Below are 238,459 nucleotides of genomic sequence, written 5' to 3'. Positions count from 1 at the left end.
GGTGATTTTAGATGTTGTCTCCTGAGGGTAACAAAGACACAGAGCACAGCTGCTGCTGGTGTTCCAAAGCTGCCCAGGCCTGAATGCCACTAGCATGTTTACTACAATGTTTCTGCCATAGCTATTGCCGACTGACACGGGAAAGTATTCTACCATGGATGAAGAAATAAGGCGGCCATCCCTAGAAACCTTTGGAAGGGAAATGCAGATCACTACCATGAACGTTTTTCATCAAGAGGAGTCAGGAGGATTCAAGGGACACCTCCGTATATGTAAACTGCGTTGTGGGACAGCTGCTGGGAGGACAAACGCAGTGTCTACACTCTCAGTGCATCGACCTCAGTATATTGACCATGGCTCACTGCTGCATGGGGAGGTGGGTTACTGCATTGCTGCAAGGGGGTGCTTACGTCGGTGGGAGACAAATTTAAGTGTAGATACACATACAACTAGGTCAGTGCAAGGCAGCTTACGTCTATCTAACTTTGTAGTGTAGACCAGGTCTCGGTCAAACAGGGATAAGCACTACAAAAGCAGCCTCACTGGTTTGGGGACCTTCTTTCATTTCCACAAGTGGGCCTTAAGGGTCATCAAGCAAAATTCTGTGGCTGTTTTCCCACTCCAAGGGAAGAGATTCAGAGTGTGGAGAACTTGGAGAAGCCCTTTTTCAAGGACAATGACTTGTGGGGAGTTTCTTCTAAGCCAATAATGAGTTGTGGAAGCTGTTCAGCTTTCTGCAACGGCGGTTTTTCAGACACAGCATGCACAGATGCATATACCTACCTCCAGAAGCCAGCGGCATGGATTTTGACTGCAGATTTAGCAAATGGGCAAGGCATTTGTTAATTCCAGGATATCTTGATGATGTGTGTAATTGGGGGGCCGGGTGTGTGAATGGAGAAATTTCAGATGAGATTCCCAAGTTATTTCAGAGTCAGTTTTTCCCAAAATACAGTGTATGGGTGGAAAGTATGTTTCCTGAAATCTCGCATTCCTTACTACTTTAAACCTGGCTTTTCTGCCTATTCGTAAGCCACATTACTTGATAACTAGGAAGACACTGTTCATAAATTTAAGGAAATGTATTTAAAATACTCTAGATCCCATCACAAGATTTTGTCGGTTAAGGATACTATCTGAGTGTGATTCTGGACACCCTACAGTCATGGGCTTAAACCTTGTTTTCTTACAAAAGTTGGTATAATGTATATATAGAAAACTTTTATTCATCACGACCATCAAAAGTTAATGCTGCCCCCTCCCATGAAGATCTTTGAAACTTTTTTTTTATTTTTGCATGGCCTAGTTATAGCACTTCACTTGCCATCAAGAAAGGGACAGGTATTTGAGTTTCTTTGCTAGATTAATATTCTGCCTGTTAATGGTTCTCCAACTCTATCGGCAGTCAGCCTCATCAGAGGGAGACCCTTATGTTCGCCAACCTTTCCTCCCAGGCTCCCAATTTTCCATTTACTGAGTCTCAAAATGTTTCCTTTTTTGCAGAACATGCAGGGTACTTATAGATTGCTGTGGATAATCTTAGCATAATAATTGAATTGCCAAAGGTAGTCTTTGGAGAACTTTTTTGGTTGTTGTTTTTCCCCAAGCCTGCTGTAATACAGTTATAACTTTTGCATGTGCAAAATGCACACCCACGTCCCTGTGGAGTGTTTAAAATGGGGACCCAGGTGGACATGCAATGGTGGTCCCACAATTCACACAATAGGAAAGGTGTGTTGGGTTTTAAAGAATGGAAATCATATGTTTCTCTAACTAGTCACAAGTGTTCCTCTCACAAGCACACTTAGTCTATGTCTACACTACAGCCTATGCCAGCAAAACTTACGTCGCTCACGGGTATGAATATTCCATCCCACTGAGCGACATAAGTTACAATGATATAAGCGCTCGTGTGTACTGTGCTATGTCAGCAGGACAGCTTCTGCCGCTGACACAGCTTCTGCCACTCGCAGAGGTGGGTTTATTTATGCCAATGGGAGAGCTCTCTCCCGTCCACATCGAGCGTCTTCACCAGATGCACTGCAGCGGCATCAGTACAGCTGGGCTGCTGCAGCACTGTATGTATAGACATACCCTTAGATTCAGATAATGCCTGAGGTTCTGGCCATTCCAGATCCTATGATGCTTTTTCAAAGGGTTATGGTATTACCCTCAGCATCCTGGGTAAGTACCAGGATGGACAATTTCCTCCTCTATTGGAGTGGGAAACTAATGGAGTGACAGCCTTCAGTTTTGGGTTGTTTTTGGTTTTTTTCCCCCTGTGCTATGGTAAGTATCAATGTTAATTTTATTTCACCATAGAATTGTGTAAGAAGGGGCAGCTGTATCTCCCCTTCACACATCTGTGTTGCATGTTCTTTTAAAAAAGCAAAAAAGATGGGGGGCAGGACCCACGTATCTGATCAAAGGGCATGGGACGTGATCTGACGCATCAGAATATTTTCTGTGCTAGAGGCAATTTAAAATGCAGATTAATGACCCAAATTGGGAGGCTTATAAAATGGATATGTTTGTAGATCAACAGAGATAACATACTAAAAAAAACTATGAGAATAACAACTGTGCATAGGCTGGCCACTTTTGTAATAAGTAATGTAACTGTCTGTATTTTTTCCTGTTCCTAAACATCTGGGGCAAAGTTTGCCCCAAAAGTGGACTTCACGCAAGGGCTAAATACAAATAGTCACTTGGAGTGTGAAAGCCATTCTCTCTGTTTGTTTACAAATGCTCTTGCACAGCTAATCACAGAATCAAGCATGGGCACAGTTTGCATGTTATTGCAGAGGTATGTTAATATGGACATGGTCACCCTGAAAGTGGTCTGGTTAAGTGTAAAGAACAAAAACCCAACTAATCACATCCTCTATTGGAACCCCCTTTATGCGCTCTGTGTATAGGTGAGCACAAGCTCTTCAGCTCAGCAGTAGAAGAACATGCATGCAATAGCTGAGTTCCAGCCATCCAACCATAAGTTGCTATAATGTCCTCGCTTCTGTGATGTCCTGTGGTACCAAATAGCATCCTCAACAAGCCGCCTGTCCCAAGCGCAAACCACACTTAGGTTACTCTACATGCTGCATAAATCTGTCACTACTTTTGTGAGCAGGTTTGAGCTGTTCTTTGTTTATTGTTTTGCAAAACACCCAATGAAACTAAGCATGTACAAACTATGTTTGTAGGTATGTGGAGTCAATTAGTGCAGATATACCTGCGTATTCCTACAAGTATGTATGCATAAATATTTTCTCATTTAGTGAGTGAACAGGCTCTCAAATGCTAGATTCTGCCTTCTGCCATTGTGCAGGCCTCACAGAAGTCATTCATCCATAAGCAAACTTACTTCTGAGATCATGTTGCTATGGTTTAAAGGTCTGCAGGATTTCACTTTACAAATCAAAGCTGTTTACTGGCTTGTAGCAGAATTAACATCTGAAAGCACTGACTCTTATGTATGTATACACTTTGCATTCCAGGAACTTGAAGATGACCAAACCATGTGTTTTGTGGGCAAATTTTGTGTGTTAAATTTCCTTCAACTCCCAGAACTAAGATTTTCTGGGCCAAATTCTGCCCTTGGAAACCAGAAAAGTGACTTCAAGGAAACAGTATTTGGCCTTTAAATGCTGAGTTTCAGCCCAAGGAGCATTTTTATGGCTGAATTCTGAAATGTAGATTTACAATGGAGACGCTGAAACAATTTGAACTGCAGTCGTCTAAATGGAATAGTAACTAAGTGGGGCAAGGGGTGAAGGAAGCAATTTAATCTTTGAGAAATATTTCAAGTACATTCTGGTTTTAAACACTTAAAAGCTCCTCTGCTAGCTCTGAATCCAAATTTAAACCTCTAATTTTGTCCATATGTGAATATGGTATGAGAACTGGCATTTCTATCTTGACACCATCACTAGGTATGTGCTAGCCATGGCCTCTGAAGACCTTTTTCACATGCTTTCAGTAATGTCTCTGCAGAAGTCACTGTTGCATTTAGCAATGTCTCCGAGGTAGGGTGTACTAGCTCTTGAGGGACAGTCTGGGCCTTATGGCCAAAACAGCCCAGGGACAGAAACAGAAACAGGAAAGGGAAGCTGAGCAAGAGCGAGTGTCCGGATCCTAACAGGCAGTTGGGACCAGTGGTCAGATCAGGGTCAAACCTGAAGCTGGGACTAGTGGAGGAGTCCATAGTTCACTTCCATGCCAGGGTCAATACCAAGGGGCAGAGCCCAAGCAGGTTTCAGGGTCTGGGTCAGCAGGGGAGGGAATTACAAATCAAGCCAAGGCCAAAGTCAAATGTTCAGGAGCAGGAATGATCATGACAGCTCCAGGAGCTCCATGCTGTTGCTTGGACACTTTCTGGAATGCCCCTTGGGTTTATATAGGGCAGGGAGCCAATCAGGAGCCATGCAGCTGCTGCCTGACAGACCCTTTGAGGTGGGACTTCCCAAGGTTTGTGTCCACAGCATGTTGTCAGCAGTGGAGTGCCACTGTGTTATCACTGCTGCTGAGTGGCACCATGGAGATGCCAGCTTGCCTGGCAGAAGGAACCAAAAGCTACCTATGCTGCTGTGGGTTGCAGGTGACTAGTGTGATCTGGGCCTTTAAAAAATTTTCTGATTTTAAGTTTGGTTGCTTTGACTCAAGGCTCTGAGGTAAGAGCATTATCAGCTGGGTTAAGCTGCTCCTTCCCAGACTGGATGCCTGAGAGAGAGGGAGAAAGTCAGCCAACCTACCTCCTGGAACAATAAGGATATGTCTACAAAGCACCATAAGCCTGGGCTCTGATTTAGGTTTAAGCCCAAGTCCACCTTCCCTCCACACTGAAATCACTCTGCTGGGGAGAGTGGGTCAGAACCTGAGTCAGGAGAGTCTGCCAAAGCTATCCCAAAATCCCCTGAGACTCTTTCCCAGCCCTTAAGAATGGCCATACTGGGTCAGGCCAAAGGTCCATCTAACCCAGTATCCTGTCTTCTGACAGTGGCCAATGCCAGGTGCCCCAAAGGGAATGAACAGAACAGGTCATCATCTAGTGATCCATCCCCTGTCACCCATTCCCAGCTTCTGAAAACTTGCCAAAACTTCCCACTTGCTTCCCGGGTAATGGAAGCAACCTCCTGGTTCAAATGCAGCTGCTTGGTGTTTAACCCCCCATTTCCACACTGGGAATACATTTAACCCTCGTGAATTAGTACGGCTAGCACTGCCGTCGAAATGTTCATCAGCATGTTGCAGATGCTCCACCTGTTTCCTGAAATAGGACTCAGAACATGAGGCAAAGTTTGTCTACTGGGTTGGGCTCCACGTTGATGGTTCTGGCTGCAGGGAGCATGCACGAAACACGAAACAGCTCAGTTGGATGTGGCGGTAGGCCAAAACCATCGAAAACATTTCCAGGCAAGTGCCCCGGGACAGACAGACAAACCAATTCTCCCAAAACCCACTATGAACCAAGCTCTGGAGCAGGTTAAGCCCGTGAGAGTGCTAGGAACCCTGGGATGTGATAGCATGTGCCCACAGAAGCTGAAGTTCTGACTCAGTGCTTCGTGGTGCAGTATGGATACATCAGCACGGTTGAGGAGCCCAAGTTTCCAATGCACTGTGGATGCGCAAGTGTGGGCTTGGGAACACCTATGTTTGTAGTTGCAAGTCCCTGGTATAAAGGAGTTCATGTTTGTCCTTTAACCCTGATAGAAGATTATTCTCAGGGTGTCTGAGCCCTCTGCCACCAGAGTAACTTTTCTGCAGACTTTTTCCTCATCTACCATTTAACCCATAGTGAGGTGGATGCATTTCCAAGAACCTCCTTCCCCTGCCAGGGGACCATAGGAGGCAATGTGAAAAGCCTGATCCTTTATCTCAATCTTCTTCCTCTTCTAGGGGGCTATGGTGTAAACTCTACCTTTTCCTTGCAACATCCAGTTGTGGAACCATATCTCTTTCTCCACCTCTGGCTGGCGTCTACAAACACTTACTGTATTTAGATGGATGGAATGGAAACAGGTGTTGGTGTTAACCAGTCCTTTGCTACTGAGCAAGTAACTGCTTCTCTTTGGTGCTACGCTATCATGACATCTGCCTCTCTGGTACCTCCTGCTGACTATATCTAATTTCATGAGTTGCTGCTTTGGATGGCCAAATTCTTAGACCTGGAGCTCACCATAGGATGAGAAAAGACTCATCAGCCATTTGGCCTTTTGGAGACCAGTGGGAAGGTGACCTAGCATCTGACCCACTCTATGAATAAAGTTAGGTACCTACTGTACACAAGGTCTTCACAGGTCTACTTAAACCATTGATTAATCAATGTTTGTTTCTTAACAGCTGACACTTCTCTCTGTTATGAATGTTAATGTTACTGTACAGAGCAGTAATACAGCACACCAGCAGCCTTTCATTTCCAGCCCATGATTGATAATACTTCTGGGAGCTTCTGTGCATTCTTAAGTCTGGCTTGTTTTCACTTTTATCATAAAATTAGCTGACAAGCTGAGAATGGATTCAGCATGTCCCACAGAGCAGCTCTCCAGGACTAAGGTATTTTTCTCAAGTCTGATGCATTTCTGATACCATAAAAGCCTTAAGAAGCCAGGAATGTCTACAGTAATGTTTTGAATTCACAGATCACTTACTGAGTGGGGGATAATCCATATCTCCAACACTGGAGATATTTAAAAGCAGGTTAGACAAACCCCTGTCAGGGATGGTCTAGATCAGTGGTTCTCAAACTTTTGTACTGGTGACCCCTTTCACATAACAAGCCTCTGAGTGCGACTCCCCTTATAAATTAAAAACACTTTTTTATTCATTTAACACCATTATAAAAGCTGGAGGCAAAGCGGGGTTTGGGGTGGGGGCTGACAGCTTGCGACCCCCCGCCCCCAGGTAATAACCTCGTGACCCCCTGAGGAGTCCCGACCCCCAGTTTGAGAACTCCTGGTCTAGATAATACTTAGTCCTGCCATGGAGTACAGGGGACTGGACTAGATGACCTCTTGAGGTCCCTTCCAGTCCTATGATTCTATATCTGAAACAGTAGGAGTAATTAAAGCCTATGCTGATGTTCTGATTTATTTACACACACATTTTTACCACATTACCAGCCACACAAGGCTCCTCAGCTCTCCTGTGGCTTACAGTCTGCAAAATGCTAGAGTTCAAAGAGGTAGAGGAAGTATTCTCCAGTGGTTAGAGCACAGATTCTGGGTTCTGTTCCTGGATGTATTGTTTGGCTGTGTGACCCTGGGCAAGTCACTTCTCTGCTTTTTGCCACAGTTTCCCCATTGCAAAGTGGGGATAATACCTGCATCTTGCAGGGCTGTGGCACTTAGTTCATATTTGTAATTGGCTTTATCTGCAGATGGAAGCTCCTGTAGATGGGGGGGAAATAATTATACTAGACATGGTGGGTGCCCAGAGCTTCTCTTTGTAGGACAGGGGGAAATGTCTGGGGCTTAAATAAGGCTTTCGGATGGGTCAATAGGGGACAGGGCAGTGGCACTTTTGTCAAAAATAGCATTACTCATTTCTGAGCCACTAACCCCCAGGAAGCAAATGATCTTGAACGCTCTTGGGTTATTGTTCTAACAAATTACAACATAATTGGGGGGATTAGTTGGTACCTGCTACAAACCGTCCAATCACATGTGAGAACAGGATGCTGCTTAAGCATCTATCCATAATGGGTAGCAAAAAATGTACATTATGACAGTGACATATGCTGCAAGTCTCATGTTGCCAATCTTAAACCATCCTTGGGATTTCTAAAAATTATACAGGACAACTTCCTACTGCAAAAAGTGTTGCGTCCCACATGGGGAAAATTCTGTATTCAGACTCATTTTGGCAGTTAAAGAGGAATTAATCCCAGAACAAAAAGTTAGTGGTGGCTAGGTAGAAGTGCTCATGACTTGATCACATTTGTTCTGTGCAAACGGAATAAAGTCCAAACCAGCAATATATGCCTGCTGCTTTAAAAGCGCCTGTTTCACAAAGCTTAAAACAATTATGAAACAAAGCAGCTGGTAGAATTTAAATGGAAAAATGTGAATGATAATTGGGAATTATTTGAGGAAGTATTTACTAGATACCTAAAAAGCCCCAGTTTTTCTGGTTATAAAGCCAGGCTGGTTTAAAGGGGAAGTTAACGCAACAATAAGAAATAGGGTGACCAGATGTCCTGATTTTATAGGGACAGTTCCGATTTTTGGGTCTTTTTCTTTATATAGGCTCCTATTACCCCCCACCCCCATCCTGATTTTTCACACTTGTTGTCTGGTCACCCTAATAAGAAAATAATATATGTAAAAAAAGGGGACCCTAGAGCTTATAAACAAAATAGACAAAGGGTGAGGAGACAGGAAGTAGTAGTATCCCCATTTTACACACGTGTAATGGAAGCAAAGAGATTAAATGACTTGCCTGAGATCAACACGAAGTCTGGGGCACGGCTGAGAACTGAATCTAATTCTGCTGAGTTTCTGGCCAGTGCCTAGACCCCAGGACCATCCGTCCTCTCACAGGGAACTGTTGCTGTGATTGGTAGTCAAATACAGCATTGCACAGGGTTGTGCTCAACAGAACTAGTGCCTCTTCTGCATATGCAGCAAAATGGTGTCCAGTTATTTGCCAACATGAAGACAGAAGGTGAAGTGAATGTCCTGTATGAATCCCATACTATCACAAAAGTCTTATATGAACTTGTCTTCCTGAAGACACCATTCTGTGGCGGCAGGTGGTACTCTATTCTATTGCTCTGTTTTGACCATACCGGGCTGAGTCTTTATACCACTGTGCATTATGTTGTGTAATGTGTTTCATTGCTATGGCCCAAGTGCCACCAAATTAAACGTCTTGGCTTTTGTTCAAAGGGTAGGCAAACCTGGGACTGACTATTCAAATTGACTATTATTTTTATATAGTCGATTGTACTTTCCCTGGCTTGTCATTGCTGTAGCAGATGCTATCCTATAACTGCGGCTGTTCAAAAAATGCAAGCACTAACTGTACTGGTGCACTAAATTAAAGCATGTGGGAGAGCTTTCCTGCTGAATTTACAGGCTACCTTGCAGAGTTCAGGAGCCCCATATCTTTTACATCACAGACCTGATAAAAGGGGCTTTATGCTTGCAAAGCTTGTCTGTTAATATTACACAGCTGGGCTGTCAGAGGTTGCAATAACTCTCAAGGCGTCTCAAACAATAACTGCCTCTCCGGGTGTCTCAGGCTGATTTGACAAAGGGAAAAACATGGAGAATGGCAATATGTGTCTACAGTGAATATGCTGACATCAGCATCTTTGATCTCTTGAATCTGATGTCCCCTATTATTGTGAACCAACCAAGTACAGGAGCTGAGCAAAGTCTGGGCATTGGTTCTTGAAGAGAAGAATGAGCTGTAGTATAAATAACTAAAATATAAGAGCACTTTAAAAATATCCTTTTGGGTTGGCTTGTTGACAGTCAAGGCTGTAGGCTAGCCATGTGGGCTCTCATCGCAGGAACTACTTCTGCAGGTGTTACTCATTTTACTATGGGAGTAAATACAACTAATGAGTGTTCAAAGGCCCAAGATTATTTATCCGGCTCGGAGAGACAGTGTGGGCTAGTGGATTGTCCATGAGGCTGGCAGTTGGGGACCGCTGAGTTCTACTATTGACTTTTTGCAGTTTAAGCATGTCACTTAATCTCCCTCTGCCTTGCTTTTTTTGCCAGTTAAACAGGGCTAACACTTCCTCAGTTCCCAGGGAGTTGTGAAGGCTAACTAGGGTTTGAAAGCTTGCTAGCCAAATACCAAAAGGTTTTTTTCTCCTGCTGATAATAGCTCACCTTAATCTATCACTCTTGTCATCGTGTGTATGGCAACACCCATTTTTTCATGTTCTGTGTGTGTGTGTGTATATCTATATCTTCCTATTGTATTTTCCACTCCATGCATCTGATGAAGTGGGTTTTAGCCCACAAAAGCTTTTGCTCAAATAAATTGGTTAGTCTCTAAGGTGCCACAAGTCCTCCTGTTCTTTTTGCTGATACAGACGAACACGGCTGCCACTCTGAAATCTGAATCAACTCTGAATTTCCCTTTTGGTGTGTTTCCATTTATGGTGCAGCTAGGGCACATGAAAATGTTCTAAAAGAAAATCTAGCCTTGCTGGGTGCTGAAGTTGAATAGCGTGGGTCGTTTTTAAAAACCAAACCAAACCCAGAAAGGACCAAGCTCCACCAACGCCAGCGTTACTGCAGTACTAGGACATACAGTGAGTGTGATGCACCTTCCAGATCCTAATGGAAGATCCCGACTCAATGCCTCAGCAATGGTATGGGGTGGGGGAGAGGGAGGGAAATTCTGAAGATCTGCTTGAACTGTAGAATTTCTAAAATAACAAAAGAAGCAAGGGAAATTATTTTGTAGAAAAAACTGTTCTGTCCAACCCAGCCTCTTCAAAACAGTATTTTTCAGCTGTATCACACACTGTGAGCCTTGAACGCAGGAAGCCCCTTTCTCCAGACCCCTATTGCTTGAGCTAATGAAGAATGGGTGACCCGTAATAATGTTCAGGCTTATAAACTCTTTGTGGGCTGGACACTGGAGGGAGACAATCACACCCACTTGATCAGGCCAGGCCTTCTATCCAATAGAGAGCAGTGATGACATATATGTATTAATTCATCCCCAGGTATATGTTATGTGAGCACTGGCTAACTTCCTAGGATTTGGGGTTGCCATGGAGAGGTGAACTACAGGGGAGATAAGATGATTTCTGGTTGCTGAGAGGCTGGGCTGTGTTAGGACTAGCTCTGTCAAGTCATTAAAAAAATTAATTGTGCGATTAATCGCACTGTTAAACAATAATAGAATACCATTTATTTAAATATTTGTTTATATTTTCCACATTTTCAAATATATTGATTTCTATTACAACACAGAATACAAAGTGTAGAGTGCTCATTTTATATTTATTTTTATTACAAATATTTGCACTGTAAAAAACCAAAAGAAATAGTATTTTTCAATTCGCTTAATACAAGTACTGTAGTGCAATCTTTGTCATGAAAGTTGAACTTACAAATGTAGAATTATGTCAAAAAAAAACAACCCACCTGCATTCAAAAATAAAACAATGTCAAATTTTAAAGTCTGCAAGTCCACTCAGTCCTACGTCTTGTTCAGCCAATCGCTCAAACAAACTAGTTTGTTTACATTTGCTGGAGATAATGCTGTCTGCTTTACAAGGTTACCTGAAAGTGAGAACAGGTGTTCGCATGACATTATTGTAGCCGGTGTCGCAAGATATTTACATGCCAGATACCCTAAAGATTCATATGTCCCTTTATGCTTCAACCACCATTCCAGAGGACCTGCATCCATGCTGATGACGGGTTCTGCTCAATAACAATTCAAAGCAGTACGGACTAACGCATGTTCATTTTCATCATCTGAGTCAGATGCCACCAGCAGAAGGTTGATTTTCTTTTATGGTGGTTCGGGTTCTGTAGTTTCTACATCAGCATGTTCCTCTTTTAAGACTTCTGAAACCATGCTCCACACCTCATCCCTCTCAGATTTTGGAAGGCACTTCAGATTCTTAAACCTTGGGTCGAGTGCTGTAGCATCTTTAGCAATCTCACATTGGTACCTTCTTTGCGTTTTGTCAAATCTGCAGCGAGAGTGTTCTTAAAATGAACACGTGCTGGGTCATCATCCGAGACTGCTATAACATGAAATATATGGCAGAATGCAGGTAAAACAGAGCAGCAGGGACATACAATTCTCCCCCAAGGAGTTCAGTCACAAATTTAATTAACGCATTATTTTTTTAATGAGCATCATCAGCATGGAAGCATGTCCCCTGGAATGGTGGCCAAAGCATGAAGGGGCATACGAATGGTTAGCGTATCCGGCACATAAATACCTTGCAATGCCAGCTTTAAAAGTACCATGCAAATGCCTGTTTTCACTTTCTGGTGACATTGTAAATAAGAAGAGGGCAGCATTATCTCCTGTGAATGTAAACAGACTTGTTTGTTTTAGCGTTTGGCTGCACAAGAAGTAGGACTGAATGGACTTGTAGGCTCTAAAGTTTTACATTGTTTTGTTTTTGAGTGCAGTTATGTAACAAAATAAAATATACATTTGTAAGTTGCACTTTCACGACAAAAAGATTGCACTACAGTACTTGGATGAGGTGAATTGAAAAATACTATTTCTTTTATCATTTTTACAGTGCAAATATTTGTAATAAAAAATAATATACCTTTTGTATTCTGTGTTGTAATTTAAATCAATATATATGTAAATGTAGAAAAACATCCTAAATCTTTAATAAATTTCACTTGGTATTCTATTGTTTAACAGTGCGATTAAAACTGATTAATCGCGATTAATTTTTTTTAGTTAATCGCATGAGTTAACTGTGATTAATAAACAGTCCAAGTTAGGACTAGAGCCCTCCTCCTTCCCCATCTTCTATCTGCTAGAGAAAACTCTCCCCTGCCTCAGTGTGTGCACATGGCACGGACATCCTCTCCCCACTTCTAATTCTTGTCCCCTCCCCCAGGCTGGGAATTCTCCTGGGTCCTGGCAGGAGTTCAGGCCAGGAGCACCTTGTGGACAAAAATGAATGCCAGAGTGGCTTCATGCAGAAAGGCCGGGCAGGTGGTTAAATAGAAGCAGTTGGGGAGTATAAATCTGCCAACCTATTGAGGTAGGTGTTTGACAGGATGGAGGGATAGGTAGGTGGTAGGTGGGCTCCATTTTTGAGGGAGATAGCAGGTGGAGGAGGTGGGAACGTGTAGAGTGAGAGGGGCAGAAAATGGGTAAACAATTCAGTGCTTTAAGGGACATCTGTAAATATCAGAGAAAAAAAAATTGTTTCTCAGTTGTTGTCACACACACACACACACACACACACACACACACACCCCAGCCCATGTTGCAATGTTATGGCTTGCACGGAAAATTCTGTACATAAAAAGGCCGGTTCTAATACTATGCAGTGTACACCCTCATTGCTTCTGACTGCACACACTGGAATGGGAAGGCTTCTCTGGACGTTGGTGTTAGAGCATGCTTCAAGGCTGCGAGAATCATAGAATCGTAGAACTGGAAGGAACCTTGAGAGTCCAGTCCAGTCCCCTGCACTCACGGCAGAACTAATTATTATCTCTAGACCATCCCTGACAAGTGATTGTCTAACCTGCTCTTAACAACCTCCAATGGTGGAGATTCCACAAACTCCACAAAGGCAATTTATTCCAGAGCTTAACCACCCTGATAGGAAGTTTTTCCTAATGTCCAACCTAAACTGCCCTTGCCACAATTTAAGTCCATTGCTTCTTGTCCTAACCTCTGAGATTAGGGAGAACAATTTTTCTCCCTCCTCCTTGTAACAACCCAGGCAGACTGCGAAGAGCTACAAAAGGATCTCACAAAACTGGGTGACTGGGCAACAAAATGGCAGATGAAATTTAATGTTGATAAATGCAAAGTAATGCACATTGGAAAACATAATCCTAACTATACATATAAAATGATGGGGTCTAAATTAGCTGTTACCACTCAAGAAAGATCTTGGAGTCATTGTGGATAGTTCTCCGAAATCATCCAGTCAATGTGCAGCTGCAGTCAAAAAAGTGAACAATGTTGGGAATCCTCAAGAAAGGGATAGATAATAAGAAAATATCATATTGCCTCTCTACAAATGCATAGTACGCCCACACCTTGAATACTGAATGCAGATATGGTCGCCACATCTCAAAAAAGATATATTGGAATGGGAAAAGGTTCAGAAAAGGGCAACAAAAATTACTAGGAGTATAGAATGGCTTCTGTATGAGGAGAGATTAATAAGGATGGGACTTTTCAGCTTGGAAAAGAGGCAACTGAGGGGGGTATGATAGAGGTCTATAAAATTGAGTGGTATAGAGAAAGTAAATAAGGAAGTGTTATTTACTCCTTCTCATAATACAAGAACAAGGGGCCACCAAATGAAATTAATAGGTAGCAGGTTTAAAACAAACCCAGAGAAGTATTTTTTTCACACAACGCACTGTCAACCTCTGGAACTCCTTGCCAGAGGGTGTTGTGAAGGCCAAGACTATAACAGGGTTCAAAAGGGAGCTAGGCAGATTCATGGAGGATAGGTCCATCAATGGCGTCCCTAGCCTCTGTTTGCCAGAAGCTGGGGTTGGGTGACAGGGCATGGATCACTTGATGATAACCTGTCTGTTCATTCCCTTTGGGGCACCTGCCATTAGCCACTGTCAGAGGACAGGATACTGGGCTTGATGGACCTTTGGTCTGACCCAGTATGGCCGTTCTTATGTTCTTTCTTTTATGTACTTGAAAACTGTTATGTCCCCTCTTAGTCTTCTCTTTTCAAGACTAAACAAACCCATTTTTTCAATCTTTCCTCATAAGTCATGTTTTCTAGACCTCTAATCATTTTTGTTGCTCTTCTCTGGACTTTTTCCAATTTAGCCACATCTTTCCTGAAATGTGGCACCCAGAACTGGACACAATACTTCAGTTGAGGCCTAATCAGCACAGAGTAGAGTGGAAGAATTACTTCTCGTGTCTTACTTACAACGCTCCTGCTAATACATCCCAGAACGATGTTTGGGTTTTTTTGCAACAGTGTTACTGTTGACTCCTATTTTAGAATGTGATCCTCTATGAGACCCCAGATCCCTTTCCGCATTACTCCTTTCTAGGCAGTCATTTCCCATTTTGTATGTGTACAACTGATTGCTCCTTCCTAAGTGGAGTACTCTGCATTTGTCCTTATTGAATTTCATCCTAATTATTTCAGACCATTTCTCCAGTTTGTCCAGATCATTTTGAATTTTACTCCTATCCTCCAAAGCAAAGCACTTGCAACCCCTCTGCAAACTTTATAAGTGTACTCTATATACCATTATCTAAATCACTGAGGGAGATATTGAACAAAACCAGACCCAGAACTGATCCCTGCAGGACCCCCCTCATTATGCCCTTCCAGCTTGACTGTGAAGTACTGATAGCTACTCTCTGGGAACAGTTTTCCAACCAGTTTTGCACCCACTTTCTAGGTTGTATTTCCCTAGTTTGTTTGCGAGGTGGTCATGCGAGACCGTATCAAAGCCTTTCTAAAGGCAAGATACACCACCACATCTACTGCTCCTCACTGTCCACCATGCTCCTTACCCAGGCTCGTAAGCTATTAGGTTGTTTTACATAATTTGTTCTTCACAAATCCATGTTGAATGTTACTTGTCACCTTATTATTTTCTAGCTGTTTGCAAATTGATTACTTAATTATTTGCTCCATTATCTTTCCAGGTACTGAAGTTAAGATGTCTGGTCTGTAATTCCCCAGGTTGTCCGTATTTCCCTTTTTATAGATGGGCGCAATATTTGCCCTTTTCCAATCCTCTGGAATCTCTCCCGTCTTCCATGACTTTTCAAAGATAATCGCTAATGGCTCGGTCAGCTCCTTGAGTATTCTGGGATGTATTTCATCAGGTCCTGGTGACTTGAAGACCTCTAACTTGTCTAAATAATTTTTAACTTGTTCTTTCCCTATTTTAGCCTCTGATCCTACCTCATTTTTGCTGGCATTCGCTATGTTAGACATCCAATCACTACTAACCTTTTGGTGAAAATTGAAACAAAATAGTCATTTAGCACTTCAGCCATTTCCACGTTTTCTGTTATTGTTTCCCCCATCTGCCCCCATTGAGTAACTGCCCTACTCTGTTCTTGGGCTTCCTCTTGCTTCTGATGTATTTGTAGAATGTTTTCTTGTTATCCGTCATGTCTCTAGCTAGTTTAATCTTGTTTTATGCCTTGGCCTTTCTAATTTTGTCCCTACATACTTGTGTTATTTGGTTAGATCAAATTACAAAGCATGAATATAGTTTCCACTTTTTGGGTCAAGAGCCTCTAAGACTGGTGCTTGTATTTCTGTTGAGATAACCCACCTGAGTATTGAATCAAGTATCAAGGTAGCACAAGCATGTTTAGTGGCTCTGGCTAATAGAGCCCAGACTTTGTATTTCAGCCCAACTTCCAGTCTAGGAAAGTAAGTTGGTGTTTATTTTTTAATTTTGTTAACACCTTTTAGAAACTTGAAAATGAACCCAGATTCCAGACTATTTAAAATCATTCCTGTGTTCATTGCAACACTCGGATTAACTGGCCTGCTGTGGCACAAAGGAACATGCCTGTTGGTCATAGACAGAAACGATGACCTGGTTATTGCAAACCTTTGCCCACTGAAGGGCCTCTTTGGCTTCTCTGTTAACAGACCTGAGGTCTGGAACTAGCTGTGAAATGGCAGCTCCCAGTGAGAGAAACCAGCACCATTCCTGGGTATTGAGAGAGTGAAAAGGGGCTGGAGATTTCTAAAAACATTTAATAGATGATGTGTGTATCTAATATAAAATAGCTACCATTGCTATGCATATAGCTATCAAATACTAGAACTAATCACTGCAATTTCCCCAGCAAGATTAATTTGAAAGCTGACTCAGTTACCACAAAATACAAACAGTGTGCCGCATCCCACTTGTTGCATTAAGGCAGGTCATGATTATTCCCCTTTACAGTTCCTTTCCATTATTCCTCTTTAACTTGCAGTGCTGTATCCACACCCCTCAACAGAGTATTTTGCAAACGAGGAATACACTAAATCACCAAAACAACACGGACATCTAAAGCATGGGGCAGAGAGCTGGTTAGTATTAGAAATGGTCAACATACATCTGCAATCATTTAAAAGTCTAATTACAACATCCGAGGCAGGGATGGGTGGGGGAACACAACTGGAAAGAATTACTTTTGAAGAACACCTTTTTCCCCAAAGAGTTTTGTGCTTTAACAAGTGTATCTCAGAAATAGCTACAGAGGGCTATGTTTTATGGAAAGCAGGAGATGGGGCACGCCAGGCCCAGCAGCCTTTCAAGACCGATTTAAACTTTAAGGTATCTTTTCAACACTATACCAGATTACCTGAGGTCAAAAAGCACCAGGAGTGGAGTAGCTGGCTCTGCATGGTAAAATGCTTTGAGAGGAACGATTAGCTGTGCAGTCATGTCCCCCAACTTCAGCATGTCCACAACCACCTGGTCACCAAGTAAACAAAACAAGCTCCTGCACCCATTCCAGCTGCCTGGCATACTAGGATTACAAGGGATGCAGGGAATGGAGCTGGCATGGTGGCTTGGCTATTGTTGTGCATTGCCAATGCTAACCAGTGAGCACACCGGGAAGTAACAGAGAGGCTGACTGGGCAGGAAGAGCCACTGGCAATGGAGGAAGTAAGCAGCCTGCTCAAGATTTTGGGGATTTCTGAATGTTCCACTGAGTGAGACTTCATATTTTCAATTAATGTAGTTAGTGAACGTTTATTTCAAGATAGTGGAGATCTGGATTGCGACTGTAATTAGACATACCAGTGAAGATTTGACTGCAGTATCATTAAACTCTCTCTTGAAGGAGCTACTTAGCGCACTGCATCTAATAAATTTATCTCTTAATGATTGTATTGTTTGTTACTCGTCTTTAATCAGAGCGTTCAGAGTCAGATCTTCAGAGATCTCTCTCTAGATGTATCCGTTTGGGCTTGGGGTTATATATGGCAGCTGCTTGGAAGGGATTATTATTTGTATTACTGTAGCATCTAGAAGTTTTAGTCATGGACCAGACTCATTGTGCTAGGTGCTGTACAAACACAAAGCACAAAGATGATCCCTGCCCCAAGGATCTTACAATCTTAGTATAAGACAAGATCCAAGCAATGGATACAGACAGACCGATGGGGGAGTACAAGGAAACAGATCCATAGTCCACTGATGAGCGGCAGTGGTCTCTACATACCCAAAGCTTAACTGTTGCCAGGTTTTTTGGCAAGCATCATGGCAGAGGAGGGATTTGAAGGTGGATAATGAGGTAGCTTTCTGGATATTTATGGGGAGCCAGCCTCTACGGAAGCGTGAGCAGCAATTTTCCATGGGAAAAATCACAAGAATGCTTGTTTGAAAACTTAACACACTGGAATCATGGGCTGCTTGGAGGTGAGCACTGACAGCTCAATAATGAATGAGCAATGATAGGTAGGGTGAGGATTGACTGTGAAGGGCCTTGAAAGTCAGGACAAGCCATTTACGTTTGATGCCATGAAGAGGTAGCCAGTAGAGGGATGCAAAGAGTGGGGATGTGGTCAAGGCCACAGGCTAGAAAAATTATTTTTACATTGGCATTCTGAATGGATTAAGAGCAGGGCAAGATTGCATTTGTCAAGGCCAGAGAGAAGGCTGTTGCAGTAATCAAGACATGCAATGGGGTGAGACACATTGATGTTTTGACTACTGAATGTGTCTCCTGTGTACTGTTGTGTGTCTACAACACCCTGCACACCTTCTCACACCCAATTTCTTGAGCCCAAGTAAACCAAGTCACAACATAGACAAGGTAAAATGAATTTAATACATTATTCATATGAATTATTTGCTCATTTTAAATAACTAGCCGCTTGAGCATTCTTCCCATCTCCCTATCCCCCATCCCCAAGCCAGCTTTTATTTCAGGTACATCTGATTTACTAGCTTTAGGTGAACTGAGTTAGACTTAATTCCTTTCTCACAAAGAGCATGATGGGGAGCTATTGTAATCATCCAGAAAATCAGTCATTGCATAAATGGAAAACACAGACTGAACTCCAACTAGCAGGAGATCTGTGAACGTTCACAGAGACGTTCTATTACATTAGCCGGATCATGAGTTGGAGGCTTTGGCTTTTTCTCCTCCATTTGTAAAACGATCCCCACCAGAGCCCTCTGTGGTGAATGCCTCCAATGTTCATATTCTTTAAATAAATCTAATTATATTTTCAACATCAGAAACTGTGTGGATGAAATTATCAGCATCAACCATTCATCTCTTTATGATTCATGTAATGTTAATAAGACAATGTATTCACACCCTGCACACTGGTCTGGACTGCACCCCAGAATGTGATAACCATCTATGTCCTAACTTTCCATTATTCTGCTCCTCCTATTGTGATCTACTGTGCCCAGATATCAGGCCACTTCCAAGATGGTCTACCTACAAAAGGTTAGTAATGCCATACAGTTTTTTCAAGTGAATTTAGTGCTGGTAAAGTTGCTGGCTTGGCCTTAGATCAGAGGGATCTCAGAGGTAAACTCCTATGGATTTTCCCTATGGGGAAATCCCCATCTGGTGGCTGTACTTCCCTAAGCGCTTGGGGGAGGGGCGGCCAATCAGAGGTGCTGAGGGACAGGTTGGTGCCTCCCTCCCTGAGTTAAGGAGGGGCAGCAGGCTGCTGGAGTTCTGCAGGCAGCCCTGTAACTGTACTGAGCACGAGCTGGTGTCCTGCCACTTCTTGCTACTTCTGCAGCACCCCCACCCTGCCGCCCATGCTCTGCCCCTCTCCGGGGCTGGAAAGGGGGAGGAATCCTCTTGGCTTCTAAAGGTGAAGAGAGGGAGACAAAATGTCATGATTGATGGGACAGGAGGAAGAGAATTAGGCCTTGATTCTGCAAAAACTTGTGCAAGTCTTTTAAACATTGAAATCAATGGGGTTCCTTCTGTGCTTAACATTAAACTCATGCTTAAATGTTTGCAGGATTGGGGCCCAAAATGGCTATGGGGGGTGGGGCAGAGGGAAAGCTGGGGTCTCACTCCATCTTCCTGGTCCTCCCTCTGCTTTTTCTCATTCTTGTGCCAACTTACTGGTTTTTTGCTTTGAGGATGTTGGCAGCTATGAGACCTAAGGAAGGTAAAAGGCTCCCTCCTGTTCCTAATCTTCTAAACCATCCACTCCCCCACCAGGTTTTAATTAACGCACTGCCGGCTGTGCCTGTCTGGCCGCACCTGCTGTGTTAGGGATCCCACTGGGCTCAATGGCAGCTGTGCTCGGGGTGACTGAGGAGACCAGAGTTGCGGGGGAGCAGTGGATTAGGTAGGATTTGTACAACTTCAGATTATGATGATCCCTGCTCATGACACCCTTTAGCATCTTTACCAGAAATTGCCACATGTTTGGGTGAAAATACTGCAATTGTTTAGTGTGGGTTTTTTCAACCAATGACCAAACGGAGTGAAACATAGAGTCAACCAGCTGAGCTGGTCACACAGTTGGAGTTTGATCACACCTAGGAGTTGTGCCAAACCCCTTCACTCACTCTTGCACAGTTGAGATGCATTATTGATCATGGGTTATTTGACAGCCTGGTCTATACTTTCTTTTCTCTATTCTCTACAAATGGATGTATAATATACACATGGCTCAAAAACGAGACACCACCTCGGCCTCTAGGAATATCTCACTCCTGGCCACTGTCCTGTTTCCCTGCTGTACAGGAGAGTGGAGAGTTAATTGTACACAGAGCCTTGGCACTGGTGGCTGGGCGCCTGCAGAAAAAGCTTTAAAAAGATGAATACCTAGGAAGTGCAGAAAAAACTTTTGCCTTTCATTAAAGGAGCCCACCGAGTGCTTGCTGGGAGGAAGGAATGAGCATTCTCCCCTCGCTGGCTGCCAGGAGCAGAAGCAGCACGTTGGCTGGAGAGAAGTCTCTCATGTCATGTTTGTCACTCTTCCCTCTTCTGGCATTTGTTTCCAGCTCAAACCCAGGAGAGGGCAGGAGACCTGTCGCTAGGAATTAAACAGCACCTAACCATGCTTTATAAAAATGATTTTCAGGACATGTGGGAGGCTCGGTTCCTTCCTAACTTCACAGCGTGATGTGTCAGAGAGCTGGGGGAGGACCTAAGGGAGGGGGTAGACCAGAGTAACATTCTCCCTCTCTTCTTAAATTGTTCTTGCTCAATCCCAGCATGCACTGGAGCATGAGTCCCAGGAGCACCACCCCTCCACTGGTAGGGAAGGTTGTGTGCTCTGACAATGAAATGAGCTGTTGCCTGTGATGAGAAAGCTGGGATTAACTGGTCCCACTGCAAGAGCTGTATGTGGATTATCGCAAACAGGTTGTGATAGCAAACTTGTCCCTCGTTGACCTGTTTCTGATTCCTCTGTCCTATTGCCAGCTTGACTTGATTACGGTCACTGAACCAGCGCTTAAATTCAGCCAGAGCTGTCCAGAGTGGAGCTCCAGTCAATATTTTGAAACCCACGGGGCTGACGCCCTGAGCCCCGATGCCTGCCTCAGGGGGCTCAGTGAAATACTCTTTGAGAAATTAAGCCCTGCACTGAACCAACCAGATGACCTGCTCCTGAGACAAACTGAGCCACCTGAACTCTCAGTGAAGTCACTTGGAGTTTCATTGTACTGAGCAGTTCTTGAGATAAGGCTTTAAAGGGCCCCACTTAGTAGTGAGGCAGAGCTCACACAAGCTGAAGCCTCTAATTAATAATGTATGGCAACACAGCAAATACTTTTTCCTTTCCTCTGGACAACAGAGCAGCTGCCGGAAGTGATACCCGGCTGCCTCCTGCTCTAAGGACAGTTGTGTTAGCATTCAGGCTGGTTCTGCCTCACGTTTGCATGGCATCTTTTATCCCCAAAGGTTCCCAAAGCCCTTTGGAGGCTACGTGCTACCGTAACTTCAGCCGCTGTTAGAATGTAGCTACCTCTGGGCTGGAAAGCAGGAGGTATTTTAACAATGAGCTGTAATGACTCAGAACACTTTAAGACATGAAGTGAAACATCCTGCATCCAATTCTAAGTGCAATGGACCTTTCAGGTAAATAGAAAGTCAAGATGCAATTTTGGACACAACATCTAAATCCTTCTATTCCCTTTAAAAACATATTTATTGTAAACAAGATACAAGGAATACCCTTCATGGAAAGAAGGTCCATTCAACGGGCATATAATTAGGAGTATTTTCCTACTATTTCTGGTTACCTCCTGTCCTTTTTCCTAGACAAAAAGCAAAACAAAAATATTTCCTACCCCTAGCTCTTGTGAAAAGTGTCATAGAATTTCTAATGACCATTAACCTTCATGACATTGGTTTTATGTCCCATCCAAACTATGGCACCTCTAGTATGCTAGCTCACTTGTTCCATGTTAGCTCAGAGACAGAGAATTCCACCTGCTGAGTCAGTCAGCACAGCTTCCTAAAGCCTCAGAGCTTTTCTTGGGGATCACCTTCCAAAGGACTGACCAGATCTAACCTTGGTTGTATCTTTCTTTATTTCAGATATTAAGTAATAAAAGGATGCCTATCCAATAGTCTAGGCACCGTAACACACAATTCATAATACAATAAAGTCCCAGCACAGTCCCTCTCTGCCTCTTCACTACTCTGGGAAGCAAACCCTCAACCCTCTCCAAAAACCGTCTCAGCTATTCATCTTTGCAGAGGCCCAGAAGGTCACCAGATTTGAGCCATTTCAGATCAAGAGGGCAGGGAGTGATTTCCAGAGTCCCACAGCCACCACAGAGAACACCTGGCCAGCCACTCCCACTCTTTTATCATGAAAGGGATCCAGCTGAGGCACCTGTGCTGACCTCAGCTGTGGCAGGATGGCATGCGGTCCCTCAGATAGGCCACTCAAGCTTTACCAACACCTTCAACTCCACCCCGAGACCAATAGGTCAGATCCCAGAGCACTGGTTTCAAGAGATGCCCTGCTAAAATAAGCAAGGCACTGTGCTCTGCACCAGCTTCAATCTCCAAATGGCTTTAACATGTAACCCCACGTAGAGAGCATTGCAGCAATCTGATCTGGAGACACTAAAGTCGAGTCCAACCAGGCAGACATACAACTGAATGTCATCAGCACACTGAAGACACCAGACCCATGCCGCCTCCTTACTGACCCTCCTCCTGGCCCTCCATACATATTGGCACTGGCAGGACCGCCTTGCTTGAGATCTCTTCAGGAATAGGAACAATTGCCCATAACTATGAGTTGAGACCTCTCTGAGGCAAAAGTAGGCAGCCCTGTCTGCTCTCACCAAGGTCCACATGAGTCTACAACGCTCACTAGCTGGTTAGCTGGTGAAACCTACTGAGGGCACAACCTAATCCAACCCCCCCAACACACACCCCCCCCGCCCCAGTGGTTTATTACCACCATCTTTTGTGGCTAAGAAAGTGTGTGAATCAAGTAAATAAAAAAAAATCAGATAAAGGAAAACAGGTGTCCTTATGAAGTGGTATTGAAGCTGAGTGTAATGAACTCCAGGCTGCTACTAGGTATTTATATGGATTTCTTCAGTATGCTTGTAAAATTCTGACAGTTAACTGCTACCTACTGTCAGACACCCCGTATACCGCACCAGGTGGATATCCTCACGTTTCATGGATGTGAATTACATCTCTTGGGTGAAGCTGCCCATATGCACCTAGATCGCTGTAGGGTGCATTTCAAACTAAACTGGAGTAAAGCATGAATGACGATTGCAACGTCTCTGGGGAAGCAAGGCTTGGCAAGGAAAAGGGTTAAAAGTTTTACTTTTAGATAGTCTAGGAAGAGGAAGTGAATAAAACCTTACGCTGTTTGGTAATGACAGTAGCTACCAGAAGTGGTTACCATTTGCTGATTGACTGGTAACATGTGGAATGAGTTTGGTGTCTCAGTTCCGTTTCTGGTGTCCATATCGCAGACTTAAGGAGGGTTCAGGAAAGGGTGAGGAAAATGGCAAGGGGCCTGGAAAAACTCTCTTCTGAAGACACAGTGAAGAGAATTGGCCTTAGAAAGGAGATGAGTAAGAAGGGACATGACCTCAGTATATAAAAATAATGAATGGTAGAGCAGGAGTGTCTGTTCTCCCTGTGTCCTAACAGTCAATGAAATTAAAAGGTGGCAAAAAGAAAAGGAGTACTTGTGGCACCTTAGAGACTAACCAATTTATTAGAGCATAAGCTTTCATGAGCTACAGCTCACTTCCTCAGATGCATATCGTGGAAACTGCAGCAGACATATAAAGCTTATGCTCTAATAAATTGGTTAGTCTCTAAGGTGCCACAAGTACTCCTTTTCTTTTTGCGAATACAGACTAACACGGCTGTTACTCTGAAACCTGTCATTAAAAGGTGGGAAATTCAAAACTGATCAATGGAAATACTTTTTCTACACAATGTGTAATTAGACTGTGGAACTCATTGCCACAGAAAGTCACTGAGGCTAAGTACTGAACAAGATTCAAAAAGGGATGGAACATTTACATGTCTAGCACAAATATCCAGAGTTGTCATAATTAAGTATAACATACATTTCAGAAGGGCTATTAAACCTTCTGTTCAGGGCTTAAACCAGTCTCTAATTATTAGACATCAGGGTGAGACCTAATGTGCAGGGCAGATGATCTCATATTTGCCTACTGTAGAGTTCTTACAGCTTCCTCTGAAGCAGCTGGTGCTGGCCTAGACGGAGCTCAGATGTGACTGAGTGAGGCAATTCCTGAGTTCTTAACAGAAATGGCCACCACTGGCATTAATTAACCCGTTTTGTTGGCAGTGTCGACAAAGACTGAATAAGCCAAAGAGATTGAATTCCCCATCTACCCCTACAAGTGGTCAGCCTAAGATACGCTGGTGAGAGCATAGGAAGAAGGCTGCGCTGCTACTGCCAGTGCTGCATTTGTTTTGTGCCCAAACAAAGGACTTCAACCTCCAATCGCTCACCAATCTGCCAGTTTGGCACCACTTTTAAATGCACTACAGAGACTCCAAAAAACTTTTCAGCTGCCACACCCCCAGCCTCACACTGATCCTCGACACAGGTTCCTCAAGGTGCAGCTGCTGTGAGACTGGAGGACTGCAGGTCTTTGGCCCCTATACTAGCTGCTGCTAGAACCTCACTGAAATCTAGGTGGCCATTTCACTATAGGACACACTGTCCAAGTGGAACCCCACTGCAGTGCCTGATGTGCTGGAGGAGCTTAGTCCATGAAGAACCACCCAGGAGATTGTCTATATCCCTTGGAAGGAAGGGGGGAAAAGACTGAGGCTCTTGGTGAACTTTGCCCTGTCCTAAAATAATTTTCCACACCTGATGTTACCGCATAATAGGATTTTTCTGGTTGATACCAACCAGTGTGCATGGGGCAAAAGTGGTTTTAAATGGGTGTTGAAAACCCCTGACTGGAGAGTTTCCAATCTGTTTATTGCTACAGGTGGGAGAAGCCTGGAAGAAAGCCACATGCATGCAGCAGTCTAGACATGTTTGGGTTGTTTTTTTTTTCTTTTTCCCAGAGTTAAAGAACAGAAGTGCCATAAGCCTTTTTTCCCCCCCCGGGACTCTTACAAGTGGCCAATGTAAACAATTCCCTCACTGCCCTAAAATGTAGAGTAACTCACAGGATGAAGCAATGACCTATTGAACCTCTGGGAAGGGTAATACAAGTCTCTGTCTGGTTCGGTGCCTTTAGTGAGCCGAGTTTGGTCATTTCGGCTCAATTGCTTCAGTACAACCAACAGGCTTTGTGATATGGAATGCACTCCAGGGGCCTTGTGGGGCAGTTCTCCGTATCCACAGGGAGGCCCAAAGTTTCTGATTTGACTGCCTAATGTTAAGGATGTAAATAACTGGCCTGCTCTTCAGAAGCGCTGAGCTTCCATTGTCTTCAGTCAGAAACACAGTCTCCATCACTTCTGCAGAGCAGGAGACTGACCCAGCTACCTTGATATAGATTTAAGTGCTTAACAGCAAGCCCTCAAGCTTAAAATGTTGACCTCCAGGTATGTTTTCCACCACCCTGAGGAAATATTATTGCTTAGCCCAAGTGCTTCACAAGCATTAATGAATTATATCACACTTCCACACTAAATCTTCCACATTTTCGACTCCTCCTTAAGACAGAGACCCTCTCATGGGCCCTAGAGCCATTCTTAACCTTCCAAGTCCTTGCCTTACCTGCAGTAGCTATAGATCTTGTATGCATTAAAAAGAAATATTAGGATAGTGTTATGAAGACAAGATAAAAATAAACTCACTTTGATGTAAAGGCTACAGCTGCCGGGTACCTCCCTTAATTTTGTATCTGTACTGCTCTTTTGTGTTTCCTTTACTGGTGTCAGATCCCATCTCATTACCTGCAGCCCCTCGGCTCTAACTTCTCCAGGTCACTTTACAGTTGGGTTCACTTCCTATATATTTTCTACCCCTCCAATTTTGCATTTGACTGCACATTTGATCATGGTTAGAATTGCACCAAAGAAGCACTCGACAAGGACAGAAACGAAGCAGCTGTGCATCCGGGCTGTTTGTTAAAGTGCTGTGAAGGAAGTGTGACCTTTCAGTGCTGGAGTCCATCATGTAATATTGAACATGGAAACTGGTCACAAAAATCTCACTTAATGAATGGACCTGTCGAAGAACATGGACTTCTTCCTCCCTGGCAATAAGGTGGGGGAAGTCTGCTGTTGATGGTGATGCACTGAAATCATGAAGAAATGCTGATGGCCATATAAATCTGTATACGCAAAAAGGTGAATTATTTTTCAGTAAACCAACTGGAAGAACTAGGCAGAGATGTGTCCTCATTTTCTTGATAGGGTGGGGTGTGCTTGTGTGTAAAGGGCTGATGTTTATCACAGTTGGGTGTAGAGAGTGATTGTCTTTGAGAAAGCGAGGTCCTTTGAAAGTAGAAGACAGTTTGGCAGTTTTTCAAAGAGACATTATTAAGGGCACAAGAGCAAACTATCCCACTGCATAGGAAAGATAGGAAGTATGGCAAGAGGCCACCCTGGCTTAACCAGGAGATCTTCAATGATCTAAAACTCAAAAAAGAGTCCTACCAAAAGTGGAAACTCGGTCAAATTACAAAGGATGAATCTAAACAAATAACACAAGTTTGTAGGGACAAAATTAGAAAGGCCAAGGCACAAAATGAGATCAAACTAGCTAGAGACATAAAGGGTAACAAGAAAACATTCTACAAATACATTAGAAGCAAGAGGAAGACCAAGGACAGAGTAGACCCATTACTCAATGAGGGGGGAAAGACAATAACAGAAAATGTGGAAATGGCAGGGGTGCTTAATGACTTCTTTGTTTCTGTTTTCACCAAGAAGGTTGGTGGCAATTGGACATCTAATGTTATAAATGCCATTGAAAATGAGGTAGGATTAGAGTTTAAAATAGGGAAAGAACAAGTCAAAAATTATTTAGACAAGTTAGATGTCTTCAAATCATCATGGCCTGATGAAATGCATCCTAGAATACTCAAGATGCTGACTGAGGAGATATCTGAGCCTTTAGCACTTATCTTTGAAAAGTCGTGGAAGACGGGAGACATTCCAGAAGACTGGAAAAGGGCAAATACAGTGCCCATCTATAAAAAGGGAAATAAGGACAACCCGGGGAATTACAGACCACTCAGCTTAATTTCTGTACCCAGAAAGATAATGGAGCAAATAATTAAAAAATCAATTTGCAAACACCTAGCAGATAATGAGGTGATAAGTAACAGTCAGCATGGATTTGTCAAGAACAAATTGTGTCAAACCAACCTGATAGCTTTCTTTGACAGGGTAACCAGCCTTGTGGATAGGGAGGAAGCAGTAGATGTGGTATATCTTGACTTTAGTAAGGCTTTTGATACTGTCTCACATGACTTTCTCATAAACAAGCTGGGGAAATACAACCTAGATGGAACTACTATAGGGTGGGTGCATAACTGGGTGGAAAATCATTCCCAGAGACTAGTTATCAGTGCTTCACAGTCATACTGGAAGGGCATAACAAGTGGGGTCCCATAGGGATCGGTTCTGGGTCTGGTTCTGTTCAATATCTTCATCAATGATTTAGATAATGGCATAGAGAGTAGTACACTTATAAAGTTTGCGGATGATACCAAGCTGGGAGGGATTGCAAGTGCTTTGGAGGATAGGATTAAAATACAAAATGATCTGGACAAACTGGAGAAATGGTCTGAAGTAAATAGGATGAAATTCAATAAGGATAAATGCAAAGTTCTCCACTTAGGGAGGAACAATCAGTTGCACGCATACAAAATGGGAAATGACTGCCTAGAAAGGAGTACTGCGGAAAGGGATCTGCGGGTCATAGTGGATTATGGATCACAAGCTAAATATGAGTCAACAACGTAACACTGTTGCAAAAAAGCAAACATCTTTCTGGGATTTATTAGCAGGAGTATTGTAAGCAAGACATGAGAAGTAATTCTTTCGCTCTATTCCATGCTGATTAGGCCTCAACTGGAGTATTATGTCCAGTTCTGGGCACCACATTTCAGGAAAGATGTGGACAAATTGGAGAAAGTCCAGAGAAGAGCAACAAAAATTATTAAAGGTCTAGAAAACATGACCTATGAGGGAAGATTGAAAAAATTGGGTTTATTTAGTCTGGAGAAGAGAAGACTGAGTGGGGACATATCAGTTTTTAAGTACATAAAAGGTCGTTACAAGGAGGAGGGAGAAAAATTGTTCTTCTTTGCTTCTTGTCCTATCCTCTGAGGCTATGGGCTTAAATTGCAGTAAGGGCAGTTTAGGTGGGACATTAGGAAAAACTTCCTAACTTGCCTAGAAATTGCCAATAAATTGCCTAGAGAGGTTGTGGAATCTCCATCGTCAGGGACTTTTAAGAGCAGGTTGGACACAGACCTGTCAGGGATGGTCTAGATAATACTTAGTCCTGCCTTGAGTGCAGGGGACTAGACTAGATGACCTCTCGAGGTTCCTTCCAGTTCTGATTCTAATACCAGTTCAGGAGATTTCATTATTTCACCTACCTAAATTCTCCTTGTAGTTTCAATTGCATGCTGTATTCTTCCTGACTTTCCATCCCAAACACTGTAGTGTTGCTGTGCAGTGTTAAACAGCTGCTACATCCTACCAGAGGTGGCAGCACTTCAGTGCTGGTCAAATGACCCTCAGATAAATGAGGTTATAAAGTGGTTTGGGATCCTCCTGGATGAAAGATGCTACAGCAATATTGCGGTGCTGACAATTTTATCATATTGAAAACTCCTCAGGTACCTCTCAGTGAACTTCAATTCTTGCCTCTCTCTGGCAACGTTCCCTGTTGCCATAGTGATGGTTATTCCTTTAAATAGATCTGAGTCAAGAACAATATTGTGGTTCCTTCTCTGTTGTGGTTTAGTTAAAAATAACCTTCCTCAAGACCCTGGCATCAATCTCTGCTGTATCTGTTGAGTGGGACATTCCAGTCAAACTCTCTAATTAGCCCGTTCCTCTAGCCAATTAATGGCCTTGCCCCCGCTACAGTCTCTACATTATCGCAGTGGAGATTTTTGACCCTGGACTTTCATCATTGGTAAATAGTGTAGAATCTCAGCCAGGTGAGCTAAAATGGACCATGCTAAGCTGTCCTCAGCCAGACACTGCGCTTTGTGGTAATGGTCTAGAATGTTGCAGTGCTTGGGGCCAATACCAATGCTGTCCCTTTCCATTTGTGAATAAGGTTTAGTTACCAAAAGGGTTTGGTTATCCTCGAGCCTTTCATGAAGGATAAATGTAGAAGGTGAAGAACTGTTGTAATGGTAGCAAGAGCCTATGAGGCTCGGCTTCCATATTGTACTATACGGAAGTGGGAAAGTCCCTTGCTGGGTTCATGCCCTCCATGCAGAATATGTACGCCTGCGCATGAAAGTATTCCAAGCCATTGGACAGCAGGGGCAACAGGAGGAAAATATATATTTGAAACAAAATACCTTCCCTTCCCCAGTTTCTGGGTTTTCAGTGGTTTTTAAAATATCCACCCTTTGCTAAGTGGGAGCAGATTTTGAGCTTTGCAGGGGGTTGGTTTCATCTTGGAAGTAGAATTGGCAGCACAGCTGCTGGGTATTGTCTAGTGTAATTCAATTGTTTATGACATTTATACATATTACCAGTGTACCAGGAATGGAGATGGCCAAAAATGCACTCAGGTGTGGCCCTTCATTTTCAGTTTTTATTTAATTTTTCCTGGGAATTTATCAGTGTTTATTACCACCACAACAAAAATAGATGAAAATCAGTGCAAAAAATATTACAGTAATAATTTTTCTGTGTAAATATCGGGGTTTATTTTGGTGGACAGAAAGCCAGAGGAAAAAAGTATTCAGTAGATTAATGCTTTGAATTCCCTTCAGCAGTGTGGTTTGCTGCAGAACTGAAACAGAACTCAAAACACAATGCCTCCTCTGAGTTTAAGAAAACAATACATCTCTAATCCCCAAATAAAACTTTTCATTTGAATAAACAGTTTACTGTTGTAGACTTAGAACTATTAGCCTATAATTATTTACATTTTATAATTGGGCCACACCATTTGTACCGCATACACTCAACTCCATCCTTTTCTCCTGTTTTTGGTTTTTTTAAACTTTTGAATACTTCTGGTGTTCTGAAACGTACTCTGATACAAATTTTCATTTTCTTCCCATTTTAGTCTGTCAAATCTTTAAACCGTTATCTGCTAACAGCTTGAAATGTGTATGTGGTGGGCATGAGAGTCATCAGTATGTTCAGATGCGCACGCGCTTCAGAGCTTGCATACGTGCCTGCTTGTTTATTGTATCTTCTAGACTAATCCATAGCCTTACTTCAACAGGCAGCTTTGCGTATATACATACACACTCATGTATTCTCGTCATACATCTATCTCATGCAATGTATTATATTGTCCTTATAAAACAAGTTATTTTTTATATATTTGAATGATACAAAAGTAGGATGAAAACCAGAAAAAAATGAATAACACTTTTTGTAAAACCTAGGAATTTTTCAGTAAAAATTGGTTTAAACTGAAAACGAAGGAGCTTACACACAGGCAATTTAATTTGCCCAAAAAAAACCAAACAAACAGTTAAACCAGGTTTATGACTACTTAGCATTGCTGGAGTGTGATGGAGTGTCACTGTGCACTGTCAAACAGCTGCCATCTTCCACCCCAGAGAAGTATGCACTCCAGTGGTAGATGAAGTCATTTCTGTATAACCAGTGTTTACATTGACAGCGTTTCTTTTGTGTTAACATGAGATCTCATAGCATGGGGGGTACCTATGGGAGGATCTCAAGTAGTTCCTTACTCATCTTATGCCTTTGGCTATACTCTGAATCTGAGTTTTGGATGGGACTGGAAATAGGGGTTGTTAAAATACAGTGGTGCCATGATCAGAGTATCATCTCTATGCTGAAATCAGGATCCTTGTGTCCTCCTGTCTATAGCCATACTTGGGACTACTGGATCCAGGGTGGTTCCAAAATGCTTTGGGGGTATTTTACTGCTGAGTCACTGGGCCAATCTGGTGAGGTCTACTAGAACTTCATAAGCATGTCTGTTGAGTTCATCATATCTGCAAGTTACCACAATTTCCAGAGGACTTGAGACAGAAGCGGCTATATGAACTGGAGCATCGGTGGGGAAACACTCACTCCATGTCAAATTGAATCGCATCAGAGAAAATTATTATATTTTTATGCCATGAAGAGAGTTTTCTTCTGCCTGGCCATAAAAACTACAAACTCCAGAGTTGCCGGCTTTTAGAAATCTAAACGTTTGTATAGTTTGCAAGTTGCTTTATGAAAGGCACTATAAACTGAGACGTGTGAGATGCAGCCTCTCGGCTCTGATTTATTATGCTGCGATAGCTGTCAGAGTGAAGTACTTTTTTGGATGGTTCAAGGAAGACTAGCAGGAACTATGAGGTGGTAACTTATCCCTCAAGCTGAACTAGAGCTTGATTAGCTTTCTTTTTATTGGGGTAGAGGGTCAAAGGTTCCAACATAGTGTAAAGGGACCATGTGTGCGTCTTGTCAATCCCCAGTGAACCATGCAAAAGGGAAAAGGGTAGTGCTGGTGATTCCATGGTGTTCTCATAACCGGCTCCTTTTTACGAATGTTGACACTGATTCTTTAGCACGCTTTGAAGAATAGTTGCGAGTGGGATGTAGAGACAAGGGCTCTTTGGTAATGCACAGTGCTGATCAAAGGGCAAAGTGTACTGAAGACTTTTTCACAGCACTCCACCTCTGCCTTCCTCTTCCTCCTCCTCCGGGGTAGCTTGTCTGGATATCAAAGGGCCTATTCTCAGGCCTGACCGGTGAGCTACTGCATACATTAGAGATGGAAAAGATCTAACAGGTCATTTAGTCCATCCTGCTTCTGCAACAGGATTGATCCATATAGTTTAAACAATAAATATTCATCAACTCAGCCTTCTTCACTGTACCACTGCTTGAAGAGTTGGAATAGCCTGACTTTGGCCAGTGAGATAATCTGAAGAAAGCAGGGGAACTCAGATCCTATTTTCACTGCACTATCTTAAGTGTACTGATACCATGTATATGTGGGCTGGCAGGGCCAGATTAACTCTCCTGTGGGCCCAGTTAGATTTTGTGGGGCCCTTGTATACAAGTCTTTTTAAAAACAAAATGATCACAATTATGGCATCGAAGCTATTAATGCTATACTAAACTTGCCTTTTAATAAACATAAAGCCATTCTGTGGTTACATTTCAGTCTTAAAACATGTAGACTATAGTAAAGTTAATTCAAAATAGCCGATTTCTTACCTTAGAACAGCTGTTATATTAGTTTCTTTCTGGGAGAGAATTAGGGTGCAGGAGGGGGCTCCAAGCTGGGGCAGAGTGATGGGGTGCGGGCTCTGGGAAGGAGTTTGGTGCACGTGGGGATTCTGACCTGGGGCAGGGGATTGGGGTGCAGAAAGGGGTGTGAGGTGTAGGGTCCAGCCGGTTCCCAGCCAATGGAAGCTGCAGGAACGGTGCTGGGGGTAGGGGCAGTGCCCAGAGCTACCTCCCCCCTCCCCAGGGGCCACAGAGAGGTGCCAGCAGCTGGCTGCTTCCGGGAATGGTGTGGGACCACAGCGACGTGGGACCACGATGAGACGTCCTGAGCCACTTTGCACATTCTGTATATTGCTCAATTTATGTTTTATAACATAAACAGCAATACAAAAGTACCACATTTAAGCAGAAAAGCAGAATGTGGGCAAAGCATAGCATATATGTGGACATAGTTCACTCACTGTTGCTGTTGAACACATTTCTTGACTTCAGGTGACTTAATTGCAGTCTTACCCTTTGCATTAAGGAGGGTGCATTTAATTTCCTTGGTTCATTTTAAATACCTGTGCTTATTTATTTAATGCATTTATTTCGGTTTTTAATCTCCTATCGCGTGTACCCTTTGCTCTAGGTGTTCCTTGACAGGCAGCAAGAATAAAATCATACAAACAGACAACTCCAGGAATGCCTCTTCATCCATTTATTAACAGCAGTGCTTAAACTGGTCCAAAAAAAGTGGGGTGTCTATTATAATCTTGGAGGAGCAGCTTTGGTAAGGTAGTGCTGAAAGTGCACTCCTGAAAGACCCAGCTCAATTTTTATTTTTTTTCCCTCTGGGTCTGTCACCCCTTGTCTGCCCCCACACACCCTTCCCCCCGCGGACACACTTTAAGCACGATTATTAGCATAAATCTTAAGCTTGTAACATTTAAATGGACCCTGCTAAGCCCTGGAGTTCAGACTTCACTGAGGTGAATGAGGTCTAGAGGCAGACAAGTTCCTTCCTTCACAACTGCTGCTGTTAGGTTGGAGACTCTTTCTGCAAGGCTGGGTTAACAGTTCAGCAGTACCCTCAATGTATGTTGTGATGACGGTAACTTGACAAAAGAAAAAGAGAGGTTTCTTTTGACCAGGAGTAAAGTAATTTTGGTCCAGTGTAAAAACAATATTATCGGAACAGTTATCATATAAACCACCAGCTGACTGAGATGACATTAGCTGGATACATTTTCATCAATACATGTGTTACAAATATAAAGGGAAGGGGTGAAGAAGCTTTGATACAGTACTATAAAATCCTTTTACCTGTAAAGGGTTAAGAAGCTTAAGTAACCTGGCTGGCACCTGACCAAAATGACCAATAAGGGGACAAGATACTTTTAAATCTCGGGGGGCGGGGGAATCTCTTGAGAATAACCAAGATGAGCACAGACCAGGCTTTGGTTTTTAGGACCCTAAAAACCCAGTCAGATTCTTAAAAAACAGAACTTTATTAGAAGAACAAAAAGAGATAAAAGAAACACTCTATAAGATTAGAATGGAAGATAACCTCATAGGCAGTCAGATTCAATACATAGAGAATCCCTCTAGGCAAAACCTTAAGTTACAAAAAGACACAAAAACAGGGCTACACCTTCCCTCCAGCACAGCGAATTTCACAAGCCAAAAACAAAAGAAAATCTAACGCATTTTCTAGCTAAATTACTTACTAACTCTATAGGAGTTAACTTTGCTTGCTTTTTTGATCTGTCCCCGGCAGAGGCATCACACAAACAGAACAAGCCTTTCCCCCACTGGATACATTTTCATCAGTACATGGAACTAAGAAGTTTTGTACTGAGCTGATTGCAATTCCCTTTGTACGTGCAAAGAGACTGATCCTTATAAGGTGGAAAAGCTTGTGTCCCACTTCTGAAGACTGGAATGTTGGCACTGCAGGGATTGCTTCATACAAGCCGCTTGTCTATCAGATCCGTGATAAAAGTGAAGAATTTCATGTGCTATGGAAAGAATTTCTCTCTTGTCTAAAGGAAGCCAGAGATGTGCAAGAAAAAGTTACGATGCATGAGAGGGCTAGACATGGGGAGCCAGGGGTATAGAAGTCCAGGAGATTGCTTTGTAATGTGGCCATTGGTTGTCCATACCTTGTGTTATTCACTGTATGGGTGTACTGAAATCAATACAACGTACATTTAAAACCTGTATGAATGCTTAGCATTTGTAGACTAGAAGAATGCAGTAAAAATTCTTTAGAGACCCTAGCCTTATGGCATTCTGGTCTTGATCACATCCACAATTTTGACTTGTCTTTGACATTCAATTGAGTTTTGAAGGGGTAGGATTTTGCTGTGTGTGTTTTAGTGAGTTATTTGCAATTTCCCTCGTGCAAGTTTTCCGGAGAGCAGCAGTCCCCGTGCCTATTAAAACAGGGAGAGAGAATAATGCAGTGAAATCAAAAGGGCTTCATGCGTCTGAGCAGACACCCACACAGTTTGCTCAGTCACTAATACCTTTATTTGAAAAGAACATGTTTCCCCTGCAAACCAAGGAACGATGCCAGTCCTCAGTTTTAACTCTCTCCTTGCTGAGTTTTAAACACCAGCTGTTGCTCTTGTAGCCTCCTTTCTCAAAGTGTGGCTAGACATATTCTGTACAGTTGGGAAAAGTGTATTTTGTCCCATCACTTAACACCGGCACCTGGAAAGATTTTCCTCAGACATTCCCAAAACATCCCCTTCTGGCTGACTGGAGACTGACTGAGACAGATACAGGGAGAGAAAGGGGCCGATAGCAGCCCTGCAATGGAAATATTGGGGCGGGGGGTGGATTTGTGTCTCCCCTCCCTCCCACAATATCTTCTAGAGGAGAGATGGGACCCACTGTGTTCTGCATGGGGAAAGGGGGAGGAAGAGGCAGAGACCAGAGTGTGACCTAGAGGGACTTGAGCAGTTGCTATGGCGCACAATATTGGACTGGCCTCCGGGTAGCAGGGAGGACTCTCTGGACCAGCCTGGTCCTGCCTTCCAGCCACCACAGGTCCCCAGAGGGAGGGACAGAAGCACATGTGCCAGCCCCCAGGGTGGGATGGGAGATGAGACAGGGCACCAGCACCTAGCATGGGGTAGGGGGCATCAGTGCCCGGGGCACTAGGAGCTGGCTCCCTGATCCTAAGTCTCAGGAACTCCCTTCCCTCCCCTTCCTATCCCTCTGCCCCCCCACCCCCATTCACAGGGAGCTTCCGCCCCCCAAAACATGGGCAAGTTCAGCTCCCAGGGTGAATGTTTCAGAATAATCTGAAAACATAAAAACCCAGGTAATTGTCAAGAGGCACCTTCCCATCTCCCTTCCCAAGAGGGAGGATGTGTGGGGCTCCTTCCCTTTCTCACTCTGTGGAAGGACTTAGGAATTTTGCCTTATTTTTTCTGCTGAGGTGGGGGTTGGGGCAGGGGGATTCTCACCTACAGGTCACAGCTCTCTCTCCCAGCTTGCCCCACAGTGCCTCTAGTTACTGAAATCCTCCTTATCCCTCTCTTCATTTTTGCCTTTCTGTCTCTCCAATTCTTTTCTGACTCATCCCTACTGGTGCCCCCTTTCTGTCTGTCCCCTCCCTCCTACCCCCCAGCTGCCTGTGCTTTCCCTCAATAGCATGCACAGGGAAGCCAGGGCAGTCTATTCTCCTGCTGGGTGGAGGGAGCAGGAGGCTACCAGCTGGCTGGCTGCCTGCCTGCCTGCCACCCTCCTGATCTAATTAGCGCTGAGATGCACTCAACAGGCAGGGGATGAGACGCACTCGTCTATTAAACAATCTAGGAGGCCGGTGTGAGGCACTGAGGCTTTACTAAAAGAAAAGGAGGACTTGTGGCACCTTAGAGACTAACCAATTTATTTGAGCATAAGCTTTCGTGAGCTACAGCTCACTTCATCGGATGCAGCCCCCAGGCCCTTTAGCCTTTGGTCTCACGCCAGCATAAGCAGCATTGCCAACCCCAGGCATTTGCAAAACCTGAGTCCAGAGCTGAGAAGACATGAAGATTTTAAATTATATGTTTCTTTATATTTGCCTATATGAGCCTTTAGGGAGCAGTCAGGCCATGTTTTCAAGTTTTTTGCCACAACCATGGGGGTTAGCAACTTTTTTTTAAAATGAAAGCTGAAATTCTCACATAATCCCAGGGTTCCAGGAGCTGGGGCTTTCTAAAAAAACCTACCAAATACCATGAAACTCGCAATAAAATCACAAGAGTTGGTCACACTGAATACGTCCCTCCTCTTTCTCTTTCTTCAGTTCCTGCCCCACCTTCACCCTGCCATCCATCCCAGCCTTTCCACTGGTGTCTGAATTTCACAGAAACTCCTGCTCCCTATCCACAGCCTGAATGGCAGGAGGCCAAATTATTCTTTCTTTCTATGGCTGGGGCTGCAGATACCAAAGACAGGGGTTAAAAACCCAGTGCAGTCTTTGACCAAAACAAGGCAGTTGGCAGGTAGGGACTGTAATCTTGACAGCTCTCTTAAGCAAAGCAGGGTCAGGCCTGCGATTGCCAACTTTCTATTCACAGAAAACTGAACACCCCTGCCTTGCCCTTTTTCTGAGGCCTCACCCGCGCCCACTCCATCCCTCCATCACTCGCTCCCCCCACACACACATTCACTTGCTCATTTTCGCTGGGTTGGGGCAGGGATCTGAGGTGCAAGTAGGGGTGAGGGCTCTGGCTGGGGGTGTGGGTTCTGGGGTGGGGCCGGGATGAGGGGTTTGGGATGCAGAAGGGGGCTTCGGGCTGGGGCAAAGGGGTTTGGAGTGCAGGAGGGAGCTTAGGGCTGGCACAGAGGTGTCGGAGGGGGCTTAGGCTGTGGGCGGCGCTCACTTCAGGCAGCTCCTGGGAAGCAGCGACATGTCCCTCTGGCTCTTAGGCAGAGGCGTGGCCAGGCACATCTGTGTGCTGCCCCTGCCTGCAGGCGTTGCCCCCACAGCTCCTGGCCAGTGGGAGCTGCGGAGCCAGCACTCGGGGCAGGGGCAGTGTGTGGAGCCCTCGTGGCCACCCCTGCGCCTAGGAGCCAGAGAAAGATGCGGGCAGCTTCCCGGGAGTCATGCAGGCACCCTGCCTGCCCTGCTGGGGGAGGCCAACCGGACTTTTAATGGCCTGGTCAGCAGTGCTGATCTGAGCTGCCAGGGTCCCTTTTTCACCGGGCATTCCAGTCGAAAACTGGATGCCTGGCAACCCTAGCAGTTCTCCATTTGTAAAATGAAGCTAATAATGCTGCCTTTATTTTATCTATAAAGATTGTAAGCTCTCTGATGCAGGAACTGTCTTGTGCTATGTGTTTATACAGCACCTAGCACCAGGGGGACCTGATTTTGATTGGGGCCTTTATGAGCTATTGTAATATAAAGACATACTGAGCACCCACAACTCCCAAGTCAGTGGGAATCTGAAGGTCAATGGGAGTTGCAGCCCCACTCAGGGCCAGAACTTTGCTGGGCTGTCCTATAGTATTATGTTCTTAATATATTCACAGTAATTAGATCAAAAATACAAATATTCTTGTGGGAAGGTTGGAGCGTAGCACTTCTTTATTTCTTAGAATTCAAAATGATGACACATAAGACTCCACAAACAGAGAGAGACAAAACAGGATGCTCCCTAAGGGAGTGAGGCACAAATCGCCTCACATTGCATTAAGCTGGCTCATTTCAGACTGGTTGGCTGTTACATGTTTTGCTACAGAGTGCTGTAGCCTGCAAGTGGGACCCAGAAATCCCCCCATTCTTAAAATGATAGGTTGTTATATGTGGAATTGCAAGCTATCATCTCTAATAACAGATTCTCTGGGACAGGTACTCTCTTATGATCTTTGGAGGGGGAACATTATTACAAATTTGGTAATTACATTCTGCCTTTCTAAATTCTTCCTGCAGTTTTCAACTAGGCTCTGTCTTCTTCACTTTCTGTGTTAGCCTGTTAGGTACTATTGCTGGGCACTTTTAAACAGTGGCCATGTTCCAGCCTACAAGTGAGCTCATTGCAACGTAGGGTGCAGAGGTGTGTGTGTGTGTGTGGTTGGCAAGGTAATTTGGGATCCTTCAGAATGACAGGTGTTATAGATATTTAAGCTCTTAGATATTGTTTTACTAAACACCATTTAAACTGAATTTAAGACAATGGGTTCAATAAAATGGGTTTCCATGTTTGTGGCTCAGTGAATTCCTGAGCAATGGTACAACTTAGGGTTGCCATTTGTCCAGGTTTTCCCAGGATCATCCTTTTTTTGGTAGCTATCCTGGGAGTTCAGTATATGCTACCAGCTATCCAGTTTTATGGGTTCAGGATCACTGTGGAGATCTTGATTTTTTTTTATTTTTTTTTGTACCTCTGAGGTAGCAACCCTAAGAACTGCAGCAAAAAGCATTAAGTGATTTGCATAAGGAGTCTCTGGCAGAGCTAGAAATTGAACCTGGGTCTCCTGAGTCCTAGTCTAATGCTTTTAACCATAGCACCAGTCATTCTTTCTAAGGATCAGGCCCTCTGAGAACAAAACCTGATGACTGTTTGCAAATTACTTTGACCCCAAGACCATTCATAGTGTTCTGTTTTGATTTGATTTTCAGCTTGTTTCAGTAACAGCTGGGGATGAAATTTTTGGAGGAAAGGATAAAATTTATGAAGAACATTGCTGCAGGATTACAACCTCCTCCCTGCTTAAAGGAAGCGAGAAATCTGAAAGAATATTTCCCATGCATATCTCCCAGGTGGATGACCCACAACAAACTCCAAAGGTCAAAGCCCTGTACTAACCGCATGTGCAGCGATCATTTCTGTTATCAGTGAAGTTCAGCCACCTCTAGTAGCTCCGTGCACAACAACACAGCATACATTTAAGGAAGCAAGCGAAGCATTCAGTTTCCAGTAGACACTACAGAGGGAAGTTGGAAAGACAGTTCTTCAAGTTTGAATTTGGCCATGGCACTAGGGCTAAGCTCTCTACACAGTTAAAAATTTTCAGAGTCCCTGAACACCAGGCTGTGGTATGATTCAGTAGTGACCTAGAGGTAGGGTTACCAACTTTCTAATTGCACAAAATCAAATACCCTTGTCCTGCCCCTTCCCCGAGGCCTTGCCCCTGCCCTGCCCTTCTCCCTTGAATTCCAACACCCCCTACCCTCCCCCACAGGAGCCTTTGGAAGGAAAGGTGCTACACAACTGAAAGAGTAGTATTTACATGCTCTGCTAAGGGCCGTTCTCAAAGACCACTTGGAAGCAGAGCAATGGCAGAACTGAGGCCAGCTAACGCTCCCTTGGTTTAAAAGGGTGGAGGCAGGGCTCACTCAGCAGAGGGCCCTTGTCTCTAATTCGCTCCCATCATTGATCTGGCAGAACCAGAGTCTGTTAGGCCTTGTACAGCTCCAGAAAGCTCATCTCTTTTACCTGGGACTGGGGAGGAAGATTTGGGAAGGAGGCCTGATTTCTAGAATAGAGCTACGTAGCATGCAATAGATTCTGCCGTGGGAGTTGAAGGTGTCTGTGCTGTACCTTTATTATGGGGACAAATAAAAAGCAGGCCAGCACTTGTTCCTATTAAAGTCTGTGGTAGTTTTGCCATTAACTTCAGCAGGAGTTGGATTGGGCCCAGACCCTTCTTTTAATTGCTCTTTTTAAATTGCCATTATTACTGGGTTTTTTTCCCAGTGAAGGCTTTCATTAGAGTTGAACGTAAAGGCAGTGATGCACATAGATGTCTCTCCCATGCAGTGCCCGAGGGATAGGATGTCACTGCGCTGCAAAAGCAGATCTCACAGCAAAACACCGAGGGAAGAATTCACCCCCTGCTGCAGCCACTTTGCACCAGCTAAGCCAAAGGGACTGTATGGTGAATTCCCCTTGGAGAAACAGAGCCCTTCAGCAGGCACAGAGCCGGCTCTGCAGCGCACCTGGAGGGGGGCGATGCAAGACAAGCAGGGGCATGGCTAGGGTAGACCTGCACCCTCACAGTGGCCCATAGAGGCCCCTGCAACAGGTCTGCAGATTATGGCAGCCCTGGGAGCCCTTCACTGAGGTCCAAATTAGCCCTCAGAAGCCCTTGCCTATGTGAGATGTAATTTTACCTCCCTGTTCTGGTGTAGAGATGAATTTGCCTTTTTTGTTTCCCATGTGCTGTCTGAAAGACCCACACAAACAATGGGGAAACTGTAAAACTGACCAGACACACAGTACTGCCATATGTACAAGGTAAACAAATGCAGGAAATGTGTGTGCGGAGGAGACTTGTTCTCTAATCTTCATCTATAGTGATCTCAGGTATGACAAGTAACAACAGCAGGTACAAGATGTACGTACAGACATACAATTTGTGTCCCAGTCCAGTGTGATTTCTCTGAGTTAATGATGTGCCTTTAAGGCTGCTTTTTTTGCTATTTTAAAGAGAAAAGGATTAGGGGAATTTTTGTCTGTGTGGTTCCATGAGACCCACACAAAGTATCCCAGGGGCTTCTTGGATCCCTGCCCAAGCCCCTGCTCAGAGAGCATGTGCATTGTGGTGTCACAAAGGGGGTATTCACTAGGTTATCCTCATTTATTAGCAGATGCCTTCTGAGCATGCTACAAAGTATGTCAATTGCCTAGACCTTTTTTATTTTAATATTCCCCATTGAACCAAGCAAGGCCCTAGTCCTCAGTAAGCAATATGGCTGTGCAAGTTTCACAGTTCAAACTGGAATCTTGTTTAAAGCAACAATAGCAAAAATGGGTGTAGCATGATCTTCTATAGTATGAACTGTGTATTTTTTCATACTACCCCCATAACTCAAGAATTGATATAATGGTAATTTAGCTCAAGCTTTAAAAACAAACAACTTGGAGTAGAGACCAAGCACGAAAAATTTTAGTCCCAATGATGAATGTTTCAAACAGTTATGAGCATGTGAAAATGGGGGATTATAATGGAAAATGTTTCACAACTTTAACTATAGCATCTGCTGAGAGTGAAAGAATAAAAAGCAGTCTTAGAAGGGTGTCATAAGATCATGATTTAACCATTCCCAACTTGAGCCCTTAGCCAGCAGTGCACAATCTCTGTAGTTAAGAGGGCTGAATTAGAATCTCACTAGGAGGCAACTTGTGCACCTGCAATTAGCATATAAATTCACCTTGGGTTTTAATCAGCAATAAATGCTCACAGTTATTTATTTTTTTTAATGTAAAGCACTAAGTACACACAGAACTTAAGGAAACATATGGGAAGATTAAAATATGCTTTGTGGGCTGTAGGTGTAGGTGTATCAATGAGAAGACTAGCACTGCTTCCCTGAAAGCAAGTTGTTGATTTGAGCAGGGGGTTGGACTAGATGACCTCCTGAGGACTCTTCCAACCCTAATTTTCTAGGATTTCTGGCTCCATCCCTGAGTTGGGTCACACACGTTCCAGAATGCAGGTCGGAGTGTGTTAGGCAATTACAATGTTTTCATTTGTTTCCATTCAGGATAGAAGAGGACTGTTCACAAATAAAAAATACTTCCAATTAGGGGCTTGCACAAACAGCAGCCCTCTTACATTTTCTCACTAGGGCCCCCCCTCTAGAAGTCACTTAACTTACAGATGAGACAGTCAAATTAAAAACCACAGCATTTCCTCTTCTATATGGGAGCTGCCCTGGGAAAAGAGAAGTTACTATGAAATAATGCTGTCACCCATAGAAAAGCCTGAGAACCAGCTGAGTGCCTGTGTTGGTTGAACCTCCTGAAACACCCTCTCATAGGAGACTTTGGACAAAAAACCCTCCAAACCCCTCTCATTTCTTTCTTCCGTGCCAGACTGCAGACTTGTAAGTAGTGATGTCATAACAATGCGATCACATAGCAGGTATTTGACAGTATTCAGATCAGAATTTTTTTTAAAAAATTCTGTTTTTGACAGATCAGCATTTTCTGATGGAAAAACGTTTAACTGAAAAATTCCCAACCAGGGAGCTCAGATACCACAGGAATGAGTGCAGTAAAAATGCCTAGAGAGATTAGATGTTAAAGGCAGAAACAAATGCTTAGAAAAAAGGACAGCAATGGCACATCCCTGTGGCAGCCCCTCTCCATCCTCTCTCATTGTACTGACTTGTGGAATGATTCTGGAATGTGGGTGCGTGCTCAGAACCACGGTTTCCTGGAGGATGAGCTGATCACAAGAGGCACTGGAATTCCACATCACCAAATGGCTGAACTGGAAGGAGAGAGAGAGAGGAGCCCCAGCTCTCTGGCTTCAGAAATGACTTCTGCTGAGCGTGGACATGTGTAGATACAGATGGTAAGACTACCTCCTTAGCCCATCCCTGGAAAAAATAGTGGAGTTGCATTGGACATGCCACCATTCTCTCATTCCCACAATGCATAGGGTGCAACCATTGCAAGAGAGAAAAAACAAGGATCAAAAACCTCGTCACTTTCACACACACCTCTCCCTTTCCAGGACTCTGTCTCTGCAGTTTGGGCAGAAAAGAGGGTCCCAGTGCACAAACTCAGTAGTCAAAACCTCCCTGCCTGGGACAAGGACCCCAGCCACACCCATCACAGCTGCTAAACCTTCCCACATCATCAACCCCATAACATGTGTGGGCCAGATTAGATACCCTTCCTTTCCACACCTCAGATATGCAGGTGATGAAAATCTATCTGGGATACTATCTGTGAATTTCAGCAGACTCAGAGCCAGCTCTATTGTGATGATGGTAATCAAAGCTCATACTTCAGGGGATAAGATGATCACTGTAGTAATCAGGAAGGAAGCCATGGGTCAGAAGGACCTGAAGTCTGGCACAGCACAATGGAGCGGGTCTGCTCTACCTTTCTCAGAAGCAGCCAGCATTAGCTGTTCTCATAAGTCAGGAGCAGGATATTGGCCTAGATGGAGCAATAGTCTGATGTGATATGGCAGTTCCTATGTTCATAAACCTAAGAACATAAGAAAGGCCATACTGGGTCAGACCAAAGGTCCATCCAGCCCAGTATCCTGTCTGCCAACAGTGGCCAATGCCAGGTGCCCCAGAGGGAGTGAACCTAACAGGTAATGATCTAGTGATCTCTCTCCTGCCATCCATCTCCACCCTCTGACAAACAGAGGGTAGGGACACCATTCCTTACCCATCCTGGCTAACAGCCATTAATAGACTTAACCTCCATGAATTTATCCAGTTCTCTTTTAAACCCTGTAATAATCCTAGCCTTCACAACCTCCTCAGGCAAGGAGTTCCACAGGTTAACTCTGCATTGAGTGAAGAACTTCCTTTTATTTGTTTTAAACCTGCTACCCATTAATTTCATTGGTGGCCCCTAGTTCTTATATTATGGGAACAAGTAAATAACTTTTCCTTATTCACTTTCTCCATACCACTCATGATTTTATATACCTCTATCATATCCCCCCTTAGTCTCCTTTTTTCCAAGCTGAAAAGTCCTAGCCTCTTTAATCTCTACTCATATGGGACCCATTCCAAACCCCTAATCATTTTAGTTGCCCTTTTCTGAACCTTTTCTAATGCCTGTATATCTTTTTTTGAGAAGAGGGGACCACATCTGTATGCAGTATTCAAGATGTGGGCTTACCATGGATTTATATAAGGGCAATAAGATTCTCCATCTTATTCTCTATCCCTTTTTTAATGATTCCTAATATCCTGTTTGCTTTTTTTGACAGCCGCTGCACACTGCGTGGATGTCTTCAGAGAACTATCCACGCTGACTCCAAGATCTTTCTCCTGATTAGTTGTAGCTAAATTAGCCTCCATCATATTGTATGTATAGTTGAGGTTATTTTTTCCAATGTGCATTACTTTACATTTATCCACATTAAATTTCATTTGCCATTTTGTTGCCCAATCACTTAGTTTTGTGAGATCTTTTTGAAGTTCTTCACAGTCTGCTTTGGTCTTAACTATTCTGAGCAGTTTAGTATCCTCTGCAAACTTTGCCACCTCACTGTTTACCCCTTTCTCCAGATCATTTATGAATAAGTTGAATCGGATTGATCCTAGGACTGACCCTTGGGGAACGCCACTAGTTACCCCTCTCCATTCTGAAAATTTACCATTTATTCCTACAATTTGTTCCCTGTCTTTTAACCAGTTCTCAATCCATGAAAGGATCTTCCCTCTTATCCCATGATGGCTTAATTTATGCAAGAGCCTTTGGTGAGGGACCTTGTCAAAGGCTTTCTGGAAATCTAAGAACACTATGCCCACTGAATCCCCCTTGTCCACATGTTTGTTGACCCCCTCAAAGAACTCTAATAGATTAGTAAGACATGATCTCTCTTTACAGAAACCATGTTGACTTTTGCGCAATAATTTATGTTCTTCTAGTTGTCTGACAATTTTATTCTTTACTATTGTTTCAGTGCAGTTTAATAGTTTTAGTTTGTTTAATGCTAATAAAGCTAGTTTGTTCATGCATGGACCATGCAAGGTTATTTTCTCTTTCTAGTGGCTGCGTGATCTGTGCTTTCCTGAGGGCTCCCGCCCCACCCAAGCCAGGCTCCTTACTCTGCCCCTCTGTGTATAACAGCCCCCCGGTGCCTACTGAGCTCTCCTTGCTCTGGGTTTGGGTGTGTGGATCGCAGGTATACTTGCTCATGGCCAGATCTCTTCCTCCTTCTCCTGCTTGCTGTTGTAGTATGAACACAGAGACAGCAGAGCAAATGGAGGGCAGAACCCTACAAGACATGCTCTAGGAGGGGGAGGAGATTTCATTATCTGTAGAAAGAGGGAGGGGCAGCTTATAGATCTGCCATCTGCTCACCCTACATTACAGGGCCTAAAATGCAGCAGAGCTTTCTTTAGGAAATGGGAAGATGGCAAATGGGCAGCGATTGGATGATGCAACAGAGACTTTTACAGCTACCAAGGTGGTAAATCTTTGTGTTTTATTAGAAGAACTCAGATACGTGGCTCACATTAGGACTCCACCTGAACCTCATTTGGAAGAAGGGGGCGAGGAAGCTGGTTGGTACCTATTCTCTGAGGACATATTACGGGTGAAATGGAAGGAGAGATCCATGCACCTGTGGTCAGTTCTGGGAGGATGCTTGGGGGAAAGAAATGAAATCTCCGGAAGGAGGCTTGCGTGGTTTTAGTGACTGGTAACAAGATGCAGAGCCTGTTCCTCTCTAGGGCACGGGCTTACATGCAGGTGAGGATTGTAGCGCCTGAACATTGTTGCCATTCGAGAGCTGTTTGGTACCTATTCCAGGCCTGAATCCTGCCCAGCTCTAACAGTGCATTCAACTTATCCATATTCATGAACATGCACAAAGACCCCATTATACAATGTGGGCAGCAGCCATCCAAGCTTCCTTATGCGGCCCTGCAAATGTGCCCCAACCCTTGACCTGGAGGGACCACCTCTATGGAGGACAAGGAAGCTCACTTTCAATGGACAGTCAGTCCTAGACTGTGGCTCCTATATCAAATATTGCCAAAGGTAATGATGGTTTTTTTCTCATGTGGATCTGTTGTTCTCTGGGCACTGGACCGAGACCTCCAACTCACTTCCCATAAGCCCTCAAAGACCCACCGGGGGGTAATGACTTTCTGTATCCATTCACAACCCTGAGACCTCAATCTCTTTAATCAGCTGCAGGAGTAGGAGCCACTGAGGGCTGCAAGACACTCATTCCCCAGATTGGAATGCACCACTTTCCCAGCCTCTGCCAGCCCATGAATGAGAGGCCAGGATTGAGAAGCAAACCTTGCCTCCCCTCCCCTCCACATAAAACATTTCTGCCTTGGTCATAAGGCCCAGTCATCTCTGTAACAGGATTGAAGTGAGGCATGAAGGACAAAGAAGAAATCGAACCAGCTAACCCAGATGCAAACTTTTCTAAATCAGCTTCTGAAAGCAATTGAACTACTTATCAGTATCACTCCACTGTCTGTGCAGCAGCACTGGGAAGTTATCAGGGATGTACCATGGTTAAACATGTTCTGTATTTGGGGGGGAAATAGATGATGTAGTCTCATTATATGGTGGTGATAACACTGTTTCCATTCCACTCTGGAGGATGTTACACAGAAGCTAATAAAGTTAGACATTTTAAAAATCAGCAAGTCCAGATATCTTGTATCCAAGAGTTTTAAAAGAGCTGTCCGAGGAGCTCATTGCACCCTTAAGGATGTTTTTCTACAAGTCTTGGAGCACTGGGGAAGTTCCAGAAGACTTGAAGAAAGCTATCCAATCCAAAGCTGTGCCAATTTTTGAAAAGTTCAAACAAGATGAGCGGGCTAAGTATAGGCCTGTCAGCTGACATTGATCCTGGGAAAAATAATGGAGCAGCTGTTCTGGGACTGATTAATAAGGAATTAAAGGAAGGTAATGTAATTAATGCAAATCAACATGGGTTTATGTAAAATAGATTCTGTCAAAGTAACTGGGTAGCTTTTTTTGGTAGAGATCACATTTGGTTGCTGAAGGTAATACAGTTGACATAACTGGAGAAGAGTCAGGGAGGGATGACCTTTCTCTTACCCTACCTCCCCTGCTGGAATGATCTGGGGAGGTGGTTTTCTTTAATAATGGTCCAAGAAACTTTAATGACAGCTTGTCTCATCAACAAACAACCTGTTCGGGCTTCTTTCTGGGGTGGCTCCCAAAACACACTCTTAAAAAAAGGAATTGCCCCAATCACTCACAAAGTCCCAGAAATCTGTCCCATGGCATGGCTCTTACCTCAGAGCCTGGGCAAGTGAAAAAGGTTCCTTCACAGAATCTCTCTTATCTGCTTCCAGCTGCCCTGCCCAAGTTGACTCTCTTGCAGCTTCTCAGAATCAGCTCCCTTTCCCTGCTCCCTGGAACACAGGACTTTATGGTGAGCCCGAGTCAGCTGACCTGGGCCAGCCACGGCCAGGCTGTGGGTCTTTTATCCCTATGTAGACATACCCACAGTGATCAGTTCTTGGCCCTACACTATTTAGCATTTTAATCAGTGATCTGGAAGAAAACGTAAAGTCATCACTGATAAAGTTTGTAGATGACACAGAAATTGGGGGAGTGGCAAATATTGAAGAGGACAAGTCATTAATCCAGAGTGATCTCAATCACTTGGTAAACTGGGTGCAAGTAAACAATAAGTGTTTTAGTATGGCTGAATGTAAATGTGTACATCTAGGAACAAAGAACATAGGCTGTACTTACATGATGGGGGACTCTATCTTGGGAAGCCGTGACTCTGAATGAGATTTGGGAGTCATGGTGGATAATCACCTGAACATGAGCTCCCAATGTGATGCTGTGGCTAAAATAACTCATAATCCCGGGAGGCATAAACAGGGGGATCTTGAGTAGGAGCAAAGAGGTTATTTTATCTCTATATTTGGCACTGGTGTGACTGCTCCCAGAATACTCTGTCCAGTTCTGGGGCCCACAATTCAAGAAGGATGTTGATTAATTGGTGAGGGTTCAGAGAACAGCCATGAGAATGACTAAAATATTAGAAAATACTCCTTATACTGGTAGGCTCAAAGAGCTCAATCTATTTAGCTTAACAAAGAAAAGATTAACAGGTGACTTGATTATAGTCTGTAAGTGTCTACATGAGGAACAAATATTTAATAGTGAACTCTTCAATCTAGCAGAGAAAGATATAACATAAGCCAAGGGCTGGAAGTTGAAACTAGGCAAATTCAGACTGGAAATAAGGTGTACATTTTTTTAACCATGAAAGTAATTAACCATTGGAACAATTTCCCATGGGTCCTGGTGGATTCCCCACCACTGGCAATTTTTAAATCAAGATTGGACATTTTTCTAAAAAAGCTCTGCACTGGGCATTATTGTGGGGAATGGCCTGTGTTATACAGGAGGTCACAGTAGATTATCACAATTGTCCCTTCCAGCCTTGGAATCTATGAATAGGGCTTTGATCAGCTGAAAGTGTGAGCCCTTAACCCCAGACTACTTGTGTTCTGTAAAGAATTCCAGGGGCTGTTGGAAAGATTAATCACATTTTTCAGGAGAGGAGGGTGCAGGGGAGATTGAAGGATTGGCTTCATTTTCCACAAGGGGAAAAGGAGGTGTCTGTTTTGTGTGTGTGTGTGTGTAGTGGGGGAGGGTTGTGGGGGTTCTGCTTACATAGTTTGTAGGGAGGAAGTATCTTTTATCTATTTAAATAGCACAGGTGCCTGGAGCAGCCACGTATTGGCCCTACATCTGTCAATACCATTCATACCTTTCTCCTGCTACCTTTCACCATGCATTCAACTAGTTGTCTAGAACAGCAAGCACAAACCCGCTTTAAAGCTAGAAGCTAGCTGAGGGAGAGTGGGGCGGGGGGGGGGGAGAAAAAACAAAGGTACAATCTGGGGTCCAGTTCTGCCCTCAGTTACTCAGGTGCCACTCTGATTGCAGTCAACAGGATCTGCACCCATGTAAATTAGGAGAGAGTTGAGTCCCTAAATGTGTGTGACTGACTGGTACAGTGCCAACAATTACAGTTCCAAGGGAGAGAGAGAAGGAGCCTTGTGAAACTTGTACCAATAGGCTGATGCCTCTTTAAGGGGACTCCAGTGGGACCCCCTTTTCCCTCCTCATCTAGCTTCATGATGTCACTTTCCCACATGCCTCAAGTATGCAAGTTTGTCCATATAAGGCAGTCAGGCTTTCACCTTTCCCCATCCCATCTTTGTACTGCAGGGGGGTGGGCCAGCCTAGCGGGAGCCAGCCTTACCTTAGATGGCTATGAAAACCTCTGGCCTCTTTGCATGGCATTTCGAAGTTAGCTGCAGCCCTCCAGGCAGCAGTGGGTGGCAGCAAGCGGCTCTGCACATTCCTCCTTAGTGTGTAACGGGAAGGAAAACCCAGAGCCTGGCAGGGAGCCCCCATTCCTGGAATGCATCTCCTTGCAGCCCTGCCTGCTTTGGCTTAAAGGGGAACAGACACCCTTTCTTTGCTTTGGCTTTTCAAATCCCATCTGTCGGCAATGATAGCCTTAGGTGGTGTGGGAACTGTCCTCCCTTCTCTGTGTTTGTACAGCACCTAGCACAATGGGGTTCTGGTCCAGTAATACAGATAATAAATAATAATGCCCATTTTTATAGATAGGGTAAAGTGAGAGCTGGAGGATCAAATCCAAACCTGGAGTGTGATGCCAGTGGAGGATTTGCACTCATACCCAACTTACATCAGCTCTGAATTTGACCCAAATGGCCCAGTTAATCATTTTCCTGTGGCCCTTTTACCTCAGCTAGGCAGCTGTGAAAGGGCACAGAGCAGGTAGGCCTCCCCACAGGCAGTGTTCCCAGCCCAGGAAACTCCTATGTGCCGGTGCTGAGCTAGATCTGCCAGCAGGACCCCCAGGGCAGGCTGGGCCAGGCAGAGGTGCGGTGTGGGCAGACTAGATAAGGGCATGGCTACACTTGCAGATGTAGAGCGCTGTGAGTTAAACCCGCCTTCGTACAGCGCAGTAGGAAAAGTGCTGCAGTATGTCCACACTGACAGCGCACTGGCATGGCCACATTTGCAGCACTTGCAGTGGCATTGGGAGCAATGCATTGTGGGCAGCTATCCCACAGAGCACCTTTTCCCATTCTGGTGCTGTGGCTTGTGGGAAGGGGGCAGGGAGTGCGGGTCATTCTGGGTCCTGTCCCAGTGCCCCACACCCCACCAATCCCTTTGCTTCCGTCCACATTTGGCACAGTCTTTCAACGGTTTTTGTACTGCATGCTCTGTCTTCCCTGTCGGTCTGTGGGAATGGAGCCCGAAGTGCTGAGGAATATGCTGATGGGTATATCACGAATTGCAGTCGAGTTACTCCTTAAGATCCAAAGTGACAGTGAGGGCTCCGACGATGATGTCGACTTGAGTAATGCAAACGACACGAGTTTGCTTGTGGCATTCACGGACATGCTCACCACCGTGGAATGCCACTTTTGGGCTCGGGAAACAAGCACTGAGTGGTGAGATCACATCGTCATGCAAGTCTGGGATGACAAGCAGTGGCTGCAGAACTTTCGGATGAGAAAAGCCACTTACATGGGACTGTGTGAGAGCTCGTCCCCACCCTGCGGTGCAAGGACACGAGATTGAGAGCTGCCCTGACGGTGGAGAAGTGGGTGGCTATTGCAATCTGGAAGCTGGCAACTCCAGACAGCTACCGATCGGTCGCTAACCAGTTTGGAGTGGGGAAGTCAACTGTTGGATCGTGTTGATGCAAGTTTGCAGGGCCATTAATCGCATCCTGCTCAGAAGAACCGTGACTCTGGGCAACATGAATGACATTATGGCTGGCTTTTCACAAATGGGTTTCCCTAACTGCGGAGGGACGATAGATGAGTCGCATATTCCAATTCTGGCACCAGCGCACCTAGCCTCTGAGTATGTTAATCGGAAGGGTTATTTCTCTATGGTTCTCCAGGAGCTTGTGGATCACCGTGGTTGTTTCACTGACATTAATGCAGGCTGGCCCGGAAAGGTGCATGACGAACGCATCTTTCGGAACACTGGCCTGTTCAGGAAGCTGCAAGCCCGGACTTTTTTCCCAGACCAGAAGATCACCATAGGGGAAGTCGAAATGCCCGTTGTGATCTTTGGAGACCCCACTTACCCTTTGATGCCGTGGCTCATGAAACCCTACATAGGGAGCCTTGACAGCAGCAAGGAGCAGTTCAACAACAGGCTGAGCCAGTGCAGAATGACTGTGGAGTGTTCTTTTAGCCGTTTAAAGGGTCGCTGGTGCTCTCTGTATGGGAAACTGGACCTGGCCGATAACAGCCCATGGTTATATCTGCGTGCTGTACCCTCCATAACACTTGTGAAGGGAAGGGTGAAAGATTCACTTAGGCATGGAACCCAGAGGTTCAACACCTGGAGGCTGAATTTCAACAGCCAGAGAGCAGGGCTATTAGAGGGGCCCAGCGCGGGCCCCAAGGATTAGGGATGCCTTGAGGGAGCACTTTGAGGCTGAAAGCCAACAGCAATGCCTAGTGTGGTGCCCTGCAAGGGAGTGAAGTGTGGTAGGAATCTGTGTTACTACATATGATACACTGACTTGCAGTGCCTGTTGCTTTCCTGGGCTAAGGTTTCTTTTACATTATGCAATAATAAAGCCAAAAAATCAATTTATTGAAAAGAAACACAACACAACTGCTTGGGAAACACAAAGGGCAAGGGGGTGAGGTGGCATGGGGAATGGCACAATCAGAGGTTTGTGTATGTCCTGTCTGGAGTGCTGTGCTGTGCAATGCATGCTGCACTTCAGGATGGCTATACTGCATGGTGATGGGGGTTGAGTGCAGTGGGTAAGGGTCGTAGTTTTCAGGGTTGGGTGGTGAAGCTACAGGTGTTGGAGGCAGAGGGTGGCGGTAAGAACCTGGATGTTGGGGAAAGTGGTTTGGAGGTGACATGGTGGTACAAGGGAAAGAGTTTTGGGACAAGGGCTGCTGGGGGCGGGGGGCAGTAGTGCTTCGCCTGCATGGCTACGAGCGCCTGGATCAAGTCCATTTGGCAGTCCATGATGCTTATCAGCCACTCTGTGCTTTGGTGCCAGCGATCTGCATTCTCCTGGCAGACCCTCCTTTCACTCTCCCACCACTCCTGCACTTTTTTATTTTCAGTAGTTGAATGCTACATGACTTCATGCTGCATGTCCTCTTTGCTTCTACGTGGCCTCTTCCTGATTCTTTGCAGCCTCTCGGCCGTTGATAACACAGACGGCTGAGATCTCAAGGTTGCATCTGTAAAGGCAAAATGCAACACTTAACAGAGGCAGCATTGTTCACACCAGACGGAGCAATGATTCCCCCATACTCAAGGGCAAGCACAGTCTATACAATAGCATAATTTGCCTGTCCCAAAGCGAGTCCCAAAATGGTAAGTAAGCACAGGGTCAAGCGTGACTGATTGTTTCATGGCTGTACTGTCCTCTGGGTTTCTGTGCCTCGGGGAGAGCCAACAGTGGCAGGGGACCCCTATACTGAACACTGTCCCCACATTTTCCACAGGAGTTCATCCTGGAAGATATCTTGCTGCTGAGGGTGACCAGGGAAACAAGGGAGGGTCTTCTACTGCAATCTGGCTTCCGCTCTGGCCCATATGCAGCTTGCCTGTGTGCAGCAATGGTCCCCCCACCCTTCACAGCACAGTGGCGCAGACATGTTAGCCTGACTGGGACGAGGACAACAGTGGCTCTTCCGAAAAACTTGCTCAAGTGCATTGCCCAAGTTCTGGATGAGACCTTTGAAGAGATCATTGAGGTCGATTGCCGTGATGTGAGAGAGCACATCAACCCCCTATTCCGCATCTAGGCATGCATGCAGTCCTAGCCCTCCTTGCCCCAAGAGCCCAGCCCTCCTCGTCCCAAGAATAACTTCCTTCCCAAAATAAAAGCCGCTTACTGGGAACCTCCTCTGGTGTTTGTCCTTCCCCAAGCACGGGCTGCTGTAACTGGCTACCTTCCTCCTGGCTTGAGAACTGCTCCTGGCTGCATGCATCTAGGGACTCTGGGGTGTCTTCCTCCACCGGAGCACCCTCGCTCCCGCTTTGCTGCTCGTCCTCCTCCTCCTCCTGCCTTTTCGTACTGGCCTCTGAGGTGTCCATGGTGGTACTCGGAGTGGAGGTGGGGTCACGTCCAGCTCTTTGTAAAAACGGCAGGTCATGGGGGCACTACCGCAGCAGCTGTTTGCCTCGCGGGCTTTGCATTAGGCATTCCGCAGCTCCTTCACTTTAACCCTGCACTGCAGTGCATGGCCCCTTTCCAGAATGGCCCTTGATATTTGCTCAAAGATATTGTAATACCTGCGGGTGGAGCGCAGCTGGGACTGAACGGCTTCCTCCCCCCAAATACGGATGAGGTCCAGCACCTCGCCGTTGCGCCATACTGGGGATCACCTGGTGCGTGGAGGCATGGTCACCTGGAAAGAGTCGCTGAAAGCACTCCATGCCTGGCTGAGCAAATAGGAAGGGGATTTTCAAAATTCCCAGGGGATTTTCAAAATTCCCAGAGAATTTAAAGGGCGGCTCTGACGGTTGGTCACCTGAGCGCAGGGCAGTAGAGTTCAAAGTGATGACCAGAGTGGCTAGAACAGGCATTGTGGGGCACTTCTGGAGGCCGATCACAACGCAGTAACAGACCAGGGTGTCCACACTGGCACTGCAGCACTCCAGCGGGGGCACAGCAAACGTTATTCCACACGCCGAGGTGGAGTAGCAGCAACGCTGTAGCTGCAGAGACAGAGCGTTGCCCGTGCCTTGCCAGTGTGGACGGGAAGTGAGCTAGGGCGCCCAGGGCTCCTTTATTGAGCTGTCACTCACAAGTGTAACCAAGCCCTAAGGCAGGGGAGGGGAGTGGTTGGAGAGAATCTATGCTCTGCTATTCTGCATCCCTGCAAAGGTCCGCAGGATACAGTACAGTGGGCTGCAAGTTAGCATGCTTCCTTCCCCTGCTCATGGACTTTCTCAAACCTTGCTTTGGGGGCCCACACTTTTTAACTTCTCTGGACCATGTGTCATTTTAGCCATTTCTACAGGCATGGCCCATGTACTCCATAGCAAACGGGACCTACCTTCTCCCATGCTCTTACTCAGCAGGCTGAGGACTCTGTGGCGATTCCATTTAGATTTACAATGGACGCACTGCGGAATTCAATGTAAAAAATAAAGTCAGTGCAATAGCCCCATGTTACTTTTTACATTAAATTCAGTTTATTTGACGCTGCCCCCACATTTTCCAGTATGTCTCAGATTCCTGTATCAGCACCACATAAGTGAGTCATAGATGGTATCGGGGGAAACTAAAGGTTTTAACAGCTGGGTAGGGGGCCGCTCTGAGTTATGGACTCTGGCCATACTCCTCTTCCCCTGCCAAGCCCCCCTGTGCCAGGCTGCTGGGAGAGCTCCAGCAGCTCTACCACAGCAGAGACGCCCCCTTAAGAATTTCCTGGGGCCCATTTCCAGACCCTTTAAAGCCCCTTTATGCCACTCCTTGGTGGAACTGCAAATTGGTCTTGTCCGCTTGATGTTACTGCTCAAACAATTGTTAATAATTGAACTGCCATCATTAGCACGATATTTAAAAGGTAACAGTTTTCAGCGAGCTGAACGAGGCAGGTTGCACCACTAAGAGCCGATGTGTGGGGCTCTCTGTGGAGCCTGGAAGATGGTGTGCATTGGTTATGCTTGGTTCTTGTTTGTAAGGCTTCTTCACAACCCTTATTTTATGTAACCCACACACCCTCTTGGGTGTGGTGTTCTGTCCCGTGTAGTGGCACCGAGACCACTTAGAGAGAGAGACTAATGAGTCTGTTCTACAGCCTTAGCTAACAGCCAGCGTATGTGGTCATAGACTCAGGATCACAGTTCTGAAGCAAGGGCTGAAGCCTCAGCAAATGCCACAGCTGCAGAATTGCAGAATACTCAAGGCCTTCCCCTAGATTGTTTTCTTCATGTATGGCAGGACTCTGAGAGCAACAAACTCCCAACAGCCACCAAAGAGCCAAACTATTACAAGTTTATTCATGTGTGGCATGGTTTCTGGATGGCCTTCAGTTCCTCCTTTCCCTCTTTAACTTAAGCCAGTGTCACTGCATACGTCCAGCATGGCTTCCTGCTGGGGCCCAGAGCAATGTAGGGAACTCTGCTCTTAGGCAACAAGCAGGCACAGCAATGGCTGGGTACCATGGTTTCCACTGACAGGTGCTTGCTGTAAATCCTGAAGGCGGGGGGGTGCAGCTGCAGCGATTGAGCCACGGCAGCCGGAGTGCTCAGAGGGGCAACAAAATCTTCAAAACCCTGCCGCTGCCTCAGCTTTGACTATTCCAGAGATTTCATGACTGCGCAGTACTGAGCGCTCACCTTTCCTGGTGCATCACCTCTCTGATTCGCACAGACCATAGTCTGTGTTTCCTTACTCATACCCCTCTAGTTTAGTACTTTCAAAGCAGCTTTTATTGTAGAATCAGAGGAAGTACAAAAAAGCAGCTAAACATTGTTCAGAAAACTTGGCAGAGGCAAGGCACACAATGGAACAAATAGATGACGCTCGTGGTTTGAAACCTGCCAACCTCCCACATTGCCTGCAAAACTGCAGGCACAGAGCACATGAGCAGGGGAAGGAAAAGCCCTCCTACAGGACAGGTTTGTGAGGGATCAAACTGCTGTCTGGCTGCCCCCTGCCATGCTGGGGAAAACATACAGTTCTAGTGATAAATCTGAATCTGGGGTGTGTTTGTTGCCACATTTCCCCCTCCGCCTACAGAAGCTATTTGTGTTTTCAGCCCGGGTTTATTCACTTGTAGCTCATCTTCTGATGTAAATGATGTCACCATGCTGCAGGTGTCACACTGCATGGCTGCAGATGGTGTTGCCACAGGCCCAGAGGACTGATTGCCTGCTGCAGGCTCACGCAGAAGAGTGGGCTGTAAGGTTGTTGAGGCAGAGCCTCTGGTCCATAACTGAGCTCCTAAGCGTTACCGCAGGATAAACAAGAAGAAGAATGAGCTGGGTAGGGGAATGTATCTGAACACAAAGCAATAGCAGGGGAACACGCACAAAATTACCAGCCAATGGCTTTTTTTATACAGTATTGTTTGCATAAGGAATCCAGAGTTGACCCCTCTGTGCCATCAGGTTATCTGCCATCAGGTCCACGCGGCAGGGGCCCAATGAAAAGGTCTGGAGAAGGACCCGGTCGAGGTAAACCCGAGCAGCGGGTGGCAAAGCAGCCCTCACCTCCTGAAGTATGCCCTGGGGAGTATGAGGTCTGCAGAGCCCCATTCTCTGAGAGAGCATCAGGGGATAAAGCCAGTCTCCCTGGTCGTAGTCCAGGAGGTCTCTGACTCTGGTGACTTCTGCCAGGACCAACCTCTGCTGCCAATGGTGAACTTCCAATACAGAAGCCAAAAGAGAAAGCTCAGAGACAGCTCCCTGCCTCAGGGGAGGGGAGAGAGAGAGAGAGAGAATACCTTGCCCTGGGTCAGGTGTACTGAAGGACTTGGGACTGTGTGTGTGGCATAGGCAGTGAGCAGCTGCCAAGTGACCTGTGATCCCCTCCCATGAATTAGTGTGAGAACTGAGGGTCATTGAGGGCCAGCTTGCACAGCCCAAAAACCTCCAGTTCTAATAGATTGAGCCCTGGTCTACAGTACAGAATCCACACCCCTGAGTGATGCAGTTCCGCCACCCGAACTCCCAGTGTAGACAGCACTATGGAGTGGTGGAGGTGGAGTATAGACAAGCCCTGAGAAGGCTTGATGGGTCTGGGCTGGGCTCCATTAACTCTACAACCATGAGGCAGACTTAATGGAGCATGGAGGATCTGAAGCTGCCCCATGGGTTTCGTTCTGCTTCAGCAGGTGAGTCTGAGTTTGGATCCAGACCCAATTTATATAACTTGGCACCCTCCAATGCAGTTGTGTCACAACAAAGCCCGTTGCCAATTGTGCCCACATATCTATTCAGGGGACACCATCATAGGGCCTAATAACATCAGCCACACTATCAGAGGCTCGTTCACCTGCACATCCACCAATGTGATATATGCCATCATGTGCCAGCAATGCCCCTCTGCCATGTACATTGGTCAAACTGGACAGTCTCTACGTAAAAGAATAAATGGACACAAATCAGATGTCAAGAATTATAACATTCATAAACCAGTCGGAGAACACTTCAATCTCTCTGGTCACGCAATCACAGACATGAAGGTCGCTATCTTAAAACAAAAAAACTTCAAATCCAGACTCCAGCGAGAAACTGCTGAATTGGAATTCATTTGCAAATTGGATACTATTAATTTAGGCTTAAATAGAGACTGGGAGTGGCTAAGTCATTATGCAAGGTAGCCTGTTTCCTCTTGTTTTTTCCTAGCCCCCCCCCAGATGTTCTGGTTTAACTTGGATTTAAACTTGAAGAGTAGTCAGTTTGGATGAGCTATTGCCAGCAGGAGAGTGAGTTTGTGTGTGTATGGGGGTGGGGGGGATGTGAGAAAACCTGGATTTGTGCAGGAAATAGCCCAACTTGATTGTCATGCACATTGTGTAAAGAGTTGTCACTTTGGATGGGCTATCACCAGCAGGAGAGTGAATTTGTGTGGGGGGGTGGAGGGTGAGAAAACCTGGATTTGTGCTGGAAATGGCCCACCTGATGATCACTTTAGATAAGCTATTACCAGCAGGACAGTGGGGTGGGAATAGGTATTGTTTCATATTCTCTGTGTATATATTAAGTCTGCTGCAGTTTCCACGATATGCATCCGATGAAGTGAGCTGTAGCTCACGAAAGCTCATGCTCAAATAAATTGGTTAGTCTCTAAGGTGCCACAAGTCCTCCTTTTCTCTTTACATGAAAACATTGCATTGTGAGCTGATGACACCATCCCCTCCTGACTGCACAGCAACGCAGCTTCAGTATGTGGAGACAGAGGTGGGTCAGGCTGTGGGATGTGCAAGACCAACCTCATTGGGGGGAGAGCCAAAATCCAAAAGCTAGCCCACGCTCACCTGTCCTGTGTGTACCTACAGCTGATCTGTTGCTGGCTATGGTGGCCTGACATCACAAGGGGCAGAACCAAGATTAATCTCCTGAAAGCTGTGGGTAACAGGTAAAAATCAAATCTTTTCAAGGGAGATAATGTCCTGTTTGTCCAATGAGTTTGGGGGTAGGCTGCTGGGGTTTAGTTTGAGTTAGGTGGGTCTGTTCTCAGCTTTCTGTGACCTGGCTGTCTGCTGTCCTGGCCTTCACTGATTGTCTGGACACCTCACAGCTGCTGGTCAGATGTCACTGTGACAAATGTCACCACTGAAATAAATAGTTTATGCTAAGAAAGTGTGGAGATGGGGGCGACTGTGAGATACATCTGATAGAGCTAGGAGGAAAGCATCTCACTGCATTTTGAATATTGACCCCTATTCTGATGTTGGCGGCATAGCAACAGAAAATAGCATCCTCCTTTACATTAGCAAAAGGATTTTATGCAACTTATGTCCAGATAAACATACTGCAGAAATATGGCTATGAGTTCTGTAATTCCTCTATCTCCGCTATTACTTTATGTCTAGACAGCAGCTAGAATCATGCTTCCCAGCATGGATAGACAGACGCATTACTCTGCTTGAGCTGGCAAACTAACAATAGTAGTGTGGCTGAGGCAACACAGGTAATGACTTGGGCTAGCCCCAGAGTACAATCTGACCTGACCCCCTGGGTATGTAGTCAGGTGACTAGCCCGAGACCCTGTGCTGCTGTGGCCACACTGCTATTTTTAGCATAGCATATCTGGCGACCTGCACTGGGATGCACGCTCCCAGCTGGTGTGTAGATATTCCCTGAATTATGTCTAACTTCTGAGACATAAAATCAGGGCCCTGACCTATTATGGTTATTGTGACATGACAAAGTCATGAGCCTTTTCACATGGGTATTTAACCTATTGCCCTGGTCAAATTCCCTCCCTAAATTCCCCTTGTCGCTGCATGTGCTTTTCTGACCCCGTTGTTGTCACTAACCTGTTGTGTAGTGTTTCTGTATGTTGTTAACCAGCTGCCGCCTTCCATCCTAGAGCTGGCTGTATTTCCATGGTGGATGGACTGATGGTTCTATACAGATGTGTATTTACATCTATTCATACACAAAAAACATGTATCCGTTAAGGTTGGTCGACACATAAGCAATCTAAGAGAACCTCAGCACCAAAGCAATGAAAAGTTTAGCCATCTAAGAGCATGTACCCTGTGCTCCTCCAGCTAGAGACAGATTTCACTAAGAGCACAACCACCATACACCACAGACCACAACGTCGCAGCTTTAACTCTTCCCCCCCCCCCCACCCCGGAATACAAGACTTCCAGCATGCCCTTCCCCAAACTCCCCCTGCTCCCATAAGGGCTAAGGTTCCATTCTGTGGGCTGCAACAAAAAAGGGAGAGGAAAGCCTCCAGTTCTCCCAAGCCTGGGATCACCTTGCACGGGGCAGTCCTGAGCAAGTGTGGTGCCAGCAAAATCAGGTCCTTGCAATTCCCATGTTGGGGATATGGCCAGCGCATGGCACACTCTGGCAATCATTGGCCAGAGTAAAGTCCCTTGGAGAACATAACCATCTGGGGTGTCTTGGTGCAGCCCCATGTGCTGAGGTCAAGGTTGATGCAGATCAGTCCAGATGATCAGGGATCTTTAACTGACTCCCTGACATCGCCCTTGTGCAAAAACAGATCTTGTGCAAACATCGCCCTTGTGCAAGGACAGAATCTGGACCTATGTCCCCAACCACTTTACAGAATGTAACAATACATAGCAGAGAGAGGGGGAATCTACAAGGTTTATAGTATAAGATTGTATTTCATATGAGAGTTGAAAGGGACAGAGAGTTGAGGTGAGAGAGTCTAACAACTTGCTTGTTTTGTGTTTAGACTCTGTTCATAAGCAAACAATTGTCAGGCTGGATGTAGGTTCTAGCATGATTCTGCTGTGTACATGGACGGGGCGTAACTTGCTGTGAAGGAGAGCATGCTGAAATCCATTGCAGTGTGTGAAAAACACCCATAATCCTCTGCCACTGGTACCAACAATTGAGGCGGTATGGGACAGCTGCCCAGATTTTCCGGAGTGCCCTAATGCAAACACAATTGTACAGCCTGCTAAGTTTGGACAAACCAGTGATGTTGACACTCTATTGTGCAGGGGAAATTGTAACTTTGTGGATGAACTAAAGCTGTAATCATAACAGATGAGCATGTCAGCATGGTTATGTCTGTTGTGTAGATGGGACCGACCAATGTGAGTTTCATAAAGAGGAGGAGGAACCGTGACAGGACACTGGCATAACTATGAACCACTGGTCCACTTAGGTCTAGGAGTATGATGAAGAAGGAGACTTCCTCAGTAGAAATAAAGAGTTTAACTTCAAGCATGGAAAGACTCCCATGCTATGGCCAGGGTGAAACCCTGAATGCAAAGAGTAGAGGATAGTGTTGTGTGAGAGGTAATGGGAGAAGGCTAGTTTTGCAAGCGTCGTGCTGAGAAACATAACACCTGTAAATTAGAGAGAACATCAGAGTCAAGGGAAAAAACGAGGAGTACTTGTGGCACGTTAGAGACTAACAAATTTATTTGAGCATAAGCTTTCATGGGCTAAAGCCCACTTCATCAGATGCATGCAGTGAAAAATACAGTAGGAAGATATATATATATATATATATATATATATATATATACAGAGAACATGAAAAAATGGGGATTGCCAACTCTTATTGAGACTAATCAATTAAGGTGGGCTATTATCAGCAGGAGAAAAAAAACTTTTGTAGTGATAATCAGGATAGCCCATTTCAAACAGTTGACAAGGGAGGGATTTTTAAGAAGGGGTGAGAAGTGCCCGATCTGAAAGTTTGGTATTTCTCTCACAAGTGAAGATCGTCTGTGTGTGTGTGGAGGGGGGCTTTGGGAAGAACATCTCTGTTAAAGACTGAATAACCCCCCTACTTTGCTTTCCCCCCACCATGTTGCCATTGCCATCCTTCCAAGGAGACTTGGCAAAACTTGCCTCTAAAGTCTGTCACAATTGCTCCATAAGCAGCTAGGAGGGTTGCTGCTGAGTGAGGCAGCAGAGTCCCTCATCCATCTGAAGGGCAGAGTCAGGCTGTCTTGGTAACCTCTGCTGGTTCAGAGAGAACCTGGGAAACAAACCTGTCCCAGAATGCTGTTATAGGGTGCTGAGCTATTGGAGGCAATATCTGTCAGGCCAGACACAAAAAACAAGGTCCTGATCACGAGTCATTAAAACTCTCTTAGTATTTTCAGTGGGGTTCTGGCCCCATTAATCGGGTCAAATTCCTCTGTGGATAATTACATTCTGCCTCTCTCTATAACATTAACCCTGTAGTTTCAGTTGAATACAGTGTTCTTCACTTCCTGTCTTGCACTGCTGTATGGTGTTCCTGTGCATAGTTAAACAGCTGCCACCTTTCACCTGAGAGGTGACTGCATTTCAGTGGGGAGGTAAAGTGAATTGTGTAAACAAAGTTTGTAAAGCGCTCTGTGATCATTCCAGATTAAAGTAATTATAGAAACAGAATGGATAATTACGAATAGTAACAGTTAATTATAAATTCAGTATTAACAAACAAACAACACTCTAAAGGCAAAGGGAGCTATCTGTGATAAATTCTACTTGGAAAGTAAACTGCAGTGTTGTATTTACAGGAGGATCAAAATATTTCTGCTCCCAGAATTATTCATTCAGTAGCACAAGTAAAACATTGTTATCAGACGTTTCAACCATATTTAGTAATGATGATTGTAAATCATTTTGACTCGAGTGATTATTTTCTTCATTTTTATTTCCCCTGGGACTTACTGTGTGGCCTCCTGCAGCTCTCTCAATTTCTCCTCCCACTTCACATTCCCTCCTGCCCTCATCCTTGAGCTACCCCTGCTGCTGCCACTAAAACCCGTCTTCCGCCTGACAAGGAATATTGCCCTTGGAGTCTATCAGCAATGGGTCAAGGGTTTATAAATGTACAAGCTGCAGGGGATGGCTTAGAGGTCTAGCTCTCTGGTTTCTATACACTTAGGTGTGGTTTACTGTTGCCCTGCCCTTTGTGGAGTCATTTACAACAATGCAAAGTGAGTCCAGTGTTTACATCCACTTGGCAGCAGCGTAAATGCCTATGTACAGTGCAGGGCAATGATCAGCCTGGCCTTTGGGTCCTGGTTCAGTGCTAACTTAAACTGGTTTTACACCACTGTGGCTTCAATTGTCTTAGGCCTTGTCTACACTGGGGATTGCAGTGACCAGCCACCGTTGCAGCTAAACCAGTACAAACTCCTAGTGGAGACAGGGTGAATGACTGCATCACTAGTGCAGCTTGCCAGGTTCAAGTAGGGGTAAATTTTTACAGGTGTAAATCATGCCTATAGCAGCTGCCTGCCTACAATAGGGTCTTCACTGTTGCAGTTACACTCGTGATTAGTCACCAATGGCTGAAATTCCTTGTGTAGACAAGGCCTTGTTCCTCATTTACTGTGTGACAGAACAATTGGACCCTTAAATACCCAGTAAATCTAGGGAGGGTCAGTTAAACCCTTTATTCTTCCAATAGGGAGTTCACTGCAGTTTATTGCAGAAAAGGTATTTGGATGAGCCCTTAGAAACTAGACTTCCATCTGATTGTTGGCATTAACTACTTTTCTTTGTGAGCAGAGGCTTTTGACCTGTGGCCAAAACTTCCCCCTCCCTCCACTCTTATGGAGAATGCTGCTACCTCTACCCTGAAAATGGCTGTATGTCAGTGGTGCTGTGTATACCTACTTTGTAAAGTGCTTTGGGCTCCTTTGATATGAAAGATGCTGTGTTGTTTTCAATATTGTATATATCTGAATAAATGTAAAGTATTATCGCTTTTATGCACCTGAGAGACAAGGTAGGTGAGGTAATATCTTTTATTGGACCAACTTCTGTTGGTGAGACAACCTTTCAAGTTACAAAGAGCTCTTTTTCCTATATGCCCCTGAGGCATACAAGCTGCAAAGGGCTTCTTGTGAGATTTGCTCTAAAGCCCTAGGACAAAAGGCAAGTGCTATTTGAATAGGGTTTTGAATGTCCTTATGGATCAACAAAGCACACCTGCCAAGCAGACAGGCATCCTTACAAAAAAATCTGAATGCCCCTGGGCAGGCCCCCTATGGGTGGCTCCCCAGGAGAGTGAGCTACTCATTGCTAGTATTCTGAGCAAAAGCAGAATGAGCAGCAAGGAATTCCCCAAAATACCCACATGCCCTTGGCTTAGCTTCCTTCTTTTGTCTGATGCAGCCCAAAGAACAGGGTGTGACCCAGCCCTTCTCATGGGACGGCTCTGCCCACAGCACTGAAAAAAAAACTGCTCACTTCACTGGCCTGAGAAGGTTTCACAGCCTAGGGGGCCGGGGCTGTATTCAGCCCCTGCAGGATGGGAGTAACTCCCATGGAAGTCAACGGCAGTTATCTGTGTCTTGTGTGCTGAGACAGTAGGGCTGTGGGGGCACAAATGAAAACAGAATAAAGCTCTCTCTCATGTCAGGTTTCAGAGGGGTAGACGTGTTAGTCTGTGTCAGCAAAAACAAGGAAGAGTCCTTGTGGCACCTTAGAGACTAAACAATTTATTTGGGCATAAGCTTTGGTGGGCTAGAACCCACTTCATCAGATGCATGGAGTGGAAAATACAGGAGCAGGTATAAATACATGAAAAGATGTAAATTGCCTTACCAAGGAACTATACACCACACAAAAAAAACACCAACCAAACCCTGCCACAAACCCCGGTGCCAACTCTGTCCACATATCTATTCAAGGGACACCATCATCTGTCCACATATCTATTCAAGGGACACCATCATAGGACCTAACCACATCAGCCACACCAGGGGCTCGTTCACCTGCACATCTACCAATGTGATATATGCCATCATGTGCAAGCAGTGCCCCTCTGCCATGTACATTGGCCAAACCAGACAGTCTCTATGCAAAAGAATAAATGGACACAAATCTGACAGGAATTATAGCATTCAAATTATAGCATTCAACCAGTAGGAGAACACTTCAATCTCCCTGGTCACTCAATAACAGACCTAAAAGTGGCAATTCTTCAACCAAAAAATTTCAGAAACAGACTCCAACGTGAAACTGCAGAACTGGAATTAATTTGCAATCTGGACACCTGTATTTTCCACTCCATGCATCTGATGAAGTGGGTTCTTGCCCATGAAAACTTATGCCCAAATACATTTGTTAGTCTCTAAGGTGCCATAAGGACTCCTCATTGTTTTTTCTCTCATGTCAGGCTCTTTGGGTGATCCCCTCTAATCTCATAAAATGGGCAGGGTTCACCCTGGATTACTACTTGGGGTGGTTGGGACTGAGCTCTCATCCACCATTTATCATCTGCCACAATAGGAAGGTGTCTGTAGGCAAAAACCACAGCCTACAAGTCCTCTACAATGCATGCTCATTGAAAGAATTTGTAGGGCTGCTGACCTGTCTCCTCTGCCAGCCCTGTGGCAGGACGCGACAGGGGTAAGAGGACTGAGGCTGGGACCACAACTGGGGGCGGGAGCAGAGCCCTGTGCGCAGGTCCCGAGGCAGACGGGACCCTACGTGTGGGTCCTGCAGCAGTCATGCGTGGGACCAGGCAGCAGAGTCCCAGGCAGGGGTCCGGCAGCAGCCTGGGTGCAGGGCCAACAGCCGGGACCCCACACAATAACTGGGGGTGCTGCAGCACTCCCCACACTCCTAGTTCCCACGCCTCTGCCAGTAATGATCAAACACCACACCCCAACTCTGTTCAGGCCCTTCCTTCAGTGCACAGTTTACTCTGCAAGCACAAAACTTAGAAAGTGACACAAACAAAGCTGTTCCCCTGACAAGGCAGGCTGCAGGGGCCTCCAGGCCTTTCCCCTTGAATCATTCCCCCCCACCTCCAGGACCCAACCACATATAACTACTTACAGCCCTCCTTCAGTTAAAGTCTTTCAGCCCTTTATAGGAATCAGCTGACCCCTAGCCCAACCTGATAATCCCCTCTACCAGGCCCAAATACCTGTCCTTAAAGAGGTTCTGCCTCCAAACAGAGCTGACTGGCTCCAGGACACTAAAAGGGCAGACTCCCCTGTTACAGTATTGTACCGAGGTAGAAGATGGAACAGAGATGGGAGAGGTCATCTATAAGCAGGGTTAGACAAGACAGGGTTTGTCACATAAGGACCTGGCAGTCTAAGGAGACAAGACAGCACTGAGTCATTGAGAAATCAAGTACCTGTCCAAGGGGCTAGGAGTACAAAATCAAGGGGTCCATCAGGGTTCGGGGCGGGGAGGAGGGAGAATCTGTTTGAGGCGTGAATGTCAAGGAATTGCGGGTTGGGGGCTTGAAAGCAAGAATCTGCAGAGAGGATACTGGTATTTTAGGCCTCAACTATTTTGTTAGATCTGGGCTACTTCAGTCTTAATTCACTCTTATTTTAGGTCAGGTAGTCCATCTCCAGCTATTGCAGCAATGGATTAAATGGATGGGATCTCTAATATATTATTTTATTAATGATACAACTGATTTTTATAATATTACAAGTATTTGTAAGGCACCACATCACAGTGACATCTAGGTACACTCTGCACCAGTTAAAAAGAACCAAGCAACATAATGAGAATGGAGAACATATACTCTGTTTCAGAGGAACAGCCGTGTTAGTCTGTATTCGCAAAAAGAAAAGGAGTACTTGTGGCACCTTAGAGACTAACCAATTTATTTGAGCATGAGCTTTCGAGCTGTAGCTCACGAAAGCTCATGCTCAAATAAATTGGTTAGTCTCTAAGGTGCCACAAGTACTCCTTTTCTTTTTGCATATACTCTGTGACCCTCTGCAGCAACTAACTTTGTGCTCACAGAGAGCAGACAGCATCCAGAAGATTAAATGTCTGGGATATTAACTGCAAGTTTTAGGGATCAAACCTATGAGGTGGTGAGTGCCTCCTGGAAGATGTGGAGTGCCCTCAACTCATTAATTTCAGCAGGAGATGAGGGCTCCCAGCAACATCTGGGAGGTATGTGGTACAGCGACACCATCTGGGAGGTACTGGGCCATTAAATGTGGGAAGGAAATAAAATCAGGGCCTGAGGATATTCAAATACAAAGCAAGTCTGTTTGTTTGAAAACACTGTATTGATCTCATCTCAAGGAATGTTTTAGAACCTGTTTTTTGTTTCCCCAGGTCTCAGTGAGTCAAACATCCTAAGGTTGGAAATCCTGAGCTGATAAGAGAGGAATAATTAAAAGGTGAATATTACATGGTATTTGTATGGTCTTTAATCCATCCTGTGATATCCTAAAGATGTACATAGTCTCAAAGATAAGTGATGCAAAATGACTTGCAGCTGAGACAGCAGAACAGCATGTTACCAAACATTCATCAAATGTTTATGGAAAATAAATGTAAATGTATTGATAAATTGAATTTCTTTTTGGGGCCTTCTCTGTTGAAGTCCTGATGATTCCCCTATTTTTTCCCAATTTAACCCTGCATTTTGAACTTTAGAGCTTCAAAAAACTGTCACCACCGTCATCTTCCTTCCTACTGAGCTCAACAATCTCTCTACAATATCACCTGACATTTTATAACATTTCTTTCATTTCTGAAACATTTTGGTCAAGATTTTTTAAAATGCCTTATAATTTTGGATGCCTTGGTTCTGGGTTGTCCAGCCTGAGGCACCTTGAAGGGGCCTGATTTGGAAAGTGCTAAGTAAGCAGCCTCTGAACATCAGGCTTCTTTAATGTGCCTCTAGCTGGGCACCCAAAAACTGAGGCACCACAAATCACTGGTCATGTCTGAAAATCTTGGACGTTATGCACCACAAATACAAAGGTGATTTTATCTTCCACTGAAATGCAGCTGATTCTGGGGTGGAACATGACAACTGTTAAATAGTACAGAACAACTCTATAATTATTATTTATGGGTTTATAATGTCCAAATGTGTGCTACATGCCTTGGAGTGCTGATAAAAAGTTGAGGCCCAAAGAGCTTATATCTAATATACCCTGCACAGCAGTTTAAGACAAGCGGTGAAGAAGACTATAGCCAATTCAAACTTCAGAGAGAATTTTAAAAAGGCAAAGAGTCATTACCTCATATCTGGCAGATAATTGCAATTTCCTGTGCTGTAGTTATTTCATTTGAAAAATATGACTCATAACGTACTTTACAATTACCTAGTGCTTTCTCATTTTAGATCTCAAAGCATTTTACAAAAATGGGTAAGTATTATTATCCCCCATTTTACAGGTGGCCTTTATACAGAGATCTGAACTAATGTGTCTGAGAATCACCATGGTCTCTAGCAGATCGGAGCTGGGTCTGCTCTGAGCTCTATCATGTGTGTTCAATATAACGGTTCATGTGTCACATACTCTCTATTCCTTAAGCAATCTGAAAACTGGACTTGTGTATACTCTCCCTGGGCCAGGGTTGTATTTTGCAAAAAGAACGAGGAGGACTTGTGGCACCTTAGAGACTAACAAATATATTTGACCATAAGCTTTCGTGAGTAGCAGCCATGTTAGTCTGTATCCGCAAAACGAAAAGGAATACTTGTGTGTAATGCCTGTGGGGGAGCTATTTTAACAAGAACTGGGAATTTCCTTTCAGTTTCACAAAGTAGCCTTGGCTAGCTCAAAGATGGTTGCGGAAAATATTTGCTGTTGCCATGTTTTTTCTTCGTCCGCTTCATTGACAGAGAATCATGTCAAGTTCTCAAACAGCAGCAGCTTCTTAAATATTTTACTCTGCCTGTCTTTGAAAAACTACCTCTTGCTGGATGATCCAAGTTCCAAATCTATCGGGGTTTAAAGTATTCTAGTGTAGTGTGATTTTGTTGGATAGAGAGAAGGACACCAAGAAACACTGAACACTTGTAAAAAAAAAATATTTTTAAAAGAACAAATTTCAGGCTTTTCATTACTTACTTTGAGCAAAATTATCAGAAAATGCTCCAGCTGATGAAATTTAACCCTAAAAATGTGAAAGCATGAGAACTTTGGTTTATTTTATTTACAATAATATAATGGGAGTGTGGTAGCAACATTAGCTACGGCGAAGCTATTGCTGCTCCATAATAAAACAACATATAACTGTAGAGCCAAGGATCCTGGTCCTTCAGCTCCAAAAACATAGGCCTCCAAACACTTGTGGTTAAATGAAAATCTCTATTAACTATCAGATAGACAAACACCATTATGTTCTTTCTGGGCTCCAGCCAGCCAAGGGGGCAATCACCCTGTTCCACCTTGGTTGATCCTTGTGGTCATACAGAGCTCTACTGACTTCATTGGGGTTCTGTGAAGATGCAGGGGTCTATCTAGGCAGACCCTATTATAGGATCAGAGCCATAGCTCCAATTCAGCAAAACACTTATCTATGCACTAACCTTTAAGCATGTTCCTGAGTGCTTTAATTTTGGTTTGGAAAGTTTCCAGACTTACTCTGAAGGAATTTACTCAGAATTACTTAGGGAATGTTTTTGGAAACTCTGAAGAAAATTTGTACAGCACTCTATAGCTTAAGGCCCCAGTTCTGGGACACACATGGGCTTAACTTCAAGCATGTGACGCGTCCCACTGAACTCAATGAGGCGATTGGCATGCATAAAGTTAAGCATGTGCATAAGGATTTGGAGGATCTGAGCCAGAAAATTACTGTAGCTTTAAGTTTTTAAGGTGAGTGTTTCTTTGTCTCCCTCTGGCTTAATATGCATTTTACTCTCCTCTTCAAACTTTCAATATAATTTGAATTCTAACCAATAAACTTTCCACTATAAAGTTTGCAACCCAAACATTGTAGCACAGTGCTAGTGGAATCAGGAAATGAAATAACTGGAAACATTGTAACTGACTGTCCAACTTGACAGATATGCACAGACTCCGGCTTCTATCCTGTGAATTCGTACACATGCTTAACTTTCCATTCCTCCCATTAAATTTAAGGAGACTACAGACATGTCAGGTATATGTATATAAAGATTTGCAGGATCCTGGCTTAAATAAAGTGCATTCCCACTGACAAGTCAATAAGATGTTTAACATTTTTTTCAGTTTTTAATAAGGTGTTTTTCTAGTAATCCAGGTAAGGACTGTTTGTTTGAATATTGTATATTGTCAACCTGACAATGTTTCTTTCACACTGACCTGCATATTGTAGAAGCTTAGTCGCAGGCTATTAGAAAGACAAGGTGGGTGAGGTAATATAACAAAAGTTGATAAATGATATTATCTCACCCACCTTGTCCCCCTATCAAACATAATAAGCAGATATACTTTGTTGTTGTTTCAGAGTAGCAGCCGTGTTAGTCTGTATTCGCAAAAGGAAAAGGAGTACTTGTGGCACCTTAGAGACTAACCAATTTATTTGAGCATGAGCTTTCGTGAGCTACAGCTCACTTCATGCATCCGATGAAGTGAGCTGTAGCTCACGAAAGCTTATGCTCATATAAATTGGTTAGTCTCTAAGGTGCCACAAGTCCTCCTTTTCTTTTTGTTGTTGTTGTTGCATTTTTTGCATTGCGCGACAGGTAGCTCACTATATTCCGTCTGTTCAGTAGCTCCTGATATTACTATAAACCCCCAAGGTAAGGGGAGACGTCACCAAACTGAGTCCACCGCAGATTAAACTCAGATGTCACATGAGTAAGGGGGGAGGAGGGAGCTTAAATCAACCTATAGCAACCGCTGGAAGCCCTGAGTGACACAAGGGGGCCTCAATGAGAGCGATGGTAGCCTCGGAAAATGGACTTCTGGCAACTCCACCTAGCCAATGAGATTAACTAGGAGGCAGGGCTCTTTCCCCCGCCGCCCCCTTCCCTTCTGTGCGTGCGAAGACTAGGTTGCGCTCTGGTGTAAGCGGAGCTGCTGCGCGCCGCTACCTCCCCCCCGTCTCTCTCTCTCTCTGTCTGCGCTCCGCTCCGCTCCGCTCCAGCTGTCCTTCAGCAGGGCGCTCTCGAGACCGCCGGGGAGCGCGAGCTGTGGCGGCAGCAGCCGGGGAGGAAAAACAAAAGCAGACCGAAGGGGACACGCACAGCCATGGATTACTATGACTCTCAGCAAACCAATGACTACATGCAGCCGGAGGAGGACTGGGACAGGGACATGCTTTTGGATCCAGCTTGGGAAAAACAGCAGAGAAAGGTAAATTCTCCCCCCCCCTTTCACCCTCACCTTACCCCTTTCTTCCCCCCCCCCCGCATCCTAGTAAAGATCCTGGAGCCGGGGGGTGGGGGGGGGAGAGATATTAGTAGAGGCTGCAGTAGCTCCATTAGAGAGGAGTGTTGTGTTACAGGCATTTAGCAGGATGGGGGTGGGGGAAAGGTTTCCTTGGATTTGCTGGAGATTAGTTGTATTGGGGCTCTGTGTGGCTACCTGCGCACGTTCAGTCCCTCCCTGTTTAACGCTGGGGTATTTTCCACGTTTGCTGAGGGTCCAGGGCAGAGAGCTGGTCTGATTGATAGCTGGGAGGTTTCCTGTTGGCAGCCGGATCCCTGCATCACCCTCTCGTTTTATTTAATTAAATAATGGAGCCTCGTGTGAAGAAGGGGGTTGGGGGTGGGACGAGCTGCAACATCAACCTAATTATGGATTTGTATATGCATAGCCGCCTCTCTCCTCCTCCCTCCGATTTTCCCCATATGGTCAGAGGTTGCAATGGACCCAGCTCTGCACAGGACCTGTTGAGATGCAGAGCTCGAATAATGTAGCAAATAGCGCGCCCCACGCCTCTCCTTTAATTCGGTCTAGAACAGTGATTTTAACTGAGTTTAAACCAAGGTGTTATCCGGTGGCTCACAGATCCCCGTGGAAACAGCGTTTGGAGATTGTGTATTAATCGCCTATGGAGGGCTTGTGTGATTTAAAGAAACAACGTGTAACGGGCACACAGGCGGTTGTCTTTCCTACCTGTGTGTGAGGGAGGTGGGTGGGCGCTGAAGTAGTGCGACCTATGAGGGGGGTGGGTAAGCAAAGAAATGGGGCCGTTTTATCGCCCAATGTAGCAGCGCAGAAGTTCCTTTCCCCCCCTAAAGCAACAGATGTTTCCCCTGTCAGCGCCAGGAGCCATGCAGACGGGAGCCCTAGCTCCCTCCCCTCACATTTCGCAATGCAATTTACCAGGCAACAAACACTCCTCACTTTCTGGGGTTTTTTTGATAGCGATGCTGTGCGTGCTATTAGGGGCCGCCTAGCTGCTCCTCAGGAAGCTGTTGAAGAGCTGATTTGGGCGGCTGGTGGTGCCCTGGGGGAAGGGAGGACTGTGCAGGTACATGTCTGTTTGCTACGAAGTGTCACTCCCATTGCAAAGCTCTGCACACGTCTGCGTTGCCCCCAGAGGACAGTGGCACACAAAGGAACGCTCTCTTTGGAGGCAGCAGACGCTGATTAAGGAGGAAATCAGAATGTGAATGTAAAATTGGCTTGTTCCCCAGGGTGCAGGCTCCTTCAGCTGCAGATGACCTTTGTAGGCTAGACTTGTTTCCCTGTATAGTGGGGAGGCAGGAGCACTACAGCTATTCAGGAGATCAGATTGACTGACTGACTGACTAGCAATCTGTTGTTAGTAAATTACCTTTTCCATTCCCACCACCTTATTCTCCCTTTTTGAATGGTCCCCAATTCCATGTGCTCACAAGCAGGATGATAGCTCGCTTCTCATTTGAGTGGTGTGGTTTAGGGTTGGGCTTGTGCAGAATTTATGTCCAAAAATGGTAACATTCATCCCTTTTTTAAACTGGGGTGGGGTGGGGTGGGGGGGAGTTTAGGAGGAGTTCTAGCTGCTGCTTTTTCTTTTTGTCTAAGCCAGTGGCATCCTGTATTAGATCACTGGAATCCTAATCCTTGAAACATTTCCCTTTTAGTCACTTCATCAGACAATAAAAAAAATATATATATTTTCTTTAAAAAGAAGCATGGCAGGGCACCTCCTACAACTGTCAAGTCACTAGAGTGAATCACTTGTTAATTTTACGCTTGCAGTTTGTATCACATCTTGCCATGCCTGAATTCTGAATAGAAAATGGAACTACTTTCTTGTCACACATAGTGGATATAGGTAGGGCCCTACCAAATTCATTTTGGTCCATTTCATGATCATAGGATTTTTAAAATAATAAATTTAGTGATTTCATCTATTTAAATCTGAAATTTTATGGTGTTGAAATTGTAGAGGTCCTGACCCAAAAAGGAATTGTGGGAGGTGGGGATCACAAGGTTATTGTAGAGGGGGTTGTGGTACTGCTACCCTTACTTATAAAATCATGAGTGGTATAGAGAAAGTAAATAAGGAAGTGTTATTTACTCCTTCTCATAATACAAGAACAAGGGGCCACCAAATGACATTAATAGGTAACAAACACAAGAAAGTATTTTTTTCACGCAACCCACTGTCAGCCTCTGGAACCCCTTGCCAGAGGGTGTTGTGAAGGCCAATACTATAAAGGGTTCAAAAGGGAGCTAGACTGATTCATGGAAGATAGATCCATCAATGGCTATTAGCCAGGATGGGCAGGAATGGTGTCCCTAGCCTCTGTTTGCCAGAAGCTGGGGTTGGGTGACAGGGCATGGATCACTTGATGATAACCTACCTGTTCATTCCCTTTGGGGCAGGATACTGGGCTTGATGGACCTTTGGTCTGACCCAGTATGGCCGTTCTTTCGTACTTCTGCCTTGCTGCTGGCCGTGGCGCTGCCTTCAGAGCTGGGCAGCTGGAGAGTGGCGGCTGCTGGCCAGGAGCCCACCTCTGAAGGCAGAGCTGCTGCCAGCAGCAGTGCAGAAGTAAGATTGGCATGGTATGGTATTGCCACCTTTACTGCTGCACTGACTCCCTCAGTCAGAAGCCGCCACTCTCCAGCCGCCCAGCTCTGAAGGCAGCAGCACAGAAGTCAGGGTGGCAATACCATACCATGCCATCCTTACTTCTGCGCTGCTGCTGGCAGGGCACCGCTTTCAGAGCTGGGTGCCCAGCCACCAGCCACTGCTCTCTGGTCACCAGGCTCAGAAGGCAGCAGTGCAGAAGTAAGGGTGGCAATACCATAACCCCCTAAAATAACCTTGTGACTGCCCCCCCCTGCAATCCCTTTTTGGGTCAGGACCCCCAATTTGAGAAACCAGATTGCCTTATGAAATCTTTCAAATCCTGCCAACTACAACGACTGGAAAGGTTTTCAACAATCAGTCTGTATTCTGTATGAACAGGTGGTCCATATTTATCTCTTCCTGGTTGTCTCCGACTGCTATATCCACGGCCTCCACCACCCCCACTGCAGCTGCTGTAGCTGCTGCATCCTGGCGGGGGCCCTGGGCATGCTCCACTATCACCCGCTCCCTGCACAGGTCTTTGCCATTCAGTTCGTAAACGGCATCGTCGTGGGAGTCCTTGAACTCCACAAACCCATAGCCGTTCTTGAGATTGACCTTGAACAGGCGGCCATAGCTGCTAAAGAAGTGCTGGATGTCCTCTTCCTGGACATGGTAGCTGAGGCACCTGATGTAGATGTGCAGCATCTCCGCAGGGCTGAGGGGTGGCAGGACGAGGAGAGTTCGGTGCTGCAGAGCCCGCACCGCACTGTCCCAGAAGCGTGGCCTGCTCCACAGCACAATTTGAGAATAGACATCCCTGCTCCCAGATAGCCATTCTCAGTAGTGCTCTATAGCAGTGGGTCTCAACCTTTCCAGACTACTGTACCCCTTTCATGAGTCTAGTTTGTCTTGTGTACCCTCAAGTTTCACCTCACTTAAAAACTACTTGCTTACAAAATCAGACATAAAAGTACAAAGTGTCATAGGAGGCTATTACTGAAAAATTGCTTGCTTTATCATTTTTACCATATAATTATAAAATCAATTGGAATATAAATATTGTATTTACTTTTCAGTGTATAGTATACAGAGCCATATAAACAAGTCATTGTATGAAATTTTAGTTTGTACTCACTGTGTTCTTTATGTAGCCTGCTGTAAAACTAGGTAAATATCTAGATGAGTTGATGTACCCCGTGGAATACCTCTGTGTGCCCTCAACATACCCATGGTTGAAAACCACTGTTGTATAGACCAAACTAGGCCCTGGGTGGTAACTCTGCAATCCCATTGTCTTCAGTGGATTTGCACAGTTGTAACTAATTGAAACTTTGTAAACAGTTCTGTTGACACACAAAAGGACTAGAATCTCTTTGTTGCGCTGGCTCAGCAGAGCGAACGCAGGACTAAAAAGTAGTAAGAATTTAGATCTGCTGATTTTAAGTAACTGACTCTGAATGCTGAGCAGATCTGCACCCAGTGTGCAAGGAGATATTTGTACAAAGTTAGTTTTCAGGTAGTTTCCACACGTTCCGTGTGCTTGTATTTCTCCTTCTGTACAAAGAGATTGATGTAGTGTTCCTCATAGGTGAGTAGTGAAATTGGGATTAATGTCTCCTATAAATCACTTTGAGATCTGTGGAGGAAAAGCCTCTAGAAGTCCTTATGAATGATTATAGGCATTTTAAACCTGATAGCTGGAAGATGCCTCCGTTCCCTCACATCATCTTATCCTCTCATTTCCGACTCCATTGAGTAACTAACTCCCTGCAGGAGCTTGCTAGGTGAGGAGCAGGAAGTTGTCAGTTTAGAATTCAGGGGGCACTGCCACTGCTTGGAAAAACCAGCTTTTCCAGCTGTATTGCTTTTCCGTAAGAGGCTTTTGGGGATGTCATGTTTTCAGAAGGGTTTTTAAGAGGCTTTCAAGAGCTCATCCCAGCAGTGATATTCACTTAAGGGGTGGAAAATAATGAACAGAACGAATTCTGCTCAATCTGACTTTTAATAAGCTTCTGCAGCGCCCATTTGTACAACAGCAGGGGTCTCTTGGGGATTAAAGCTCTTGGTGAAATCTTTCAGTTAGAAGAAATTACCATCTATTATACTCTTACCCATTATTCTCAAGAAAATACAGGAAATGGGCTTCCCAAAACACTTGCTAAGGCCTAACAGACTGATACTACTGCTTCTCTGTTACCCAGTGAAACTTTTTGAAAGTCACTGTCAGAAGATCACTCTCAAAATGCTCTCATCACTGCAGGCTGTTGGGAAATCTATATAGTCTTGTAAAATGTGCCAATTATTGCCTTTCTGTGGGCATTTACTAGTTTTGAAATACTGGCCAATTTGTTGTTACAATTGTAAAAGCCGCTGTGAAATAGAACTTCACAGCCCACAAGAATTTCTGCCTCTTTATCAGAAAAATCCTGAGGCCTTGATCCAGCTCCATAGGTCAATGAAGAGACGCCCGCTGACTTCAGTGAGGGCTAGATCAGGCCCTGAGTGAATAGATGAGCTCCCTGCAGATCAGCAAGCTTGGGCTTCATCTGACTGGTGATGGAAGAAAGTCCGCAGCTGAAGACAAGCAATCCCCAGTGAGAACACCAGCCCCTGAGGATGCAGTGGCAGTTAAAGCTAAAAGGTTTGTGGGGCCAGTGACTCTTGCGGTGCCTCCATCCGAAATACCATAGATCTGAGTCTTAGAGATGCTGAGCACTTGGCATCTCTGAAAATCAGGCTCATGTTTTTTCAAATGGTTCCCTCTAATTTCAGACACTGGTCATTGTCTGTAAGCGACTTGTCCAAGGTTGCATAACCTAGAGAAGAAAAATCTTCTGATTCCCAGCCCGGTATGCTAATGGCGATACAGTGCTCCCTGTCTGACCAGACAGCTGCCATCTTGACAATATGAAGCAGAGTAGGGTGAAGAATCCATTTGTAACTAGTGAACAGAAATTAAAAACCAACAGAAGTTGTATTTTTGTCTACTGTTAAGGGGTTACATTAACATTATTTAAAAATATTGATTCAATGTAAATGATTCAAACACTTCATTTTTATTAAAAAAAAAAAAATAGCATTGCCTGTTTTCTCCAGTCCCATTACCACACAGGACTGCCTACTAGGAAACTGCAATAGAATGCACTTCTTGCTGAGAAATCTTAAACCATTCCGATTTTTGGAATTGGTGGAACAGTGACAGCAGTAGCTAAACTGTGCTGAACACTTCCTGTTTATAGGTAAATATTGACTAAATACGGTATCTATAAATCACTGAAATTATCTGTTAGAAATGGCACCATCCCATGATAATCCTCTGAGTCTAGCAAGCAGTGTATAATATGCCATATGTAAAGATAGTTATGAACATAAATGATGGTTTGTATGGCCAGAAAGCTCTGGAATGGGTGCTGTCTGCCTGACTCTCCGTTCCATTCAGTCCAATGGATTGAACCACAGAAGTTGGTTCAATAAAATATATTACATCACCCACCTTATCATTTATTAGTTCTTTAAAGACGTTTAACTAAAAAGCATCCCTGAAGTATTGCTGCAAACAATGGCTAAATCACTGGCTTTGTAAGGCAATTCATTGTAGAGCAGTGGGAGGTGGCTCACTTTCTCTCTCTGTTCATTTTTTTTTTTACCAAGAACATTATTATTCATTGTAACTTCTTTATATTGTGAGATGAGTGAGGCATCTGGGCTTTGTAGTGACTTTTTCATCCACACAGCAGCTTGTTAGTGGAAGAACTAAGGAGGAGGTGGGGATGGACAGGAAAATGGTCTGTGTGCAGATTTGTGAGGGATGTTACAGAAGTGTGGACAGCAATTGGAAAAACACAAGATTTAATGTACTGGGTCAAACCATCTGTCCATCTACTCTGAGATCCATCCTACTAACCCCTTACAGGAGGGGGGGAAACACCCAAAAGGAAGCAAGCTATTAGCCCAGCGGTGTGAATGTATGGTTCTGGGGAATTCCTTGACTGTTTCAGGCAACCAGTTTAAATTCTTGGGTCTGTGATTTGGTTATCACTATCTTACTGTACAGAACTACACAAGGCAAAGGTGATACCATTAACCAGCCTCCCTAACCTCATTACTGATTTTCAGAGTGTAACTTGGTATGTATTTTGTGCTTACTGCTAACCCAATAAGTGGGGAAATTTGAACAGAAACTGTCCAGAAAGTTGTATAAACACTTTTTTTTAGGCTGTGTAGTGAGAATTGGTCGTCTTCTTTTTTTAAAAAATGGCATGTTTTGAGATGGCCTTGTCCTGATTCAGAAATTAAATGTAGCTAAATTACAGGTTTGGGAGTATGGGTCTAACGATGTTATTAAAATACCTAGGATTGGAAGAGCAGCTGGCTCAGATTAAAATGACATCTATTGTGTCTTAATTAGAGCGCGCACACTCTTTTTTTTTTTTTTTGGCCATTAGATCACCATAATAAAAATGCAGTAATGTATCCTGGAGGGTGGGGGTGGTTGTGCAGCTATTTTTGTCCTAGGCACTTTGCTCTTGAACTAGTGCTTCACTGCATGCGATATACAATTCCACAGCCTCACGTGTAATACATTTTATATACTAGAGGTTGTAAGCCATCTTCACCAATGGGGATGTAGGATTGTGTACTGCTCATTGCAATATCTTTGGAATCCACCCATGAAATTGGACTGGAGTCCTCCTGGTTGGTGGCACAAGTTTGGTGATAGGGACAGCAAAAGCTAACACAGCTTTGCTTAAGAAGGCTTGGGCGCTGTCACTACATTGCAGCTAATTTTATTTTATAGCATTGTCTGTGAAGTCCTGTGCCTGTGGTTTATCACTGTTGTGTCTAACACTTAGGACATTCTCTGGAGTTTGGTTGCATTGCTATGAGACAGCTTGCTCTATCTGAAATTAGACTGGAGAAAGGGATGGAGACGCTACCTTAGGAAACACTTTATGAAGTCTTCCTAAGGTGCCTATCAGAGCCACGAAAAGGCCGAGTTGTCTCTGGCCCATAGGCCTAGTGGTTGTGTTGCTGTTTTTAAAAAAATTATCTCATAAGGGCCAAGCACCAATTTTGGAGGGGGGAGGGATCTCCACTGTAGTTACTTAAAAACTTTGTCATGTGGGTATGTTAGGAAAAAATCCACCATAGCCTCTCCCACCTCAAGACAGGGAAATAAGTACTCACCTGCCCCCACCAAAATACAGGGCATTTAATAAAAGGCCTGAATTTGTGTATGTGTGTAAAATAAATATATAAAATGCAAGAGTGTTTCTTCCCCCCCCCCCCCCCCCCTTAAAAATTGCCAAATGTGAGCTTTGGGAGAGGGAGTGACTTTCATGAAGAATGCCCACCTCCAGGATTTCAGTGCTGGAGACAGATATCCAGAGCCTTGATCAATTTTGTAGATGGGGAGAGGATGATTTGTGAGCCTTGACTATTCACCATGGGGCCTCCAATCTGAGAGTAGCCATCACTCAAATGTCAAGTCCAGTTAACCTTCTCAGGGATACTTCCAACTGCATTTTGTCCTCTTGAAGCAAGATTGACTGACTCATCCTGAAAGGAACCTGTTGGTGACTGTGGGGAATCTCTTGAATGGGGGGTTCAGAGTGGGGAGAAATGGAAGGGACTCCTTGGGACTCTAAGCAACAAACTGTATTAACTGAGTGAAACCGCAAGCATTAATAAGATTAGCAAAGAGCTAGCTAGCTTCCTGTTTCTCTACTGCTGTCTTTTTTTTTTTTTTTTTTCCTTCCCTTCCCCTTCATTATAACAGAACCCAGCCATAGGATGTTTGTGGTGTGGCCTGGAGCCAGACAAGCCTCTTCGCTCCCTATTAGGCAATAAAACAGCACTTCTTTTTTTTTCCCTTTTCCTTTTTCTTTCCATGTTAATTTCCCATTCTTTTTATCTTTCCTGCCATACTGGTAATGGACATGTGACTGGATGGGCTATGACTACTGTAAGCAAGCTCTTCCAGGGCTGTACCAGTGTTACCACTGCCTCACACCTCAGTGGTGTATGGACTCAAATCTGTCTGCCTTATGTCTTTCCTCATTTCTTCTTCTTCTCCTGCTTGCCATCTCCTGTTCTTTCTCTCTCTGTCCCAATCTCTCACGCATGCCTGGAAGTACTGAGAGCTGAATTCAAGAAGGTTTTATGATTGCAAATCCAGGTCCTACGATTGTGTTGCACCCCCTTACCTGAAAATATTGCCAAGTGTGATGAAAAACATTGAAATGCAACTGCCTTCTGGGTGGGAGGCAGTAGCCAACCAGTGACTACAGTTTGCTGCATAGCTGGGGTGGGGCAAGAAGAATTCTGGCTGAGATGCCTTCTCTGATGGTATGTTGGTGTCTTCTGTCCCCCTAGGGCCTGACTTTTACAGGTACTGATCATCCACAACTCCCGCTGAAGTCAATGGGAGCTGCAGTTGTTCAGCATCTCTGGAAAACCAGGCCCAGAAATCTCATTCAAAGGGCTTCCTCAATGCATGAGTACAACTCCCATTGGTGTGAGTCTGAGGTGTATGGATAAACGTAGCGTGGCATATGGCCATTTACCCAGCTGAGTCTTACAACTATGAATCAATCTACACAGAGAGAATGCCTCCTGGAAATGCATTCCAGTCTGCAGAGTGGGAACCGACACCAAAACCTGCTGTTCCATTGTATTGGAGCCACGGGGCACTGTTCTGAGTGGGAGATGCTGGCAGGTGACAAAACTATGTTCTGGTCATTAGTATAGTTTTAAGTGCACACTATTGAGGTGTGAGACTCTAGTTAACTTGTGTCTCTTCTCAGATCTGGGAGGTTCATGTAAGTGACTGGGCTCTAAAGGCCAGCAGGCTAGTTTTTATGAGCAACCCTACAAAAACAAACCAATGTGATTAATGAAAAGATGTGGGAGGTGGAGAAGAGATTTCTTTAAGGAAATCATTCAAACTAGTTTGGAAGGCTTCATTGGTCAGTGGAAGGGGGGCTGACTCGGAGCAGAATCAGCAATAATTCTAAATCTGCTTAATTTTGTAGTGACTCCAGATTACTATGATGCTGGTCACGTACCACCCTGAAATAAAAAGTTTTATAATATAAAATGGAGTGGAGGTAGCCCATGCCTTGATCTTACCCTATAGGTGCTGTGTTGCAAGCTCCTTATTGACTTGCCTAACTTTAGTGATTATGGGTTCAAAAGCAGCTCAAGTCAGCAGAGCCTGAAACTGGCTAGGAAACGTAATCTCTGCTTTAATAACTAACTGTACTAAATCATCAGAGTAGATAGGCAGAACTGATTGCTGGGGATGATCAGAAGGCCCATCCTTCATTCTAGTATAGGGTTTACTTTACTTTGCATTTACTTAATTCCAGTTAGTGGAGCAACCCTTTTGCAATAATCTGTATCCAGGCAAAGCAGGGTACCTGTGTAGTAAAACAGCTCAGGAGCTTTCATTCTACTTGCCTTATAAACAGGTTCACTATTGTGTGAGGTCGGCGGAGAACACACACACATTGCTATCAGGTTCTTTTAGTATCAGGCTTAGCTCTCAGAGGGGATTGATCCAAGACCTGTTGAAAGCCACAGAAAGACACCCAATGACTTCAGTGAGCTTTGGATCAGGCACCAAGGGTTCTTGCTACTCTTCAGTAGGTGTAAAGTGTGTTTATCTTAATTACTGCTGTAATGTAGGTTGTGTTAAACTCTTGAATACAGACCTGGGAATTAAGCTCTCAAGATTTCTGGGACATGCAGAGAGATCCAGGTATGGTCCATGTCCGAACTGTTCACTCTCTTCTTCACTATAGAAAGTGAGTATATGTCTCACAGGGTTTCCTGAAATTCTCAGTGCTGTTACCTGTGGCACCTTTATTGGTGTGAATGCACTTCCCAGCAAATGCACAAGGCAGTTGGTAAGTAACTTCTGCTACTTAATTTGTTATCGCCTAAGAAAGATATTAAACAAAATTGAGTCCCACTGCCACCCCTAAAAAGCCCCTGTCCCCTTTTAATTAATTGATTGATGCTGTAGTGAGAACTATTCTCTTAAGTATTTATCCAAGCTTGGTATAAGTATGTTAATTTCCTTGGGGTAACGTTCATTGTAGCCAATAACATCTGTCTATTTTTTCGTTGTCTTAATACCCTAGTAGGTGTCCCCAACTGTACCTTTTGTGCCAGGGAGATCTATCTATCTATCTATCTATGTCCTACCTGGCTTGGGAGATTTTGATATTCTGTGGAGAAGAGAACAATAGCTAGGCGTGTGTGTGTGCACATGTTTCAAGCTACTGGCTTCACTTCTACTCCAAATCATGATGGTGTTTTTGTGAGTGGCTGCTGTCTGTGCTGTACGTGCACTGTGGATACAGCAAGAACATCAATCTCTCTAGCACTGTTTGTCTGGCACCATTCACCAGCAAACAAGTTCAGACAGTTGAATTGCCTGGAGGTTGGGGTGGGAAAGGGAAGGAAGAGGGTCCTCTTTATAAATGCTTCATTAATAAGAACCAGTCTATTTCGAGGTGGCTAACTCATGGACACTAGCTGTTTCCCAAGGGCTTTGTTAAGCACTGGGGAGCTCAAGGCAGGACTAAAACTGGCTCCAGCTGTGGGGAGCCAACTCTGAACTCACTCTGGGCTGTAGTCCCAACTCCTTGGCTTTCCTGGTCAGAAATCCTCATCACCAGCCTGCATTCCTGACTTGATCAAACTTTTCTCTGCCCACGTTTGAGCTGAGAACTGGTAGTGGAAGTGACTTGGAGAGGTAGGCCACACAGAAAGGGCATCATTGTGTGGTATGGGGGCTCACATGCTTTAAATCTTAGTGGTGAGGTAGGCTGACAGCATATATGAGACAATTGGGGATGGAGGGAGCGTAGGAGTAAATAGCTCCCACAGAGGAGCAATGTTCTTTATTTGTGTTATAGCACCTGTGGGCCTGGGTCGTAGATCACTACTCCATTGTGCTAGGCGCTGTACAAACACAGAACAAAAAGATAGATTGTAAGCCCTCTGGTGCGGGGACTAAGTATAAGACGAGATGAACACAGACAGGGCGGTCCAAGTAAACAGTGAGACAGTACTAGTCAGCATGATAGGCAGTGGTCTCTGCACACCAGCAACCCAACTGTTATCAAGGTGTGTGTGTGGTTTTGTTTTTTTTTTGGGGTAGGCATCATGGCAAAGGAGAAGGTTTTTGAGAGGGGGTTTGAAAATGATGAATAATGAGGTGGCTCTGGAGACGTTTACGTGGAGTACCTCCCAAGCATATTGGGCAGCATTGGGGAGCCCTCTGGGAATTGGAATTTTTTCCCCTTCACTGTGGCTCTGGCACATTGGATGTTCCTTTCCCCTTCTATTGGATAGGAAAGCTCCATTTTCTTTCTCATCCTGAGTGGTACAGGACAGAGGTGGTATGTTGCTGGAGCAGGAAAAGCTGTGTGACCATGACAGGTTTCAGAGTAGCAGCCGTGTTAGTCTGTATTCGCAAAAAGAAAAGGAGTACTTGTGGCACCTTAGAGACTAACCAATTTATTTGAGCATAAGCTTTCGTGAGCTACAGCTCACTTCATCAGATGCATAAAAGTGGAAAATGCAGTGAGGATATTTTTATACACACAGACCATGGAAAAAATGGGTGTTCATCACTTCAAAAGGTTTTCTCTCCCCCCCCCCCCCACTCTCCTGCTGGTAATAGCTTATCTAAATTGATCACTCTCCTTACAATAAGCTTTCGTGAGCTACAGCTCACTTCATTGGATGCATACTGTGGAAAATACAGAAGATGTTTGTTTTTATACACACAAATCATGAAAAAATGGGTGTTTATCACTACAAAAGGTTTTCTCTCCCCCCACCCCACTCTCCTGCTGGTAATAGCTTATGTAAAGTGATCACTCTCCTTACAATGTGTATGATAATCAAGGTGCGCCATTTCCAGCACAAATCCAGTGCTTAACAAGAATGTCTTAGGGGGGAGGTGGGTTAGGAAAACAAGGGGAAATAGGTTACCTTGCATAATGACTTAGCCACTCCCAGTCTCTATTCAAGCCTAAGTTAATTGTATCCAATTTGCAAATGAATTCCAATTCAACAGTCTCTCGCTGGAGTCTAGTTTTGAAGTTTTTTTATTGTAATATTGCAACTTTCATGTCTGTAATCGCGTGACCAGAGAGATTGAAGTGTTCTCCGACTGGTTTATGAATGTTATAATTCTTGACATCTGATTTGTGTCCATTTATTCTTTTACGTAGAGACTGTCCAGTTTGACCAATGTACATGGCAGAGGGGCATTGCTGGCACATGATGGCATATATCACATTGGTGGATGTACAGGTGAACGAGCCTCTGATAGTGTGGCTGATGTTATTAGGCCCTGTGATGGTGTCCCCTGAATAGATATGTGGGCACAATTGGCAACGGGCTTTGTTGCAAGGATAGCGGTTCTGTTGTGTGGTATGTGGTTGCTGGTGAGTATTTGCTTCAGGTTGCGGGGCTGTCTGTAGGCAAGGACTGGCCTGTCTCCCAAGGTTTCTGAGAGTGATGGGTTGTCCTTCAGGATAGATTGTAGATCCTTGATAATGCATTGGAGAGGTTTTAGTTGCAGGCTGAAGGTGACAGCTAGTGGCGTTCTGTTATTTTCTTTGTTAGGCCTGTCCTGTAGTAGGTGACTTCTGGGAACTCTTCTGGCTCTATCAATCTGTTTCTTCACTTCAGCAGGTGGGTATTGTAGCTGTAAGAATGCTTGATAGAGATCTTGTAGGTGTTTGTCTCTGTCTGAGGGGTTGGAGCAAATGCGGTTGTATCGTAGAGCTTGGCTGTAGACAATGGACCGTGTGGTGTGGTCTGGGTGAAAGCTGGAGGCATGTAGGTAGGAATAGCGGTCAGTAGGTTTCCCGTATAGGGTGGTGGTGATGTGACCATCGCTTATTAGCACTGTAGTGTCCAGGAAGTGGATCTCTTGTGTGGACTGGTCCAGGCTGAGGTTGATGGTGGCATGGAAATTGTTGAAATCATGGTGGAATTCCTCAAGGGCTTCTTTTCCATGGGTCCAGATGATGAAGATGTCATCGATAAAGTGAAAGTAGAGTGGGAGTATTAGGGGACGAGAGCTGAGGAAGCGTTGTTCTAATTCAGCCATAAAAATGTTGGCATACTGTGGGGCCATGCGGGTACCCATAGCAGTGCTGCTGATTTGAAGGTATACATTGTCTCCAAATGTGAAATAGTTATGGGTGAGGACAAAGTCACAAAGTTCAGCCACCAGGTTTGCCGTGACATTATCGGGGATAGTGTTCCTGACGGCTTGTAGTCCATCTTTGTGTGGAATGTTGGTGTAGAGGGCTTCTATATCCGTAGTGGCCAGGATGGTGTTATTAGGAAGATCACCGATGGATTGTAGTTTCCTTAGGAAGTCAGTGGTGTCTCAAAGATTGCTGGGAGTGCTGGTAGCATAGGGCCTGAGGAGGGAGTCTACATAGTCAGACTGTCAGGGTGCCAATGCCTGAGATGATGGGGCGCCCAGGATTTCCAGGTTTATGAATCTTGGGTAGTAGATAGAATATCCCAGGTCGGGGTTCCAGGGGTGTGTCTGTGCAGATTTGATCTTGTGCTTTTTCAGGGAGTTTCTTGAGCAAATTCTGTAGTTTCTTTTGGTAACCCTCAGTGGGATCAGAGGGTAATGGCTTGTAGAAAGTGATGTTGGAGAGCTGCCGAGTAGCCTCTTGTTCATATTGTTCATATGTGACCATGATCTGTTTCACCCCACAGAAAATGCTTGGCCACAGGTACAGCATGGAGTGGCTCCATGAAACTGCCTGGTAGCATTGCTTCTTGTACACAGAGGGCTTTGAGTTCAGGCAGAAGCCCATTGGCCCAACTTTCTCTTGGCATTCTGCCTCCAAGGAACACTCCTTAGGGGAAAAAGGAGAGATGGAATCAACAGGGCCAGAGGCTGCAGGAGGTACCCACTGAGACTAAGCCACACCAGGTTGGAAACTTCTGGGTTAATGACTGATGCTTGAGGCCCTTGCATTATTACTAAAGGTTGCTACTCAGGGAAAATACTGCTTTTCCACTGTTTCAGATGACATGGCCTTTGACTCAGGATGCTGTCAGTGTTCACGCCTGGCTAATCGGTCAGAACTAGCAGGCTTGTGTTAAGAGTTTCCAAAATGTTTGTTTACAAATCATTACATGCTGTTACATGCCTGTAACAAACTGTTATGAACATGATGGCATGTAGATAACTTGACATGTGCATGCCTGTCTACAGCAGAGCTTATAGTTCAAATGGCGTACAGGCTTTGTAATTTGGGAGGCTAGCTTATGAATAGGAGCCCTCCTGTTCATGCAACCATTCCTCCACCAAGACTGTAATTTTCATGCAACAATGTATCATTTTGTGACACATTGCATTGCACTTCTTGCTGTGCCAGTCTCTGCAAATGCTCTGAGCCTGCCAGCTACTGACAGCTTCCTAAGAGGGGCTCTGAAATCTGATAAGAGGTTTCCATTTTAGAACCTTAGCAATTTTTTCTCCTATTCCTTCTGTCGTGGTTTGTTTAAGGCTGTTAGCTGGCTGTAATCCAATCCAGTCACTCCCTAGTTACTGTAATCATTCTGTTAATTACAGTAGTAATACTTGAAGGTTAATACCATCGATATATTCAGGATTTGGAAAAACTTCTACCTGACAATTACTATCCAAGGCTGCTGCTAAGAGAGGGAGGCCACTGGTCAGCTTCTGTTGCGAAGCCCAGAACACCTCTCCTCCAGGCATGCTTTGGGAAGATGCCTGAGCTTTGGACTGGGGTGCCACCTCAGGAACCCGCCGCAAGGATCCACACCTCTTGGCACCAGCTTGTGTCTGGCAAATTCTGGAGTGATTCATGCCCAACCCCCCTCCTGTCTGCTGGAGAAGAGGGTTCTCTCACTTCAAAGAAGGCATTAAAGTTCCCCTACCCTTACCCACTACATACATCCACTTGCCTGTGGATGGGGGTCTCAGTGGGCCATTGTTCATTTTTCCCTTCCCACACCAAAAGGAAGGGGATACCTATTTAGTGCTGGGCTCCCTGCTTTGCTTGAAGGGCAATAGAAAACACGGAGCTATATGTTGCACCAATGGGCAAGGCAGTTCTTGTCACTAATTTTGACTCTTATTGGTGTGGGGACAATCCCATCCTGTCCCAACACTCCACGTCTTCACAAATGCCATGTGCCAGTTTCGGGCACTCCTCTGTCAGAAATGACATGCTTACTTGCACAAGGCCACAAGGAGTCAAAGTCACAGGAGACAGTGTAAGATGAAGCCAAGTGGCAGCTAGAGGTTGATTTTCAGGGCATAAGGTGGTATAATGCCTAGTTTTTGCATGGTAAAAACAATCCCCTCTCCTCCCCCAGTGGGAGTAACACCCCCCCCCCCAGTATAATATATGCTTTTCCTACTCCAAATAATAACTCCCCCCCTTCCCCCCAGTGGGCCTGTGGTGAGCTAATCTCCTGTCTCTGCTGATTCACCCTTCTGCCTAGGGCTCAGAGTTTCCAAGCAGACAAACCCTCCTTGCCTTTGTCTTTTTAGGACCAGTGAGGTGACTAACCCAAAGGCTTTTCCTGCTCTTCTATCACTTCCCCCACATATTTATCTGGGAGCTTACATGGCTCCCATCACGGTGGTATCTGTGATTCTCATACCGTCCTGTATCAAGCATGTTGTACTACAGACAGGCTAACTCTTGTCTTGTGTAGGAGAGGGGCTGAGGAGTGGCATTTGGGAAGCTCAAAAAGCAGAGGACAATGCCGGCTGAGGGAGGAAGAAAGTGGATGGGTGTGGAGGGAGAGCTACAGAACATAAAAGATCTGACCTTGAAATACTGGTGTATCCAGCTGCCAGCATGCGCTCGCTCTCTCCCTCCCTCCCTCTGTTCACAGGCTGGATGTGCCAAGTGGTTGAGTTGGTCTGTTATAGTGTGCATTGGCCTGTGATACAGGATCAGGGAGCGAAAAAGGTATTCAGTCTGGCTTCGGGAAAGGGAAAACGCCCCACCACAGAATTTTCAGTTTGGTTACGAGGAAGCCTATTTCACTGCTTTCAAAGACTCCACTCTTGACTGGTGTGGAGCAGTAGGGATGTATGCCGTTTGAATCATGGCTCTGCCATTTAAAGTGAGGAGGAAAGAAGGAATTTAAAGAACTGTGGGTGGGAGTTGGCCTGACCCAGGCACTGGCTTTTGCCTCTGGAAATGGCCAGACTTTTGTTTGAAACCAGGTAACAGCCAACCACCTTTGACATCACAGTCCCACAGCGTTGATCGCGTTATCGCTTCAGAGGCCCTGATGTCACCGGTACACCATGTGGAATATGGAGTATGACCCAGACTGTAAAACAAATTTATTGTACAGGCACTTCCTCTGGCACCAAGTCTTCTCACAAGGTAGCGAGGCGGGTTTCTGGAATACAGTTGGCCTCAAGACGGGAGTGGGTCTGCCAAGTCCAAAGAGTATCCATGAGACAAAACTAGTTCATGAAACAGCCTGCGCTGAAGGTAAATTTTGACAATGTCCTTTTAACTTTTTTCCATACAGCCTTTTATATTGATGATTGCAAGTGGAATTTGCTTCCCCATTTTTGGTGCCTGTTTGCATCTTACTTGGCTTGAGCCATGAAAGTAGCTCCATCAGTTTCAGTTCCTTATTCTTCTTCTCTAGCACAAGGTGTTTGAGTTTCCATCTGTCTTAGGTACTGATGTGGCCCTCTTACCACAGTATTGGATCACCTCACAATCTTTAATGTGAGGTGAATAAGTGCTATTATCCTTATGTTACGGGTGGGGGAATTGAGGCACAGAGAGACTAAGTGATTTGTAGGAAGTCTGTGGTGGAGCAGGGAATTTAACAGGCAACTCCAGAGTCCTGGAGTAGTGCCCCAATCACTGACCATCCTAGTCCATTGCTGCAGGGAATAGATTAAATCAAAACGTTCACCTGCGCATCTACCAATGTGATATATGGCCAAACCAGACAGTCTCTACGCAAAAGAATAAATGGACACAAATCAGACGTCAGGAATTATAACCTTCAAAAGCCAGTCAGAGAACACTTCAGTCTCTCTGGTCTCTCAATTACAGACCTAAAAGTGGCAATTCTTCTACAAAAAAACTTCAAAAACAGACTCCAACGAGAGACTGCTGAATTGGAATTAATTTACAAACTGGATACAATTAACTTAGGCTTGAATAGAGACTGGGAGTGGATGGGTCATTACACAAAGTAAAAACTATTTCTCTCCCTACTGTTCCTCACACGTTCTTGTCAACTGCTGGAAATGGCCCCCCTTGATTATCACTACAAAAGGTCCCAAGTCCTGTCCCCCCTGTCGCCGTCCCCCCACTCTCCTGCTGGTAATAGCTCACCTTTCCTGATCACTCTTGTTACAGTCTGTATGGTAACACCCATTGTTTCATGTTCTCTGTGTATATAAAATCTCCCCACTGTATTTTCCACTGTATGCCTCTGATGAAGTGAGCTTATGCTCAAATAAATTTGTTAGTCTCTGAGGTGCCACAAGTACTCCTTTTCTCTTTTTTGAGCTAAAAAAGCTCACAAACATTTCCAGTTATACGGGGTCTTACAAACCCCCATCTTATTTATTTTTAAATCTCTAGTTTGAGTATAAACTCTTGGACAGCATCCCTTTAATATCTTTCATCTAGGGCTATTGAATTGATTTAACCCATGAGGTTTTTTTTCTGATATCAAATTGTCCTTCCTGCTCTCTTCTCTTCCTTGCCTTTCCTCACCATTATCAGTGGGAGCTGTGAAGCTAAATCCCTGCTCTCACTGTAATCTGCTGTTGTCTTTGCTGGTTCCCCGTGGTTTGGGTTGAAGTTTGCTGTTCTGCTTAGATGGGCTGCTGGCTCTCATGGTCTGATTATGTTAATAAACTGAGACAATCGTGGAAATTATCAGCAATTATATTCTTCAGCTTCTTCCTTTGTAGGCTATTTTACTTGTGCCATTTTAAAAGTTTTTATTCTGAAATCTCCTGTTGGCAATGAATTCTGGCAGCCACTAGCTATCTAAACCCCCACCCTGCGTCTGTGTATGGCAGTAACAGACAAGATTGAAATAGTAAAGTTTGTTTACAATCCGATTATGGGAATCTGAGATGGGAATGTAATTTACACAGTGCATGCAAGGAAACATCTCTTGTGGTGCACAACAAAGTCCTTCACCTAGAACTTTGTGTACAGTACATAGCCAAGGATGTCCTCTGTATAAACATTCTTAAGTGGATGCGGAAGGATGGTCTTGAGTTTAAAGCAAAGAACTAAGAGCTAGGAGACCTTGATTTTATTCCTGGCTCTGCCATGAATTTCCTGTGTGACCTTGGGCAAATCACAGTCTTGCTGTGCCTTGGTTTCTTCATTGGTAAAATGAGGACCATTTTTATTTATAGGCTTTTTCAGATATTATCATAATATCTGAGTGCCTCACAATATCAGCTGTACCAGACCCATACATCTAGAAAACTCTGTACTTTATAAGACTTTCTCAGAATTTCAGAAGTGCGTTACAAAGGACAATTTAATTAAGCTTCAATCCACTCCCAACCCCAGTAGTAGAGTTGCCAACTTTCTGATTGCAGAAAACGAAACACCCCTGCCCTGCCCTGCCCTGCCCCTTCTCCAAGGCCCCGCCACCATTCACTCCATCCCCCCTCCCTCCATCGCTCATTCACTCATTTTCACTGGGCTGGGGCAGGGAATTGAGGTGCGGGAGGGGGTGAGGGATCCAGGTGGGGGTGCGGGCTCTGGGGTGGGGCTGGGGATGAGGGATTTGGGGTGCAGGAGGGGGCTCCAGGCTGGGGGTTGGAGTGCAGGAGCAGGTGCGGGCTCCAGGAGGGAGTTTGAGTGTGGGAGGGGGGCAGAGGGCTGGGGTATGGGAAGGGGTGAGGGGTGTGGGCTCTGGGTGGCGCTTGCCTCAGCCAGCTCCTGGAAGTGGCCGGCATGTCCAGCTCCTAGGCGGAGGGGCCAGGAGGCTCTGCACACTGCCCATACCTGCAGGCGCTGCCCTCACAGCTCTCATTGGCTGTGGTTTCCGGCCAATTGGAGCTGTGGAGCCAGTGCTCTGGGCGGGGGCAACGCACGGAGCCTCCCTGGCTGCCCCTGCGCCTAGGAGCTGGAAGGACATGCAGGCCGCTTCTGGGAGCCATGCAGTGCCAGGGCAGGAGAGAGCCTGCCTTAGTCCCAATGCGCCGCAGACTGGACTTTTAACGGCCTGGTCAGTGGGGCTGACCAGAACCACCAGGGTCCCTTTTCGACCGGGCATTCCCGTCAAAAACCAGACGCTTGGCAACCCTACCCAGGAGGGTAGATATTAGGTAAGTACTGGCCATAAATATGTACCTACTCGCTTCAAAAGTGGATTGAAGCTTAATTAATTGTCCTTTGTAACGCACTTCTGAAATTCTGAGAAAGTCTTATAAAGTACAGAGTTTTCTAGATGTATGGGTCTGGTACAGCTCTCCCCTCTGAGACTGTTCATAGGCTTGTTATATAGAGTTAAATCTATTATGGAACTGGTGCAACTTGGTAGTTCTGTAACTAGAAAAAAGCCTTAAAAAGAGGGATTAGGTTTGTACTGTTGATCCCAACTCTGGATAATTTGCCGGGAGACCTCCATAAAGATCCCCTCAAATTGGCAGTCTCTTGGTTTTTTTTTGCTGACTTTCAAACGTAAGATCTGTTAGAAACCTCTTGTATCTTGCTTCTGGTTTAACTTTTGTATATCCAAAATGAACTCCTCTCCCTCCTTTAGTTGGGGAAGGGCTCATTTTGCAGAGTGGTATGTGGAACCACAGACAAATTGCAGGTGGGATCTAGCCCTGATATAGCCGAGAGAGACTGAGGGCTGCACCCCATCCCAGGATTCCAGTGGCAATTGCTTTTTTACTGTTGTACCATCTACTGCTTGGGGGGGGGGGGGGGGGAGAAACTCACTCTTCCTCTGGTCAAGCCTTGCCCAGCCATCCTGAGTTTTTGCAGGGAGGCCCAGTAATAGTGTTACTCTGTATGTGAAAAGAATAAACTCTGCTTTAATGTTCCATTGGTAGGAATAGAACAAAGTTTAAACAACCTTTCACTAAGCAATTCATCTGAATTCAAGCATGGGAGGCAGGCAATGGGAAGCCTTGGCTGGTTTGAATACTGCTCAGCCAGGAACTGCAGACTGGCCATTCCAGTAAGGTTCAGCAGGATGCAAATGTTGTCAGGTCTGTAATTTACAGCAAACTGTCTATATTCAAGTAACTGTCACAGGACGCAGTGTTGTGAGCTTAACTCTGACCATGCCATTCTCCTGGGTACTCTACTGACTTGGCCTATAGTTTGAATTTGGCATTCTGCCTCCTTTTGTTGTCCTAACAGAGCCTCCTGCATTTTAGAAAAGAATGTTAAAGCAGATAGTCAAAATAACTCTGCATCTGCTGGGAACCCTGAAGGCAGCGCTGGGCAAAGGCATGGCTTCTGTTGCCTACAAAGAAGCTTCTGCTAACTCCTTCTAGTCCCACTGGTGATCTTCTGAGCTCAGACCTACACTTAGGTACCAAGTTGGACATTGGCTCATAGCCTAACAATTGCACGCAATCTGTGCAACCTCCATACTTGTTAAGGCCGAAGGTTCCAAAATCTGGAGGCTTTATGCAAATGATCTGATATCCTGAATTTGAATATGCACTGCCTTATTCAGCAAATGTCCTGAATACCATAATTTTAAGAACAACAAGATTGCAGCATGGAATAAACTTTGGATATATAAGAATTACTGTGCTCTGGGTTGGCTCTTGCTTCTGCCTAGGATGGTGTGCAGGTAACTAGTGATTGATTCCTTGAGGGTCTTGCTGGGTTATGGCTGGGTTGGTAGCCCCTGGTGCTGGCTGATGCTTGCTCTGGGCTTTGAGGGGGTTATGACAGCTTCCTGCCATCATTTTGGGGATGCTCTGACTGGGCTAGCCCCTGGCTGGGTGCACTGCTATGGCTGCTCCTTGGTAGGTGGAGCCTACTAGTTACTGCTCACAGGCCTGTGTGGCTGGGAAGAGATCTGAATACCGCTCCAAGTCTATAGCCAAAAGTGCATTGGGGCAGCATGATCAAGGCTCAGTCTTCTTGGGTAGATCCTAGGAAAAAACAACCTTTACAATAGAGAAGCAGGCTGGAGTGTCTCTAGTTCTCCGACTAAGATCTCCTAGGCAGGAGCAGTTCAGAAAACTGCTGAAGACAGGAACTTGCAGGCCAAATCCAGAAACTTAACAGCTATGGCAACCTCCACTGCGGGAGAGAAGGAATAAACTCTAAAGAGTTTAACAATACCGTACCTTTTTATAGAAATAGACTGGCTAGTTCATGACTTTAGTTCTCGTGTGGAAATGGCTAACCTTGTTCAACTGCTGCCAATACATAAATGTGGAATCACCTGCAGCAGGAGGTCTGATACTGAGACAGGATTTTAAAAGACTGTGGATAACTCAGACCATTAAAAATTGTAATTAGGCAAGCTAAGTACTGTGCAGTACTTAGTGCTGTGAAGCCTCAGGCTTCCTGGCATAAACTGACTGGCTTATTTAGAAAGGAAAATTTTACCCTTCATATGCAATGCTGTATAGCTGGCGAAGTGCACAGGAAGAAAACGGTCCTGTGAACCGGTGTTGGATACTACAAATAGCAGGGTGGCAGGCTGTACCATACAGTGGAAGGGGGAGGACGCATTACCTGGGTCCTATCCTGCTGGTTTGAGGCAGTTTCTTTGCTTAGCTTCTGGTGCGTGTGGGCATACAACTACAAATACTTATGACCCCTTTCTGTAACTGTAGAAATTAACATAGGATTTGCTGCACTGGATCAGACTTCTGGTATGACTGACAGATGCCGTGTCTCAGGGAGTGGCAGGTACATCCTTAGCTGTTTTCCGCCCAGGAAACCATTTTTGGCATGCACTCCCCGCCCGTGGCCTATTGAGACCAAATGCACCGTATTCACACCGTACATGCTATTGTGATAATCTTTGTACAAAATCTGCCTTGTGAGTTATCACTTAAACTCATGGTGAAATGTATGTAGCAATATTAAATGTACAGTTATGAATTCCCCCTGAACTATGTTGGTAGCACATATTCAGACCCACATAGTCCTGATTAGGTAGGTGTGGTTAAGCAGATCTCTCTCGCTCTTTCACCAGAGAAGACAAAGGAAACCTGGACTTTAGGGGCAGACCCTGACTTGAGAATTTGGTCAGCTATGTTGCTGGGAACATGTGTTAAGGATTTCACCCTGAACCAAGTCTAGTTTAAGTCTTAGCTACTAGGAAGCGTTGTATCTTGTAACCATTTCTGACTTCAATGCCTTAGATTTTGAGTACAGGTATATCTCTGTATAGTTCAATAAACTTGTTTTATTCTTTAATCAAAACTAATCCAGTGTTGTATTTAAACTGAATTGTTTGGTAACTCCAACTAAGGTAGCAAACTGTTGTGTATTGACCCTTTACAGGGGCAATGGATCTATAATATCTGAACTGTCCAGGAGCGGGCTGGACAGTGCAGAACACGTGCTTTTGAGGAAAATCCGGGAGTGGGAGTGCATGGGGGTCACCCTGCAAGTGGTAACCAAGGCTGGTGAAAGCCAGTGTGTTGCTGACAGGTTGCAGCTATACACAGACAGGGTGTTAACCTGCATTCTGTTTGCATGGGGCCCATGTTGGGCCCTACAGCCACAAATCATGAGGCAGCCAGGCTTGCAGGGCAGGTGATGACAACCCCTCACGAGTCTGGATTGCACCCCAGAACAGGATACTGAGCTAGGAGGTGTGGGGGAAAAGCTAAGCAGTATTGCGCTCCCTGGAAGTTGGTGCCAGGGTAACTGCCCTGTTCACCCACCCCTAGAACCAGCCCTGGGTAGTGGCCACTACTTATCTATCCTTGTTGCATGCAATCCTGCCTGTTGCTTTTAGAGAAAAGCCATGACCATTGTGGCTCTTGCTCCCAAAGCACCTAGCCAGTAACCTGACAGGTATGAGATTTAATTACTCTTATCTGATTTTCTCACTCTTGCACCTTTGAATCTGCACATTAGCATTTGTGTTGTCCTCTAATGTGGTGATGGCTGGTGCAGATCCCTAGGCATGAGCCCAGAGTGGAATATGCCACAGAATAAGCAGTCTTTGTGGGGAGCAATTGTGAGTGAAGGCTTTATTTGCAGTTCTCTCACATGGCAGTTTTCTTCCACAGGAGATGGCAAACAGAGGACCGTAGACTGGTTGGCGTGTACAAATGCTGTTTTGCTACTTCCTGTGCAGTCCCTCAGTGGTACAACTCTGCGAACACAAAGAGGGTTAAGTGCATATATTATGCAACAAGGTTCTGTTTATTGCGTACTTCTCTTGTAATCAGGGTTGGCATCCAAATCCAGAAACAGATTAGAGCCCCTGAAACAATGTGTGAATTCCATGTTGGTGCTCCCATTAGTCCATACCCTATACTACCAGCTCTACTGTAGAGACCAGCTCCTTTCCCTGGCCTCTTAGAGGGAGTAACCAGCACAGTAGAAAATGGATGTTTCTGGAGGCTACTAGGAGCGATAAAATGCTGTGGGCCAAATTCATCCCAGCTGTATATCTGAAGCCAATTTATACCAGGAAAGAACTGAAGCCAGTGAGTTGCAATGTGAATGAACTTGATCCACATTATCCAGCTTTGTTTCAAAGGCAGTTTTAAGACTTGATGGCTGAGACACTGTTCTAAGACAACTGCAGAATGAAATACCAATTTACAGGGATGGTCTGTCTCTCCGAGAAATGGAGGCCTAATGAAGACAAAGCTACAATGAAGAGAGAGCATTCCATAACTGACTAATTTAAAATATAAGGGGTAATCGGAGTCAGTCTGATCTCTTGTGAAGTAGCTGTATCACTGAGGCGGGAGAGTGGTGGAGGCAGTCCAATGGTATCTGTGGAGAAGGGTATTACAGTCCCTAAAAACTCCACATAACTACAAAAGGAGGATGTGTAGGCCTCACTATAAAGTCAAACCATTGTGCTTCAAAAAGAAAAGGAGGACTTGTGGCACCTTAGAGACTAACCAATTTATTTGAGCATAAGCTTTTGTGAGCTACAGCTCACTTCATCGGATGCAAATAAATTGGTTAGTCTCTAAGGTGCCACAAGTCCTCCTTTTCTTTTTGCAAATACAGACTAACACGGCTGTTACTCTGAAACCTGTCATTGTGCTTCACTGTGTCTAAACTGCTTTCACACACTGCAGCACAAAGACAGCCAGCAGAGGTAGAAAACAACTGGCTTTAAAAACTGGCATTAGGTGTGGAGATCCAGTTTTGGAGACCAAGAAGGGCTGAAAGAGGTTTAACTTTACATTGAGGCCTACATCCTCCTCTTGTCCTTTATCTTCACTGTAGCTTTGCTTTCATTGGACCCCCATTCTGAAAGGTATGAGCCAATGGGCACAGCTTTCCCTCACCTTATTAGTTAGTGGAGTGTAGCAAGCTTTCAGAACTGAGGGAGTGGGGAACTGGAGATGGCTTCTGCCCTTAGCACGTATTTGAAATCCTCCTCTGTCTGTGTGACTATCGGTTCTATTAAAACTGCCTGTTTTGTTTTGTTCTGTTTGTTTTTAAACTAACCGAAACGTTACGACATCTTGTAAGACACTTAAAATGGTTGGCACATCATAATTTTTCCTACATCAACTTAAGGAATTGGCATCGCCAGGATGACAACATGGGAGTTCCTGGCTTCCATTCCTCTGCTCTGACTACTAACCCATGACACAGCTTGTCATACTATACACATTTTAAAAATGTAGCAACTTGAAAATCTGTAAGTCCAGTGTAATGAAGTAGACCTATACCAGATCAAGTTATTACAGGAGAAGTACATAACCATATGGGCTTATGGAAACTATCAGAAGTTCCTGTATTTAACAAATCCATGATGAATGTTGTGGAGCACTATAAAGCAATCTTTTAATTTTTTATTGTGAGAAGCTTAGGATGACCTCTATCTAAGGGGTGAATTTGTAAGTCTTCCTAAACAAGTGGCAAAAAAGCTTCTTAGTTCCACACACCATCGCATCTTTGACTTCCAAATGGTAACTAAAGCTTAGTTATCCACTATCTTAATTTTCCCCTTCCTTGATAGGTTTTTGTCTCATTCAGCTAGTTTCCCGTGTCAGGAAAGCAGCTGCCAAAACATAAGAGCTGGATCAGGTAACTGATCAATTGAACATGCTATCATTTGGGTTATCTATTTCTTTTTTTAAATATGAGGTGGAATCTAGGATTTGCTGGTTTTCCTTTTTGTTCTAGTTACACCCACACATGGATATTTCTGCAATAGAAATGCTATTAGGAGTCCACTTGAGTAAAGAACAAAAAATTGAGTGACACTGATGAGGAAATACAGCAAGCGGAAGGTCTAGAGAGTTTGGGGAGATGTGCAAAGTGAGCAAGACCCAACAGCAATACATTTTGCTTGGCAAATATTCCAAATTGTTATCTGCTACCAATTGTGACTGTAAACTGTATCTCAATGTTTTGCTAAGCTACTGTTGCCAAGGAGAATCTGCAGGTTAAAGCGAAGTTCAGAACCCATAGTGTATTAAGTTGATGATGTCTTTGTGAGGTGCTCCTCTTCAAACAGATGAGCTGTATTGTGACTTGCTGTCCATGACTGACTGATTTAAAATATGCTTATATATGTGTGTGGGAGTATGAACATTTATGCATTAAGGAGAGTTGAAACAGCATGGTTGGGTGAAGATTCCTAGCAGCCTTACATGTATGGTGCCTTTTCTGTTAGATGTCATTATTTGTAGTACAGATGCTCCCCGGATTACGCAAGACCCGACTTACGTAAATTCATACACATGGAAAAAGTTCCATAAGCCAGAAATAGGATTTTCGAGTTGCGGAAATTTTAGCGTAACATACAGATATGTTTCCGACTTACGCAATATTCGAGTTATGCAAGGCTTTCCGGAATGGAACGATTGCGTAAGTAGGGGGGGCGTCTGTACATAGCACCTCGTTGTGGTGCTGTAGGGCAGGAGCGCTTTACTCTGCAGTGATTCTTGTGGTTACTCAAGGAGCAGCATTGATGAACTTTGAAGGAAGTTCCATCCAGCCCTTGTTGGCCAAAAAGGCGGTGGTGGGTTTAGTGAACCTCCATAGATAAGTCTACACTAGACACCACTTTCCCAAAATTTCCCACCAGTGCCTTCTCTACTGTAGACAAGGCACTGGTGTATCTTCCATCATGTCATCTAGTCTGGGTCTGGGCAGAGTTAGACAATGCAGTGGTTAAAATGCTAGCACCTTGTCTACGTTAGTGCTGCAGGTAGGGAAACATGAGGGGGAAATAAGACTAGAGTAGACAAGGCTTTAAATTGCAAGGCAGAAAATGGATACCTAATGGAGAGCAGCATAGTAAAAATTGCATGGGTCACTGGAGCTGAAGAACTGAAATATAAAAGAGTGAGCTAAGCCAAGCAATAAATTGAAACTCTAATTTTACTAAATCTTTCTTCTTCCACATACCTACCCCACCATTTATATTGTTGCCTGAATATGGAACCATTTTATCACATAGAATGTGTATGACTGTACACACTGAGCCAATTGAGCAATTAGCTGAAGATTAAGAGCAGTTTCAGCCTTGGAGAGGGAAACATGGCTATGGCTCATTCATCTTTGGAAGACCTGATATAAGGTATTGGAACCTGCATTAAACAACCACTCATGACGAGCAAACATCATTCTAGTTGAAGGGGCTTCTTTAGCAGTCTTGCAAGTGTAGTGTGAACCCGTGGAGGATCTACTGAGTGACACTTTATGCCACAACATTAGTGTTCTGAAGATGATAGGAACTTGTTTAATTTATTATGAAATTCAGTGGAAACAAAGCTTAAAATGTAAGTTACATAAAGGAAAACAACCCACTGGTTTCATAGTCCCAAGAGTGAGATTTTTATGTTCTCCGTGTGGCTAGCTGATGTTTGATTAGGCCTTATAATGGAGTCTACATGTGTTAAGTCTCTAATCTAGAGATCAGCCTGAACCAGAGCCCCAGTCCTAACTGCATACCTTTCCCCTGCGCCCAGCTCTCAACCTGAAAAATCCAGATCAGCACTTGGTTACTGAGACAGAGCTCCTGTGAAGGCACTCTTACAGTGAACAAGAAACAGCTAGCAGAGAGGGCATTTTGAGTGAGGGGACCTTTTCTCTGGAACTTGCTTTCCCACCTTAGTCTGACAGTGACTGATGCTTGTTAGGGCCTGATCCCTGAAGAGGTGGGTTGAAGATGGTAAAGAAGATTTTTAAGTTTGGTGTATTGGGATGATTGCAACTTGGGCATTGGCCCTCCTGGATTTAAATGTGTGTTTTTGTAGATCATTCTTTTCCTCAGAAATCTTGCTTCTTGCAAGTCACCATTGTTCCCAAACAAATCTAGGGTCCCTCTTTGTTCATATGGTTACAAGAAAATCTAGGTAAATCCCATTCTGAATTTCTCCTCCTGCCCATCCCCTGGATGGACTAGTAACAGCCCAGCACAACACCTGGGAACTCTCAATGCTGGTGAACTGTCTGTGCTGGGACTGGTACAAGCATGCAGTGTAGTGGCTACTACTGTAATCATTGTTTTCCTTTCCTTCTCCACCCTCATCGCTATACTGACTAGTGTGGTAATGAAACAAAGCCCTTTGGAATGTTCCAGGATTCTGCTGGAGGAGGGAGGGCAGCAGTACTGCCAACATAATTATAGAGGAAACTTGTGCCATGGTTACTAGCTAGCTCTATCCTGTATGCTGTGTTCGATTCTCTGTTCCAGAAAAAATTCATCTCACTCTCAATGCACATGCTTTTATGGAACTTGAATAGTGGAAACTGGGGGCTTTTTTGATGAGGGAACGGAGACCTCACCTCAGGCGTATCTTTGTTGATTGGCCTGTCAAATAGTGCAGGCCATCATGGCACCTGGTTGCCAAGATGCAGACAAAGTGTAAGTTCAAGGTTCTCTCTGTCTCCTGGACACCAGCTGTGTTGCAGTCAGTTCTCATTTTGGCTTGTGCCTCCTTGGCACTGTCGTCTTTATTCTAGCGCTGGTCTCTCTGCGTGGCAAAGCAGTCTGTAAGAACTAGTTCCATGCCCCCATCTCTTTCACAAAGTTTTGGTCTGTTTCTAAAGGTGTACAACTGCTGAAGATATATCCAGTGTGCTCGCAACTTTGCTGCCTCCCACCCCAATCAGAAGCAGTGATTCACCTCTGTCAATCTCTTGATGAATATATGCACTGCTTGCTGATTTCCATCTATCGATGTTCCCTCAGAAGTGGAACTTTATATCCTTCTGTTGGTGTGTGATGGTGGTAACCATCTGACTTTCTTTGCAGTTATAGGCTTGTATTGGAGGACAGTTTCTTCCTGTCTTAAGGGGAAGGTTGCCATGCCTTTGGTATGTGGGTTTATCAGCCCTGAGTATAGAGCCTTTATTCCTTTTCAGCAGAGTTGCCACTAACTAGAGTTTGGCAGATGGAACAGACTCAGTCATCTGTACTTGGCAGGATGGAATGTGGTACATCATATCACAGCAACAGAGCATGTGAAGTCTCACAATGGAATGGCACTTCTTCAGATCCCGAAACTGAAGTTACATGTTCACTTCACTCTCCTGCCAATGGGACTCTTGGAACCAACAGGCTTTTTTCAGAACCTCCTAATGCAGCACACAGGTGGGTTGAGTAAAGTCTAGCAGGCCTTTCTCTGCACGCCACAGAAACTGATCTTGCTTTGAGAAATGCAATTCATGGGACTAAAATATCCACCTTAAGGAGCACTTACTTATCCCAGGCTTCAGAGGAGAACAATTCTGCAAACAAACTTTTCCCTGCCTCAAGGGGAAAGAAGTACACTATTCCCCTGAAACAGTTCAAAGCACCAGTGTGCCACAGCACTTTCGCAGTGTTTTGAGGCCGCTACCATAGCACACATTCAGATTTATAAAGGGAGCTCCTTATCAAGAGTTAGCTCATGTTTTTCTTTTTTAAATATAGCCACTTGATGTAACATTATGGATGTTGAGATAATGCCTGCATCTTTAGGGAGCTCACATGGCAATGTGCTGTAGGACTGAGCAACCACCAGGTGACAGGTTTCTTCCCTGGGACTAGACAGACTTAGGGGGAGAGGAGAAGGGAAGGGAGCAATTAGGTGGGAGCAGTGGTAAACCTGGTCCTCCAGTTTGCTAGCTAAGAAAAGTGTTTTCACCTGCTCAGCTAAGGAGGTTTACAACAGGCCACTTGAAGGCTGCCCTTACACTATGTACTAACTACATACATTAAACAATCTGTTCCACCTTGCATTTAGTTGTGATGCTGGGAGTACCTTTCCCAGACCCGAAGAAGAGCTCTGTGTGGCTCAAAAGCTTGTCTCTCTCTGTCCAGTAGAAGTTGGTCCAGTAAAAGATCTCTTTACCCACCTCGTCTCTCTGAATGACTTGTGCAGTTTGGATGCAGGCAGATAGGAGCAGTTTGCAAACACATCTCTTGATTTAGTCAGACAATGATATGTACTTAGGTTGCCTGCACAAGGCTGTATAGGGAAGGTGCTGCTTGGATGGTAAAATCGAAATATTTTCTCTTAATAGCAGTCAGTCCCACCTTTCCATTTTAGTCCTGCCAGGTCCCGGGTCCTTCTCGGTAGTGCTGTCCACAATGGTTGCTGCAGCTACAAAGGCTCTGTAGCCCTGCTTAGCTGTGACCTCTTTTGAAAGTGTCCTCGGCTCATGTGCTCGGCTGCTGAGCTGTTCACTGAAGTGCAGGTGCCTCTCTGACATCTTGGTGCAGCTTTGGAACCTTCTCCCTTCCCCCCAGGGCAATGAATTATAGCCTGGGAGGTGCCTGAGCAGATGCCCCATGTGGTTCCTTAACCTGAGAGATGGATGTTAAATGAATAGCTGTGATTGCATACTATCTTCCCCTTGGGCTTTAGGGTGGGAGACTTCTCTGTGATGATGGGGTTCCTAATCGCTCTTAATCATTGATGGTTCGGTCTCATAAGTGACACAGTATGAGGAGAAACTGGACAGTACCTTTTTATCATTTTATATTCAGTGACCAGGCTGCAGCTAACAGGCTGGATTAATGCATAGGCAAACGAGGCATGTGCCAAGGGCCCAAATTTGTGGGGGGAGGCCCCTCCCCAGCCATACAGTGCACTCACTGGGGCCGTGCTGTGGATCCACCGGGAGGGAGAGTTCATCCTGCTCAGGGCACCGCTCACTGTGACAGAGGGGTATCCAGGCTAAATTTGATGGCACTGTGATCCTGTGCACCAGATCACAATGCCACTCATTCCGATTTGGCCCAGCTGCCACTCCATCACGGTGAGCAGTGGCAGGATGAGCAGCCTGCCCTGGCAGATCCAGAGCATGGCTAGTCCAGCCGCGATGAGTATACTGTATGGCAGCTAGTTCATGAAAAGGTAGGGGCCCAGAAATGGTATGTTTTGCCTAGGGCCCAGCGATGCATTAATCTAGCCCTGGCAGCTGAACAACTTGAACAGGCTGGGCTGTCTCTCTGGATTCTAAGGCTGTAATATTCACCATTTCATTGGGGTCTTTTTTGCTCCCCACAGTCACTTTGTGGGTTGGGGTTGCCTTATTCATCCTTCATCCAGGATGGAAAGCTAGGTTATAGCCATCTTGAACAGGTCTGTAGCTTTATTTACATAGAACAGGCTTATTAAGAAGGAGTTTAGATGCCATTTCAGTTGGATATAATATCATTGTTGCTGTGTGCTATGAAATGTTTTTATAGTACTCATAAGTGTGCTTGCTGCTTCAAAGAAAACAATCAGTCCCTGAAGAGCTCACAATCTCAATAACGAACATGACAGCTAACACTGAATAAAACAAAAATCAGAAAGAGTAGGGAAGCACATGGGTCATAGATGTTGTTACTCAGTTCTGTCAAATAATGTGTCTTGATGGTTCAAAGAGGTTTTTTAAAATGCAGTGTAATACAAGTATTATTTCATTAAAAGACAATGCTGTGGTAATGTATGTTTAGGAGCAATGCATGTTGGCACCCCAACATGGTAACTGCACTTGTGAGAGAACTTTTTAAAACTTGTAAAGTTGTGGTGTACAAGGTGAAGAAAAGTGAGCTATTCAGTAAACATTTCTATTTGATTTGTGGGAGAGAGGGGGCACCTCCCTTAGATGGCTTTGAGGCTCCCGTTGTTGGCAGCAAGTCCACCTGTAGTTAATATACAACCGGAATCTCCACAGAAAACATGGATTTCAGTAGCTGTTGCTTGAACCCTGACGTCTCTTTAGAAAGGGGTGGGGGGGAGGGGAGGAGTTGCTTTGTGTTGCCTTAAACAGCAAATATAAACCCAACTGCAAGTTGCCTAATGTAAAGTTGACCTTCATGTAAATCAAATACTGCAAATGGGATAATGGTCTAGAAACACTGCAGTGGTAATATTGTAAACTGTAATGTCAACCATTGCTGCAGTTTGCTCAGGGTTAATACAAGAGCCTGAACTTAATAATAACAATAATAAAACTGTCCCTCTTGAAATATTGAACAAATGCCACATGACTGTACTCTTTCCCCATGACACTACTAGGCATTGATAATGCTGGTATCTCAATGGGCCCAATGAACGCTTGATTTCTGCTCTGTTCTTTGAGGTTCGTACTGAACACCGTTCCTTCAACTGAGGGTGGATCCTTGATTTTACACAATTACATTATAATATTGCTGGTGATATTTTTCAGCCCATTTCTTATGAGTCCTGACATCTTGTCTGCCTTTCTGATGGTTAGTGCATGTTAAGCGGAGGAATTGGTAAGCTGTCCATACTGATACCCAGATCTCTCTTCTTGAGGGGCCACAGTTAATTTAGAATCCAACAAGATGTATCAAAATTTTCTTGCAGATGTGCATCACTACGCATTGATCAGCAGTGAATTTCATTTGTCATGGTGTTGCCTAATTACCAAGTTTTGATAACTGAGGAAGTTCAGTAGGAATTATCTAGGCTTTACGAACCTAAATAGTGTTGCCACGATGCTGTTCACCCTGTTCCAGGTCATGAATAAATACACAAGGACCAGTGTCATGCAATGTGTGCCCAAAGTTCCCAACTGTTTAACCTTTTGCCATAATGGAAATTGACCATTTATTCCTCCTCTTGTTTTCTATCTTATCCAGTTTCTAGTCCAAAAGAGGACATTGCTTGTTTCCCTGAGTACTTGAGTTATTTGATAATCTCTAGTGAGTAACTTAGTCAAAGGCTCTTCAACACCCCAAGTCTACTGGCATCTGACTCTCACTTATCCACTGATTGGTTGAAGTACCCAAAGCTCTTTGGGGCAATGACTCTTTTCTCTCCCCTCCCGTATGTTTGATCAGATCCTAATGCAATGGAGCTTTGTAGTGTGAATAATGCTGTTACAAATGCTACTGCAATATGAATAGCTAATAGTAGTGAGGCACAATTCCCCTTTACAGAATATATGACCATCACATCACGTTTGTTGAGGTGTTTTACTTGCTATGGAAGTAAGGCTTGCTGACTTTTATTTCCCTGGGATGATCCGTAGGGCATGCTGCATTTAAAAAAAAAAAAAAAAAAAAAAGCTACAACACTTGTTACACTCCAAGCCTCTGGTATGATAGGCTTAGCCATTTGAGGCCTGGCCTGCACTTAAAAGTTAGGTTGACATAGCTACAGTGCTCGGGGTGTGTGAATTTTTCCACACCCCTCAGCACCATAGCTATGCCAACCTATCCCCTGGTGTAGAAACAGAAGAATGCTTCCATTGACCTAGCTACCATTGCTCAGGGAGGTAGAGTTCCTACAGTGATGGAAAAACTCCTTCCGTTGCTCCAGGAAGTGCCTGAACTATGGTGCTACTGCAGCATAGCCACAGTACTCTAGCTGTGCCACTGTAGTGCCCATAGTGTAGACATGGCCTTAGTTTACACCCAGCAGGTCTGAAGTAACTTATCTTGTACTCCAGCACCACTTGTTTGTTTTTTGTTTTTGATACCTCCATCCCTGGCAGTGCTCTCTTCATTACCTAAAAGAAGATGATGGGGACAGATCTCTCCCCAACATCCTCTGTGGTGAAAATGGATGCAATTCAGGCAGATCATGTCTTGCTTTATTAAAACTCTCTAAGTAATAACTACAGTGGTGAAGTCTCTGCCAGACTTTGGTGGTAACTAGGGTTACCATAAAACTGAACCCCCCCCCCCCCGCTCACTTCATCTCCCGCCCCTCCCTCCGCCGCTCACTGACCCCCACGCTCACTTTCACCGGACAGGGGGTTGGGGTCCAGGAGGAGAGGCTCAGGGCTCTGGCAGGGGATGTTGGCTCTGGGGTGGGGTTGGGGATGAGGGGTTTGGGATGCAGGACGGGGCTCAGGGTTGGGGTGTGGGGGTGTGCAGTTGCGAGCTCTGGGAGGGAGTTTGGGTGTGGGAGAGGACTATGGGCTGGGGCAGAGGGTTGGAGTGTGTGTGGGGGGTGAGGGCTCCAGCTGGGGGTGCGTGCTCTGGGGTGGGGCTGGGAATGAGGTGTTTGGGGTGGGGGAGGGTGCTTGGGGTTAGGGTGTGGGGGGTCTTTGGAGTGCAGGGTCCCAGCGGCACATACTGTGGCTGCCAGATCCCTGTGGTACCTAGGCAGGCTCCGCGCCTGCAGGCACTGCCCCAGAAGCTCCCATTGGTTGTGGTTCCCGGCCAATGGGAGCTGTGGAGCAGGCATTTGGGCAGGGGCCGCATGCGGAGCCTCCCTGGCTGCCCATGCACCTAGGGGCCTCAAGGACCTGGTGGCTGCTTCCAGGAGCCATGCGGAGCTAGGACAGGTAGGGGGAGCCTGCCTTAGCCCGGCTGTACCGCTGATTGGACTTTTAATGGCTCAGTTGGCACCGCCAGGTCGCCTTTTCGACTGGGCGTTCTGATAGAAAACCAGACGCCTGGCAACCCGAGTGGTAACAGGTTGTGTCTTAACTCTAGGGCTGTCACTTGAAGTTAACTCATGTGATTAACTCAAAAAAATTAATCCTGATTAAAAATTTTTTTAATCACATGGTTTTAATCACACAGTTAAACAGTAGACTAGCAATTTAAATTTATTAAATGTTTTGGATGTTTTTCTATGTTTTCATATATATATTGCATTCTGTGTTGTAATTGAAATCAAAGTGTATATTATTTTTTATTACAAATATTTGCACTGTAAAAATGATAAACAAAAGAAATAGTATTTTCCAATTCACCTCATACAAGTACCATAATGCAGTCTCTTTATCGTGAAAGTGCAACTTACAAATGTAAATTGTTCTTGGTTTTTTTTGTTTTTGAGTGCAGTTATGTAACAATGTAAAAGTTCAGAGGCTACAAGTCCACTGAGTCCTACTTCTTGTTCAGCCAATCACTAAGACAAACAAATTTGTTTACCTTTACAGCAGATGATGCGGCCCTCCTTTTTATTTACAGTGTCACCAGAAAGTGAGAACATGCATTTGCATGGCACTTTTAAAGCCGGCATTGCAAGGTATTTACGTGTCAGATACACTAAAGATTCCTATGCCCCTTCATGCTTTGGCCACCATTCCAGAGGACATGCTTCCATGCTGATGATGCTCATTAAAAAAAATAATGCGTTAATTAAATTTGACACTGAACTCCTTGGGGGAGAATTGTCTGTCCCCTGCTGCTCTGTTTTACCTGCATTCTGCCATATATTTCATGTTATAGCAGTCTCGGATGATGACCCGGCACATGTTGTTCATTTGAAGAACGCTTTCACTGCAGATTTGACAAAACGCAAAGAGGTACCAATGTGAGATTGCTAAAGATAACTACAGCATTTGACTCAAGGTTAAAGAATCTGAAGTGCCTTTCAAAATCTGAGAGGGATGGGATGTGGCACATGCTTTCAGGATTCTTAAACTACAGAACCCAAGCCACCAAAAAAGAAAATCAACCTTCTGCTGGTGGCATCTGACTCAGATAATGAAAATGAACGTGTTGGTCCGCACTGCTTTAGATTGTTATCAAGCAGAATCTGTCATCAGCATAGACGCTTGTCCTCTGGAATGGTGATTTGAAGCATGAAGGGACATATGAATCTTCAGCGCATCGGGCATGTAAATATCTTCTGACGCCGGCTACAACAGTGCCATGAGAATGCCTGTTCTTGCTTTCAGGTGACACTGTAAACAAGAAGCTGGGCAGCATTATCTCCTGCAAATGTAAATAAACTTGTTTGTCTGAGTGATTGGCTGAACAAGAAGTAGGATTGAGTGGACTTGCAGGCTCTAATCTTTTACATTGTTTTATCTTTGAATGCAGTTTTTTATACCTAATTCTACATTTGTAAGTTCAACTTTCATGACAAAGAGATTGCACTAAATTACTTGTATTAGGTGAATTGAAAAATACTATTTCTTTTTTTACAGTGCAAATATTTGTAATCAAAAATAAAAATATACAGTGAACACTGTACACTTTGTATTCTGTGTTGTAATTGAAATCAATATATTTGAAAATGTAGAAGACATCCAAAAATAAATGGTATTCTATTGTTTAGCAGTGCGATTAATCATGATTAATTGTTTTAATCGCTTGACAGCCCTACTTAATACTAATTATACTCTGAGCAATGGCACAGAAATATCAGACTAGGAAGAATCATGGTGTTTAGGAGGGAGGCTTTCAAAGGTGCACACAGGGCAGTTAGGCATCCAACTTTCACTGGAAGTTGGGCAACGAATTCCCATTTGTGCCTTCGAAAGTCTTCCTCTATTTTTCTCAAAGCAGTAAATTGGTTGAATTGGCTTTGGTGGTGAGGTATGAATTTCAATAAGGACTGGGATAAAGTAGGAGTTTAATAGAAGTGTATGTAAGAAAATGTGCAAACATTGATGCAGTTTTCTGAAATTTCATATTACCCATAATGTTCTTAGTGACTTAATTTTATCGATTGTAGAGAAGGATGGCCAATTTTTAATGGAATCAGGACGCATATGCAAAGTATTGAAAAATGGGGTTTGACACATGGTGAATGGGAGAGGGATAAATTTAGTGAATCAAAAGTCTGATGCACTATAATTTTCAGTCTTGTTTGGTCCATGGAGCAGTGTGTGTGCGCAAGGCCTATGAATTTCTAAGAGCACTGTTCTACCTCTGCTGTGGGGAGAGCTGCTGACTTAGCATAACCTTTGGATTTGTTCGGTTCCGTTATATCACTACGCTTCTGCAACCACAGGCATGCAATGATAATCTTAGGGCTTGTCTATACAGAGCAGCAGTGCGCACTACAGAGGTGTGATTGCTAAAGTGCACTAATGTGTTCATTAACCGGTCCACATAAACACTACTGTAGTGCTGTTTCAAACAATGATATGTTAGAGCATGCTAGGGAACCTTTAGTGCATGCTAGCAGGGTCTACACAGACTAGAGTGACCAGGTGTCCCGATTTTATAGGGACTGTCCAGATATTTGGGTCTTTGTCTTATATAGGTGCCTATTCTCCCCCCGCCCCCTCGATTTTTCACACTTGCTATCTGGTCACCCTAACACAGACCAATTTAATGCATGTTCGTGCACTTTGAAATCCTAACCCCATAGGGTGCATTACCGTATCGTGTAAACAAGCCCTTACACTTAAAAGCTAGTAATTTGTGGGTGTGTCACTAGCTCCATTCGCTGCTAGCGGTGCCTCCTGCTGGCCGTCCTGGGGATTAGCTCTGCCAGCTTGCACTCTCCCTTAAGTGAGGGTTGTCGTCTTCTGTCATGTCTCCCTCTGCTGCCCTGGTCACTCCAAGAACTGCAGTCTCCTTTTCATGGCTTGGCCCTCAGGCCAGATCACTAAGGTCCTCCTCTTCTGGGGAATTCAGTTTTTTGAGACTTCCTGTCTGTCTGGTGCCTCAAACACCTTTGCCAAGCTCCAGTGGCTGTTAGGGGAATCTGTATACTGGGTTCCAACCCAGGGACCCTACAACAAGCAGCCACAGGCCTACCTCTTGCTACTGTTGCCCTGGGCATCTTCCTACATATCTGGCTTCCCCCATCTCTGGGTTTGCCTCCCTCCACTCATGAAGTAACTGCAGCCTACTTCCTTGCAGTCTTTCCCAGCAGCAGCCCCCCTCTCTACAGCCAACTACTTGGCTTTATACAGGCCCTGCCTGTTTCTGCACAGGTGAGCCTGTCCTTAATTAGCTTACTCCAGCCTAAATCTTCCCTGCAGCCTAATTAGCTGATTGGGCTCACTTGGCCTAATTCAGCTCTTGCAGGGCTAGTGTGGGGAGTCTACCCCATCACAGGGTGTCTTTCTTTCCTGACATTTAAGAGGTTCATGTTTCCTTTTAGAATTCTGCCAACTTTTGGATACTCAGTAATTTGCTTGTAAAGCATATCCTATGGTATGATACCAATTGAGTAACCTCTGGGTCAGTTCATCTGGGAAGGCTCTTGAACTGTTTCTGACAGCGTGCCCAGGTTGACTTGTTGGTCAAAAACACTTAGGATTTCCCTTTAAGGATCAGTCCTGGTCTATTTTAATAGTAAAACTCTTCCAAAGAGGCCCAATTCTTTGTTATCCCTGAGTGAGAATGTGTAGGCCTCAAACTGAACTTGGTTCCAGTCTTTTTCCCTCCAAAACCTGATGTGTAATAGGGGTGGAGGGGGATGTACCTCGAAGTAGAAAAAATTAGAAACTTAAAGGTAACCTTTCTAGTTAACGGTAGGTGGTATTCTTGGCAGGTGATATGACCAGGTGTGCAACTATACCAGAGACCTGTATATTTCTTCTGCATTAGGGCATAAGACCACATGTAAATTGCCCCATGAGTTAATAACCTATTATCTACATCTATATCTATTTGGTTGGAGCAGTCAATGTCTCAGGAGAAGCACCATCTTCCACCATTCAGGGGAGTGGGGAAGAAGAAGAATCACCTTTCACCTTCCCTCCCCTGCTAGATGATCCTACCGTGCATTTCTCAATCTCTACCTGCGGTGGGTTTCTTGGCATTTAAGTGACACGCCAATGAAACTGAGTTTTGAAGGTGTGAAGCAAGCTCTGCTCTCAGCACCAATTAATTTAGAGTCCTAGGTGCTACTCTTCAAGACCTCATGAAGCACACTTGCACCACAAAGATAAATGAAGGTGGTTGTTGGGCCTTAATAGGGTCTCAGTACTCAGTTAAGCTTGGGTAAGTGGGGGGCGGGAGGAGGAGAGATGAGTGGTGTAGAGACCCTTTAAGATCTAGGCAATTTTGGCAACAGAGGAGCTCAGTATTTAAATTTAGTGCAGACTGGGAAGAAAATTCCCTCTAGCATCTGGTTTGTATTACAGCTCTCTGCTTCAGAAAAGGGTGTGTTTACACTGAAGAGCTCTGGTGCCTAGCAAGGGGAGTTCTGATGCTGTTAGCTTCTGAGAGCTTCTGTGGCTTGTGGTCAGCCTTGCAACTGCTCCAGTGTCCTTCCATTGTACTCCTTAAATAGTTCCTGTTATCTGCTATCCAACAAGGCTTTGCCATGTGGTGTGGCCTCTTGGTCACAGTTGTTTCTTAACAAACTAGACGTAGTTGTCAATCTCCTAGGTCTGTTTAGGAAAATTGTGCTGGCTGCTTCTCATTTTGTTCAGCCTAGAAATGGGAGGCAAAGAGTCATTTGCATATGGCTTCATCTGAACATGTCTCCAGTGTCCTGAGCTTCCCAATGGTGCTATAAAACTGCTTAATGGTGCAATCTAATCCTAGCTTCTTCTAACCCTTTGATTACAGATGGTCACTTCTGAGTTGCTCTAAGTCTGTGCTTCAAGGCAGGAGTGGGGAGGAGGGGTGAATGAACAAATGTATTGTTGTGGTGTGTGATTTGTTATTTCCAAGCAATTTCAATAGACCCAGGTTTTGAAAAGAAACCTGGACATTGATATTAGTTGCACCAGAACTCTTAAAAAAAAATTCCAGGTAACGTCTTGCACAATACAGTTGTGACCGGCATAAATATTGCCCTCCACTAGCATCTTGTGTGATCCTCCAACATGTCTCATCAGGAACTGATTGTACTGTAAGCCATGCGTGCTATTAATCCCAAGCTGTGGCAGGCCTATTGCTGAGCTCCAGCACTTTCCCTATGAGTAAGGACTTAAAAATTCCCCTGAGCTTAAATGTCTTGTTTAGATCCAAGACAAACCTTCTTCAAAGCTTCATCATATGCAGGGATAAAATAAAGATGCATTTTAAGTCCTGTATCCGTGACAAAATAATATCTGGTCTGAGGGGTTAGTAATCTTTGCTCCTTGAAGTCTTTAAACCACGATTTGAGGACTTCAATAGCTTGGACATAGGTGAGAGGCTTTTTGCAGGAATGGGTGGGTGAGATTCTGTGGCCTGCGTTGTGCAGGAGGTCGGTCTAGATGATCATCTTGGTCCCTTCTGACCTTAATATCTATGAATCATTTTAGTGTCAGATATATCTGACCACTAGGAACAAATGCTATACATCCTCTGGGGAAAAGTGGACAATTCCAAATTTATATTGGAGTATAGCAGGGATTTCCTGAAATTCTCTATAATATGGGCAGCCTCCCCAACTGCTGCTGCTGGACCAAAACCTGCTGTCACCACCTCCAGCCTGGGACCAAGATTCATAACCCAAATAAATTCCTGCCCACAATCTTTGCAATGTCCCTCACCCCAAGAGAAATCAAAATAGATTCCCTACACCAAGTTTTACCTCACTTAAAAACTACTTTCTTTCAAAATCAGACATAAAAATACAAAAGTGTCACATACAGTATTACTGAAACATTGCTTACTTTCTCATTTTTACCATATAGTCCTAACATAAATCAATTGGAATATAAATATTGTATTTACATTTCAGTGTAAGCAAATAGAGCAATATTAAAAAAGCATTGTATGAAATTTTAGTTTGTACTGACTTTGCTAGAGCTTTTTATGTAGCCCAGTGGTTCCCAGACTTGTTCCGCTGCTTGTGCAGGGAGAACCCCTGGCAGGCCGGGCCGGTTTGTTTACCCGCTGCGTCCACAGGTTCGGCCGATCGTGGCTCCCGGTGGCAGCGGTTCGCTGCTCCAGGCCAATGGGGGCTGCTGGAAGCGGTGGCCAGTACGTCCCTCAGCCCGCGCCACTTCCAGCAGCTTCCATGGGCCTGGAGCAGCAAACCGCGGCCACTGGGAGCTGCAATCAGCCGAACCTGTGGATGCGACAGGTAAACAGACCGGCCTGGCCCACCAGGGGCTTTCCCTGCACAAGCGGCGAAACAAGTTTGGGAGCCACTGATGTAGCCTGTTCTAAAACTAGATGAGGTGATGTACCCCCAAGAAGACCTCTGCGTATCCCTGGTTGAGAGCTACTGGTCTAAGGGAACCGAACACAAAAGAAAGATTAATCAAGAAAAATGAATGAAACCAAAGACTGTATAGTGGATTAGTTGCTTTTAATAAAGATCTAGGATCTCAGTTTTTCCAGCTTTCGACCAAATACATTCTTCAAGATTTTTGATTTATTGAAAATAACTCAGTGAAAGAAGATTTTGACCCCTTTTGGTCAAAAGCTGGAAAAAAACTTTTGAGATCACGGCTTCAGCATCTAACCTTTCTCAGTTTACATTGCCAACTCTCTTTGCAGTCTCCTTTATTTTTGCAAATTCCTGAACACTGCTTCCTAAAACGGGCAAATTAAGGAATATACAGATTTATCCCAAGTGTGCCTAGGGCTTAAATTTTTGCTGTCTCCAATATTTTAGCCATTGTAGCTCAAACTCTTGCCCTCCAAACATTCATCAGCTTCCTCTGCTGTCCCCATATGTTGAAATTAATTTCCCCATCCTGATACAGTAGCATAGTGTTGATAATCTAGCTAGGGTTAGGCTTGTCATGTCTTTGCAAGAGGAAGGAGTGATTGAAAGCAGTGTGGTTTTATAGAAGCAAAGCTTGGGCTGGGAAACTTCTAAGCCTATGTGAGCTAATGAGAACTCCAACTTTCATGGGGCAATGATGCTGCACAGACTACTATTTTATATTAGTGAGAAAACTTCACCTCCTGGTAAACCACTTTGTTTGCCTGTCTCCCTGTCCTCCAAATGCTCAGATGAACAGAGAATGTTGTTTTGAAGCCTCCAGCTCTTTGAATTAGAAAAGTAGAAACTTCAAACATTTCCTGAAGGGCTGAACTGATCAAGAAAGGAGTTTTCCTTGAAGCTGTTTCTGCAGTGTTTTTCCCCTCTGTTCACAGAGGCTTTCCTGAGATCAAGACTTAGTTGCTGGATTAAATGGAGTGGTGCAAATTCTTCCCAATGATCTCTGGCAAAGCGTTATCTGTATTTTACTTTCAAATAATGCAGCAGCATCTCATGGCTTGTTTGGAACTATGAGTCACCAGATTTTCCATCATTTCCTTCCACGGTGCAGACAGGGCCTGATCCATACCCCACTGAAGGCCAGGGGAACACTCCCATTGACTTCAGTGGCCTTTGGAGCAGGCCCACAGGGCATGCTGACACCACTTCCCAGGTTTTGTAAGCACAGCTACACTAAGGGATGGAGACTTTTACATTCAGGCAACTTTTCTAACTAACTTGGTTTTTAAATCCAACTAGTTACACCAGTGCAAACCCCTAATGTAGCTGTGTTTAAACCTCACTTTTATATCAATTTAATATAAATCCTCAAACCCCTCAGCTGGCCCCTCTCTCCCATAGAATTGAATATATTTTAATGGCCCTAAAACTAAGTGGAGAGGGGTGGGGGTTTTTTATAAAAGGTTTCAGAACTGAATAAGATGATTTTAAAAATTGTCAATATGAAGCTTTTTAACCTGTAAATGTTCCTTTGTTGAGTTTGGGTCCCTTGTGCTGATGCAATGTGACTGTGTTACCAAGAAGTGAAACTGGTCAGTTTAGTAGTCCAAGTCGAGCAAAGGCATGGAAGAAAATCCCCTAGTATTAGTTCAATGTCTGACATGTCTGTCAGTGAGACTGTTTCCTGTTACAGAGTGAAAAATAAACTAGATAATGACTGTCAAAATACATAAAATTCGGAGGTGTTTAGTCTCAAAAGTGTAAAGAATTTTTAAACAGCTCCCTTTAACGGTCCATTTAATGTGAATCCTTTTCTGGTTAGGTCCCCAGTCTGAGGCTTGGCTGCTGAGGGGACAGTGTACCAGAACAGAGAGTATGAGTTGAGGGAGGAAAAGGAGAATCAGCCATACTGTCCTCAACTGTATTACACAGGATGAGCCAAAATTGCTTTCATCTCTCTTAAACCAGGCACTGCTGTTTCTCACAAAACAGGATGTCTGAAACATTGAACCACAACAGGCTGGAAAGAACTGCTGTAACTGATCACACACAACTTTTAACTTGCCTCTGCTTTCCTTTTTTAAAATCTCACTTAGGACTATCAGCACTGCATGGGAGCAAACGTTCTGGGCAGGGCTTCCTAGGAACTGGAATGGGCTGGACTGACCTGACCAGCGTTTTTCCTCCCCTCAGATGCTAGCTAAATAGCTTTTTCTTGTGTCGTTCGCTTTGTAATCTCTGTAGAGGGAGGAAATCCATTCGATCAGTGCAACTTAGTCTGAAGGATTTGACACAAGTCACCTAAAGCACAGCTGAGTGTCTGTCGGGGACAGGCTGGCTCAGAATATAGTATGGCATCGCTTACAGCAGGGGTGGGCAAAGTACGGCTCGGGAGCTACATCCGGCCCTCCAGACATTGTAATCTGGTTCTCAAGCTCCCGCTAGGGAGCGGGTTCGGGGGCTTGCCCCGCTTTGCGCGGCTCCCAGAAGCAGCAGCATGACCCGCCCCTCCCCACTCCAGCTCCTATGCATGGGGGCAGCCAGGGAGCTCTGCACGCTGCCCCCGCTCCAAGAGCCACACCTGGAGCTCCCATTGGCCAGGAACCACAGCCAGCGGGAGCTGCAGGGGTGGCACCTGTGGATGGGGCAGTGTGCAGAGTCTCCTGACTGCGTCTCTGTGTAGGAGCCAGAGTGGGGGATATGCTGCTGCTTCTGGGAGCTGCTTGAGGTGAGCGCCCTCCAGAGCCTGCACACCTGCCCTCCTCCTTGCCCCAGCCCTGATCCCCCCTCCCCCTCTGAATCCCTCGGTCCCAGTCCGGAGCATCCTCCTGCACTCCTAACTTCTCATTTCCACCCCCAATTTTGTGAGCATTCGTGGCCCACCATGCATACAATTTCCATACCCAGATGTGATCCTCAGGCCAAAAAGTTTGCCCACCCCTGACTTACAAGATATGTGGTGGTAAGGCTTTGTTATAACCAACACTTGGAGAGTAGGAAGAGTTGCAGCCTTTGGGCTCCCAAGGTGCAAGGTAATAAGACTAAGCATTGGCAGATATCACCTCTCCCTGCGGTGGACAATGGGAAATAGTTTACTATCCAATGGCGAGGCTCCTTGCAGCTGTGGACAGGTTAAATCCTGTATATTCTTGCAAGTAGGCTGTATGTACTCTACTAAATAAAGCATGGTGGATGTGGGTTCAGATGCTTCCAGATACCAGCATTCTTGGATAAACCTCCAAGGTATCCTGAATAATTGAGAATTGCCACAGATTTGCATCTGCCTTATACAGAGGGTGTCTTGTAAATCTGCCACCCAAGGCAGCATTGAGGTTCTGGGGTACAGTTAAAGTAGTCAAAGTCTAGAATCTGAATATTCCTTTCCTCTTTTTTTTTTTTTTTTTTTTTTTTAATTAAAACCTCCTTCCCTCTACTCACTGGTGGCATTGTGTGTTTGTCACAATGGCTCCGTATCCAAGGTACTTAGAACATTTTTACTTGTAACCTAAATTATAGCTGTACAAATGGGCCTCAGCACCTACAACATCTAGGAAGACCCCTGCACCTATGTAGGGCCCCACTGAAGTCAGTGCGGCTCTGCATGTTGTAACTTGCAGTATTGGAGTCCTAACCTACATCTTCAAGAATAAAGATTTGCAGCTCAAACTAGACCCTCCAGTGACCACTGTGAAACCCCACTGACTTGGACTACAGGTGAATGTCTGACTGAAATTTAGTGATCAGTTCTGTTCATACACAAAAAGTAGCTAAATCCAGCTCACTCTATCTTAGCTGGGCTGCCATAGCAGAGATAACAGAAGTAAAAAGTAGCTACCTGTTTTGGTGGGTGTTTTTTGTTTTTTATTTTTATTTTTATTAAGTGTATGGATCAGTTCTGCTGAGTGAGAAGGTTCCTCTTTCAGTCACTTCTCAGATTAAAACCACATTTTTCATTCTGCCTTTCAATAATTTCTTACTTGCGAGTGGGGGGTTTGAGGAAAGCTACCTCTGAATTCCTTGAGGTTCAGATATATATTTTACTTTTGAGGCTACATTGTTCTGTTCCTGTAGTAGATTCCCCTCCTCCCCCCGTACTCATTTTATATGTATGCAAAACCTTAATTCCATCCAGATCAATGAAATCTGGTCATTTGGCAATAGATGTGATTATATGTCAGATCAGGGAGTGAATTTTCATTTCCTTCCACAACTGCCAAAGGATCTGAACTCTCGTTCAGATTCTCATTATCTCATGTCTTGATTACTGCACTATCCTCTCTTCAGGCTTTGACAACTGCAGTCTTGTCCCACTCATATTCATACAGAATAATGCTGCCAAGATAATTTTCTTAGCTCGTTATTTTGAGCGTGTCACCCCTCTTCCTCTTTCTTTGCATTTCTTCGTTGGCTCTCCTTTCTCGGTCACCTCAAATGTAAACTACTTGTCTTCGCTTTCAAGGCCCTTCAGGGGCTATCCCCACCCTACCTATCATCAGTCATTCACTTTTGAGAGAGACTCCCACGTCCAATATGCCAGAGATGCCCGCTTCCATCGCCTACTTGCCAAATTTTCAACTAAGCACTTTCTCCCATGTTGCCCCTCATGCTTGGGAGGCGCTCCCTATAAACATCCACAAAGCTACCTTATCTTCCTGACTACTCTCCTTTGCCATGATGCCTACAAAAACCTTAGAGAGATAAGGTGGGTGAGATAATATCTTTTTTTGGAACAACTTCTCTTGGTGATAGAGACAGGCTTTCAAGCCACACTGAACTTTTCTTCCAGTCACTACATTGCTAAAAAACTGTTAAGGTTTTTATATGCAGCTGGAGTGTTGAAACAGCAGTCTGTGGTGCTGACCATTGTCTCATTGGTTTTCCTTCCCATCATTCTGACTAGTCCCCTGTTGTCTCTTACTTTTAGACTCTGAGCTCCTTGGGGACCATCATTTTTGTTTTGTGTTTGTACAGCACTGAGCACAGTGCTTCTAGGCACTATAGCAATACAAATAATTATAATTAATAATAATAGATCTGTGGGTCATGCTTAATCCAGGAATCACTTTGTCAATTATAACCATTCAAAACCAAGTTAGTCATTAAAATGACTGTCATTGCACAGAGGAGGAGGCTATTGGGATGTCTGAAGAAAGTGTTCCTACAACCATGAATCAGTGTTCACATTCTGCATTTCGTTATGGTTGGAGTTACAGTCTGGGAATCTGTAGCCATATTCTGCCACCTTACAGATGATGATGTTGATGCTCTTAGTACACCTGAGGAAAGGCTGCAGCATTCTGCACATGCTAAAGCCTGACAATCTGGGATTTACGAAGGCCATAGCAAAGGGAACATCAGTCAGTAAAGACAAGAAGAAGTGAAGGCAATGGAAAAGAATTCAGCATAGGAGAGCAAAGGTAGTGGGATAACAGGGCTCTTGCAGAGGTGCTGATGAACAAATCTACAAATGTGGGAGATCTGGAGGGAAAGACTTGAGGGTTACAGTTTAGTTTATTTTTCTCCTGCAAATTTAGCTGTTGGTTTGAGTCACAGGGGATGAGGATGAAGGCTGAATACATAGTAAATCCATTATGCTAAGCCATCAGGAAATCTCTTGGCTGCAGGTATTCCTTCCAACTCCTTGCTCTTTGTTACCAAGCTGTCAGGCTCAGTGCCAATGACTGGCTCAGATTCCCTTTCTCACCAGAAACTAACTATGGTATCTTGTGGTCCTTTCTCATCGGAAAAGTAACTATGGGATCTTGTGGTGTGGGTGTGAAAGCTGCCAGGAAGAGGTACGGAGCTGCACTTTGGACTGCTACCTTCCTGCTACCAGATGACTGAAGTGAGGTCCTCCAGCTTTGGTTTAGAGAAGGTTTTCCTCCCCATCCCTGCTCATGGTGAGGGGCTCTGGCTCTCAATAACAGAGTGCAGTCCCTGCATTCAGGCTAGTATGCTTCAGGCAAGGAAATTAAACTTGGCTGCTCAGGGACCCTATTGAGAGGCTGTATTTTTGGGGGAGACAGAGGGAGGGAAAAATAAGCTTCACCAGTGGAAAAAGCTTTTCCTGATAAGCAGTTCTCTCCTTTAAAAATCAAGATTTCAAGGTCCATCTGCCTAACAGAACAAGGAACTGATAAATTGCTCCAGCTCTGGTGATTGGAAGTGGGCCAACTGTCTAGAACAGGTGAATGACTCAATTGGCACAGTCTTTTGTGCAGAGCAGCAGGGAGCTGGGTTACGCTCTTTTAATTATTCACTCTCTCTACAGTAGCATTGTCTTTAGAAAGCCCAGAGAGACAACTGTACCTCTCCTCCCACAGCAAAATAAGCAGCACAGGAAACACCGTAGAAAAGGCAACACCTGTGAGTCCTCTCATGAAATGTGAGCAGACAGAGCTGCTGTAGTTGGCAACATTCTTGATAACAATAAGGGCTTTGACAGAGAGCAGAAATACTCTGAACTATATGCAAAGTCCACGAGTGTCCTAAAAGCAAAACCAAACTACAGTAGAACACCAGAGATACGAACTGATGAGTTGACCACACACCTCATTTGGAACTAGAAGTACACAATCACGCAGCAGCAGAGATGACACCTCTTCTCCCTCCTCCCCCATTCTCCCCCCCAGCAAATACAGTACATGTTAAATGTAAACTACTAAAAAATAAAGGGAAAGCAGCATTTTTCTTCTGCATAGTAAAGTTTCAAAGCAGTATTGACTCAATGTTCAGCTGTAAACTTTTGAAAGAACAACCATAACGTTTTGTTCAAAGTTACGAACATTTCAGAGTTATGAACAACCTCCATTCCCGAGGTGTATGTAACTCTGAGGTTCTACTGTACAAAGCTGCAGCAGTACAGCTACGTATGGGGAACACAACACACATCTTGACAGGGGTATCCTCTTAGTGGACCTTCGTTGGAACCACGTTTAGGCTGCTGCAAGGACACTTCTCTGCCCTGCTTAGTTTTCACCTAACTGAAAACTTTTGCTGCCATCTCAAGCAAACCAGAATTAGGTCCAGTCAGTATGTGGACAGGAGACCTCCAAGGAAAATCCAGAAGGGTGCAGGAAGAGCTGTTGATGCCTCAATAGATGACACTCTTCCCTTAGACTCATCACAGAGATCCAGCATGATATGGGCATCTCCAGCAGCACTGGAGAGATTTAAAATGGAAGTTTGGGAAAATTTTGGTCATCCAAACTGCATGGCTCTTTGTAGTGGTTTTAGTTCTGGTATCCTGGCCAAACCCATATCTGGGTAGTTGAGTTTCTGCCTCCATAAATTGATTTGATTTTTAATTCCTGTCTTTGGTGGCTTGTTGCTATTTTCCACCCAAGAAGGGGCTGCATCTTAGTCCTTTCAATATAGCTTAAAGTACTGTAAAGTGTTTTTTGGGGACTCGCAAAACATGTAATGCAAGCCGTAACGCCGTGTGATATTGCCTTCAGACAGCCTGCAACACAGTTCTATATTTTCTTGTGAGCTGATGTCTAAGGACCGAAACAATTGCTATTCAAGCCCAAATGAAGAGTCTTGCTAATCAGAATTTCACTTTAAAATAATATTAAGGGCATACATTTAATGTTCCCAACATAGCCAGTTTTATTATTTATTTTTGCCAGGACTTCCTTCTGCTTCTCAGAGGAAAGGACTGAGATGGTAAGCCTTTCTGGTGACTTACTAATGTTATTACTGTTCTGGTCCTGCAGAAGTAAGCATTGCTGGTACTTTACCAATCTGAAATGCCATCTGACTCACTGATTTAATGGTTAATAGGCATTAAAATGGCAGCAGCAGATTCTTTCTCTGGCTGCACAGTGCTGTAATGGTAATGGAGACACAGGATTCATGAGGCTCATATGCTTGGCAGAAGAGCAAATATTTACCATGTATTTATGGAGGCGCATGCTGGGTTGCTTTTCTCTTACTACTTTAGCCTGTCATTGGCTAATAAAAGGTACACTCACTTCACAGCATTTTGCAATATCCTGTGGGGGAAAAGCAGTTCAGCAAGGATCCCAGCTTTTCTTTCCCATCCCATATAAAATTAGATTCTACTGAGCATACATGGGAAACTCCAATGCCAGACTCACCTGAGACTGGTGTATGTGAGAAGGTGGTTTGCTAATTCAGTTTTTACCATCCCAGAGAACGACTGGATTGCAGGGGATGAGGTCTTCTCCCCTGCCCCCACCTCTTTGCCAGCAGTGTTGATTTACTGTCAGAAACATCTCATACCTGTGAAATCCCAGGAAAAAAATAGACTGATTCTTGCTTACCTTGGCCACTATACTACAGACTTCTGTCGGTATAGTATGTCTGTCGGGGGGATGAAGACTGGTGATCCCTGACTGACAGAGCTGTGGTGGCAGAAGCCCTAGTCTCGCTGTGCAGTTTTGCCAGTGTAACTGCATCTATCACTGGTATAGTTTGTTCACTTGTGGGGACTGGTACAAAGTGCAGCTTTGCTGACATTGCTGTATCCACACCAGGGAAGCTTTGGTAGTATAGTGTACCGATGCCTATATCAATAAAAGTTCTAGTGTAGAGATAGCCCTAGACTAAATGGGCTTCTGCTTACTCCTTTACTTCCTTATGAGCTGCACAGCTAAGTTCTAGTGGGTCGCTAAGGGCTTGTGTACGCCACAGAGCTCTGGTCAGTATAGCTATGCTGTCAGAGCTACATAGTGTAGATGCAGCCTAAGCTGGCAGGAGTTCTGCTGGTTTAGCTACACCACCTCCCCAAATGTTGTCTAGGCCAACAGAAGCACTCTTCTGTCAGGATAGTTGCACCTACGCTAGGGGGTTTGCTGTCGTAGCTTCACACTCCTATGCCAGCAAATCATTGTAGTGTAGACCAGGCCTGAGACAAAAGTATATTCAGCAGCAACAGAGGTGTAATAGAGGGAGTTGGTCTCTGGTGAGTTTCTGGGGGTATTGCCTGGACCTGAGAGATGTAGGTGTACATGTGTTTTACACTTTCACCCTCTGTCATTCCTTAGACTACTACCAAATGTCTGAGGTGGGAGGATGTCTGTAGTATCTGAAGAGGCAGGTTTCAATAACTGTGGCTACAGAAACAGTGCTGAACGTGGTTTGCCTTTGTCTACGCTTGCAGCCAAGCAGGGTTCAGCACTGATTCAGCTATATCTGTCATAGGTAAGGCTAAGATTTTGTCATGGATATTTTTAGTAAAAGTCTGGGACAGGTCACGGGCAATAAACAAAAGTTCACGGAAGCCTGTGACCCGTTCTTGACTTTTACTAAAAATAACTCTGACAAAATGGGGAGGGTGGACGGTCCAGCATGTACCACTGCTTAGGCTCTGAGATTTCCCCCGCTGCACACGGTGGCTGGGAGCACCAGGGCTGAAGCTTAAAATGTCTCAGAGGTCTCTGGAAGTCACGGATTCCATGACAAAATCTTAGCCTTAGTCCTGGGCATCTGTAGTCAGAACTGATGCTAAGCTCTATTACAGAGCTAGCAAAACACTGATAAGTTTCTAAAATGGTTCTGTCTCAAAATCCACTTAATATATTTCTTGATTATTTTTTTTTAACTTGGTGACTTACCTAGTCAGTGCAATTTTGCTTTCAAAAGATGCTATAAAAATTTAAAGTAGTTTTGTTGCCCAGATCAACTTGCCCTTATTGCTGTGTATCTAGAAGCAGGCATAGATATAGATCAATCATTGAAGACATAAATGTAAAATCTGCAACACAAGCCATGTGCACCATCCAAACTTTCTACAGTGTAGGCTCTAAAAGTAAACACAGAGTGCTTGCTGGCGCCCTGATCCCTTGGAAATTGTTGTGTGGCTTTAAATTAAAAAAAAAAAAAAATGGAATCAATTACATTTCTGACTAGAAGAGGAAACTCAGTAGTTGGGTAAATGACTCTGACTACTTAATTCAGTTTTAGTCCAATAATATATCTGAAAAATCTCTCTCTGGAATTTTGATGCATGGGGACAGGCTTGTTTGCGAGAAGCTCAGCCCGCGTCTCCGGAAGTCCTGTGGAAACAGCAGTTGTGTGGTGAAGTCAGCCAAGAGTTGACTGTTTTGGACTTTGGCTCATAGTTCTAAACACGTGCATGAGTGTACGTGTAGGAAGGGGTGTAAGATACAGCTCTTAAAGCCATATGACTTATTCTCCTTTTCGACTGGATATTCCATTTTGGCTTACCTGGTAAAGTTGTAGTCTAACAATGACCACTGTGGAGGTGCATAGTTTTTGTTGTAGTTGCATGTGTGTCCCATTGTGTTCAGTCACTGCACTGGCTTTGCTACTAAGTTGCTGGCAAGATTTGTGATTTGTTTGTAACCTATCTAAATATCTGTCCAGCTGTTAGCCCAGTTTCTGCGCTGTGGCAGGTTGTGTTCATGTTTCCCATTTGTGTATTTTTATTTCATTGATCATGAATTGTGATGGGGTGGGGAAAAAGCAGCCAAGATACCGCAAGTTCTTGAGAGACTAAGCAGATAAAGAATCAACTCCTCTCCCCTCCCCACTTTCTCTCCTTAACTTTTGTATAAGAGAACTCCAAAGTAACAGTTGAAGGGTAACAGCGCAAGGAAAGAAAAAATCATACTAGAGTCATTGGGGTTGAAACGGATAATGAGCCAGTGCTGAGTGAGAGGAAATTCAGATTTGATATTAGAAAGAACTTCCATGGCCTGCTCAGCCATTCAGTCAAAATGTTCTGTTTAATAAGCTAGTTATGACCCAGTTAGCATGTTCAAGGAGAAGGTTATGTAGGCTTGTAGAAACGGTTGACTAGGGTTCCCTGCTTGAAGCAGGATATTAGTTACACACACACACACACACACACACTATAAGTTTTAAACAAGCAATTTAATACTGTACACGGCAATGATGATTCTGAAGCTTGGTTGAGGTGGTGAAGTTAGAGGGTGGGATATTTCCCAGGGAATGCCTTGCTGCTAAATGATGAACCAGTTCTCGGCTGAGCTCTCAAGGGTTAACACATGGTTGTTAATGTAGCCTCACAAGGCAGCACGAATGGAGGGAGCCGAGACAGAATGGCAGACAGAGAAACACACTCTGTGTGTGTGTGTGTGTGTGTGTGAGAGAGAGGTGTGTGCATTTTCCCTTTTAGTACACTGACCCCACTCTAAATACACTGCCTTTTTAAGTAGATCTCAGCAAGTTGAGACACAAGTTGCTGCTAGCTAGCAAGCTCCCTCTGTCCTGAGCCCTGTCATGTCCCATCATCGCCCCGCTCTATGGAGATGGGGTAAATGGGGGGGCAGGAGCCGGGGGGGAGGAGGACACCCTGACATTAGCCTCCCTATTTTCTCTCTCTCTCTCTCTCCTCCTCTTCCCCCTCCCACCCCAGCAGGCAGGAGGCTCCCTGGAGCAGCTCCAAGGCAGAGGGCAGGAGCAGCACATGGAAGTGGGGGGAGGGACAGCTGAACTGCGAGCAATTGATAGCCTGCTGAGTGGCTGCCACTGCACAGGGAACTTAGGGTAGCGGATAGGGGGGCTGCCAGTCCCCCCTGGTTCCAAGCCCCCACCAGCTAGCTGCAAAGGGCTGCTCTTCGTGCAAGCAGTGGACAAAGCAGGCGTTGCCGAACAACTTTATAAGGGAGCATTGCACAACTTTAAATGAACATGTTCCCTAATTGATCAGCAACAAAACAAGGTTAACCAGGACAGCTTTAAGTGAGGAGTTACTGTATTACAGAACCATGGCTGAGGGGCTCAAATGAGGGTCTAGATGATTTTAAACCTAATTGTAGCATGGACAGGACATTACAGTTTGCTTCAGAAGTTAGTGGGTCCTTCTAGGCAATCCCATAATGCACAGCATCATGTCAAGAACCAATGCAAAGTGCCTACTTCCAAACCAGGTAGGAAGAGCAGGCTGTGTTGTGCACTCAGAAACATACAGGTGCAGCTATTCAAACACGTGGCTCTCCAAACATAAGCGCCCGTGGCTGGGTGAATTGATTTTGTTTTCTAGACATGTATGACATGTACTTCTGAAGCAGTGTTGCCCCTACAGCCTTCATTTTGTGGTGAGGGAGGGACTTCCCCTAATTCAAGATGTGGCAGTTGAGAATTGTGGGATAGTACCCAGTAGCTATAGTTTGCCCAAGATTTCACACTGCAAAGTACATCTGACCTGGTTTGTAAAGTAGATAGTGTAACTGTGTTAGTGCACAGGGGATTGGCTGTCCGAAGGTCTCCCTTCTTCTATACACAGACTAAACCTTTATGGAAACTTACTCGGCCTCAAAATTGTGTGTATGTGTTAATAACATTGCATCATAAGTTATATTTAATGAAGATAGGGAATTGGGTAGCTTTTGATGGGGGTTAACACTGTCTTGTTCTAGCACAGCTTATGCTCCTTTGAGCTGCTTGCTGCTAGACTTAAGTCCCCTAAATGGGAGAGTAGCAAACAGGACTTTCTTGGCTTAGATACAATGTCTCTGCAGCTACTGTACAACTAGGGTGCAGCCTCTCTGCCATGGTAGGAAGTTTTATACTCAACAGTAGAAGGAGGGGCTAGGGTGGAAGAAGGATTTTAGTAGGGCTTGAAAGAATAAAGAGCAGCTGAAAAGGTCAGATAAAGCTGGTATGTCACAGCCAGAAGATAAAACTGCCCATTTGATTTTATTAATATCTGTCACTTCTATGATTGTGGTGGCACTGACATCTTAGATTGCAAAAATTGCTTGAGGGGGTGAAGTGCATCATGCCTTGTGTGTTTTCCTGTTGCAGAGAGCTCTTTCGCTTCTTGCAGCAATGTCACTTCTGTGTTTTGCCTTGTGCAACATATTGGAGCTGTCACAGCACCTGTCCAAGTAATAATGGATGTCTCTGTCCCAATGGTGCACCCTCTCTGTCAGTACTGGCTCTGAGACTTTGCCACATTCTTTAGAATCTGACAGTGGACATATATTGACTTCCCCCTGAATTGCAGGATGTCTCATAAGAGTTGTTGATACAAAGAGAAGTGTGAGATGCTCATCTCATCATCCTTTCCCAAAGGCCAGACCAACTGACTTTGGTGGTGGATTGGGGTGGAAATCTGGTGGGGGGTGTGTGTGTGGGCCAAAAAGGGTGTATTTGCTTTATACATGTATGAAGTCAGGCCCTTCCTTGTCCCAAGGAATTTACAATCTAACCAGACAACCCAGAGTCAAAGGGTAGAAGGAAGGGACACAACATAAAGTAACTGAGCAGAAGCTTGCATTGCATTTTGTTTCATATTTTTATATTTAATATTTTTCTGAAGTAATCTCACTGTTTCTTGAAACTCCTCTTCCTCCTCCTCTCTCAGCAAAGAGACTAGTTCATGTGGACTGTGCTTACCTATTTAAGCAGTCGTTCCCCTGTAATCTTCTCTACAAAACTAGTTGTGCGACGACAACAACACCTGGGAGGAGAGTTGGGGAAGGAGTACCCTAGATAATTGGATGTGAAATGTCTGAAGGCCTTGGAGTTGTTGGAGTGGGGGCTAGTGCTCTGGTCTCTACTGCCTGCAGCAGCAGTCACTATTATCATTGACTCACTCTGTAAAAGCAGGTGGGGGCTCCATTTGTAGGTCACAAAATTGAGTCTTCCTGGGTTAGTGAGAGACAGATGCTCTTCCCTTATCAACAGGTTCTTAATGAGTCTACTCCTTCCAAGTATTCTGTTGCCTTTATCTTTTTGTTAGGAAGACTGTGTGGAGGCAACACACCTCTCCATAAGCTTCTCAATCTAGTCCCCTGGAGCCATAGACTGTACCTTGGCAGTCAAACCGGGATGTTGTATTATCCTCATGACATGACTCAGAGCTTCATTTTAGCCTTTATGGAAATCCTCAGACAGGCGTCTGCCCACATCTATTTTACTTCCAGCATATAGCTGCTGTAGGCTGGTTTACCCCTTGCCTCTCCAGAGAACATGCATCTACTTCTGTAGCATGTGAGTAGCAATTAAGTGTATGCCAAAGTAATATATATCTAGTTAGTTGGGTTGAGATATGGTTAGTTGGGTTCCAAAGAAACGTACTAAGAAAATGACTATGGTAAATGAGTGTCTGCTACCAAGAGAGAGACCTGAATTCATATTCTATTTACTTCACAAGTGAAATGGCTGAGCTGGTGGACACTTACTCTGCTCCAGTTTTGTAGTGAGGACAATATTTGCTCTCCAAAGAAGAACAGCTGATCCAGAACAGTAGAAGTGTTAATAGTTTTTACTTTTTTTATTTTTTTTGTAATTGATCTTATTATCTGAGTAGTTATGTTGCAATAGTATTCAAAGGCCTCAGTCGAGGTGGGGACCCTAATGTTTAAACAGCAGCTAGCACATGTGGGAGGAGACAATCCCGGTCCCAAAGGCCTTACAATTAAGGTGCAAAAAGAGGGAGGCTGAGCATAATGATGATAAAATCACACATTTATATGAGCTAGCTAAGTGCACAACATAATGGTTCTGAATCATTTAGAGCTTCTAATGAACACCCATTGGCTATTGCCAACTACCCTTCAACCTAGCCACCCTTAGTTGGCTCATAACTCGTAGGTATCACAGAAGTGGGCCTTGAGGGGGGAATTGAAGAGTTGTGGTATTCAAGGGTGAAATTAAGATTACAACATACGTTAAGGTCTTTGGGTCAGGGAGCATGGCTGTGTTTGGGATATTTTTGTTCAAGTGCCATCCATATATATGTATAGTACTGTGTAAATAATACAGGGGCACTGTCATGGATTTTTGTGGAGGAAGCCCAACTGGTAGTACCTTTTTTGTGCCACTACTGTATCCAGTTTAGCCAAAAAAAAAAAAAAAAATTTAAACCTTTGAGATTAAAAATGTACTTCTTGTTTCCCTTTACCTCCATCTCCTTGTCCTAAAGTGGAATCATAGAATCATAGAATATCAGGGTTGGAAGGGACCCCTGAAGGTCATCTAGTCCAACCCCCTGCTTGAAGCAGGACCAATTCCCAGTTAAATCATCCCAGCCAGGGCTTTGTCAAGCCTGACCGTAAAAACCTCTAAGGAAGGAGATTCTACCACCTCCCTAGGTAACGCATTCCAGTGTTTCACCACCCTCTTAGTGAAAAAGTTTTTCCTAATATCCAATCTAAACCTCCCCCACTGCAACTTGAGACCATTACTCCTCGTTCTGTCATCTGCTACCATTGAGAACAGTCTAGAGCCATCCTCTTTGGAACCCCCTTTCAGGTAGTTGAAAGCAGCTATCAAATCCCCCCTCATTCTTCTCTCCTGCAGGCTAAACAATCCCAGCTCCCTCAGCCTCTCCTCATAAGTCATGTGTTCTAGACCCCTAATCATTTTTGTTGCCCTCCGCTGGACTCTTTCCAATTTTTCCACATCCTTCTTGTAGTGTGAGGCCCAAAAATGGACACAGTACTCAAGATGAGGCCTCACCAATGTTGAATAGAGGGGAACGATCACGTCCCTCAATCTGCTCGCTATGCCCCTACTTATACATCCCAAAATGCCATTGGCCTTCTTGGCAACAAGGGCACACTGCTGACTCATATCCAGCTTCTCGTCCACTGTCACCCCTAGGTCCTTTTCCGCAGAACTGCTGCCTAGCCATTCGGTCCCTAGTCTGTAGCGGTGCATTGGATTCTTCCATCCTAAGTGCAGGACCCTGCACTTATCCTTATTGAACCTCATCAGATTTCTTTTGGCCCAATCCTCCAATTTGTCTAGGTCCTTCTGTATCCTATCCCTCCCCTCCAGCGTATCTACCACTCCTCCCAGTTTAGTATCATCCGCAAATTTGCTGAGAGTGCAATCCACACCATCCTCCAGATCATTTATGAAGATATTGAACAAAATAGCGAGTGAAACAATGTCCAGGCTCTTGCCTTTGTAGACGTCTAGGAAATACACATCTGTCGCTTTAGAGGAGTAATTTTAGCTAGTGAATAACTAAATGGGGATTCCAAGACCTCACAGGTTCCATACCCCAAGAACTATTAATGTCCTGCAGAATTGCCAGCTGCCTCATGCCACCTCAGAAAACACAGGTGGTTTTTTTTTTTGGTCTGGCTGGTCCCTGGGCTGGGCCTGCATGGGAAATGAGGTTGGCTGCTTTCAACAACCTTTTCCTCTTTCAAAAGCTTTTTTCCCCTCCTGACAGGAAGTACAGCTGCTGTAACGGCTGCCAGCTGCTGATGGGTACAGTTAGCTGTGACCGGGGCGGGGGGCTCTGTTTTCTTAACCGAAAAAATTGGAGAGGGGTGCGTGAGACAGATTCTCTGTGCAGCGAAGTCAGTAAAAATGGCTTGAGCCAAGGCTGCTAAGATATCTAGCCCTACACAACAGTAAAATTTCCAGGACCCCACCATCTTACCACATTCTCTCACCTCTGGCCTCTCATCTGCCCGTCACACATCTTTCTAACCCTCTACTTCAAGAGTACAGGGTACTTTACCCTACACAGCATATGTAGCTAATGTAATTGTAAATCTGCTTTCTATGTACTAAATGTTTTCAATAAAGTGCACCCCACAGTTTGCGAGAATGCTTCCTGTGAGTCACATCAAGATGGCTGCTGTTTGTGAGAGAGTTCAGTGAGACTGCATTTATTATTCATCAGCCTGCCCTTTGTAAAATGGTCCAGCGCATCCTCGGACAAGGTGGGTGGGGTAATATTGTTTATTGAACAAACTTTTGGTGAGAGAGGCAAGCTTTTGAGCTACACCAAATTGTTCTTTAGACCTGAAGTCTGTGTAGGTTGTAAGCGTGTGTGTGTGTCTCTCTCTCTCTCTCTCTCTCTCTCTCTCTCTCTTATTAGACCAACTTCTGTTGATATGAAAGATATTACCTCATTCACCTTGTCTCTCTCATATCCTGGGACCAACATAGCTACAACTTTATGGCAAACAGTGCATCCACCTACAGGGCTCCCAACTGTTGCTACATCAGTGTGCTGTGGGGCTGCATGGCAACTTGTGAACTTTTGTAGGACCTGAAGGGTGAGCTGGGAAACGGCTATGGACATCCCAGTACCCTTGGGAATTGTCACTACTTTCTGTATTAAACCAGCATGGAGCTCACCCAGGAGGAGCTGAGATGTCAGCTGTTTGCTTTGCAAGCTGATTTCTGACTGAATTTCCAGGTTTTGCAGAGTTAATTGGCATCAGAGGGTCTGTGATATTGGTGAGTATGATTATAGGAGAGACCTAGGCATGTCAGAACTGGGGTTCTTACGTATGGTTCATTCTCAAGAAAGGCTTGCAATAGCATTGAAGTGGGCTCAGGTGCCTTCCAATCTCAGATATGCAGTTATTGTCCATGTGATGTCATTCCATATTCTTTATGAAAATATGCTTATGATATGGATATGATATAACTGAGATATACTTTATGCAAGATGGCTCGTGAAATATCATTGGAAAGGTTATAATTTACTGAATATGACTGTCCTATTTGTATGCACGTATCCTTTCTGTATTTGAAATTAGGAATATTGACTATATTTCAACTGTGTTACTTTGGGTGATGTCCCCTGCTAACATTTCAGGTACGACAATTAAAAAGCCCAGACAGTGCTGATGGCCCATCAGCAAGAGACAATGGACTGTAAAAGAGCTCAGTCTTCCTGTGAATGTGTGGGTCAGCCTATAAAGAATGGCTACAGGGGCCCTACAGAGGCATGTGACCATGCCACCGGATACTAGAACCCATCCTGAATTCTGTACTTTTCCACGAGAAGCTGGGGGTGGGAGGTTCAAACTAGGAAACAAAGGATCTGGCATATGCAAATCCTATTTAAGGATGGAGAGTAAGGTAATCCAGGTCCTCAGTTATCCCCCGCTACTCCACCCAAGATCCTTTTATTCAACTAGTTAGCACACTGTCACACTTTGAACTTGAGGTATTTATTATTTTCATTTCTAAGTGAACAATAGGCACGCCACATTTCTGGCCTTACATATATGGCGCTTCCCCATAGCAGCCTACCAGCTGATCAGGAAGAGATATCCAGGCAATCTATATTACCATATGTTCAAAATGTTAATCTTAATTTAGGTCTCTGTCATCCTGCAATCTGTGGTCATGACTGTTTGGTCAGTTATGAGAGAGACAAATTTCACCACAACTCCTGAAAAATCTTTTCTGTGGTTATGCTCATCCCCTTGAGAAATCCTACGTTCTGACCACCTGGGATTATTTAAGACCCAGGGCATTTCCCAAAAGTATGTGGGTGTTAGTGTCCAGGCACAACTGGAATTTGGATATATGTGCTCTGGGGGCCTAAATTCCTTTTGCTGCACAGAATTGCTAGTTTATCGAATGGAGGCTGTATTCTATTTTAGAGGTGGCTGCACTGGCTCCCAAACAATGGTCCATGGACAATCAGCAGACCACAGAACACTTTGTGGTGGCTTGTCATCAGATTCTTAATTTTTCTCTTTTCCAGCTACTATATTGCATTAAAGGCAGCAAATACCACAGTTACTTGGCAAGCATTTATTCTTCCACTTAAGCAGCTGCCGTAAAGATGTTAAATGACCACGAAGGTGAGGTGAGGTGGCTTGTTACTATGAAGCAGAGAGGAGGTAGGCCACAAGACCATCCCTTTTAAGATGTTGCTCTCACACTTTGTAATATGTAGCCTTAGTACTTCCTAATGCTTTATTGACGAAGGAAAAAGGTGGGTAAAAGAATGGTCCTCTGGTTCAAACACCCACCTTGAAATAGGTAGACCTGGATTATTTCCCCCTCTGACATACTGTGTGACTGAGTCACCTGCAGCCAAGGGAAGTAAATGGGAGCTGTGAATGCCTAACATTTCTGAAAATCAGATTCAGGTTTCTCAAGCTGAGCACCCAAAATTAGGGGGCGATCAGGAGAATTTATCATCCTGGAGCCCTGGATGGAGTAGTTGTTTCTACCAGACTCTTATTAGTATTGTACTTGCACATGGAAGGGCTTTGCAGGCCCTTTGTGTCTTCAGGTGCTGGCTCTAGTGCTGTGCAGGGTCAATGCATCAAGTGTTGTTCAGTCTAATTGTGGCTTGAAGGTAACCCCCTGTATCCTAGCATCCGTTCTTTGGTTGTCTGTATTTCCTTTCGGAACTGTAATATGGCCCTGGGAAGATTACCAACTGCTCTTTTCTTTTCTTCCCTCCTGTTTCTAGACATTCACAGCATGGTGTAACTCTCACCTCCGCAAGGCCGGCACACAGATTGAGAACATAGAGGAAGATTTCAGGGATGGTCTTAAACTCATGTTACTTCTGGAAGTCATTTCAGGTGAGAGGGGTTTTGTGTGGGTTTAAGTGTCATTCATGTTGCTCACCCACTACTAAATACATTCAGGACAGCATGGGCAGTGATGGTGGAAGCTTTGTCTGTGCCTGTTCCTGATCTGCAGTGTACTGAGAGCGAAGCTCAGGTTTTATGGCCTCTGCCCACTATCCAGTGCTTTTGCTCTTCTCTCTCCACCCCTTCCTGTCAGCAAGGAATTGGATTGAATTTGCTGAATTGTTTTTGTAAAAACAAAAATAACTCCCCAGCCCTCCCAGAAATAAGTTTAAAAAAAAATCAAAATGTTTTGATACTTTTCAAAACAAAACATTTTTTAATTTTTTTTTAAAAACATTTTATTTGGCCCGAAACTAACTTTTCTCCCTTCCATCACCCATTTCAGCCACCGAACCAAAAAAATCTGTTTGCACGTGTGTGTGTATGTGAGAGAGAGAGATGTACAATTTTATATAAAACTGGGGTTTTTATGCTTAGGCTTTCTTTTGATGGCTCCTTCAGCAGGCTTTCTATGCCAGCAATAATGGCCCTCTGTTTGGTTTGCTCCCTTCCCCACCTCTTGTACTTACCAATAGAGATGCCTCAGCAGGGACACTCAAACCCTAACTCCCTATCTAGAGTGTCAGTTTTTGTGCTCTGCAGAAATTGAGGACACAACAAAACCTCAAGTTCCTTTCTTTTCCTCAGGCTGCTAGTTTTAGAGGGTTTGGAGTTCAAAGTGCTTCTGACTTTGAAGTTAGGGATAGGAGTTCCACAGCACATACTCCTTTTTGGTAAGAAACTAGCTGACAGAGTCCTCTGCTTATTTCATTTATTTACATTTTTAGTGAACCCTTGTTCACATGCGGGGGAGGAGTTGAAGGTGGGGAGGTAGATGTGAACCAATGTTGGTATTGAAGTTGCAGCTTGCTGAGGCTAAAGGGAAGATGAGGGGATTGGAAGATGGAGGGAGAATGTGTTGGGGAACTCAGTGCATTTAACTTAAAAGTAACCAATATGACTTGTAGCTATCACCACCCCTGTTTGTTACATCCTTGTCTCCCGTCAATCATCTGGTTTTGTCCGTTTAGGGCAGGGGTAGTCAATAGGTGGACCGTGGACCAAATCTAGATGGCCAGACATTTTTGAACGGATCCCAAAATCTGTTTGGTTGGTTGGTTGGGCCTTTCCTTTCCTCTTCTCTCTTCTCTCTTCTCTCTTCTCTCTTCTCTCTTCTCTCTTCTCTCTTCTCTCTTCTCTCTTCTCTCTTCTCTCTTCTCTCTTCTCTCTTCTCTCTTCTCTCTTCTCCGGAGTCTGGACCTTGACTGTACCTTAACCAGGAAATTTGGACCTTGACAAAATATAATTGACTACCCCTGGTTTAGGGCAAGGACAGTGGGTTCCCATATATGCTGGAACCCATTCTGAGCACTGTGGCGTTCTAAATATTGTAAGTGGTCCGGTCTATAGCAGTGTGTTTGAGTGATGTGATGCACCAGTCTGCCTCTAACGGCAAGTCTACACTGCAGCAGTGTGCTAGAGTGCTAAGAATAGCAGTGTAGCTCAGAGTAGCATGGGTGGAAGCTCAGGCTAGCTGCCCAGGAAGCATGCTCCCAGCTGCAGTGTAGACGTACCCAGAATGCAGCTGGGTGTGGCATGTGCTCCAAGCACTCTGCTCTAAAAGTTCAGGCCCTAGAAAGTTCCCATAAACACTATTACTTTTTGAGTACGGGAGGATTCCTTTACTAGGAATACCAGACACTAAAAGGCATGGTTACTTAGGCACAGTTACAGTAACCCAGCTCCTAGGGGCAATCCAGTACAGGGATATAAAGGGTAGGGTCTCAGTGTGGATGTGGATCCCAGCCACTACCTTGCATGTAGGCTGATGCCTTGCATATTCCTGCTGCAGTTACTCCAAGTCCCCTGCCAACTGGGTGTGTCTGCCTGGCTCACAGCCTTCCAGTCTCAGCCTCCAGGCTACTGCCTCTATCTGCTGTCCCTCTTCTTTTACAACCCTGGCTCTTTCCAGAGCCGCCTCTGACCTCCAGAGTATCCTTCCTCTTCCTGTCCTCTGGGGATGGTGGAGCTCTCTACTGGCTAGATTTTGAATTGGGTAACAGTGCCCTCCACTGGCTAGATCTGTTCCTTTGAGCCCACAGGGACTGGGAAGAAGGTGCCCCAGTAATGAGGCAGCAGGCTCAGTACAATAATAATGGGCCATGTCAGCTCTGCTGAGATCCATGAGCAGATCTGAGCCTCTCCATGCGCTAGTAAGAACTAGCGTGACCAGATAGCAAGTGGGAGGTGGTAATACACACACAAATTAGGACTCTCCTTATAAAATTGGGATGTTTGGTCACCCTTGTCGGAACTGATCACGGGGTGGGATAGAATCCCTGGTAGCACAACTGCCAGAGAGCAAGAGGGAGGGTGCTGCTAGAAGTGCTGTGGTGAGATAGGGTTCCTGTGCAGATTGCCCTAGCGTCCCATGGATCCACCAGACTAGGGTGCAAATGGGGCAGGCAGGTACGGTTCCCCTTCCAAACAGGGTATTATGGGAAGATTTCCACAAGGAAAGCCCCTTCCTTTTGCTTTTACATTAGGTGATGATGATCTGGCCCTATTACAAGGTTTGGCCTGAAAAACAGCTTCCTTCCCCACCCCCTTTACAAAGCAGCTGACCAATAGCATTTTTTAATCAAACAAATTCCACTGTAAGCAGCTTTTAAGCCAACAGTTCCTTGCATTTTTTGGCCCCCAAACTACAGGCTTGGTCTTATACATGAGAACCAGAAAGTGGAAGTGACTAGATTATTTTAATTGGCTGAGCGTAGTACAGAAAAGTAAAGCAGCAATGCAAACAGTAGAAAGCGAAGGCGGGGGGAACCCAAAACACTTCTCACATGGTTTAGCTCTAATAACCTATGAGGGAAAAAATTTTACAGGCACACAGTCATTTGACACTTTGCTCTGAAATATTATTTGTTAAAAATGATTCCAGTCTAATGGAAAGGTCCTCAGTTCTTCAATTTTTTCCACTGCAAAGTTATTTTTAAATAAATATCTTGCTGTAATGTCTGAAACACTGAGAACCTCATGCTGAAACTGATTGAAGCCAGCTTCACTTTTGTTTGCAATGACTTTCATTATGCAAGCTTGGAGAAATGCAAAATGAAAGCAGCAGTGTGTCATGTACTTTAGACCAGTGGCTCTCAACATTTCTAGACTACAGTACCCTTTTCTTGATTTGTGTACCCCAAGTGTCACCTCACTTAAAAACTGCTTACTTACAAAATCAGACATACAAAGTGTCACAGCGCAGTGTTGCTGAAAAATTGCTTACTTTATCACTTTTGCCTTATAATTCTAAAATAAATCAATTGAAATATAAATAGTATACTTACATTTCAGTGTATAGTATATAGAGCAGTATAAATAAGTCATTGTATGAAATTTTAGTTTGTACTGACTTTGCTAGTGCTTTTTATGTAGCCTGTTGTAAAACTAGGCAAATATCTAGAGGAGTTGATGTACCCTCTGGAAGACCTATGTGTATCCCCAGGGATACATGTACCCCAGGTTGAGTACATGTACCCCAGGTTGAGTACCACTGTTGTAGACTATTAAAGTGAGAGAATTTTTTAAAATCTAAGCTGGCAGTAGTAATTTCGGTAAATAAAATTGTTTACACCGTAGGGTTAAGATGAGTGTCTCTCTTCTTGATTGTCAGGTAAAAAGAAACAGGCCTGCAATAAATAATGGAAACAATTATTATAATTGGAGCTAAAATAATTTTTTCTCTCTGTGGGAGGGAGAGAATGCCCATTGAAGTAATCTGCTACTTTTTCCCCCTTCACCTTTCCAAACTTTTGTTAAAGAAACAACATATCTTTCTTTAGTGGGGCAGAAGAGTTCATGGAAAAAATGTCTCTTCCCAATTAAACCTAGTGATATTGAGTCTGATCCTGCTCCCACTGAGTTGAATGATGCAGGATTGGGCCTTAGGAATAGACTTTGGAACGAGAAATAAACTGAGTGAATAACCACTAACAAATAACTTAACCAAATTTGCACTTTTATCTCTTTGTGGATGTTCCACAACTTGTTAAAACTAGTTCTGAATGTAAAACCTCTTGCAATTTTTTGAACTCTGTAACTCTCTTTGACATTTGGATGATTCTGCTTAGGTGACTGGTGACATGTGCCTATCTAATTAGGTTTCTGGTGTGAATGCTTATAGGATATATATTAAAATTCAATTTGAGTTTGTGCAAGCTTTTTGTTTTCTATGAATGCCAGTTAAACTGGATCGTGCGAATATTTACAGGAAGCCAATCAAAAGGGCCACAAATGTACCGGAAGCAAACTATTCTCTAAGCTCTACTCAAGTCAGAATTTGGTGTTTGCTGTGAGATCCAGCCCCATCCAAGTAGTGATTACTTGCTCTTGTCAAAGAGCTGTGTTGCTTCCTGTGAAAGGGCAGTCACCACTTGAGCACCTCCTTGCAGCTGGGTGCAGTATTGTAGTCCTCTCACCCCTGGTGCCTCCTGTAGGCTTCCAGCCAACCTTGGCGGGTCTTAGCGGTTTGCCCCTCCAGCCAAGTCAAAGTCCAAATGAACCCTTTCCAGGGTATTGGAGTCCAATAAACAGTCTATTTGCTCTTGCTAGGGTCTTCAGCGCCTGGTCTGCGCCCTTTAAATTCAGCCCTTTGTTCAGGCTCCCAAATAAGCCCTACCCCCTGTAGGGGTTTGACACTTTATCTGTGGCTAGGAGGGGAACCCAGGCCCACACACTACTCCAGGGTCCCACCCAGGCTCCCAAGTTTTGGGGCACAGACCAGTTACTGTAACTTATGGCTGATAGGCTCTCCAGAGCATGCATCAAAGATTATGGGGAGTGGCCTAGTCCAATAACTGTCTGAGGTGTGGTAATGGTAATACTCCCCTCGCCTCAAACAGTATCTTCAAAGGTGCTCTTCGTATTTGCTGGGGTTTTGTTGGGGGGAGGGTTCAGCAAAGTGCATCAATTATTAGAATTCCCAAAAAGTGACCAAAAAGATTGTGTGCTGTATCTTCACTGCTGAGGGCAAGAACATGTGTAATTTGGATCAAGCATCGGGGTTATCTTATTAGATCTGCCTACTTGGACTGTTGGTGGGGAGAGTGGAATGGAGCAGTTCCGAATTTGTTTTGTGTTGTTTTTTCCCCCCTCTTTCTGGCTAGGTGAACGTTTGGCTAAGCCTGAAAGAGGCAAAATGCGAGTGCACAAAATCTCCAATGTGAACAAGGCCCTGGATTTCATTGCTAGCAAAGGAGTGAAGCTGGTGTCTATTGGAGCAGAAGGTAAGGGAGCCAGTGCATACTTCTAACGCTCAAAATCTGGAGGGGGGCGGGTGATGATGGGTGGACTGGCAGCTCCCTCCATTTTAGACCCAGTCTAAATATGCTATTTCCCCCAATCGACACCACATTCTTTTCCCTGGCAAGCACAGTTGAGAGGTCTGTGCTTTTCTTGCCATACACTTATTCTAACTCTCCTGCTCTGACTCAGTGGCAATGTTTAGAGAGGCTATAAATATTTCATGTATGAAAGATGTTGTATAAAATAAAACTGTTCCATGTATATTTGGAATATGGAGTTAAATACAAGGGGAGCAAGAGTAAGAAGTGGGTGAGGGAGAAAAGATTCCTTCAGCTGAGATTTGTAAAAGTGGAAAGACAAGGAAGCTGTTTTAGACAGTACGGTCTGTGGAGAAGGGGCTTGGTCTAATGGTGGTGAGGTTATGCAGAGGCCAGAGTGGAGTGAATTTTTTTTTAATTACCAATTTTAATCACAATTTAAATCAGCGAGCAGGAAACCTTGATTTAAATAATCAGTTGTAATTGTGTTTTGCATTTGTACTTTTGTTATTTTTCCTAAAGAGAGGCTGATTCTCATTGGTTGGTAACAATTAAAAGGCATTGGTTTGCCACTTAATACAGCCTTTACACTAAATTTGGTGCTTCTTTTTGCTAATCAGGAAGATACACATTTATTTAAGCAAGTATATAGTTTTACTTATTTAGTCAGATTCTTAATGTTTACATTTTTATTATGTTAAATAAGAAATGGATCATTCATTTTCTACTGGGGAGGAACAATTTTTCTCTATAGTTTTCCCCCAGTTTTTTTCATTTTTGTTGCTCTATTGTCTATTCTACTATATGAAGTAATACTCTCTGGTTTAATTCATAAGGCGAGAAGCCAGACTCCTGGGTACATTGCCAGAGACTCTGCAACAAACCTGTTGCAGAGCTGGGAAAGTTATTTAGCCCAAATGTCCACTCTTGTGGATGCTCAGTTTGAGTTGTCAAAAGTTGTTCTTTTTTCCCCCACCCCCCTCAGAAGTGCTGAGCACCAGCAGCTCCCTCAAAAAGATGATATATTAGAAATGGGAAAGGTACAGAGAAGGGCAACAAAAATGATGAAGGGTATGGAACAGCTTCCGTACGAGGAGAGATTAAAAAGACTGGGACTGTTCATCTTGGAAAAGAGACAACTAAGGGGAAATATGATAGAGGTCTATAAAATCATGACTGGTGTGGAGAAAGAGAATAAGGAAGTGTTATTTACTCCTTCACATAATACAAAAACCAGGGGTCACCCAATGAAATGAATAGGAAACAGGTTTAAAACAAACAAGAAAAAATATTTCTCTACACAACACACAGTCAACCTATGGAACTCATTGCCAGGGGATGTTGTGAAGGCCAAAACTGTAACTGGATTCAAAAAAGAGAAGTTCATGGAGGATAGATCCATCAGTGGCTATTAGCCAAGATGGTCAGGGATGCAACCCCCTGCTCTAGGCTACATATCCCTAGGCCTCTGACAGATGTTGGGACTGGATTGCAAGGGATGGGTCACTTGATGATTGCCCTGTTCTGTTCATTCCTTCTGGGGCACTGGCCACTGTCAAGACAGGATACTGGGCTAGATGGACCATTAGTCTGACTCAATCTGGCCATTCCGATGTTCTTAGCTCCAAAAATTGGGTCTTAAAGATCAAAAACTGAGTGGCCAAAAATGGAGGCACCCAAAACAAGAATACATTTTGAAAACTGTGGCCTTAAGTCTGTCTCAGTTTTTAGCAATCTGTAAAAATGGGTATAATGTCAACCTCCTGCACTTCAAGGGAGTTTTTGTTCTTAGGGCACCCTTCTTCCAAGGATTCTGCAGTACATGTTATTAACCAGTGACCCCTTCAGGTCTCAGTTAGGGATGTGTGGTCTGATTACTGCAAAACTAAACAACTTGTCTGCTGATCTGGATTCCAACTGCATGACATGGTTGCGGGGGTGAAAGTAGAAATAGGGACTTACCGGTACGGGGCTGGGTTGGGACCAGCTCTGGCCTCTGGAAGGGGCGGGGCCTTGGGCAGAAGGGGCGGGGCCTTGGGCGGAAGGGGCCGGGATGGGGGGGTCAGAGCCAGCCCAGGCCCACGCTGTACCAATAAGTGCCCTTCCCCTCCCCTGCCAGGGTAGCAGCGGCAGCTGAGGGCTCCAGCAGCAGTTTAAAGAGCCCAGGGCTCGGCCGTTGCTACCGCCCTGGGCCCTTTAAACCGCTGCTGGAGCCCTGGGCTGCCGCTGCTACCCCAGGGCTCCGGCAGCAGGGCTCCGGGGGCCATTTAAAGGGCCTGGGGCTCTACTGCCTCGGGCCCTTTAAATAGCTGCCAGAGCCCTGCCGCTAAGCCAGGGCTCTGGGGACTATTTAAAGGGCCCAGGGCTCCCCTGCTTCCACCGCCCTGGCCCTTTAAATAGCCCCTGGAGCCCTGGGGTAGCGGCAGCAGGGCGCTGGCAGCTATTTAAAGGGCCTGGGGCAGTGAAAGCAGCAGGAGCCTCGGCCCTTTAAATAGCCCCCGGAGCCCCGCTGCCGCTACCCCAGGGCTCCAGCAGTGGTGCTCTGGCGGCAATTGAAAGGGCCTGGGGCTCCAGCCGCTGCTGGGAGCCCCAGGCCCTTTCAATTGCTGCCTGGAGAAGCCGGGACGTACCGGCTTACTTTCACCTCTGCATGGTTGTCCCTCCTTACCGGTCCTGTATTTAGATTCCATCTATATTGCCACTGTTACTGTAGTATTTGAGCATATCCAAAGCATTTATGGATTTATCCTCACATGCCTATGTGAGGTTATCAAGGTTGATTATCCCAATTTACCAGATGAGACTAAATTATTTAGCCATAGTGCCCAGAGAAAGCATGTGATAGAGCCAGGAATTAAACCCAGTACTGGAGCCCAGGATGGACTCCCCCTTGTGGACTGTCACCAGGCTACTGTTTTGGACCCAAACCTTGTATCCCATGTGTTTTAAGATTAGTGACTCTGAGCAACATCCAGATGCTGTCTGAGAGTCTGGCCTTTCAGGCACGTCCCTGGAGTACGTGTACCCAATACTAGTACCCCTCCTTGGTGTGGACCCAGCAGCCCTAGGCCCCAAGATCAGGGTGGACCCCCCACCCAAGTCTCATTGGTAGATCTCTCATACCCTCTCCAGAACTCCATCAGCAGAGGTGGTGTACTCTACTTTACAGTTTCACCCTTTGGGGACTTTGTGACAGTTAAAGCAAGTAACACAGAGACTTTGCAAAAGCACCTCTAAGCCCGCACACTTGGCTCATAGAGATATACAGATCTATGGAAGGATAAGAAATACACGCACTCAAGTCCCGCCCTCAGTTTTCTCCCGAGAGTCCTTTGGGTATTAGTGTCCTACAGGGAATCCAGGATCCTTCTGTACCACAGCTTCTCCTCCTGCCAGGTCTTCTCTTCTGGTCTCTCCTTGTTAGTGGGAGTATCTCCTTTTAATAGCAGATTCTAACACCTTGTCTCCTCCCTGGGGTTTTTCCATTCTCTGATCTGACCTCTGAGCTGCAGCTGCCAGCATCCTCTGTTTGCTACAGTAGTTGTCATTAGCAAGTGAAGAGTCTTTGGCCAGTAGTCCCCATTGTTCTGTTAAGGCAAGGTTAATCAATTACTGATGGCCTTTAATGACACTTGAATTCAGGGACAGATGATTTTCCACAGTATGCATCTGATGAAGTGAGCTGTAGCTCACGAAAGCTTATGCTCAAATAAATTGGTTAGTCTCTAAGGTGCCACAAGTACTCCTTTTCTAGATGCTTAGATGTGTCACACTCCCCCCTCCCCTCCCCCCCAACACAATGGGGATGATGTAATCTAATATGACCATCATTAGTGGAAGACATATAAGAAAATAGAGTTCATAAAATCATACAGGAATTCGTAAGTTCATATAGGCAGTTTCCCAAAACTGTCACACCCAGATCTCCTCAATTGCCTTCTCCATTGGTTTGGCCACAATCCATCCTTCCTCTTTAGGTGGGGCATTTCCTTCATCTCTTTATTTCTTCGAAAGATATCTGCATCCTCCTCCCTTTCTGCTTGGCAGCTAAGTAGTTGCATTTGTTCCATTTTGTTTGCTTAACCAATAGGGTGACGATTGCAGCTGGCCGAATTACTGACCCAACCAATATCTGGCCATTGATGTCATCAAGGGAATGGCCTTGCTTATGATAATCAAAAGAGCTGTTTCTGCTTATACTCTGAAGAAATGAGGTGCAGATAAAACTATCTGGTACAGGACTGTGGAAAGCCTGTGATTGTCAAAAGAAAAGGAGTACTTGTGGCACCTTAGAGACTAACCAATTTATTTGAGCATAAGCTTTCGTGAGCTACAGCTCACTTCCTCAGATGCATATCGTGGAAACTGCAGCAGGCTTTATATATACACAGAGAATATGAAACAATACCTCCTCCCACCCCACTGTCCTGCTGGTAATAGCTTATCTAAAGTGATCATCAGGTGGGCCATTTCCAGCACAAATCCAGGTTTTCTCACCCTCCACCCCCCCACACACAAATTCACTCTCCTGCTGGTGATAGCCCATCCAAAGTGACAACTCTTTACACAATGTGCATGATAATAAAGTTGGGCTATTTCCTGCACAAATCCAGGTTTTCTCACATCCCCCCACCCCCATACACACACAAACTCACTCTGAGTATGGGGGTGGGGGGGAATGTGAGAAAACCTGGATTTGTGCAGGAAATAGCCCAACTTGATTGTCATGCACATTGTGTAAAGAGTTGTCACTTTGGATGGGCTATCACCAGCAGGAGAGTGAATTTGTGTGTGGGGGGGTGGAGGGTGAGAAAACCTGGATTTGTGCTGGAAATGGCCCACCTGATGATCACTTTAGATAAGCTATTACCAGCAGGACAGTGGGGTGGGAGGAGGTATTGTTTCATATTCTCTGTGTATATATAAAGCCTGCTGCAGTTTCCACGATATGCATCTGAGGAAGTGAGCTGTAGCTCACGAAAGCTTATGCTCTAATAAATTGGTTAGTCTCTAAGGTGCCACAAGTCCTCCTTTTCTTTTTGCGAATACAGACTAACACGGCTGTTACTCTGAAACCTGTGATTGTCAGATCCTCTCCTCAGGTGAAGCAGGTGCAGAAAACAGAGATCAATTCAAAACCAGTGTGGGACTAGCTGGCGTACTAATTTAAATTCTTCCTTGGTCTATATGTGCCAGTATCTGAATCTGTGGGGAGGCTGGGACTAAGGTAGCAGGGGGTGCTGAAAGTTAGGACTGAAGATTGGCTGATCTCTATCCAGAAAGCTGGTACGTGTTCTTTAACGACAGCACAAGCTATAACCAAGCCTAAGTGATCACTGCATGAGCATGGAGTTGTATTTCAGCTATGCCACAATAATTTAACTATTTATAGTGGTGAGGGAGCACCGCCGTACTTAGGGTTGCATCCTGATATCTGTTTAAAAGTTGACCTAAGGCCTCTAAAATTGACATGCTGAGTTAGATTTCTTTGAATGTTGGTGTGCCTCAGGAGGGTTCAGAATAGGATTAGTGACCCAAATTTGGAATCCTTTGAGCCAGGGATTCTGGAGCTTATAAGCCCCTCCCCCCAGTAGCTATTTTAAAAAAAGTTTCTCAGTATGTGTTTTTGCACAGGGTTAGTAATCCAGATTTGGGGTAATTTGACCAATGGGTTCCTAAATTACAGGCCAGGTGCCCCCACCCCAGGAAAGGTTTCCTTCTGCTACCTTGTACTCTTAAACTGAAAGGCACTAATTACTGGATGAATCACAGACCTCTTGATGGCTGTGAACTCAACCTTCATTTAATATATCTAAGGATAAGTTAATCAGACCCCCACCTAAGATAAAACGAGTTGTAGATGCAACCTGACATCAGTTACAGTTTTGTGAGTCATGGTGGCAGTTTTGTACTGGAGGAATGTAATCAAAGTGTTTGGGGAAAAAATAGACATATGAAAGATTCCTGGGAGGAGCCGGGATATTGGGGGCTGAGAAGTGGGGGAATAGGAGGAGAGGGGTTTGGGGCTGCAGTGAGGGGAGGGGGATGGATGGTAGGGAAGTGAGAGAGGTTGGGGGCTCAGGTGAGGAGGGGTATGGCACCTTTAGCTCTGCCAGGGTACTCCATCCCCTGCACCTCCAGCTTTGCCAGTGGATTCCAACCACCCTGCACCCCAGCCTTCCTGTATCACAACACTATTCCATGGTAACATAATTACCCTTCACTCCAGGCCCTGGAGGTGAATGTGGTTACAGAAATGGGAGGTAACTCGCATAGAAACGTTTGCAGAGCAGGGAGTGAAGACTTTAGGGCTTGCAGTGGGAAGCGGAGGGTATAGTACGGGAGGGGGCTAGGTTGGAGAAGGGGATGCTTTGAATGGGTCAGCCGCATGGTTTGGGAGGTGCTCTGAAGACAGCACAAGGCCAATGGGTGAATTTTCCAGCTGACCCAGCTACATGGGAGAAGCCCTCCCTTTGGCGTAGGTAGTTCCTTCGCTGAAGTGCAACAGCAGCAGCGGTGCAGCTGCGCCGCTGTAGCATTGTAGGCGTAGACCAGCCCTGCGCCCATGCAGAGTTAGGGCTGCTTGGTGGTAGGTAGGTCGTCCCCTTGCAGAACGCTGAGTCGAGAGACACTCAAACTTCTGAAAATCAAGAAACGCAGAGTTAAGGTTTATGGGCTGCCTTAACTTTCCTGGTTTTCAGATATTTGAGTTTTGCTGTAACCACCAAGCAACCTAAAAACTACAGTAAAGTAGTTTTTTGCCACCGAATATGTGGTGAGGCTTAGCCCAAAGGACTGCAGTTCATGGAGTAAGAAGGTCTAGGTGCTAAGTGAAATGCATATACATCAGCATTAAAAATGGGCCTCTGCTGTTAATGTCCCTGGTGTGACAGTAACTCTGCCCACTGAAGGGATTATGAGCTTTCCGGTGCAGGTATTTTAATAGCCTAAATTAAGACTTCAAAAAGTCAACACATCAGCAAACTAGAAAATAAAAACCATGAGGCAGTCAAAATGCAACTAACACAGCTCAGGAAAACAAACCATAAACTCCTCAAGCAGGTGGGACTGAGCTACGAAGTTATCCAAGTAGCTTACTACAAAAGGGGGGGAAACTTTGGCCAGGCAAGTGCATTTCTCACCCTAAAACAGTCCTGCCAGTCTCAGAGTAAGGCTGCCATGTGGCATCCAAAGGACCTGATACCAGGCATGCATGCTCTCTCTCTGTATATCTGTATTAAGCAGCAGTTTGTTATTGCCCTTATCTGTGTCTAAACCTATTTATTAAATTAGACAGAATTGTTTCCCACCCCCTTCCAAAAAAGCAAGCCCAGGAAGAAATCCATGGGAAACGGTCAAGCATGGGCAAATGATGAAAATATTCTTTGGTGACGGCTGAGCCCCACACTGATTCCTGGCCTGGCGCTCTAGGTGCGGGAGGGAGCAAGCATTGGAGAAGGAGCCCTCCCCACACTGATTCCTGGCCCCACATGGTGGGGAGGTCTGGGGGTGGAAGAGAGGGAGCAGGCTTGGATATTGAATCCACCCCACACTGATTCCTGGCCCCACATGGTGGGGAGGTCCGGGGGGGCAAGAGGGAGAGCAGGCTTGGATATTGAGCCCACCCCACGCTGATTCTCAGGACTGTGCAGATGTGAAATCCTGGGGGGTGGGAATCGGCAGGGGGGAGGGGGCAGGGGGGCAGTCTTGGTTTTATCAGACACAAGGCCAATGGTAATATTTTCCATGATATTTTTCTTACATTCCAACAAATATTCTCTGGTATTTACAAGCCAAACAAAGCATTGTGTTGGTGCACATGAACCAGAAAATGGAATTGACTTCTTTATAAACAGTAACAGAGCTGGCTGCTTTTCCTTGTCGAAGCTGAATGAAATGCATTGTAAGCAAAAGGAATAACCAGTGAAACCTAACCACAGCTTTTACAACTATCTTCAACTGGTAACCTCAAGCATCACTGTTAACCTTTAAAAATGACTTAATTGGAGTCTGTCTGATTGGGGCACTCGCAGTACCAGACAGCTGTAAAAATCTGGGTCAAGGGTGTTGTAGCCAGGAGTGACTTCCAAATGTTTCTTTCTTTGACATTAAAAATCTCATTCTGCAGAGGTCTTTCTTTGATGTAATAGATTCCACATTGGGTATGATATCAGGATTCAGTCAAGTTCAAGAGGGCCAACTTTAACTCCTCACTACTTGCATTACTGTACTTGCATCTCCAGTGTAGACCGAAAACAATCCATTTCTTAAACATGCGAGGCTTGATTCTTCTTTTGTGTAACCCAGTGTAACTCTGGCTTCAGTGGAATTACTCCTGATTTAAATCAGTGTAAGAGAGATGAAAATCCGGCTCAAGGAATGCAACAATATAAAAGGTGCCATCTGAGCAAGATGTCTGCTTAAATCCTGGACAGCACAGACCTGCAGACAGAAAGCAGAGTAAGGGTTTGTGTCAGTTCATGAGCAGCGGAAAGAGAAAGCAAGGAGACCTCTGCACTTCAGCATTTACAAAACAGGTTATCTTTATCTCCACCTCCTGCCCGCCGCAGTTGGGGAACTGGGTGAGCATGTGAAAGGGCTGTGTGGCATGCATACCCACATGGCTGATGCCCAATGGTCTGTCCTCGGAATTGATCTGTCCCAGTCCATCAGTAGTAGTGTGCCTCCTATAGACCTCTGCTTGAAGGCTGTTCTATATTTTTTATTTGTCCTGTTAAGATTAATAAAACGTGGGAGTGACCTCAGGGCTCATTGCCTTTTAATGTGCCTCATTTTGATCAATGCTGGCATGTTGATGGACACTTGTCAGAGTGGTGTCTATTTAACTTCCTGATTGTATCCTATCCTGCCAATTATCCAGACAGCAGCAAACTGCTTTTGCAGTGGCTGTGTTCTGGCAGGTGACTCGTATAAATGGCCAGGAGGGAAAATTAATTATTTTGACCCTGCTTCTTACCACTGAGGTTAGGAGAGAAGAAGAGAGCATGGTACCTATGTTATCCAGAGGGTCAGGATTCCTGGATTATGCATATGAAAAGGGTGATGGCATTTCAAACTCCAGATCTCCAGAGCCAGCCAGTCTTATTCCTGAAGAGTGACTATTTGTCAGCCTTTAATTGGCTGCCAAACAAATGGATGGAGGTGCTGTAATTTTTGCATATCTTGTTAAGAGTGCATGGTGTAATAATGGGGGTCAAATGGAAGTGCATTTACTGGTGCAAAACATTTCCTGCCATTAGCAGCAATGCCTCATCTGTTTTAGTCTCACATTCAATATGGGTATAGATCAGTTTAAATCACATGAATAACATGCACTTGCGGTTACGGTTTAGAACAGCCGCTTGGTGTTACTAGCGGAAGTGTGCAAATAATTCTTATAGCACTCACACCTCAGAAAAGCGTTACAAAGCCTAATCAGGCAATTGGTTACACAGCAGGAGGCACTCTCTGATCTGATCATGAGCCCTATAATATCCCACAGGTTTCAGAGTAACAGCCGTGTTAGTCTGTCTTTGCAAAAAGAAAAGGAGTACTTGTGGCACCTTAGAGACTAACCAATTTATTTGAGCATGAGCGAAGTGAGCTGTAGCTCACGAAAGCTCATGCTCAAATAAATTGGTTAGTCTCTAAGGTGCCACAAGTACTCCTTTTCTTTTTATAATGTCCCATAGAAACTGCTCTCAAACTGTTCCGTGTTAGCTGGGCTGATGGGGAGCAAACATCCAGAGCCTTTAATTAAACAAGTGTGAGGTTGCTCTGAATGATTACATTTAACTCCTTTGTCACTTCTATGGTGTCAAAGATTCTCTCTTTGTAGTGTGGAACCAGCAACTCCATGCTGCACTGTGAGCTTTGCTCCCTTATGTTAGAAACAGCGATAGTCCAAGGGCACCACATGAATCCTATAGTGGAATGAACTTGCAGCGTACCCTGGGCACTAGGAACACAGCTGTAGGAGAGAGAACAAGGAGTACTTGTGGCACCTTAGAGACTTAACAAATTTATTTGGGCATAAGCCAACACCTACTTCATTAGATGCATGCAGTGGAAAATACAGTAGGAATATATCTATATATCTTATACAGAGAACATGGAAAAAATGGGGGTTGCCATACCAACTTTAATGAGACTAATCACTTAAGGTGGGCTATTATCAGCAGGAGAAAAAAAAACGTTTGTAGTGATAATCAGGATGGCCCATTTCAAACAGTTGACAAGAAGGTGTGAGTAACTGTAGGGGAAAAATAAGCATGGGGAAAGAGTTTTTAGTTTGTGTAATGTAAACACTTCCAGTCTTTATTCAAGCCTAATTTAATGGTGTCCAGTTTGCAAATTAATTCCAGTTCTGCAGTTTCTCATTGGAGTCTGTTTTTGAAGTTTTTTTGTTGAAGAATTGTGACTTTTAGGTCTGTAATTGAGTGTCCAGGGTGGTTGAAGTGTTCTCCGACTGGTTTTTGAATGTTATCATTCTTGACGTCTGATTTGTGTCCATTTATTCTTTTGCGTAGAGACGGTCCAGTTTGACCAATGTACATGGCAGAGGGGCATTGCTGGCACATGATGGCATATATCACATTGGTAGATGTGCAGGTGAACAAGTCCCTGATGGTGTGGCTGATGTGATTAGGTCCTATGATGGTGTCCCTTGAATAGATATGTGGACAGAGTTGGCAACGGGCTTTGTTGCAAGGATCGGTTCCTGGGTTAGTGTTTTTGTTGTGTGGTGTGTGGCTGCTGGGGAGTATTTGCTTCAGGTTGAGGGGCTGTCTGTAAGCGAGGACTGGTCTGTCTCCCAAGATCTGTGAGAGTGAGGGATCGTCCTTCAGGATAGGTTGTAGATCCTTGGTGCACTGGAGAGGTTTTAGTTGGGGGCTGAAGGTGACGGCTAGTGGCGTTCTGTTACTTTCTTTGTTGGGCCTGTCCTGTAGTAGGTGACTTCTGGGTACTCTTCTGGCTCTGACAGTCTGTTTCTTCACTTCAGCAGGTGGGTATTGCAGTTTTAAGAATGCTTGATAGAGAGAGAGCTCCTGTTAGTCTCTAAGGTGCCACAAGTACTCCTTGTTGTTTTTGCTGATACAGACTAACACGGCTACCACTCTGAAAGCTGTAGGAGAGTGAATGGGCTAAGATCAGATAGCTTCATTGGAGTAGGTGTGACCACTGGCTTCTTTCAGTAAGCTGGCCAAATTTGTACCCAAAGTGCTGGAGGATGTACTTGTGCTCTAGAAGGGAAGGGTGTCTGCCTGCCCGCTCTTTGCTCAGAGCAGCAATTATGTAAATTGTATCAGAAAGTCTTTAAAATGGTAATATTAATTACCTACCTCATGGTTTTGATTGATTTTGTTAGTGTTTGTAAAGCACTTTCAGGATTAAAAGATGCCATAAGTTGAACTGGAGTCAACTAAAATAAAAAACTAGCAGGAGTTTCAGGTCTTAAACCTTCTCCTGTGTCCTCCTGCCAACTCCTGTGGTCTTTACACTCTTAGTTGTGTTTTTTCCCCAAATGTTTCTCTCCTCTTGTTTTGGAAAAACCCACAGAAAATGCTGTCAGATGTATCAGATAAACAAACTGAACACAATGGTGCTATTTTCCTTCATTCTTTCTGAACTGCAGGCATCTCAGGTTGTAGACATCGTTTGTAACAAAAGTACAAAAATACTCAAAGGGAAGTGTGTTAAATTGACTGTGTCCTGGAGCTCTTCAAAATACTAATATCTTATGACTGGAAAAACTTGCTGTAAACTATTTCACATCATATTTTTTATTCTTTTCCCCCCTCTCCCCGCACTTCCTGAGAGTGGCACTATATGTGAAAGAAAGCATAGAGTCAAATATCGTAACAATTTTATATGAATCAAACTGTATCATAAAATCTCTCTAGATGGAAATTCCATGCTTGAATAATAAGAGTATAGCAGTAGTGATATGCTACCAACTAGCTGACGGGGATGTTGATGGTGATTGTGAAATGCTCAGGGAGATTAGAAAGGCTATAAAAATGGAAAATCGGCAATAATGGAGAATTTCAACTATCCCCATGTTGATTGGGTACGTGTCACCTCAGGACGGGATGCTGAGATAAAGTTTCTTGACACCACTAATGACTGCTTTTTGGAGCAGCTAGTCCTGGAATCCACAAGAGGAGAGGGCTTTCTTGATTTAGTCCTAAGTGGAGCACGGGATCTGGTCCAAGAGGTGAATATGGCTAAGCTGCTTGGTCATAGTGACTATACTATAATTAAATTAAACATCCTTGGAGGGGGCAGATAACAAAGAAGCCCACCAGAGTAGCACTTAACTTCAAAAAGGGGAACTACACAAAAATGAGGAAGCTAGTTAAATGGAAATTAAAAGGAACAGTTACAAGAGTGAAATGCCTCTAAGCTGCTTGGAAATTTTTTTAAAACGCCACAATAGAGGCTCAAATTTAAATGTATATCCCACATTAAAAAGAATAGCAAGAAGACCAAAAATAAGCTGCCATGGCTAAACAACAAAGTAAAAGAAGCAGTTACAGGCAAAAAGGCATCCTTTAAAAACTGGAAGTCAAATCCTACTGAGGAAAATAGAAAGGGGCCTAAACTCTGGCAAGTGAAGTGTAACAGTATAATTAGGCAGGTCAAAAAAGAATTTGAAGAGCAACTAACAAAAGACTGAAAAATTTCAAACAGCAAAAAATTATTTAAGTAAACCAGAAGCAGGAAGCCAGCCAACCAATCAGTGGGGCTGCTGGACAATTGAGGTGCTAAAGAAGCAGTCAAGGATGATAAGGCCATTGCGGAGAAGCTAAATGAATTCTTTGTATTGGTCTTCACTGAGAGGATGTGAGGGCAATTCCCAAACCTGAGCCATTCTTTTTAGATGACAAATCTGAGGAACTGTCCCAAGTGAGGTGTCAATAGAGGAGGCTTTGGAACAAATTGATAAATTAAACAGTAATAAGTCACCAGGACCAGATGGTATTCACCCGAGTGTTCTGAAGGAACTCAAATGTGAAATTGCAGAACTAATAACTGTGGTATGTAACCTATCACTTAAATAAGCTTCTTTACTAGATGACTGGAGGATAAATAATGTGATGCTAGAGGTGATCCTGACAATTACAGGCCAATAAGAGATGACGGGGGTGGGGGGGTAATGATAGAGGTCTATAACACCCTGAATGGTGTGGAGAAGTGAATAAGGCAGTGTTATTTATTCCTTCATATAACACAAGAACCAGGGGTCACCCAATAAAATTAATACAAACAAAAGGAAATAATTCTTCACACAACGGACAGTCAGTCTGCAGAATTCATTGCCAGGGGATGTTGTGAAGGCCAAAAGTATAACTGGGTTCAAAATAGAATTAGATAAGTTCATGGAGGATAGGTCCATCAATGGCTATTAGCCAGGATGTTCAGGGATGCTATCTCCATGTTCCGGGTGTTCCTAGGCCTCTGACTGCCAGATGCTGGGACTGAATGACGGGATGGATTACTTGATGACTGCCTTTTTCTGTTCATGCCCTTTGAAGCGTTTGTCATTGGCCACTGTCGGAAGACAGGATACTGGGCTAGTTGGACCATTGATCTGTCCCAGTATGGCCATTCTTATGTTCCTCCTCTCTCTTCCCCCTGCACCCCCCCCCCAAAAAACAAAACAAAACCCAACCCCAACCAACCAACTAAAACAATCCTACAGGAATTTAATTTGCAAGGAAATCTAGCAATGAGCAAACTTGCTTGTGGAAACTGGTCAGGAGTGTGAATACAACACATGGTCATGCTCTTTTGTGCTATAACAAAGTTCTATGCATATTTTTCCTGGGCATTGAGAGTCTACTACTAGAAAGATTCCATCCTAGATCGGCACCATAGTCCATTAATGTATTGTGAGTGGGGAGATGTGTGGGGAAGAGGGGTGGAGGGGAATGTGACAGCATATCTGTTTTAGGATTTGTCAAAAATTGGGAAATCTCTATCAGTACAAACCCTTATTGTAGACCTGCTTCTCCATTGCAAAATAGGGATTGCATCCATGAGGTTTACCCTTGTAAAGTACAAGGGATTGTCATATCAGCAGAATTGCCAATCTCATGCATTCAAAAATCACAAGATTGGTTTGAAATCATGAGCCTTCCAAAATAATGGATTTGGGGTTCTTTTTATTTGCCTTCTGGTTTTGGAACCTTTAAAGATCATGCTTTCCAACTTTTATCTGCAACCGCACGGGCTTACTTTTTTTTTTTCTTTCTTTAAAATGAAAGCCAAGATTCCCATGCAATCCCATGACTCCAGTAGCTGGCTACGAGAGAAAAGCCAAGTATTGTGGGTCTCACAATAAAATCAGGAGGGTTAGCAGCCGCAACCAATGCGAGCCTCGCTTGCACCAGTGTGAGACAGCTACACAAGGGGTTTGCACGGGGCAAAGACTAACTCTGCCAGCTCTTTTGTTAGGCTTAGGCCCAAAACAATAGGTTTATCCAACCCTTTTCTTTAGACGTCTTAAATTAGAAAAAACAACGAGGAGTCCTTGTCGTACCTTAGAGACTAACAAATTTATTTGGGCATAAGCTTTCGTGGGCAGATGAAGTGGGTTCTAGCCCAAATACATTTATTAGTCTCTAAGGTACCATAAGGACTCCTCATTGTTTTTGCTGATACAGACTAACACAGCTACCACTCTGAAACCTTAAATTAGAAAGACGTTTCTAGTCATTTTAAAGTTGATTGCGTCTCAAACATTTCCCATGCAATGCAGGAAATAGCAGTAGAACAAAAAGGAGAAACTGACTAGTTTAGTTTCACTGTCCAAAAATAGTTGGTGGCATACATTATATGTGATTCTTTCAGTTTTGTAATGTCTAGTGCTAGTGCCAGAGGCTAGGTATCCTAAAGTGGCTTTTTAAAAACGTTGACAATGTTTTCCTCTTAAATGGTGTGGAATCTTTTTCCCTGTCAAGGGTCAGAGCATTAGAAACAGCTATGTGGTACGTCATTTGTATTACTTGGCACTAATCCACAAGCAATTGCAAACTCTTTCTGAACCAGCTGCTACTCTCCAGAACTTTATCCCAAATTCTAAACGGATTATGTCTCATGCATGCATGGGGTCTGTTTCTAAAGCCCATGAGTTGTTGATCACTTGCCGATTTGCATTGCAAAAGGGTCCAGTGAGCAATAAAGTACAATCTGCTTCACATCTTAAGTTAATATTCTGCTTGAGTGGAGTATAACATGTGCCTTTTGCTGCATCTGCAGCCAGATGTGTATGCAAGGTGTATGCACTTTGATGGCGACATGCTTCTGATGGTTTTTGGCAATTATATATCTGAAAGTAGCCCTACATAGATGCAGTCTGAAGACCTGCACTTACCCAGGAACTAGCCATGTTTCATTTATAATCTTGGTGGGTATTTGTCCACAACACTAGCTCTTAGGGTTTAGTTACACGGTAAAGATTCACCACATACACTGGTATAATTATACTGGTATTTTAAACTGCTGTAGTTGCATCAGGTATATAACTCCTCTGCGTGGACACTCTTGTTCTGGGATATGAGTAACTTTTAAGATAAACTTTTTCAGTTTAGCTTAAACAGATTCTAAAGGCTTGTTTACTCTACAGAGCCCTGGCCATTATAGCTATGCTAGCAAACCCCCTTAGTGGAGATGCAATGTATATGTTGGCCAAAAGCATAGTTCTGCTAGCTAAGCCAGCTCCTCAAATGACATTAGCTGTGCTGACAGAGGCACTTCCCTGTCGACATAGTTGAATTTACGCTGTGGCTTTTGCTGGCATAGCTATGTCAGCAAGGGAGATTTTTGGACCAGACTCCTCGTCACCATTGTTGTGCTGAAAAACTTTGTAGCATAGACCAAGCTCTAAATGACATAAGCGAAACCAGAAAAAGGCATTCTTATACTGAAATAAGAGTGTCCACTTGGGAAGTTACACCAGTATAGCTATAGTGGTTTGAATGCACTCCTTACCAGATACCAATATAACTTTCCCATGTAGATAAGCTGTTGTATTGTCAGCATCTACTTAAAAGCTCCGTAGTAGGATTGAGATATATCAATGGAGTTTGTGGAGAGCCTGCCGGGCTGTATAAATTTAACTTGAGAACCTTACCCTGCTGGAAACATTCATCAGATGGAAGTCCAGCTCTTAGATCTGTAAAAGATAAAGCTCCCTGTGTTTCCTTGGTCAGGCTTCCACTGGGGTTTGCGCACACGACATAATGATTTTGTTTTTTTCTGCAGAAATTGTGGATGGAAATGTTAAAATGACACTTGGAATGATCTGGACCATCATCCTTCGCTTTGCCATTCAGGATATCTCTGTGGAAGGTAAATCTCAGAGCCTCCATCTGCTGTTCAAGAATGAGCGAAGGTGGCTTTGGTTGGGGAACAAATAGCTGTGTGCCTTGCCGCAAAGGAGATCCAGTTTCAGGGGTAACTGAATCAGCAGAGGACATACCCTGGATGACACAATGGGGCCCTGAGATCCAACCTGCCCTGAACTCTGACCATCCTTGCTGGCCAGTTCATGGCTTGATATGGATATCCTGGGAGTCTTCATATGCTGCTCCTTGGAGTGTATTTCAGAGAAGTCGGGAAGGAAAGGGGAAAGGTTAAACCTGGCAATGTGCAGTGGATCTTGGACTCTAGGACATTTCCTGCTGGCTGATCTATGGTATTGCATGGAAATATCGACCCGTGCTAGGCAGCTAGCTCCAAAATGCCAGGTAGACCTACCCTGAGAGAAATAATGGTAAGAAATCAGAAACCTGCATAAGAGATTCATCCTAGAAGAAGGAAGTTAAATGAGAAACAGAGGTATGCCTCACTGCTGGTTCGAACAAAGACACTGGGTCAGAATGAATTGGAAACACTGTTTTACAGCCTATGCAAGGGATCAGAAAATTCCAGGAAAAAATAGGTTAATCTGTGTCTCTTTTGCTTTCTCTCTAGAGACATCTGCTAAGGAAGGGCTTTTGTTATGGTGTCAGAGGAAGACAGCTCCCTACAAAAATGTGAACATCCAGAATTTCCATATCAGGTAAGGTTGGTTGTTTTTGTTTTTTTTTAAATAGTATTTGGCTTTCTGATCCTCGTATGTTCATAGGGCTTTTGACACTATTCAGCATCTGGTGTAACTAACCTCTCAAAGAAGTTCTGAGACTAGTTGTTGTTCTGATATTCTGTAGGAGAAAAGTAGCACCTACTGATTTGCCCAATGTTCCACAGCAAATCAGTGGCAAACCCCACAACAGGACCCAGTTTCCCTGCCTCCCAGTCCCTTTCTCTGACTACAAATGCTGCCTTTGTCAAATACTTTGGAGCATTAAGCCCACTGACGACTCTATCGGTGTTTGTAGGCTGCTTATGAAATAGTACTTCCTGAGTGAAGCTACAAACATTTTTGGGAGAAATTTCCTAAGGTCACGTCTATATTAGAAACTTGTATCTGTATAGTAATGTTGGTTAGGGAGGTGATTTTTTTGGTTGGTTTTTTTTTGTTTATTTTTTAAACAATATTTCTGTACAGGTAAAAGCACTCACGTAGACGAAGCTATACTGGTATAAGAGTGATTTTGCTATTACAGCACACTTTGCTTGGAGAGCCTGTTTAAGCTATACCTGTAAAAGCACTTTTTTGCCTGTCCCAGTAGAGCTACCTCAGCAAAACTTTTCTAGGGGGGTCTAAGTTTGGGATCTGTTAAGCTATGCAAGTATCACCATGGGGGGACCCTGCTAGTGGGGGTGATGGTATAAAGTTAACGTTAAACAAATCCTTACAAAAAGCATAATGGTGCGGAATGATCCTGTCATAGTTGGACGGGAGAGGAGGACAAATTGACTAGGATTGCCAGTTTTGTTTGTTTTTTGTTTTTTTCCTTTTCCTCCACCTTTTGAGTTCTACTAAATAAAAGCCCATCCCTCTCCACAGGCAAAATATAGGTAATCTTTTGTATTAATCTGACATTACACCGATCAGGGTAGATTGATTTAAATCATCAAGTGTGAAGCCTTCATTTAAATAATCAGTATTAATTAACTTTTCCATTTGTACTTCAGTTTTATTTTTTAAAGAAAGATGAATTCTTATTGGTTGATATAACCATTAAAATGTGTTTGATTTACAACTAAAACAGAGCCTTCACACTAGATTGGGTACTACTTTTTGCTATGTAGTAGGGTACACTATTGGTATACATTTATTTAAGCAATTATACAGCATAAATATTTTCAGATTCATTTTAATTGTACGTTTTTAGCATGTTAGAAAATGGTGAATGATGGGTGGAGTCATAAGAATATACATAATTTTGAGAACTGAGCCAATCAGAGCTCAGGAAGGGAAAAGCTATAAAATAGGAGTATGAGACCATCCAGATGGGCTCAGTGGGTGATCCCAATGAGGTTGATCAGGGCGGGCAAACTTTTTGGCCTGAGGGCCACATCAGGTTTCCAAAATTGTATGGAGGGCTGGTTAGGGGAGGCTGTGTCTACCCAAATAGCCAGGCGTGGCCCAGCCCCTGCCTACTATCTGACCCCCCCCCCCCCCCCCCCCGATGGCTCCCTGGGGACTCCTGCCCTATCAACCTGTCCCTGTCCCCTGACCACCCCCGGACATCCCACCCCTGCTGCCCCATCCAACCCCCCCCACTCCCCCCAATTCCTGACTTGCTCCCCAGGACCCCTGCCTCATCCAACCACCTCTTCTCCCTGTCCCCTGCTGCCCCATCCAACCCCTTCTTCTTCCTACTCTCCCCCCGGGACCCCTGCCCCATCCAACCCCCCTGTTCTCTACCCTCTGACTGCCCTGCCCCCTGACCACAACCCCCAACTCCCCTGCCCTCTATCCACCCACCCCCCCCCCCGCCTCTTTATCGCGCTGCCTGAAGCATCAGTGCCTAGAGCACCAGAGCGTTGCACAGGCAGCGCAGTGCGCTGAGGCTGCGAGGGAGGTGCGGGGGGCTAACCTCCCGGGCCAGGAGCACAGGGGCCGGGCAAGAGGGTCCCACAGGCCATAGTTTGCCCACCTCTGAGGTAGATGATGGTATCTCCTGGAGTCAGAGGCCGGGTCCCAACGCCTGTGATGACTTTGCCAGTCTCTTGCACCTAGTAGCACAGCCCCAGGGTCCCCCACAGGATCAAGCCCTTAATATAGTACGTGAGCTATTGTGCCATATTTACAAAGCGTGACCTCAAATGTTGGATATTTTTCCCCGGATTCTTTCCTTATATAGAAAAGCAGCCTTTACCTAAAGTTTCTCTGATAGACTCATGGATTCAGCATATTTTTTATTTAAATATTTTAAGAGATTATAATAAATTTAGGCCTTAACATATTTTGTATTAAATTGAGATTTCATTTTAAATGGGTTTATTTTTTAAGACTTTTTTATAATTTAAATAATAGAATAAAAAATCCATTTTTATCCACCCTGATTTTGGTCTGTTTTTTGTCCTCCCTTCTCCTACCAGCTTTGGATTCTATGCTGAGGACTGGGGTGGGGTGGGGGGGGGAGATGAGGGAGGTCAAATATAGAGCTGATCATAGCCAATAGCAATTGCTCCTCCTCATTCTTGATCTATCCTCTCCTAGAAGATCTTGCATATCAAGACTTTTTTCATCCCTAAGCTCTGTTTCTGCCCTTGAGTGCCTGGGCACTCTATTTAACAATGAAAGTTCTGTGGTGAGTGAGAATTGGCATTAAGGAGGCGGCTGCACTAAGAACCTGGTCCTACACCAAGTCAGTGAGAGCAGGGTGGGGGTCTAAAGCAGAGGAGAGCCTTGTCCACAGTTGAGTACTTACAGAAGTTGCTATAAGCTAATGAGCCCAAGGGTAAAGATCTAGGCTCCCAGAATCTTGTCCCCATCTGTCATGCCCCCCCCGCCCCCCCCATGTGTCTTCCTGACTGAACGCTGTTAATTGTGCTCTCTTCCATCTCTTTCGCAGCTGGAAGGATGGCCTTGGCTTCTGTGCTTTGATTCACAGACATCGCCCAGAGCTCATCGACTATGGGAAGCTGCGAAAGGTACTAGCTTAATTTGATTTAAGTTAAGGAACAGAGACCCTGGGTTTGTTGAAATTAAGAGAGACTTGAGCTAGCTTGACAAACCAGGAGGAAAACTTAAACTTGCCACTGAAGCTGAAAATATCTTGCCTAGGGGAGGAAAGAGGGGAGAGATCAATAAATTCAGCCTCACTGAAAAAAGCTTTATGAATTGCCTACTGCCATTCCCTGTTTTCACAATGATTTATTGGCAGATAAGAGGAGGGTGTGGTCTGTAGGAAGTATGGATCACGTGTGCCGAGGTCCAATGTGGCAAAATCTGTTAACTCAGCGATGCCAGTTCTTTTATGCTAACCTTGTGTGCAAATTACATGAACTAGCCAGTCAAGTCAATGTTAGGTCTGGAGCAAAAAGGATGGGGCAGGTTACCTGGCTATGAGGTTTCTTTTCACAGAACTAGAGTGAGACAGGCATATGTGCATTCTTTGCCATCACTTGAAATCTTGTAATGCGCTGCCTCCCTAGTGTGGTTAGTCATCTCTGCTGTAGTGTTGGGCTCTTCCTAGCACTTGGATTGGCGCATTAAGCAATTGAAAAGTGTTTATAGGAAAGTTTGATTCTACTTTGAAAAACAATTCTATTAAAATGGGATCTTCCTGCTCAAAAGATCAGCTCCCTGGTGTACTTGAGGCAGATCGGATGACTTGGTGATGAGAGTGTTTATTGCTTTGTATACCTGTTAGCTCTCCTGAGCCAGCACAGTATGAAAGCATGAGCTGGATTCTATGCCTACTTCTGCATTGTCAACAGAACAGTGTACTAAGTTCCAAGTATTTACGCCTGTGCCTACTCGTTGAAGGAAATGAGTGTCAAGTGTCACTGAGGGCACAAGTGTCACTGAGGGCAAGAATTTGTGATACTTGGAAACTGAGCATGTTAAATATAGAAATCATTGGGATCATAAGCCTAGAACCCCATCGTTAATGGATCTCAGTTCTTGTAATGGTGGCGGCAAGTGGATGGGACCAGTATGCAAATAAGTAGAGTGCAAAAGAGTTAATTAAATCAGCTGTCTGTGTGAGATGCTAACTGCACAATGCCTAATACTCCATACAATCAATAACTTCTGAGGTGTTCACTGTCTTGCAGAGCAGTCAATTTTATTTTCTATCGGTTTTAGCATCTTGGGATCAGCACTTGATGAATAAACAGTGGAGGTGGACCCCATCTGTTTATACAAACAGCAGCAACAAAAGAAAACAGGTTAAAGTCAACCACGTTTTCATTTTTTTTTTCCCCCTTTTGGAAAAATAAGGCAGCTAAACAAGGGGTCTTTGAAAATGAAAAATCTAGCAGGGAAACCACTGAGTTCCCATACTAGAAACAAAAGTCAAAGCCAAATCACCCTGCTGTGAGGAAAGGGAAAGGAAGTTTAGCTGCTCACGTAGCCTGACAGCTTTTCAGAATGAAAACGAGTGGTTGTCCTGTCCAGATGGAGGGCAAGAATTTGGTCTGAGGAGAGATTGACAACCCCTGCTCTTCCCCTGTCTCCTGCCTTCTTGAAGAAGGTTAAAAAGAAACCTTCTAATGAGAGAAACTCATCAGACCTTTTCTACTGCTTCTTGTCCTCTTTCTCATGGTTGTTTTCCCTTCCCTGTGCACTTTTCTCACCACTGTTGTTCCTCTGCCTCTTCCCCTTGCTCGTTTTGGCTTTGCCTAGACTAGAAGTTAAAGGTGTCTTGTTAGCATGTTGCCTACAGCAAAGGGGTTGGCTGAGGGACACTGTCTTTAACACACGCTAAACTGGTTGAGCTAAAGCCTAGGAAGAGTGTAGCAGGTGGCCTAGCTCTAACTCTACCAGTTTAGCTCATGTTGAAGACCACAGGGGGCCTTCTCCACGCTACACTTTTACAACATGTCATCTAGGACAGTGGTCTCCAAACTGGGGTGCGCAAGATGATCCCAGGGAGTGCGCGGCAGCAGAAGCGCCGCCAGACAGCACTCTGCTGCTTTTATTCTTTGGCGGCAGCTCTGCCCGTCCACGGCTGGTGTTCGTAGGGTGACCAGACGTCCCGATAAAAATTTGTAGTTCTTTGTCCCGCGTCCCGACCGATGCACGGTTTGTCCCCGCTCTGGCGGGGTTTTTTTTTTTTTTTTTTTTTCTTCTCCCAGGTCTTCTGGTCATCTTCTGCCGGTGGCGCATCTGCGGCAGGTCTTCCAGTCTTCACCCTGGGGGTGTGCGAGCCAAAAAATTTGGAGACCACTGATCTAGGATGTTGCTAACGTGGCTCTTTTTAAATCCTAGTCTCGGCAAAGCCATTTCTCCCTCCTCAGATCCTTGCCTTTTGTCTCTTCAGTTCAGCTCACTTTAATTTTCTCCACCTGCCCCCTGGAGACTGCTGTTTCCTACCAGAGTTTGGAGCCTTTCCCCTGGTTCTGCTTCATTCCTGCTAGAGCGGGGTGGCCAACCTGAGCCTGAGAAAGAGCCAGAATTTAGCAACATACATTGCCAAAGAGCCACAGTAATACATCAACAGCCCCCCATCAGCTTCACCCCCCCATTCCTAGCGCCTCCTACCCACCAGCAGCCCCACTGATCAGCACCTCCCCCTCCTTCCCCTCACCTTCCAATCAGCTGGTTCATGGTGTGCAGGAGGCTCTGGGGGGAGAGGGAGGAGCGAGGCCACAGCAGGCTCAGGGGAGGAGGCAGGAAGGGGTGGAGTGGGGGCAGAGCCTGTGGCAGAGCCAGGGCTTGAGCATTGAGCCCCCCTTGGCACACTGGAAAGTTGGCGCCTGTAGCTCCAGCCCCGGAGTCGGTGCCTATACAAGGAGCCGCATATTAACTTCTGAAGAGCCGCACGCGGCTCCGGAGCCACAGGTTGGCCACCCCTGTGCTAGAGCTTTTGGATCAGTAAGGAGGAGGAGAGCAGCTGGGTAGCAGAGTAAAAGACACAGTTTATCTTTGTAGATAAAATGAAGGGAATTGGGCATGTTCTGGACAGATACAGCTGAAGGGAGACACAATTGTCCACATAAAGGAATCTTTGAGATAAGATGGGGATTGTGCTCTTTCAGTGAAGCTCAGACTAGTATTATAATGGGTTTAAGAGGCAGCAGGAAAAACTGACATCTCTTCAATGAAATGTTCATACCTGATGTCCTATTGAGCTGCATCACTAAAAGCTGCAAAAGGGCTCAGCAGTTCTGGAACACATCTGAGCCTTAATAGGCTTGGATGGCAGCAACTACTTGATATTGCAGCTACTTGTTTTGGACAAGTGATTGCTCTTCATGGCTCTGGTTAATGGTAAGGAAGATGGGGTGAATTCTCTTGGCATGCTGACAGGGAGCAGTTTGTCAGGAGTTGGGTTTTCCCTTCCCCCATCTCTCCCCTATCTTTAGCCCAATTGCAAACCACATTTCTGATCTCTTCATTCAGCATGAAGATTGAATGATGGCATAATCACTCCTCCAGTGCTATAATCAGTCCATAAACTTGGCCAGTATAAGATTCATATTGCCATATTGGATGCTTCCTAATTTGTTTAAGACAACTCCTGAAAACATAAGTCATACTAATTGGATTTTTTTCAGCTTCTGCTGCTCTGACAGATACAGTAAGTGCTCTGTCTCTCCACTCCCACCCCCCTCCAACTCCTTCCAGATTGCTGGTTGATAGAGGAATTTTTGTATTGGTGACATTGCAATAATTACCATGGTAACATCTTGTGATATGGGGACTTCAAGCTTACTGGAGGAGGAGAGACATCTGAGTGTATGAGTCAGGGTTGTGGGGTGGTGGGGGAAGGTGGAAGCTGTGGGAGAATCTAACATGAATGTCTCCAGTCAGCAAAAGCAGAGTGCACAAGATAGCTGGCCAGGTTTACCAACGATCACAGCTTAAATAGTGGAATCTTTAAACAAGTAAAATACAGCTTTTCCTGAGCTTCCTTGGCTCAGACAGACTCTAGCGAGCTGTTCCTCTCTTCTTCCCTCATCTACTTTAAAGCTTATCTGAGGCAAATCGGTATCAAAGTGCTTCTGCTGGGCCATACCCCTTTAAACATCAGTCTTGTGTGTTCTTTGGGGTGCACGGCCCTAGAAGGAATTGGAGATGTTAGAGAAATATCTCTCTAACTTATAGCAGCAGAACATACCAGGGAAATGCACAGATTGCATCTCTGTAGTCTAGCAACACTAGAAAATGACCTATTGCTGGCAATAGTTGTCTGCAACAAAAACCAGTGCAACAAAAAACAGAACTGCAACTGGCCTCCCTTGCTCCTCCTCATCTGGTGTTGAAAATCATTATCTGCAAATGTAGACAAGGCACTTTAAAACCAGCATAGAAAAAGTGACCAGTAGTACCATGTTCCACCAGGTCGTCATACTTTTTGAAATGCCACTGAACGCATTTTGGTTTGGTCTACACTGATACTTAGACTGTGTTCAGTACTGTAACAGTACTGGGACTCTCCAGATGGTGCTATTACAGATGGCCTTCTTGGCTCTGTCTATCTGAATGTGTAGGAGTTAGAGCTTGAAGTGCTTATTGTTAATTGTGATGCACTCCTTTTTAGATGTTGACTGTATTGCCAACAGAGTATTTTTGCCGGTGTCTCTGTATGTGTCCGTTTCACTGATAAAGTTTGCAGATGACACACAAACTGGGGGTCAGTCAGTAATACAGAGTGATCTAGACTGCTTAGTAAGATGGGGGAACAAGCAAACAATACATGTTTTAATACAACTAAATGAAAACGTATACATCTAGAAACAAACAGTGTAGGCCATAGTTACATGATGGAGGATTCGATCCTAAAAGCAGCGACCGAAAAAGATTTTTGGGGTAGGAGATGCACAGTGAGCTGAACATGAATTCACAGTGCGTCACTGTGGCCCAAAGGGCTGATGTAACCTTTGGATGATAAATAGGGGAATCTCGAGTAGAAGTAGAGAGGTTATTTTACCCTATATTTGGCACTGGTACCACCACTGCTAGAATACTGTGTCCAGTTCTGAGGTCCACAAGTCAAGAAAGACTTTGAAAAGTTGAACAGGGCTTAGAAAAGAGCCATGAGAATGATTAAAGGATTAGAAAACTTGCCTTATAGTGATAGACTCAAGGAGCTCAATCTGTTAAGTTTAACAAGAGACGGTTAAGGGGTGACTTTGATTACGATCTAGCAGAGAAAGGTATAACAGTCCAATGGCTGCAAGTTGAAGCTAGACAAATTCAGACTGGAAATAAGGCCTAAATTTTTAACAGTGAGAGTAATTAACCATTGGATGAATTTACCAAGGATCATGATTGATTCTTGATACTGGCAATTTTAAAATCAAGATTGGATGCGTTTCTCTAAAAGCTCTGCTCTAGGAACTATTTTGGGGAAGTTCTCTGGCCTGTGCTATACAGGAGTCAGACTAGATGCACACTATGGCCCCTTCTGGCCTTGGAATCTATAAATCTACTTATTTTGTAAGGCACAGAGTTAGTGCCTACAGGTTATACCTACGCAAAGAAACAAAAAATTGCTACATGGTGCCAAAATATTACACATATTGGTTTAGGGGGAATTGTTTCTGAAAACTGTAGATGTTTCAATGTTCTAACCTAGATAAGACTTTAGTGTGGGGACTGCACAATGACCAGTGCTGCAAAGGGCCCACAGGTGCGAGACCAGGCTCTTTTTCTTTCATAATTGCTTCTATCCAATCACATTTAGCTTACACCCTCCTGCTTTGCTTGGTCCAAGAGAGGTGGCTTGTTAATCCAATTTCACTTGAAGCTGCATCTCCTAGGTCACTGCAATAAGCAACTGCACCAAGCCTTAAGTTTGGGAGTTAAGGGGCACAGAAAAGCCAAATATGAAGGATAAACTGCATGGAATTTCTTCATCTCCTAGCACTGGGGAGGATCAGGGCTAGACCACTCTTATATTGATGAGAATGTGCTGAGAGAGAGAGTCTTCACACTATCCTGAAAACCTGTTAGTGTTAAACACTAGTTAAACACTACCAACTGCCATGTAGACTGTCCACCAATAGAAGCTACTGGTTCTAGTGCCAACAACATAAAAATTGATGGTATGCATGTTGTTTAGTCTCTTTGGCAGCTTATTTCACACAAATGGAATGATTTTTGGGAGCATAACCACCATGATTGTGTGGCTATTGCAATATTTTCACAGAATAAGACTAAATCTCATTTCCATAGCTGTTTGATGCAAAGCTGAATAATCTGTAGTCCGAGAGTTCTCAGACTGGTTGGGAGGCATTAGATAGTTGGTATCTATGTTTGAACACTTAATGATTTCTCAGGGCTTTTTTTTCTGATGACTCCTGCCTTTGGAATGCTAATCCCTTGTTTGGTCCTTTAGAGTCTAGTTATCTTCATGGTATGGTCAAGGCACACTTACTTTCTTTAGGATTTGACTGACTACCTTTTAAGCTCTGTAACTGAAGTGCATTTCTGCCCTGGCAATAGGTATAATAGAAATTAATTAAAATATGCTATATGTTTTCAAGGGCCAGGTAGTGTCTGGTAAGTGGGAATACCTTGGATGGAGGTTTAATACACATACAAAAGACATTTAAAAAAAAAAAAAACGAAAAAAAAAGGTCTTGTAGAGTAAGGATTTGTTCTGGGTGTCCTGGGAAACTGCCTTTTCCTCCCACTCAACTGTATGCAATGAACTGTACACCGGCTGGTAACCGTACTCAAGCCCAGAAGTAGCTGCCATCATAGTGTTGCTAGATGTAAATAGTTGGTGAAGCATTTTGAAATTTTTTGGGGATAAATGCTGTTTAAATGTAAAATACCATTGTTACTATCAATATGACATTGCATCTATAGTAGGGCAAATTAAATCTTTTAATTAGGCTGTGAGATATGCATAACTTTTCCTATTGTTGCATCTTTATATCAAGATTGAGTGTCTTTCTAAAATATATGCTCTACCTTGGTGGTTCTCAAACATTTGTACTGGTGACCCCTTTCACAGAATATGCCTCCGAGTGTGACACCCCCTCGCCCCTTATAAATTAAAAAAACCTTTTTTTAATAGTTAACACTATTATAAATGCTGGAGGCAAAGCAGGGTTTGGGGTGGCAGCTGACAGCTCATGATCCCCACGTAATAACCTCATGACCTCCTAAGCGGTCACGGCCCCCAGTATGAGAACCCCTGCTGTAAATCAAGCGGAAGCTATGGGCTTGATGCAGGAGCAGTTGCAGGGGTGGGCAAGTTTTTTTGGTCTGAGGGCCACATTGGGGTTCCGAAACTGTATGGAGGCCCGGGTAGGGAAGGCTGTGCCTCCCCAAACAGCCTGGCCCCCACCCCCTCCCACTTCCCGCACCCTGACTGTCCCCCTCAGAACCCCTGACCCATCCAACCCCTCTGCTCCTTGTCTCCTGACTGCCCCCTCCCGGGACCTCCCACTCCAATCCCCTCCCCGTCCCCTAACTGCCACGACCCCTATCCTCAGCCCCATCCAATCTCCCCTGCTCCCTGTCCCCTGACTGCCCCCCGGGACTCCCTGCCCCCTTACCATGCCGCTCAGAGCACCACGACTGGCAGCTGCGCCACCCAGCCAGAGCCAGCCACACAGTCTAGAGCAGCGCTGCCTGGCAGGAGCTTGCAGCCCACTGTCCAGAGCGCTGGCAGCACAGCGAGCTGAGGTTGCGGGGGAGGGGCTGGGGGCTAGCCTCCCTGGCCGGGAGCTGTGGGGCTGGGCAGGACAGTCCCTATTGCCTGTGGGCCATAGTTTGCCCACCTCTGAGCTATTGAGTGGAATTCTATGACCGGCAGGAGGTCAGGCTAGATGATCATAATGGTCTCTTCTGGCCTTAAAAGCTGGGAATCCCCACACCCTTTAGATTCTTTTGTTAAATCTGTTTGCAAAGTCGACTCCTAACCAATCAAATGCATACACTTGTGATTCCTGTTAATGCCATCAGTCACGTGGCTGAGTCCCCAGGCACTGCTTTTAAAATGAACCCAGTTATTTAATCTGCTGTGGTGCCTGCTGCATCAGTGGTTTCATATTTGTATTTCTGTCAGTCCAACTTAGTTATCTGAAGCAAACCAAACAACGATGCTCTCTGGTTTCAGAGAAATATTGTTTCTCTTGCTGCATTTTGATGCTAACACTCTGGCTCTTCCTTTCCTAGGATGATCCTCTTACTAACCTAAACACAGCCTTCGATGTGGCTGAGAAGTATCTGGACATCCCCAAAATGTTGGATGCAGAAGGTAAAGTAGAATCCAATTTTTGTTTTTGATTTTGGTTTTTCCCAAGATATTCCCCGCCTCTTCTAGTTGGACACGTATTATTCCAGATCTTCCTAATCTTGAATGCCCCCTCCATCACTACACCCCAAACAAACAGAATAAAGGTTACAACAGAAAAATGAATCTCTTGTTCTATTTCTCTCTTTCTCCTGTGCCCCTCATTCTCCCATGTCTGCTCAGTAGTTTTTAATCTGGGGCTGATACAGTGGGCAGAGACACGTAATACTTGGATATATCTATCTGACTGGGGTGGTGCTCCATACTGGATACCAAACTGATTTGTGAACCAACACCACATTATGTGGTGGCCCTACATATAATGAATGGGAGAAAATATCAAAACAGACCAACTTCAGTTATTTCCTAAATATTGTCATGGTATCATTGTCCCCATCGTACTGTGCTTGATACATGTTGGCATCCCATCTCTGGCCCATAGCTCCCTATTAGTTACAGTAAAGGCTCCAATTTGGGTTGGATCTAGTCTTCAGTTCCCACAAGCCAGACTCCTGACTACAAGAGTTTGCTTGTACCTAATACTAATTTGTCATCTCTGTAGTCAGAAGCCTGCACTGTCATTACTGCCGTTTGTAAAGGTTTCCATTCTCTTGCCATGAATCTAAAATTTACCTAAGATCTTGGTTTCCCCATATCCTTTCAAGATCTAGATTTAGTGGTTCAAGAGACAGTCCAGTGCAGGACATACTCTTCCTTCGATCGAGGATTTGTATCCTGGACCCTTTTTTGGTGTAGTTGGTTGCTGCCATTTAAATGAAGCCATTTGTTGAGGATTAGAGGAGGGTGTGGAGAACGAATTTGGCAAGAACAACTCTGCCAGTTTTCTCTAGATTTCTCCAACCCACTCTTTTACCATGTCTGGTACTGTAAACTGCTTCCCTCTGAACTGCTCAGTCATATTAGGCATGAGAATACAGCACTGACCAGTTCTGGAAGCAAAGGGAGATACTTTCTATAAGAGGCACTTCTGAAAAAGTGGGTAACTGGTTATCTGAAGGCATTTGGGGCAGCAGGGATTACCTTTTAGAAACATGAAGGGTCCCGTTTGGAAGGCTCCAACTCTCTCATTTGCACTTCAGTCTGCTGGCCAGGTCTTCATTTGTACAGTGGGTATTTGCCCAAGGCCAGCTGACTCTGAAGAGGGAGGCTTTGTTTCAGGCTTGGTTTGGGAAGTGAAGACCTGTGTAAAATAACATATCTCTGTGGTGGGGATACACACAATTAAAACTGGTTAACCAGCGTTTGGACAACTAGCAATTTACTGTGCACACTTTTTTGATGCAGGGTTCCCAGCCTCAGTAACCAGTCATGCTTCCTCCTGCCCTTGCCCGCTCCTCATTGTTGTGATCCCAAGGAATTGCCATGTTTCTGGGATAGATTTTATTAGACTGTCTCCTCCAGGTGCTCCCAAAGAAATCTACCCCAGAAATAACTGGGTCTAGTTTTGGGAATGATAGAAACAGATGGTTAAGGCCATGCAGGATTTCTCCTGCTTTGTCAGAGCAGCTCTCCTTCCTAAAGGAATAGAACAAATGTGTGTACCTCTGCAGTGTAAATACCGATGGCCTGATCTTAAGAGGTGTTGAGTTCCCACCGACAGTAATGGGACTTGGAACACTTGGCACCTTTTGAAAATCAGACCGTCCATATGTTGGGGTGATTTGAGGGGGAGGAAAAAACTCACCTCAAGAACTTTTAGGGGACGGAGGAGTTGAATTATGCTAAAACTATAAACACAACAGCCTATTGGTGCTTTGCTGGGTTCATCCCACCGATTCAACTGACAGCTCTGCCTTGGCTGGATCCATCTAGAGAGGGATGAAATGTTTCAACATGAAACATACTGTGATCCCATTAGGTTTTCCAGGGGCTAGATTACACCTCCTCTTGGGAGTTTTGTTGATAAGGGAAGGGTTGCTGGAGAGGGTCAGGGAGTCCTGCATAAAGAGTGTGCAGAGTAGGACTTTCCTGTGACATGTACATGCCCCACACCAGGTGTCCTGGACCGTTCTGGCTCTCCTCCCTTGCTCTTCTCCCATCAGTCGATATGCTCTTAACTTCAGGTTTTTTTTGACAGACATTGTTGGAACTGCCCGCCCTGACGAGAAAGCCATCATGACCTATGTTTCTAGCTTCTACCACGCCTTCTCAGGAGCACAGAAGGTATCGCAGGATTCCAAGCTCCCTCCACACAGCGCACCTGGTCCTGTTGCTAATGTCCAAACCTTTTTTCTTTCTCTCTCTCCTCTCTAGCTACGGGCATCTTTATATTATTTTTTGGTAGAGTTGGCTGTTGGTTCAAAGTGGTGTCCCAAACATAAGAATTTGGGGGGCAGGGATTGGGAGAGCATATCCCTACAGTCAGTGTACAATAAAGCCACAGGACTGCTGAGTGCACATTAATCCTATGGTACTGGGAGCTCTGCCATCAAGATTCCCTCTCGACTAGCTGAGCTAGTTGGCACCAGCTCCTGTCACACCAGTAAGACTAGAATTGGAAATCAAACCTAAATCTTTAACACAGTGTTGCAGTGCTTTTCCGGTAGGCCACCGAACTTGCTGTGCAGTTGCTGTGGTTCCCTTATGTTCAGACACTACAGCATACCACCACTGGAGTTTATTTCTGATGAATCCACTTTTTGGCGAGGGTGGGGAATGTGGCTGGGCAGGAGGTTTCAGAAAGAGCACAGAGTGGCAAAGCTAACACATTCACTCGCCCTTATACACATTCACTACACCTGAGCTATAGGGTCTCTAAGGCCTGGCCTACACTACAGGGGAAATTCGATCTAAGCTATGCAATTTTAGGTACGTGAGTAATGTAACTTAAATCGATGTAGCTTAGATCTACTTACCACCAGGTCCACACTACACGATGTTGATGGGAGACGCACTCCTGTCAACTCCCCGTACTCTTCTCGATCCGATGGAGTACAGGAGTCGACAGGAGAGCGATCTGCGGGCAATTTAGCAGGTCTTCACTAGACCCGTTAAATCAACTGCTGATGCATCGATCCTGATTCTCTTCCCTTACTCCTTGGGCATCTGTGGAAGTATTTCTTAGACTAACTGAGCCACTGGAGGGATCATCCCAAATACTAAGCTGCCACTCTCGTTGCAGAGTTCAGCATAACACCTATTCCTTTTACACAGTGAACTCAGCCCAGCTTCAGCTTGCCTTTGAAGAGTTTATCTGACATACCCTCTAGTGCTGTGGCTCTCAAAATAGAGGGGATCACATATTGCATCTGAGACACCCGCTTTTCCCTTTTTCTTTCCTCCCTTTCGTCCCCCATGGTGGAGGTTGGACAGATGTGTCCTGGCTGTATTTTGCCAAGCAATTGCCTGCCGTTATGTAGTTACTTAAAGAAAGTATTGCTAAGTGAGACCTGATAAATCTCCCTCAAAAATCAAACACACTGTAACTGCTTCAGTGCCATAGGATTATCCAATACACACTGAAGCAGAGTCGGAAATACTCTGTAAGAAGGCAGTCTGATCTCTGCAATGGCCTGGCCACTTAAGACTCACAAGCCTTTCAAGAGAAGACTCTCAAAATGCAAAAGCAATAAATAAATTTTATTCATTCTCATGGCTGGGTCAGGCCCACTGACTGTGGGGCTGTGAAAATATGTAATTTGGAGGTTGGCTCGGAAGAAGAACTGGATGCTGGGAGGAGAAAGGGGTGGTACCACTTTGATCCACAGAGCCAACCCTGCTGGTCACTTTCTGATCCGAATTCCCAGCTCTCCGCATGGAAATCTATTTGGCCTGTCCTGCAATGCATGATGGGAAGTTTTCTCCCCCTCTCTCACGCCACCCATGACTGTTTATTTTATTCTATGTGCTGCTTCTTACTTTATCCTTTCAACCTCTTTTCCTTCTTTGCACAGATATTATAGGCCCGCTAAGGCCGGATGAGAAGGCCATTATGACCTATGTTTCATGTTACTACCACGCCTTCTCAGGTGCGCAGAAGGTGAGACATTACTCCTAACAAAACCCTCCCTCTTCTCTTCCGTGCCCTCCCAACAGTTAACTCTCTGGGAAACATCTCAAACCTTTGGTCCATGAACATAGAGGCAGGGAATCCCATGCTGTCGCTGCACTGAGCGATCTAACCACATACATAGCTGTTCTGGGATGTATGATCTTTAACCTGGCTGAAGAAGTTATATGAGGAAACTATGGATTCAGAAAGTGTTCTTTAAACATACTTCAGCTCTTCCCTTTGTGCCTCTCTCTGCATCCACTCCCATGTGGTGGATACAAGATTCCTGTCCAAGGTGGGCACGACCCCACTGACGAAGCCAAAAGGAAGAAATTGACCTTTGGACTCCATCACTCTTGACTGGATGATGTGTATATCAAAGCAACAAGCTTAATTTCCGCCTTGTCAAGCATAGTCTTGTTCTGAAAGCTGATTAAGATGGGGCTGTTGAGGGTCTCATTTTGTAGCTGCCAGCTTCCCTCCCTAGTGAGCTCCCACTGGGTCAGTGGCCTCTTCCTGGGCCAATTTCCAACGATATGTGAGCTGCCTAGGAGGAAGTAGCCCATAATTTTCTACCCCTAGACAGTGCTCCAGCTGCGAGTTTCATCCCTAATTAGTCTTAGCTGAACCACCTGAACTTCCCTTCTCTTACCCATTTCTCCTCTCCTGGCTCCTCTCCTTTTGTTCTTTCCTTCCCACTCATTCGCCTCCCTTCACCAACCACCTGTTTTTCCCTCCTTCTGTCAGCTTTATCTTCCGCAATATTTTCTTTGGTTCTTTCTCTGCTTTTATTCCAAGCCCCTTTGCCTGGCACTGGGTGGCCTACCCCCAAAGGAGTGGATTAGCCAGCTCAGAGATCCCTGCCTCCCACTGGGCAACAGTTTTCTAAAATGCCAATTTTCTAGTAGTACTTTTTATAGGAGGAAAGCTCTGTGCACTGTTAAGTGTAGGTGTGCATTCTCCTCCTCCCCTCCCCCTCCAAGCTCAAGGGGATTCAGACCAGGGGCTTTGGATATATGGTCCAAAGCCTGAGACTTAGACCCATCTCTAATTAACATATTACAAACAGGACAAAAATTTCCCTTCTTTCTCACAACTACTTTCTATAAAGGATGCACAGTCCACATTCTTCCCAAGGGAGAGTCATGTTGGCAGCATACTAAGCACCTCAGGGCTACACGTGGTTTATACAAATCAGTGCTGATGGTAGCCAGCATCAGTTTTAATACCAAGATGCCACCCACAGGTTACAGGTTCCACATATAAAGAGCTAGCTTGAACCATAAGTTTATTTTTTTTATTTTTATTTTTTATTTAGATCAAGCTGGAACATTGCATGCTGGGACCTGCTCTGTTTTATGCAAAATAGGTGCAGCTCTGGTTCCTAGTAAATTGCAAATGTGGTACTCCATTTGGACAGTGCTGAAGTAGGTTCACCTACTTCACATATATGGGTTTGGTGGTGGCTTTGCCATGAGAATCCTGGCTAGTAAATTATTTGAAACTCTTCACAGCAGGCTAAGTGGAATACAAGCCATCTGATGCTTTCCCATAAAGACCATTCTCCCAGAGCCCATGCCAGACTAACCACCAGCCGCAGTATTTTCCAGTTGCCACACACACAGTTCTTCAGTTTAGGTTGATGGCAAACCTAAAATGTGGGTAGAAGGTGAAAGAGCTGGCTAGGTTTCTGATGGCGTTAAAGGTGCTGCCCGTCAATCCTATGTTGTTCTTCTTCTCCCGTCCCAGTCCATCCTTTGAAAATATTTGCAGCAGCTCCTGTGCCCATTTCACCAATTAGTGCTGGTGCCAGGGCTTCTATTGATACTGTAAACAGAAACATTGTCTACTGCCACAATGTCTGAACCAAGTAATTGGAGTAAGAATCAGAGAATTTGCTTCTTAGCTATTAAGGTTTGAATCCATGTAGTCTAACTGGCTTATAGGGAGGATTAAAAAAAATTGATTAAATTGTCAATTTGCCAGCAATTTAACTACGACTGGAGGGTAGGGTGTAGCTCCTTTTTGAAGCTCTCCCAGGGCCAGTCCTACATTATCCAGCTATTGAGTGACAAGTTTAAAATCTCGGGCTAATACAAAGTGATTACTGAGCATGGTTCTCACTAGGTCTAGGAGCACAGTGTGTCTTTTTAAGCACTGCCGTCTCTTACTTGATTAGGTGAGTTACTGTGATGTCGCTCCATTTTTCATTCAGATTTCTCATTACTGCTACCAGCCCTGAAGGGGAGGTCACATGATCAGCTTTCTGCTTCTTTCATTCTCTTATACTGAGTCTTTAAAGGTACAGGGGCCCCAGCCTGACGTGACATTTGTGTGGATTGCTACTTTTCCTTTAAATGATTTATATATAAAAATATATGTCTATACTTGCTTTGGTTGGTTTGCTTGTTTTCTAACTGCTTCTAACTTTCACAACACTAAACTGCATGGGTGTTTAACTACTGGTTGGGTTCAATGTTTTAATATATTGTAAAACTTCACTTCTGCAGTGAAATTTTCTGAATAACTTCTTGCCATTTTATAATGTGTTTGTTTGGTATGCAGTGTTCTGGGGTGCTCTTGGGAATATGTATTAGTCATAGACAGGTGGCCACATCACAGAAACCATTATGGTCCTAGATCGCTTTATTGACATACTAAGCAGGGAGACGCAGGGAGACCCAGGGTTGAATAGGCCATGGAGACCACTCCCCTTTCATCCCTAGAGGGGTAGCTCCTCAAGGCCAGGATTGAGACACATGGGCAAGATAATGTGGGCAAAGCTTATCGTGTCATTGCCTGTGTTGTATCTCTTCTGTAGCTAGAGTCTCTGGGACTGTCAGTCCAGAACCTTTCAGGAGCAGCAAATCGTCCATAAACATTCCTTTAATAAAGGAACATGTGGTGAGCCATCTAGACGTTACGGAGAGTGTGTCTACATTCCACTCCTTTCCTTAAACATTCTGCTTCTGCCATCACTGCTGCTGCTCCTCTCCTGGGAGCACTGGTGGGAGCACAAATGGAGATCACATGGAACATTCTGTTTAATCCTAATCACAGCAGGTCAGCACAACACATTGCCTGCAACTCTAGTAGTTGTAGCACCATGTCTACTGTAATCCTCCTACTGTTCTTGTAGTAACAGGACGAGTTAGCAAGAAGTCCAGTGTAGGCAGGAACACTGAGAAGCAGGAGTTGGTGTAGGGGAGAGAGAGAGAGACTGACTTCCAAACAAGCTAAACATCGGCAATTGGGGAATTTTTTTTGTTTGGACACACGGGCACCCAAAATGTGGGGGGACTGGAGGAAATCTGCCATCAAACACATGTAAATATACCTGTTTAAAATGGAATCCCTACTGCTTAGTTGGCTGCTGCCACAGCCACATGTGAATAACAGGGTTGGAGAATTAACACCCTCCCCCCCCCAAAAAAAATCCCCACCACCCTGGCCCTGGGTACTATAAAGTTTGAGGTGGATCTCTCTCTCTCTCTCTCTCTCTCTCTCAAGTCACATTGGATGTAGGGACACTGGGTATGTCTTTTTGAGATATCATTTGATATTCTCTCTGTAAAGTCCACCTGGATGGCAAAAATGAGCTTTTGGGACCAACCAAGAGGAAGTTAAAATCAAAACAAGAGCATGCTTTCTGACATTTTAAACTGTCCTGAGCACTTCTCGTTTATACTTTTTACCAAAATGGCTCTTTCCCCTTTAAAGACCATTTCTACATGTTCTTATTAATGTAGTTAATATTTGTATACCCGCTAGCTGGCCTAGTTTAGCTATGGGAGAGATGACTGAACACACGCTTTTTTGAGCCTCTTCCCAACGACTAAGATCACCAGTTCCTTTGGGACTGTACGACTCGTATGTCATTTTGAAGCTTATGATTTTTATTGCTATTCTTGCTACCTCACATCAGCTGCAATAACTGGAGGATTTTTCTCCAATGACATCAGAGGCTGAATAAACAAATATAAAATGCCTTTTAAAAATAGATGTACGTTTAAACTTGCCAGTCATGAGCTCTTTAAATGGTGGGCTATTTACTGCTCCAGAATCTCTCTCACATACAACCACTTCTGATGTCAGTTCCACTTGCAGATCTAGAGCACTGTGTAACTTACAGAACATGTAAGCTGTAGAGACACCATGTGCGTTCACTCCTTGCATTGCTCAACAACAGGCTCCTGTTGGCCACCGGTGAGTGATGTAAGGAGTTGGGATTGACTCCCTATCCCAGCTTCCTCAGCCACCTGGAGATATCCACATTGTGGAGGTAGAATGGTGATAGTATCTTTAGGGCTTCGGTGGAAAGAGGAGATAAGGATGATGATGATGGCCTCTAGCACACTATCTGTGCCAGAAAGAAAATGGCCTTTCAAGTTGTCTGCACAGCAGATGTTGTTCCAAGGACTCTGTCCGCCTCTGGAGAAGGATCTAATTCTCCTTCGTGTTCACAGGAGCTGTGCAGATACATGGGCAAGTAATGCCCCAAGAACAAGCCTTTTTATATATTTCAAGTGTTAAGCACGTGCTCTTGCTAATAATGTGGCACTCAGGGTGGACTGTTCAGACCTTAGTTTGCAGCTGGGATTTCCATTCCTTGATCCAAGTTTCAACATGTCTAGTCTTCCTGCAGAACGCCACTGTAATAATGATACACCATGGCTCAAGAGACTTGATTTAGGGAAGGAGGCAGAGAGATTACCAAACAAATCCCAGTTAGATGGAAGGAAAGTCTCACCTGGATCATGAAAATCCAAATAAATGTAGGTCTCAATAGCCGGTGGGGAAGGAAGGAAAGGTTCCTCCATCCATCGGATATTTCTGTGCCTTAAGATGGAATTGCACGTAAAGGGTATCAAAGACTGTATATTGTAGGGAGAGCTAGAAGATAGCTCAACTGTTAGACAGATTTTGGGGGAAAGGAAAGAACAAACTCAAGTATTTTCTTAGAAACTAGGTAAAGACTCACCCAGAGTCCAGTGTCTGTATCAAATACAAATAAACAGCACTTTCTTAAGGTTAAAAGCGTTTAAGGAAGATTCCCCCAGTTTGACACCTGCCATAGTAGTACCCAGGCATCACAGATCAATTATTGGAGTTGTGGCTTTGAGCGTCTGCTTGTGGCATGGAGAGGGTGTCTCAGGCCACTTGTATGAATAATTTCAGAAAAGACCCAGAATTCTGATTGTCCCATAGCAGACAAGCCTAGACTGCTACATCAATTGAGCATGGAGGCTGAATCCACTTGAATGCATCGCAGAGAGATGCTTTACTGGGGAGGAGAAAAATCAAGTTATGGTAGAAAGTCAAATGAAAAACTAAGTTTCCTGGACATGCTTTCAGACCAGAGATGGGCTGCTAGAGCCAGGGATGGGAGACTTTTACTCTTCACCACAGGTATGTAGCAGGAGACTAAACCACAAGTTTTGGGTTATGGTGTTTTGACACTTTTTCCCCTTCCTGTTTTCTCTCTTGTTTGACAGGCGGAGACAGCAGCCAATCGTATCTGCAAGGTGTTGGCAGTCAATCAGGAGAATGAACAGCTCATGGAAGACTATGAAAAGCTGGCCAGTGATGTAAGTATTAATGGTGCTGTCAATTCCTGGGCAGCATTGTGTGTATTACATGTATTACTGTGGAGCCTAGGTCCTGGACCAGGACACTATTGTGCTAGGCTCTGTACAAACACAGTACTGTGTTTCTAAACCTACAGCCAGATCTCTAGTACTGTAGAATATACGCCATCCCATGTTTCCTTAGAAAATGTTTTCTTCCAATAGGTAAAAATGAAAGACTCTGAACTCAGGTGGCAAATGTAATCTACTTCAAAATGGTGGCCATCTGGAGTGGAACAGCCTTCAGAGTCTCAATTTTATTGAAAGAAATCATTGTATCACTAAAACTAAAGAGAGAGAGAGTCATTTTAAGAAAAGATGTGCAATATTGTGCAACTTTATTATGTACCGTCTTTCATGCGTTAAGAGTTAAGTAAATCATACTGGGGAAGAGAAGTTAAAGGTCTAGGCAAGGGAAAAAATAAGTATTCACTAACATTTGGAAAGAGTCTATATATGATAGAAACTGAAGACTGTTCCAGATAGCAGCAGCTGCAAGGAGAAGGCTCACACATAGACAGTTATGAAACTGGAGAAATGATCATAGGAAGCCTGTGGTAGACAAGTAGAGGAAGCAAGGGGGAGAGCAAAGGGACAAGGTCTATAAGCAGGATTGGAGGAAGATAATAAAGAACTTTGAGTACAAAGAGGACAGTTGTAAAATTGATCCTGAAATGAACTGGGAGCCACCAGAGTTGTTTTGGGATGGATGTGATGAGATCCCACTGCATTGTAGGAAAGCATGTGGCAGCTTTCTGCTCCACTGGGAGCTGCCAATTTTTTATCTTCCTGCTGGCTGCCTAGCAGCTGTTTGCTGTGGAAGACTATTCTCAGAGCTGTGCTGACTTCAAAGAAGTTAGAGTGGAAAGATGAAAATGGAGGCAGTAACTTCATTTCTACATCATAGACCCTTCTGTGTCAGAGAGGGCAAATCAGTTACAACAGGGTAGCTCCAACAGAGCTAGAACACTGACAGGCTTGCAATATTTTTGAACCAAGCAACAGCCCTATTAAGGTCTAGCATGATCTGAGAACAGAGTTTGGTCTTGATTCTGCAGAACTGAACTATGAATTAACCACATCAAGGCATTCTGTGCTGTAATACTATGCCTCAACATGGTGTTCTATACAGGGTAGATACCATAAGACCATACTTCTATGAAGTGGTGGACAGCCTTTTCTTAAACCAATTCCCTGTCTTTGGCACAATCCTGCTGGCAACACCCAGTTTCAAACATAAAGTGGACAGTCCCTACTAAGTTCTGAGGACACAAGCAGTTTTAACAAAATCTAAAGTTGGGGCTTAATTTTTAATGATTTTGCAGCTATTCTGACTCTTCCCTCTCGTCCTTGCTGTTTTCAGCTGCTGGAATGGATCCGCCGCACCATTCCTTGGCTGGAGAATCGGGCGCCTGAGAACACTATGCAAGCCATGCAGCAGAAACTGGAGGATTTCCGGGACTACCGCCGCCTGCACAAGCCCCCCAAGGTCCAGGAGAAGTGCCAGCTTGAAATCAATTTCAATACCCTGCAGACCAAGCTGCGGCTCAGCAACAGGCCAGCATTCATGCCTTCAGAGGGGAAAATGGTCTCGGTGAGTTGACGTGCTGAGAGCACAAGGCATCTGTCTACCCTTCCGAATCAAGCTTACTACTTTAGACCATATTATTTGTATTACCATAGCACTTAGGAGCCCTAGTCGTGGATGAGGACCCCATTGTGCAAATACAGAAGAAAAAAATGGTCCCTGCCCCAGAGAGTTTACAGTTCTTGAGTAGAAGATGAGACAGAGACAGGCATGAGAGAAGTGTGGCCATGCCACCCTCATTTTCAATATGAACTACTGGTTGCTGTATGCAAGACTCCATCCTGATCAGAACAGTTGGATCAGGATGGGATATTTGCTCACTGGGACCTGTTGTCCTCACACAGACTTTTCCTCCACATTAAGGTCAGAGTGGTGGTCCAGCCTCTGCTTCTCTGTGTACAAATTAGGTCCAGCCCTCAGGCTTCTGGCTAGCTTCCAGTGAAACCTGTGATTGTGTAAACACTGGGTCCATCTGTTTTGAGGCCACAAACTAATTTTTATTGACCTCTTGGATGAAGGAGTGATCAAAGAGGTTTTTTCGTACTAGGAGGCATGTGACTGCGTTTCATGACATTTCACTGCATTCATAGATAACAACATGCTGTGAGTGGAAGTGCTTCACAGGGTATCTCTTTTGAGTTCTGTGGTTCTGACCTGCTAAATGCACTCCATCCTGTCAGCTCATCAGCCTGCTGCAAATCTACGTCTCATGACTGTGGAGGCAAACTACAGCCTCCTGTTGCTACAGAGTGATTGGAAGCCTATGGCCCACTTGGATGAATGCTCAAAGCATGATGCTGAAGAATGTTCCCCATCTTCTGAACCAATCTCTTCCTCTCATGCTGCTGTACCTTTTACATCACTGCAGGACATAAACAATGCATGGGGAGGCCTAGAACAGGCTGAGAAGGGTTATGAGGAATGGCTGTTGAATGAGATCCGAAGGCTAGAGAGGCTGGATCACCTGGCTGAGAAGTTCCGGCAGAAAGCTTCCATTCACGAGTCCTGGACAGATGGTAATGCCAATCCTAATGCTTCCTTTCGAAAGCATTTTGCCTCTGAAAACATGCCATTGCCTATCTGAAGATACAGAGGGCTGGGTGTCACGGGAGTAATTGTACTGGTCTTTCACATCTAGATTAGAGCTGAGCAAATAATTGGTTCGGTAGCCAAACCAATAATTTTTTGGTTAGTTTTGAATTGAAATTGAATTTTTTTTTCTTGCTGGGGGGGGAGGGGGACAGAAAAATTTTAATTTTAAATCAAACAAAATACTTTAAATGGCGATCCAAAGGGGCAGTTTCTAAACAAAATATTGATTCGGATTGACATTTCATTTTGAAAGTGTCACTTTGAAAAGAAAAGCTGAAATGTTTACGATTGCCCAGCTGAAGGAAATTGCTGAATTCAACCTGAATTTGTGAATAGTTTCGGTGTCCTGAAAAATGCATTTTCAGCTAATTTACTATTTGCCAATAATAATAATAATAATCAATCAATCACCCGGCTCTAATCTAGATACCTGGGTTGGTTTATTTATTTTTTATTAGTTTGGTCTCCATCCTTGAGCCTAGTTTGGCACAATTTCATTTATTAAACTAGACAGGTCCAAGACTATAAGGGTAGAGAGTGCTGCATGTGGAAATGTAGATCGATTGGCAGACCTGGAGGGAGGTGCTTATTACAGCTGGCAAAACTGTTATTGGGTCATGCCAGGTGTAGGAGTGGGTGTGTTTATGGTGTGAGAGAGAGAGAGAGTAACTTTCATGAGCACCAACTCCACTCACATTTTTAAGGAGGAAAAAATAATTTGGAATGTTAGTATTGAGAAGAGATTCAGGTATAGGAAAATAATAATGTAATGAAGTAGCCCCTAAGGACTATATTCAGGGCCCCATCGAAATAAGTCTTGTACAAACAAACAATATAGTCAGAATGGCCACCATACAGAACATGAGTGTCAGTACATCTCTATCATCTGAGCTGGAAAACTACTGGTTGGCCTGTGCAAATATATGCTTTTAATGTTATGCCCGAAATATATATCGTTGCTAACTCACCTGCTTTATTACCCTTCCAGAACCTCTCTGACAGAGTGATTATAACTATATTCCATTAAAATATATTCTCTAACTAAAATATATTAGCATGGCCACATTCTAATTGTGTAGACATCTCTTCCTTGTGGCCACATGTCCTGCTTGCCCTTCCAAGCTAGAGACCTCAATCTGGGTCCCAGTGTGACGGACACTCGGTTGAGCAGCTCTGTTGGCAGTTAACACTTAATACTTACAATCCAAGAGACTCGTCTCAGACTGAAAAGTGTGAATCTCCAAACTGGCCTGTCTTGATTACGGAGTGTTCAAAGGGTTACATTTGGAGTAGTGGTGGGTCCACCATTGTAGTGTAAGCTAGTTGGCCTGAACGTGGGCATCAAGAATCCATGCGGACTTACTGGTTTCATTCTCCTGTCCTTTGGGTCCCTCTATAGGTAAGGAGGCAATGCTGCAGCAGAAGGATTATGAAACTGCTACGCTGTCAGAGATAAAGGCCCTGCTGAAGAAACATGAGGCCTTTGAGAGCGACCTAGCTGCTCACCAGGACCGTGTGGAGCAGATTGCTGCTATTGCACAAGAACTCAAGTACGGCTGCTGCCTGGTGCATTTGCCTTTTTAGGAGCTAGAATGGGGACCTTGAAGGCTAATCAGCTTTGCCGTCCTGCCCAGCACAATCATAAAACAATCCCTGTTAAGATTTAGAGTGCAGGAATGTAGGAAAATCCCAATATTTCTGATGAGAGAGGACACTGTCTTCTGATCAGGCGGCAGGAGGGGTTGAAACACATGAGAGGTACAGGTTAGGAAACTCTCTATGTGGGGAAGATTAGTAGTGGTAAGATAGGAGCACATGCTTGATTCTGAGAGGGGATTCCCACCCTCTTCCACCTCAGTGTGCTGCCATTAACTCTTCCCTAAATAGCCTGGTCTTCTTCCTGCTCTTGCGGATTTCAGAACAGTTGCTGTAGGCTATTGCAGTTTTTCAGGATGAGGAATAGCTTTGGTGGTGGTGATGGTGATTTCTGTTCTCTTCTTGCTAGCTAAGAAAGGGCAACCAGGAAGCTACCCTATAATTCTTTTCCGTCCCCCTCGTATATCAAGCCCTGCTTCGTCTGCCAGGGAGGAGAGATGGACCCGTCAATCACAGATTTGTTTGAGCTGACTTGTATGATTTCAAGCAGGTGATGTTAGGCCCCTGGGGCCTATGCAGGTGATAAGGCCCCACACTTCCAGGTGTCTTGCACTATATGCCTGGCCTGGCAGCTAGAGCACGGTCCACACTCCTAACTGACTCCAGGGCCAGTGAGTCCCAGCACAGACTGAATTCCTTGACTGCCTTCCCTTGTCCCTGCTTGGAATGCTGCACTTCAGCTCTACTTGATGCAGGGGTCACAAGGGAAGTGGAGCCTCATCATTTGGGGAAGCTGGGGTGTGTGGTGGCCACTGTTTGAGGGCAGTTTGTAGGCAGGCAAGAGCTGGTCAATAGCATGTGAGGAAGAGAATTCGCTGGGGCTGCATAAGGACCAGCACAACTTGGTGTTGGCTTCAGTTCTTTATTATTGAAGAATAATTATCCACCCTATCTTGACCAGAACAGCATGACTGGGGTAACATCAGCATTTTTGAGGGTGTGCAGCTGTTTTCTTTACAATATCAGGCTTATTGGATCAGTCCTTCACCAGCAGAGATTTCAGGAATTGCGCCCTTGTCCCCTTCAGGAGGTACCTCAGAAGGGGAGGAGAACCAAGTTACTTCTCAATCCCTATGAGCGAAGATTAGAACAAAGGCCAGCTAGGCAATAGGAATTAAAGTGACCCTCCACTTCCAGAGTGCATGCTGCATGTTAGTCAAGCAGCCAAATCTCTGATTGCAGCAGAGAGAGAGAGATTGGAGATCACTGGTCCTGGAATGGAAGAGATCATCCCCTTTCAAGCTGTATGAAATGCAGGAGGGAACAGAGGACTCAGTTCGCATCCCAAAAAACAGCCTCGGGATTGGCATCAATTGCTCTTTGTTAGCAGCCTCAGCAAAAAGGGGCCAAGTAACAGAGCATGGATGCTGATCTACCCTCTCTCTTGGAGATATTCTAATAAGTCAAGGTTGAGACATTTTGGTTGTGTGGTCTGGAGGAAGCCTGCCCTGCTGCTGTCTGTGCTGGGCTTGTTCAGAGGCTATAGGAGAGTTTCACTATCCAGCACTTTCAAGTGTTATATTCACTCAGTCAAGTCAGTTATCCTACCTGGCATTCAGGATTCTCTGCTGCGTGGCCTGCCTCCTGCCCCAGACACTTCTCAGGCTGGGTGTCATCAAGCTACTCTTTTCCTTTCCTGCTAAATGCAGAACCAAGAGAGAGATGTGTGTGCATTTCTCTGTCTCCTCACTCTTACAGAACATTGCCCCATGAGTATGAGCATTACAGGCAGTGTGCTCTAGAGCAGGGGATACGGCAAATCAATTCACGTTTCAATGCTGAGGTTATTTTAAATAAGTTAATGTTCTGTGCAGCTCAGCTGCTCCTGTATGTTCCTCTTTGCCCAAAGGGTGCCTGCAGAATTCTACATCCCTTAGCATGGTTTCTCGCTCTTTGAATCCACAATGAGGACCTTCTCATCCCCCTTTCCCTATATACAAGAAGCAGGTATTTAGGCAGCATGGTGTTCTGAAATGGAATGCATTTGGCATGGTTGTTCTCGAAAACCACCATCTCCCAACTTGGACTGAAGTCTCTCAGCTTTTCTCTCCAAGCCCATTTGCCCAAATCTTCCCAACCTGCACCATGAATTGGAAAATAGTCATGGGAAATCAATGGTGGGTTTTTTTTTCTATTTTATAATCTCCATGTAGTCACGTTCTGAGTGTGATACATGATACCACTCTGTAACATCATGTGCAATGACTCCAAAGCTGGGTACTGTTGATCTCTACAGTCCCCTCATTAGAGGGGGTGGGGGTATTTTTATTATTTCTGTTCTCTGAGATTGATGGGGAATTGTTGATTGTTCCTCCCCTGGGTGTTTTTGTTTAATTTTTCCATTTTTGTTGTTGCTTGTTAGTGAGCTGGATTATTATGACTCACCAAGTGTCAACGCCAGGTGCCAGAAGATATGTGACCAATGGGACAATCTGGGTGCTTTAACTCAGAAACGTAGAGAGGCCTTGGAGGTAAGATGTGCTCATGAAGATCAGTCTTGAGTCACATTGGCCTGGCAGTCTGGAGGAACCTTACACTGCTGCTGATTGTGCTGGGCTTGCTCAAGAGATATTGGAGAGTTTAACTCTCCAGGGCTGACTGCCAGCACTATCAAGTGTTACACTCACTCAGGAATCTAGTCTGTTATCTCACTTCCTATTCTAGAAGACATTCCCATGGCCCAAGGAGCTTATGATCCAATTTAAACAAAAGCAATGCAATTCAGATAACACAATGCACAAAGGATGATGCAAGTTCAAAACGGGTGATACCTATGATCTCTCCCAGATAAATGGTTTTGTGGAAGTCTACCAATGCTTCCTTCCCCCACTGCAGAAAACTGATCATGTGTAACTTGTGCACCCCTTGTAACAGAAGTTCACCAGCCCCATGCCTGCCCATTGTTTCAGAAAAAGGTTGAAACCTTGCAGGTCCTTGCCCTTGGGATTACAAGGCCATCCAGCAGAGAGAACCTTTCAGGCCCTCTGTTGTTCCTTGCTTATAAGAAACTTGAAGTTGAGGAGCGTGATTAACACAGACATATGGTCTTCTCTTTCTTTCTCGTATCATTTGCTGCTGACCTAGAGAACTTCTAGGACCATTCCGTGGATTCATCAATTCAGCAATAGGATGCCATAAATGCAGGACAGCCAGCAGCCTCCTTTCCTAGCATGGATTCCCACACCAGCTGCAATGCAAACTAGCATTAAGCTTCAGTTCTTCAAACTATTTCCCAAAGCTTGGGTATCCCAACTAGTAAACGAGTCTCATATTTTTACTTCCAGCCCTACATATACCCTTCTAGCCTAGCTGTACCACCAGAATTGGCACCTCTGCATTGCATGAGCTGTTATTGGCATTCCTGTATTTTATAACTTCGCTCTTTTGAAAAATCATTCTGAAAAAAATAAAGTAAGTAAAAAGAAGGGAAAATCAATCTTGTGTAATGACATGATTACATAACAGAATGTTATGGTTCATGTAGCTGATTTAAGTATATGCAAATCAAAAATATTTAAGAAGTCGGTCTTTCCAGTTCCAGACCCTAATTTCAGGAACGCTTTTAAAGTAACTTCCTTCTGAGAACACTGAGGGAGCAGGGCCATGGCAAGATAAACACAGGAGGAAGGCTCTGCTTAGCCAATTACAAAGCGTGCTGTCCGGTGACTGTTCTCTAATCCTTTTTCTTCTTTTGGGGAATTCCAGAGGACAGAGAAGCTGCTGGAGACAATTGACCAGCTATACCTGGAATATGCAAAACGAGCCGCTCCTTTTAATAACTGGATGGAGGGGGCCATGGAGGATCTGCAGGACACCTTCATTGTTCATACCATAGAGGAGATCCAGGTATATGCAAGTCCTTCCCCTAAGATGTGTTTGTGTGCAATCAGACAATACTTTTCACTTGATTATGGCAGGTGGTGTGCTTTTTGGTGTTCTGGTGCTTCTGCTTAATCTCGTGATCTTTGGGGGAAAAAATGAGTTTTTCTCAAATTCTTCAGAAGATCTGGATCCAAATGGATATGAGCCAAGTTTACTCCAGTCTAACTGGATACCAAGACTTGAATGTGGATTTTTCAAGGAGATTTGAGGGTCTTGCTTAAAAATGACTGAGAGTCGAGAGGATTGTGCATTCTTATCCTAATGAGAGGGCTTAAAGCTACTCTCAGGCTCTGTGTGCTATGCCAACAGTCCCATAATTCCCCACCCCCAGTTCCTCTACTCCTCTTGTTTCTTTGATGGCTTCTGTAGTCCTGTGCTGCACAGCTACACTGCTGAATATTGTGCTCTCCCGTTTGCTGCTGAGTTACTATTAAGGGTCAAAGCTTTCAAACCTCCTTGACGTCATTGGAGGCAACATTTCATCTTCCCCTCTCCTCCCACAAGGCTGCTGTGGAAAGAGCTTATAGTAGCTCCCCATAGTCCTCAGTGTTCCAGGTGCCCTTCTGGGTCTGAAAGGCCTTGCTATTTCTCCTGCTTGACTAGCACTTGTGAAGACAGCAGACAGTACATGTATTTGCTTGGATTAGGCTGGCTGAGCTGAAGAAACAGGCTTGTCTTCTCTTCAGCTGTTGCTTCATGGTAGCAACTGATTTGTTGGCCATCAGGCTAGGAGACTCATTTCCAGGTTAGGTCATTGTGGGGCTGTCTGACAGCAACACTGTACATGAGAGAGAATGCATAGAATGCTGGTGGGCTTTTGGGTGTGGGCTCTGTAGCACTAGCACTGACCATGAGCTACTGGGTGGAGATGTCATAAATGGTACTGACGCAGCATGAGCCCTATTACTGAGCTAGAGACCTGCCGTTTGCTAAAGTGCTTCCCCATGACCAGCAGTTCTCAAACTGTGGGTCGGTCGGGACCCCAAAGTGGGTCACGACCTCATTTTAATGGGTTCGCCAGGGCTGGCTTAGACTTTCTGGGGCCCAGGGCTGAAGGCGAAGCCCCCCCGCCTGGGCCAAAGCCCACTGCCTGGGGCTGAAGCCCTTAAGCTCAGGCTTCAGTCCCCTCCTGGGGCTGTGTAGTAATTTTTGTTGGTAGAAGGGGGTCATGGTGCAATGAAATTTGAGAACCCCTGTCTTAGACCAGTGAGTTGTTTTAACTCTTCCATACTGTAGATCAAATCTGAATAGCGAGTGCATTTGATGAACACTGCCTTCTCCCATTCATAACTTCATGGATTAAACTCCCCTTCCAGTCATACTTCAGCTACACCCCTGTGATCACCACAATAGTTGCTTACATAGGAAATTATTTACTGAGTTTAACTGTGTATAACATAAGTAGGTTATCAGGCACACATTCTGCTTTCATTCTTCATTTCCTCTTCCCCGTCTATCTGTACTGTTCACCTCTCTATCCCTACTCCATGTGCCTCTGCTTCCTGGTCCCTTTTGCCACCTCTCCCCCTGCACTTGTTTCCCTGGTCTTTCTCCTCTTTTACAGGCTTCCATGTGCTCTACAATTACAAACCTAGAAATGGCTGGAAATGAGCCAGTCCCAAATGACTTGCCAGCTGTTCACAAACCATCAGCCAGTGTTCACCAGACCACCTTAGATTATAGTTTGGGAATCGCAGCATTAAGAGTAATAGAAAGGATGAGTTGTGGTCATGGAGAGGGTGCCATTTCCAGCTACAGAGCACTCTGCCAATGGGAATTTGCCAATTTCTCTGGGCTGGAAGATGTTCACCTAGTTGCGATCCCTGAACAGCCTAGGCCTGCTTCTATTGATTCCACTGTAACCATACTGGATCTGGTACAGCCCTACCTGGAGAAAACTAATGCCTATCTGTGCTAGCACTCTTAGTCACCCAGCTGCTATAAAGTAACACTAGTGGTCTGATCTCTTTTTTCCAAAGTCATTGAGTGCTCACAACCCTCATTGCAGGGATCAAGCACTCTGCAAAAATCAGCCCACCAGAGTCTAAAGCAAGATGTATTTGACAGGTTTTGTGATGTTATCTCTGTAGCTAGTCAATATGGGATACAACCAAAGACAGCAAAAATAACTTGCCTCATAACTGCCTGCTTTAATCCAACTATGAAGGTCTGAAAAATGTTTGAGTGCCATAAAAGTGGCTTTTACCTGCTGTGGAATGGCCTTTTCTGCACCCTCAGAGATCGATTGCTCTGCTGTAGCAGCAGAGGAGTTTCCAAACTGCACTGTTTTTAGTAACACCTTAACATGGAGGCTGTCCTTTGACTAATGCTCTTCTTATCTCTCCTCTGCTGGCGCCTCTGTTTTCCAGGGATTGACCACAGCCCATGAACAGTTCAAGGCCACTTTGCCAGATGCCGACAAGGAGCGACAGGCCATCCTGGGAATCCACAATGAAGTCTCAAAGATTGTCCAGACCTACCATGTCAACATGGCAGGAACCAATCCCTACACGACCATCACCCCACAGGAAATCAATGGCAAATGGGACCACGTGAGTGCTTCGAGCCTTGCACTTTTCTATAAGGGGTATCACCCCAGGAAGCGAATTATTCCCTTTCTAAATTCTCCTGTCCAATGCACAGTGCTCAGCTAGAAACATAGAGTTTAAGGCCAGAAGGGATCACCGGATCATCATCTTACCGTATATCACAGGCCACCAACATCACCTAGCACCCACACACTAACCCCAACAACTGAAGTATTACAGCTCACAGACTAAACTATTACAGGTCACAGGCAGAGAACAGGAGGGCCCCAGTGCCCGAGGTCTCTGCAATGGCAGCGAAATGATTAAGTGAGATATACCCAGTTAATTCCAGCAAGTGATCCACACTCCATGCTGCAGGGGAAGGTGAAATGTTCCAAGGTCACTGCCAGTCTGACCTTGTGGGAAAATTCCTTCCTGACCCCACATGCGGTGATCAATTAGACTGAGAAGGAGACGAGATCCACCAGCCAAACACCTGAGAGACAGAGCTCTCAGGATCATCTCAGAGCACAGGCCCTGCCGTCTCGCATGATTTTTTTCCAGCACACGTATGGGGGCTTAATGTGCTTCAAAGTGCAGAATGTGCAGGCTAAAGAGGAGAACTTGAATTTTCTTTTATTCCCTTCTTGCGCTGATGAAAGATGCTATCCCTAATACCAGTTGTGGTGATGGTCTTTGTGGGCGAATGGCAATTGAATAGAGCCCTTCAACTCATTTAACACAGGCCATCATAGAGTCCTGGGATGTTAACTTCTTTTGGTTATGTATAACTTGGGCTGTATTTAACCATCCCCTGTAGAGAAGACAGGTTTTATGTCCCATCCCCTAAGCTAGCCAGCCCAGGCCAGACGTTTATGCTTTCCTATTTGTGCACACCCCTTTGCTATATCAGTTTCTGAATGCATTGTGTCTAGCTTACTGCGCATGAAACACAGGCTGTGCCTTGCTATGTTTTGCTGCAGGTGCGGCAGTTAGTTCCTCGAAGGGATCAAGCCCTGCTGGAAGAGCACACACGCCAGCAACAAAATGAACGACTCCGGAAACAGTTTGGCGCACAGGCTAATGTCATTGGGCCCTGGATCCAAACCAAGATGGAGGTAGCATCTCAGTAATTTTGAAACAATCTTTTTTTCCTCTCCTCCACAATCACAGCGGGCATTCTGTATTGCCTCTTCCTTCAGCCTTTGGGCAATCCTCCCTTCATGCTTCAATAAGAGAGGCTTTCACAGAAAGTCAATGGACAGTGTGTGCTGAGATTACCATGCATCTGATTCGCCAGAGACACTTTTTTATCCCCGCTCTTTTCAGCAAATACAAAAATGTGGCCTCGAGAAAGGGATGCTGGCACTTGAATACATTCAAAGGGTTTCTCACTTGCTTTATACAAATACAGCAGAAGTTTATTTTGTGTAACCACTTTCATACCATCTGTTTCAAAATGTACTAAAAAATAAACACAATTATGTGGTAAAGCAGCAGCAGGAGAGAGAATTTTTAAGGGTGAACTTTTTAGCTAAGATTTGAATTAAGGTAAGTTGAGTTAAAGATAAAAGAATACAAGAAGGCTAGTGCTGATGGCAGGATGTGCAAGAGGTGGGGGAGGCTCTTCAAGGAAAACATTTAAGAAGGGAGTCAGTGCTAGATATGCAGAGATGTGAGGAGAAAAAAGCCATGAGAGAAGGAGCACAGAGATAAAGAGCACTAAGTAAGGACAGCAGATATAGTGTGAAGAAAGCATTTTGATCTCTCTCCTAGCTGAGGAAAAGAAAAGTGCTGGCCAGCTTATTCCCTGTCCTTTTAAATTACTCTTGCCATAGACATACTGAGAGAGCTCCCAGAGCAATCAGCTGTGCCTTCATTTATCATCAGATGTTGCCCAACTAGTGATTCCACTTCATTGGATCCCCTCAGTGTAGGCTGCTTTTCTGCCCTGAGGAAACGCCAATTCTGTTACTGTTTTTTGGGTCAGTGGCACAGTTGGAGGTGGTAACACATAATGCAGTTTCTCCTCTTAGCTCCAACTGTTCCCAGCATCATTGCTTTTCCATCTTCTGTCATCCTCTGGCAGAGGGTGGAAGGTAAGGAGGGTAAACCTCCTCACTCAGTAGTTACCCTTGATCAGTTTACTTAAAGGAAGGTGTTGACGAGGTTTTCCACAGAGCGCCAAATAGCCTGATGATTGGAACTTGGCATGTGTGAGAGCATAGCATGTGTCTGATATGGTGAGCACACAAACGGGTTAGGGAGAAAGGGAAACTGCAACCTGTAGGCTCATAACTAGGGCTACGTATCTGTTATAAAGGTCGCGGAAGTCCCTGATTCTGTGATTTCCAAGACTTCTGTTGACTTCTGCAGGGGCCCGGGTGGCTGACCCCACAACAGCCCAAGCAGTTGGCTCTGGAGCCAGCTGCTCAGGTGGCCCCCAAGACAGCCACACCAGCTGCTGCTCCAGCAGCCCCGAGCAGCGGTCCCTGGCCAGCCCCAGGGGGCGCCCCCCAGATGTAATCACAGGTATTTTTAGTAAAAGCCAGAACTTCAGCTGATGTAAGCTGGTGTAGTTCCACTGACTTCAGTAGAGCTACAGTGGTTTGTAACATAAGGGTGTCTGACCTCATATGTTTATCTCCTCTCTTTAAAGCCATGGTCTGTATAGTCTATATGTCTTCTTCTTGAAGCATTTTGTCCCATACAGGGAACAGGTAGATACTGTGTGTGTTTAGGCTTGTCCCTCTAATGGGCCCAACTCCCTTGGGTTTGTTTATGCAGGAGATCGGCCGCATTTCCATAGAGATGCATGGGACCCTGGAGGACCAGCTCAACCACCTCCGGCAGTACGAGAAGAGCATTATTAATTACAAACCAAAGATTGACCAGCTGGAGGGAGACCACCAGCAGATTCAGGAGGCACTCATCTTTGACAACAAGCACACCAACTACACCATGGAGGTAAATGCCTGGAGAAGCCTTCAGCCTGTTGTGTTTTAGCCCCAGCATACAAAACAACCTAAGTTGTATTGGCCAGATGTAGTTAAGATGAGCATCCCCATATCACCCAGATTCTTTTCCAAAATGCTTGGCTAAACTTTTCACTCATGAAAGTGAGGAACTAACAGCACTGCTTCACCCACAGAGCCCTGCCAGGACACCTCAGTTCAGACCTGCAGCTCTATAGGCTAATCCAGTTCTGAGTCCTCCCTGAGTAGTTGCGACTTCAGCAGGTGGTAGATGGGGACCAGTTAAGAACACCAATGCATCTCAAATGTTTACCTGAGACTTATTAGCCGACTACTTTATAGCTGGATGCCTAATCCTAATAGCCAGGGTGAAGATACTGGTGATAGTGGTGGTGTGGATATGTTATGCATTATTTGTACTATGATAATGCCTAGAGACCACAACCAGGAACAGGACCTTGCTGTGTTAGGGTCTATACAAATATAGTAAGAGACTCTTGCCTCAAACAATTTAACATCTAAATTGACAAGACATACAATGTATGAGGGGAGAGAATGCAACATACAGGCAGTCCCCTCTCTGACCCCCACCCCAAGTAATGCTCCCTAGAGTTTCAAGGAATAAGACAGCTGTGTATTGTTGTGCTCCATATTTCATTGTAACATTGCAAATCAACTCCCTAGCTGATGATTTTTTTTTAAAAAGTTACTTACTACTAGGGCTGGACAAATAACAGAAAAAAGAATACACCTGAATATATTATGCAATTAACTTCACTGGTATTAGCTGACGAGTATTTGACCAGCTATAGAGCTAGTTGAGTTCCACAAAGTATTTTTGAATAAATTGTTTGACACATATGGGAGAAATTCCCCAAATACTATTCAACCAGCTCTAATCACTAAATTTCTCTCTTTAGCATTGACTTTCCTTTCCTGGCTTCTTTTCACTTTGCTATAATTATTTATGGTGCATCTTTGCTTGAGCTGTCTTCAGAGTGTTCCCTAATTTCCCTTTCTCTCTCTGTTCTCTGCCTCCTCCCCATATTGTCTCTCTCTCCTATTCCTCTCTTTATAGCTATTCTGTACTTATTCTATCAGTCTTCTCCTTCCAAATCCACCCACCCATACATAGACCTGGGAAATTGTGCCAGATACTTAACAGCCAGAGGACTACACGTATTTAGTAGCCAAAGCCTGATATGAAACATGTAGGGTCCACTGTCCAGGGCCAATGCACAGATGAGTGCCGCACTATTTGCCAGACTGCTGGGATCCATACCAGGGTACGATCCCTGGACTCTATTTGGGGGCAGTGAGGGCCTTAATCTTCTGTATCAATCTCTGGCTAGTAGATGTTCATAAATTTAGAGTCATGGGGTTTAAGGCCAGAATCCACCACATTATCTAGTGTGGTGGCCTGTGTATGACAGGCCATCCGCACCACCCAGCATCCACACACTGAACCCAACAACCAAAATGAGACCAAAGTATTAAGCCTCCTGGAAGGCTACACTATTATCTGCCACAGGCAAAGAGTAGGGGGGACCAAAGTGCACCAGTGCCTAGAGGCCTCAACCAAGGAATCTCTGCTTCTCCTCTACATCCTCCTGGGTGCTGCAAGAATATGGGGATGGTGAGGTGTCTGCTACTCCATGCCTTTCACAGACTCCATTCTTTTGCTCCTTCTTCCTAGTTAATAGTTTCAGTGCTGCTGCTGGAAACTCTCCCAAGCAACAGTACACTAAAACTAACCAGATTCCTGTCAGTTTCACTTTGGCAACAGATTCTGGTCACTTCTCATTACTGAATCTTGTGAAAATCTGTGCTATAATAGAGGCACTGGAGAAGTGGGTGTCAGATCTAGGAAGACATCTGTGCATCACTTTACACTCAGTTCACATTTGAAAGTTTTCTGCATGACTGAGAGCTAAAAACTTTGGACTTGATTCTCATTTACTCTAAGGCCGCTGTACACAACTCTGGCAGAGTAAAGTGACCTTAAAGCTAATGTAATGCCTTAGTTTAGATGAGAATCTGACCTTTTATTTTTTTTTTAAATGAAGGTTCAGATTTTGAAGAAATTGATGGCACTTGCCCAGAGTGAGAGGGATTTTTCTGAGCAAGTGGATTTCCCAGGCCATGACCATCAGGATCACTTCATTTGTAATGATTAACCCAGTCGAACCAAGGGCTCCAGATGCAGAAGGTGCCACTTTTTAAAAGAAAAGTCTTGTCCTTTCTTCTTCAGCATATCCGAGTGGGATGGGAGCAGTTGCTTACAACAATTGCTAGAACCATCAATGAAGTGGAAAATCAGATTCTGACCCGTGATGCCAAAGGGATCAGCCAGGAGCAGATGAATGAATTCCGGGCCTCCTTTAACCATTTTGACAGGGTAAGTCTGTGTCCCCCGCAGCTCAGTGGGCCACCTGCTTCTTCATAGGCTTGGCATAGCATTAGAAACCAAACAGCCCCTGCAGTAGAACTAGCCACAGAGTAGACTTTTCATTCTTGTGCTTAGAGGACCAGGCCTCATGAGCTGCCAGCTCTGTGGAGACTGTCAGGTAATCCTGTCCACATTAGGCTAGTCTGTTTGTCATGCCGAGACAGGAAGTTTGTCTGGAATGCAAGTTTCCTGACTGAGCTAAGACACGGGAAAGTCAGCCAACATATTTAGAAAATAGACTATAGGCACCCATCCCCTTTCCTCTGGAGGTCCCTCACTTAAGTGCTACATACAGTATAACAAAACATAAATAAATGCAGAGCCAACAGCAAATACAATTATAAAATAAGCCCATGATAAACTCAACCATCATCCTGCCAACAGCTCTCTCACTTACATCTAGGGGAGATCAGCTGGCGTGCTTCCATGAATCTGAACAGCCACACTGTCACCCGGAGAGAGGCACTCCCAAAACCATTTAGGGTTCTGTAGGTTCCACGCTAACACCTTGAATGCCACCCATAGACCTACTGGTGAGCAATACAGATCCCAGAGCAATGGTGTATACGTATGCGCCTGACACTTGCTAAGCCTGTGACAGCATTCTGTGCTAGATTCAGTTTCTGAGTGGTCGCAAGATAAAACCCCATTACTGCAGTCTAATTTCAAGGAGAAGCCATCTCCAGATGACCAAATAATGGCCATGCTGACTCCTCTCACGTTGTCGAAGGTGCATTCAGATAATGACCCTCTCTCCTTTCTAGTGTTCCCAAGTGTACCGTGTACATCCTAGCTTTCCATCCACATAAACAGACCTTCCATTTACATCTGAGATGCAAGAGAGGGAGGTTACAGTGGTAACAGGGAAAATATGGTTGCCTCATCCTCAATTATTTCTTCTGTTGGGAAGCTTTAATACTGATTGTAAACACCAGACTGAAAAAAAATTGACTTTTTTTTTTAAAGAGGGAGTCAGCTGAAGCTGGCCCTGCACGCCTACCCTGAGTTTCCTTCTCCTGCCAGTGTGGCATGTCAAAATGATGAGGACTGCAGGCAGGAAGCCCTCAGTGCTGCCCTGCAGCTAAGTTCTGCTTTTCAAATTGGGATTCTCAATTTTGTGTGTAAACCTTGGTGATGAACACTTCCCACCCCACAGTGTTTAGTGATTCTGAGCTAAAAGGAGTGCAGCTGTGGTGAAATGTTCTGCTGGGCTTTGTGGCTGGCCTCCAGTAGGCTCTCTTGTCAGGAAGTTCACGTTTACCATGAGGTCCTCTCAAAACACAGAGAAAAGGGGGTGTTATAAATGAATACTGTATCCATCGTTGGTAGATCCCTCTGTGTAATAGCAAAGATAGCGGCTATATAAAGTCAGGGGTGCACTTCAGAGAGCTCAGCCAGTCACAGCTCTGCTTTCATATACAGAGCTCAGAAATATAGGGGTGGCAGCACTTCCCTGAGCTTCAGCTGTTTTTTCCTGATGTGTTCTTGGAATGCCAGGACTGTTCAGGAGCACACAAGATACTCCACCAGCTAAGCTTCACGGAATCATTGCCAGGCATACCTACCCTAGCCTACCACTTTATTGGGGTATCTGACTTTTGACAGCAAGAACAGAAAGGTGATAGTGTTTGCTACCCACTGTGTCTGTCTGCTTCCCTGCACTCTGGGTTACTGTTGAAATGCAGGACTTCTGGCATTACTGGGTAAAAGAATAGCTATGTCAGAGACTGATCTGGAAAAAGTAGATTTTAAAGCTTGCTAGTGTTAACAATTCTTGTTCAAACGCTGTCAAGATGTGATCAAGTTCTCTAAGAAGCTACTGTTTTGAGAGCATTTTTAGCACATCCTGAAATGTCATTGTGGTATCTAACTTTGTGCACTTTTTATTTTTCTTCCCTGTCTTTTTATCTGCATGTCATTCTTTCTCTACCTCTCTCCTCTCCTCACCCACTGCATGGTGCATCTGTTTGTTGTCTTTTCACCTGCCCTTGATCTTCTCTTTACCTCTCTTTTACCTGCCCCACACTACCACCCTGCTGGCACTGCATGTCCTGTTGCCTGGCACACCGCATAACCAGGATCACTCCGGCACACTTGGCCCTGAGGAATTCAAAGCCTGCCTCATCAGCTTGGGTTACGATATTGGAAACGATGCACAGGTACTGAATGCTAGTGGTGAATGCAGCGAGAAGTTGAACTATAAGGAAATAACAGTTTTCTCCTTTCTTTTCTTTTTTTTGTTTTAATCCTTCTGTCATTGTTGTTCTCATGTTTTACTGTTCATGTATCTCTGTTCCATCCCACATTTGCTCTTTTACTTAATTTTCATATCTGCCCTTTTAATTACCTTCATTTATTGTCTTGGGAGAATTCTTTTTATACCTACCTATTCCATTTACTTGTTTCACTTAAATTTCCCTGTCGTCTTCTCTTTGTGTATTTGTCTCACTTGATATCTTCATGCTTCATTGTTTTTTTAATATTCGTGTCCTATATAAAAACTACTTCATTTCCAACTGAATCATTGCTGCTTCATGGTTTTTCAAACCACCTTTATTGTATTATTTTTCATTGTCCAATAATTCCTGTCCCTTTTTCCCAAATCCATTCTTTGTAATATCTCCTGTGGGTTCATCTCTTCCTCGACTGGTTTCCATTTTCTCTCTCTTGGTTTCTTCTATCCTTGCATCACTCCCTGTAGAAGAAGACTGGCATGATGGATTCTGAAGATTTCAGAGCCTGCCTTATCTCCATGGGTTACAATATGGTAACGTAGAGCCCTTCTGTCACTCATGTTCACAATGATTCATATGACCTTCTGCAAAGGGCACACATTTGTAATGAGTCAAGGTAAAAGCTACCTTAATTCCTAGGACTCTCAGAAATGGAAACTAAATGTTGAAATGATTGTGTGTATGCGTGCGTTTAAATCTTCATCTTACAGCTCTAGCTGGAGGGAAGAATGGGAGGGTTATGTCCAATTCTGATCTGTGTAGAGTGAGAATTGATTTGGAAAACTGCATGGCTTATAAACTGGAAGAAGCAAGAACCAGCTCATGTTGATGTGTTCACTGTTTGCAAACAGCAACATGTAACCTCTCCAGCAATAAGTAACAGTGGGATTCCAATGGAAGTCTTCATGACAGCCTGATGAATGAGTGAATGCTGTTACCAATAAATATTGAAACAAAACTGTTTATACGGGAAGTGTTTTTGCTAAATTCTCAACGTGCATATCCGTGTACGTACGTATGTAGGTGTGTACACACTCTCTGTAAAATACTGTACCACTTACAAATAAATAAACCCAACTAAAATTCAGGCTTTAAGCTTCTAGTGCCCAAAAGTGAGACTAGAATGGACAGTCCGTAAACTGTGTCCACGCCCCCCACACACCTGGGTGTGCTACAAGGATATTTGCTTCAATCTTCTTCCTAAGGCCAGTTATGACTCTGGGATCCTGATATCCCTTTGTAAAGCTTTCAGTGTTAATGTGGAAGCAAGTCTTTCAGCAGATGTAAATCTTAATCTCCTTTGATAACATTACTGAGATCAGCTTTTTCCAACCAACGAAAGATATTTAGACTAGAAACAGTGCAATTAGAATGCGTTCCTGGTAGCTGTCTCCCTTTCCTCTCCTGTCTTAACCCTTCCCACTATGATCAGTGAAATACTCCTTTATTCCAGTCCCCTGCTGCCTGTTCATGCAGGCTAGAGTCCTGTTTGTGGCTTTCTCATAGCTTTTTCCATAGTAAATAGATTAGTGTTCAGGACAACACAGCATTTAGGCTGACTTTGTTGACAGAAGAATCATAATGGGGAGAACTTCTGCAGGCAAAACCTATTGGTACTAATCTTCTCTAAGAGGAGAAGAGAATCACACAAGAAGTTTAAATAATGCCCTTAATAACCTTGCTGCCGCAAATGTTAGGCAAAGCAATTTTCCAGTGTAACCTACTTCTCAGCCCAGTATAAATACAAACTCCTTTAGTCTGGTGTACAAGGCCACATCAGTTAACCTTTGACCAAATGCTTTAAAGATTGGGTATGTTACTATTTCATGTTGATTTGCACTGAGTTGCCTGAAGGTTTCACTCTTGCTCCCAGACAGAGATTGGGATATACCCCTTCATCCTCATACAGGGGGGAAAAATGGTACAAGAGATCAGAATAGATGCTCTTAAGAACAACAGAGAAAATTTAAGAAGCATAAGGTCTTAGCTTCCATGTCAAAATAATATACAGTGAAAGAACCCATGGGTCTAAAGGCACTACCCGGGGGTGCTGCTCTGTCAGGCCTCTCCAAAGCATATAAGTCTCTGATTTCTGATGCCTTTTTGGTAAGGATGAGCTTAAAACTATTAAGATCCTAGAGAAGGGCAACAGGTATGATGAGAAGTAAAAGGGAAGTAAGAGATTCCAGAGAAGAAATTAAAGACTAAGGCCAATTTCAAATCTGGCTGCCCAAAATTAGGTTCTGAATCCATGTTTCGGTTCCTAAATAAATTATCTGATTTTCAGAGGGCCCTGTTATATAGAATTGCATCATTCTGTGCATTATAAGGACCTTTATATCTTGAAGCATCCATACTATTAGCCGCTGTTGGAGACATCATACTAAACTAGAAAGACTACTGCTCTGTTCTGGTTTGACAGCTAATGTAGGGTAGCAGTTTTGTGGCACTAGGATGGCATTGTTCCAGAGCATTGTTGAAAATACCTAACACCAAGGGGAAAATGAACATTTTTTAAAAAAGATCAGCTAGGAGAGCTTGTTGGTGAATGTGTTTGTGAGATTGATTTGAAGCTTTATTTTCTTTGCTATGAGATTGGGATCATTTAGAAACATTCCAGTCTCATTATTTTACCTCCTAGATGCCATCATTTGTGCGAACTGGATTTACATTCTGGTCATTCTTATCAATAGTCTGTTGACCTGTTGCTGACTCTCTTGTTATCTAGGGAGAAGCAGAGTTTGCCCGCATCATGAGCATTGTAGATCCCAACCGCTTGGGTGTAGTGACATTCCAGGCCTTTATCGACTTCATGTCCCGGGAAACAGCAGATACTGATACTGCTGACCAGGTCATGGCTTCCTTCAAGATTCTGGCTGGAGACAAGGTGAGTTTAGACTTTCGAAGGGAAACTAATGCTACTTTTACATAAAAAAGAAAACTCTGGCTCAGGAGTGCCCGAACTGATGTGAAGAGACAAGCAGTATAATTCCTCAGAGGTGAACAATGAAACACTCTGCAGTCATGTGTAAATCTCTGCTTCCCGACCAACTCTAATGCACAAAGTAAATATTAAACAAGAAACCAATGTAGCTAATATTTCAACACAAGTGTCTCTTGGAGCCAAAAATGTTTACTACCTTGAAGTAAAACACATTTCTACAAAAGTTGGAAGTCATGGACAGAAAAGGAACCAGTATCAATCACTGATGTCAGCTGATGTTTCTTATACACACAATCACTACAAATTAGCAGCGCAATTTCCTTATCTTAACTTAAACAGTTTGGAGCCATGATACTAAAGTAACTAAAGTGCATGATTAAATTCAATAAACACAGTACTGATCAATTGTGTTTTGATTAATCTTGAAAAAGCTGAATTACTGGACATATACAAATTCAAGTAGTTTTTTCACATGTGACAATTTACAATGACATGTAAGTGTGTGTCTTACGTAATCAGTATCAGATTTTCATTGATTTGAGGATAACCTCTATCAGTTAACAAACGATTTTCAAATATCTACCTTTTAACCATATTATTACAAATACTATATGATAGACAGGAAAACTCTCTCATTTTGGCACCTGAGGCGGGGAGCTCAAATGACGCCCCCATGCCCCCTCACTTGGGCCAAAACTTTGAAAGGTCCCAATTCTGCCTTCTTCCTGATATTCCTGTTCTACTCCTCTCATGGTACTGCTCTGCTACCTAACCCAATAAAGGAGAACTAACAACTTGAAATGCCTTGTTCAAAAATGTTAAGTAACACTTAACTTTCAACAGCAAATGTAACTTTTCTTGTCTGCATAGTAAACACTGGCTTTTTAATCTGTTTGAATAATCAAAGTGGTGCTTTCCGTGCCTTCTTGGTTGCAAAGATTGGAACTGCTTCCTGCTGAAGGTCCACAGTCTGGGCCAGCTCATGCTCTATTGAGATGGTTGGAAGGCCGACCAGCCTCTCCTGTGTCCTTGTGGAGCGTAGATGTGTGTTTATTAACTTCAGCTTGGAGAAGCTGCGTTCTCCACTGGCAACTGTTACAGGAAGTGTTAGAAGTATGCGCAGAGCAACAAAAGCATTTGGAAAGAGGGCGGTCATCTTATTTATGCACATATATTCCAGAACAGCCTTTGGAGTTGATCCTGCTGAAATGTATCTTGAAAGGGCTTTCAGTTCATCACCTAAATCACTCGCATCAATATCGCACATGTCATCATGTGTCAACACTGTCTCTAGTGCCCTGCATTGCTGGTGTAGGTCTTCTTCAGGTATAGTGAGGCGTTTTGGAGTATCATACAACATCCCAAATATACTGCTGTGTTCCTTGAGCTGCATGAAACGTTCTTCAACTGACTGTATTGCACAACCTAGCACTTGGTTAAAGAATTCAACTTGGAATTGTTGTTTGGGGTCTCTTATGGGATTATCCCGGGCCTCATAATCAAAATGACCTCTTCAGTGACTCTTGTATTCTTGAATGGGTGGGAAAATAGTTTCAGTGTGAAGTTCCTCTGCCAACTTCTGTGCACTCTTCAGAATGTTTTGAAATCCCTCATCTGACCGGAAAGACTGTAGGTATGACTTTGCTTTGTCCAGTTGTTCCGTTGCTCCAGATATATCAAGGTCAACACCTTGGAGTCTCTTGCTCACAACATTTATTTCAAACAGTATGTCATGCCACAACACTAAGCCACACAGAAATTTGAAGTTATGTATGTTTCTGGTGATTCCATTCCCTTCTGCCACTGTTCTCCCATGAATAGTTCCTGTCATAGCATTGTCCTCCATAATGGCAACTAGGACATCATCTATCTTCCCAATTTGGTGTTTGATAGGCTTTATCGCCTCCACTCGACTTTCCCATCGTGTGGCACTTAGTGTTTTCAGTGTCAGAAGGATGTTCCCAGATGTTGATTCAGAGAGAAATACACAGATTCTTTGAATTGCGTTAAAAAATTCAGCAGCCTTACTAGAAGCTGATGCTGCATCACTGACCACCAACCTCAATGAATGAGAACTGCATGGGACACAAAAAGCTTGAGGGTTTAACTCTCGGGTCCGTGTCTGCACTCCTCTGTTCTTTCCTCTCATGTTGGCACCATTATTGTAGCCCTGACCTCTCATGTCAGCTATCGCAATTCCCATATCTTCCAGCTTTTTAAGAAGCACATTTGTCATACCAGCTCCTGTAGTATCATCAATGTCAATAAATTCTAGAAAATGCTCTGACAGTCACCCATTGTAGGGACATTTTCCCTAGGTTCTTTTGTTGTCACAAAACGCACCATTAAAGTCATTTGTTCCGTATAGCTGATGTCAGGTGTCCAGTGCAGAATAACAGAGCAATATCTTGCTGATTTCAGATCTGCCACAATCTTCTGTTTGACTTTTGTTGCCAGTAACTCTGTGATCTCATTTTGAATTGTTTTTCTTAGGTAGTGGTGTGTGTACATTTCTTGGGTGGTGACTCTTCTTAGATGCTCCTAGAGTACAGCATCAAACTCAGCCATCAGCGCCATAATTTTAAGGAAGTTTCCATTGTTTGGCACATACAGCTGATCCAAAGTGCCACGCAGTGCTAGGTTTTGGGTAGCAAGCATTCTCACAATGGCAATGAGCCTTTTCAGAACATTTTGCCAATAAAGACTCTGATGCAATCTTCTCTTGGTGCTGATCATCTATGGTGGCCTTTAACCTTAGTCTCATCTCAAACTCTTTCCACCTATGGAGTGCTCTCTGGTGATTTGCTCTCTGGGTCCTAGCGGCACCCCTCCACAGTCTGGCACCTGAGGCAGCCCCCTCAGTTTGCCTCCTGGTAAGGCCAGCCCTGACTCCCAGAACCAGAATAGATTATAACTTCTCTAGATTTGGTTAATCAGGGGAATGAATGTACCAACAAATCATAAATTTTTCTTGCATAAAATCACTGGCAATTCCTTAATTAGCTAATGAAATAAATTTAATCTTAATATATCCCAATAATTTCTAATAATTTTGGTGATCTGTTTTGAAATATGACAATATGTAGTAAAAATATTGGAATACCATGTGAATTGAAATCTCAGATTTTAATGAATTATCCTAGTTTGAGTACATTTTTCATGTTTCGTTAATGACTTAACTATAATCTCCTATTTCATCCATCTTTTGTTACACATTCTCTGTGATCAGGGTATATCTCCTGTCTCAACAGTTGTGTAGTAAATTCCTAATTATTTCCACAGGATGAAAATTACAATGTAAATAACATTATCTGTAGTTTTGCGATAGAGTATTAAATTTAAACTTGATTACTGTGTAGTTCCAAAAAAGGATAATTATCAATATTAATTTGTTTTAAAAGTTATACTAAAATACTTTTTGATTCACATTGCACTAAGAAGGTAATCCTCCCTCAAACTCCATTCATGAACATAAAAGCAGAACACTTAATGAACGAATTGGGAAGTCAAAGGACAGAAAACCTCTGACATCTAAATATCTTTTAGATGCTTCTAAATAAAATTGTCCATGAGTCTGTTAGCTACAGAGAACTTAAGGGCCTAACTGGCTCCTACTACTTCAGTTGACTGCCTGTTCTCCTCAAGTGGGTTCAGGGAAGCAGCAGGAAACAGGAAGCTCCCTGCTTAGCTCACGTTCAACAAACTGATATCTTCTATCCAGAATGTGAATTGGTGATGGGCCAGACTAGCTTCAGTGTGTTTACATTTCCAATAGCCAAACCTAGCTGGAGGTTTACTTCCTTTTGAGAAATGTCCATAGGAGTAGTGGGGCGTAGGAAAAGCAAGGAGAGTGGAGGGAGAAAACGATGAAAAAAATAAAAATTCTTTGGTAGACAATGTTGTCTGCTGCCTGTGCTGATATAATTTACCAGCACCGGTAGGAACTAATTCGTTGCCTTGTGGATGCCATGTTTCTCTGGAGAATGAGTCACTGAGGCCACATTTTGAAGCCTTAAAATCAACTTCTAGGATGCAATAGGGCACTCATCTTTTCAGTGCTTGTTAACAAGGGACTGGAGGTAATGAACAATTTCTGCTTCTTCCCATTCACCTTAAACAAGAACCACACCATCAGCAAGACAACAGGCAGTCTGACACTGACAACCTCCTTTCTCTCCCACACAACCACTCCGGGCCTTCCAGGACTTTTCTCCCAATATAATCTCTCTCTCCATTGCTGGTCCCTGGCCAAATTCCAACTAGAGTATTGCATTCTGCCTTCCTGCATACCCAGTGTGCCTTCAATGGGATACAGTATTCTTAATATACTGTCTTAAACTGTAGCACAGTTGCCCCACTGCACCCCTGAGCATCAGGACTGATTTGTAGAGTACTTTCTAAGTAGCACCACTTGCTGGAAATAATTATTTGTCTCTTGTTGTTTTCGCAGAACTACATCACTGTGGATGAATTACGACGGGAACTGCCTCCTGATCAAGCTGAATATTGCATTGCTAGGATGGCACCATACAGTGGGCCTGATGCTGTACCTGGTGCCCTGGACTATATGTCCTTCTCCACAGCGCTCTATGGCGAAAGTGACCTTTAACCTCTTCCTTTCTCCACACAACATATTTCCCACCCTCTCTCCCGTCCAAGCGCACTCTTCTTTCTGTATGCAAAGCAGCCTCTGCTCCGCCTTCTTTTATTTTGTGTCTCCGTTTTTGCTTCAGATAACAGATCATGTTTATAAGGGGGGACACTCAAATGACCGTCTACCTTGCCCCTGAAATGACAGTTTACAAAATTATTTTCTGCAAAAAAAAAAAGTTACATTTAAAAATAGACATATTTTATTATAGAAAAACAGGTATTTTTCTCCATCAAATTAAAACGTAAAGAGAAAATTTAAAAATATTGCACCAAATGTTTTGTGTTGTGACATAGGAAATTGAGCACAGTGTTACATTCCATTCTCCTTTACAAAAATTAAATAGAAAGGGGGAAAAAAAAGGAAGCCACCTGTACTGTTAACTTTTCCATTTTCATATGTCTTTTTATCATGTTTATCTTGGGATGGGGAAGGGGGGGTCAGACACGCAAGTGCATGTGTTTGCTGGTTCACTCATTTCATGAAAATATTTTATGATAAACTTTTGAAATTGCTGTGTTTTCTAGGGAAAAAATAATGTACACAGCTCATGTTTTCATATTTAATTAAAAATTTTCAATATGCCTCCTATGTTTCAGTGCACAACTTTTTGTTGTTGCTGAGAGTTGTCTGGTTTCAGAATATGAAGCTTGAGAGTTGGTAACTTTGATATATTGCTTGTCACAAACCATATTAAAAATTTCTTGTGATAACAAATCTAGACTTCCTTCATTTGTCTAGTGGATTTGTTTAATTCCATTTAATCAAAACCCTGAACACAAGTAGATTCTTTCAAAATCAATTTGATAGCTTTTAAAAAAAAATCTTCATAATACCTGAGGTTAAATGTTTAACTCCATTTCCTTAGAAGCTTTTCCTTTGTGTTGAATGATGATGAAATTTACATAGCTGGTAGATACTTACAAACAGCTTCAAATGAGAAGTCTTATCACTGCAAAATAGCATCTTTTTTTTTTATTGCTACAAGACCAGCTCAGAATGTGTGTCTGGAGTTAAATAAACCCAAAGTTTTAAATGGTCTGATTAACATTCCTCCCCCCGTCGAAGCTTAACAGTAAGTATCTTAGTATTTGTGATGTTATCACTTCAGTCACCATAGTGTTTTTCATGTTTCTAACATGTTTAAACAAACCAACTGCCCACTGACAAAACTCTCTACAGGCCTTCTTTAATTATCATAAGAAAGCAAAAAAAGGGCATTTAAACCTTCCTATCCCTCCTCACTTTGCAGGTAACCTTTAACCTTCCCTAGTCTTCATCCCTTCTGCAACCTTAATGGAAACGAAGGAGTTTTCTCCAGTAAAGATTTCTTCACATGTCTTTTTCACCATGATCAGATGTCAGGGACTCTTAGCACTTTCAGCCAGTTTGTTCTTAGACTAATAGATTGCAGGAGTGCAACATTAATTCACAAAGTGACAAGGAACACCTGCTACTTTCAGTGCTGTTGCCCAGCAGAGTCAGTTCTGATTTCCTGGGGTTAGGCTGGTTTCTGAGCAAGAATAGACTTTTTTTTTTAAATCCTTCAACTGAATACAAATTTATGTTCTTATTCTTAATATAGTGTGTGACCTGTAGTAGAAATCACTGGGCTGTCATGTAATCCCAACCTGACAAAACCTGCCTGCAGTATCTGGGAAAGGGGAGAACAAATTCTGCTGATGTGCTTAAAAAATTCTTAAACTGCCTGTTGTCCCTTCCTCCGGCCTACCAGAGGTGGTAACTTGTCACCAAAGGGTACAGCTGAACACAGTTTAGTTACAAGACCAAACTGTACTAAGCACAGTTCATCTTGAGCAGCTGAGGGGCACAGAGAGGTTATGTGACTTACCCCAGGTTGCACAGCAAGTCACTGTCAGAACTGGATTAGAATCAAGGTCTCCTAACTGCCAGACCTGCACTTTAAACAATTAGACCATACTTCTCCCTACTTAAAACTTTGCAGGACCCTATATAATACACCAGTAATTTTTTAAAATGTGTAGCTGGATCATCATCTTCTTCCCTGGCAAGCTCATCTATATGACTTGCAATTCACAGCACGTAATTACTATGCTTTACAGGAAAAGGAAATGTTCTTGTAAAGGACATGCAGTGCAGTTCCTACTAACTTTATTTTTGCTTCAAATTAAAAAAATGCTAGAAAAAGAAAGCATACATGCTCTGGGGACTCTTGACTCCTGGATGTAGGGGGAAAAAGGAGCCCTTCCTCCTTATTCCACTGCGAATTTTGGGAAGAGAGATTTTAACTTTTCATGGCTATTCAGTCTTTTTATGTACATGGTATGATTGAATTAGCTATATGTCCCAAACCAGACTAGTTTACTGTACCTAAAATGGAGCCAGAGGGCTCTTTGGATTTAGAATGACCCTTTTGGGGGGGAAATTGCTAATAGTACTTAGCAATGTCCACTCTTACTCTGATCTCAGTGTACTTCACAAATGTTAATTATTTATTCTGTTTTACAGTAGTGCCTACAGACCATGATTCCATTGTGCTAGACACTCTACACTGCTTCACAACACCCTGTGAAGCAGAAAAGTAGTAATATCCCTGTCTTACGTAGAGAGAGATTCGGTGATTTTTCCCCAGCTCACTCAGCACATCAGTGGCAGTGTTAGACTGGTAGCTGTTATACATGAGTCCTGACTCAGTTGTGTACACTAATCACTATACAACACTGCATCCTCTGGGTTAAGATGTTAACAACATTCTCATGGGTGCCCTGGTTCTGTGTAGTTAAAAACAGCCTCATATCGGCAACAGTGGTAGGTGGTTTGAATTTAAAATCTTAGCTGCATCTACTGTATCTTGGGCTCCCCTTTCAGCTTAGGTGGCTGGCCTTGGGTAGCCTGGCCAGAGTTTACATGTCTGGTTCCCTGTTCTTCAAAACTGCATCTGGTGATACACCCCCGTTTCAGATATTGTGCATTAGGAGCAAAGCAGTTTGGCCCTGATCCACAAATATACTTCGGTGCCTAAATCCCAGTTTTAGGCACCAATGTGATCCACAGAACTCCGGTGAAACTCCTGTAGGTGCCTAAACTCACTCAGTGCCTAAGTCTTCAGGGTCAAAGTTCCCTCTGTGGCTAAGTTTCTGCCTCTAGGCAGCTCTGGATGCCTATCTCACGCCTAAGCCTTAGAGTGATCCATTATCTGGGAAAGAGGCATTTGTCTGCCTAACTTGAATGGGGCAGTCCAATCTGCTAGGTACGCACCAGGCTGTGTACCAGATCAGGTCCCAGCCACGGTTTGAGGGAGTGCTGTCTACCTTACAACTCTTAGCCCACTTGTTAAGAGTACTTGCCAGGAATGTGGGAGACCCAGGCTCCATTCCCCTGCCCTCTCTGCCTGAAGAGGAGACAGGATTTGAACAGGGGTTTCCTGCCTCTTAGGCCAGTACTCTAACCACAGACATATGACACATCCTTATGTGGGGCTTATCAATCTGTCCTACTGAAGATGTTCCACTCTGTATAAATATTTAGTCATTGGAGTAGGGGCACTGGATCCTGGGTCTCCCATTTCCCAGGTGTGTGCTCTAATCATTGAGCTATGGAGTCATTTTCTTTCTCTCTGACCCAATGACTCTAAGTCTCCCACATTCCAGGAAAGTTATAAGGTGGGGAGCACAACCACCAGCAGCGATTTTCTGTGGAGTGAAGCAGCAGCTTTTTATTTTAAGCTAATATTTTTAGTTTCCAACAATAAATTAGCTGCAGTCAGTACTGATTAAATTAACCGATGGAAATGGTTATTTGTATGAGAATGTTGATCCACAGGTTTTCAAAGCTAGGGCTAGTTTTTTCACTGGGGGGGGAACCAATTGGACAATGTGGTCTCTACTCACAAAATCTCCTTTTCAAGGGGATTTTCTTCAGTCCTGCCATGCTCAGTATTTTCCAGATGTGAACTGTGATTTTTTTTTTAAAATGATTTTCCAGATAGGTCTCTGAGAATTCAACAATCTTAATGTTGACATCTAGCCATTTGAGGTCTTCATACCTGACACGGTGTGACTTTCTAATGATAGAGTGACAAGGGCAATATTAATACTTAGAGAGAGAAGATGGAGTGAGGAAGTATCTTTTATTGGACCAACTTCTGTTGGTGAGAGAGACAAGCTTGTATGTTTCTCACCAACAGAAGTTGGTCCAATAAAAGATATTACCTCCCCTACCTTGTCTCATATCCTGGGGCCAGCTACAACAATGCTGCAAACATATGTAGATTGTAACTATGTTTTAGCTGCCAAAACTTAAACTGAAGATTTCCAACAGCTTCCCAGATAGTTTTTGTTTTTTTAAAATAATTGGCACACTATTTCAATGGTGCCAGCAGTGTCCTTGTAAGTGAATGAATATTCCAGGTATTCTGCAATGATAGGAACTCTTAGTTGCAGATGTTTGCATCTTCCTTAAATAGTTCCAACTTCTTTCATAAGCTTTGCTTTCAAACATGTTGTCCGCTGTCATCTCTTATCCTCAATTTTAGTTTTGCCAAAATGTTCAGTGAAGTGGGCAACAATCAAGTCATTAACCCAAAGGTGGCACATGTGCCTATGTTGGCCATCACTGCTGTAGCAGATTTACAACAGAAATGGCTGAGTCATAGCACTGAGGTTATTTAAACTGCCATTGTGATTCCTCCTCAACTGGGTTTTTTTTTCTTTATTTCAGTCAAAGGCTTTAGATCATGTGGGTTATGGCAAGTTGGGAAATGGGGAGAAGGCTGCATTTAATACTAAATGAATAGAGCAGGAGACAGTAGATGCAATGCATGCTTGCACATTAGGGAGAAAGAAGACACCTTAGAGTGCTACCTCTAATGAGCTTAGTTTAGAAAAGCGCTTATTCCTCTGTATTGTACCCATCCAATTTAATCTTAGCGACTGCTTGCTTATTTCAGCCAAATTACCACACTGGAAGTCATGAATAAAGGAGGCTAACTATTTATAATTGCTGGGAAAGAACCAATTTGAACTAAAATGACTTTTTTAGAAGTCGGAATGCAGGTGTGATTGTTTCAGACTAGCAAAAAAATCACTCTTGTAGACAGTGGAATGGGACAGCTTTCTGTTGTGGTAGCCAAATATTAAAACTCAATCCTATTGAACTAAGGGAATCTTTGCTTTCAAAAGAGCTACTGTTATATAAGCCTTAAAATCCATTAGCTCAACTATTAGAAGAATTTAACATAAACCTAAATTAACAGACCTATGTTGCCTGGCCTGTTAGCTACCCTAGATTCTCCCCATCATGCCCAAAGGAGCTAGCTCTGATCTACATCTTTCAAAGAGATCCATATTTACTTTTCTGACAAAATAACAGTCAAGGGCCTGATGCTTTGAGCTTTTGTGCATCGATTCCTGAGCAGAGAAGTTATCCATAAGTAAAGGTAGAGATTGGTGAGGCGATACTGTAGAGATGAGTGCTTTAATCATGTCCAGATTGGCTTGAATCTCCTCCAGCTAAAACCAAAACTAAAGGAAGACCTGTTAAATGATCTAGTCCTGTGGTTCTCAACCAGGGGTATGTGGAGGTCTTCCTGGGGGTACATCAACTTATCTAGCTATTTTCCTCATTTTACAATAGGCTACATAAAAAGCACCAGTGAAGTCAGTACAAACTAAAATTTCATACAATGACTTGTTTATGCTCCTCTATATACTGAAATGTAATTATAATATTTCTATTCCAATTGATTTATATTTATATGGTAAAAGAAAATTAGCAATTTTTCAGTAATGTGCTTTGACACTTTTGTATTTTTATGCAAATGTGCTGATTTTGTAAGCAAGTAGTTTATAAGTGAGGTGAAACTTGAGCATACCCAAGACAAATCAGACTCCTGAAAGGGGGACAGTATCCTCCTCTGGAAAGGTTGCGAGCCAGTGATCTAGACCATGCCCTGTGGGCCAGTGCAAAATGGTTTCCCACAGAATATTCTCCAGTCAAATGTTATAATGGCTTCGCCAACTCTGAAAACTAAAACCATGATCAAGAAGTATTTCCTTACTTATTTTTATTCTATTTGTAGTTTGAACCCCTTGCACCACCCTAAATGATTCCATCCTTGCCATTCAGCCCCTCCCAATACTTGTCAACAGTTTGCATATTATTGACCACCCCACTGGTCAGTTTGGCCAATCTATAATTAGATCTAGCTATTAGACTCCCCAACCCTGTAGTATCTGGGTTTCTCTAAAATATTTAATTTAGCCTTACAATACCCCTGTGAGGCCGAGAGGTAGGAAGTACTACAGCAGGGGTTCTCAAACTGGGGGTCCTGACCCCTCAGGGGGGTCACAAGGTTATTACTAGGGGGGTTGCGAGCTGTCAGCCTCCACTCCAAACCCCACTTTGCATCCAGCATTTATAATAGTGTTAAATATATAAAAAAAGTATTTATTAATTTATAAGGGGGGGGGTCACACTCATACTAGCTGAGTGAAAGGGGTCAGCAGTTTGAGAACCACTGTACTATAGCCTGTGAGGTAGGGAAGTACCAGTTCTCCCCAATTTCAATCCAGTGCTTTAATCACATGACCATTGTTTTCTCATTCTCCATAAACCATTTCCTCCAGTCCTTTAATTTCTGTTGTTGCTTTTTTATGAATTACCTTGGCTTTGTTGTACAGTTTTGTCTAAACCCAAGAACTACCTGAAAAAGGTGCTGCGGCACAGGGAAAAACTTTGTCAAAACATTTTATCCCTTTATTACTAAGCATATTCAAATGACACTAATATTGTTTGTCTTCGGCTCCTGGTGCTTATGACTTCAAGCAGGGAATAATCTTGTGTTTGGGGCTCTGTGACATTCCCCAAAGGTACCAAGGGTTGTGAGGTACCTCACCACCACCTGCTCTTAGTGTGAGGAAATTTTGTCTCTGCCTGCTGTGGATCAGCTCCCTGAAAACACTAGCCTCTATCAATTCAAGAACTACCTTCCAGGCCTCCGCAGCCTCTCTCCATACAAGTTAACAATAGATATGCACCAACAGCAGAGTCCTCCGTGTTCAGTGTAGTGTCTAGCCCCTTAACTACTGAACACTCATAGCGACACCAGTCCTGTGTTCCCAAACAAACACTGCAGCTTACTTACCTTAGAACATAGCTTCACTGAACATGCAGCACGTAGATATAGTGAAAACAAGAACGTTTATTATCAAAGAACAGAGATTCAAGCGATGAGTAAGAATATTGGGAACAAATACAATTATAACATGCTTTCTAGAGCACAGAAAGCCTTCATTCTGCAGTTAAAGAACAGGTTTCAAGGACTTGCAGACCTTTATGAAGAGGAGGGGAATGTAGATGAGATCAGCAGGAAGTGGGACAAAGTAACAGCAATTTATAAACAGAGCAGTGAAGCCTGTCTAGGCTACAGGCAGAAGAGAAGGAAGGGGTGGATTACACTCAGCACACGGAATGCCATAGGAACAGACGAGCCCTGAAAAAAAAAAAAAAGTTTTAGGCACAAAATCCCAAAAGCTAAAGGAAAAATACCACGAGCAGTATAGCAAGGCACACCGGGAGGTCAAATGCCTTGTGAGAGCAGACAAACGGCATTATATTGATGATCTGGCAACACAAGCAGAGAATTCAGCTGCTCATGGTGAAAAAGGAACAGTCTACAAAGTGGCTTATCAGTGGTAAACGGCAGACACCAACAAACACTCATCAGGAACAAACAAAGCCACCTACTAAAAACCAAAAAAGAGCAAGAAATGCACTGGACAGAGCATTTCAAAGAATTGCTGAACAGGGAGCCACTTAACGAGGAAGCAAACATCCAGGAGGCAGAAGATCTTGATATCAACACACACCCCAGCTAAGGAAGAGATCATTCAAGACATCAAATCCTTAAAAAATGGGAAAGCTCTTGGCAAGGATAACTTGAATGAAGACTCTTTCAAGGTAAATCCTAAATTAGCAGCATCTATTCTGGCCCCTCTATTTACATCAGTCTGGGAACAGGAAAAAGTGCCCGTTGATGAGCGGACCAATGGGATTATAGTGAAGATGCCAAAGAAAGAAACTCTCAGTGATTGTAATAACTGGTGTGGTATCACACTTTTATATGTGCCAAGCAAAGTACTGTGTCAGATCATAGTCCAACGTATATCAGAGGCAGTTGATAGCATTCTCAGAAAAGAGCAAGCTAGTTTTCAGAAAGGGCGTGGATGCACAGATCAGATCTTCGCTCTACGAAACATAACAGAACAGGGCTTAGAATGGCAACGGCAACTCTACATAAATTTCATAAACTTTTGACAGCATTCAAAGGACCAGCCATAGCACATTCTGCGGGCATATGGAATTCCTTTCCGTATAATCAACATAATCAAAAGCTTCTATTTCAACTTTACATGCAGTGTTGATCACAGTGAGCTCAGTTTTGAAGTCAAAACAGGAGTACATCAGGGGTGTGTCATGTCTGCAATCCTCTTCAACATTGCCATCCACTGGATAATGCGGTGTACAACAGAAGACACGCCAAGAGACATTAAATGGATACTCGTCTCATTCCTTGAAGACCTGAACTTTGCAGATGATGTCACTCTCCTATCACATACCCAACACCATATACAAGAAAAAACAACTTGAGTCAACGCATTCAGCCAGCAAATTGGACTGAAAATCAACCGCAATAAGACATATCATGACCTTTAATATTGCCTCACCGTCACCAGTACGGTTAGAGGATTATGTTCTCACCAATGTAGAAACATTCACATAGTTGGGCAGCACCATCAGCCAAGACGGTGGAACAAGCCAGGACATCTGGAACAAAATCAGTAAAGCCAGGAACACCTTCAGGAGCTTAAACACTGTCTGGAAATCATCAAAAAACAAAACCAAACAAGATTTATCAGAGCTGCGTACTTTCAATACTACTTTATAGTGCAGAATGCTGGGGAATGAGAAAATATGACATGTCCAAACTGTCTTCATTCCATACACCCTGCCTCAGAAAAATCCTCCGTATCTTTTGGCCCAGAACAATCTCAAACCCACGATCTATTGATACAGCACAGCCAAGTGGATCTGAGCACCATCATTGCCAAGAGGTGCTGGAGATGGATCGGTCATGCGCTTCAGATGGAAACTGATTCCATCACCAGAGTAGCAATAAGATGGACACCTGAAGGCAAGCAAAAACAAGGCTGTCTGAAAACAAGATAGTGAAGAGCTGTGGAAGCTGAGCTGAAAAACCTGAGGCACAGCTGGGGAACCATTGAAAGCCTTGCCAGAAACAGACAGTAGAGGAGCTTCGTCACTGCCCTAAACGCCAGAGGCGTAATAGGAACATGATGATTCTAGAGCATCAACTTAACTAACAAAGCATTCTTCTGTTTCCTAGAAGAAAATTTACCCCAAGTTCTTCCCCCTCCCCCCCCCATTTTCAACCAGTTTGGTTGATATCACTTCTCACTAAGACCAAGCCTGTTGGCAGCTTGTCCTCATAGACTGAGGAATAACTCTGAGTTCATCTGCACCCTGTAGAAACAGTCCCCCAAACCATAGTTTTAGTTTTTTCCAGTTCTGTTTTTTCCTATGTGCTTCTTTCATGTTAATTTCACATCCCACCATTAGCATTTGACTCAGTATGTCAATGAGCTGAATAAGCCTCCATTGTCCTATGACAGTAAAGGTGTTACTTGCCATTCATATTAAGTACAACAGGCTGGAAACCCGTTATGCTCTACAATCTATGCTACCTTGTATTTTGCTTGGACATTTGTTTCCTTCTCTAAATCTGAGGAAGAGTTCTGTGATGCTCAAAAGCTTGGCCCTTCCACCAACAGAAGTTGGTCCAAGATAAAAGACATTATCTCCCACCTTGTCTCACTGTAGTTACCATGTAATTTACCAGAGCATGGCCAGGTCAACTACCTATGGCTCAACAAGGCTGTCAACATTTAGGCCATGTCTACACTACAAAATTAAGTAAACTGAAGTTATGCCAACATACAGCCACCGCAGTAATTAAATCGCTTTTGCATGCCCACACTACGCTCCTTGTGTTGGCAGTGTGCAGCACTTGCATCAGTGCAGTGCATCATGATAGCTATCCTACTGTACAACTCACCACCATGTAGTGCAGGGTGTTTTGGAAAGGGTTTGCAATGCTTCATCGGGGCAAATGAGTCATGCAGGGGAGACTGGGAACATGGGTTCAACATCCCATGATGCAGTTTTCTCCATCCCATCATTCCAGGGCCATCCTATTAAGTTTCATGTCACTTTCCAAAAGCCCTGCAAACCCACATGTCCATCATCTCTGGGAGAACCATGGATCCTGCACAGTATTGTGAGGAGTGATACGAACACAAGACACCTGATCCTGAAGTATTTCCAGAGTCGTGAGACAGAATAATATGATTCCTTGCAGGCTGTCCTGTTGTGTGCCATGGAAAGAAACAATTCATGGTTGTTAGCATTCACATGGTGGAAACAAGCACTGACTGGTGGAATCACATCGTTATGCAGGTATGGGATGACGAGCAGCAGCTGCAGAGCTTTCACATGCAGAAGACCATATTCCTGGAACTGTGTGCAGAGCTCCCCCCAACACCATGACACTGAATTAAGATCTGCACTCACCGTGGAGAAGCGCGTGGTGATTGCTGTGTGGAAGCTTACAATGCCCGATTGCTATCAATCAGTCAGGAACCAATTTGGAGTTGAAAAATCCATTGTGGGGGTTGTGGTGATGCAAGAGTGGAGGGCCATTAATTGTGTCCTGCTAAAAAGGACGGTGACTCTGGGCAATGTTTGAGAAATAGTGGATGGTTTTGCAGCAATGGGGTTCCCTAACTGCGGTGGCGTGACAGATGGCACATATATCCCTATTTTGGCACCAAACCACCTTGCCATGGAGTACATCAACAGAAAGAGCTACTTTTCTATAGCATTGTAAGTGCTGGTGGATCACCAGGGTCATTTCACCTACATCAATGTGAGCAGGTCAGGGAAGGTGCATGACACATGCATCTTTAAGAACACAGGCCTGTACAAATAGCTGCAAGCAGGGACTTTCTTTCCAGACCAGAGGATTACCAAAAGGGATGTTGAAATGCCAACAGTGATCTTGGGAGATCCAGCCTACCCTTGGCTCCCAAGGTTAATGAAACCTTACACCAGCTACCCTGACAGCAACAAGGAATGCTTCAACAATAGGCTCAGCAGGTGCAGAATGACAGTTGAATGTGTCTTTGGCCATTTGAAAGGCCACTGTCGCTGTCTACTCATGACATTAGACCTCAGTGAAAAAAAATATTCCCACGGTCATAGCTGCCTGCTTTGTGCTTCATAATATTTGTGAAGCAAAGGGGGAGAGGTTTCCACAGGGGCGGAATGGCTGTCTGCTGATTTTGAGCAGCCAGACACCAGAGCTATAAGAAGATCACACTGGGGGCCTATACAGCTCAGGGAGACTTAAGGACCATTATAACAATGAGCCACAGAAATGCGTATTGCTCTAGTGTGCTGCACCTGGCATTTTTTTAGTTTGCACCCCAGTTTGAACCTTGTAATGAGAACTCTCTGTGTAGTAATATAATACTGTGAATGCACCTATTGCTAGTATCTGTGAATGATGCCAACCCCAGCCACCATATCTTGTGAACTAATAAAGATTAATTAAGTTTCCATAAATAGACTTTTACTCTGAACCCATGCAAATAGAGATATTTAAAGCTGAACAAAACTTTATAAATACAGGGAAAAGAACCTTTGAAGGGGAAAGAACAGTCACTTCCATTTCACAACACTCTCCCCCAGGTGGAGTGGTAGGGGTATTGCACAGGCCCCGGACACCATGTGGATTGCGGGAGAGGGCATTTAGAGAGGTACCAGAATGCAGTTCTCTATTGGCTGCAGGGGGAGGTGAGCATAGATCTGTTGAGCTTGTAGGTCAGTCAGAGACCACAGCATGTCTGTTTACTCCCTGAGAAGCACTATCATCTCTTGCTGTCCGTTTCTCCTGTCCTCACTATCCCTGTCCATTCTGTCCTCAAGTGTCATCCTCCAGGCCCTCTGCTTGGTATCCAAAGCACCAGAGGCTTGCAGGATCTCCTGGGACATGTCTTCCTTTGTCCTCTTCTGTCTTCTCCTTACCTAACTAAGCCACTCCACTGGTGTGGATGGAGAGAACCTCAAGACCGCACCTGCAGCTGCAAAAGAAACAATAGACAGAGATACTTTTGTGAGTGCGTTCACTCCCCCCTTTATCCACACAAGTAACAAGCACTACTTTCTCACTTCTGCTTGGGATTCATAGAACACAGCAGAATTCCCAGTCATGGTGAGGACAGCCGGGAGGTAGAGGGGACAGCTGGACACTGGAGTGGACCTCATGGGCATAAATATATGCAGATAGAGCCACTGAACTGAATATTGGTAGCATTTTCCACAGACAATGGTGACTTTAGCTGATATCTCATTCCTGAAGATAACAGAGGCTGAAAGGGAACAGCTCCTGCATGCATCTGGCTGCAGACTGGATCCGTATATTGCTAGCCTGTGTGCTCCAATGATGCCTGGTATGGGAAAGTGTCCTACTGTGCCAGAAGAAATAAGGCAGCCTTTTGTCAGAGGATTGCAGACTACCTCCAGGAAAGCTTCCTTGAGATCTCTATGGAATATTCAAGGGCCATCCCAATGCACATAAACAATCTGTTTTTCAAGGGCCCCTCTGCCTAACTGTTGGCAAGCAGACAGCAAATCTACCTCTATTGGTTATTTCACTACCTCTTAAAGCATGATTAAAAATGAGTAAATGAACAGATGTGTCCCAGCAATATCAAAGCAAACTGCATACTTACCAGAGGTTCCTTCCCCTGCACCAAGCTCGCTGCCTCCTCTTCCAACACCTCATCCTCAGGGTTCACTATGGTGGCCTGTGCCTTCAACTCCCCTGAAGTATCCACAGGGCCCTTGGGGTGGTGCGGGTGTTGTCACTGAGGATGACATATAGCTCCTTAGAGAAGCGGCATGTCTGTGGCTCTGCACCAACATGACTGTTTGCCTTCCGGTACGCCTGCTGCAGCTCCTTGATTTTCACGTGGCTCTGCTGCATATCCCCTCCTGTAGCCCTTCTCCCACATCCCCCGAGTGATCTGCTCATCAGTGTCCACATTTCTATGGCTGGATCAGAGCAGTGCCTGCACAGCCTCTTCTCCCCACAGACCCAGGAGATCCATCACCTCCTGTGTACTCCAGGCAGGAGAGCGTTTGCAGCATGGAGTCCGCCTGGTCAGCTGCTATGTGAATGCTCTGGGCCGAGCAAACAGAAAATGGAATTTAAAATTTGTGGAGCTTTAAAAGGGAGGGTCATGTTCTTGTGTACATGGTTGCCGGGCAGCAGGGACCAGAGCAGTCACGGTGGGGCACTGTGGGACATCTCCAAGAAGCCACTAAAGTAGACGTAAACAGTGCAGGTTTGCACTGACATTGCATCGATTGCAATCAACCTTTGCATCGACCTGACTCTATAGTATGTAGAACAGGCCTAGTTGCTGTATTGTTTAATTCTGCTAAGCACATATCGTTAGCACTTTGTCTACACTAGGACTCAAGCCAGTGATGACCTGCTGAATGACCTTGAGCAAATCTCTATGCCTTAGTTTTTCCATCTGTAAAATGTGGATAAAGAGAAAAATACTTGCTGCATTTGTAAAATACTTAACTCCTGCAGATTTCCAAGTATTATTATTATTAATTATATTAGTGGTGTACTACGAACAGAGGGAAGATTGATAGGAACATACAGGCACAGCAGCACTCTATTCTGAAAAGAACATAATTTCAGTAGATCATAACTGTCCCCTTACAGTGACTTCTGATGCCTTCTTAATCTCCCTGGGCAGGGTTCTCTTTTCTGTACAGAACTCTTCTCAGCCTTGATTTGTCCTGAATCCTCTTTGAAATGGGTTTCCCTAGCTGTCTAATAGTTTAGGCAATCAAGGAGAGAAGTCCTCTAGTCACAGTGAGATACCCTTACCGGACTCTGCCTCTCCCTGTGTTTTTCTCCCTGCATCGTCTTTCCTGCTCCATCCCCTTTACCTTTGTCACAGAGTAGTGCTGGTCTGCCATGGAGAAGATACAATGAATAGCTCCCCAAAAGGTCCAGTTTGGAATTACACCTCCCATGTGAAAAAAACTTCCATTGAAAAAACTGTTGATTCAAACTACCATTGAAAAGAACTTCACATTATCACAGTTCTAGGCATACTGCTAGGCCATGTCTGTACTCTGCAGACACCAACACTGGGAACAGGACCTCCTTCTGCCATAGGTCTTTTGGCAATTCTGGGTTCTATCTCCAGCTCTAGTACCATGAGTCCTGACTCCCTGTCCGGTATTTTAAGCACTTGACTACACTAGTGGACAAAATCACATGCATCACAAAACCCGAGATATACCTGAGATACATCATTGATATCTTTATCCTCTGGACAGATGACTTAAACGTCCTTTTAGATTTCCACCACTACTTCAGCAACCACCACCTGTCCATTAAACTCTCACTGAAACACTCCCAGACCAACAATCAACTTGCTGGACATCATGATCAGCTTCACCAACAGAACCCTACAGACAACTATATAAAATAAACCCACAGATCACCACACCTGCATTCAGAGATCCAGTCACCACCTCAAAACACACAGAGAAATCTATTCCCTACAGCCAGTACCAGATACAAGACAATATGCTCCAAGGAGAAAGTCCACGATATACACCTTAACACACTTGGAACTGCCTTCCCCAAAAAAGGACATTCCATCAGAGAAGTAGATGACATCATGGAGCAGACCACCCAAATATCCCAAGAGTACAATACAGAAATAGAACACCCTCCAACCGCACACCCTTAATTGTCATCTACCATCCCACTCTGGAACCCCTATGGAGTATCATCAAACAACTACAACCCATACTCAATAGGGACCCCATCCTGAAAGAAATCTTTCCTGAACCCCCTCTTCTATCCTTCAAACAACCCCCCAACTTTGCCAAGCTCATCAGAAGTAAGCTGCCCACAGACCAGGACACATCAACTCAAAGTAGCACCAGACCCTGCCAGAACAACGGATGCAAATAGACATACCTCCTCTGCTTCAGTGAGCAACACCCCACATGACACACCTTTCCAAGTCCTACATGTGCCTATCACAACAGGTGGTGTACCTCACGCAGTGCACTAAATGCCCCAATAACAACTACATGGGTGAAACTAGACAATCACTATGCTCTCAAATGAACTCACACGGGAAAACGATAAAAGACAAGAACACCAGATCACCTTGGGTGAACACTTTTAACAGATCAATCATATAGCTGACCTATCAATCCTCATTCTCAAAGGCAGGGGTCCCCAGTGTGATGCCTGCGGGTGCAATGGTGCCCGCTGGGGCAGTTGTGTGCGTCCACAAGACACCGCGCCGCTGAAATGCCGCCGCCAAGCACGGCCACCGGAGAACCACCTGCCGAAATGCCGCCGAGAAGCGTTGCCGTTTCTCGGCCGCATTTCGGTGGCGACGCTTCTTGCCGCTGCCTCTTCTCAGTGGCATTTCAGCGGCGGGGTGTCTGGCGCCCGCCAGTCTTCTGGGAATAGGAATATGCTATTCCCACAGAAAGCTTGAGGACCACTGCTCAAAGGAAACCTGCACACCACTTTCAAAAGACAAGCCTGAGAGCTTAAATTCATAACTTTGCTAAAAAACACTAAAGACACTAAAAATCATTGACTGAATAATTTATAATTTATTACAACAAACTATAACAAGTTCTCCATTCCCCTTCCCTCCCCCCTATGACTGGATGGGTGCTAACAGGCCATGTCACTTTGAGTGGTCCCTTGAAATATGTATCATTTATGGTAAACAATCTGTCCACCTTGCATTCAGGACACTATAAAGCCAGGTCTACCCTATACTCTTAAATCAGTATAAATACGCCTCTTAGGGGTGTGAAAAATCCACACCCTTGAGCAATGCAGTTATACTAACCTGGTGTAGACAGCACTATGCCCATGGGAGACCTTCTCCCATCGACATAGCTACCAGCACTCATGGAGGCGAGTTAACTACACCCATGTGAGGAAGTCTCCTGTCGGCATAGTAACATCTTCACTGAAGCACCACAGCTGTAAAACTGTAAGTATAGACCTGCCTTTCCCAGACCTGAAGAAGAGCTTGTAGCTCAAAAACTTGTCTCTCTCACCCACACAAGTTGGGCCAATAAAAGAAATTACCTCACTCACCCTGTCTCTCCACCTCTCTTATGTCAGGAACGCTCTGCTCCAGGTACAGCCCAGTCCCAGGACACCCAAAGCAGAGGGAGCAGCTGGAAACCTTGTCTCTGGAGCTACGTCCGCCCTACCGGAGCCCACCGTGCTTAAACTGGACGAGGAACAGCTCCGCCTTGTTTTTGCGTCACTTCCACGTCAGCCGCCACAGAAGGAACTCGACCAGCAGAGGGAGCTCCCAGGCTCCAGCGCGCAGCTCCTCTTCGCCTCGGTCCTACAACTCCCAGCGTGCAGTGCGCCGGCCGGTCCGCAGCGGCACGTCCAGGCGGCCGTGGGGGCGGGGCAATCCGGCGCCTTGCGTACTGGGAGGTGTAGTCTGGCGGCGGCGCGCCAATAGCAGGGTTCTGTGGTTGCCTCCTTCCTCTCGGGACTGGCGCCGCCATATTGCGGCGGAGGAGAGAGGCACCGTGCGCTGCGCTCCCAGGGTCTGGCTGGACCCAGCGGCCCCCACGGGTGAATATCCCCTCCCCGCGAGCCTGAGGGAGCCGGGGAAGGGGCGGTGGGGATGGGATGGGATGGATGGGGATGGGGGAGAAGGGATTTGGGAGGGAGCCGGAGATCACGGTTGGGGGGGAGGGGCGGTACCTGATTTGTGTGTTGCGAAGTTGCGCAAACGGAGCGACTCACGAGCCCCGGCGTGACGCACCGAGAAGCCTCTGCCACCTCGGGCAGGAGAGACCCTGCCCCTCCTCCTCCGCCTCGTGCTTCCCGCCCAGCGCCACCGGCCCTACCTGCCTCGCTCGGACCCGCCCAGGAATCCGCCGTTCCGGTCTCCCCCCCCCCCCCCCCCCGGCCATTGCCGCTCGTCCCGCCGGCTCTGCTCTCCGCGGGGCTAGACGGTTGTTCCTTCTCTCTCTAGTTATTACTTGCTAAGCACATCGCAGCGCCCCATTTCCCTGAGCCTGCTGTGCGGGGCCTGCCCTCCGGGGCTCTGTAAGTCAGCAGTGTGGCGATCTGTTTGGGGTTGTTTTTTTAAACCTCTTTTTGTGTGTTAGCAAGCAAGTTTGGTCTGTATGGCTTTTATCTGTGGCTGGGAAACATTAATCTTTGATATTTCAGTTCTTGACCTGTTCACTCTTCAAGAAATAGTAGCATCCGCTCTATTTCAGTTTATTAACCTCTCTTTCACCATGTTAGAGAGGAAGTATGTAGCCGCGGCACAAGGCAATCTGTCAGTCTCCCTAGACAACACTTTAGTGTCTCCGCCTCCCACCATAAAAAGAAAAGGAGGACTTGTGGCACCTTAGAGACTAACAAATTTATTTGAGCATAAGCTTACCTGAGCTACAGCTCTCTTCATCGGATGCATGCAGTGGATGCCACAAGTACTCCTTTTCTTTTTGCGGATACAGACTAACGTGGCTGCTACTCTGAAACCCTCCCCCCATGTCACTCCAATTTGGACTTGGCCTGGCCTCCCCTCCCATCGTGACAGAGGGGTGGTTGGCAGGGCCAAATTTGAGTAAATGGCCTTGGGCGTGCACACGCAGCTTGGGTTTGGCCCAGCCACCATTTTATTGTGACCAGGGCAAGGTATGGGCTAATATGCTAGTCTAGGCTGCTGCCCAGAAATCTGCCACCCCAAGCAACCCCCTAGCTTGCCTAGAGCTAGAAAGGCCTCTGCAAGTATATACCAATACTCTGTACCAAGAGGAATGCAAATACACAAATGAGGAATATCTCAACAATTAAAACTCACCATATTCACGTGTTCATATAAGATCTTATGATTTTCTGTTGCTGAGTTTTAAAAGAAGACACATACCTTGTTATCAGAAAGTTAACACCTAATGATAGTAGACGCACAGCCAGCATGATGTCTGAGAGCTAGTAGTTTTCTGTGGAAGTTGTTGTTTAAGGTGACTGGCAAAGTTGAAAACTTGCTACTGTAAGCGAGAGCTATCTAAGGGAGAGGAGGAGTATGCAAGAAAATGTACCTGCAAGGGACTGAAAGCAGGGCAAAGATGCCTGGCAATAGCAATCTGTGGGTCTATCTTCCCTTTTGCTTGTTGAAAGGTTTGGAAGTGCTCATTGTCCCGTTTTACATTCTCAAGAGGGTGAGAAAGGGGCCCTTCCACTCCTGGTTTATAATTCCTGACTGCTATCTCCCTTTGTGTATATGGCTGAGCATACATAAAAAGAAAAGGAGTACTTGTGGCACCTTAGAGACTAACCAATTTATTTGAGCATGAGCTTTCGTGAGCTACAGCTCACTTCATTGGATGCATACCGTGGAAACTGCAGCAGATATTATATACACACAGAGATCATGAAACAATACCTCCTCCCACCCCACTGTCCTGCTGGTAATAGCTTATCTAAAGTGATCATCAAGTTGGGCCATTTCCAGCACAAATCCAGGTTTTCTCACCCTCCACCCTCCTACACACAAACTCTCTCTCCTGCTGGTAATAGCCCATCCAAAGTGACAACTCTCTTCACAGTGTGCATGATAATCAAGGTGGGCCATTTCCTGCACAAATCCAGGTTCCCTCACCCCCCTCCAAAAACCACACACACAAACTCACTCTCCTGCTGGCAATAGCTCATCCAAAGTGACCACTCTCCCTACAATGTGCATGGTAATCAAGGTGCGCCATTTCCAGCACAAATCCAGGTTTTCTCACACACACACCCCCATACACACACAAACTCACTCTCCTGCTGGTAATAGCTCATCCAAAATGACCACTCTCCCTACAATGTGCATGGTAATCAAGGTGGGCCATGTCCAGCACAAATCCAGGCTCTCTCACACACACACCCCTTCCCCGCCCCCCCGGGGACACACACACCCCCACAAACTCACTCTCCTGCTGGCAATAGCTCATCCAAACTGACCACTCTCCAAGTTTTAAATCCAAGTTTAACCAGAACGTCTTGGGGGGGGGGGGGGTGAGCAACCGCATTTGCTCCAACCCCTCAGACAGAGACAAACACCTACAAGATCTCTGTCAAGCTTTCTTACAACTACAATACCCACCTGCGGAAGTGAAGAAACAGATTGATAGAGCCAGAAGAGTTCCCAGAAGTTACCTACCAGAGGACAGACCTAACAAAGAAAATAACAGAATGCCACTAGCCGTCACCTTCAGCCCCCAACTAAAACCCCTCCAACGCATTATTAAGGATCTACAACCTATCCTGAAGGATGACCCAACACTCTCACAAATCTTGGGAGACAGGCCAGTCCTTGCCTACAGACAGCCCCGCAACCTGAAGCAAATACTCACCAACAACCACATACCACACAACAGAACCACTAACCCAGGAACTTATCCTTGCAACAAAGCCCGTTGCCAGCTGTGCCCACATATCTATTCAGGGGACACCATCACAGGGCCTAATAACATCAGCCACACTATCAGAGGCTCGTTCACCTGCACATCCACCAATGTGATATATGCCATCATGTGCCAGCAATGCCCCTCTGCCATGTACATTGGTCAAACTGGACAGTCTCTACGTAAAAGAATAAATGGACACAAATCAGATGTCAAGAATTATAACATTCATAAACCAGTCGGAGAACACTTCAATCTCTCTGGTCACGCAATCACAAACATGAAGGTCGCTATCTTAAAACAAAAAAACTTCAAATCCAGACTCCAGCGAGAAACTGCTGAATTGGAATTCATTTGCAAATTGGATACTATTAATTTAGGCTTAAATAGAGACTGGGAGTGGCTAAGTCATTATGCAAGGTAGCCTATTTCCCCTTGTTTTTTCCTACCCCCCCCCCCCCCGACGTTCTGGTTAAACTTGGATTTAAACTTGGAGAGTGGTCAGTTTGGATGAGCTATTGCCAGCAGGAGAGTGAGTTTGTGTGTGTGTGTCCCCGGGGGGTGGGGGGTGTGTGTGAGAGAGCCTGGATTTGTGCTGGACATAGCCCACCTTGATTATCATGCACATTATAGGGAGAGTGGTCACTTTGGATGAGCTGTTACCAGCAGGAGAGTGAGTTTGTGTGTGTGGTTTTTGGAGGGGGGTGAGAGAACCTGGATTTGTGCAGGAAATGGCCCACCTTGATTATCATGCACATTGTGAAGAGAGTTGTCACTTTGGATGGGCTATTACCAGCAGGAGAGTGAGTTTGTGTGTAGGAGGGTGGAGGGTGAGAAAACCTGGATTTGTGCTGGAAATGGCCCAACTTGATGATCACTTTAGATAAGCTATTACCAGCAGGACAGTGGGGTGGGAGGAGGTATTGTTTCATGGTCTCTCTGTATATAATATCTGCTGCAGTTTCCACGGTATGCATCCAATGAAGTGAGCTGTAGCTCACGAAAGCTCATGCTCAAATAAATTGGTTGCCACAAGGTGGCACAAGTACCACAAGTACTCCTTTTCTTTTTGCGAATACAGACTAACACGGCTGTTACTCTGAAACCTGAACATACATAGAATCTTTGGAGGCAAGACTCAAGCCTTTTCTTTAGCATAGGTGTGTATGGGAGGGATGTTTTGTTTACCTGTTTGAGGTTTGTTGCCTTGTGTAAATGTTTTTAGTTAAAAGATTTCAGGTACAGAAACAAATAGTTAATAAACAATTGTGACTTTTTCTGGAGGTTTTCTACCTTTTCCAGAGAAGGATGGCCAAGACAGTTCCAAGCCAGAATAGGCCTTGATACTACCATAAGCCTAGCGCAGGCAAACCTCTGCAGGGGCAGACCTCTGTCACTCCCTTTAGACATTGTTTGATCTACCTAGGCACATTTCACTGTTAATCTGTTTTATTTTATTTTTTTAATTTGGGTTGATCAGATTCCTTAAAATTCCTAGTTCTGAATCAAGAAATGTATTTTGGACATTTGAAAAAAGTACTTGCCATTTAATTAAAATTCAAAAAATGGAATCCTTCTCTTCCTTTAAATCTTTCCTTATAAATGTGCTGGTTGTTGAAGCCTGTCAGTGCTACTCTGTGTGAGATGTAAGTGGTAAATTACATTAACATAACAAAAATTACATCTGAATTGCCCTTAGATTTCACCCCACGTGGTTCATCTGGTATACTGTCCAAGTGGTATTATCTGTCTACTTTAGGGCCTAGTCCTGTAACACTTTCATATACAAAAGGTCTACAAGATAGAACCCTATTATTTCAAGGTCCTCAGGGCAGAGACTGTCTGTTTTTATGATGTTGAGAATATTGGTGCAAAATAATCTTGGGTTAAACTTTACACAGTCACCTAAATTTAAACAGATGCACTCATACTTTGTTCAGAACAACAGCATTTCAGTTTTTAATAATAAAGTTGTTTGGATTGTTAAACCAATGTTAAAGCAGGAGGAGAATGGCCTGGAGAGAGAATTCATTCTTGTGGAAATCCACAAGTGAAAGGTCTAGTGGTAGTAGTGATGGGAAAATGCACTCCCCAAAGCTTTTTCTGCAAGGTGTCTCAAATTAGATACCCAAAATCACTAGTCAGTTTTGAAAATCTTGGTCCCTGATGTTAGACCTCCTTTCTGCCACTATTCAAATAGTTATCTCATGATGAGAAATCACATCTAACTCTGTGGTCTGGTAGAATGCTGCTCACAGCGAAATGCTTGCATCCTTCTTTTAAGGTGAAAGTGCTTTATTGATATTTGGACTCATTTGATTAAAGTGTAACCTTAAGTATTGTGATCTTCAGAATGAAGTAATACTAACTGGGCTAAGAGTTATAAAATATGTCTGTCAGATGATACGTCATATTACTGTAATGTGGCTGTGTGGTAAAATGCACCTTTGGGTTCCATGTTTGTATCAATGACTTCTATAGCCATTTTGTTTAGTTTACAAATAGAAAGCTTTTTCTTCTCATTACTAGTCCTGAGTTTTAAATTCACTTGGGCTTTTTTCTGGGATCCAAAGACTCTGCAGTTGGAACTTGGTTAACAATTCTGTTAATGATGCATGAGCCAGATTAGGCTTTAGATCACTACCAAATAGCTGGGTTGGCTCTGCAGGAACAAAACCAGTAAACAAACAGAAAAGCTCTTCTTTTCAGAAAAGTAACCAAAAATGATTCTGCATACACAGAAGGTGCAGATCTACTGGGTAACAGGATTCCTTTTTGGTAACTTCAGATCATATCCACTGTTCAAAGAGGAGATAAAATTAGTATAACATTGTCTGATCAGTGAACTATGCAGCCATTGAAATACATAATTAATGCTGTATGTCCAATGCTCTTGCAATATTTTATATACAAAATATATTAAAGCTTTGTAATTTATTAGTGTGCTTAAATTTCACAGGCTGTGCTAGTTGGAGCTGATGCCCCCAAACAGAAAACTAGTCCTTTGTTTCTCTGTAGCAGAAGAGTACTTCTCCAAGAGTGAATAATCTTACTCTGTAGTTAGTTTTCACATTTCTGTGATGCCCAAGTGCATTGCCTGATGCTGAAATAATTCCTTTATCAAAGGGCAGATATCAAGAAATATTTTTTATACTTTAAAAAACTAGCTAAGAGTTATTCCATGTACATTCAACTTAAAACTGTAATAGAGAACTCCTCTCACTATAAAGAGGAATCATATTTCTAACATGGTTTGGATTTTGTTGTCTCGATTTGTTATCTGATTTGACCAATAACCGGGATTTCTGGGGCCTCATTTAGAAAGGACTCTGATTAAGCTATTTTTAGTTAATTACTCTGATGAATAATGCTAATTAACTGTTGTTTTACAGTTTCACCTTTAAACTAAAATGAGTGGCTGTCGTGTCTTCGTTGGACGTTTGAGCCCACATGCCCGGGAGCGGGATGTGGAGAAATTCTTCAAAGGATATGGACATATACGTGAAATCAATCTGAAAAATGGTTTTGGGTTTGTGGTAAGTGTATCCTCATGCTTCCTCTTTTATGCAATTACAGGCTCAGTTAGCTTAATAGCAGGCAGGGGACATCACTTAGGGAAGAAATGTTTGAGACTATAATAGTTCCAATGGTGAAATGGAAAATGTTTGTGCTTTAAATTGCTTTTCATATGAGCTTAATTCAGATTTTTCCCACTCTAGGTTAGTTTTTGTTCAGCTGCAATTTTTTCCATGTTTTCATTTAAAACTGGATAAAATCCTGGCTCTGAATTCAGTGGGAGTTTTGCCATTGCCTTCAGTGAGGATCAGGATATCACTCCTTATTTTTGAGGACACTAACTACCCTGTAACCATTCACTTAAATGTAAAACTCAGCGGACTTTTGTCCTGGGGAAAAAAGATGGGGTTTTAAAAGGAATTGAAAGAAAAAAAGTTTATACTGCAGTTTTTACATTATTTTAGTGTTTCCAGTATCTTTGGCCATATCTCTAAAGCAGTGATACTTAGACCTCAGTGTTTCAGGAGCCAAATTAGTGATCAACATTACCCAAAAGAGCCACAGTAGTGTGAATTCATTGTTTCAGTTACTATAGTACTATATATTTAAACAGTACAATGGTAAATATTTAGGTTTTATATATATTATTCTCACAGTGAAATGACTAACCAAGTGTTACGAATCAATTGTAGTTGATAAAATAAAATAGTAAAAGCATCCTGATTGGCTAATAACTTAGATTGGTTAATAAATAAATCTCTCAGTTTTTTTAATATCATGTGCTGCAGAGAGCTGCAGGAGACACATTAAAGAGCCACTTGCGGCTCTCGAGCCTCAGTCTGAGTATCACTGCTCTAAAGAATGGCTTGATACCAGTTGTTGCCAAAAATAGTTTTAAAAGTATTTTTCTATTGAAACCCCACAAATGAATGGAATTCCGTAGTTGTTGCACTCCCTCTTCAATAGCCATCAAGCTACTAGCAAATTATAAAATTTAGCTCTATAAGAGCACTTTTCATCAGGGACTTTAAAGCACTTTAATGTACTAACAAACACCTTGGTATTCTCTGTTAGATAAGTAATATTCTCATTTTACATACTGGTGAACTGAGTAACAGAGATTAAGTAACTTGGCTGAAGTCACACGGCAAGTCTGTAGTAGAGCTATGAATAGAATCCATAACACCTGACTCTTGGTCTTCTGCTTTAACCATTAAGGGCCAGATTCTAGTATTCTTACTCAGTGTGTAGCATCTTAATGTGTGAAGGATTTCAGTGGACTATTCATAATGTAAGGTGCTAAGTAGTGTGAGTAAGGCGTTCATATTGTCTCTAAATTATTTTCTTCCACAAGATGTTCAGTTATTTTATCTATTGTTATGAAAGCAGATTTTGTGTTAAGCATTCAAAATGCAAGTGCTGCTGGTCTTGCTTTCTGCTGTGGTGTCAATGAGCAATGCAACAGGAGGTACTAAAGAGCTAAAGCATTCTTAATACTGTTAAAACACATTTCATTGTGTATTTATTGCTTAAGTACAAGACAAAAGAACTGATTAATCATTTTTGAGATCATTTCATAGATTTTTTTTTTTAGATTAAATTTTATAGAATACAGTAAAGAAAGAGGATAAAGACACAATTTTTCAAACCATAGTGACCTAAAGTTAGGTACCTAAATAAGTGGCCTGGTATTTGTTTCTGAATGTCCTTGCACCTACAGTTCTAACTGAAGTCAATGGGAGATGTGAGTGCTAAGCACTGCAGAAACTCAGGAACATTCTTATTTAGGTACCCAGCTCTAGGGAAACTTTAAAATGTTGGCCTAAGTGAATTCCCCAAGGTAATCTGTAACAGGGGTATGAATAGGAATCAGACTGCCAATCCTATACCCTAAACCCAAGACTATCCTTCGTCCTCTGATAAGAATACACGGAATAAGGGACTTGTTAGCTCATCACATATCCGTATACAGGACCTGGTGCTTGGGACTAACTCACTGTAGTGATCTTGGGACTAACTCACTGTAATTAATGGAGATACATTAGTGTAATTGAGAAGGAGAATAATTCTCAGTGTAAAAGTCCATATATGTTCATCAGTTTTCACTGCGTTCTGCTTTAAGGATATAGATCTGCTAGTTGATGCTTGCTGCACTGCATAGTTCTTAAATACACACATTTTTAAGAGGGTGTGGAAAAGAATACTCTAGTGCAGGGGTAAGAAACCTATGGCACACGTGCCAAAGGCAGCATGCGAGCTGATTTTCAATGGCACTTACACTGCCTGGGTCCTGACCAACAGTCCAGGGGGCTCTGCATTTTAATTTAATTTTAAATGAAGCTTCTTAAACATTTTAAAAAACGTATTTACTTTGCATGCAACAATAGTTTAGTTATATATTAAAGACTTATAGAAAGAAACCTTCTAAAAAACATTAAAATGTATTACTGGCAAGTGAAACCTTAAATTAGAGTGAATAAATGAAGACTTGGCACACCACTTCTGGAAGGTTGCTGACCCCTGCTCTAGTGGGAAATGTGATTGCATCATTATAAATCTGTGATGCTTATTCCTGTTTCTTTCCTAGGAGTTTGAAGACCATAGAGATGCTGATGATGCAGTTTATGAACTGAATGGTAAAGAACTGTGCAATGAAAGGTAAACTTCAAATACGCTTTTTCTAAAACACTAAATACGTTTTATACCCCAAATATGATGCACTAGGCTCTGCTCCAACATCTGGGTCGGGTGGATCTCTGACCGATCTCTATGTAAGTGGAGGTGTCTGTTATGTCCTGATGCAAGACTGGGGGCCTTAGTTTGTATTGTAGCATAGAATTCAACTGCCTTTTTTTTTTTGGCTAGAGATGTTAGGAATTTGTGTTTTCCCTCCAATATATGTTATATGGCTCTTCCCCAGATGAACAGATGCAATCTTACCAGAAATGTCAAATCCATTCATTTCACTCTTCTCCTCATTAGTCCATCTGTCACTTCTAGAAATTAATCAGAACCTCTTACCATATGTATGGCTTATAAGAGTGCCAAACAGTCATTGTACATAAGAAACCAATAAGTTATCTTAATGAGCCAAAAAACAACTTGCATATTTATCTTAAACCATCAGTGTGGGCCTTTTCTTTTCACGGCCCTATACTCTTGTTCTTCCTTTCTGACCATTAAATCTAAACAGCAGACCTGAAGTAAATTTCATGGAAACATTATAAGTTAATGTTTTGGATGCTTATGAAATATCTGCCATAGATTCTGCTATGCTGTGTCAAATAAAAACCTAAGAGCAGGACCTCTCTTGATTCTGCATGTGTACTTTCTATTGCAAAGGATTGAAGTGACTTAAGTAGTTATGGATTTTTTTCTCTCATGTTTAAGGGTTACAATTGAACATGCCAGGGCACGAAGAGGGGGAGGCAGAGGCAGATTTCCACAGCGGTTCAATTATTACCAGTCACGTAGCAGTGGACCTAGGTGAGTGATTTGATCTCAATTTACTGCATATAAAATAACTGGGGATGCACTGTGCTTAAAGCATTGTTTTTTCTTCTTCCTGTTGGTGGAGAAGGGAAGCTCCACGTCCTTACATACCATTGAGCAGGGCTTCTCAAACTAGGGGTCGGGACCCATCGGGGGGTCGTGAGGTTATTACATGGGGGGTCACAAGCTGTCAGCCTCTACCCCAAACCCCTGCTTTGCCACCAGCATTTATAATGGTGTTAAATATATAAAAAAAAGCCTTTTTAATGTATAAGGGGTGTCGCACTCAGAAGCTTGCTATGTGAAAGGGGTCACCAGTACAAAAGTTTGAGAACCACTGCCATTGAGGAACCCAGTACTGACACCCCTGTACCTCGTAGCCATTATTTTTCTGGCTGAGGAGGACAAGATGGGACACCTTTGAGCCAATCAGTGCTGCTCCTTAATCGACTTGAGGGATTTGCTGTTAGCAACTTGAGTGGTCCCTCTGTATCCCACTGCTAGTGAACACACGGTACTGTGCTTGCACTCCATACTGGCCTGTGTGATGCTGAGTACTAACAGTGTGCCACTGGGTTGGCCTGTTCTTTTTTGGGCTTTTTCCTAACATAACTAGGTAGCTAATTACAGATGTCAAGTCAGTATAATGACTTCTTTTGAAACCAATAGAAAATCTTAAGTGTTAATTGACATTGTCTGAAAGTGCCAATACAAAGTTGCATGAGTCAGCAAGGAAAGAAGTCATAAATACTGCCCAGTATGTTTCTGTCGCAAAACCTTTTGTGATTCATATTGGAAAACCAACTCTATATTTTAAAAAATATTGTGATTAAAAAACCCTGGGAAGGTTATTCATTTTTTAATATTAAGATCATGTGTTTCTCAACTGGGGCATCTCTCTACCTAAGCAATGTGTCATGGGTTTAATATTACTGTACAGCAATGGTTCTTCAGCATAAATTCTGTGAACCATTTTACTTGAAAGTTTCTCTGGTGGACCATCTAACCTACCAAGGTTCCAAATTTCCCATTGTTGGGTTCTAAAAAGTTTAATTCAGTAAGCACTGGGATGGGGTCTCACAGATCATGGTAAGAACCGCTATCGTAGGAACAAAGTGCTAGCATAACACCCATCAGTATAAAAGTACAAAAAGGCAAAGGTTGCTGATTGAAAAGAAAGTGACCCCCCCTAAAGGACAATCTCTGTCCATGGATGGAATCTAAAAACAGTTATGGTACAGACTACATGTATCTATTACATATGCTGGATATACAGTATGTGTGAAAAAGTATTACTTTGAATTATTTAATGAGATAATGATCTTTATATATTTTAATGGATTTTCTTAAATGGTAAATTTTGCAGAGTTAGTTAAATGACAGAGCAACACTTTGTTTTTTACTTTAAATTGTTGTTTCTAAAGTAAACCATTTGAACTGATGTATTCTGTAATAGAATTAGTAACTGTGGACTATGCAGAGTAGTTTTTGAAAGAAGGATAAACATTTCACTGAAATATAATTCTTAACCTCTCTGCAGTTGTTTCAGAGGCAGAGTTCCTTCCAACCACAGACCAGTAAAATCTGGGGCATCTAATTTGCATATGCAAGTATGCTAATTAGATTCTTTTTTCTTTAGTGGCAGTGACCTTGATGCAGTAGGATTGATCCGAGGTCCAGGCTAAAAGTGAACTTTTAAAGTAGGAAGTGTGATTGAAGGTCGTGGGCATCTGACGTTGTGGCCATGTTCATGACGTCAGACACCCGGTGCCAGACAGGAAGAGACTACCGTTTGAAATAATGAAAAAATGGGACTCAGCCTGCCAGTTTTGGGACTCTGGGACTTCTGCTTAAATGCTCTGAAGATCTGGATGTTCTGAAAAAAATTGGGACACTTTGAGGTATGCGCTGAAATCAAATTACCTATGCTTCAGTGTACAAATCAGTACACACCATTAGGGTTACATTTTATGGGATGAGGTGTGGTGTTGAAAGAACCATAAGACTGAGTAATTCCGACATCTAGACTGAACAAATTAACTTAAGGTGTGACCCCAATGATGTGTATTAATTTTCTATCAATCATAATTTTTTCATAACAGTAAGCAGGTTTTTGTGCCAGGGCAAGTAAAATTTTACACACATGCGCGCGCGCACACTAGACAGTTCTTCTCTGTATTAATGTCATTTCATATGCACCTCGTGTGAGAATGAAAGGACAGACTAGGAAGCAATGACAATTGGTTTATCTATCCAAAACTGAGAGTGCATAAAATGGTGTCATTGGGTGTACTTAGTACTACAGTAAGCATCCAAGTCTGTTTCATTTGAAAACTATAACTAAATACAAGGATGCCCACAGTAGCAGTACAACCTATTTGAATTGTGGTTGTGTGAGACATTAATTTGAAGGGATGAAAAAAATGTTCTAAGTCATCTGATTGGCTTAAATTGCTATCAGTGCTTTGTAACTATCTTGATAACCCTTACCAGAAACAGCTGGGTGGAAGAAGAATAGGTGGAAAACATTTATCTTCTCAGGGTACTGTTCTCCCACCATTCTGATAGAAGTCCAATATAACACCATTAATAGAATTGTACATTATTTTTTCAAAAGCCAGTGTGCTTTTTCCAAACTCCCCAATGGTTCTCAAACCCTCTAATAGAGTTGTTGGGATTGGGAGCACTAATTGCCTGTTAGGGACTTCCTCTCCCACTCTCCCCTCCCTCAATCCCCCATAACTCGCCATCAGACCTTATTATAATTATAGTCATTCCTTTCAGTAACGTTTCATGGTATGAACACTTTTTATTCACAATCAAAGTGCCACTGCCACTTATATGCAACCCGTTGGCTTCATGTTGTGTTTCTTGAAGTCAGAATATTCTGACCCATAAGAAACTGCCATAGGGGCACATTGGCATATCCAAATATTAGCAAGTGCTTGGGAATTGAGAACCATTGGGCTAAATTGTCTTAAGATGTTTGCATGTGTCTCTTTGACTTCAAAAGACAGAATTTAGCCCCTTGTCAGCAAAGAAGTAATTACACCTTCAGTAGGAGTGGCCTCCAGAGGCAATATGTTTGACCAAAGCCATTAGAGTACTTAGATTATACTTTTTTGGTCTGAACTAATTTAATGAAAATAAATTAGTCTTCAATAGATCTGAAAATGACATCTATATTGACTGCCTGGGTGTAAAGTTCTTCCAGCAAAATACTAATTTATTGCTTATGTCAGCACTTCCACTCTTATAGTGGGTATATGCTTTTAAATATAGTATAAGAGTTAACCAGGGAGAATCTAATCTGCAATCCATATGTAAGGAAAGTAATTAGTATTTAACTCCATCAGCAAACTGTCAGAACACATGAGTTTGTGTGTTTAAATACTCTGCTTTGGGGAAATGTATTTTATTGTCTCTGAATTCTTATAGCTGGTATGGACCTCCTGTTCGTACTGAACACAGAATTATAGTTGAAAACCTTTCTTCACGGATCAGCTGGCAGGTGAGTTAGATTTCAGTCTTTTTTATCTTTAATACATGATTTTATTCAGTGCATTTTATTTTCCTGCCCTTAAGGAGGCAGTTTGCAATCTAATCTTGTATTAAAGCCATAATAAATATTTAATTTTTATTAAAAGTTAAAAAAAGTGCTTGAATTATATACTCCAACATTTAAGAGTAACTAATTTTCAAAACTGTACAAATAGGTATCATAGCTGACATTTTGTAGTTGGGAGGCTAGTGGTTCTTGCCTTATGATTTTCAGCTGGTGATACTTTGGATTATCTTTTAATTTGGCGTTACATTTGTAACCTCTAAATCATTAATCAGTTTACTAGGATGGAATATTTGAGATTTCCACACCTTTGAGTTTCCATTTTTGTTCTGAATGAAACTTGTAGTCTTTTTTAATTGCGCTAAACATTTTTTTGAGGTGGACCATGATTAAGAATTCATTAATACTGCATGAATAAAGCAAATTCCAAGAAAGCCACTTAGACATAGTGTACTTACTGCAGGGGTTCAGATAAACTCTTTTAAAAATTCTTTTTAAAGCTATATCACTGGATTTGTGATGTCTACAACTTTTTCTAATCTTTAGCTGACTTAAAAAGAATGACCACATGATCACTGTTTTTATATTAATGTGTGTGTTGTTTCTAATATACCCATTATAAGGAATTCACTTTTCTTTGTGGGCCTTGCAACAGAAATATCTATTGCTAAGCCCATACTACTTACAAAAGGTAGAATCAACAAGTGAGGTTTATTTTTTTTTTTAAAAAGACACTACGTTAATGATCATAGATGGATTTTGTTTGTATATTGAAGAGACGGACATGGATAGATTGTGTTAGTTTAAGGCTCTGGTCCCTGCAACAAGATCTGCAAGGGCAAACATTCTGTGCCTGTCTGGAGCTTCACTGATGTTAATGATGCTTCATGAGGGTGCAGGGGTCCACCCATGTGGATCTGGTGGCAGAATTAGGGCTTAAGTCTGCAAAGCTTTGTGCCATCCTTTCATATGGAAAGCACAGTATTTGATTATATGATTCTATTATTAAATAAACCTCTGATCAGTTTTAAACTTTTGATTCAGCAGACAAGTGGACTTCATCTAAATCCCTCTAGTATATACTACACAACTACTCTGTATATGTTTCAGAGTAACAGCCGTGTTAGTCTGTATTCGCAAAAAGAAAAGGAGTACTTGTGGCACCTTAGAGACTAACCAATTTCGATGAAGTGAGCTGTAGCTCACGAAAGCTCATGCTCAAATAAATTGGTTAGTCTCTAAGGTGCCACAAGTACTCCTTTTCTTTTTACTCTGTATATGAAGCTCTAAAAATCACTGATCTTGTAGAGGTAACATTGAGGAAGGGGTAAAAGCTATAATGGAGTCTTGAGGAAAGCCATAATTTAATGGAGGTGTTTACATTAAAATTAATTCACAGCTTGGAAATTGGATCTTGCAATCACTTTTACTTTTGAATATTTATAATGGCTTTATTCCTAGTAATTACATGTTAGATTTACATCATCTTAATTCAGATTCACCATAATAAATCTTTTGTGGTTACCTGAGCACGTGAACATATCCATACCTAAAAGTTCGCGGCAAAATTTCTTGAATGCTTAACATGAAAGTTGAGAATATTCTGACACATTTTGCAAGTGCTAAGTACACTAGCACTAAGCACTCCTGACCAGCTTTGCACTTTGTAGGCTTAGTGTGAAATTACTGTGAATCTTGACACTAGTCCATTAGAGATGGTTTAAGGAGGACAATGTGCCATTTCTTCTAGATTTGTGGAGGTATACATTTAAAGTGCTTGGTAAGCTAAATGTGTAACAAATTATAGCAAAACTGTTTTAAGACAATTGCTTCTCTATAAAATGTTACAATTTAAAGTAAAATTCCCTGTACAAATGTAGTTTAATTTTGAAGCCATAATACATCAGAATTTGTTAGCTATTAAACATTAAGTAGTAGTATACTATTAATATGATTGATGAGACTAGAAATATGATAGTCACTAAAATACTGGATTCTAGATTATCCCAGGACAAGTTCTGGTCTTCATCTCCCTTTGAGAAACTAGCTATCCTGAATGAAATAGATATAATACCTTGCCTTCAAAACTTGTGGGCATCTGGATGTGTAGCTTCCCAAAATTTGAGACAGGACTATATTTGTCTGCTTTTAAAGCCAGCACATTCAGATGCTAGAAATAGTTAAAATGTGTGTCCAGATCATTCTCTCCACCCCCTCCCCCGGCCCATTTTATGGCTCCAAGTGTGTTTAAAGCCAAACAACCAGTAATTTTAATTACCTGTGGTTATGACAGTGCAAATTTGTTACAAATGGCTTCCCATCAACACTACCAGTTCTCCCAAAAATAAATGATAGTTGAAGTTGATAGTTGATCTGATAATAGATCTGTGATTGCTAAAAGAAAAGTAAAAGCCATGTCTTCTTAGGACAGTTTTAATGTGTACATTTATTCTTTTTCACAATTTTCTGTTTTTTAAAAAATACATGGTCTATTAAATCTTTAATTGCTGAGGAACACAATGATATATTTTTGTGAGTGAGGTGAAACCAAACATTAACCCTCATGAATGGTCAGATTTCATTGCTGTTTTTTTTTTGTTTTTTTTTAATATAAGAGATTAGTTTAGGTAGTTTTAAGACCTTCTGTTGGTTGAAGGAGAGCAGCGTCCTAAACTTCCTACATATATATGTGTGTGTGTGGGTGTATATATATACACCCACCCACACACACACACGAACATATTTCTTCTCTCTTCAAATAATATTCTTAGTGTCTCAATCGTATCTTCTTGTTCTGTTACACAGCTTTTTATGGCCATGATCCTTAGCAAATCAGAGTTTAAATGTTAAGATGGCTCAAAATTTTAGAACCTAAAACAACTTAACTTAGAATGCAAGTCTGTGTGATTGCCTTACTTAATTTCTTTTCTTAGCAGCACTTCTAAATTAGAGCATTTTGTTCTAGATCAAGAAAACCTTTGATTTATTAATAACAAATGTATAGTTTTAAACTTGTTGGGTGAAATCCTCGCCCCACTGAAGTCCATGACAAAACTCCCATTGACTTCAGTAAGGTCAGGGTTTCACCCTTTATCTCTGAATTACTGTACATGTGTTTAGTTTGCAGTAATGGTTTTTAAATGTGGCTATGGATCATATATTAAATGTGGTAACTGAATGAGAGTGTTTGGGTTTTTAAGCATTTTAAACAAGAAAAAGTATTCACTGTTTTGCAGCCTAATGTGTAATTCGGATGCTCACTTTTAGAACTAAATTGTTGAGCTTTATTAAGCATTAAACTGAGTCTTCCGTATGCTGTAGCAAATGTTCTAAAGTTTATTTCTTAGCTTTTTGTTTGTATTTTTTTCTCAAACATATTTCTAACCAAGTGCATTTTGAACCTCTTTTAACAGCCTTGCTTTGGGTTAACCCTCGTTTCTCTTGTGTGGAGGAGAGAGAGCCCAAGAGTTTGGGGTTTCTAGTGGCTGAAATTCTAGGGCTTGGCCTGTTCTGAATTTTCCTTTTGGTTCCTATGACACTCCTGTTTTGGCGATCTAGATCTTGGTTTGTCCAGGTTTGAGCTCGATTTGGCTAGCACAGGTCAGCCGCAGGTTCTGTATCCACTTCCGGATGTTGTCAAGTATTTTCAGGGTCTCTGGTACATCCCCCTGAAGCATATTGCTATGAGCCATTCCTCTGCCCTTCTCATGTAAGGCAGTTCCTCTTGGCCAGCTAGGTATTGGACAAGCGACTGTTTACTTAAGGTACCTGCTTATATCATCTGACCACTTGTGGTATGTTGCGGTAAGTAGCCTTGGGCTATAAAATGCGCAATATTATTTGGAGAATATATTGTTTTTAAGTTTGCAAATAACTTTTAAATATAATTGTACTTATCTTTTTAATCACCTGTAACATTATTTGTTCACTTCGTTTTATCACATTGCGGGGCAAGTAAACATGCTATAGTGTATGTTCAGTCTCTGTTGACATTAAATACAAGTATCTCTTTTGAAATAACACTGAGGTTGTGACACAGACTGGTGAAAGCCAGAAAAATCAGAGTTAAGACAGATTCTCCTCTTGTAACTCTGAATATTCTGCCGTTTGTCAGTTTGTTACAATCTTAGCATTAATTAAACATAGACATTTTTCATTTAATTTTTGTGTGTGTAGCTTTAAGTGGGGGTGGAGGAGAATATGCATGTAGGCAATTTTAAATATGCAAGATTCTCATTTAAATGAGGTTTTCCAAAATAGCCTTTATGGTCAGTTGTAAAAGTTTGCATTTAATATCCTATAACTCCTTATCTGGTATAGTTACAATGTTAATTAATGCTTTAATTGCTGCACCATGTTTTCATAAGAGCTGCTTTTGGGATATGGGCTTAATTTAAAAGCAATAATTTGTTTTTATTATTGTAATTGTTACTAAGTAGGCTGAGTTTCAAAAGAAGTCTAAATGCAAAAATTATAACCTGTCTAACAGAGAACTTTACTTTTTTGACTTACAGATAGCTTGTTAGTGTATTTCGTGTTTAAGCTGAATTGTAATTTTTACTGCAGGACTTGAAAGATGTCATGAGAAAGGCAGGAGAGGTGACTTATGTGGATGCGCACAGAAACAACAGGAATGAAGGGTAAATCCATATTTGTGTATAAATCTGGGCAATACCAGGATAATGATGATCCAATCTTCCTGCTATTTCAAAGTGTAAAAATCACCATACTTAGAGCTAAGGTACTGTTCTTGTTCACGAATTTCCTTTTAGGGAACTTTTGTGCAAATTTTGACTGTCCATAAACATATGCTAAGGGACTTGTTGTGGGTAGCCCAGGGAAAAGGAAGCATGGCGGGAACATTATTATTCTCTGGTGAATCTCTATTGCCAGAATAACTCCTTGAGGCCCATTGCAGACAGGTGCAACTTAAAGCAGCCTTGATAACATGTTTGGGGAAGAGAGGTGTAAATGAGGCCAACTAAAGAAAGGAATTATATTTACTGCTAAAGTTCTAAGGAGGGGGCAGACTTGGCCCATTTGTATTTCTTCTTCCCGGAAAAGCTTAAGCTAGATCTTGAAATCCTTCAGAATTTTGCCCAAATAAGGAATGAAGGGCAGGCAGATCTTCAGGTGTGCCGTACATTGTCATAGCTTCATTAACTCCCAGCTGATGTACAGCAGCTGAGATCTGCCCGCAAGTGATGACTTCAGGAGTTTTCCTTTTATCATTCAATGTGATTTAAGATGAGTGTGGGCATTGGAGGTGGTTAGGATTGTTTTGTCAGTGTCAGTCCTGTCATTAAGCTAGAAAATCAGTTTTAAGGAGTTAAAACCTGAGCATATAGATCTAAAAAAACACAAACCACCCACTCTAATGAATACAAAATCTTTTTTCCTCTGCTTTCCTCCATTCTCTCCCATAACTTAATTTTTGTGACTTCCTGATGATCCGTAGTGTTGTGGAGTTTGCATCATATGATGATATGAAGAGTGCATTGGACAAGTTGGATGGCACTGAGCTCAATGGGCGCAAAATTAAATTAATTGAAGATCGCAAATCACACAGGTATGTCGTCTGCCCTGACAGTTCTGTAGGTTGGTATCAGCACTGCCAAGAACTGTGCCATGCTGTTGAAGTATTTAACTCCTTTGCTGTCATTTGCAATACCACAGTACAAAACCAGTTTCCAGCAGTAGATATACTATAAAGTGTTTCAGACAAAATTTTAATTCAGAAAAGATGGATTTTTAGTGCAGATTTGAGTTTTATTTGCCATATTTTTGGTGGAGAGATAATAAAAATCTGATGTTTCTCTAAATGGGCAAAATGAAAGAGATTCCATCCAAAATTTGGCCCACATTAAAATGGTTATAATTTATTAGAAAATTTCCTCCAAATCTTTTCAGATTCTTTCCATTATTCAATCTTCAGGAATTTTGCAAAACTGCCTTTCTGGTGAGACCCAGTAAAAAGCAACTAATTAATGTATGTTTTTAAAGCTGTTCTGACTTTTAAATTTTTAAAAGTAATAAAAATGTATGTTAACTTCAGCTCCATCATAATCTATACAAAGATCTGTCTTGTTAAATGCAAAAAGATTGACAGCAGAACAAGGGATGCAATTTTCAAATCTTTGAGCTTGCAGAGCTCTTGTGATACTCAGACATTTTAATATCTTACTGGGGTCCCAAGAATTGTACCTAATTTACATACGCTTTTCTAGGGGGAAAGAATGACTAGTGTGATCTTGTGCTTCCTTTTTTCGTGATAGATGAGTAAAAATTGCTTGCATATCCCAAGTTTTAGTTGACAAGGATCTTACAAATCATAGAATATCAGGGTTGGAAGGGACCTCAGGAGGTCATCTAGTCCAACCCCCTGCTCAAAGCAGGGCCAATCTCCAATTTTTGCCCCAATTCCTAAATGGCCCCCTCAAGGATTGAACTCACAACGCTGAGTTTAGCAGGCCAAGGCTCAAACCACTGAGCTATCTCTGCCCCCCTAAATGATGGAGAGTAAAAAAGAAACGCAATACCTGAAGTGATTGAATGTTTTGTGCAGTGCTTTGAGTTCTGTAGATGGAAATGTTATGGGTGCAAAATAGCTTTTTTAAAAATAGTTAACATCCATTTAAATTCTTAATTTAAAAATATTCCAGAGTAAGACCTTTTATATTTTTTCCCAGAAGCAGGTCTCGTTCAAGAAGCTACTCAAGATCTCGCAGCAAGTCCAAGTCTGCAAGATCTTCCAGGTCAACCAGTAGGTCTCGCTCTCGCAGTCGTACGCCTGACAAAAAATACTCTCAGAAGAGTCACCATTCTAGTGTGCAGCCTTCTTCTCCATCTCCCCGTTCCTCCAAGAAAAAATCTCGTTCTCGGTCGAGCTCTGCTGAGAGCCGTAGTTAGTGTATTCCAAAAGATGTGCCAGTGTGTTTAATTTCTGAGTCGTATTTCCCTAAAAGCTTGAGACAAATTACAAACAAGGGGGGTGGGGGGAAGAGTTAACATGATGAGTTAACACCTTTTTCATTACCAAAATGCATGTCATCAAATAGACTGCAGCACATATAACAGGCCTTCTCTGTCTCTGTGAGGAGTGAAGTTGTGGGAGGGGACGTGGGGGCGGGGTTGCCAATTAATAATACAATATTTTGTTTTGTCAGTAAACAATGTTTCTCACCTAGTTGTACCACGTACACATAATGTTAGGTTTCAGGTTGAGGCCATACATTGCATTTTTTTCAGAACAGCATATTTGTATTAGCTTTTGTTGATATTGAATCTATAGAACCTGAAGTGTAGATTTTATTCATTAGTCAGACTCCTATGGCTGTATTTCTTTTTTGTAAGTAGATAACTGAATTCTTTTAGTGGCTTAATATTTGGTTCACCCCCATTGCTGGGCTGAACTGGCTATTAAATTCCAGCTTTAAGAGGTCTCAGATAACATTTGCAGTATATAGGTGTTCTTTACTACTTGTCAGCACACTACTGGCTGTTTAGGTAGTTAGTGAATCAATATGTTAACCCCTTGGTGAAGGAGTCAGAATTTCCTGTTACAGTGGGACATACCATGACCAGATGACAAAGGATTATCAGGATTTTCTTCCAGTTAGTGAGATTTCCAATATGATGGTGTAGGAAAGAGTGAGGAGGCCCTCGTTTGACAGATGAATCCATTAGAGAAATTGCATCAGATACACAAGTCTCTCTATGTATTTCCTGGTTTTTAATATGTTTATAAAGGCAGCATAGCTTTCATATCCACAACAAGAATATGATGCTAAATACCATGAACACGTGTGACTAGTGATAATCAAAATGGCTGATGAAGGGGAAGTTTATTTTAGAACATGACAGCAGCAAAAATTCCCAGTAAAAGTTTAGTTAAGGTTATGACAGGAAAATTTGGTAATGTCTGAGAGTAAAGAGAGGGTATCTTCTTTAAATTTACTGAATGTGCAATAGTTTTGATTAATAGGTATTTCTACTGCAAATAGTATTGTAGGTTCTTTTAGTTTATTGTGATTAGTATTTTTCTGGCTTTTGAATAGTTAAAAGAAGGGGAATCTTGTTGGAAAAAGTTTGTAAATCAAACCCCAAGGCATACTTATGTTAAATGTACCAGTCTTAGTACAATAAACAAGTGTCTTTACCTGCTTAGCTCACTGAGTGGAGGAGTTTGACACCTTAGTGCTGGTACTGCTCATTTTGTAAAGCCTTTGTGAGGCTTTTGTTCTGTCACAAAATCATTTGCTTTTATAAAAACATACGTTCTCATGAAAGCTAACAAAACACAAACTAGAAATGAAGTGTTACATTTTTGTCATTAGACCCTTTGTGATGTGAGGAAAGTAGGCCTTAGGGTTTTACTGTCATGGCCATCTGATGGCTGTTCAGTAGCCTATGTGAAATGAGTTAAA

The 238,459-nt window shown here is 43.9% G+C and overlaps 2 protein-coding genes and 1 long non-coding RNA gene across 17 annotated transcripts; 2 read left to right on the top strand and 1 right to left on the bottom strand.

The window, feature by feature from the left end:
- Positions 1-69,809: 69,809 nt before the first annotated feature.
- ACTN1 (actinin alpha 1) lies at positions 69,810-200,551 on the top strand. 9 transcript variants are annotated; one of them, XM_078853315.1, is made up of 22 exons: positions 69,810-70,144; positions 130,364-130,478; positions 135,695-135,814; positions 152,141-152,227; positions 152,852-152,939; positions 155,848-155,926; positions 164,079-164,160; positions 168,111-168,196; positions 173,704-173,796; positions 175,199-175,429; positions 176,292-176,439; positions 177,915-178,065; positions 180,534-180,642; positions 181,877-182,017; positions 184,423-184,605; positions 185,565-185,699; positions 187,369-187,548; positions 189,808-189,954; positions 192,084-192,164; positions 192,707-192,772; positions 194,968-195,126; positions 199,634-200,551. In XM_078853315.1, exons 1-22 carry the CDS (start codon positions 70,040-70,042, stop codon positions 199,790-199,792), a joined length of 2,745 nt encoding a protein of 914 aa, XP_078709441.1. In that variant the 5' UTR covers positions 69,810-70,039; the 3' UTR covers positions 199,793-200,551. The 9 variants fall into 9 exon arrangements, with proteins under 9 accessions (XP_078709441.1, XP_073204551.1, XP_073204547.1 ...); XM_073348450.2 differs by lacking the exon at positions 168,111-168,196 and adding an exon at positions 166,295-166,380; XM_073348446.2 differs by lacking the exon at positions 192,084-192,164.
- Positions 200,552-204,031: 3,480 nt separating this feature from the next.
- LOC140912961 (uncharacterized) lies at positions 204,032-216,925 on the bottom strand. Of its 6 annotated transcripts, none has more exons than XR_012159425.2 (3): positions 212,689-213,136; positions 211,596-212,037; positions 204,032-207,308 (listed from the first exon to the last, which is right to left on the bottom strand). It is a non-coding gene; the product is annotated as an uncharacterized LOC140912961 (long non-coding RNA). The 6 variants fall into 6 exon arrangements; XR_012159426.2 differs by lacking the exon at positions 204,032-207,308 and adding an exon at positions 216,762-216,925 and having other exon boundaries at positions 211,547-212,037; positions 212,689-212,823; XR_012159424.1 differs by lacking the exon at positions 204,032-207,308 and adding an exon at positions 216,123-216,707 and having other exon boundaries at positions 211,547-212,037; positions 212,689-212,823.
- On the top strand, positions 216,522-238,199 carry LOC140912960 (serine/arginine-rich splicing factor 5). Of its 2 annotated transcripts, none has more exons than XM_073348440.1 (8): positions 216,522-216,629; positions 222,853-222,996; positions 225,564-225,634; positions 226,367-226,462; positions 229,907-229,979; positions 234,600-234,673; positions 235,492-235,602; positions 236,726-238,199. In XM_073348440.1, exons 2-8 carry the CDS (start codon positions 222,871-222,873, stop codon positions 236,940-236,942), a joined length of 768 nt encoding a protein of 255 aa, XP_073204541.1. In that variant the 5' UTR covers positions 216,522-216,629; positions 222,853-222,870; the 3' UTR covers positions 236,943-238,199. The 2 variants fall into 2 exon arrangements, with proteins under 2 accessions (XP_073204541.1, XP_073204540.1); XM_073348439.1 differs by having other exon boundaries at positions 236,723-238,199.
- The last annotated feature ends 260 nt before the right edge of the window (positions 238,200-238,459 follow it).

This window comes from Lepidochelys kempii, chromosome 6 (assembly GCF_965140285.1).
Source record: "Lepidochelys kempii isolate rLepKem1 chromosome 6, rLepKem1.hap1, whole genome shotgun sequence".
In the NCBI taxonomy this organism is placed as follows: Eukaryota; Metazoa; Chordata; order Testudines; family Cheloniidae; genus Lepidochelys; species Lepidochelys kempii.
The sequence above is the reverse complement of the archived record's forward strand: the minus strand, read 5'-3'. Positions and strand labels throughout refer to the sequence as shown.

What these genes read in the sequence shown, in the direction of transcription:
- ACTN1 (XM_078853315.1), top strand. Translation starts at nt 70,040, where the DNA reads ATGGATTACTATGACTCTCAGCAAACCAATGACTACATGCAGCCGGAG. An exon ending in TCAGGATATCTCTGTGGAAG is followed by an intron (nt 152,228 to 152,851) that starts GTAAATCTCAGA and finishes CTTTCTCTCTAG; the next exon opens with AGACATCTGCTAAGGAAGGG. An exon ending in TCACGAGTCCTGGACAGATG is followed by an intron (nt 176,440 to 177,914) that starts GTAATGCCAATC and finishes GTCCCTCTATAG; the next exon opens with GTAAGGAGGCAATGCTGCAG.
- LOC140912960 (XM_073348439.1), top strand. Translation starts at nt 222,871, where the DNA reads ATGAGTGGCTGTCGTGTCTTCGTTGGACGTTTGAGCCCACATGCCCGG. An exon ending in AAAATGGTTTTGGGTTTGTG is followed by an intron (nt 222,997 to 225,563) that starts GTAAGTGTATCC and finishes TTTCTTTCCTAG; the next exon opens with GAGTTTGAAGACCATAGAGA. An exon ending in TCACGTAGCAGTGGACCTAG is followed by an intron (nt 226,463 to 229,906) that starts GTGAGTGATTTG and finishes GAATTCTTATAG; the next exon opens with CTGGTATGGACCTCCTGTTC.